The sequence below is a fragment of the Lithobates pipiens genome, unplaced genomic scaffold (assembly GCF_037356315.1).
Source record: "Lithobates pipiens isolate NorthernLeopardFrog02 unplaced genomic scaffold, aLitPip1_a1.2 Scaffold_13, whole genome shotgun sequence".
In the NCBI taxonomy this organism is placed as follows: domain Eukaryota; kingdom Metazoa; phylum Chordata; class Amphibia; order Anura; family Ranidae; genus Lithobates; species Lithobates pipiens.
The window spans coordinates 288,472,999-288,690,236 of record NW_027507718.1 but is presented as its reverse complement, the minus strand read 5'-3'; the positions used below and the strand labels follow the sequence as shown (position 1 = coordinate 288,690,236).

Sequence of the window (217,238 nt, the reverse complement as noted above, 5' to 3'; positions counted from 1 at the left end):
TATATGGAAAGATTATGAAATAACTTGAGGCAAAGCCTTAAGCTGTATCTGGTGTCCCTATAAGATGCTAAAGAGCCCTTAGGCAATATCTGATGCTTCTGCAAGTTACAAATAAATGAAACATTAGCTTTCTATATGTCACATACTATTACACATTGTTCAATAGAGCAGCCTGCCTACCAAGACACCTGCTAGTGGATTAGCAGTCATTCATTCGCCTTCTAACAAATGGTTATTTGGAAAAAATAAATACAATATTTTTTCTTTATACAGATAATTAAAGAAAAGTTGAATCTATGTGAACTTCCAAACTAAAACGCTAAACTCTCCTCAGCTACAAAATCAAGTCACCTTTTGGTAGACTCCTCTTTCCCATATAGTATGGCTCTAATACTTATTTAGTCTAGGGGGCATGGTGTAGAAAGAATTACTTGCCTCATTCCTCACTGTGGCAGGCCTTCCCTCTGCTGGACAGGTAGTCCCATGAAACTCCTCCTATTGTAGGTCATATGGCTGCCCCTTGGTCAACGCCATCACATAGTATAGGACCAATAATCCTCTTTAAGTAGAAAATACATCTGATATTTCCATTTTGGCATGATTGTCCATATTGTCCAGCAAAGTTAGTTACTTAATTAGCAAACCACTTTTTCTTACCCCTATTCACAACTGAGCGATTTGTTGTGTGTTTCCAAAAGCATGACAACACTCAACAAAAAGATTTCCATTTTACTTTATGCAAACACTTTATGGCCCCACAGACGTCAATGGAACTGCCTGAAAAATGCAGATAATGTATTTTTTGAAGCTAACAACTGCTTTCTCCTCCTAGTAACCTACTTTGCATTGGCCTAAGCAAAATAAAGGTGCACACCTGAAAATGCCAATAAATATCTGTAAAAACATGTAAAAAAACATGTAGCAAAAACGCCTGAAGAAGCCGACGCTCAAGTGTGAGCTTAGCCTTCTGTGGTGTTAGTTGTATGTTTTTGGAAGAATAACAACATCTAAAAATGTTGCATTTTCAAAGTTGCCTAGATTGCAAAAGTAGCATGTAGAAGAAAAAAAGCATACATATTCAAACACTGCAGGGGGTTGTATAAGGCGGTGCACATAGCAGCTTGCCCTTTATCCACACAGCATGCTGCCATCATCTACTGCAGTATTGTAAGTTACAGCTACTTGCTCCAGGATATTCTGAACATTTGTTGAACACTCGCTAAAAGCATGTAAATGCCTCAGGGTGATATAAAGGGTCATACTGCACAGATTATCCAATATTCTGGATTACTGGCTCTACAGCTGCACTATTTGCATATAAAGAGAAGATTATTTGCTATAGGACATGGACCATTATTTAATTGAACAGGAGATGCAGATAAATCAATTATATCTACCAGTATTTAACATTTTCTGAGATCTTACAAAGATATATGCATTTTACAGCATAAACAAAAAAGCACCAGCAGATTGTTTTAGGCCGCGTACACACGCGCGGACTGTCCGCCCAACTTTGTCCGTCCAACAGTTTCAGCAAACAGTCCGCTCAAAATTAGCATGGACGGACATGCCCACACACGACGAACGAACAGTTTGCTGAAACCGTGCGCGATGACGTGAACAGCACGTACGACGGGACGAAAAATACGACGTCCTATACACTGCATTATAGCTTTCGGCGTGAAAATCCTTTCTGAGCATGCGCGCAACTTTGTTTGACGAACAAGCCTACACACGAGCGGGCTGTTCGCTGAAACAAGGTTTCAGCGGACAGTTTTTCGGAAATTCCGAAAAACCTTGTCCGTCCAACTGTCCGCTGAAACTGTCCGCTGAAAGCCCACACACGAGCGGACTGTCCGCCCAAACACTGTTCAGCGGACAAAGTTGGGCGAACAGTCCGCCCGTGTGTACGCGGCCTCAGTAGGCAGGTATGACTAAAATGCCCAGTTTATAGAAATATGAGTACATAGGTTTGCACACACATCTGAGAACTAGTATTTAGTATTATAGTGATATTTAGACTGAATGCACAATAATTCCTTGGGGCGGCTTGGCTACATTAGGCTAGATTATATCTTGACAACCCCAATAGAAAAATACCTGATGTATGTTTACAGTAGCAAAAGATTAAGTAGCAGCTATGATGGTTCATCAACTTTATTCTCTTGCAGGATATCCATGTCAATGATTCTATTTTTGTTAGAAATGTAGAGTAACGAGGGAAATTATGGTTAATACAGGTGAACAACATCAATGATACCACTGTATAGGACAGCACTCACACAGTGCTAGCCCACATTTACATAACCAAGAGTTCCTTAGGGAGCAATTCTTCATACCAGTCTTATTTAGCCAGAGTGTAACTTGAACTACTCTAGTTCTTGAAGTTGCCAACAGGAAAATCCATCTTGACCAATCTACTTATCCAGGAGCAGGTTCAGCCAGAGAGCATTGGTCATGGCAGCAGTGACAACATACATTAACATATCCTAAATAGACCATGTTTGCCCTGTATCAGGTAATTATTTAAGGCAGGCCATACACAGTTTGAATCTCGGCCAGTTCAGCAAGGAACCTGCTGAGGTCTGAACCATGTGTGGGCAGGCTAAATGTGCCAAGTTGATCGATGAAATAACTTGGGTACAATCAGCATGCTGGGTTTTACCTGCGATTATAGTTAGCCACTGCTATAGACAGGGCAGCCATCAGAAATTGTGGGGCCCATTATACAGATTTAGACCTGGGCCCCCCTGGGTCTGACCACCAATGTTCCCCAGGGCCCACACACTGGCTGTCCCACCGAATTGGCCCACTAGCCATCCCACCAAGTGCTTCAGTGCCTCAGCCCCCCCTCATACCTGTACGCTCTCAGCCCCCCACATCTGTACCCTCTCAGCCCCCCTGACATCTGTACTCTCTCAGCCCCCACACCTGTAGGCTCTCCTCCTCACACCTGTACGCTCTCAGCCCTCCCTCACACCTGTACGCTCCCAGCCCCCCCACACCTGTACTCTCTCAGCCTCCCTCACTTGTACACTCTCAACCCCCCCACACCTGTACACTCTCAGCCCCCCTCACACCTATACACTCTCAGCCCCCCCACACCTGTATGCGCTCAGCCCCCCACACCTGTACGCTTTCAGCTCCCCTCACACCTGTACGCTCTCAGCCCCCTCACACCTGTACGCTCTCAGCCCCCTCACACCTGTACGCTCTTAGCCCCCCTCACACCTGTACGCTCTTAGCCCCCCTCATACCTGTATGCTCTCGGCTCCCCTCACACCTGTACGCTCTCGGCTCCCCTCACACCTGTACGCTCTTGGCTCCCCTCACACCTGTACACTCTCGGCCCCCTCCCACCTGTATGCTCTTAGCCCTCCCCACACACACATGTACACACACACATACATGTACACAGACAGACAGACAGACATGTACACACACAAATGTACACAGCCACACCCCACCCCCTTCACTTGTACAACAACCCTTACTTGTAAGGTGGTCTTCCTAGTCCCAGCTCTTGTTTCCATATGTGGCTGAGACACAGATAGGAGCTGCAGTCTAGGATACAGTACAGGCAGCACACACAAGGAGTGCACATACAGGAAGTTGCCAGAGGTGGCAGCAAAGAGCCTGACGTGAGCTCAATGACACAGAATAGCAGCAACTGCCGACTTACACTCATACAGAAGCAGCCATGGAGCTCCCCTGCACCCGAACCTACCTTCTCCCATCGCTGCCAGGCGGCCAGGCCCTTTGAGATGCTCGGGCCCCTTGTGTGTGTAAGTGTATGGGCTGTACCCCCTAATGGCGGCCCTGGCTATAGAAGACAATGGCCCAGAATGAGGGATTCCCGCATCAACACTGTCTGTGTTGATGGGGGAATTAAGCAAATTTCTTGTTACAGGAAAAAAAATTGCTTTGTGTCTGGCCAGCCTAAGGTTTGTAGGCATTATGACCAGATCCCTGGACACTATCTGTTATTTTTTTAGTATATATTTAATAAAATAAAAAAAACTTTCTTAAGAATCGAATTTGCACTGTCAAATATTATCCTAAATGGTGTTTGATCTTACCACATTTCAAAAGATTTGTAGTTTTTATTTTATAGGTTTAAAGGGTATTTTGCCTTCATCGAGCTTACCAAAACATGTTCACCTGTAGTGCTTACATTTCTAGATGTCATTAATTCTCTGCCCACAAACACAGGAAGTGAAATCACTGACTTCTTTACTACACAGGAAGTGAAGTGCATCCTATTCCTGCCATGTACCCTGTTCTTTCCCGAGTATCTGGCCTATAGCACCCATCAATTACTTCTCAGTAAGATTTGAAACAAATTCTACACCTCCCCTTATTTCTTGTGTTGCTCTATTATGTGCTGAGGCTATGAGTAGCAGGAAGCACATACCTCTTGTTGGTCTGTCACATGCAGTTCTTGCTGCCTCTCTATTGCACACAGTAGCTAATACATTTCTGTTACACAAATTGCCTCATGTCCTTCTATTATACCCAGTGACTTATGCCACTATTACATGCATTGTCTCATGCTTCTCCATTATATACAGTGCTTCTTTAATACACATAGTACTTCATGCCTCTCCAATACACACAGTTCATCATGCCTCTCTGCAATACTGTATGCATATATGCAACTTCAAGATTTAAAGCGTTACTAAACTCAAGACCCTGCATTCCCTAAATCTGGTTTCCCATAGTACACAGAACATGGAAATGCAACTTTTTAAATAAATATAAGATGCTAAAAACCTTTTCCCATCAGCAGTATGTGGCAGTCTTGTGACTTCTATCCGTGTCTGGTTAAAGCTTGTAGGAGGTGTTTTCATTCTCCTCTGACTGTCCTATGAGGCTGCATGACCCCTGGCCCTCTGAATGGACAGTGCTGATTGGCCCTGTGCTGATCACATGCACTCTCCCAAGAAAAAAAAACCTCTCTAGTGATACACGTCAAACTGAGCATGTGCAGAATGCCTCCGAGGGCACTGTTCTATCAGCAGCTGGATTATGACAATAAAAGAAGAGGAGGCTTCAGAGAAGATAGGATCAAAAACCTTTTTACACAATGTGGAGGATTAACCCCTTAGGTTCCACAGTGAGTATAACAAGCATGTTTTACTGCATATACAAACTGATTTTACTGTTGTGGGTTTAGTAACACTTTAATCTTGTATACACGTTATAAACTGATTGCACAATCCAGGTTTAGGTTAAATGGTCCGAAAATGAAAATATCTTAGTTTTAAAAAATAAGACACTTTAAGTTGTTTGATTTTAAAATTTCCACACACATTATAGATTGAAGAACAATCTCTCTGCAAGTTCCTTTAGATTTATTAACAACTATGTACTATAAATGGCCTACCAAAACAACCCCTTCAGCACAAAGCTTTAGTTTTCAAAACATGATAAATTGTACAATCACACTGTAACATGTGCAGCCAGTTCTCTTGGACTTCACCACTACTGCTAATGTCAGATCTTGAAATTCAAATCTAAATCCAAAATAATCTTTTATTATTACAGATTGAAGGAATAGGTTCAGAATTGGCAGTTCTATACAGATGCGTAATGCAGACATATTTTTAAACAAATCTTATTTAAATGGAAAATTTTACTGTATTATCAAAGTGCAATACTGGTACATATATGATTACACGCTCTGGGTCTTTGTAAACTGATAATGACGTTCCTTTTGTATTTTTTTATTGTTGTATTCCTCAAATACTTTACATACTCTGGGTCTTTGTAAACTGATGTTGACGGTCCTTTTGTGTTCTGTTATTGCTATACGCCTCTAATACTTTTATGTCGGGTCTGGCATGGTCTATCGAAAGTCTGTGACATATTTCATTGCACTCTGTATGCTGAGAACTGAAAAACATGTATATCCCTTTATATCCAAAATTTATACAGGAGGGTAGTGTATCCTTAACTGAGTGGATCTGAGGGTCAGTGAGGTAAATAATTGCTTCTCCTTCCTTACTTCCAGTAAACCATCCTGTAAAAGAACACACGTTTTTAATACAAATATGCTAAAATATACTGTACCTCTAAGATGAATTTCACCAGAATTGTAAAACTTGTTGAATTCCCCAGTGGGCCCAGTGCACTTGTTTACAATGTATGCAGTGAATTTTAGTTAAATATACATTTTGTGTTCTGTCAGTGCTGGCTGTAGCTCCACCCCAGGCTGAGCCCCAATTTATGGGCATTCCTAAGGGGGGAAATACAAGCAGCATTGATCTCTTTAAGCTCTTCATTCTGCAGATCTGGCACCTATTTAAGCAGCTCTGTGCCTTTTCTGCAATCTTCTTTTCTCACTGAAAAGAAAGCTACTGAGCGCAGACCCTCTTGCCCTCCAGCCAATAGCCTGTCATTGTTTTAACTGCAGACTTGTATTGCGAATGACTATGTTGTCATTCACAAAACACAAGCCCACAACAACACACTCCAGGTACTACTCTGAAATCTAGTGTAGTATCTAGAAAGTATGCTTGTGGACTTGTGTTTTGTGTCCATGCTTCTCAGTAAGACCACAGGTTTAAACAGGACTGAGTGCTATGTGCAAAAGGCCCCCGTGTGGGATTTAACTAGGGATTTAAAATTCTGATGACGCTTCTGCATACATATTTTTTTCAAGGGGGAAAAGGGAATGTCCTTATTGCAATTGCCTGTCCCTGCTTCCGTTTATTACACTCTGTTTTTGGTAGGATACCAAAACTGCATTTAAGAGACAATCAGAAAGATGAGTCATTAGGATTTTTAGAGAGTAGCTAACAGTCATAACATGTCACATAACACAGTTGCTGTTCCATTTTGTTCATAAAGCCAGTGAGTGAAAATTGGGGAACCTAAGGACCAACCAACAGCATTATTTAATAAAGCACAGAGACATGTACAAATTTCGGTGACCCACTGTAGCTGATGGTAATTCATATTTCTGTGACTTAAAGTATACAATAAATTTGTAATCTTGTAGTATTGTGGGATAAAACACATAGATCATTGAATGCAATATCTATTTGACAATATAAGATATTAAGATAATTAACAACTTACCTTGTAAATCCACCACTATCTCAGAATGCTTTGAAAATTCATATACAAAATGTCCAAACGCCAATCCGTATTTGGTAGCGTTATACTGCATTCTCACGGTTTTAGTGTTATTGGTCAGTTTTACAAAATCTCCTAGAATGTAAGGTTCCACACTAACACAGCTTGAAATGGTTCTGCCATCCATAATCTGAACGGAGAGAATAGGTGAAAATGAATTACATGTTTTCTGAATATTTAACTCAAGGTGTTTGCAAAACATGTGACAATTTCTGAAAGTGCAAAAGACAGTGGGCATTTTCCGCTATACAATTTGTGGTAATATAGCTTATAGCGTCCTTCAAAAAAATTTTTGCAATTCACTAAACAATAAGGCATGCGGTATTTTATCAAAAAGTGTTGTATTTATCTCATGAAACCATTCAGTATTTGATCTCAGTAAAATCCAGTGGAATGGATGCAGTGAGGAATTAGAACCCCTGTCTGTTTTTATTGCCAATAAAGAGATAAAATGGTTTAAACCATAGAAATATACCAAATCACTAAGGCAGTGCAGTCCCTGCAGTATATACATTAACCGCTTCCCGACCACCTCACATAGATATACATAGATAGAAGGGCAGAATCACGTACCTGTACATTTCCCTTTAAGAGGTGGCTCTGTGAGCGTGACTGCGGGTCCCGCGGATTCGATGTCCGCGGGGATACCCGCAATCGTCTCATGAGCAGGAAGAATGGGGAAATGCTAATGTAAACAAGCATTTCCCCGTTCTGCCTAATGACAATGACACTGACACTTATCACATCTCCTTATAATCGGGTGCGGTGATCAGTGTCGTGTCACACACAGCCCCTCCCTCCCACAGTTAAAATCACTCCCTAGGACACACTTAACCCCTATAGTGCCACCTAGTGGTTAACCCCTTCACTGCCAGTCACATTTACACAGTAATCAATGCATTTTTAATCGTACTGATCGCTGTATAAATGTGAATGGTCCCAAAATAGAGCAAAAAGTGTTTGATCTGTCCACCATAATGTCGCAGTCACAATAAAAATCGCCATTACTAATAAAAAATTTTTTTTATAAAAATGCCATTAAACTATCCCCTATTTTGTAGACACTAGAACTTTTACGCAAACCAATCAATAAACGCTTACTGTGATTTTTTTTCCAAAAAATATGTAGAAGAATACGTATCAGCCTAAACTGAGGAAAAAAAATGTTTTTTTTATATATTTTGAGGATATTTATTATAGCAGAAAGTAAAAAATATAGCTTTTTTTCAAAACTGTCGCTATTTTTTTCGTTTTTAGCGCAAAAAATAAAAACCACAGAGCCCATTAAATACCACCAAAGGAAAGCTCTATTTGTGGGGAAAAAAAGGACGTGAATTTGTTTGGGAGCAATTGTCAGTTAAAGCGACGCAGTGTCGAATTGCAAAAAAGTGCTCTGGTCTTTGGCCAGCCAAATGGTCCGGGGCTTAGGTGGTTAATACAAAAGAAAAATGTGACTAGAATACCAATCAAAGGGTAGCTGCTTTCGCAGTAAACATGTGGAGTATCAAAAACAACTAAGCTAAATTAAGTAAATGCAAAATATCTTTATAAATGTCAAATTTTGAATAAAATAGGATTAAAAATCACACACATATATAAATACTAGAGTTGCACCGATACTGTTTTTTACTGGCAAGTGCGGGTACCAATTCTTTTGATCAAGTACTCGTGATAACGAGTACGGATACCTTTGCAGAGCTATTTGAACAAAATGAATGGGCTCAAACGGAAGTGTGATTCCTGTCCAGAATCGCATGCTTTTTTGCTGCACCACTCATGTGTGTACCCAAGCTCAAGTCACTATTACAAGCCTGGGTACACACAGTAGCGGTGTGGAAAACTGCATGTGATTTGGACAGGAATCGCACCATATTCCTGTTCATATCACATGCAGTTCTTTTGCAGTGTGATTTGAGCCCATTCATTTTGTATGGGCTCAAGTCGGCCAACAAAGGTATCGGTTTCAGGTATCAGAGCGTTTATGCGAGTACAAGTACTCGCACAAATGCTTAGTATCGGTCCCAATACTGGTTTTGCTATCGGTGCAACCCTAATAAATCTTCTTCTTCCACCAATAAAAAATACAATGTTGTCTTTTTTTATATTGGTGGAAGAAAGGTATTTATATATGTGTGTGATTTTTGTTACTATTTTCACTCAATATTTGACATTTATAAAGATATTTTGCATTTACTTAATGTATAACTAAAGGAAAAACCTTTTTTAGTTATGGAACTGAACACTTATTTGTATTGTTTTTATTGCTATCTGTACCCTTACTAGGGAGATTCGCCCTCTCTATTTGTCCAGTGGGAAAATCTTCCAATGGGGACACTAGTTTTGGTGACCTGGGAGGCCCTAAGAAATTCCCTTAACCACTTAAAAGGCCAGGCCTCTTTTTCAGACTCACTTGTCACGCTTCAAAATTGCGCCCGCTCGTGGAATGGCATCAAACTTTTACCCTTAAAAATCTCCATAGGCGACATTTAAAAAATTCTAATTATTATTGCTCTCGCTCTAACGATCCCAGCGATACCTCACATGTGTGATTTGACCACCGTTTTCTTATTTATCTTTACACAGTTTTTAAAAAAATAATAATAATTTGGGTCATTTTTATTCCTCTTACAAGGAATGTAAACATCCCTTGTAATAAAAAAAGCATGACAGGTCCTCTTAAAGTGGTTGTAAACCCTTAGGCCTTGTACGCACGGTTGGAGATTCCGATGGAATGTGTCCTATCGGACCGTTTTGTCGGATATTCCGACTGTGTGTGGTCTCCATCGGACTGTTTCCGTCAGAATATCCGACGGACCAACTTTTCCAACTTGCCGGTAAAATTTTCCGACAAAATGCTCCGATCAGACATACTCCGATCATGTGTAGCCTACTCCGATGGACAAAGTGCCACGCATGCTCAAATCAAATTCCTAGACCAAAGCTATTGGCTACTAGCCTGAACGTAGTCCCGTCGTAACAAAATAACGTCATCACGTTATGTACAATCGGATTTTCCGACAACTTAGTCCGACCGTATGTATGCAACATCACTTCCGGACCTCTTCCAGGATTAATCCGTCTGAATTACTCCGACGGATTTGGTTGTCGGAATCTCCAACCGTGTATACAAGGGCTTACAAACCACTTTGTCAAGAAATATCTCCTAAACCTACACGGTTTAGGAGATATTTACTAAAAGACAGGCACCGATGTCTATGGCGCGCAGGCGCACTATCGCCATTAGCAGCATGCCGCTGCTAATGGTGATATGCCATATGGTGATGGTGATATGAGTGGCGGCTCCCATGCGCGGGAGTGCCGTCATCGCTGCTCCGGCGCTGTAAGTGGCCACTAGTGTGAAAAGAGTGAAAAGTCAATTGGTGTGTGGGCAAGTCCACTCGTTCGGAAAGTCTGGCGGACCTCCGCTGGAAAGTCTGGCGGATTGTCTGCTGGACTAAGTCCGCCGGATAGTCTGATCGTGTGTACGCGGCATTAGCCTCACTCATCTCCATACCCAGCCACGGATAGGACCCGATTTCCTTTGCCACTGCCAGCAGCTCCCGCCGCAGATAACGGTGATCTCGCGGTGAATCTGCCGCAGAGACCACATTATCTTTTACGGAACTGCCGCCTGAAGAGATGGATACCTCATTTGTGGCAGCAGCTGCTGCAGTTACAAAGATATTGTACGTCACTACGTTCGTAATTGTTGCCCAACATTTGTGTGACCGTGTGTATGCAAGACAAGTTTGAGCCAACAACCTTCGAACAAAAATCCACGGTTTTGTTGTCGGAAAGTCCAGTCGTGTGTAATGGGCATTACACTTACAATTACCCCCATATAGATGGCTAAAGAGATCAACAGTGTCAGTGGGAACTTATTGGAGAGGCAGAAATTCATCATTGCTCAAGGAACCCCTGGCAATCTCTGGAGGAACCCTAGGGTTTCAAACAACCCTGGTTGAGAAACCCTGCTTTAAAGTTATTTTTGCTGTGGTATTTGGCCAAGTTATTGCTATATTTTTGGACATAAACACAAGAGAATATGCCTGGGAACCGTGCTCATGAATTGGGAGGAGCACTCACCTCAAACTAAGAGGCAAGGCTATCAAAAAAGGACACATCCCACATATAACTCACCAATGAGTTATTGAAAAATTCCATAAAACCAGCATAAAGTCAAAAATGTCCCTCCTGACCCCCACTTCCCACAGAATGGGATTATGAATAGACAATATTCCACCGACCAGATCCCCCTCCCAATCCAATACCCTCACTGGGCTAAAAAAAGACTAGATTGGGAGGGGATCTGGTCGGTGGTATAGGTAGGATTGGGGTTTGGTACTGGTACTGGGATGTGGGGGGGGGGGGGGGGGGGTCTGGTGCTGTGGGGGCTGGGGGGTCAGGGAGGACATTTTTGACTTTATGCTGGTTTCATTGAATTTTTTAATAAATCATTGTGGAGTATACTCAATAGAGTTGTATATCATGTCCTTTTTTTGTTTTTGATAGATATCTTTGGACATGTCTGTTTTGTCTTGTTAGAGAATAGCAATTGTCATTCTCTGATGTTCTTGAAAATGTCACTATGGTATCCATCTGTCAAACCTTCAAATTGATGACACCCCTCACCTAACAGCCCAAGTTCCACACCTGTGCAGAAATACTTGTCTATTCATAATCCCATTCTGCCTTGTGAATATTTCAGTGCAAGGTATCGCTTAAAATAATTGTGAAAAAGTATCCCCACTACATATAACATATGTTCTAACAAAGGATTAGACCATTGTGATATCCATGTACTTTGTAGTATGTTTAAAGTGATTGGAAGTTTTTTTGCAGCAAATGATACATATGCTTGTATAAACACAAAGAAATGTCTCTAAAAATCTGGCAAATTTAGGGAAAATGGATATATTTTACTAGATCTAATGGGCTGGATTTACTAAAGGCGCATAGAGTAAGGGAGGGTTAGAAGTCCTGTCAGTTTTTATTTATCTTCCCATCTGTGGTTCATGGGGGGGGGGGGGGGTACTCCAAATTGGCCATTATATTTTTACATTCATTAAAACCACATGCCTGGACCACTACTTATTTAACTCATGCATTTTTAAATTTATTTTCTTTAGTGAATTTACTTTTTTATGAGATATTTACAGAGCGTTGTGATAACTGATACTTTCAGCATTACATGCGATATTTGGGAAAAATGTTTCAGCTCATCTAAATACTGCATGCGATTCGATTTAGTGAATTGAGCCCATTATTATGCTTTTGCTCATTCTATGTGCCTTAATATCCAGAATGTGCACTTTAACTGCACTTTAGTCCTGGATAGAGTGTAGAACCATTAGAACGTCTGTTCCGTTTCAACTGCAATCTGTGGCCCCTGATGGTGAGATTATGTCTCACTTCCTGTTCTAGTGACCACACAAGAAGTGAGGGGAAGTGTCCCCAATGGTGGCCCACTTTAACCTACCTAACTCATTCTATAATACAAAATGCAAAGGTATTGAAATTTGGTCATATTTGGACAAACATATCTTATTAACCAGAGTTCTACTTTAACATTCCATGGATCAATTAATACAAAATTCAGAAATGTGTCCATTTATTTCCCACCTCTGAACAACCAAACAAGTAAAGCATTTTGATAATATTTGGCCAAAATCACACCCAATTTAACCACTTTAGCCCCGTAAAGTTTTACCCCCTTAGTGACCAGAGCATTTTTTGCGATACGCCACTTTGTCGCCTTAACTCACAATTGCACGGTCGTGCGAGTCTGTTCCCAAACAAAATAGACGTCCTTTTTTTCCTCACAAATAGAGCTTTCTTTTGGTGGTAATTTATCACCTCTGCGGTTTTTATTTTTTGCGCCATAAACAAAAAAAGCGTCAAAAAGTTGTGACACTGTGTAAAATCTACATAAGAACAGAATGCAATGATTTGCACATCTCATAAACCTATATTTTATTCACAATAGAAAATAAAACTGTTCTGTGGTTCAGACCAATCGAACTTTGACTTTCTTTTTGGCAACCATGGGCACCAAATCCTCCAAACTAAAAAGGAGAGAGACCTTCCCGCTTATCAGAGCTCAATTCAAAACTCTGCATCTTCTATGGTATGGGGGTGTATTAGCGTGTATGGAATGGGCACCATCAATGCTAAAAGATATATCCAGGATTTAGAGCAGCATATGCACCCATCCAGACTTTTTCAGGGAAGGTCTTGCATATTTTAGCAGGATAATGCTAAACTGCATATTGTATCTAGGACAACAGCATGACTTCGTAGTAGAGGAGTCCAGGTGCTTAACTCGCCTGCCCGCAGCACAGACCTTTAATTAATTGAAAATATTTGGCACATCATGAAATGAAAATATGACAAAGAAGACCCAGGCCTGTTGAGCAGTTAGAATCCAACATCTGGCAAGGATGGGACAACATTCCTCTTCCAAAACTCCAACTCTACTCCTCAGTTGTCAGATGTTTACAGAGACGTATTGCTGCCATCAATTTCAAAATTACTTCACTGGAGCGGAAGCGAGTGCTGCTTTCTTTAGTTGCAGTTTTTGAAAAAAAGTTAAGCTCTCTAACTTGGCCTTATACTAATGGCAGGCAAGCAAGCAATGGCGCTAGAAATATGGTTAGTGGGACATATCGGTCTAAATATATAACAACGGCTGCTCCGAGATATAGAGACAGAGATTTCACTATTTGAAACACCTCCTTCAATCCACTTTCGGAAATAACTAAAGCTTATTATAATAGATATCTTGGTCATAACAACTGCAACATCAATACAACTTTTCCATACTGAAGGATTCCAACAAGCTCAAACATAGCACAAACCAAAATAATTTGCCATCCTTATGCTTATACGTAGTTACTACTTCAAATGGTAAGCTAAATGCATGCACACACAGGTGGATGCAATCACTTCTATTTTTTTTATATTGAACCTCTTTGTACACATATTGCATGTTTCCCTTCAAAAGTTTCTTACCAACAGAACAGAAGAAGGGATGTAGAATATCTGAGTGGGAATGTTCTGTTCATAGAGTCTTTTGTTGAATTCTGTGACATAATGCTGAGCGGTCATCTGACGCTCAACGTCGTTGAAGTGGTACAGCAGCTCCTTGTGCGTCTTATAAGCCTTGCCAACATACCTACAATAGAGACACATAAAGATCTTTTGTGAACTATACAGTAATTTATTGTCATGTTTTGCATTCTCTGGGAGTAAAAACCTTTTTCTCTGCAAACTACTGTATCTGGCTTTCTGGGCATATGTGCTATTTGTATCAAGAATTAGTATATATGAATACTGTATAATAACGTTCATTTATAAATTAATGTATTGTATTGCATTTTTTTTCAAGTGCAATAAAAACTGGTTGTGAAGAAACTGCTGAATTTTAGGTTGGTAGAATATGCACACATCTAGACAGTTGTCTTGGCTTGAATAACAGACTAACTGAACAGGTGGCTAAAAGGCAACTCAAGTAGGCAGAATGAGCAAACTTTCACAGTGCCTGTGCATGAGAATGGAAAAGGTTTGCTACTTCATTATGTGCTGTGCAAAATCCCTCTCCAAAGCTACCCACACATTACTGCCACCCAATGAGGCCCTCTTCAGCAACCTCTTATCTATAGAACGTCTGGATGATTACTGGCTGTCCCGTCTACAAAAGAAACTTAAATTAGCCAGGTTAAAAAACCCGTCTTAATTCCGTTGTGTTTTCTTGTGATATAGGGTACTGGCGGCACCTGCCAGCACTGCATTTCTTCTCCTCCTTTCATGGATTAAAGCTGAAATCTCAGCTGAGAAGATCCTCAAGTGGTCTCCATGCCAAAGTGGAACCCCACATGTGCGTCAAGTAAAAAAAGGTAAGCTGGCCGATTTGTTTATGATGTATGGTACATTCATAACCATAGTTTGGATTAATGGGAAATGTGATAAAGCAGATATATTCTAATAAAAACATATTTTATTCAGGCGCCACATTTGTTATTGTTACCAGGCCTTGCGTATCAAAGTCCAACACTAGGTCTCACCCACAAGAACCCATAAACAGCATTATCCAAGGAGATTCCATTTGGCTTAGTCAATAAAACAACAGTAAGGCCCACAGTACACATACAAACTAATAGTAATACATATTTTATTGGTTTGGCTAATTTGAATTGATTGATGTGTGTTAGGGTACTGTTCACAGTGTACTATTTCATTTATCCTGAATGTCTCATTAGCTTTCATACTTTATTATGCACACCAGGAAAGCCTGGCTAGCCGCAGAGGCACCACCTCCCTTACACTATGTGGTTGATTTACTAAAGGCAAATAGCCTGTTCACTTTTGCAAGTACAGTTGCTCCAAAGCTTAGTAAACAAGGGAGAGCTCTGCTGACCACCATAGTCCAATTGTGTGCAAGCAAAAATGCTGTTTTTTTTATTTTCCTTGCATTTGATACCTCATTTACTAAGCCCTGGGGCAAATACACTTGCATTTGCCTTTGCTAAATAGACCCCTACCTGTAAAGTTTATATAAATTAAAGACAATGATATACATTCAGGTCCATATATATTTGGACACAGACACACATTTTCATACTTTTGGCTCTGTGTGCCACCGGAATAAAATAAATAAAAACCAACGTTTGAAGTACAGACTTTCAGCTTTAATTCAAGGGGTTGAACATAGATATCAAGTACAAATTTTAGGAACTGCAACCATTTTTATACACAGCCCCCCCCCCCCCCCCCCATTTTTAGGGGCTCAAATGTAAATGGATAAATTAACATAATCACAAATAAAATGTTTATTTTTATATTTTGTTGAGAATCCTTTACTGGCAATGACTGCCTGAAGTCTGGAACCCATGGACATTACCAAAGACTGTTTCCTCCTTTCTGATGCTTTGCCAGGCTCTAACTGCAGCTGTCTTCAGTTGTTCTTTGTTTGTTGGACTTTCTGCCTTTAGTTTTGCCTTTAGCAAGTGAAATGCATGCTCAATTGGGTTGAGATCAGGTGTCTGACTCAGTTATTGCAGAATATTCCACTTCTTTCCCTTCAAAAGCTCCTGGGTTACTCTTGCAGTGTGTTTTGGATCATTCTCCATCTGTTCTGTGAATCGCTGTCCAATCAACTTTGCTGCATTTGGCTGAATCTGGGCTGACAGTATATCTCTAAACACTGCAGAATTCATCTGGCTGTTTCTGTCTTCTGTCACACCATCAATAAACACCAATGACCCAGTGCCACTGGAAGCCATGCATGCCCATACCATCACACTACCTCCACCATGTTTTACAGATGACATTGCATGCTTTGGATCAGAGCTGTTCTAAGCCTTCTCCACACATTTTTATTGCTGTCATTCTGGTACAGATTAATCTTAGTTTTATCCATCCAAAGAATGCTTTTCTGGTATGGCTTTTTTAGATGTTTTTTGGCAAAGTCTAATTTGGCTTTTTTATTCCTCTGGTTTATGAATGATTTGCACCTGTGGTGAACCCTCTGTATTTGCTCTTGTGAAGTCTTCTCTTGATTGTAGACTTTAACAATGATACGTCCACCTCTTGGAGAGTGTCCTTCACTCAGTCATTTTTATGTTGCTGAGCTCACCAGTGCGTTCTACTTTCCTCAGAATGTACCAAATTGTTGATTTGGCCACTCCTAATTTTGCTGCTAACTCTCTGATGGATTTGTTACCTTTTTGAAACATTACAATGGCCCGTTTCACTTGTGTGGACAACTCATTTGAATGCAGGGTGTAGGTTCCAAAGCAATAGATTCCAAACGCAAATACCACACTTCAGACCTTTTACCTGCTTAATTGATGAAGAAATAATGAACACGTAGCCCACACCTGGCCATGAAACAGCTTCTGATTCAATTGTCCAATTACTTTTGGTCCCTTGAAAAAGGGGAGTGGCTATTCTTAAGAGCTGTAATTCCTAAACCCTTCCTTTGATTTGGATTGTACATACTCTCAAATTAAACCTGAGAGTGTGCACTTTCTCTCACATATTCATTATATAACTATAGCTTGAATATGTTTTGGTAAATACCTGAAAAAAAAAAAAACTAAAATTGTGCCTGTGTCTAAATATATATGGACCTAACTGTACATGTGAATCTATAAAAACTGCACTTAGTGATAAAAATCAAACTTCAAACACAAACACAAATGCTCAATCATACATTAAGACAACATCTATTGATGTGAAACGTACATCAGGACAAGGCAGAGCCTGTGCCGACATCACACATGCCTGTCTGGAGCCAGCACCAGTGGCGTTTTTTTAATGTCTAATGCACTTACTCTTCTGAAGTTTTATAAGTTGTTTACAGTTGGTTTTATAACAATTGATGGTATTTTCGCTACCTTCGTTTTAACACGGAACAGGAAGGTGGACTGAATTGAAGTCTCATATTGGAATATTGCCTGTGTTTCCGATGCCATCAGATCCATGAAGCAAGATCTAGGCAGCTTCATGCCTTGTTAGACCACCTACAATTTGGGGTCTATCTATCTGGTAAGAGGCTGTGGTTTTAGCGGTGTTGGGTGCACTGATTACACACCGCTGTGTTTTAAGGACAAGATGGACACAATTTCTTTTTACTGAACATTTATGCTTATGGACATTTAATTCATATGGACTTTATAAATGTTTTCATGGGTTCGTAGCTGTGGTGACACTTGATTGACATATTGGTTCATATTTGTTTAAATTCACACAGCGAAACAATGATATATATGTGTACATGTATAAATACCTTCCAAGAGTTTCATCCTGGTGTAGAAAAGAGATCCAGAAAGCCTTTCTCTGTTTTCCTTCTTTTTTAGGATCTTTTCCAAAGTGCACAAGAGTTTCCTGGGCTGTCCACAGCTCCGATTTCTTTGAGAATTTCAAGAGCAAAGCATCTACATAAAGTAACCAGACATGGTGCTTATTGTATAGTATGTAAAATTAAGCCCAATGAGCACAGATATCAGCAGGGACTGGCCAAATTTTGATCAGTGTGTGGCAGTCCCAACTCAACTGAAGTTGAGCAGTTGGTTAACTTGTTGGTTTACTTGTTTGTGTGAATGGTGGAATCTGCCAGCCCCCTGACTGAACAAAAAAAAAACACTAATAGTGTATGGCCAGCATTATATTGATCCTTCATACTTAAGTCTTATAATACTACACATGCATAGCAAAATTGTATCCAACCCAAAAACTACTTATGAATTTTGGTGAAAACTCAAAGGGTTAAATAACACTTATTTATTTTTTCTAACAGAGGCTCTACATCTGCTACAGCTCAGGGCTACACTTCCTTTGCTGTAGTTTCCATATTGTAAAATGCACCAAAAAATGAATAATCTTACAAAGTATGACAGGGTTGATTTACTGAAGGCAAATAGACTGTGCAATTTGCAAAGTTGTACTATGCAAATGTGCAGTTGCTCCAGAGCATAGTAAATGAGCAGAAGCTTTGCTGACTTCCATCATGCAATCATGCTGTTTTATTATTTTCCTTGCATATGATTGGGTCTTTGTAAAATGAAGCTTTACCTCATTTACTAAGCTCTGGAGCAACTGCACTTACAGAGTGCAAATGCACAGTCCATTTGCCTTTAGTGTGTCTGTTGCAAAAGGTGCTTAAAATTGAATGTCCCTTCTATGTTCATACAGATACACCAGGGCCAGTTTTATTGGAAGTCAGTTAACCTACAAGCATGTCTATGGGGAAACCACAGCTCTAAGAGGAAACCCATACAAACACCAGGACTCTAGCAATTTGCAGGTTGACAAACCTAGTGCAACATTTTCCCTATAGAAATTAATTGGATAAAAAAGAAGCTGGTGGGTGATTCGACCTGCCAGCATATACCTGAAATTACACAATTTGTTTGGGGTGGACTGAACTTTTAAAGTCCACTGCCCAATCCATCTCCAGTCACAAAATAAAATACAGTATACATGATGTACTGTATGTTATTGCAGTATATAGCATCAACATAGGTAAATTAAAATAAAAATTCTATACTATTTACAATGATACATATATTGGCAGAACAGGGATACCATTGCCACTGCTTTTTGTCTGTCTAATTACCAAGTTCTTCCTTTTCAAATAAACATGTCTATACGATGTATGCGTTGTACGTTGCTGCCTCGATAAAAATTGTTAAATAAAATTAAAGTGCTAGAGTGGGTTATCTTAAGTTATAGCACAAGGTTGTACAATGTAGAAGGGGCATTGTTTTTATGTTTCTTCCAGGTCCCTACCTTTACTTCCATTGCCAGTCTTTTTTTTTTAACACCAAATGAGCTTTGCTGCATTTTCAGGAAGAAGCTTGGGATTCCAATTGCTCCTTCTATAATCACTGCAGCATACATCATCATAAAAGGAAGGACAGAATGGAAACTTTCCTTATATTCCTCAACTCAACTTATTCATTGAACACAGGAACTTACAGCAAATCTGAAAGGAAAGCCCACCCAAATGTGATAAGCCTTTTATTGTTAGCATCTGAAAGACTAAGTTACCCACAAGCTTCTGATTTCTCCTCCTACCCCTGCAGCCAGGCATCACCCATAGTTCTCTGATCTGGTCCATACATGATTGCTGTCCTAAGCTTGCCATAGATGCGTAGAATATTGAATGAAAATTCGAAGGAAAAGAATGTTCTAGGAAATTACATTCATTTTTATAAGCATTAGTGGGGTTAAATCGATGTTTGTTTTCCACTGCAGTGAAGAGAAAATTCACAGAACAGGATGGAAGGATGGAAAATTTTTCTTGAATGAACAGATTTCTAACAGTGCATGTAGCTTTTGTTCAGTAGAGTTCATTCATTCCAAAATCAAATGTTAAAAGTAAACAAAATCTTTTGAATGACATTCAAATTTTCTGAGAATTTTCATAAGAAAAGACTTCCTAATTCTATCCAAAAAAATTGCCTTAGATATACGTTGATAAATTATTTCACTGTTAATCAGCTTGTGCAGATTGACACTTCTGGCTGGGCCAAAAAGAACTGTAAACTTTGACATTCATTCTTACAATGAACTATGTGTGAAAAATATGTATTTACTATAAATGCCTTTTTTATAGTATATGTGTAACTAAAACCGTTTTAGTTATGCTGCCATCCCCTGGTTTTCTGTTGTTGGTTTACTATTCAAGTGTTGAAGAATACAATATTTGCTATATTTACATATTTATTGCAATGTATGCAATGCAATAAAGATTACACCTAATTATACCAGTTACTAACTTTAGACTATGTCTGATCCCTTTCATAAATTTTTATTAGGTGCCTTGAATGGACTATACCTGACACTTTTTTTTTTTTAATCAAATAAATATATAAACATACACACCCTGGAGACAGAAACCTCCTCGCTATAACAGTACCTAGTATAGCATATATGACATTTATAACAGCGATCCTAGCTTCAAGAACTACAAAACATCAGTGATATATGTCTGCCCAGGGGTCCAACAGTGTGAAATCTCTCTTTTCAGCATTTCTTCAAACAATACTGAAAGCAGCTGTTACTTATTAAATTGTGACTAAGATATAAATGGGACCTCTCTACCATTTTGTCAGAAGAACTAAAGATCAGATTATCACAAATTCAAGTAGACAATAGTACTGTTCTTTATCAGTAAAAAAAACCATTGTGCCTTATGGAAAGCGGAACAAACGAATATACAAAAAAGTATCTAAATATTTGTCTTGGTGGAAAGTTCCAAAAGCATCTATAAATCTTAAGATGACGATTAATTATACAATTTTCTTACTCAATCTCCTTTAGCTTTACCTTCAGCGATGTAGTTTAAGGTTACTTTCAGACTGCGGCGTTGTGGGCGTCATCGGTAAAGCGGACGCTATATTTAGCACCGCTTTAGCGTAGTTTTAGCAGCTCTATTCGGCCAATAGCGGGGCGGTTTTAACGAAAAAGGGTTAAACCCGTCCGCAAAGCACCTCTGCAGTGGCGCTTTTGCGGTGGGTTTGCGGCGCTGCCCCATTGTTTTCAATGGGAAAGGGTGCTGCAAAGATGTGGCTTGCTGGACTTTTTTTCCCGTTCTGCAATCACACCACTCCAGTGTAAAAGCCCTCGGGATTTCACACTGGAGACACAGGAGGGGCTCTTTACAGGCGCTATACAAAGCGCCTCAGTGTGAAAGTTGCTTAAGAGCCTGCCAGATTGCATACAAATTGAAAGTGTTTAGGTTTGACCTCATATTATGTGGTTTTGGTAAATCTAAAGGAAATTAATACCACAAAATTGTATAGCATATGGCTAGCCCTTGGATTTCAGTATTCACCATAGTGATCAGTATAATAAATGAAGGCAGTACAAAGTACAACCATAACGTCTCAAGTGAAGTAACCCCTGGCACCTTCATCTTTCCTTCGCTCCTCTGCTACTCTGTTTAGCTACCAGGGGCAAAAATATACTTTCCTTCCCTCTTATGTGACAGTGCTGTTGGCTTGGTGATTAGCCGAGAACTTTCACATGTGGATAGGGAGATAGTCCTCAAACAGTCCTCTGACCACAGTAACATGGAGCTTAAACGTTGCTTCTTTTCCTCACCCCTCATGGCTCAATGAAGCAGCAGTGGAGCAAAGAAAAGGTGAGAAAAGCGTAGAATTGCTTTAAAGGTTAGGCGTACATCAGAGGTGGCTCTAGGCTTTGTGAGGCCTTAGGCAAAATTTAGACACGAGGCCCCACTCACGCCCATAATGGATAAAAAAAAATTCAAGCAAGTAAAAATGGCTGCAGAAAGATGCGTGGATCTAGCCCACAGGCGATCAGCACCACCTCCAGAGCACCCTCCTCAGATATATGCAGCCAATACAACATCTGGGACAGGTGACAAGCCCTCTAGGATTTCCCCCTTTGCCTTGGGAGAATGGGAAGAGGTGTCATTGAATCATTCCACATCCACAGAGGAATGAGAGTGGGGGGATCCCAGCGCAGTGAGGGAGGGTGACAGGGAGAGAAAGAGAGTGAGGGAGCGGGGGAGAGAGAGAGGGGGGAGGGGAAGAGAGGGAGTGAGAGAGGGAGAGGGAGGAAGAGAGAGGGAGAGGGGAGGGGGAGAGAGAGGGGGGAGAGAGGAAGGAAGAGAGAGAGGGGGAGGGGAAGAGAGAGAGGGAGGGAGGGGGAGGAAGAGAGGGGGAGGAAGAGGGAGGGAGGGGGAGGGAGAGGAAAGGGGGAGGGAGGGAGGAAGAGAGAGAGAGGGGGAGAGAGGGAGGAAGAGAGAGAGAGGGGGGGAGGAAGAGAGAGAGAGGGGGGGGGAGGAAGAGAGAGAGAGGGGGAGAGGAAGAGAGAGAGAGGGGGAGGGGAAGAGAGAGAGAGGGGGGAGGGGAAGAGAGAGAGAGGGGGAGGGGAAGAGAGAGAGAGGGGAAGGGAGAGAGAGAGAGGGGAAGGGAGAGAGAGAAGGGGGAAGGGTGAGAGGGGGGGAGGGAGAGAGAGGGGGGAAGGGTGAGAGAGAGAGAGGGGGGAAGGGAGAGAGAGAGGGGAGGGGGGGAAGGCGGGAGAGAGGGGGGAGGAAGAAAGAGAGAGGGGGAGCGAGAGAGAGAGAGGGGGAGCGGGGGAGAGAGAGGGGAGGGGGAGGGGGAGGGGAGAGGGGAGAGGGGGGAGGGGGAGAGGGAGGAAGGTGGACAGAGAGATCTCTAGCCCCGTTCCTGTCTGTAGCCCCTCCTGTGTACCATGTCCCAGTCTGCAGTGCCTGTCTATGGGAAGCTGTGTGTGATGCTCAGTACGTTACCTTCCATGCCAGCAGGGTGTTCATAACGGCCAGCAGCAGGCAGGGTCCATTCTCAGTCTGGGTGGGGACAGTGTCCTGCTCCTTCCAGAGGATCTGGTACCTTCCATCTGTCCTCGTTTTCCGGCCCCAGTCAGCCTGTACTCCAGTCCTGGGAAGTCTTTAGAGCTCGTCTCCAGGACTATCGATCCTTGCAAGTCTCGCTGCTCAACTTGCCCACCAGGCCCGGACTGGGACAAAAAATAGACTGAGCAGCCCATAATAGCGGTCTCTTCCACACTCCCCAGCCTGAGAGACCCCTGCAGCAGCCTAAGTGAAGAGGGGAAACCTAGCAGAGCTGCCCGGGGGTGAACCCAGAAAGAGAACCAGAAAGAGAACAGGGGTGGCGGAGAGCATTGGAGTGAGGCTGAGAGCAGCAGGGGGGGCAAGAGTGTGGGGGGCATGAGCACTTGGGGGAAGAGAGCACTGGGGGAGCTAGGGCACTGGGGGGGTGCACTGGCGGGAGTGGGGAGCCTGGCAGGGGCAGAGAGCATGGGGGGTGATGGAGAGCATAGGGGCCAGAGAGACCTGGGGAAGGGGCAGAAGAGCATAGGGAGGGTGGGGGGTGGAGAGCACCGGGGGAGCTGGATAGCACAGTGTGGTAGAGAGCATGGGGGAAGCCAGGGAGCACGGGGGAGGTGGGGGGAGTTGGAAAGTACTGGGGGGAGCTGGATAGCATAGTGGAGTGGAGAGCATGGGGGGAGCCAGGGAGAATAGTGGGGGCTGGAAAGCACAAAGGGGAGCTGGAGAGCACTGTGGGGGGAGCTGGAGAGCACAGGGGTAAGTTGAAAGCACAGCGGGAGCATGGGGGGCAGAGAGCACTGGGGGGGGGGACTGGACAGCACAGGGGGCAGAGAGCACTGGGGGTGCAGTTAGAACTGGGAGAGGTTAGGGAGCACGGGGAGCAGAGAGCTCTGGGGAGCTGGAGAGCACTGTTGGGGGGAGCCAGGGAGCACGGGTTGGTCGGAGAGCACTGGGGGGAGTGTATGGGGGAGACAGGGAGGACCAGAGAGCACTGGGGGGGGAATCAGTGGGGGGGGAGCCAGGGAGCACAGAGCACTGGGGGAGAGGTGGAGAGAAGTGGGGGGGCGACTGAACATGACAGTGGGGGGAGAGCATGGGGGGAGCCAGGGAGCACAGAGCACTGTGGGGACCAGAGAGCACTGTGGGGGAGCACTGTGAGGGAGCACAGGAATGGGGGACTGGACAGCACAGTGGGGGGAGAAGTGGGGGGGGCTGGACAGCACAGTGGGAGAGCACGGAGGACCAGAGAGCACTGGGGGGAGCCAGGAAGCAGAGAGGGTATGCAGGGAGAACTGTGAGGAACCAGGAAGCATCGGGGCAGTAAAAGAGTTAGATAGGAGGAGCTCCGGTGATCCCATCCCAGCGCTTGCTGCAGCCTGGCCGACCCCCGCCAGAGATCGTGAGTGCCCGGCTGTGCCGCCCTCCTGTGTGCCTGGATAGGAGGAGCGGCGGGGACAGCTGCATATGGAGGAATTGAGCTTTCCATATTCTTTCTGCAGCCGGCGAATGCCCGCAGAAGAAGTGGTCATTCAGCGGCTGCAGGAGGAATATGGAAAGCTCAATTCCTCCATATGCAGCTGTCCCCGCCGCTCCTCCTATCCAGGCACACAGGAGGGCGGCACGGCCGGGCACTCACGATCTCTGGGGGTAGTCGGCCAGAATGCAGCAGGCGCTGGGATGGGATCACCGGAGCTCCTCCTTCCCCTTCACAGTCATAGGGCAGGGATATTTTCCGCAGCCTGGCCGGACTCCTGACCCCAATAGGCAGCCGGCCAGACGCGGAGAGGCCAGGTGGGTGAGCGGCGCGGGCTGCAGGAGCAGGAGCAGCTCAGTTGCTTTAGGGCCCCACATGGACTTGCGGCCCGCCCGGTGTGCCCTATGGCTGCCCGCACGGCTTTTACAGATGGCACCTGGAGCCTGTTGTTCAGTCCAGTGATCGAGCAGATGTAAATTAGGCGGCCACGAGGCCCCTGTGAGGGCGAGGCCTTAGGCGGCCGCCTAATTTGCCTAATTAGAGAGCCGCCTCCTGCGTACATTTCTTACAACTTTTACCAAGTCCACTCTGCACAACCCCTACTCCCTAGCTGCTTACTTATCTTAGTTACAGAGCTGCGGCCTCCACAGACTTGAATGGGAGCTTTTTCAATCTAGTCAATGGTCACCCAGCACCCAGGCACAGCCAGTACTGAAAGGATTTCCCTCTGACACATGGGGCCAGCACTAGCGTAGGATACCTCTCTGCAACTAAGGCCGCGTACACACGGGCGGACTGTTCGCCCAACTTTGTCCGCTGAACAGTGTTTCAGCGGACAGTCCGCTCGTGTGTGAGTTTCAGCGGACAGTCTGACGAACAAAGTTTTTCGGAATTTCCGTAAGACAGTCCGCTGAAACTTGGTTTCAGCGGACAGTCCGCTCGTGTGTAGGCTTGTTCGACAAACTAAGTTTCGCGCATGCTCAGAAAGGATTTACAGTGGTGTGGTCCTCATTTCCTGTTCCTTTGCATGTTTGTCACACTTAAGTGTTTCGGAACATCAAACCAATTTAAACAATAGTCAAGGACAACACAAGTAAACACAAAATGCAATTTGTAAATGAAGGTGTTTATTATTAAAGGTGAAAAAAAATCCAAACCATCATGGCACTGTGTGAAAAAGTGATTGCCCCCCTTGTTAAAACATACTATAACTGTGGTTGTCCACACCTGAGTTCAATTTCTCTAGCCACACCCAGGCCTGATTATTGCCACACCTGTTCACAATCAAGGCATCACTTAAATAGGAGCTGCTTGACACAGTAAGGTCCACCAGAAGATCCTTAAAAGCTACACATCATGCCAAGACCCAAAGAAATTCAGGAACAATTGAGAAAGAAAGTAATTGAGATCTATCAGTCTGGAAAGGGTTATAAAGCCATTTCCAAAGCTTTGGGAATCCAGCGAACCACAGCGAGAGCCATTATCCACAAATGGCGAAGACATGGAACAGTGGTGAACCTTCCCAGGAGTGGCCGGCCGCCCAAAATTACCCCAACAGCGCAGAGACGACTCACCCAAGAGGTCACAAAAGACCCCACAACAACGTCCAAGGAACTGCAGGCCTCACTTGCCTCAGTTAAGGTCAGCGTTCATGCTTCCACCATCAGGAAAAGACTGGGCAAAAATGGCCTGCATGGCAGAGTTCCAAGGAGAAAACCACTGCTGAGCAAAAAGAACATCAAAGCTCGTCTCAATTTCTCCACAACACATCTTGATGATCCCCAAGACTTTTGGGACAACATTCTGTGGACCGATGAGACAAAAGTGGAACTCTTTGGAAGGTGTGTGTCCAAGTATATCTGGCGTAGAAGGAACACTGCATTTCATAAAAAGAACATTATACCAACAGTAAAATATGGTGGTGGTAGTGTGATGGTCTGGGGCTGTTTTGCTGCTTCAGGACCTGGAAGACTTGCCGTGATAAAAGGAACTATGAATTCTGCTGTCTACCAAGAGATCCTGAAGGAGAATGTCCGACCATCTGTTCGTGTACTCAAGCTGAAACGAACGTGGGTTCTGCAGCAGGACAATGATCCTAAACACACCAGCAAGTCCACCACCGAATGGCTGAAGAAAAACAAAATTAAGACTTTGGAGTGGCCTAGCCAAAGTCCTGACCTGAATCCTATTGAGATGTTGTGGTATGACCTTAAAAAGGCCGTTCATGCTCGAAAACCCTCTAATGTAACTGAATTAGGACAATTCTGCAAAGATGAGTGGGCCAAAATTCCTCCAGGACGCTGTAAAAGCCTCATTGCACGTTATTGCAAACGCTTGGTTGCAGTTGTTGCTGCTAAGGGTGGCCCAACCAGTTATTAGGTTTAGGGGGCAATCACTTTTTCACACAGGGCCATGACGGTTTAGATTTTTTTTCACCTTTAATAATAAACACCTTAATTTACAAATTGCATTTTGTGTTTACTTGTGTTGTCCTTGACTATTGTTTAAATTGGTTTGATGTTCCGAAACACTTAAGTGTGACAAACATGCAAAGGAACAGGAAATGAGGAAGGGGGCAAACACTTTTTCACACCACTGTACACGGCGAAGGTTGCATTGCAGTGTATTGGACGTCGAATTTCTCGTCCCGTCGTACGTGCCGTTCACGTCATCGCGCGCGCTTTCAGCGGACTGTTCGTTCATCGTGTGTGGTCAAGTCCGTTCATGCAAATTTTGAGCGGACTGTTTGTCGGATTGTTTGACGAACAAAGTTGGGCGAACAGTCCGCCCGTGTGTACGCGGCCTCAGGTAAATAAGCAGGTCACTGAAGGGTAGCTGTCCCAGTTTCAATATTTTGCAATAGTTGTTAGGTACTGTTGCCCTTAAAATAAATATGCTATAACAGTCTGTTATATATACGGGTATGTATATAACATCTTTAAGTAACTTATAACACTTATAAGGCTAGCTTTGCTGTAGTAAAAACAAGAATAATAATTTCTGATATATTGTCAGTGGCGGAATTACCAGTGTCGCAACAGTCGCACTTGCGACTGGGCCCTGGCATTCCACTAGTGTGGGGGGGCCCCAAGACCCCGCACCTCCCCTTGCACCTCTGACTGGAATCTAACTATACAGGGGAGGGGGCGATCGGGAGCTATGTGATATCGGTGGGATGTCCCTCCAGCCAGCACAGTTCACTTCCCGATTGTCAGTGTATACAATGGAGAGGGGAGGGGCCTCTGATGTGAGCAGGCATCAGATTCAGTGCACAAGTTTGTTGCTATGCTTGTACACTCTTACCGATACATGCTCAGGTCAGATGCTCCTCCCCTCTCCATTGTATACACTGACACTCGAGAAGTGAACTATGCTCGCTGGAGGGACATACCGCAGATATCACAAGGAAGCATGTAGAAGGGCTGCATTTTGCATTTAGACTTCTCATTTAAGCTAAGCTCGACACTGGCCCCCCCACGTGTCACCTGTGACACTGGCCCCCCACCTGTGGCACTGGCCCCCACCTGTCATCTGTGACATTGGCCCCCCATCTGTCACCTGTGACACTGGCCCCCCATCTGTCCCCTAAAACACTCACCCCCCACCTGTCACTTGTGACACTGGCCCCCCACCTGTGATACTGGCCCCCCACCTGTAACACTGGTCCCCCACCTGTAACACTGGCTCCCCACCTGTAACCTGTGACACTGGCCCTCCACCTGTGACACTGCCCCCGTCAAATTTACCCAAACTCCTGTCACACTGCCCCATCATACTGCACCCCTCTTGTTACACAGCCCCCGTCCTTTCACAGTGCTCCCTCATTACACTGCTCCCCACCTGCCATACTTCCCAAGTATCCTCTTCCTGCCCCCCTCTTGTCACAATATCCCCGTCATACCGCCCCCTCCTGTCACACTGCCCCCATTGTACTGCTCCTTCTTGTCACACTGCCCCCTTCTTTCATAGTGCCCCCTCTAATCACACTACCCCCTCCAGTCACACTTTCCAGATACCCTTCTTTTGTCACACTGCCCCCCTCCTGTCAAAATACCCCATCATACTGCTCCCCATCCTTTCACAATACCCCTCATCTACTATGGGTCAGGGGCCCTTCATGGTTTCTTGCATTGGGGCCCTGAACGTTATAGTTACGCCTCTGTATATTGTAAATTATATTCTTATGTAATATTAAACACAGTTACTGAAAAATAAAACTTGAGACAAATGTCTCTAATTATAATAAAAAGTTTTAAAAAGAGGGTGCACTACTTTACATATAACTAATATTGCCAGCAAGCCCTAACAGATTAAATGTAAAAAATAGAGTGGATGGAGCTGGACAGAGGGTCAAAGTGTCCACTACACATTAATATCCAGATTCTTAAACCTAAACATAGATAGCCCTGTATTTAACAGATTTGGCCATGATGCACCTTTAGGTCAATGGAAAGATGCTTAAGCAATTATTAAACCTGAACAGAAAGGTTTAAAGCCAGGGTTGGCAACCTGTCGATCGCTATCGACCAGTCGACCTCGAGTAGGTGACTGGTAGATCATATACTTGTCCCTTCCTTGCTGACCCACAACTGGGAGAGCTGCTCAGGAAGGCCGCGAGTGGTGGGAACCTGTCAAAAGTCGACAAAGGCTTTCCCCGCCCCCCGCAGCATACCCTCTGCTTATGTGTGGCTGCTCTGTACACTGACCTACCTACTACTGACCTCTGTACACTTACCTACCTACTACTGACCTCTGTATACTGTCCTACATAATACTGACCTCTGCACACTGCCCTACCTACTACTGACCTCTGTACACTGCCGTAAATCCTTCTCACCTCTGCACACTGCCTACTACAGGCATACCCCACTTTTAAGTACACAACGAGGTTTATTTACTAAAGCTGAAAAGTGCAAAATCAGGCTCACTTCTGCATAGAAACCAATGAGTTCCATGTTTTATTACAAAAGCTTAATTGAACAAGCTGGGGTTAGAAGCTCATTAGATTCTATGCAGAAGTGAGCCTGATTTTGCAGTTTTCAGCTTTAGTAAATAAACCCCATTGCGCACTTAAAAGTTGGTTATGCCTGTATTGAGCCCTGTACAATGACCTTCCTACTACTTACACTGGTCAGAATTCAGAGCAGATAGCCAGTCTTGAAGCTAATTAAGCAAGTCAGCTTGCTGTACCAGATATTGAGAGGATGACCAATTACTACCCAGTCATTGTGAATGAAACTGAATGTCAAGTTTCTGTCCGAAGCTAACTTTTTAAAGTAGGCTACATTTGTATTTTTTCAGTGACATTAGTTGTAATAGATTTTCTCCATGCCGTCCTTGTCCTTACTTTTCATTAGGGACTTGCTGGTTAACTTCTTAAAAAATAAAATAAAAAAGGGCGCCGCACCCCAGGGACCTATGATCTCTTCCTTGTTGACCGGGTAGATCTCCACCTCTCAAAGGTTGCCTAGCCCTGGTTTAAAGTATACCTATGTTCAAAAAATATATATATATTTTTTAGTTTTGGATAGAGCAGGGAATGGTTTAAACCCACATCGGTATTTTTTTCTGTGCCCCATTGTGTATATTTTATTTTGATTCCTAAAAGAGGATCGCTACCAAACAATGGTCTTCATTGAGAGATTTCCCTTATCTTCCTGTTTTGGTGACAAGTGTAAACTTTTGGATTAGCCTTCAATTTCTGTGCTGCTGGTTACCAGGATAAATAAATGGAGGTAAATCTGAGCCCCAGGTATGATCTTCATTGCATATTTAAATTGGTTTTGCTTGCACCAATATAAATATACATATCTCATGCTTGAGATAGTAGTTGCCATTATGCACCTCAGGTGGTCACTCACTTGGCACTGACTGGATGAGCCATTTTCTGATTGGAGAGTTGGGAGTTGTATTCGCGTAAAAACTTTCAAGGTATTTTGTGAATAGCGGTATTGTCAAACAATGCCACTTGTCACAGGACCAGAAGATCTTGCCAATTTCTATAGTAGCACTGACTATTTAATTGTACATTGATGTTCAACTTCCATAGCAGCTCCTCATGTATGAGATATGCATACTTACATTTGTCCAAGATGATGTAAGTATGCAATTAAGGGCATACCTGGAATTCAGTTTTAATCAAAGTAAACAACAAAAACATGCCAAGGGTTTCAACACTTCCATACCCTATCCAAACATACGAAAACATGTTTTTGATTTCAAAATAGTTCACTCTTTTAGGGATTTTATATCAGAAGCGCTCTTCTTGTATGCACAAACTTTAGGAACACAGATGCATCTTGAGCTTGTAAGAACAAAAAAGCTATACACTGTTAGCTGGTACAATAAAATCATGCTATCTGTAGGATCCTGAGATATCAAATAGTAAGAAGTTCTGTGATTTTTGATGGAAAACCTCAGGTTAACAAACATAATTATTTAAAAAAAAAAATGATCTATCCTTTCCCAATTTTAGTGGATATCTATCAGCAACATAGATATCTTCATAGCAACACAAATAGAATATCAGTATATTAGGCCCAATTGGTTAGATTATGGATACTTTACAACAGGATCAAGTACAGCATTGTAAGACTGTGTATAACATTTTGAAACCGCAAGCAGTTTGAAGTCTTTCTCAAGTTTTCTAAATTGTAGGTTTGATAGGTCATCAAGTTGAAGTAGTTTGCTTGCTGGAGAAATATACAAATGATATAATAATACAAGAATCTAGTTAAAGAAAGATTATCATATAGGACATTCAAATGTGCGTACAATAAGGAGTGTTTGCACTTTACTTTTTTGCTTTTATAGAAAAGTTATTGCTATCAAAACATAACATATGAAAAGAACATAAAATAAATATACTTACTGTATGTTTTTTGAACATGCTTGAAGTTAAAAACTCCTGTATGTTCCAGCCTCTTGAGCAGCCATTCATGACTTACACCGGACAGGAGTTTTTCATAATCAGTGACATCTAAGGAACGGGCCTGGAGTTCCTGCTCTTTATGTTGTGCTTGCAGGATAACAAAAGAGCTTACACTTGAATTTAGAGATGATTGTGACCCTGAAAGACTACCTGAAAATTGACTAATTTTGCTCCAAGAGCTAGAGCCATGGCTGCTACTGAAGCTGATGTTGGCCTTACTGTCCACATCCTCTTTCACCTTGCCCTTTCCAGAAGAAGTTAGTGAACTGTTTAGACTGTTTTTCTGACTTAAAGGTGCTTTGTCAGCTGAACTTTCTACAGACCACTGACGGCTAAGGAACTGCCTTTCCAAATTGTCTTCTGTAGCTAACGCCTTGCCTTCAGAAGAGGAAGCTAAGGATTTGTGGCTATCAGCAGACTGACTTGAAGGCAACAAATCAGAACTTTTCATATCAATAGATACTTCATCTGTAGCAATATTTGTTTCGTCTTCTAAGTCAATTCCAAAAATCAACCTATGTTCTGCAACATGGTCTGATATCTCTGTTGAATCTTTTTTTTTCTCTTTTATGTCAGTTTCATATGGTACCCTCTGTCTACCATGAATTTGCATAGAAGAGTGTACTCCATTGGGTAGGTCGTCTGTAGTATCTTGAGTTTCACCTTTTTGGTCAATGCCAGAGTGAATACTTGCCTTTTCAATAATACTTGATGGAACAGGAGATACTGTCATAGCGTTTTGTATTATAGGTGGTGGATCATGTGTAGTATCTTCTGTTTCACCTTGTAAGTCAATTCTTGAATGAATATATGACCTTATATTATCACCTGATGGACCTGGAGGTACAATTATAGTCTTTTGATTTCCAGAATCATCATCTGTAATATCTTGTGTTTTACCTTCCAAGTCAATTTCAGAATAATTATTTGGCCCAGTAATAACACCTGAAGGACCTGGAAGTACCATGATAGTATTTTGTATTCCAGAGGGTGCATCGTCTGTAGTTTGTGTTTCCCCTTCCATGTCAATTTTAGAATAAATATTCAACCCTGTATTAACACCTAATGGACCTGGAAGAACCATCATGTGCTTTTGTATTCCAGAAGGTGCGTCATCTGTAGCATCTTGTGTTTCCCCTTTTAGGTCAATTTCAAAATACATATTTGGCCCTGAAGTACCTCCTGCAGATACCCCATGAGGCTTAAGCATTTGTTCCTTCTCTGTTGGTTTGTTGGTTTCGGCACCAACGGAAAGATCAACAAACTCAAAAGACTCATCTTCTGAACATGCACTAGACCCTTCAGCAGTGGATTTTCTACAGACATTGCTGCTGAGAGCTGATTTTTCTAAACATTTATTTCCAGCAGTGACAATGTTGTTTTCCCCAGCAGATATATTGTCTACTGGGTGATTCTGGGGATCAGTGACATGATCTTGAAGGGAAAGACCTTGCAAATGAATGTCAGCATCACATTTTTTTTCACCAAGAACATCACTGGAAGTAGAGGATGAACTGAGACTCACAACTTGATCACCCTCACTATTGGAAACATTAGGCTCCTTTTCATTCTGCTCTGGTATGCATTCCCAGCTAAAAGAAGAATTTGACAAACTGGAGCCCTGGCTTCCGCTATGTGAGCTACTTAATCGTTGCCTTCTTTCTTCATCAAAAGAATGACTCACAGCATCGGAATGTACAAGTTTTCTTCTTCTTACTGATTGGTCACTTAGTTGATCACTAGCTGTTTGGTTTGGGGAGCTGTCTGCGGTACTGATGGTGTCAATAGTCTTCAAGGCAGTTATACAAACTCCTGATTTCATTACATCCTTTTCTGTGGTGTGGCTTCTGCAAGCAACATCAAACACTTTGCACACTGAGATATGATGCTGAGAATGCATACCCAACAATTTTTGGAAGCTGAACTTTCCAATGACAATTTTTTTTTTAATGCAGTCTCTGTAACTGTCAGGTACAAAAGATTGCTCGTCTGAGTTTGGGAATGGTTGAACTTTTAAATGTTCTTTAATAGTAGTTACAAGACACATGACATCACTGGCCAAGACTCCTTTGTCACGTTTGTCTGATAACATATTATATACTGCCAGTTTCTCCATGGCGTCTTTACAAAGTTGATTCACAATTTCATTTTGTCCAGCTTCACTATTAAGCCACTTGTGCACATTTGCAAGACAAAATGCTGACTTGACAAAGCTGTGAAGCTCCTGCTTACTCGTCACTTGGTCTCCTTTTTTTTTGGTGAGGAGACCAATTTCAAAAGACTCTTTTGCCTCCAACAAATAGTAAGACTTTTTCTCCACTGGACACTCGTTGGACAAACAATAGGATAACAAGCATGAACCACGGATATTCTAAGTAGATAAAAAAAGAGACCAAAAAATATGACTTAATAAATACAATCTACAAATAATCAGTACCTTTACTTTAGAGCATTATGCCATGTGTCAGGAATCAAATAACAATATTATCCGGAAGTATGTTAAGACTAAAGAACACTTCCCCTCTGTTATAGAGATGAGAATAGGAGTCCCACGATGGCAACTTGATAGACAAACTACAGTGAATTTATCCAGGATGACAGGTTGTATGTTACTGGCAGGATTAACAGAACAGCAAGTATGTTATTGGTGGGATCAACAGGTGAATATAAATGGCACAAAGACATAAGGACATAAAAAGTATAGCCAATGGCCCCCACATTAAGGGCTGGTATGCTGCAATATATTAAATTTTCGTTCTTGGGTTTAGATACACTTTGAAGGGGTTTTGCTATAGTTCTAGTAAATGTCAGTTATGAGGAAGGTAAAGCACATAGGGCATCACATGTATATCCTAATAGCTGTTTAATAGATCATAGCTGCTGACTGAAAATAGACTCTACTGTTTAAGAAAACATAAGACTTATGCAGTATATGTTTGTGAATTAACTGAGCTCATATGTTCCTGCAGAATTGGCAGTATGGATTGGGTGGTTATTTTTCCACCTAGTTTCTGGCTGTATTTAGGAGGTGAATGAGAAGAGAATTCTATTAACATATTAGGGAGTGGATTAAAATGGAGAAGGAAGGCTGGTTAGCATCAAAGTTATTCTTGAAAGTTTGGTAATCAACCTATTTATATCTTTCCAATAGTTTTGTAAAAATGGATATAAAGCAGTGTTCCTTTATCACTACTGCATCTCCAACACATAGGGGGAACATTTTATTAGGAAGCACAGGCACTCTGGTTCTTTCATATAAGGCACAGTGCACTGCCCAGATTTAATAAAACTGGGCAGTGCAAAATCTGGAGTAGCTCTGCACAGAAACCAATCAGCTTCCAGGTTTTATTGTCAAAGCTTAATTGAACAAGCTGAAGGTGTAAGCTTATTGGCTACCATGTATAGCTGCACCAGATTCTGAGTGATCCAGTTTTATTAAATTTGTGTTTTTAGCGTAACCACTTCAGCCCTGGAAGAATTTAGCCTCTTCCTGACCAGGCCATTTTTTGCGATACGGCACTGCGTTGTTTTAACTGACAATTGCGTAGTCGTGCGACAGTCGTGCGACATTGTGCCCAAACAAAATTTATGTTTTTTTCCCCCCACAAATAGAGCTTTCTTTTGGTGGTATTTGATCACCTCTGCGGTTTTTATATTCTGTGCTATAAACAAAAAGCAACAATTTAAAAAAAATAACACAATATTTTGTACTTTCTGCTATAATAAATATCCCAAAAAAACACCCAAAAAAAATGTCTTCATCAGTTAAGGCCAATATGTATTCTTCTACATATTTTTGGCTCCAGGGACCTGCTGTGGACGTACAGCTATGACGGTTTGCACAGGTCAGGGAATGGTTAATGGTTCATGAACATCTTATAAATGGATACTGCACCAGATATAAGGTATGTTATCCAGAAGAGCACCTTTCCTCTCCCTGAATCAGTCCATATCAGAAAGTGTGCTATAAACTCTAAACTTATGTCATGTGAGCAACATTAGGCTTTATGTGTGCATTCAAACATTATGCCAGTGTGATTTTACTAATACCTAGTCTTCTTTCTCCAAACAAAAAAACAGATAAGCAATCACTTAAACTAAAAAAATATGTTTCTTAGTTTTTGGATAGAGCGAACAAGGGTTATAAACTCTGCAAGGATTTTCATTGCTATCTTTACCCCACCTAGAAAGATGTTCTCTCATTTATTCTCCTGCTGACATAAAATGGGGAGCTGGGAAATGGGGAAATTATGGGAAATACCTTTGAAGGCTCACGCCATGGATGTGCAACCAAACATGCATGCTTTTTGCATGTTTCTCCACATTGCATTTAGTGTAGGCCATTAATATCAATAACTGAGAAACACCCAAGATAACTGTCTCTCAAATTTTAAAGGTCATGGCGCACCAAACTTCATGACACTGCAGCACTATGGGGATGATATCCTAAACCTGGAAAGTTCCAAATCTGGTGCAGCTCTGCATAATAACCAATCAGTTTCCAAGTTAGAAGCCGATTGAATACCATGCAGAGCTGCACCAGGTTTTGCACTCTATAGTTTTAGTAAATCAACCCCTATGCATGTTGGTGTGGATGAATGCAAGAGGCATGGGAGTCCATTAGGAAATAATGGTACCACAGCACGCCTGCAAAGGGGCTGCGCGTTTTTAAGTATTGTGTGAAAGCATGCAATTTTGCCTGTGTTCACACAACACACTGCTGTGAACAAAGTCTAATAGGATACAGACTGCAAAGAAAGCAGCAAAATGGGGAAGGGTTCAATTTTTTGTGGGGCTTTTTCCTGTTTGTGTCCTCCTATCCCACTGACCCCCATTTCCATAATTCCTTGTTTTGGTGCCACAGGCATAATAACTAAGAGGGACTTTCCACAGTGGAGGCAAAGACAGTAATAAAAACACAGAACTCTTCCTCACTTTATCCAAATTTAAAAAAAAATGTATGCTGGATTTGGGTTTCAATGTTAGTTTTAGGGTGGCCATACAGAAGAAGGCCTGTCATTTGTTAAAATGAAAGAAAAAATATCTGCCTTGGTAATTGTCATGACTGCTACTCTGTCATACACATTCCACCAATTTGCCAAAGAGAGAAGAAAAAGCAGTGTACAAAACACAATGTATAAAATAAACAGAATAAAATCTTTAGTGAATTGTATATTTTATATACAGTATATACCAAATTGGTGAGCACGAAGAGCGGTGTGTACAAAATAAAGGTCGCTGCCAGCTTACAAGCTTCTGCTGCTGATAATAGTCGGTGATCAAATTCTTCTAGTAGAGTCTGTCAATATAACAGCAGAAAAAAAAACTTATATCAGAAGTTTTAGGAGCAAGACATGGAGAGCAGACAACAGAAACTTCTCTGTGTCTGGTTTAAAAGATCAGCTAAGTTTTATATTAGAATTTATTCCAACTTCAGAAACTGAAAAACCGAATAGCTCTGACTTTAGAAATATAATAGAATTTTGTTTAGACTGGTGATATAATTAGCAATTCTGCATCAATAAATGCTTAAATATACATGCAAAACGTATATTAGTGGGCTCATCCACTTGATAATTCATAGGCTGGCCAGCCATACCATACCAGACTAATACCAAACTTTTATCAGAATAAATAAAAAGGTCCACTTTACACTGTTGGGTTTTGATGCACCATACGGTAATGAGTTATGCACATTGGTGTGATGCACTGTTTTCTGTGGAGTGATGTGTTCCGAATGTCAAATAAAGTAAATTGACTTGGCTGTCATAACACAATATACAACATAATGCATTTTAAAACAACACACCACACCAGAAACGTGTGAATTTTTTTTATATTAGAGCACACCATGTATGAAGTCTACCAGAGTGCTCTAGAATGTTACTGTTGAGATTGACAAGCACTGTTGGGTGCCTGCACCAACATGCCGATACCTCTTACCAGCACATGTGTTGCTCCCAAATGTGCACAACTGCAACTGTTTGACTTTGTTGTCATGCTACCTAGGCATACTTTACCCATTCAAAATTTGGGAGCTTAAGAGGGGAATGCCAGATACAAACGAATAGAAGGTTCACTTTTAAAACAATCAAGATTTTGTGAATCAAGTGATCAACTGAATGGTAAGAATAACCACAAATAGTAACTTTCTCCTAAGATGGTTAATTAACAAACATAATTATCAGTAAAATGTATAATGCTTATTTTTCCACATGGAACCAACATTTATTTGTTGAAAAACCTATTTTCAAATACATTTTATCTCATGAAGTATTATCAGTTATCACCATCCTAAAAGTTGGTGTTATTTTAAGGGATGAGAATCAGTGTGATAGTCTTGTGAACTGACTTTACATTAATTACATACATTTTTTCATAAGGGCCAACCAACTAAATTATACTGACAGTGATAGAATAGCACTAGTAGTGATAAAATACCACTACATAAAGAGCAAACCAACTAAAGAGTTTTATGCATCTTTGCGAACTGAGATCTTGGAATTATGAGATAAATAAGGAGTGGTATGAATAACAGTGGAGCAAAAAAAAAAAAGTTTTAAGACACTTAAGACAAAGGGCTCAGTTCACTAAAGGTATTTGGGCCACGTGACACATTTTCCCCAAATATTGCATATGATACTGAAACTGTCAATTCACTATCCCTTTATGTGGTATTTACCTCAAAAAGCAAAACCGCTCAGTAACTGCCGCATAAAACAGCGTTAAAGTAAATTCGAAAAAGGAAAAAAATGAATGAATGCATGCGTTAAATAAACAGTAGTCGAGGCATGCGATAGTTAAAGAATGTAGTTCATTTTACCTGGTTGCCAAAGAGCTGGCACCCACCGGCATCCTTAGCAACCAGGGAATAACTGGTTGTTAAGGAGCCAGAAGCCGCTGCATCCTTAATAATTAAGACTTGATGATGGTTGATGACTTCACAAGAGGGCAAGGTCCCAGGGGCCTTTTTAAAAAAAAAAAAAAAAGAAGGACTGACAGAACTGCCTCTGTGTTTTTTTTTTACTAGCCCATTTTTCTGGTGACGAAGTAGGAGTACTATGTACCCTATATACTCATTCACATGGGGGGGCAGGATCTAGGGGCCCCCTTGCTAACGGGGCTTCCAGATTCTGATAAATCCCCTCCCCCCTCCACAACCCCTGGCCCAGGGTTATCAGAAAGAGCCCCTTGTCCTCATCAACATGGACAAACTACCACCCATGTTGAGGGTATGTGGCATGGTATAGTATGAGCAGGGGGCACTCACTAGTTCCTCCACCTTTCCTGGCCTGCCAGGCTGCATGCTTAGATAAGAGCCTTGTATGGATTTTTGAAGGGAACCCCATTCCATTTAAAAAAAATAATAATGGTGTGGCCCCCCCCCCTCAAAATCCATACCAAACCTGAATCCACACCTGAAAGTAGATGAGTTATAGCTGTTAAGGTTGCGGCGAGGGCCGGCTCTTCACTACTAAAATACTGCATCACCTAAAGAAACAATGCATGCAGTGTTTTAATAGAATTTTTGTGAATTAAAAAAAAATGAATAATGTTGAAAAACGCTATGAGCTATTTCACCGCAGATTTTAAAGCAGTAAATACTGCTTAGTGAACTGAGCCCAACGTTACATGTTTTCCTTGGGATGCTGAAGATTTTTGGAGGCAAATGGATTTAATACCAATGACTCATTTATGTAACACTGTGGACTTTATTGGCATTAGATGTATTGTAGCAACAAATTAGGACATATTTTATGTTGGGTGCTAAAGCCATTTGTTCGAACCCAATATGCGTCTTTGATTTTAGCTACAAGACTTTAGACTACATAAAAACTGTATTATGTTAAAACATACAAGGTATAAGGTAAAATTAATAGGTGTAATACATACTAATCCAACGTGGTTATTTTCCTTGAACCTCTTATAGTCATCTTTATTCATGGATATAAAAATGTCTGCTAAAACACCAAGAGATGTTGCAATTCCCTAAAGAAAAAAGAAAAAAACAAGTAAACTATTTTTTTATCCCTTTTATACTAAGAACTCAGAACACATTTCTCAATATATGGTACCAAACCAAAGTTGCACATCTCTTCTGTATTATTAAACAGTTGAAAGTCAGACCAAGTGGATTGTGAGTGATCTGCTTCTTTAGTACATATTGCTTTAAGGAAGGGATGGGTTTTATATTGTCACTGCAAAGAGAAGGATTAGACTTTCCTTGTGCCTCTGAGTCATCTATTCTAGGCTCTAATAATTGATCAATTACTTAAAACAGTAATTAGTGGCCTTCATTACTAAGCAAGCTAAAACTTCCTCATTGCATCTCGTTATCAGAGTAAAGAGCAAAGAGCCGTATGATTGCACCAGATTCTGCTCTGTCATTAAATCATTTGCTTTTGTGTTTCACTGGAAAGCTATCACTTTAGTTATTTAACAATATATGATTACAGAGGTTGAAGGAACACAACAGACTACTCCCACCTGTCTGATGTTATACCATAAAAGCAAGTGTGAATTCATGGCGTACAACAGCATCCTTGATGGCACCAATAACAGACAGCTTATAATAGACATAAGGAGGATCTACCTTTTTGTCAGGTACAGGGAGTTCAAAATATCCAACAATGGAAGTCCAGATGAGCTCAGCTGCCTCATACCACATCCCTATAGCCCATGAAAAACAATACTTTAATTACTTACAAGCACACAGCATACATGAGCAATTGTAAATGCATAAAGACCTGTCGTTTTTGTGTCTTTATTAATTAGTAATACTTCTTTATGGCGTAAAGTTAGTTAGTTAGTTATGATGGCAATTTAGACTTCTTTAGACTTGGCTGAAAAATATTTCTAGAAGTTTAAACCTTTCCTAATAAATGAATCCAATAGAAAATGTACAAATATCAATGACTGAGATAGTTAATACAGTTCTACCGCATCCATGTGCTTCTCCTCATTATAGTATGATCCTTTCTAAAGTCCTATTTCGGCCTTTGCTGTTCAGCTCAAGTGTGGGTATGGCCAAAACTGCCAGTGCTCTAGCCATACGACACATGGCCCAAGTCTTTGGCTATGATGGTGTATGATATACACAGCACACATAATACAAAATATTACAAAACACTGCGTCTATCACAATCTATTGAAATCACAAAATGAGCAATCGAACATCAAAAAGATATGGGGTGCACACTGCTGGAACCTTTGAATTCTACCTAGAGTACCAAGATCTTATAAATCTATTCACTTCACTCCAACTCACTTTTAGATATCCATTTTTTGTTGCCCCGATATTCTGATGTTACCCACAAAGTAAAACACCACAAGATGTTTAATTTGTGTAAATCAGAATGATCTTACTCTGCCCATAACCAATCAGGTATTATGAAAATCTGCTGCTCATCTGCAATAAATGAAGCTGTTAAAATGGGATCCATATGTGTTGTTCCCCAAAACAGAGAAAACAAACATCCATCATCAAGGGGACAGAAAAAAAATCACTGAGATCGATTTAAATTGTTTTATTAGGATCAAATGATTTTCTTTTCATAGCTGTTGGGCTGTTTGCTGTCTATAAAAACAAAAGGATAACGAGCACTATACCGAGGTAGGGAACCGTAGTTACATCACCATATGCATAACGAGTCTGCAATCATTGGAGGATAGGTACTTCCTTTCCCCCAGTCATCTTAATAAAGGATACTATCAATACTTTACTGAGGTTCAAAATACAGTTCACACTCCTAACTCACATTTCTGTAATACCGAGTCCTTCAGCTGTAAGTTCTCAAACTGCAATCTAGAGCTGGTATCATCAATTGAGGTGTTTTCTTTCTATGTCTCTGTATATTGTAGGATAACATTATGCTGATTGCTAGTTGAGTTGTGTTCTTTTTTTATACTTAGTGGCTGACCGAACTGCACTATGACTGGCTGTAATTCTAGATGATAATGAAAACACCCTAGTTGGCCATTATGCAACTTTGAGGAATGTTTTAGAATGTAATGACTTGTAAACTATAGAGGTTAAATTGTACAAGCATACATGATTTTCATTTGGTATGTTAGTGTTTAATTAGGGAGAGGGAAGGTTATTAGGAGTATACAGTATATTGGTGTAGCTAATTATGGTTCTTCAGATACCCTGATGAAGTGGTTAAAGATGAAACACAAGTTGGGACATACTTTTTAATCAGGCAGTGAAATATATGTGTTCACCCTTTGGAGATTTAGATTTAAGAAGCCAGTAGTTACAATATGAAGCATATCCTTAGTCAAACATGTTAAACAACCCATTCAGTTTTAAATAGAAATGAAAGGCAAAACATTTGGTTATACATATAAAAACATAAAAAAATCCTATTTTCCCTTTTTTTTAACACAAGTCTGACAATTGGAAAAGAGCAGGCTGTGTTCTCAGCACAGCCAGAAAGCTGACCACGCTGTGCTCTCCTGTGTGGTCAGCTTTTAATAGGAAAGCAGAGTGACTGGCAGGAACACCAGGTATTTCACATAAAGGAAGCAACATATGATAAGTTATGTTGACATATTCTTTAAAATAAATATTTAAGGCGATCATTGACCCCTTAGTATTTTCCAAACATGTGTTAGTAGGTATCTATCCTCTGTACTTGCCATATTAAAGTGTTTTAATTAAATATTATTACTATTTCAGTATCTGGAGTAGTGACTTAATATAAGCTGTGGAATCTTGTCACAGCTATTACATTATGTATTATGACATATAAGGCGCTGGTACAACCACTACTGCAAGGTTGCTTTAATATTACTAAATTATATTTGTATGCGATTGTGTGAATGTGCTTGTGTGTGCTGGTCTCCTTTCACCTAAGGCAAGGAACCGGCCATGCTTCAAACCGTGTATGGGCGGGCTGAATGTACCAAATTGATCAACTTGGGTACAACCAGCCTGCTGGATTCACTTGTGATTATCGACAGTGGCTGCTATAGCTGTTAGCAATAATCACTGTCTTCTCCTGGCGGGGATGGCTTCCCCCCCGCCCGCCCCCGCCAGGAGCAGACAATTGCTCAGCAGGAGGGATTCCCCTGTCAGCACTGTCTGTGTTGATGGAGGAACGGGTTGCAGGAAAGAAATTTGCACCGTCTATGGCCTGTCTTAGGCATCTAAATATTTACATGCAGCTATCACCCAGTAGTAGTGTGGTCTCGAATTGTTAGAAAGAACTCCATGAAGTCAGAAATAAAAGTAGTTTGGGAGGTAATTGTAATGGATTGTTTATCTTACCTTCAACATTTGCTGGGAATAGAGCTGTCAAAACATGGCTCTCAGAGTGTGGTCTCGGCATGGCGGTGTGAAGAAGCACTTCTACAGAGCTCCTAGCAGGCGGTTCCCCTGCAGCTAATTACAGCTACCATACCCCTCATTACTGGTGCTCAGCAGGTCCCTTGGATGCCCAGGAAGCCTAACCGGCATCCTGTGCCTCGGCCTGCACCCTGGATCACTTTCTGCGGCCACCACGCTGGCGGCTTCCAAGATGGCGTAGACCCGCACTACAGCATCAGTCACAACAGGGGACTCCACAGTGCCTGGTCCCTCGCGGCAGGGGCCAGACGATTATACCATGCCGTCCTTCTAACCTCCCAGTGATCGCTCTCCCTGCCTTCCCAGATCACTGGCAGTCTCCACAGATTTGGAAGAAGAACTGTTCAGTTTGGAAAACACTGCCTCTTCACCAGTTCCTACCCCATCCAGCTCTCTGAGTCTAAGCCAAGAGCCCATGAGGAGCAAAGACTGATGCCTCCACACCTGCCCACAGTGAGTACCCTTGGTAGCCCACCTCAGTCTCCTGGTCTTCCTCTTAATGCCAATGCTGAGCATAGGCTATGGGCATTTCTACAGCAGCTCCCCACTAGAGCAGATCTAGAGTCACTTGTCCAGAGAATGGAGACTGCTCTGAAGGGTGAAGTACAAGCCCTCAGGCAGGGGGTGTCTGAACTGGATACTCGTGTCACTGTAGTGGAGCAACAAAAGAGCACATTGTCTCAGTCTGTACAAACCTTAAAATCCAGAATCTGCCCCACAATCAGAATTGCATTCGACAGTGGCCAATATCTTTTTTTTTTTTGTAAAATCTTTTTTATTGAGTTTTTCAATAGCATAGAAAATTGCCCACACATGGGCCAACAGTACCCACGCAGGGGCAAAATCTCTGCTGCAGCTACAGACCGCAGCAGGGCATATCAGGTAACACAACATGATCGGTCTGCCTCTAAAGCAACAACAGGCCTCAACCAGGCAGACCGATACAAACAAAACTAAACGTATCTAAACCCCCATGTGGGGAAAGGTTGGCCAATATCTTTAACCGCTATCTGGATCGCTTGCCAGACCCTGAGGCCATCATTGACAGAGTTCACAGAACCCTGGGCCCAAGATTGGACTCAACTGACAGACCCAGAGACGTCCTCTGCTGCGTACATTCTTTTACCCTCAAGGAGGACATAATATAGCGGGCCTGGAGGGTGGGAGTCATGGAGTTTGATGGTGCAGCTGTCCACCTTTTGCCAGATGTTTCCAGAAAAACTCTTCTCATGTGGCTGACAGTCAAGCCACTCCTGGGACAGCCTGAGTGAGAAGGGTCTTACCTACAAATGTGGCCATCCTTTCCATCTCATTGTCCGCAAGGGCACAAATACTTTCTCTCTACGTCATCCTTCAGAGCTGCCAGACCTGTTTGTCTTTGCTCAGATGGATCCGATTCCAATACTTAACTGGCTTACAGTGCTCGTCTCTGGGGATCCCTGACACCAGGTCCCCTCAGGCAGACCACAAAGGGCCCATTATAATCAACATGGTCAGGGAGGCCTCTCACAAGCTCGAGTGTCAGGGAACCCCCGACCCTCACTCCTAAATGAAGAGGCGGCCGGTTGGACCTACCAACGCACACAGTCAAAACAAACCTAGCTCTACATTTTTGCTTTACCTGTTGAACTTACAGGGACTACCTATCTCTCCCATTTTTTCTAAGAGCTATGCCTGCACTGCTGTGGAGAGGACCAGTAAACCCAGGGTCCTCCTGGTGTGACTTTTAACATGTCCTGGTTCGATGAAAATCAGAGGCCTCCTTTATGTTATAAAGAGTTAATAAAGTTCCCCCTTTCTTTTTTGCCTTCTACATTGTTTGTTACATTGCACTGTATGTTCGTGAATGTTGCATTTTAATTTCTAATGCCTATATATTTGCACACCCTGGCTGTTCTGGGTTGGGCTGTGCATTTTACAGCCACATTCGGGAGTCATGGCTCTGCCTTGAGACAGGACTAGTAGCTGTATACTCCTACAATTTTGGGGCTGTTTTGTTGACCTGTCCTGAGCTTAGAGCATTAAACCAGTGCCGACTTCAATTTAAATTTTGAGGGTTTTTCAATTTCAGATGGTATGATCTCTAGCACTCCCTGGTCTGCTGTAAAGTGGAGACCTTCTTTATGCTATACAGAGTTAATATAGTTCCTTTTTTTTGCCTTCTACGTTGTTTGGTATATTGCATTTTTTGTCCATTGATATTACATTTCACTGACCAATGCTTTTCTAATTGTGCACTCTGAGCGTTCTGTGTGGGGATGTGAATTTCGCAGCCACACTCAGGAGTCATGGCTCTGCATCAAGACAAGTCTAGCGCCCGTATACCCCCATAATATTTAGGCTGGCCTGTTGAACTGTCCCGACCTTAGGACATTAGACCAGTGCTGATTTCAACTTTTTCTTTTCGGATTTTTCAATTTTTAACTTATTACTAATGTATTTACCGTATATACTCGAGTATAGGCCGACCCGAATATAAGCCGAGGCCCCCAATTTACCCCCAAAAAAACTGGCAAACTTATTGACTCGTGTATAAGCCGAGGGTGAGACATGCCTGTCCATCCCTGTGTGTGTGTCCGTCCATCCCTGTGTGTCCGTCCATCCCTGTGTGTCCGTCCATCCCTGTGTGTCCGTCCATCCATCCCTGTGTGTGTGTGTGTCCATCCATCCATCCCTGTGTGTGTGTGTCTCCATCCATCCATCCATCCCTGTGTGTGTCTCCATCCATCCACCCATCCCTGTGTGTGTGTGTATCCATGTGTGTGTGTGTGTGTGTGTGTGTGTGTGTGTGTGTGTGTGTGTGTCCAGCCTACCTTTGTCCCGAGCCTCCGTCCCGTGCCTTGCCTCCTTGCCTCCGTTCCGTCCCGTGCCGTCCCGTGCCGTGCCGTGCCTTGCCGTCGTGTCGTGCCTTGCCTTGCCTCCGTCCCGTCCCGTCCCGTCCCGTGCCGTGCCGTGCCTTGCCTTGCCTTGCCTTGCCTCCGTCCCGTGCCCTCTTCGGCGGCCATTGTAAAATTCAAAAGCCGCGCCTCCTCCTTCGCCTGTGATAGGCGGAACACTGAATTTCCCAGCAGCCTGTGTTCCGCCTATCACTGACGTCGTATCATCCTCGTCCGTAGTACGAGGATGATACGATGTCCGTGATAGGCGGAACACAGGCTGCTGGGAAATTCAGTGTTCCGCCTATCACAGGCGAAGGCGGAGCCGGAGGCGCGGCTTTTGAATAGAATGGCCGCTGTCTGTCTGCTCGACACGCTGATCGAGCGGGCAGACAGCGATGACTCGAGTATAAGCCGAGGGGGGCACTTTCAGCCTCAAAAAAGAGGCTGAAAATCTCGGCTTATACTCGAGTATATACGGTAATCTGTGCTTTTTTTTGTCGGTCTACATCTATCGCCTCACTTTTTCAGGTAATGCTGGTGCTCCAACATAGGTTAATGTTGGCTGCGGGGGCCCCAATGGTCAGGGCTCTTCGCTTATCTGTGCCTTACTACTTCCCACACTAGGCATACTCTGCCCTGGTTGAAAGTAGTACTTCTCTGTGGAGTTTCTATCTTGCACTAGGCTCAGTTTCTTAACTTTTTCCTTCATTTTCTACATATACACTGAGCAAAATTATAAACGCAACACTTTTGTGTCCCCCCCCCTCCCCCCATTTATCATGAGCTGAACGCAAGGATCTACGACTTTTTCTATGTACAAAAAAGGCCTATTTCTTTCAAATATTGTTCACAAATCTGTCTAAATCTATGTTAATAAGCACGTCTTCTTTTCCGAGATAATCCATCCACTTCAAAGGTGTGGCATATCAAGATGCTGATTAGACAGCATGATTATTGCACAGGTGTGCCTTAGGCTGGCTACAATAAAAGGGTACTCTAAAATGTGCAGTTTTATCACACAGCACAATGCCACAGATGTTGCAAGTGTAGCGCCGGCTCCTGAAGAGCACGTGCTATGTGTTTTTCAAAGTTAGGGTTAGACTTGAACTGCAGTTTGGTTTGGGTACAATTGTCTAAATTTGGACTTTGGCATCAGTCTGACTGGAATATGAGATGTTCAGCCTGACCACAGGGGGCACTGTCTCTTCTGGCAGGCATGGAACTATGGTCTGGTTGGGCGCTTAAGTTACTCTCTCTCTGAGCCCGCCCAGTGGGAGTGACGCTTTTGCTGTGCTTTCTGGGAGAGGGTATTTAAGATGCGGACATTCTAATTGGTCCAGTGGCGGAGGGGGCAAAAACAGGTATCTGTTCCCCCCTCCCCCCTGAAAGGTGCCAAATGTGGCACCGGAGGGGGGGAGCAGATGGATAAGTGGAAGTTTCACTTTTGGGGGGAACTCCGCTTTAAATTCTAACAAACAGTGTGATTTGTCTGTATAAATGGTACCACTGTAGTAAAAGCCACATTTTGACAACTGTCTTTCTAGCAAAGGTTTCTTTCTGCATTACTTTAAATAATTCTACATTAGGTAGACAAAATGGAGTAAAACTAAGAATTTAACTTTTAACAATAAAAAATGTATATACGTCTCCTTACCTAATTTCTGTAGGATTTGTCCCCTGATCTGGATGCATACAGACTGAACTAAAATTCTGTCACTCTCTTCGGAATATTGCCAGGTGCCTGGTTATTTAAAAAAAAAAAATATATATATTAGGAAAAAAATGCATATCAGGTAAACTATTTTATAGGAACTTTACTACTTAGTATTTCACCATTTAAATCAAAACTAATGCCGTGTACACACAACCGGACTTTTCGACAGCAAATTTCCGACGGAACAATTGTGTGTGGGCTTCTTGGGACCTTTTCTGTTGAAAAATCTGACGGACTTTAGAAATAGAACATGTTTCAAATCTTTCCGCCGGAAACCAGTTCCTATTGAGAAAACCGGTCGTCTGTATGCAGGTCCGACGGACCAACAATGACACAAGGGCAACTATTGGCTACTGAACTTCCTTTGTCTAGTCCCGTCGTACGTCATTGCGTTAAACGATCAGACTTTGGTGTGATCGTGTGTAGGCAAGTCCGTTTCAGCGGAACTCCGTTGAAAAGTCCATTAGAGTTCATTCCGACGGAAAGTCCAGTCGTGTGTACGCGGCATAACCTTTCATACAATACATACATTATAACAGATTTTCACAAAATAATTTCTCACTGCAATGACCTTAAACATATATGGATATATATTAAAAACCTAGGCTGGTTTTCAAGAAGTGACCTTAAAGTGTAACAATCAGATATTTACATATTTTAACACGCAGTAGTCAACATAATATTATATTGACTTATATTTACCTTAATTAAATAAAATCTGATAAAAAAAAATTGTGTGTACTGACTTTTTAAAGTATAACTGCACAATTTTATGAAAATAAACTTATATTGTATTTTATCCTGCCCATACTGCTTCCCTGCCAGTATCGTCAACATAACCACAGAGAAATGTAATACTAGGTCAAAGCATGGAGTATGAACTGTCCATAGGATTTATTTACAGCCCACAATTTCAAGTGCTGCCCAAATACCACTGCTATTACAAACTTAACCACTTTCAGACCGGACCAATTTGCTGGTCAAAGACCAGACCACTTTTTGCGATTCGGCACTGCGTCGCTTTAACTGACAATTGCGCGGTCGTGCGACGTGGTTCCCAAACAAAATTGACGTCCTTTTTTTCCCACAAATAGAGCTTTCTTTTGGTGGTATTTGATCACCCCTGCGGTTTTTATTTTTTGCGCTATAAACAAAAATAGAGCGACAATTTTGAAAAAACGCATTATTTTTTACTTTTTGTTATAATAAATATCCCCCAAAAATATATAAAAAAACATTTTTTTCCCTCAATTTAGGCCGATACGTATTCTTCTACATATTTTTGGTAAAAAAAATCGCAATAAGCGATTATTGATTGGTTTGCGCAAAAGTTATAGCGTTTACAAAATAGGGATAGTTTTATAGCATTTTTATTAATAATTTTTTATTATTTATTTTTTTACTAGTAATGGCGGCGATCTGCGATTTTTATTGTGACTGCGACATTGTCGGGGACCCATCGGACATTTTTGACACATTTTTGGGACCATTGTCATTTATACAGTAATTACTGCTATATAAATGCAGTGATTCCTGTGTAAATGACACTGGCAGTGAAAGGGTTAACCAGTGGGTGGCAGTGTAGGGGTTAAGTGTTCCTAGGGGTGTGTTTCTAACTGTGGGGGGGTTGGGCTTTCATTTAGTGTACACTGATCTCTGCTCCAATCACATGGAGCAGAGATCAGCGTCACTAGTTGCTAGGCAGAATGGGAAAATGTTGTTTATACAGCATTTCCTCCATTCGGCCGCTCCGTGAGACGATCGCGGGGATGCCCGCGGCGATCGAGTCCGCGGGTCCCGCGACCGGACTCACGGGGGTCCCGACCAGCGCGGGAGCGCGCCGCCGGCGGCGCGCTCCCGATGGCGCGGCGGCAATGAATATTGGACGTACATGTACGCCAATATGTCTGCCCGTGCCATGCTGTCGACGTACATCGTCGTGCGCTGGTCGGGAAGTGGTTAAATTATGCCCAGATAACAAGCAATTAAGCTGCACGTTTGAAATGACTTGCTAAGCTTTTGCTAGACTTGCAACTGCCATACTTCACAAGTTTGTTACACATTTGCAGCAAGTCTCCATGACTCCAGATCAACTTTCTTTGCAAACATTCTGCAAGTCTGCTGCACGTTCTGGTTCAGTTATGTTTTGCAATAGTCGTCCCTCCAGAGGGGTTTCTGTGACTTGCAGAGCTCTTGCTGTAGGCTCACCACTGCAACTTTGCTCTTGCTAGAGAGAGACTTGCCACGCATATTTGCGACAAATTATAAAAGTGTCAACTAGAACTTGTGCTTCAAGTGCTCTGCAAGTGTACAACTTGCCAGTGAAAATGTGCAGAAAGTTATTAATAAGACTTACAATTCAACACTGTCACAAGTTTGTAGCAAGTTATCCTTGTTATCTGGGTGGGGTGACTGGGGTCATGCACCTTCCCATAGATTCTCCAAAATGAAAAAAATAATAATAATTGGGAATAGCAATTACAAGCATCTAACACCTATAATATAACTTTGTGGGAGGGGACAGATATGCATGCCTACTAACAGGAATAACATAAATCTCCATAAAGCAATGTTGCTCAACTCTAGTCCTCAAGTACCTCCAACAGGTCATATTTTCAAGCTTACCATTATTTTGCACAGGTGATTTGACAAGTTTCACTGCCTTAGTAATCACCACAGCCATTTCATCTGAGGGAAATTCTGAAAACATGGCTTGTTTGGGGGGGGGGGGTACTTGAGCACTGGAGTAAAGAAACATTGCCATAAAGTATAAGCAAACAACAGATAAAGCAACTCCTTGGCAGCCACCTAAAAGTAGCGGTTTGGATGAAAGTGTTCTTTAATGAGTTCATGTCATTATTAAACATTTGTATAAACTACATTAAAAATCATACCCCTCTGCAATATCGTCATGTTTAAACCCCTCCCTATATTATCCAAAAACTAGAGAAAAAAAGTTTGGGCTGCAGTTCTAATTAACCGCTTGCCGACCAGCCGCCACAGTTATACTGCCGAAGGTTGGCTCGGCTGCGCTAATCGCCGTAGGTGTACGTCGGGCTCATACATGGCGATCTGTGGGAGCGTGCTTGCCCATTGACCAGCGGGGGAGCCAATCAGTGGGTCTAGCAGACTCGATGTTCGCCGGCTGCCCACGATCGTTCCCCGCACTGACAGAACGGGATCTGCCATAGTAAACAAGGCAGATCTCCGTTCTGACAGGGGATCACACAGAGATCCTGTCTTTCTGCTATGCAGGAAGATGGATCTGTGTGTAGTCCCAGGCAGCCCCCCCCCCCCCACACACACTTTTAGAAACACACTGAGGAAACACATATAACCCCTTGATCGCCCCTGATGTTAACCCCTTCTCTGTCAGTGCCATTAGAACAATGTCAGTGTATATATTTAGCACTGATCACTGTAATAATGTTACTTTTTCCAAAAAAAGTGTAAAAAATGTCAGGTGTCCGATCTGTCTGCCACAATGTCGCAGTCCCACTAAAAATCACTGATCACTGCCATTACTAGTAAAAAAGAAATAAATAATAAAAATGCCATAAATCTATCCCCTATTTTGTAGACGCTATAACTTGTGTGCAAACCAATCAATATACGCTTAATGGGGGTTTTTGCTTACCAAAAATATGTAGCAGAATACAAATTGGTCTAAATTGATGAAGAAATTAAATTTTTAAAAATCTTTTATTGGGTGTGTTTTATAGCAGAAAATAAGAAATATTGTTGTTTTTTCAAAATTGACGGTCTCTTTTTGTTTACAGCGCAAAAAAAAGAACGCAAGAGGTGATCAAATACCACCAAAAAAAGGCTCTATTTGTGGGAAAAAAAGGACATCAATTTTATTTGGGTACAGAGTCGCATTACCGCATAATTTTCAGCTAAAGTAATACAGTGCCATATCAAAAAAAATGGCCCGGTCATTAAGGGGGAAAATCCTTTCCGGGGCTGAAGTGGTTAAATAAATAAGTCCCCAAAGAGTACACAGCTGCATCCTCCTTGAGGTTCATTATGTTTCTTACCTGTTGCTCCATTGTTGCTTATTAGGCTACTTAATATATACTCTGCTTTCAAAAGCTTTCCTGTAAATAAAAGATATACAATACAACAAATGTTACACATTACAAATTTCATCCAGTTAATCCACTATCACAAAACATTCATACAGAAAACCTTAAAGTGAACCTTTCATTACACTATACTAGCATAGGAGAGGTCTGCAATGAAGACCTCCATAATTTTGTCAGCACCCCGCTCCTGTAAGATGTACCTACAACATTTTGGCTGGGTTCACGCTTATGCAAATTGGATGTGGGTTTCCAGGAGAGTGTGACTGGCTTTCAAAGGAGCCGGTTCACACACCTCCGGGGCGGCCGCGGTCTGCATTTGGAAAGTACCCAGTGTGTCTTTGGCTCTGAATCAGGTGCAAATTCAGGCAGATATTCAGACTTGATTCGCACCTGAATTGGTGAACAGGGATGCACCGGACATCCTGCTGTGAGCTGTGGTCGTAGCATGTGTGAACCCAGCCTTAAACCGGAGGTTCACACAAAAATTGAACCTCCACTTTTTGAAACCCTCCCCCTCTCCGGTGTCACATTTGACACCTTTCAGGGGGGAGGGGGTGCAGATACCTGTCTAAGACCGGTGTTTGCACCCACTTCCGGGCATAGACTGCCACGGGAGTCTAGCATCTTCCTGTCCAGCCGCGCTGTCTGCTGGGACACACACGGGTCCCAGAGACAGCGCGGACAATTCTCATTGCACTGCGTGACTCGCGCAGTAGGGAACTGGGAAGTGAAACTGCAACGCTTCACTTCCTGATTCCCTCACTGAGAATGGCACCAGCAGCCGAGAGCCGAGCGATTGCTCGGCTTCGGCTGCCGACATCGCTGGACTCCAGGAAAGGTAAGTGTTCATTTATTAAAAGTCAGCAGCTGCAGTATTTGTAGCTGCTGGATTTTAATAAAAAATTTTTAGGTGGACTCCCTCTTTAAGGTTAAAATTTTCAGCTTCATTTATAGCAGATGGAGAGTTTTTATATCACCTTTTTTGCATGCCCCATTCCCATCCACTGAGGAATGCACAGGCTGGGGGAAAGCACTGTAAGGGTCCTTCACATAAAGTATTGGCTGGCCTATGTAATATTCAGTGGGATTCTATTCCAATATAAAAAATACCAAAATAGTCTAATGCCATTTAGGAATCCAATGAAAAGATATGGGAACGTTTACAGAAAATATTATGCACACCGTTAACCTTCTGACCTGCAATCTTATATTTAAAAAAATATCTAACTAAATCTAGAAAATGTGGGTCCATTTATTAAAGGGTTCATTTATATTGAATGTTTTGTTGTGCTCTGAGCAGTTTAATATGCCTGTATGCATTACCACCCAATCAGAAACTTTAGCTGGATAAACTTTATTTAATCAAGGGTTCCATCTTAGTAAATTGATTGTGGGGAGAGATAGGGTGTTAGCTGATCTTGAGGTTAGAGGAAGCAGTGCAGGAGCCTATTGTGGACCATGGAGAAGGAAAAAGAATGGGGACTAAACATGGAAAAAGGAAATGGATAGAGGAGGCAGGATAGCAAGTGGCTGTGTACTGGGGAGGGCACAGACAAGGCAGAGTGAAAGCTGTTTAGGGGTGGCAGGGATTAAAGAAGAGACAAGAGTTGACCATGAAACATTAGGAGGGGCAGAGAAGGCAAATTACGAGCGCACTATGGAGGAAAGAGATAGGAGGCAGTGCAGTGAGAGGATCAAATTCTGTGGAGAGTTAGGCTGGGTTAACATATGAGCAGCCGTGGGTTCATGCCTGGGGTCCTGGTGAATGCCTGGTCACCAGTTCAGGTGAGGTTCATCTCCAAATTTTTTCCTAAATTTGCCCCAGACCTCTGTGAACAAGCTCCATTGAGAGCCGGTCACACTCGCCTGTCATGCAAATTGGATGCGGGGGAAACCTTCATCCAATTCCCATATATGCGACTCCAGCCTGAGAAGATAGTAAGTAGGATGATCATGGAAAGGGTAAAGATAGATAAGGAAGGCAGTAAGATCAAATTATGGATAGAGAACAGAAGGGTCAGAGCTTACTGATTGAGAAAGAAGTATAGTGGGGGTTCAGCATGGTTGAGGAATACCGTGCTTGTAATGGGAGAGGATGCAGAGCAGGAACAGGTAGGTCATGGAATAGAAAGTAATAAGAGAGTAGCCATGCATGATCTGTCATTGCTTCTTCTTGGTGAATTTTTATATCCTTTTGCCTCATGTGAGAAGTCATTGTACAACAGTTCGCATCAGACACAATACACTTTCGGAAAAGGGGTGACACTTAGTAGGAAAAGGCAAGTAAGTACATGCAGGACCTACAGCATATTTATGAAATGTCAGATGACATTTGCTTGGGAGTTTGCCGCCACTGTGGCTGTAAAAGAAAAGTAAGGACAGGGTTCTAAGGCAACATGCCATACAAGGGATAGTATTGTGGAAAATAGGGACTGCAGACTGAATGGAAAACTGGAACAGATAAGTATTGACAAAGCAGCAGTCTCAGAATGCAGAGCTGAGGTACAATCACAGGGAATCAGACAGTGTATAGTGTTCAATGCAGCAGATGTATTGTGAAGAGAGAATAGGATTAAGTGCAATGCGAACAGAGGCAGATATAATTGGTTGTAGTATGTACAGTTGGGAGACACCTGCAAGAGAGAGACTACTACAGACAGTGATATAGAAACAGCAAGATAAAGCAGTGCAGATTGTGATTGGAGAGCTGAAATTGTGGACGAGGAACTGCCAGAAAATACTGGGTTCATGGGACATGCCTCGCAGTGTGACTCTGGGGTGCAGTCAGAAAACACAGTATGGAAGGGAGGAGTGGAGAGATGCCAGAGAATGTAGTGCAGACAGAAGGAGAGAGCTGCCAGAAGTTGATGCAGACAGTGTGGGAAGAGCTGCAACAGAAGATAGTACTGGTAACAGGGAAGAAATGTAGAAAAAATTATCCGCACTCTGGTTGTTGCTCTTAAAATGTCTTCATTTTATTGAATAGTCACAGTGAACAAACGCAGATTAAGTCAGTTGACACATTTCAATCTATAAGGCCTTAGTCATTAAGTTATGACTAAGGCCTTATAGGCTGAAACGCATCAACTGACTTAATCTACGTTTGTTCACTGTGGCTATTCAATAAAATTAAGACATTTTAAGAGCAACAACGGGAGTGCGGATCATTTTTTCTACATTACTCTACTCATATATGGATAGAGCACCTGGGAGCTCTGCTATCTATGTGATGTATGAGTAGTAGCATTTACTTTTCTGTTTATAACAGGGAAGAAATGCTCCTAATGGAACAATGGAGTTGATTTGCTAAAACTGGAGAGCAAAATCTTGTGCAGCTGTGCATAGAAACCAATTAGCTTCCAGGGTTTTTTTTTGTCAATGGTTTAAAGAAAAAATAAAATAAAATTTGCTTGCATATGATTGGATGAATAAGTGGACAGCCTTACATTTTTCTTGCACATGATTGGGTATTCTTTGCAAAGTAATTTTTTTTTTTACTTAGCTTGACCTGATTCCATAATCTCAGTAAATATTCACTTTGCAAAGTAAGCATGCACTACTTTTTTTTTTTTTGTATATCAACCCCATTGTCTATCTGGTTGTGAGCCCTACTGAGTAAACTGTGTGTCTGATATGGGGGATATGATATAGGCACAGTTCAGAAGCTAAAATGGAGCAAACAACTACACAGCAAAGGGGTCATATAATTTCCCATCAACCTCCTTATTTTAATGTCACTTTTGCTTAATCTAATTATACGTTTCAAACATTAATGATGTGCAGTCATTTCAGTCACAAATCATATGGGGCATATTTATAAAGCATTGATTGTGGCATTCAAACATTCACAGGTTGTGTATAATTCCTCGTAATTTATAACAATTGCAACAGGAAGATTCACCTGCAGTGAATATTTGATAAATTTCAAATGTATTACTTTTTAAATATGTCCCTCTTTTGTCAAACATTAGATCTAATATTCATAGATGTAAATAAAACAGAAAGTCTGTTTGTGGTACATATAGAAAAATCTGTTATCTGCAAATCAGAGATCAAGTACAATTTTGAAAACCAGAATGACAAAAGAAGTCACAAATACACACAGCTGTCCCAACATTTGCTCCTTCAAAAATGAAGTAAAAGGGAGAACCTGTCATTTTTGGTCACTTGTTTATTTAGTTAAGAGATCCTATGGAACAGAATACAAGATACAGAATATAGAAGCAAGCTTTTATATAATGCCTAGATTGTCTGTTGCATTACAGGGGCTCTTGATCAGAAGTAAGGCAATTCAGATACCCCTGTTTGAAACCAGCAGGGTATATTTGTTTGGGAACAAAAGGCCCAATTAGTATTTTCCACACCCTTTCACAAATCTCTCTACCTCTTTTGGCTCTGAAACTCTTCTTTCTTGCCCCTTTGTTAAAATAAAGGGAGGCTGGCCCTAGGTTTGAAAGGATGCCACTGGGTTCATAGAAATGTCATGCCATAATGGCACCAAGTGTCCTCTTGAAAGTCAAGTAGTTCCTAATTGGATCTGAGCTCAGAAAACAGAGAAAGATCAACTCAGAGATATGTCACCTGTATTTACGGAGATGCGAGCTTGCCGAATAACCACCTGTGGGGCTATTGGTGTAGAAGGCCACAACTTGTGCAAAGCTTTGGCAACCGACAGAAGTCTTGTGGATGCATCTGTCCAGTATAGAAATCGGTCAATCAGGAACACAATGGCAGCAGCGGTACAACTGTCTTGAACCTTTATACAAGCCTTCAAATACACCTAGCATGGAGAGATAACGAACCACTATTTCAAGCATTGCATTATATCTTGCTGCAATAACATTAAAGGAAATATATGGTCACATTTTCATTTTATAACATCAGTATTGTAATAACAGTGCAAAAAATAGTTATTATTAACAATCCAATATAAGTTTACTTGAAAATCCTGTTTCTTGTTGTGAGTTCTGCCTGTCTGCTGCCAATTCTTTCCAAAACGTTCTGGTTTCCCTGCATGCTTTGCAGCGTCTCCTCTGCGGTGTACTTTCAAGGACTACATATCCCATGGTACTTTGCTGCCTGCAAGCTGTGATCCTGTGCTGACTCTGCCTCCTGAAACTCCTCCTCCCAACACCTCTGTAGTTTAGAAGGAAGGCTCTGTGCAATGTGGGACATAGCAGTGTCTGCTCAATGGGTATAGTGAATATGTGTCACAGAATTCAAGGTAAATGTAAATGTGTGTGGATCTTAACCGGTTCCGACCATGTCACGTAGATATACTGCAGCACAATGGCTCTCCTGGGCGAAATCCCTTACGGGTACGTCCTACCCTTTTTTGGCTACCAGAGGATGGCGCACGCACGCCGGCTGCACGGCGGGGGACTGGTGCGCATGGCTGGCATGATCACCGCCGGGCCACATGCGATTGCGTGCATAAGCGCCAGTGTGGGGATTTGTGTGTGTAAACACACAAATCCCTGTGCTGTCAGAGGAGAGGAGTCATATCGTTTGTTCCTACGAAGTAGGAAAAACAATATGTCTCCTCTCCTAGTCAATCCTATCCCCATACAGTTAGAACACACTGAAGGAACACACAATTAACCCCTTGATCGCCCCTAGTGTTAACCCCTTCCCTGCCAGTGACATTTACACAGTAATCTGTGCATTTTTTTAGCACTGATCGCTGTATAAATGCCAATGGTCCCAAAAAAGTGTCAAAAGTCACGGATCTGTCCATTGCAATGTCGCAGTACCACTAAAAATCTTAAAAATCTCTTTAAAAATCCACCATTACTAGTAAAAAAAAAGAAATAATAAAAATGCCCTAAATCTTTCCCACAGTTTGCAGACGCTATAACTTTTGCGCAAACCAATCAATATACGCTTATTGCATTTTTTTTTACCAAAAATATGTAGAAGAATATATATTGGCCTAAACTGATGAAGAATTTTTCTTTTTTTTTTTAATTGGGGGAATATTTATTATAGCAAAAAGTAAAAAATATATATATTTTTTCAAAACTGTCGCTCTTTTTTTGTTTATAGCACAAAAAATAAAAGCCACAGAGGTGATCAAATACCACCAAAAGAGAGCTATTTGTGGGAAAAAAAGGACGCAAATTTTGTTTGGGTACAGCATCGATTGACCGCGCAATTGTCAGTTAAAGCGATGCTGTGCCAAATTGTAAAAAGTGCTCTGGTCAGGAAGGGGGTAAAATCTTCCAGGGCTGAAGTGATTAAAGTGGTTCCAAAGGTTCAAGATTTTTTATCTTAATGCAGTCTATGTAGTAAGGTAAAAAAAACTTCTGGGTGCAGCAACCCCCCCCCCCAACACCCTTATACTTACCTGAACCCCAGCTCGATCCAGCGATGTGCATGACAGCAGCAGCTCTTCGGGGTCTCTCTCTCTCGTCATTGTCTCACAGAGAAGGGAGCCATTGGGAGAGCAGGGGCGGGGCCAAGCTGTGCCCTGTGTGTAAATGGGCACACAGAGGGCGCATGGAGCAGGTAAGTATAACATGTTTTTTTAAAAATAAACAACAAAACTTTCCTTTAGAATCACTTTAACAGAGTAAGTTTACAAACCTCAAACAAAAAAAATCAGTTTAACAGGAGTAGACTATAAACAGAACGCAGAAATGAATATATGATTTTACATTTTGACCACAGATACACTTTAATTTGACAACTGCATTGCTGAATGTAAAATATTTTTAAAGAATGATTTGCTAAGGATCTGCTATATTGTATAATTCCCAGGACATGAACAGTTCTGCATATACAAATCCATGAAAAAAAAGCCACTTACCTTCCTCTGACCATGAGGAACTTTAAGTGTTTAAATGTTCCCTACCTGCATAAGCACTGATCAGTGTTTGTCCAAAACAGAAGCTTATTTTGGGTGAAACAAAGGCTTTCTAATCTGGCCAATAGCTGGTTCCCAAGATAACTGTCGAGTACAAATGTCTTAAAGGGAATGTAAATCCACTCTCATCATTGCTAAATTGCTGCCATAGTGCTCATCTCTAAGGATATACATGCTTCCTGCATGTATCCTTACCTGTCAAATGTCTCCCCTTTTTCTGCTTGTAGCCCAGTGTATCTTGTCCGGTGCTCGGTGGGAGAAGTCGTGACATTAGTAGACTCCCCGCCCACCTCTACACTCCCCTTAGCTAGCCAGCATCGCAAGGACGAACCTCATGCTAGGGGAGTCTAAAGTGCGCAGATTGCGCTCATGGTCCCATGTCACTCTTGCACACGTGCACATACACAGCCGTATTCAGTGGAGGATTCGAGAGGAGGGGGATGTGAAGTACACAGAATGCCTCTCTCGCGCTCGCTGGTGTATGATATAAGGAAATCACCTGTCAAACATAGCAAGGGGGAAGAAACGGACACCAATTTTTCTGGTTGTCTGTTTTTATCTTACTGAAGAAAGATAAATGGATTACTCAGAGCTGGATTAACTTTTTGTGGCAAGACTGGGCACAGATGAAATGACATCCTCTGCTTTACAAGGTATGACTCTTAATTTTAAAAAAAATTTGGGTTTATATCCACTTTAAGTTGCATGTAGTCAAAATATCAAAAATCAGTGTATCAAATTAATTTAAAGTAACATTTTGCATGTAAATCATAAAAAGCTTCAGTACTTAAAACGTGATTTATAATGGAGAGACGATATCATTGTCCAGTCTCATTTATACCCTGCTAGGGTACACAAATCATGACCTACATTTTTTACGACCCACTCAAAAACTACAGGCCATGGTGTGGAACCTGCAGTGCCCAATGGATTGGTCTCTGTTTAACAAAGCAAAGAAAGAGAGAGCTCTGTAATTGGAAGAGAATCGGTCATGTGACTTTGACAGGATATTCGTCCCGGCTTCTTTTTTCCCCTCCGATTTTAATAGTGCTCCAATGGCTTCAGATTTCCAAAGCCAGAGGAGCAAAATGCACATTTGTAAAGCTAACCACTATGCTTTATCAGTGTGTTGTACTTTGCCGTGTTTGACCTTGGTATGCCCATAACGCTTTTTAAATGGACCTCTTAGGACAAGTTCACACCATGAATCGCACACAAATTTGCTGTGCGTTGCTGTGAAATTCACATACGATTCAGGTGCAGTGTGATTTCAGCCCATTCATTTGAATGGGATGGAATTGCGCCTGACCACACAGTTCTGGTGTGAACAGGCCCTTAGTGTCACTAACTCAAACCAATATACAGGGAAGGACTTTTGTCTGCCTTACCTTATCAACATGTTTCAGGTCAATGACTCACAATCCAATAAAGCCAGTGTAGTATAATAGCCAGGTAACTAGAATATTTACAAGGAGTTCAGCAATTACAGCTTCCTCTCTCTGAAAAAAGGTTAGATTAAACTGGCAATAGAAATCTTATACATACAAGCCTTTTTATAATAAGATGCATGCTACTGGCAACAGACACTACCTACACTATATTACAAAAAGTATTGGGTACCCTGCCTTTACATGCACATAAACTTTAATGGCATCCCAGTCTTAATCTGTAGGGTTCAATATTGAGTTGGCCCACCCTTTGCAGCTATAACAGCTTCAACTATTCTGGGAAGGCTGTCTACAAGGTTTAGGAGTGTGTCTATGGGAATGTTTGACCATTCTTCCAGAAGTGCATTTGTGAGGTCAGGCGCTAATGTGGATGAAAAGACCTGGCTCGCAGTCTCCACTTTATGGACCTTGCTTTGTGCACTGTTCCAAATCATTTGGTGAAGGGGATTAGGGTGTGGGGTTGTTTTCAGGGGTTGGGGTTGGCTCCTTAGTTCTAGTGAAGGGAACTCTGAAGGCGTCAGCATACCAATACATTTTGGACAATTTCATGCTCCAAACTTTGTGGGAACATTTTGGGGATGGCCCCTTCCCGTTCCAACATGACTGTGCACCAGTGCACAAAGGAAGGTCCATAGAGACATGGATGAGCAAGTTTGGGGAGGAGGAACTTGACTGTCCTCACCTTAACGTGATAGAACACCTTTGGGATTAATTAAAGCGGAGACTGTGAGCCAGGCCTTCTTGTCCACATCAGTGCCTGACCTCACAAATGCACTTCTGCAAGAATGGTCAAACATTCCCATAGACACACTACTAATCCTCGTGGATGGCCTTCCCATAAGAGTTGAAGATGTTATAGCTGCAAAGACTGGGCCAACTCAATATAGAACCCTGCGAACTAAGACTGGGATGCCATTAATGTTCATGTAAAGGCAGGCGTCCCAATACTTTTGGTAACATAATGTATGTCTGTTTACTCAAAATTTGACAAAAAAATAACGCAAAAGCAATAATCAACAAATGCAAGTTTATGATCTTGTTGATTTTGGGGTTATTAAAAGGGGTTAGGTATGTCTTTTGAAAGACTGCCAAGAAAGGGGAGAAGAAATGCAATTATAAAACATATGAAGTACATTAAAATAGACAGGAGCACAGTAAGCAGTTTAAAATGTATGCTTGAACATAAAAGATGCAAAATATGCATTTACTGCAAAAATTTTTTTTTACTGATATTCCTTTTATACTTAACAGAAAATAATAGGAAAAAATTATAGAACTAAATACCCTGGTTACTTCAGAAACGTATAACCTTGTCTAAATTCATGGAGAGTCTTTAATTTGTAACTCAGATTTCAAAGGTCCAATTAAGTGGGCTGCAAAATTTTGACAAGCAGGAGGTGGATAAAAAGCAAAATAAGCACTGCCTAGAATGGAAGCGTACAACATTCATAGCACAATAAAAAAAACACTTACACCTGGCACGAGCAGAATACCTGTTGTTAAACACAATAAAGGAATGTTTCAAAGCACCTTTGCACATTAGTTCTTTGATAGCTCACAGTACAGTGCAGCTTTAAATGCTGACCGCCGCCTAGTCTACTTTTTTTTTACCCACTTCTCCGCTACGTAGATTAGAGTACAAAAGCCTGAAAGAGAGTGACCCGCCAAACAAAAGGGTTTTGAGTTGCTCGGAAAAGCAGACTTAGTGGAGGATGGATGGAATCCAAGTGGCCCTATTATTTCCACTTGCACTAATTAGACATTTTTCTGTCACCTATTGAATGCCGCTGAGAGGCCAAACTCACTGAATTCATTCCTAAAGTGTTTACAGAAGTTTGCATCTGTTTGTGTTTCTTCAGGAGGAAAATAAGCACTTGAATAGCACTGAGGAAAATCTAAACGAAGCATCTCATTCTGAAGAGGTGGCAGGCTGCAGCTGCATCATGCCATACAACCTATGGTGTCATCTCCTAACAGGAGGACAATGAATGGAGAAAGCACAGACTGCTGATGCTCCCAGAGACAATGTTTTACATTTTATCCTCTTTTATACTCTCCCCATTCTCTTCTTCCACCAATAATTCTGGTTCTTGAGACACCCATGAGATGAGTTCCAAATCAACTATTTCTGTTTATACAAAATGAATAGCAGCAAACAACCTCCCAGCAAACCATTGTTAGAGGAAGGCCTCTATGTCCTAACCTAACTTTTTATTTGTTCATTATAAAGTTCTTTGGACTACTGTGTAAACATGTAAACTTGGGCACGACAGAGACCCTTTAGGGCCAATTTACATCTTTGTGGTGTATTAATGTGTATTGTGTTAAGGTTTTTAATGCAAAAGAAATTAGCTGCCAAAAATCACACGCAACTTTTTTTTTCTACACACTACAGTGTACTGCAGTAAATTGTGCCATGCTCCAACACAGGTGCATTGCCTTGAGGTGCCATTTAAAATTAAATGTACTGCAAACTATGTTGCGTGTATTACCACAATAGATTAGCTATTACACTAATTTCTTCGCCAGCCTGTGTCTCCTATCTTCACTCACACACTACACCAAACGTTTGGCTTTTGACACATACAGGATTATTGGATGCTGGTTTCTAATTTCATAAAATGCCAGCACTCCATGCTTGTTTTGTTCAAGCAACTTTACTTAAGAGGAACAGCATATCTTCAAAATATTTTAATGCCAAGTAAAATTGTTTGATTCAAACAAGCATGGAGTGCCATCCTTTGCTAAAACTGGATTCTAACAGGCCCACCATTGGCCACGCGCCTGGCTTATATGAATGATTGGTAATTTAGAACTATTCAATGCAGTGCTGGATTTATAAGGGGGCAAAAGGTGCAATTGCCCCCGCCAGGTGTTAATGTAGCTCCTAGAAAATATTTGAGCATGATGGACGGTCACTAGTTGTTTTGAAGAAAGGTTGTGCAGCAAATTGGCACTAATAAAGAATGATCTGAGAACCACAATGACCCATGAAAGACTAACTGCTTTGTACCAACTGGCTGTCGAAAGCAATGTCTTCAAGATGATACAATCTGATGAGCTAGCTAAAGATTTTGCAGATGCCAAGTGCAGGGAGAAAGACTTTTTGTACATATTGAAGTGTGATGCACAACTGTGATGTACAACTTGCCAGTTCCAATGGCCTGTGTAATGTGTATTTTTACGGTCAATAAAATTGGGGAAAAAAAATCAGACAAGTGTCTTCTTTGGAACCTAACCTTTTTTTTTTCTTTTTTTTTTTAAAACAAATGTGGTTTACCATTCATTTCAGTTCACTTGTTTATGTGCCATAAAATGTAATTTCTATGTTGAGATGCCCCCAACTTGGAGTGCCCCGGGCTCCCCAAGGTCTAAATCTGGCACTGACTGGAGGCCTGTGTCTCCTGCTGCACGTTGTAGTTATTCCCTCTGACCCCTATGTCATTGTTGTGTCCTGCAGTGATGTAGGGATGGGGGGATGGAACCACAGCAAGCAGTGGGGGACAAAGGCATTCTAGCGTTGAATGGTGAAGAGTCTGACCAAGGCTGTAGGAACATTGGTAGGAGACACAGACTGCTAAAGACATTAGTAAAATAACTCTTTTATTGCAGGAATAGTCCCCATGGGACCACCTTAAACTAAAACCTAATTTGTCCTGATGGTTATGTCCATAAATTGTCCAGCCATCTTATGTCTCTGGCCAGCATTAGATGGCACAAATTCTCCAGATGACTCATCCTTACGCTGTACCAAGTACCATTGTGTTATCCACTCCCAACTCAGGGTACATAGAAGAGTTAACAGACAGGTATAAAGAATTTTTATCCCTGCTAGCATCATTTTAATCGTTTGATAAAATCTGAACATCAGTAGCATAGATAGTGAAAAGCAAACCATGTAGCAACATGAAGGCGCAAACCCGTTTCAGATTACAAGTTAACCATGCTACAAACACGGTGTAAATTTTTTTTTAAATAAATGGGGTTTGGACTCGGCAACCATCACACATTTGCTTTCAATCTGGCTTGATAATATAGGCAACATATCTACTTTTCTGGCCTTTTTCGCAAATATGTCACTTATAAATATAGAATCAAACTCAGACATCAGTGATACATGTAGGAAAACACATCTTTGATAACGTTGCTACTTGTCAACAGCTTGACAAGGTTTCTGTTCTCACATTGAATTCCTATGGTGGGAATTGCCTGGATGCCATTGACATAGTGGCACAAAGGGCGCATGCTTAAAATTCTGTGCCAGGTGTTGAAGGATTTAAAGAGGCATTATCTGTCTCCTTCAGTTGGCCTATGTTTTCTTTAAGCTGGTAATGATGCAGCCTCCTTTAAGGATTTACACAGCAGCTGAGGATGCCAAGGCTATTGGAAAGAATGAAGGGTCTGTATGTGTTTTGGTGTTTTTTCGTCGGGCGTGCTGCCCTTTCTGCTCCTTACATCTTCTGTTTGGGTGCCAAGGGTACATTTAGAGTAACAATGTTTTCCTAGACCTACAAGATCAATCTTGATCTTAAAAGATCATGAGAGTGTGCTGAACTTAGTCGCTTACTAAAGCAAATCACAAGCTCTACTGAGGGAACATTAACAAAGGCACTCTAATATTTGCATAAGTTAGCATTAAACAAACAATGTGTAGCGTAAAAGTTCTCTTCACTCTAACTGGACTTCTTGTTTTCTTTGATTCTCAAGCAGCCAGGCATGTGCTTATATAAAACTGCATGTCATTCTATTAGAGACAATGCATGCCCAGCTATTGTGTCTGGAAAGGTTTAGAGTTAAAATTTCACAGCAATGCGTATTTTACATGGCCACATTTAAAGTATATGTAAGGGCAAAACTTTTAATTCTAGTTTTTTATGTAGTAGGGAATGCTTAGAACCCCTGTCAGCTTTTAGCAGGCTTCTACAAGCTTCGAGCAGTGACTCCAAGACTCAAGCTTCCTATAATCTGCTCAAAGCTTCGTAAAAGTGTGAAAGAGCCAATGCACTTTTGACTTGCATTTGCAAACTAAGATGGAACAATTCTATGAGTTTAGGCGAGAGTTTCCCAAAGGTTCCATGAGAGGTCCCCAGAAGTTCATGCCATGTGTTACCATTTCAACAAATGAATTTCTGGCCAATGGTGTCAGTATAATTTCAGAACCCATGTGGAGCAAGACTAGTAGGATGTGTCCAATCTTTCAGGTAAAAAACCTCCGACATCAATGAACTAAATGAAAGGGGGCATTCTTCCCACTGAACACTAACGTAAGGGACATTCTTCCAATTGAACACAAATGTAAATTAAATTTTTCAAATATAAGGGGACAATTCTCACTGCAAATGTGTGTAAGGGGGGCACTTTTCAATTGACTGCCAATGTAAGGGCAATAAACTGACCTCCAATGTAATGGGGCAATTTTTAGCTGACAATGAATGCATGGCGGCACTTCCCTAGAGACATCAATTTAAGGTGTCACTTCTCTGCTATAATGACCATAAATTTAGGGGCACTACAATTACCATCCATTTAAGGGAACACTTCTTCACTCTCCATCAACATAGGAGGACACAGCACTGGCCATAAATTAAAGGTGGCAGTTCAACATTGACCACAAATATGGCACAAATTAGACACTTTTCCAACAAACTTCAATGTAAGAAAGAACATTACACTGACCGTCAATTTCAGGAGGGCACTTCTGTAATGACCACTGCTTAAAATTTTCAGTCCATGTGCTTCCTATTAATACTATATTTTGTTTAAGTTTCATGGTTATCAACTGCTTCCTCTGCAGTGATGTACCAGTAAGAAGGGTGATGTCTCGGTAAGGATGTGACCGGCGGCATCCGGTTCCAGGCACACAGTGAGAGGAACTGATGTTATTCCTTCCCCTATGTGATTCCAGAAACTGGAAGTAATGAGAATTCCGTCACATTCAGTTTTGGATCTTTTTTTACCTAGCCGTTACCAGCTAGGGAAGCAGTTGATCAGACTGATTAGTGTATGATCGGCTGCATTGGAGGTCAGAGGAGAGGTCTAGATGTTGTTTGTCCCTTATAACAGCCATGAAGTACAACAAAAAAAAGACAGTGTAAAAATGCTTTTTAAATTAAATAAATAATAAAATAAAACATTTTTAAAGCGCCCTTGAATGCACGCATATGTACATGGTGAACTCACCATACATGTGACTTTTTGCCATAACCGTCAGCGCGAGAGCAATAAAATTCTATCTCCAGACCTCCTGTGTAACCCTGAACTGGTAACCTGTCAAGGCTTTTAAAATATCGCCTATGGGAATTTTTAGGTACCGTAAAAATTGCGTTTGAAAAACGCCGCAAATACCATGTGGCATAAAAATATGCAACAATCATTGTTTTATTCTCTAGGGTCTCTGCTTAAAAATGTATATAATGTTTGGGGGTTCCAAATAGTTTCCTCGCAAAAAAAGTGGTTACTAAGAACAAGTTTGCTGTAAAATTAGTAGGGGTTTAAAACAAATAGCTGCCACGGATGTCAAATAAACTAGTAGCCAATGTGTATGATGCAAAAAAAATAAAAAATAAAATCGAGAGCCTAGTTCAAAATAATAAAAGTAAATGTCAATATATATTTTTTTCTCTTATCATTATATCTACACCTAACCAATAGCATTACTGTTGTACCATATAATGTACCATATTTTTGAATCAGAGGGGAAAAAAGGTTAGGAAAGGCTGGTTTAGAGTTTTAAACTGACCATAAAACATTGCAAGATGCTCAGATATGCATGCAAAATATGACTACTGGTCTGTTTACTTTTTTTTTGGTCAACTAGAACATTGATTTTTCTCCTACATGCATGTTCAGGTATTCTTCAGGCACCCACATCTCTATGCAATGCAGACAGATTGTAGTAGAAGGAGCTGACAGGGCGATATACATGGCTTCCTTAAAAACATGACAGAACCCTGCCCCAGGACTCCTCAGTCCTTGGCTCCTATATATACTACCCTTTATAAAAAAATTTAATACATTTAAATAAAAAAACTCTATTGCGGGTGCAGAGGGTTTCCGCCCTGAGTCATTTACTGCGCATATAGCTGTACTTCCCAAATCAGGTATAGATCTATCTTGTTGTGGGAGCTATCACCCCATTTCTCTACTTTATATGTTAAACTTTACGCAAATGTTTTGGCGACCAGGCCGCTCTCTCTGTTCCCACAATGGATAAAAACCAGACCAGACAGGTTTTGTCCCAGGCAGTGATGCCAGTGACAATTCATAAATGTCCCTATTTATTATTTCTTTTGTTGGGAGGAGTTCCCAGCCCACTCCGTTACTTGCTACTGATGCTGAAAGCGTGTTTGACGGGGTGGGCTGGGACTACCTTAATGAGGTTGTAAAGTCAGAAGGTTTTTTATCTTAATGCCTTAAGATAAAAAGCCTTCTGTGTGCAGCAGCCAACCCTAATACTTACCTGAGCCCCATCTCTGTCCAGCGAAGTCCATGAGTGTCTCTGCTGTTGGGGCTCCTCTCCTGTCAAAGTCAGTTAGCCAATCAGGAGAGAGAAGGGGCGAGGCTGAGCTGCAGCTCCGTGTCTGAATTGACAAACAGAGCTACAGCTTGGCTGCTTGCTCTGGGGGCACTCAACAGGAAGGAGGGGCTAGGAGCACAGAAGAGGCACCTGAGAAGAGGAGGATCCAGGCTGCTCTGTGCAAATCCTCTGAAACAGAGCAGGTAAGTATAACATGCTTGTTATTTTTATATATAAAAAAAGAGACTTTACAATCACTTTAAGGCAAGGCAGTGATATTATCACACTGGGTGGGGGTCTGATTTATATATGTAGTAAGCTTATGCGATTAATATTGATTTAATTGTATTATTATGAGATGTCACAGAGAGTTTTATATCATTTATAAATTATCACTTGCCTACTGGGCACTTTCACCCCCTTCCTGCCCAGGCCAATTTTCAGCTTTCAATGCTGTCACACTTTGCATGACAATTGGGCGGTCATGCAACATTGTACTCATATCCAATTGTTAATATTTTTTTAGAGCTTTCTTTGGTGGTATTTAATCACCACAGTTTTTTTTTTTTTTTTTTTTTTTTTTTTTTTTGGCTAAACAAAGAAAAAAGGCAGAAAAAAAAAAAAATGTTCATAGTTTGTTATAAAATTTTCCAAACAGGTAATTTTTCTCCTTCACTGATGTGCGCTGATGAGGCTGCACTGACAGGTTGTACCGATAGGTGGCACTGATAGGTGACACTGATGAGGAGGCACTAATTGGCAGTACTGATGGGCACTGCACTGTACAATAGATGTCCGTTTAACATGAGCAGTTTATCGACTCTCTTCTTCCCTCCTCAAGCTGTCAAGCTGTCAGCGTTGATCAGCTGTCATTGAACACATTGGGCTGCTGTGATTGGGCCTTTAACCCGATCTGTGATCAGCCAGATCCAAAGGACTCAGCATTTACAGAGCGCGCTGCAGGGGGGCACGCATGCAGCGCATTCACAGGAGGATGTCCATGGATGTCCTCTTGGCAAAGTAAACCTGGACTGTAGCATAGGGTACTTATATTTATTTATTCCTACCCAGTGATTGCTATTTGTCTCAGTGCATCTGTTTCTCATATATTTTCCCTTTTTTTTTTTTTTCGTTAGCTTTCCCCTTCTTTAGTTTTGAAAAATAGAAATTCATGCTCTCCATGTGTAGTTATGGCCTTATGGCAACTAATTATATTCTCTGAACTTTGCATTCAACAAAGCTGTAACTCATCATGTTATTATGCTCCTATCCTTTTTTTTTATTTTATATTTTGTATCCTGTTTTTCTCGTTTAAATTTGTAATAAACAGTTATTATACAAAAAAAACCAAAAAAAAACACCAACAAGACATAAAACACTGGGCCTCAATGACTGAAAGAACTGAAAAACAATGACTCAAAGGAGTGCTCCAATGTAGTATTGCTAGATGATGCTAGTTGTCCTCAGTCCAGGAAATGAGGCTCTATCTGACCTGCTGTACAGAAGCTTCCAATGTACACTCTGAGAAGCTCATAGTGTGCAGTGATATCAGAGTAAGCAAATTCAGTACAGGGGCGGAGCCTGTACAACTTTGCAAGACTGAAGGTAAGATCTCAGTTCAGTTTTAAGGGCAAATCTATAACTTTTTCTAAAAATGTTCAAAAAGCCAGCTTTCCAGTTATTTATAGTAGTTGTTGGTGGTCACAGTATACACGGTAATTTTATACAGAAACATCAGCATTGTGATAACAATACAAACAATACTTATATTTGACTATCGAATAGAACAATATTTTTTCATTTTGTGAGTACTACAGTATACAACCCCCCACACCGACAATGCTATAAATGTGTCATTTATACCCAATGTGCAAATATATAAACTCTGCTCTACAAAAAAAAAGCTTAGTGTGCATATACTGTAATGTGCAAGAAACATTTGCTGAAATGTCCAGGAAACAATCTTTGTTTTCCCCAACTTTTAATCCATCAAATAAAATCCTTTAGTGCTCTAAATCCAATGTGTAATTAATCAGTTTCTCTTCTTTCATAAATACCTACAATACAATTCACCACAAATCTGTGCATATACCCCAGTGGAAATGAACTCCCCAGATTAAAATAAATTGATAAACTGACTAGTTAAATCAATAAAAGCACTTTAAGATCAGTTTATTGATTTAATCTGGTAAATTAATTTCCACTGGGATGTGGGCAGTGGGGTCCAACGCAGTGGCGGCTGGTGCTATACACTGGGGAGGAGGGCGGCAAACAAGGCATCCCGCCAAACCCCCCCCCCCCCACCGTTGGTTGGTCCCACACTATTTACACCACCCCACCCGGTCGGTCGGCCCCGCACTTACACCACCCCCATCTAGATCCTCATCTGTGGCTTCACCCTGCATCTCAGGCTTCATGGCAGTTTCCCTCCTCCTTTCCTTGGCGCGGCAGCCAATAGGATCACTTCTCCTCCTGACCATACAGGTCTCAGGATCAGCTTCCTGATTGGCCGGGAGGAGAATCAGGAAGACAATAGCGAATATTAATTTGCTATTGTCATACAACTGGGTGGGATCAGGGAGCAGAGCATCCCAAGCCCACCCTTTTTTAAGCCAATTAGAGTCTCTGGCTCTAATCACATCTAAACCCATTGGAATCCATGCGTCTGGCACGCTGCATGTAGATTAGGGGCCGGATGCATGGAATAGGGAGGCGGTACCCCTGCGCCCCATATGGACAGGCCACGGGTCTTTGCAGATGACACCAAGCTATGCAGTGGAATAATGTCCTTACAGGATGTCTCCAATTTACAAGCCGACCTTGATGCACTGTCTAATTGGGCGACTATGTGGCAGATGAGGTTTAATGTGAAAGTTATGCACTTGGGGACTAAGAATATGCATGCATCATACATGCTAGGTTTAGTACAACTGGGGGAATCAATGGTGGAGAAGGATCTGGGGGTTTTGGTAGATCATAAGCTCAATAATAGCATCCAAGCTGTGGTTTCCAAAGTGAACAAAGTCCTTTCTTGTATTAAGGGAGGTATGGACTCCAGAGAGAGAGAGATATCCTTTTGCCCCTGTACAAATCATTAGTAAGACCTCATCTAGAATATGCAGTTCAGTTTTGGGCACCAGTTCTCAAAAAGGATATCGGGGAACTGGAGAAATTGCAGAGAAGGGCAACCAAACTGCTAAGAAGTATTGAAGAGCTCAGCTATGAGGAATGACTAGAGGAACTGAATTTATTCACTCTTGAGAAGAGGAGATTAGGGGGGATATGATCACCATGTATAAGTATATATAAGTTGATATATAAAGTGAACTTGGTGTTGAGTTATTCACTTTACGGTCAACACTGAGGACAAGGGGACACGCTGTGAAAATGTGGAATAGACTACCTCCAGAGGTGGTTCTGGCCAGCTCAATAGATTGCTTTAAGAAAGGCCTGGATTCTTTCCTAAATGTACATAATATAACTGGGTACAAACATTTATAGGTAAAGTTGATCCAGGGAAAATCCGATTGCCTCTCTGGATTCAGGAAGGAATTTTTTCCCCTGTGATAGCAAATTGGATCCTGCTTTTCTTGGGGGGGGGGAAGGTTTCGCCTTGTATGATATTTTTTTGATATTTTTTAGTTTATTTACTTATTTAATTTTTTTTATGGTTGAACTAGATGGACTTCAACCTTACTAACTATATAACTATGCAATGCATGTGTATTTTACATACATTTTGGCTTTGTGCATTTTTGATTTATAATCTGAGCACTTCACTATATTTTTTTATGTATGCTACCGTTTTTTACTGTGGGAATTTTGTGTTTTACAGCACACACTTAGATGTACCCACCTGTGGAATTTTATATAATCTAAAATTACTTAAAGGTGATTTCCACATTTAATGTATTTTTAAATAGTTTGTTTGGGCCAAGATGGCCCAAACTGTTTATTTACTGCACTGACATCTGTACCGTACTTGCTTCCCGTGAATTGCTGAGCACCATTAAGCCAAACTCTATTTTGTTCCAGGAAGAGAAATCTCCATCCCACTGCCGAAACACAGGGTTGTATACTGTATGTAGCTGAGGTTACAAACAGGTAATAACAACACACCCAGCAAGCACACCTATTAATGCAGTAATACTTTGAACTATTTAAGTGGGCATTAAAGCTTTGAAGAAGAATTCCAGGTATGGATATTATATACTTAGTTACATTGGTGCAGCTTGGTACACCTTCCCCAGAGCCCACAGACTAGCAGGGTTCTATACAGCAAGACCCTCGAACCATGTTGCCTTCCACCCAGGACCTAGAGACCTCTCAATCTGACACAGACAACCAGCTATTAACTGCTGGAGTTCCACCCAAAAGTGGAAGTTCTGCTTTAAGCACGTCTCGCCCCCTTCTATGCCACATTTGACATGTTATTTTTTTTGGGGGGGGGGAGCGGGTACCTAGTTTTTATAGGTACCTGCTCCCACTTCTGCTCGGGCCGCCTAGGTGACTTGAGCAGAAGTTCTCCTCTCCTCCTCCTTCCCTGCAATCTTCTGGGACATCACAGGTCCCAGAAGATTGCCAGGCCATCGAGGAGGCGCAGCGTGACTCACGCATGCGAAATCGGCTGTGAAGCAAGTTGTCACAGCCAGGTGCCCACACTGGTAATGCTGGCGCTGGGGAGAGGCGAGGAAGAGAACTGAGGGTTCGGATGGCCACATTGCTGGATCGTGGGACAGGCAAGTGTGTGTTTATTAGAAGTTAGCAGCTACACTTTTTGCAGCTGCTGACTTTTAATAAACACAAAAACAACTGGAACTGCTCTTTAAGTATGCCAGTGGGTGCTGGCTCCTTAACAGTCAGCTACTCACAACCAGCATCTTTTTTTAAATGTGTCATGTGACACACTCTTGGTGCATTTTTAGTGCATATTGGTGCATTTTCATTGACTTTAAATGGAAGGTGCGTTTTTGGTGAGCTTTTGAAAAACACAGAAAAGGTGCAGCATGCAGGAAATGTAGAGCAATTGCAACATAGTGATGAAAAAAGTTATATATGATTTAAAGGGGAATAATTTTGATGCACTTTTGTCATACTGGAAATTTGCGTTCAAGCATAGCAAAAGCGCACCATTGTAAAATGTCATTAATTATTCTCTAAAAGTTTCAAAATGAATAGTAAGAAAAACAACAGCTATTGCAAAAGCCATTTGTAGATGTGGTTAAATACAATTTCCTTATCATTTACATACATACATTGAGTTTGTAATCTCCAGCTTTCCAGCATTTATACTAGAAATGCTGCCACCAACTGGAGGAGAAAGAAAATGCTTTAAAAGTAAAGAGAAGTTGTTGTAGTAACAATAGAAAGGCAAAGAGGCTGATTTAATAAAGGAATTGAGACTCTTAAAGTAGACCTCCACTTAAAATTTCCCCTTTTCCCCAATAAAAAATGTGGCCAAGATGTACTTTGCCTGCTTCAGCATTGTCTCCAACTTTCTCCTCTGTCAAGTGCTGCCGAAGCCATTTGGACAGAGTGACACTCACTTCATTCTGCCCGTTTCTTTTAATCAAACAGGCTGGAATCACAGTACAGGACTGATCGGTGATCACACATCACTACCATGGAGGAAAGCAAGGAAGACCCGTGACAAAATTCAACCAGGTAGAAAACTGCAGGTAGAAGGTAGGTATTGGTGTTTTCTTTATAAAGAACTTATTGGAACTCTGTAAAGTGGGTTGCTGGTGTGAGCTTTGATTTTAGATGGAGTTCCACTTTAACACAAAAAAAATGCACATATATGCACTTCAATTATCTAATCATGTGAAAAAGCAAAAAAGCTAATTCCTGTTTACTTATTTCATGTGCACATGAAACATTAAGCCCCAGTTCACACTGAATGCGACTTTGAAACCACGCTATTTCTTTCTGTTATCAAAGCCACCAGTCAGTGCGATTTCATGTGCGGTTGTTGAAATCTGTGCGTCTTCATGCACAGATGTCTATGCAAGTCGCACATGAAATCGCCATAAATAGAACAGTACATAAATAGTACAGGGAACCTTTTCAAAATCAGTGCACTGATCACTGATTTGAATGGTTGCATAGGCACAAATAGTTTGCGAGTTGTCATGTAATTTTAAACTGTAAACTGTGAACCGTGTATATTCACTTTAGCCCCGGTAAAGTATAAGATACTCAATACTTCCTTTCAGTAAATGACCCCAAATAAATCATTATTTCCATATAAACATTTTATTCAATGGTCTGCCTACTCTAAGCTGCTTAAAGTGGTTGTAAACCCATGGGGGGGGGGGGGGGGAAGCAACCTGCAAGGCAAAAGGCATAATGAGCTAGTATGCATACTAGCTCATTATGAATAACTTACCTGAGAACGAAGCCCCCAAAGCGGTCCTCCGTCTTCATGTCTGCCGCTGCCATGGATCCCAGAGTGACTTCCGAGTCTCGCTGCTCCGGCGCTGTGATTCGCCGGAGCAGCGATGATGTCACTCCCGCACATGCGCACGGGAGCCGACACTCGCGGCATATCACTGCGATCTGCGGCCTGCCGAGTGCACCTGCACGCCGCTGTCTACGGCGCATTCCCCGTAGACAGCGGTGGCTGTCTTTTTGGAAATATCTCCTAAACTGTATAGGTTTAGGAGATATTACTTGGACCTACAGGTAAGCCTTAATCTAGGCTTACCTGTAGGTCAAAGTGGTTTGTAAGGGTTTACAACCACTTTAAAGGGGTTGTAAACCCTCATGTTTTTTCACCTTAATGTTTATCTACAGGTAAACTTTATTATAAGCGTACCTGTAGGTAAAAATCACAAAGCTGAGTTTACCAATTTTAATTCATATATTACTTTTTTATTCTAACTTTTGAATTTTTGCATTAACAAGGTTAAAGGGTTACTAAACCCTCGTTTTTTGTTTTTTTTTAATAACAAACATGTCATACTTTCCTCCACTGTGCAGTTTGTTTTGCACAGAGTGGCCCCGATCCTCCTTTTCTGGGGTCTCCTGGTGGCGCTAGTAGCTCCTCCCGGTGTCGGGAAACCACCTAGGTGAAGCGCTCTCCTTGGGGTACCCATGCGGGCGCGCTCCCGAGTCCAGCTTTTGCGTCCATCGACACAGAAACCTGGACTCGGCCCGCCCCTCCCCGTTGCCCGGAGCCAATGGCTGCGCTGCTATCAATCTAGAAAATCAAGAGCTGAGACTCCAATGAAGAGCCAAGAGGGTGCGTGCGTCTCCAGCATGGGAACGAATGGGCTCGGGTGAGTAAAAAGGGGGGGGGGGGGCTGGGGTGCTCGTCAGTGACAGAAGTTTTTTCACCTTAATGCATAGGATGCATTAAAGTAAAAAAACACGAAGGTTTACAACCCCTTTAAGGATTCCTTTGATTCGTACATTTAAATAAACGTTATTAATGATACTTCTCATATAAAGTTTTGGGAATAAGCAAGAACAAACATATTTGCTATTTGGCAACAGCTTACTTAAACACTAATCACACAAAAAAACAAACAAACAAAAAAAATTCTGACTTATGACTTGTCTTTAATGCTGAAAAAAAAAAGGCGTATGGTTTTGTTTGAATGTTGAAGCAGAACAAGCAGACTTGTGTTAAATCTTATTTCACCCTGGCCTAGATCTGGCACACGTGATCAAACTCAATTATATCAACAATGTCCCGACAGAACTGATCAGTCTATTGTGCATTTGTGATTCACATTTTCCGTTGACATAACACAAATGGGGAAAAGGGTCCTGATTTCACAGGGGGAGTTGCCAGCTGGTGAAAACAAGAGCATACAGCCCATCTTACAACGTTCCACCCGATGTAAGGCCAACAGAGACAAAGGGGAAAAAAAGGCTTTTCCACACTTTCATAGAGCGAGCTTTATCTGCACTTTGTGGAACTATCTCAGAGGGCAAGAAAAATATAGAATTTCGAATTATATTTTTATCAAATAGAATTCTACAACAAACTAAAACTAAACTTAAATTACTGAAAAATACTAGTAAATATTCAGTGTATCTGAAGATTGTCTATTTTCTTGTATAAAAATGAGTGGAGATTAAGTGTAAAAATATCATACCAATAAAAAAATAACAAAATGGAAGGTGTGTATGGGTGCAGTCTGTAATACAATCTATAATAAGAAATATTACCTTTCAGTTTCTCGTCAAGCAGATGATGTTACTAATAAAAGTATCCATAAAGCATTGGATGATGCTTGCCAGAGCCTGACAATTTTTGTAGGGCTGGTCAACACTAAGGATGTATGTAGTTACCTTCAGAATTCAGAATACACCCAAATTAACCTCCCTGGCAGTATGATTATTTCTGATTTTAGGTGCTGAAAGTGGTAAAATTATTTTGCATAGAAATTTGGCGTTTTATATTGTAGGCCTGTAATTCTTAGGAATAACTCTCTTAAATCTGTTCAAACCAGAGTCTAGTAGACATCCCGGGTATGATAAAGTTTATAATATAATAAATAACTATAAATAATGATAACAAATAATAATAATCTTATTCAATAATGTAATCAAATCCAAAAACACTGAAATTTGCTAATTTGCAGAATTGTCGCTGTCATTAGATTTAGTGTTTGATGACGGATCTCCCCACAAATCGCTATCGCTCAATTGTGCAAGTGATTCTAATTTATTATCACTGTTTTCTAGCTGGTCTAAAATCACTTTTGACTGTAATCTGTAAGATTACAGTACTGTATGTGTTTTGTGTATTTTTACTGTTTTGAATTTGATGCCGATCTCTGCTCCCGTGCGTCGTAACGTCGCAGGGAATGGAGCTCGGCGGCACTCGGGCACTGTGTGAATCGAGCGGAGGACAGCTCGCACACACAGCGGGGGGATATCGCTGGATCCAGGGGACAAGGTAAATAACTCTCCCTGTATCCAGCGATGCAATCCCGAGTTGGCTCGGGGTTACCGCTCGTGGTACTGAAATCCCAGCCCGAGACAGACTTGGGATTACCCCCAGGGAGGTTAATAAATAGCAGTGGATGTGACCATCCTGAATATTGCTTGCCGTAGTCTACAGCAGTGGTCATCAACCCTGTCCTCAGGACCCACTAACAGGCCAGGTTTGCAAGATAACTGAAATACATCACAGGCGATATAATTTGCTTCTCAGTGATTGCAGTATTCTAGCCTGCATCTCCCCAAGGTAATACATAAAACCTGGCCTGTTAGTGGGCCCTGAGGACAGGGTTGATGACCACTGCTCTACAGCACATAAAATTGTATATAAAGCCTAAAAATGAACTTCTCTAATTTGCTTCATTTTGGTCAGTTTATTATACCATCATTGGAAGTGTTTTGTTATATCTGTTTGACAGGCGCAAAAAAATTAACACTGCCCAGTGGTCTCTGTACACTTCCTGTGTTACCTCAAAGAGTCCTCCTAGTTCTTATCTTGGACTACAGAAACCCTTAATGTTTTAGAGATCTTAGACTGGGAGTGGTTAAGTAGTTTAGGAAAAGACACTAGGAGGCCTGACACCACTTGGTTCACAAAATTGTTGCTTGTTGTCAGCCCGAAACAGGCCTCAAGAACTGCAGATCGGGATATATTTGCAGGGTGTTTAAAAGGATACAGCATAGGAACAGGGATTTTTTATTTTGCCTTGACATATGCCTCGACATATGTTTTAACACTATCCAACATACAAACTAAAGTGACCATTAAATGAGTTGTGATGTTGCTAACACAAGCAAAATTATATTCCAAAATAAAGCTATGACAGCATTAGATTAAAGTGTAATTCAATGCTAAATCTAACTAAGCTTAAAGTGATTGTAAAGTCTTGTTTTCTTTTTTTTTTTCTTTTTAAATAACAAACATGTACCCACCTAACCTGTGCAGTTGGTTTTGCACAGAGCAGCCCAGATCCTCCTCTTCCTAGGTCCCTCTTTGCTTCTCCTGAACCCTCCCTCCTATCGCATGCCCCTAAAGTCCGCAGCTTCCTATGGGTCACTGGAGCCAAGTCACAGCTCTGTGTGTCCATTCAGGCATGGAGACTGACCCGGCCCTGCCCCCTCTCTCCCCTGATCCCCCTCCCTTTCCAATAGAGGAGTCTGTTACGTGACGTCGCCACACTATACGGTTGGCCATCTTACTCATACCTGCCAACATTTTGAGATGAGAATGGGGGACACCTACTAACAAATGTATGTAGGCATAGGGAACGCCCCCTGCGAAACCCCTATCTATGATTGTAAAGTCTAATTTTGTTTTAAAATAACAAATATGTTATACCAAACTAACCTGTACAGTTGGTTTTGCACAGAGCAGCCCAGATCCTCCTCTTCTTGTGTCCCTCTTTGCTGCTCCTGGCCCCTCCTTCCTATTGCATGCCCCTACAGTCATCATCTTCCTATGGGGGCACTGGAGCTGAGTCACAGCTCTGTGTGTCCATTCAGGCATGGAGCCCGACCCTGCCCCGCCCGCCTCCTCTCTCCCTTGAACCCCCTCCCTTTCCAATGGAGGAGTCTGTTACGTGACGTCACCACGCTATATGGTCGACCATCTTACTCATACCTCCCAACATTTTGAGATGGGAATGAGGGACACCTACTAACAAATGTATGTAGGCATAGGACACGCCCCCTGAAAAACATTCCCTTAAGGCTGGGTTCACACTGCTGCGGGGGGAGATCCGGATGTGATTCGCACCGCAAATCACATCCGATCTCCGTAGCGATGCGAGTTCAGCCATACAGATAGTATGGCTGAATTCGCATTGCTCCCGCAGCAAACTCGCACGGGACCCTTTTTTTGTTCCGCAACAGAATCGGATCGCATGGGGGTTCACACCATGCGATCCGATTCCTGTGCGAGTCGGCAGATCGCACTGCGATATGCGGACGGATCTGGGGGTGTCATTAACATATCATTGACACTCCCAGCCGTCCGCATAGGGCAGTGTGAACTGCCGGCGGGAGTAATGCGATGAGGGAAAACGCCGCGGATTCGCGGCGTTCCCGCATCGCAGCGGTGTGAACCCGGCCTAAAGGAGAATTAACCAAAAAAAAGGTTAATTAAATCCACAAGGACTTTTTTTTACCACTACTATTCCTTTATATTGGTTTTTAAAATGTACAAATGCAGCAAATTAGAAATTGGATGAAAGGTTTAGCACTGGGAAACACATTTTGAAGGGCAAAAGGTGCATTGTATACGCAACACTATAGATCAGACCAAAATGAGGGACAAATGAGGATGAATGAGCTACAAAGGGATATTGCTCCAAATCAGGGATAGTTGGGAGCTATTATCTTACTGGTTGAAATCGTTGCTGAGACCATGAGAATTTACATGCGATTTTAACCTTGTTGTTTGTGAGTATTCTGGCTATTTTAACTAAATAATTCTTGTCAGTTATACAGTGAAATGAAGTTTCTTTCTACCAATCCCCATATGCTGGCGGTGTGAGCCATGTCTAAAGTGGAGTGTGTCTGTCCCTAAGTGACTGGTCATCTCACATGTACGGAGAGTTGGAGCAAAGCACTTAAAAAGCGCATTTGACTACTTTTGACGTAATAGTCCATCATTTGGGGTATGGGTCAGTGTGAACCTTTCATCTTGGTGACGGACCCCTCTGAACACGCTTTTGTGTGGACCTACACTAAATAAATTATTATTGTAGATGCTTTATCCTTTAAAAATATTTGTATGAGCGCTGCATTTGCGTTTATATATATATATATATATATATATATATATATATATATATATGTGTGTGTGTGTGCGTGTATATATATATATATATATATATATATATATATATATATATATATATATATATATATATATATATATATATATATATATACACATACACACACATATACATACAGTACTGTATATACACACACACACACACACACGCACACAGTATATGAACTAAGCAGATGAGCGAATGGTATCCTGGCTACCATACAATAGCCCATCTGCTCTGACTTTTAAGTTATACCAGTGAATATGGATTTATTGCCAAATAAGTACAATAAACTAGCACCGACAAAAATAGATGCATTATTTTCTATGGGTCAGAGTAATAACAATTCCTAAGTATAATTAATGTGGGTGGTGGGTGGAGATGTTATTCTTTTTTTCTATCTCCTGATGGCCTTTATGCTTTAATAACTGTGAACTATAAATTGCTTCAAAAGATGAAATGATACTTCAAAGTGTATAAGTAGAAGAAGGCAGCTCCTTGTTGATAAAGTATGAAACATGTAGACTTCCCAGGGTCTCGTGTCCGAGGGGGAAGGGTGCACAACACAGGGAGAAAGCCAGTGAATAGTTCTAGGCTAGCATGAGGCAAGGATTTCAGGTCCTTATAGTCTCTGACCCTGTGATGTTCTTTGTTTAACAGGGGCAGCTGCAGTTATCAACAGATGTTTCGGCAATAAATAATTGGTATCATCTCAGAAAAGGCCTGTCTACCTGTGGAGAGGGCATAATGCAGAAAACACTGCTTTGCTATTCTAGCCACATTAATCTCTCATCTATCCAGGTTTCTCAGGGCGTTTCCTGCAGGTGCTCATTCTGAGAGAATCAGGACTGTACTCTTTTAAGTTAAGAAGCTTTGTAGGGGTCAAAGAAAAGGTCAAAATCAGTCATAAATTTCTGTCTAAGGTCACAAAAAAGGCAAAATAAAATGACAATGCAGAAGTAGTCTAATGTTGCAACATAATTAGCCAAATGTAGTAGGGCTGCCTCCCTTTTTTTACGGATGTTGAGAACACACTACATGTTTGCACACAAAAAAAGTAACCATTTTGTGCTTTGATACCCCTTCCTTGTTTTAAGGTGTATTTGAATAATCGTATTTAAATCAAATTTTTCCTCACAATTAGGATGGCTTAGGGTCCAGTCCACCATTGTTCTAGTAGGCCTCTTTCACATTTATTAAACCAGATTTAGGGGTTCATAAATGCATATTATGTATTTTTTCCAACAAACAAACATGTATTTTTTCAAAGTGTATATATTTTTTTTAATGACCAATACTAATTATAAAATTGTACATTTGAAACCATATGTCATATAGAGTAGCAAGAAAAAGTATGTGAATTTGCAATAAAATGTGATCTGATCCTCATCTTAATCACAACTATACACAAACACAATGGGGTTGATTTACTAAAGGCAAATCCACACTGCACTGCAAGTGCACTTGGAAGTGCAGTCGCTGTAGATCTGAGGGGAAGCTCTGAAATGAGAGGAAGCTCTGCTGATTTTATCATCCAATCACGTGCAAGAAAAATGCTGTTTTTATTTTTCCTTGCATGTCCCCATCAGATCTACAGCGACTGCACTTCCAACTGCCCTTGAAGTGCACTTGTAGTGCAAAGTGGACTTGCCTTTGGTAAATAACCCCCAATGTGCTTAAGCTGATAACACACAAACAATTCTAATTTCTCATGTCTTTATTGAACACAACCATTATAAATTCACAGTGCTGAAGGAAAAAGTAAGTAAACCCTTTGAAATGAATAGCTGGTCAAACCTCTTTTGGCAGCAATGACTTGTCTGGATCAGAGGTGCACAATGTTCAGGAGGAATTTTTGACCATTCCTCTTTACAAAACTGCTTCAGCTCAGACACATTTGTAGGATTTCTGGCGTGTATGGCTCTCTTGAGGTCATTCTACGGCATCACTATGGAGTTAAGGTCTGGGCTCTGACGGGGCCATTCCAAAAAGAGCATTTTCTGAAGCCAGTCTGTGATGGATTTACTTCAATGCTTATGGTCATCGCCCTGCTGTATTACTCACCTTCTATTAAGCTTCAGCTGGCAGACAGCCATCCTGATATTATCCTGTAGGATATTTTGATAAACTAATTTTCCCTTCAATGACGACAAGCTGTCCAGGCCTTAGGGCAGCAAAGCAAACCCAAACCATGACATTCTCGCCGCCATACTTTACCATTGGGATCATGTTTTGACATTGGTAAACTGAGCCCTTTTTGCACCATAAATAGTGCTGAGTATTCTTCTTGAACAATTCAACTTTTGTTTCATCAGTCTAGAAAACATTTTCCCAGTAGCGTTGCAGTTTGCTACGTATGGTAGATTCATGAACAGAGATGTTTGCCAGTTTCAGTAAGGTTTCAGTAAAGCCTACAGCGGTTACTCGTGGGTTATTTTTTATCTTATTGAGGATTCTACGTTGTGCCTTGGGAGTCATCTTGGGGGGTGTCCACTTCTAGGAAGAGTAGCCACAGTACCAGTGGTGGCTGGTATTTTTTTTTGGGGGGGAAGGGGGTGGCAAACAACAACCCCCCACGGTGGGCACCCCCCATCATCACCCCCCCCCCCACGGTCCGTTGGTAGGGTCACCCACCATGGGTGACCCGCACCAAGTCCCCCCACCCCGGGCTGTCAGTTGGTAATCCAGCCCTGCACTTACCCCAACTAGGTTGGGCATGGCTCATATGGGCGGGTGTCTTCCATTGTGTCTCCTTCTCCTTCTGTGCATTACGACAGGTTCCACAGCACGTCTCCTCCCTCCTTCTCCTAGGAGTCCAATAGGGTCATCTATCCTTTCAGCCAATTGGGTGACAGGTCTCAGGAGCTGCTTCCTGACTGGCCAGGAGGTGAATCAGTGTGAGAATAGTGAATATTCATTCACTATTCTCACACAACTAGATGGGCTCGGAGCACAGCTCTGCGTCTCAAGCCCACCCTTTTTTTAAGCCTATTAGAGCCTCTGGCTCTAATCGCACGCTTCAAAAAAAAAAAAAAACACCCCCCCATTGGAATCCATGTGTTTGGCACCCTGCATGTAGATTAGGGGCGCCCGTGCACCCCTAATGGATGGGTCACCACTGCACAGTACTAAACTTTCTCAATTTATGGACAAGTGCACTTGGAAGTAAAGTCGCTGTAGATCTGATGGGGACATGCAAGGAAAATAAAAAACAGCATTTTAGCTTGCACATGATTGGATGGTAAAATCAGTAGAGCTTCCACTCATTTCAGATTTACCCCTTAGATTTAGAGCGACTACACTTTCAGTGCACGTGCAGTGCAAAGTGGATTTGCCTTTCGTAAATAACCCCCATTGTGTTTGTCTATTGTTGTGACTTAGATGAGGATCTGATCACATTTTATGGCAATTTTTCAGCATAAAACCAGTTAATGCCAAAGGAGTAAATAAACACTTTTAAATCCGGCAGAACCCCTAAACATAAATGTACCCAAATTTTTAACTCCAACCCTTAACCCACCTCTAACCTTTAAACCACCTAAACTCTAACTCTAAACCTAATCCTTAAACGTAACCTTTAATCTACGCAACCTCTAAAGCAAATACTTAGTCTACCTTTACGCCACCCAGACTTTAAACGTTTTCCATAAACCTTTAACCTACTTAAGCTTCAAACTAAGCCAAGCCTTTAACCTAACTCCTAAACCTAATTTTTAAAAGCACATCAGGCAGACCTGGGCGGCCTTTGCAGCAGTACATAGGTACCTTCAGCAGCCCACAGATTTGTCCTCACACAGTGCAGATTGCAAACTGTGGTGTGACCAAAACCAACCATCGTGTACATGAGTCTGCCTCATGCCAGTCATAACTGCCTATTATGTAGACCAAGGAAACCCTCATCCGCTTGTTCGCAGCTTGCAGACAAAAAAGGGTAATTGTATAGGACCAGTAGTGCGGGAAGGCTATAAACAAAAGTTTGAGCAGCTAAAGGTACCCATTTATTTCTATTTTGAAACCCTAAGCCAAGCCTTTAACATGAATTTATCTCTAAACCTAGCTCAAAACCTAGCTTAAATGATTCTAAACAACAAAAAAAATCATTAATTTATGTTGAAATTACAATAAAAAACCCTGGAATTAGTACTTAATGCTTCAGATCCATTGCAGCTAAAAAGCTGTGCCCCAGTTATAATAGTAAAAAATAATGATCTCTATTCCCATGGCTTTAATAGTCAGAAGAACATGGAGGAAGAAGTTTCTGAGTCTCCTGCTGCATTGCCTGTTAGAAGCATAAAAAGATAACCACTTGAGATTCCTAGTGCATAAGATGGGAATACACAGGGGTTCATATTACTAAAGGCAAATGGCCTGTTCACTTTGCAAGAGAACTTTGCACAGGAATTTGCCCCAGAGCTTAGTGAATTTGGTGACGTTTTGCTTTGAAAAGAATACTCAATCAGGTGCAAGGAGGATAAAAAAAAACAGCATGTTTGCAAAGGATTGGATTATCTTATTTATTAAGTTCTGGGGAAATTTTCCTTGCAAAGGTAACAACCTATTTGCCTTTAGTAAATATTGACCCCGCAGCAGTGGCAGCTGGTGGGATTTGCTTTGGGGGGGTGGCAAACAACCCCCTCCCCCCGGGTGGCCAGCGCATGACACTACCCTCCCTGTCTGCCAGTCGATCTGGCACTTACCCCATCTAGGTGGGGGGTGGCAAGCGGTGGATTACAGGCAGCGGCTCTGGTGTCCTCAGCGTGGCAGGTGGCTGGCAGTGGGCTGGGAGCAGCGGCTTCTGTGTCCTCAGTGTGGTGGGTGGCTGGCAGCAGCGGCTCCGGTGTCATCAGCGTGGCCGGCGGCATGGCACTATCCCCCCGTCTGCAGCTTGATCCAGCACTTACCCCATCTAGGTGACAGGTGGTAGCCGGTGGATTCCGGACAGTGGCTCCGGTGTCCTCAGTGCAGCAGGCTGGGAGCATTGGCTCCAGTGTAATCTGCGTGGCGGGTGGCTGGTATCAGCAGCTCTGGTGTCCTCAGCATGGCGGTTGGCTGGCAGCAGCAGCTCCTGTATCCTCAGTGTGGCGGGTGGTGGCAGCAGCGGCTCTGGTGTCCTCAGTGTGGTGGGTGGCTGGCAGCAGTAGCTCCGGTGTCCTTAGTGCAGCAAGTGGCTGACAGCAGCGGCTTCGGTGTGTTCAGTGCGGCAGGTGGCTGGCAGCAGCGCCTCCTGTGTCCTCAGTATGGCGGGTGGTGGCAGCAGCAGCTCTGGTGTCCTCAGTGTGGTGGGTGGCTGGCAGCAGCAGCTCCGGTGTCCTTAGTTCATCAGGTGGCTGGCGGCATGCTGAGATAAGTGGCTCTGCCCCTCAAGCCCACCCTTTTTTAAGCCTATTGCAGCCTCTGGCTCTAATCACGTGCCTAAAAAAACACTCCCCCCCATTGGAATCCATGCATCCGGCGTCCTGTATGTAGATCAGAGTGTCGGATGCATTGATGGGGGGTGGCGCCCGTATGCCCTCTATGGATGGGCCGCCACTGCCCCACAGTCTTTATCTACATGCATAATGATGTGTTGCTTTTTTAGGGAGGAAGCAGGAATTGCACTTCAAAACTTGAAGCTTCCTGACAGTAGCCTGCCCTCTCTCATTTCTTGAGTGCCATCACAGCAAGCTGCTTGCTCTGTGGCACTCACACAAGCTTGTTTCTGAGCCACGTCTGTGTGTCAATGAGACACATAGAGCATTACTCGGCCCTGCCCTCTGTTCTCTCCTTACTGGCTGTGATCCACAGCAGCGGTAGCCAATGGCTCCTGCTGCTGTGTCTCAGCCATTGAAGAGGGAGAGACCCAGGAGAGCTTCTGCTCTTATGCACATTGCTGGATTGGGATTGGGCTCAGGTGAGTATGGGGGAGGGGGGCTGAGGGAGGAGCTGAATACTGAATGTTTTTTACCTTCAGACATAGAGTGCGTGAAGGTAAAACACCACCGGTCATTGCAACCACTTTGAAAGTATACCACCTTGAGCTAAAAAAAAAAAAAATGTAAGGGCTTCTAAATAAGTTGTCTCAGGGATTTATCCTTATTCTAAGAATGCTCTGATAAAAAATAAAAAAAATCATATAAATGTTCATAAAAAAATCTACTTGTGTCTGGCCAACTTAAGTCTTATATATTTTAGTTATAGTAATAAACATGCTTTAATGACCATTTTGGAGTATCCTGTGACCCCAAACCCCTCTCTTGTTAAAGTTCTTCAGCAATCAATACTATAAAGACATCCCCTAGATTGAGCTTGATTTGTCAGTGTGCTTTTTGTGAATGGCAGCCTCTGTTGTACTGTGAGAGATGTGGCTATATTCTCAGTGGCCCCTCCGAGGGTAAGCACTACACAAAATTTTTATTTTTTAGTGCAGTTCTAAATACATACAGTGCCTTGAGTATTCATACTCCTTGAAATTTTACACATTTTGTCATGTTACACCAAAAACAAAAATGTATTTTATTGGGATTTTATGTGATAGACCCCCCCCCCCTGAGTCAATACTTTGTAGAACCACCTTTCGCTGCAATTACAGCTGCAAGTCTTTTTGAGAATGTCTCTACCAGCTTTGCAGATCTAGAGAGTGACATTTTTGCAATTTTCAAGTCTTGCCACAGATTCTCAATTGGATTTAGGCCTGGACTTTGACTGGGCTATTCTAACACAGGAAAATGCTTTGATCAAAACCATTCCATTGTAGCTCTGGCTGTATGTTTAGGGTCATTGTCCTGCTGGAAGGTGAACCGCTGCCATCCATCTTCCCATCAACTCTGACCAGCTTCCCTGTCCCTGCTGAAGAAAAGCATCCCCACAGCATGATGCTGCCACCACTGTGTTTCACGGTGGGGATGACGTGTTCCAGGTGATGTGTAGTGTTTGGCTTCCGGTATACATAGCTTTGTGCTTTTAGGCCAGAATGTTCAATCTTGGTCTCATCTGACCAGAGCACCTTTTTGGTGCTCTGGTCAGATGTTTGCTGTATCCCCCACATGGCTTCTCATCAACTGCAAATGGGACTTCTTTTGTCTTTCTTCTTGTCACTCTTCCATAAAGGCCAGATATGTGGAGTGTACGACTAACAGTTGTCCTGTGGACAGATTCTCCCACCTGAGCTGTGGATCTCTGCAGCTCCTTCAGAGTTACCATGGGCCTCTTGGCTGCTTCTCTGATTAATGCTCTCCTTGCCCAGCCTGTCAGTTTAGGTGAACGGCCATGTCTTGGTAGGTTTGCAGTTGTGCCCTTTCTTTCCATTTTCGGATGATGGATTGAACAGTGCTCCGTGAGATGTTTAAAGCTTGGGATATTTTTTTTATAACCTAACCCTGCTTTAAACTTCTCCACAACTTTATCCCTGACCTGTCTGTTGTGTTCCTTGGCCTTCATGATGCTGTTTGTGCAATAAGTTCCTCTAACAAACCTCTAAGGTCTTCACAGAACATCTGCATTTATACTGAGATTCAATTACACACGGGTGGACTGTATTTACTAATTAGGTGACTTTTGAAGGCATTTGGTTCCACTAGATTTTAGTTAGAGGTATCAGAGTAAAGGGGGCTTAATACAAATGCATGCCACACTTTTCAGATAATTATTTGTAAAAAATCTTTAAAAACATTTAGCATTTTCCTTCCAATTCACAATTATGTTGCACTTTGTGTTGGTCTATCACATAAAATCCCTATAAAATACATTTACGTTTTTGGTTGTAACATGACAAAATGAGGAAAAGTTCAAGGGGTATGAATGCTTTTTCAAGGCACCGTATGAATTATAAGTCCCCATGAATGATTTATAAAAAATACATAAAAATGCAGAGGACCATTTCCTGTTTAATATGTGATTACACCACCCCAAAGTGAATCAGGCGGCATGGAATTTCACACTATAACATTTAATAAAACTTGTGATTTATTTCATACCAGTAACTCATGAAGCCTTGGATTGATCCGATCTTGAAGGTTTGTTTTGTCTTCTTGGCTGACTGTCTGTTTGTATTGCCACCTCTCAGGCACAAAGGGCCACTTCATTTCCTTTGCCTCCTGAATGAGAATCTTCAGATCGTCCGGCAGAGAGGCTAGAAAAGGTCAGAGTGCATGTTAGGATATCTCCAGGACATAAAGACACTTTTAATTTCCAGTGGTATGTTCTGCACCTCAACTGCAATAACCTAAGTTTCCCACACACCTTTCTTGCACTTGCTCCATGCTGCATCCTTTTACCATTCCACTAATAACAAGAAAATGTCTGTCAATTTAGGACCTATTCAGTTCTGCCCTCAAGGTATGCTGGAGCAATCAGCCATTAAATAGGTTTTCAGTGGGAAGTAAACATTTATACAATTGTCACGGTGTGGAGACATACTTATCAGGAAGTAAGCCATCAATGTTGTAATCAAATCTATTTTCATCTGCTAAAAAGATATCCCATTGTATGTACAACACTTAAGAATATAGCTTCAGGCATGATATATGTTCATGTGCCAGCATCTGCGGTCATTTCCAAGTCTACTGCATTTCACCTGGTTAGCAAACAAATGAGCAATGCAAAGATCTACATACATGAGTTTTAGAAGTAAAGTGGACTTAAAGTGTACGTACAACCTAACAATTAACTTTTTTTTATTAGCTTCTTTGTGGTCTGATAAATATCAATTTAAAAGGGTTTTCTATAATTGCATAATATGTGTAAAATATACCAGGTGACCCGGCCTAAATTCCAGTGAACTCACAGTTTCCAGTCCACTCTGCCTCTGCTGCATTTACATCCCAAGTGTTCTCAACCCTGCTCAGGTCACCTCTCGTCCCTTCAGGATTCTAAATCAGGAGCAAGTAATATACGATAGCAATGCTGCTAATCAATATATACAGCACAGTAAACTTTCATTCATCCTTCATTCAGAAAGTGTTTTACTGGCACGTTCACTACTGAAAACGAAAAAAAGGAAAAAGTAGCCTGAAAAAATAAAACGAAATCCATCACCATATCAAAGTACTGCTGAACTTCAAAATATTCCATTTCATTCTTGGGTTTAGATACACTTTAAAGCATATGTAAAGCCCAAATCTTTTTTTTGTATTATTATTATTTATTGCATAAAGTGTGAAATGGCAAAAATTTCTGACGTGTCTTTTTTTAATAAATTTTTTATGCCTGTGTAACACCAGGGAGATTTGTCATTATCTCTTGTCTGGAGACAAGACAGGAAGTGCAGGGAGTTATCTTCAAAGTAAGGAAAGTACTCTCTTGGACGGTTGTTAGATAAATCTCCCCAGCAGGGACACAGGCTGCAATAAAAAATTGACATGGCTTCAAGCTTGTCCCCCATGTATCCAAAGGAAAAAAAAAAATATTCTAATTCATTTTAAATCTGCTAAGTCACATTTTATTGTTCCTCCTCAACTGATGCAGAAAAAAATGCAAAATGGAATTAAAATACACCTTGTGTTTAATTTTTTTTAGATGCATCTTGCCATCTTCATACATATGTGTTTTATAGCTGTGTCTAGTTTTTTTTTTTTTCTTGAATTCTTTTCAAAGACATTATAGCTGATATTGGTTGAATTTACAAATATAATAAACCTTTTTAAAAAAGATCGTGAAAAGAAGGATCAGGGAACTTCTACTCTACACTGGATGAATGGTATAAAATTAATTAACTACGTTGAGTATAGGGACAATTCTTTTTGTTGCATGTAATATCTATATGGTAAACATTTTTGAAGGCCTTGAACCAGGGTTCCACAATACTGTTATGGTACCTTGGATGATTATTTTGCACTAGGTGTCTTTCAACTATCTTCCTCTTACTTCTGATGACCATGTAGGATTATTACAGTATATTTGTTCCTCAAAACTTATGCAAGGGTTTACTGTGTCATCTTACAAAGGACAGCATTTGGTGATTTGTTTCTACTTCAGCTTGTTGTCAGCATGAGTTGGCTGTTGGTCAAAGAGTCAAAAGGATTGTCGCTTCATTTTGTATTTCTACATCTACTTGAGAGAATAAAAAGCGCCTATTCCCAAAGCTGAACATATCTCATCCATCTTCCCAGTTCCCAACCTGACAATAGTCAGATCGTAGCATTCAACCACAGTCAAAATCCAGCTCTAGTATAGAAGACAAATTGGATAATGGTTGAGGTATAATTGACCCATGTTTTTGAAAGACTTATCCCAATCCATCACAGTGTACAAAACATGCTCTATGAAAACAGGGAATAATTATAAAATGTATATTTAGTCAAATAAATCATAGACTATTAGTTTTGCTGCTAATAATAATTATATCATACATTGTTGACAGGGCTGGCCCAAGACATTGTGCTGCCTGGGTCCAAGAATGAAATGCAACCCCCCCTCCAAATAAAATCACGCCCAAAAAAAGGCCCCCATATCCATTATTTCATATCATAATAATTAAAACTAAAATTAAAATTAATGGCATTCAGGCGATTCGTAAGTAGGAGTCATTCGTAACTTGGTCCATGCCAACCATGCCAAACATGAACTGTATGAGATGATTGTTCAAATGCTACCATATTGATCAACTATGTATTTTTTATTTTTTCTCTTTTGATATGCACTCTTTTAATCATATTTATTAATATATAATGGATTTTAATACAATTGTTGTGTATTAATTCTCTGCATTTTCAATACCTATAAATGTTTGCATAGATTTTTTTTGGGTTGCTAACACGAAACTCTTATTACACTTTTTTATATAATTTCTTTATAATTTTTTTTAAGCAGATGATACGCAAATATCCTCTTTTTTTTATTTTAGAGTCAAACCTTCTGTAAAATACAATTGGCTACATTATTTATATGAACCTTTACCTGCAAATGTACAAGTGCATATTTTTAAATGTCCAAAATCTATCAAGCCATCAAGTGCCAAGTCACTAGGAAATTATTTACTGAAATGAGGAAAAATTTATCATGAAATGACAAATAGCTGTATTCTTTCCAGCCTTTTTCTATCTGTGGACAACACTTTGCTGACTTTGATATCTATAGATTGGCCTACTACTATGTCCAGAATGTAATTTTATTTTTACTGAGATAAATTCTGTCTGCTTGGGTGATAATCCTCTAGCTGCAATCATGTCTGACCTGCAGTTCGTAAGACACATTAGCAGTTGTAATCTCACTCTGGCTTCACCAGTCGCTTGCTTGTTCTAAATTTAACACTAGAGAGGGACAGGTAATACACATTTTCAGGAGATGAGAAATGGTAACCTACATATTTCTCTCTGTATAGACGTCCATTAAAACGCACCAAGGTGCAATTTATCAAAACAATTAATCACACTTATACCTAATAATTAGTACTGTAACTTCCTACATTTTAGGAATAATTTCTATTGATTTAGGTGAATACACATGGCTTCTAAAAAGTTCATACCAAGTTGATTTTGTCCAAGCACTATACACATCTTCCCCTGGATGGGATGGGATAGACTCAGGCTAATATATGCAAGGAATGCAATTATTTCAAATATCACTTTGTTATATTCCGGCCATAGCTGTTAACTCTCAAGTGTAAGTAAACACTTGAAGGGCTAAGAAAACTACTATTTAAAAAAAAAAAAGTTTTTGCATTTGCTTTTTTTTTTAGATTTATACATTTACTGCAATGACTCGTCCTTTATCAGACAGCAGAGTCTGACATTAACCTCAAATGCACACAACAGATTATCCCCCAAATCAGGAACAAAAGTTGCATAGGCACCGGCAGTACATGAACATAACTCCTCCTACCTTCCTGTCCTTCTGGATGCCTGTGCATGGCCAACATTCTGCAAAGGCCAGAGTATGGAAAATGTCCAATTAGAAAACAGATTTTATTTGTCAGATCAAAACCAGAAAACACCACTGAAATATGAAATTCTGATTAATTGTTATGGAATTTTGAAATCTCTCAGCTTCATAATTTCAGTGGATATAAGCAATTGGTCTTAATTTAAGGGCAAACTACAATGGGATGGTAACTTGTTGCAGCCAGATGAACAATTCTCTGCCTACTCTAAGGCTGAGCCGTCAGGGACATAAAAAAACAATGCTTTGTAAGTTTTTCATACCCTTGCCTAGGGCTCTAAACAAAAATCCTAGAACATGCTCAGGGCCAAACCCCTCAGTCTCTTGACTTATTGTATTTAAAAAAATAAAACAAAACCCTCATTCCAGGCTTCTTAGTTCCTGGAGATTGAATTGTGTCTCACTTTCAATAGATTTTTATTGAAGCATTTTCAAAGTAAAAATAGTAACATGAAGAAGCATGCAAATAAAATCAATGCCCCATTAACTATCGTAACAGCAGCCACCTTTGGCATAGGCCCATGTGTGGGCATAATATGAGCCCAAAGACATACAGGACAATAAGCCTGTAATGCAGAAGTGATCCACAGTCATCTCAAAGGGATGAGGGTGGTTATATTGCTTCTTAACAACCAATTTGCATAGCAGGAGATTGTGCGTACTTGCACAGGAGCCTTGAGCATCTTTTGGTCCTTTTCAGCTCCAAATTCAGCCAAAAATTCAGGCTGAAATTGGACTATAAATGGGGAATGGAGACGCAATGGACTTTTTCTGTGAGTCGCTGTGTTCTCCAGCGTGAACCCAAACTGAATGTGGCCTGCTCTATTTCTATAGTCAAGGACACTCAACCTAAAGAAGCTATGGGTTTACTGGTTGCTATAAGTATTTATGTCATGGCTTAATAAATCATATGAATGAATGAATGAATTAAATACTTATATAGCGCACAATGCGAACTGAATCGCCTCTAGGCGCTGTGGCGAGCTTTGATCATCTGCTAAAAGAGGAAGGTCTTGAGTTTTTTCCTAAAAGCCAGGTGATTTTCTTCCAGGCGGATGTTGATTGGTAGAGCATTCCATAGCCGAGGCCCTTGGACAGCGAATCTCCGATCACCCTTGGATTTATACCGGGCTTTGGGCACGAGGAGGAGGTTTTTGTTGGCTGATCGAAGACTGCGGTTTGGTGTGTAATGATTTATTTTCTCCATTAGGTATTGCGGAGCTTCTCTATGCACGCATTTGTGGGTGAGGCAAAGGGTCTTGAACGTGATCCGATTTTTTACGGTTAGCCAATGTAAGCTCCTCAGTGAAGGAGAAATAGATTCCCAGGTTTTTTTTCCTGTTATCAGCCTTGCCGCCGTGTTTTGGATCAGTTGTAATCGCGCAAGTTGATATTGTGGTAATCCTATGTAAAGCGAGTTTGCGTAGTCCAGTCGTGAATTAATGATTGTTCCAACTACCACTGCTTTGTCATTCTTTGGGATAAAAGGGATGAGTCTGCGAAGCATGCGCAGCAGATGGTGAGATCGACTGACTACAGATCCTATTTGCGCATCCATTGACATTTGTGCGTCTAAAATAACCCCGAGACTCTTCGCTTTGGTCTTTGGGGAGATAGTCTGCCCAAAGACGGTTGGTGGAGACCAGGAGGTTTTGGTTGCGGGCTTATGATTTGGGTGTAAGATAAGAAGCTCTGTCTTTGATTGGTTCAGCTGGAGGGAGTTGGTGGTCATCCAGTCCTCTACTGATTTGAGGCAGTTTTCAAGTTGTTGTTGGTGATCTTTTTTCCATTGATCCGGAAATAAAGTTGCGTGTCGTCAGCGTAAGAGTGGAAGTAGAGATCTGAGCATCTGATGATTTGAAGGAGTGGGCGAATGTAAATGTTGAAGAGAACGGGTGACAACCGAGAGCCTTGAGGGACTCCGCAGGTGACTGCCCGAGTTTCGGAGAGGAATTTTCCTAGTTTCACTGTCTGTGACCGATTTCCTAGGAAGGACGCGAACCAATGGAGATCTATGTCTTGGACTCCGGCTACTTCTGTGAGGCGGACGAGTAGAGTATTGTGATCTACTGTATCAATCGCTGCACTTAGGTCTAGCAGTACGAGGAGACACGGCTCTCCGTCATCTGCTGCTTCGAGGGCGTCATCCCAAATCTTGAGGAGAGCTGTTTCTGTTCCATGACCCGGGCGGAAGCCTGATTGCAGCGGGTCCAGGAGTTTGTGAGTATCCAGGTGAAGTTGTAGCTGATGTACTACAGCTTTCTCCATGATCTTAGAAATGGTGTTGAGGCTTGTAATCGGCCTACGGTTGTTTGGATCCTGAGGGTCCAGGTTTGGTTTCTTGAGTAGAGGTTTGACGATGCCTTGTTTGAGGATGCTGGGAACAATCCCTTCGTGGAATGATCGGTTTATGAGGTGGGTTATGGTTGGAGCCACGATGTCGGAGCATTCTTTCAGTAGTTTTGTGGGGATGATGTCAATAGGTGAGGTACTGTCACGCAGTTTATTAATGATGTTTTTTGCGGTGTCTACAGTAATTGGGGATAGTGAAAATTTTGGCGGTTGCAGTATGTTGGTGCGGACATCCTCTTTATGTATTTGCTGGCTGAGGTTGGATGTTTTCTTCTGACAAATTGTTTCCCTGATGGTTTTGACTTTATCGATGAAAAAATCCGACAGTTTGTCACAGTAATCCTGGGATTCGCTTTCTGGGGGGTTCTAGGCACACCGGATTCATTGATTGATTAACCAGTTTAAACAGTTCCCGTGGTTGGTTTGCGGCCCTTGAGATTGTATATGAGAAGTGGTCCTTTTTGGCTTTGAAGATTGCTTTCCGATAATTCTCTGTCAGACCTTTGTAGTTAAATAGGTTTTCCTCGGTGGGATTTCTTCTCCATGTTCTTTCCGCTCTTCTGCGTTCTTGCTTTAGTACGGAGAGGGAGCTATTAAACCATCCAGCATTTTTCTTCCTGATGAGAGCCCTGCGTTTTGGTGCTACCGAGTCTGCTGATTGCAGTAATGCCTTGTTCAGGGAGTTGAGTGTTTCCTCCGTAGAGTGGTTTAAAGTTATTGTAGATATTTTTTTGGACAGAGTGGTTTTGAAGGCTTCGGAGTACAGTTTTTTATGCGATCTGGTCCAGTGCGTTGTTACAGGTTTCCGTTTTGCGTTGGTGATGTTGGTAGTGATTTTGAATTTGATGGCATGGTGATCCGTCCATGGCAGAGTTATGTTGTCGAGTATGTTGATGTCGATGTTCTGTTTGAAAATGAGGTCCAGGGTGTGTCCTGACCCATGCCTGGGAGTCTTTATCAGTTGCTGTAGACCCAGTTCTTCTAGTTGATTGATGCAGGCAGTCGCGATGGGGTCTTTAGGCTCGTTTGCCCAAAGGTTGACATCTCCGAGTGCCAGGAAATTTTTGAATTTTAGGGTGTGCATTGCAAAGGATTCCATGAGGGGTGAAAGAAGATTGGACTTTGGTCCCGGTGGTCTGTAGCACAGTAGAATATGAGTGGTGTCATGGGGTGTTGGTTGAAAATGTAGCGTCAGGGTTTCCATAAAAGACACTGGGTTCTGAGATGATGGTTTAGTGAGATCCAGGTGACCTTTAAAGATCACTGCTAGGCCTCCTCCTTTTTTCCCTATCCGGTGTTCGGTTAGGATCCTGTAGTTTTCCGGCACCAATTCGGTGAGGATGGTGTTGCAGTCAGAGGTTAACCAGCTTTCGGTGATGAAGAGGCAGTCTACATTGTTCTCGATGATGAAGTCGTGTACTTCCAGTCTATGTTTGACTGCAGACCTGGCGTTAATCAAGGCGCAATCTAATAGTAGATGTCTTCCTGTGGTTGGGAGCTGGTTGTCGTCCGGTTTTTAATAGTTGTTCTCTTTGAAGTATTTTTTGTATGGAAGATGGCAATGTGGTGTTGATGTTCCTTAGTCTGTGCAGAACTTCAGCTGAGTATTTGAAGTAGCACATGGTTTGTGGATGCTGTTGATGGTACTATGGGCCTAAGATGATGATCCTGATCAGGGTATTGATCCTGAGGAGGGGCTAGGTATCAGACTTGCAGCCGTGCTTGAGGCTATTAGCGCGCAAGTTGATCAGGGGATGCCTATATGGATGCGGAAGGAGTTGTTGTATTCGGTTGCTGGCTGTTTCAGTAAATATATTATAAAAGTGCAAAGGGGAATCCCAACCTGTTAACTGTTAAGCCAAAGACTTACTATATTGAGAACTCTTATGTCTATGCGAATACATTATGTACCAGTAAAGCTCTGTTTCTGTTACTGTAGTATTCACTGCAGTTTAATGACAGCTATATAAGTCCAGGGCTGATAAAATATTCACCATAGGAGAGTTGAAAGCTTTAAAGTGCTCTTTCAGACACAAAGTGAAAAATACAACAAGGCATTTTCAAACACTGCAATTGGTACTACTGACAAGAATCATATAATGGCCACTTTCACTAGAAATTTTTGACATTGGTGACCTGTAACAACTCAAGCAATTAAAGAATAACTGCAGCTTCTTACTTAGGCTAACAAACAGACCACCCAATTGAGCACTGATATGGGTCTCACATGAAGGATATGCATGCTGAAGAGACATTTTTACTGAGCAAAACTATTCAAGTAAAACTGCCTGCAGCAAAGACAGTCTACTGATTCTCTTCAAGCTTTCAAGTATAAACAGAGTCATGTGGTGAAAACTCTTCCTATTCACATAGTACGATCAGCTGTTCTGTCACTGCATGGCTAAACTGAGAATGTTCTTGGACCGTAGTGTTTAAAGGATGCTCAACTGGTACTAAGAGGGCCCAAAGTGTGCCATTAAAAAATATTCCCCACACCATTACACCACCACCACCAGCCTGAACTGTTGATACAAGGCACGATGGAACCATGCTTTCATGTTGTTTATGCCTAATTCTGACCCTAACATCTGAATGTTGCTGCTGAACTCGAGACCAGGCAGCGTTTTTCCAATTCTTCAATACTTCTTCAATTTTTCTATTGTCTGGTTTTCTATTGTATCTATCTCAGTTTCTGGTTCTTAGCTTACAGGAGTGGCAACTGGTGTGGTCTTCTGCTACTATAGCCCATCTGCTTCAAAGTTCTATGGGTTCTACTGGATATTTTCTCTTTTTCAAATCATTCTCTGTAAAATCTAGAGATGGTTGTTTGTGAAAATCCCAGCAGATCAGCAGTTTTTGAAATACTCAGACCAGCCTGTCTGGCACCAACAACTATGCCACGTTTAAAATAACTTAACCTCCCGTTTCTTCCCCATTCTGATTCTCGGTTTGAACTTCAGCAAGCTGTCTTCACCATGTCTAGATTCCTAAATGCATTGAGTTGCCGCCATGTGATTGGCTGATTAGCAATTGGTGTTACTGGGCAACTGAACCGGTGTACCTATTAAAGTGGCTGGTGAGTGTAATTACCAAGCTACTGCAATTACTTACTTGACATACTGTTTATACTTATGAAAAGATATAATTAGATTTCATTTATGGGAACAGGAATGATTATCTATTAAGTGAACCTGTCAAACATTATCAAAAGAACAAATTACGGGGGCTGTACTGAAAGTAATACAAAAGTAGACATAACTTTTTTTATTAAGTCACACAGGTCATTCAAATTTCACATGTAACTAGAGTAACACTTCCTCTATAGTAACTCATCTTCTTTTCATTGCAGGCAAATAATGGATTCTAAGCAGAAATATTGTACCGTCTTTGAGTTAATGAAGGAGGAGTGCAGGCTGTCCGACACCCACGGAAGACTACAAAATGTTTATGAAGATAACCCTATTGACTGCAGCAATGTACAGAGATGGATGAAGATGTTTAAAGAAAGGGAATCCCCCATTGGAGAAAAACCATGCAGTGGGAGACCATCAACTGGGATCACCAACACAAATCTTCAGCTAGTGGAACTCAATGACGGCACATTGTTTATGCTCGGAATCCATTATGCAATGAAAAACAAGAACAAGTGTTACTATAATGGAAAAGTAACTTTACCAACATGTGAAATTTGAACGACTTATGTAAGTTAATACAATGCCCACTTTTGCACTACTTTACCAAAAATGTGTGCTTTATTAAATATGAAATTATGATGTTTCTTCTAAAATACCCCTTTAACCTCCTTAGCGGTAATCCCGAGTGTGGCTCGGGATGAATTTTAAGTACCAAAAGTGGTAACCCTGTGCCACACTTGGGATTGCATCGCAGGATCCAGGCAAAGTTACTTAGCTTGTCCCCAGGATCCTGCAATGTCTCCCCGCTGTGTGTGCGAGCCATGTCCTCTGCTCGATCTATCACAGTGTCAAGCACCGTTCCCTGCGAGTGTTGCAACGCACGGGGACGGAGCTTGGCGCTAAATTCAAAAGGTAAAAAACACATTACACATACCGTACACTGTTACAGATTACATTACTGTATCAAATTATTTTACATCCCTTTTGTCCCTAGTGGTTTGTCCAGTGCCCTGCATGCAGTTTTATATTATGAATACTGTTCTTTCTGCCTGGAAACTGGAGATTGTCCATAGCAACCAAAAAGTGTCCCTTTACATCAAAAGCGATTTTAAATTAGAATCACTTGCAGAATTAACGGGCAGGCAAATGGGTGTACCTGTATGTCCCTTTAAATTTGACGCCCTGCCATCGCGAGCGCGCCACCGGCGGCGCACTCGCGTGCTGGTCGGGACCCCCGTGAGTCCGGTTGCGGGTCCCACAGACTCGATCGCCACGGGCAAACCCGCGATCGTCTCATGGGGCGGCTGAACGGAGAGATGCCGTTGTAAACAGCATCTCCCCATTCTGCCTACCAACTAGTGACGCTGATCTCTGCTCCATGTGATTGGAGCAGAGATCAGTGTTCACTAAATTAAAGCCCAGCCCCCAACAGTTGGTAACACACCCCTATGAACACTTAACCCCTACACTGCCACCCACTGGTTAACCCCTTCACTGCCAGTGTCATTTACACAGGAATCACTGCATTTATATAGCAGTGATTGCTGTATAAATGACAATGGTCCCAAAAATGTGTCAAAAATGTCCAATGTGTCCGCTATAATGTCGCAGTCACAATAAAAATCGCTGATCGCCATTACTAGTAAAAGACATTTTTTTAAATAAAAATGCCATAAAACTATCCCCTATTTCGTAAACACTATAACTTTTGCGCAAACCAATCAATAATCGCTTATTGCAATTTTTTTTACCAAAAACATGTAGAAGAATACGTATCAGCCTAAACTGAGGGAAAAAAAATGTTTTTTTATATATTTTTGGGGGATATTTATTATAACAAAAAGTAAAAAATAATGAGTTTTTTTTTCAAAATTGTCACTCTATTTTTGTTTATAGCGCAAAAAATAAAAACCGCAGGGGTGATCAAATACCACCAAAAGAAAGCTATTTGTGGGGAAAAAAAAGGACGTCAATTTTGTTTGGGAGCCACGTCGCATGACCGCGCAATTGTCAGTTAAAGTGACGCAGTGCCGAATCGCAAAAAAAGGTCTGGTCTTTGGCCAGCAAAATGGTCCGGGGCTGAAGTGGTTAAACTATAGTTATTTGTGGGGAAATCCATCATCAAACACTGAAAGTAATGACAGCGACAATTCTGCAACTGAGCAAATTTCAGTGTTTTTGATTTGTTTTGATTAGATTTTTGAATTTTTTATTGAATAATTTTTATTATTATTTTTTTTTATAATTATTTATAGTTATTTATTCTATTATAATTTATGATTTTGTGTTTCAAACTTTATCATGCCTGGGATGTCTACTAGACTCTTGTTTCGACAGATTTAAGTGAGTTATTTCTAAGGCCCCTTTCACACATGCGGACGATATGTCCGTATTTCATCCATCCGCTTGCGGATGAAATACGGACATACATTCATCCCTATGGGATAGCGGGTGTCTGCGGATCAGCATCCGCAGACACCCGATTTCGTCCGCCTCCGCAACAGTCCGATTCTGCAGACGGAGGAAAATCCTATTTTTCTATCCGTCTGCAGAGTGGATTGGACGAACACGGACAGACGGGCCGTGCTCATCCGATCCCCATAGAGGAGAGCGGAGAGCTGACAGGGCGGTCCCCGCACAGTGTGCGGAGACCGCCCTGTCCGCAGCCAGCTCAGCAGGGACAACGGAGCGATCCCCGCTGAGCGAGCGGATCTTCACGGGGCGGATCATTACTGATCCGCCCCGTGTGAAAGAGGCCTAAGAATTACAGAACTACAATATAAAATGACAAATTTCCATGCAAAACATTGCACTGCTTTGAGCATCAAAAATCTGATATAATCATACCGACAGGGAGGGTAATATAGAACCACAGAGCAACTCTATGGTCCAAGTACTGGCCGGCTTAAAATATTATACTTTCTAACTTATGGAACATGTAACTTAGACTAAAAGTCAAAGCGTGTGTTTTGATAACAAAAAACTGTTTTGATAATAATGGCAAGAAAAAAGTTACTTTGAGAAATTCACCCATTATAAAATTAGTGGAAGATAAATGGGGTTTTGGATACAGAGCAAAACAAAGCCTTCCATTCTGTGTTTAGCTGGGCAGCAAAGCCACAGTGTTGTGAGCTCATGCAAATGTTTTCACAAGTCCGTTATCTGAACGTTAGTGCTGCTAAATGCAGGACACCTGCTAGTGGAAGAGCATCCAACTCAACTGCTTTTCATCAGTGCCCTGAAGTGGAATAACCTGTCTCTAGCTATTCATTCCTACATCAATATATGTACTACCATTGTAACTGCAGAGTTATGACAATGCATCTCATTCAGTGGCCCCTTTAATTCATTATCAACAGCAGTTTAAAAAAAACAAGTCTGTTGCCATATTTACTGCATAAAGCTGATTTTTTTTAAAATAATTCTGATTCGCTTTACACATCAATACACTGAACAAACTTATTTGGCCAGGGTGGCACTAACTGAAGTTTTTAATGGTAGGACTGAAAAACAAATACAGTACTGTACAGTTACTGTACTAGCTTTTCAGTTAGTGGAGATGAAAAAAATTATTACTATTATCCTACTATTTAGGAACACAAGCAAGACTTGCAACAAGTAATAGGTTCTGCATGAAAAAACAAATACTTTATGATATAAAAAATGCTCTTCCATGGCCCTCTTAAAAGTTCTGGACTCTGGATCACACCACAATCTTGACACTATGGGGGGTATATACTTAAACTGGTGCACACAGAATCAGGTGCAGCTTTGCACAGTAACCAATCAGCTTCCAGGTTTAATTGTCAAAGCTTAATTGAACAAACTGAAGTTAGAAGCTGATTGGTTACTGTGCACAGCTACACCATATTCTGTGTGCTCCAGTTTTAGTAAATCCCCCCCTATGATCCCCAAAATATTTTTACAAGCTAACCAAGGAGCACTGCCTGTATCCCTATTAACCCATCTTTTGTATCTACATCCACTGCACCTATTCCCCCTCCTCCTGATTTTCATTCTACTTCCCATCTCTGCACACTTCTTTTAGCTTTTTCTTCTTCTTGGCTGACCCGAACTTCTTAATATCTTAACTACTACCCCTTGTAGCGTACTATCCTTTATATATCTTTTTCTACTGATACATTGCATCTCCTTTATCATAAACTCTATTACAACAAACCATAACTTCAATTCAAAAAAGGCACCATATGTTTATGTTCCATAAGGCAGAAACTATAGCATAGATATTTGTCCCACTGACATAATTTTGTGAAGCTGTTAATCTACAAATTCTATACAGGCATACAATGGGACCAGAGAATCTATGTAAAAAGAAAATGTACTTAAAGGGAAGCAATAACTTTTTTCACTTCTCAATGCATGTACTGCATTGCAATAGTCATTTACAGGCATAACCAACACTGTATCCTGGTCTAGGTCGACAAGGCCCAGCCATAGGGCAACACTTTGCAGGGGGGCAGCACGGAAAGAGTCCCCGCTGACTTGCACTACACTGTTAGCTAGGGGTGCAACGGATCAAAAAACTCAGAGATTATATCGTTCCTCAGATCAGAGTCACGGATCGGATAATTTTTCGGATCAGCAAATAATAATTGAATTTGCAAAAACCTGTGAAAATTCCACCACCATATAGTCCTCACTGTAATATACATCTCCCCCACTGTAATATCCACTTGATCTCCCCCACTGTAATATTGGCTGAGTATGGCTGGGTATGGCTGGGTATTGGCAGAATATTGGCAGGGTATGGCAGAGTATTGGCAGGGCATTGGCCGGGTATTGCAGGGTATAGAGGGATGGCTGTGACTGCAATTGTCACAGAGCAGCGCTGTGGGCACTACGGATCCAGCCCACAGCGCTGCTGCCATCTGATCTTTCCCCTCAACTGTACAGATCTGTACACAGAGGGGATAGAGGAACCTTTGTTTACAAGTGATCGCTCCATCATTTGACGGAGCGATCACATTGTAAACGGCCGACGGGTACACCAAGATGGGCGCCGCTCCGGAGCTAGGCCGAAGCAGCGGCCTTTCCTAAGGCCAAGGCCGTTGATCGCTCCGCGGATAGTGGCATGTGTCGATCCACGGATCAGTGACGATCCGTTGCACCCCTACTGTCAGTGTAGCACCAGTCTTATGGGGTGGACTGGGCTGAGAGGCAAATTAGTCTAGCGCCCCCATAAAGCAGTCGCACTGCTTCCGGTATGTGGGCGGCCGGCCGGCATTCTGCAACGGTGGGGTGGCACAGCTTCTAATTTTGACTGTCCTATCATCCTGGACCACAAACCTTCCTCATTGTGCTATATGTTTTCTGCTGCACCATTGGCATGGTTATATCTTCTTAGTCCTCTCCATAAAATTATGCAAAATTTGTCCTTACAGTAGAACTATACGCAACACTTTTGGGAGGGTTATAGCCCCTGTCAGTTTATTTTTTACCATCCTTATCCCATTGCAGAGATTTCCCTTCACTACCTGCCCCATAGCCAAACCCCCCCCCCCCCCCCCCCACAGGCCCTCAGAACTAGTGTCCTCACTTGAAAATTTCATGGCGGGTTTTAAACAGCAAGTGGTGTGGCCTTGACAGGAAGGGGTGGGTCATATTTAAATTAGGGGGTGCATGAGTTTAGTCCTGGCCTAGGGCAGCACAAAACCTAAATACACTACTGGGCATAACTGATTACCTAGGCAAGCTGGTCGACCCCAAATATGTTATAGTTCTGGGTCTCCTCTCGGTGCTCCCTAAGTTTGGTGTCCTTGTCACTTATGGTTCAGGAGCAGTGCCATGTCAAGTTGACCAAGATTTGTCATAGAATCCAATGGTAAAGCCGGGAGCGGTGCCATGTCAGTCTGACCAAGATTTGCCATAGATGTCAATGTGTCCGTACTCACAAGTGTACGTAAAATGAGGGTATGTAAAGCGGAGTATGCCTGTATGTAACTCCAAAAACATCCTTCTGAATAATTTTAAACATCTTTCAGAACAATATCTGCCAATATCTTGATTGCAAAATTGATGTAACTAATGTTCCTCAATCCTATACCACCATGTACTTGTTGTTATTCTGATGTTCGTACATCTACTATATGTGTTTGTGTGGAGAAAATAAGTACCTTTTAAGCCCACATTCCCCGTGCAACAAATAACACCAAAGCAAAGGTATTCATCTTTATTTTTATTTGCATGACCAGTGAGTTCCAGTCTTACCTATACGTATACAAAATATCTGAGACCTTATTATTACCCTCCTTATTGTAATCTGATTGTATTATCTCCTTTATGGTAACACCTAAAATTTTGGGCTGCAGTGCTGATTAGTGTATTCTGATAGTGAAGGAGATTCCGCGGTCAGAATACAACACAGAGGGGATGATTCCTCCATCTACCTCACTTGTATAGATGGAGGAATCTGTTCAGTTTTTATTCAATCAGTATACTGGCTGATCGGAATATAAAAAAAAAAAAAAAAACACATCTATGTATAGTCAGCCTTTAATGTAGAGAACAGTAATTTCACACCGACAAACAAATAATATCTACCTGCTTTCTATAAGAAAATTGGAAACTTAGCTCAAAAAAGTTCATGACTTTCATTGCAGAACCAGCATAGAACCAGCGTAAAAACACGGCAAAAACATATATTGGTCAGAATTTAAAGCATTGTTCATATTTGATTATTACCTGTTACGTTTATATTGGTTAACACTGTTTTGCCATTCCAAATGATATTTAGTCATGTCTGTACAGTCTCTTGTTCTTAACAGTCAGCCTGGGGGTACTTCTTCAATGAGGATTCTTAATCCTTCCTTCACTATGATCACTCTTCTCACTTCCTGAATCACTTCACCTGAGCCTAATCTAATGATTATGGGGCTACAATTCACCTTATCTGGAACTAACCTATTTTGTTTCTGGTGGTCAGTAGATGCATACAAGATAAAGCCAGAGAAACCACAGAACGCTGTCACTGATGCTTCAAGAGTCTGCTTAGGTAGATAAGATATTAAAAGGATTTCAACAGGTGAAAAGGCTGGTGGTTTGGCATTGCAGTGTACAATATATCCTAGTACATAAAATACTCATAGTCGCTGAAAAAAAGCAAAACAAAAAAACAGATACTGAAACTCAACTAAAGTGTATTGCAGCTTTGTTTGAATGTGATATAATGTAAGATCAAGGTAAGAGAAAATTATACAAGCTGCTATTGCTGGCCCCCCTAAAAATGCTAGCTACTTGGCTGTGTCTGTTCTCCATACTTTTTATTTCCCAGAACAAGCATGCAGTAAAATAAAGATAAAAGTCCTTATTTATATACCTGTTATAGGTCAATAAGTGTAGGAAGACATGTTGATCCTGCCAGATATCGTGTGAGATGTAACTTCCTTTCCTCTCTACCTATGCTGACTGTTATCTGTTAGCATTGTTCCCAGCTCTCTCTCAATAAACTACAAAACACTCCATGTTATGTAGATGTGAAAGGTGGAGGGGAGAGGTGTTGTGCTATGTAGTCCTAAACACTTCCTCTCCTGGGGTGACATCAGTGGTTCTTTAACAACTTCCCAACCGGTGCACAACCAAGTACGTCGGCAGAATGGCACAGGCAGGCAAATTGGCGTACAGGTACGTCCCTTTCATTTCCACCCTGCCATCACGTGTGCACTGCCGATCGGGATCCCCGTGAGTCCAGTCGCGGGTCCCGCGGACTTGATCACTGTGGGGATACCCGAGATTGTCTCAGGGGGAGGCTGAATGGGGAGATGCAGATGTAAACAGCATCTCCCCGTTCTGCCTAGCAACAAGTGACACAGATCTCTGCTCCATGTGATTGGAGCAGAGATCAGTGTTGACTAACACACAGCCCAGCCCCCCACAGTTAGTAACACGCCCCTAGGACACACTTAACCCCTACACTGCCACCCCATGCTTAACCCCTTGACTGCCAGTGTCATTTACACATGAATCAGTGCATTTGTATAGCACTGATTGCTGTATAAATGACAATGGTCCCAAAAATGTGTCAAAAATTTCCGATGTGTCCGCCATAATGTCGCAGTCACAATAAAAATCGCTGATCGCCGCCATTACTAGTAAAAAAAAATTATTAATAAAAATGCCATAAAACTATCCCCTATTTTGTTTACGCTATAAATTTTGCGTAAACCAATCAATAATCGCTTATTGTGATTTTTTTAACAAAAATATGTAGAAGAATACGTATCGGCCTAAACTGAGGAAAAACTTTTTTTTTATATATTTTTGGGGGATATTTATTATAGCAAAAAGTAAAAAATAATGCGTTTTTTTCAAAATTGTCACTCTATTTTTTTAATATAGCGCAAAAAATAAAAACCGCAGGGGTGATAAAATACCACCAAAAGAAAGCTCTATTTATGGGAAAAAAGGGACGTCAATTTTGTTTGGGACCCACGTCGCACAACCGCACAATTGTCAGTTAAAGCGATGCTGTGCCGAATTGCAAAAAGTGGTCTGGTCTGAAGCCAGCAAAATGGTCCGGTCTGAAAGTGGTTAAAGATACAGTGGCATAAGTGAGACTTAGCCAGGAACTACAAGGGAGAATCTTGTCAATGATCTCAAGGCAGCTGGGACCATAGTCACCAAGAAAAAAATTGCATACAAGAGATTTAAATAGATGAGGTTTGATCAAGAAATAAAATGGTACCACATCCCAGAATATGAATTTTTTAAACATACAGGGAAGAAACAAACAGGGGACTGGAGGGTAACCAACCCCCGGGACTTTTAAGACGGTACCCAATATCAAGGCAGGATAATCACATGTAAAAAATAAAATCAGTATAATTTTATTAAGAGTACAAATACATAAAACATTTCCGGAAAAGGAAAATATATAAATATAAGTAACAAGTCCTAAAGTACAAGAACTAGTGCAGAGTCATACAAAACTACACCTGTTACCGAACTTGTACATTATATATGCTGCATTTTTCTCTACATGTTTCGCTCTTCTGAGCTTCTTCAGGACATTGCAGCGTGTACAGTTACACAGAGAAACTCAATTAACTCTTTGAAAAGCATGGATGAAAGACCCACTGGGTAAGGCGGCCATTTTGCAAGCTTAATTTGAATCTCCAATTGGATGGTTTTGAAACTGTCCGATTCTGTTCCAATGTTGAAATTCATGTATATATAGTTCTTTGATATATTAACATGTATTTATTCTATGTTACTTTGCAATAATGTCCTAGCTTGAATATCTAATTAATAAGGAATGTGTCTGCCTTGATCAACTGAGGTTGGTCAGAGCAGACACCTAGTCGAATAGAAAAATATGTGTTTCAAACTTTTGGGATGCATTTAATAAATTCATTGATTATTTTGTATTTTTTCAGTTTCTCTGTGTACCTGTACACGCTGCAATGTCCTGAAGAACCTCAGAAGAGCGAAACATGTAGAGAAAAATGCAGCATATATAATGTACAAGTTCGGTAACAGGTGTCGTTTTGTATGACTCTGCACTAGTTCTTGTACTTTAGGACTTGTTACTTAAATTTATATATTTTCCTTTTCCGGAAATGTTTTATGTATTTGTACTCTTAATAAAATTATACTGATTTTATTTTTTACATGTGATTATCCTGCCTTGATATTGGGTACCGTCTTAAAAGTCCCGGGGGTTGGTTACCCTCCAGTCCCCTGTTTGTTTCTTCCCTGTATCTTCAAGAAAAAAATTGGTAACACAGTAGGCCATGAAGGACTGAAATGCTGCAGCACCTGCAAGAAAGTTGTGGTCAGGATAGGCTTCTATTTGTTTGAGGCCCTTGGCATGTAGTATTGGTTGCACAGCCTTTACATGTGTCTAAAAATGTGATTGCCACCAAATATGTGTAATTCTACGTGTCAATAATGAAGAAAGATACAGGGTTTTAAATAGTAGAAGTATATTTAAATTATTAATTTTTTTATTATTATCATTATTTTTACTTACAAGTAGCAGTTTTAACTGCATTTTAACTAGCTGCCACCTCACTCAGCAAAGCCAGTGAATGTTGTGATTTTGAATCGAATAAAAATTTCAGTTATGCTAATTCAATGCCATCATTAGCAGGGAAGTACACCAGGCCAAAAGCTGTGACAAATATCATTAGGACCAATTTTCTATGTATTGCTGGTTTGTTTAATCCTCGGAATTAAAAAAAAAATGTTTTCATCAACTCTCTTTGGAATAAATCACGCAAAACTAATTAGCAAGTTAAGTCATTAAATTCAAATCTCTATCCCATTCAATGCTAACACATTTGTGACATGCTGCGGCAATCGCTTGTCCTCCATCATTTTCTAATATTCAAAAAAGTATGTCACCTGCCATCAAACTTTTGCTCATTGTTCTGTTTCTACACATAAATGCAGCTCCGCCTGGGTTTAGTGGAGCCTGAAATTAGAAGTGACAGCAATTCATTCTAACAAAGTGAGCTTCCTTCTCTTCCTGCGGTCCACATCCCATTCATGTCCCACAAACCCAACAGTCCAGCTAGCCTCGCCTGCCAAAAGAAGAAAAATAGAGCAGAAGAGAGTGCATGTGGCTGAGCTGCACAGAGGCAGAGAGGAACCTGCTGGTTGTCCTGTGCCGTCACATAAGGTCCTCACCTCCACACCGCTGGTAGTCATTCTTCTCCTCCTCAGACGGCTTTGACACCTCTGAAGCAAGAACATCTAGCATTCGCTTGCACTCCTGTAGCACAGCCACAACCTCCTGATTATTCATGATGACTGTTTCTCACTTGACTGTGAATTGAGTGTCCCTGGGTGCTCTATGATCAATGACCTAGGAGAAGACACATATTCCGAATAAAAGGGATCTTTCAAGGTTGAGGTACCTGCTGAACAAAAGAGGAAAAGAGATGATTAACTAAAGCATCATCAATTATAAGCAAGGCTCAAGCTGCGGAGAGATAAAGGGAGAAAAGTACATAAAAACACAGGACAGCATCTGAGCTCTTTATTATAGAAGTGTGTGAAAATACGGCAGGGTGCCCAGCACATGTGGGGAAGAAAACATGTAGAGGAGATAGGAAAAGATACAGAAATTTTGTTCACTGTGAAGACCTGACACAACTTCATTCACGACTTCAAATGACATGATGAACTCAAAAGCTACTTGTTAATGAGCAGTCCCCGCCTGTTACTGCTAAAGCACCTGCCATATAGTCATGCATGTCCAACACAAAGATTTCCAATGTTTTTCTTTAAGGTAATGTATAAGAAGAGAAACATGGTCACTGCTAAGACTAGGGTTTTCATCATGATCCTGGTCACCAAACTCAAAAAATACACAAAGCCACTGAAATCCCGTCCTGCGTAGTTATTCCAGGTCAGTGACTTATTAGGTAGTGATGCCAAGGTCATGGTGACTTTATCTGACTTTACTTTAGGTATTTATCGGCAATAATCGTACAACATGACTTTTCACTGATCAACAGTCAGAATATCTGTGTAAAATCACACTATATACAGTCTGATCGCTTTGTCACGATAATCTTGTACGGTGTATTGTTGCTTTAACCATATTATAAAAAATATGAATAAAAGAAGGAGAACATGTTTCTTTGTAATGTGCTTCAGAATAAGGTACTACTCACTAATGTCATGTCTTTACAAACCAGTAGACCACTGATTCTCAACCAGGGTTCTGTGGAACTCTAGGGTTCCTCCAAAGTTTGCTAGGGGTTCCTTCAGCATTGGGCCATTTCTGCCTCTCGAATAAGTACCCACCGACACCATTGATCTTTTTAGCTATCTGTAAGGAGGTAATTCTTCCCAATGACCACAAGTGTAACCCCCCGTACACACGGTCGGACATTCTGCCAACCAAATCAGTCGGATTTTGTCCGTCGGATTTTGTCCGTTGGATTGTGTCCGAAACTGTTGCATACACACGGTCGAACAAAGTTGTCGAAAAATCCGATCTTTCAGAACGTGATGACGTAATTTTGTTACGATGGGACTACGTTCAGGCTAGTAGCCAATAGCTTTGATGTAGGAATTTGATCTGAGCATGCGTGGCACTTTGTCCGATCGGAATTCTCTACACATGTTCGGAGTATGTCCTATCGGACCAGTCTGTCAGAAAATATTTCCAACAAGTTGGAAAATTTGGTCTGACGGATATTCCGACGGAAACAGTCCGATGCATACCACACACAGTCGGATTATCCGACAACACAGTCCGATAGGACACCTTCCGACGGATTCTCCGACCGTGTGTACGGGGGCTAAGGACCATTCTTCCCACTGACCATCACACTAATGTATCATGAATTATAGATTTCTATTTTTTAGCAGGGGTTCCCCAAGACTCAAACTATTTCAAGGGTTCCTCTGTGTTGAAAAGGTTGAGAAAGGCTGCAGTAGACGCTCAGATGGCACCTTTAGCACCCAAGGGATGAAAAGGATATTCATATTTTTTACAAAGTGAGAGAAGGCCAGCACCATCATGTGTAGTTTTTCCTGCCTGTCTTTTCCACAACATAGATTTGCGTGTTTGGCCATTACAAGTGTATATGTCCAGGGAATTACTGTTTCGTGGCTGTTATTGTGATTGCACACACCATGTACATTCATACTACCCGTACAGAAAGTTCATTCAGTCCCAGCCATTCTAAATAAAAGGCCCAACAACCTGTACACATATGATGTTAATGCTATCATTTTATTTTTATATTAGAAGTAGCACACTTGCTGAAATTACATCTACCATTAAGACATGTTGATCCAGGGAAAATCTGATTGCCTCTTGGGGGATCAGGAAGGAATTTATTTTTCCCCTGCTGTAGCAAATTGGAGCATGCTCTGCTGGGCTTTTTTTTTGCCTTCCTCTGGATCAACTGTGGGTATAAAATTGGGTATATTGGATTGTACAATTTTTTAAATTTTTTTTATTTATTGTTTTTAAGGGTGAACTGGATGGACTTGTGTCTTTTTTAAACCTGACTAACTATTTAACTATGTAACATCAATTTTTTTCTCCTGTATTTTCAAGGCCTGGATTTTGCAAGCAATAAGCCAGCACGGAGGATTACTTATTAAAGTTAGGTAGTGAAGAAACTGCCCTTTCAAATGACAACACAGATATTGCAAGCAGCAATAGTTCATTGTCTCCCCCCTGCTGTTTACCAGTCCACCGTTTGCCGATCGGCGGGCACATCGGGGATCTTCGGGCAGGGGGACAGACTGCGGCAGGCATCTTGCAGCGTCTTCCGTGTCCTCTTCCCTTCTGAGATCATGGCGACTTTCACCGGGTGTCGCCTCCCCTCCTCCTAGGTGTTCAATAGGCTCGCCTAACCTTTCAGCCAATCGGGAAATGGGTAACAGACCCGCGCTTCCTGATTGGCGGAGAGGCAGTTCAGTGTTAGAAAAGCAAATATTAATTTGCTTTTCTAACACATCTGGGTGGATTCCGAGTGCAATGCTCTACTCTCCGTGTCTACCCTATTTTGAAGCCTATTAGAGCGTATAAAAAATAAAATAAAAATCTTGTGCTGTAATTCATGAATTATGCATGAATCTATCCATTAACCATATAGGGGTTGGTGAGGATTGAGGGGGAGAAGCCTGTTCGCCTATAATGCGGCCTGTTTAGAAGGCATGGTTAGCAGATGCTTGCAAATTAAGTGGGGCCTGATATATTCCCAGGTTGCTGTTCGAGCCTGCAAAGGATAGTCACATCCCACATATGACAGTGACCTGACCTGGCAATACGGTGCTTACACATTGACCAGTAAATTGTGGGATAGGGAGGGACATGTTGGCTCGTACCTAGATGTTCTGGTATTTTTAGGGTTTTAGAGGTATATTGGGGAGGTGATAACTTTTTTAAAAATGCGTTTTTCTAGAAATTTTTGTCGTTATTTTGTCTCTCACATTAAAATTTTAGACTGATCATTTCTTTGTCAGTGGGAAAACATACAAAATCAGCAGGAGATCAAATACTTTTTTCCCTCGTTGTATAATATATAGACACACACACACATTATATTGTCAAAAGTATTGGGACACATGCCTTTACACGCACATGACCTTTAATCCTTGTCTTAGTCTGTAGGGTTCAATATTGAGTTGGCCCACCCTTTGCAGCAATAACAGCTTAAACTCTTCTGGGAAGTCTGTCCACAAGGTTTAGGAGTGTGTCTATTGGATGTCGGACAAGAAGACTTGGCTCGCAGTCTGCGCTCTAATTGATCCCAAAGGTGTTCTTTTGGGTTGAGGTGCAGGCCAGTCAAGTTCCTTCACCCCAAACTCGCTTATCCATGTCTTTATGGACCTTGTTACCAAACCCTTGTTTTTTTTGTTTTTGTTTTCAAATAACAAACATGTCATACTTACCTCCTCTGTGCAGTTGTTTTTGCACAGAATGGCCCCGATCCTCCTCTTCCATACACATACACATACACATAAAATTCTCTCACGTCTCCTTAGATCTCAGCAAGGACGCCAGGTCATGGGTAGAAAGAAAAGATCTAAGTGCTTACTGCTTAACCACTTTCAGACCGGACCATTTTGCTGGTAAATGACCAGAGGTCTTTTTACACTTTGGCACTGCGCTGCTTTAACTGGTAATTGCGCGGTCATGCAATGTTGTACCCAAACAAAATTTGCGTCCTTTTCTTCCCACAAATAGAGCTTTCTTTTGATGGTATTTGATTGCCTCTGCGATTTTTATTTTTTGCGATATAAACGTAAAAAGACCGCAAATTTTGAAAAAAAATGATATTTTCTACTTTTTGTTATTAGAAAAATCCAATAAACTCAATTTTAGTCATACATTTAGGCCAAAATGTATTCAGCCACATGTCTTTGGTAAAAAAAAAGTCAATAATTGTATATTTATTGGTTTGCGCAAAAGTTGTCACATCTACAAACTAAGGTACGTTTTCTGGAATTTACGCAGCTTTTAGTTTACGACTGCCTATCTCATTTCTTGAGGTGCTAAAATGGCAGGGCAGTACAAAACCCCCCCAAATGACCCCATTTTGGAAAGTAGACCCCCTAAGGAAATTGATAAGAGGCATGTTGAGCCCATTGAATATTTTATTTTTTTGCCTCAAGCGATTGAATAATGACAAAAAAAAAAATTTTTTTTTTTTTTTACACAAAGTTGTCACTAAATGATATATTGCTCACACATGCTATGGGCGTATGTGAAATGACACCCCAAAATAAATTCTGCTGCTTCTCCTGAGTATGGGGATACCACATATGTGGGACTTTTTGGGAGCCTAGCCGCGTACGGGGCCCCGAAAACCAAGCACCGCCTTCAGGCTTTCTAAGGGCGTAAATTTTTGAGTTCACTTCTCACTACCTATTACAGTTTTGAAGGCCATAAAATGCCAAGATGGCACAAAACCCCCACAAATGACCCCATTTTAGAAAGTAGACACCCCAAGCTATTTGCTGAGAGGCATGTTGAGTTCATGGAATATTTTATATTTTGCCACAAGTTGCGGGAAAATTACAAACTTTTTTTTTTTTTTTTTTTTTTTAACAAAGTTGTCACTAAATGATATATTGCTCATGCATGCCATGGGCATATGTGAAATGACACCCCAAAATAAATTCTGCTGCTTCTCCTGAGTACGGGGATACCACATATGTGGGACTTTTTGGGAGCCTAGCCGCGTACGGGGCCCCGAAAACCAAGCACCGCCTTCAGGCTTTCTAAGGGCGTAATTTTTTGATTTCACTCCTCACTACCTATTACAGTTTTGAAGGCCATAAAATGCCAAGATGGCACAAAACCCCCACAAATGACCCCATTTTAGAAAGTAGACACCCCAAGCTATTTGCTGAGAGGCATGTTGAGTCCATGGAATATTTTATATTTTGCCACAAGTTGCGGGAAAATTACAAACTTTTTTTTTTTTTTTTTTTTTTTCACAAAGTTGTCACTAAATGATATATTGCTCACGCATGCCATGGGCATATGTGAAATGACACCCCAAAATAAATTCTGCTGCTTCTCCTGAGTATGGGGATACCACATATGTGGGACTTTTTGGGAGCCTAGCCGCGTACGGGGCCCCGAAAACCAAGCACCGCCTTCAGGCTTTCTAAGGGCGTTACAGTTTTGAAGGCCATAAAATGCCAAGATGGCACAAACCCCCCCCAAATGACCCCATTTTGGAAAGTAGACACCCCTAAATTTAGGGGTACACTAGTGAGACTAGGTAATAAATGGCGGGTGCCCTGAAACTATAAAAAAATAACTAACCAACCAGCGTCACCTGTAACAGTTATATGGTGATCACTGGTGAAAGGGTTAACTAGGGGGCAATTAGGGGGCTTTATGCGGTAGTATATGGGGGTCCCTGGCGCTATAAAAAGCTGCAGCGAACCTAAATACCTACCTGCCTAACTAGCGTCACCTGTGACACTAATACAGCGATCAGAAAAACGATCGCTTATTAGGCTGGGTTCACACTGGAGCGATGCGGGAACGCCACGAATGCGCGGCGGGTTCCCGCATCGCATGCCTCCCGGCGGCAGTTCACACTGCCCTATGCGAACTGCTGGGAGTGTCAGTGAAATGTTACTGACACCCCCAGATCAGTTCGCATATCGCAGTGCGATCTGCAAACTCGGATCGCATGGTGTGAACACCCATGCGATCCGATTCTGCTGCGGGCCAAAAAAAGGGTCCCGTGCGAATTTGCGGCGGGTGCGGCGAATGGCTGAACTCGAATCGCACAGAGATCGGATGTGATTTGCACTGCAGTGCGGTGCGAATCACATCCGTTCTCATAAACCGCTGCAATGTGAACCCAGCCTTAGTGACACTGGCGACGGGGGGTGATCACGGGGTTAAACCTTTATTGGGGGGGTTAGGGGGGTACCTTAGAACTAAAGGGGGCTAACCCTAACTGCCCTAACAGTTATTTGTCACAAATGACACCCGCCGGGTGATCAGGGGGTTAAACCTTTATTAGGTAATAAATGGCGGGTGCCCTGAAACTATAAAAAAATAACTAACCAACCAGCGTCACCTGTAACAGTTATATGGTGATCACTGGTGAAAGGGTTAACTAGGGGGCAATCAGGGGGCTTTATGCGGTAGTATATGGGGGTCCCTGGCGCTATAAAAAGCTGCGGCGAACCTAAATACCTACCTGCCTAACTAGCGTCACCTGTGACACTAATACGGCGATCAGAAAAATGATCGCTTATTAGGCTGGGTTCACACTGGAGCGATGCGGAAACGCCGCGAATCCGCGGCGGGTTCCCGCATCGCATGCCTCCCGGCGGCAGTTCACACTGCCCTATGCGAACTGCTGGGAGTGTCAGTGAAATGTTACTGACACCCCCAGATCAGTTCGCATATCGCAGTGCGATCTGCAAACTCGGATCGCATGGTGTGAACACCCATGCGATCCGATTCTGCTGCGGGCCAAAAAAAGGGTCCCGTGCGAATTTGCGGCGGGTGCGGCGGGTGTGGCGGGTGCGGCGGGTGCGGCGAATGGCTGAACTCGAATCGCACAGAGATCGGATGTGATTTGCACTGCAGTGCGGTGCGAATCACATTCGTTCTCATAAACCGCTGCAATGTGAACCCAGCCTTAGTGACACTGGCGACGGGGGGTGATCACGGGGTTAAACCTTTATTGGGGGGGTTAGGGGGGTACATTAGAACTAAAGGGGGCTAACTCTAACTGCCCTAACAGTTATTACAGTCACAAATGACACCAATGCAAAAAAAAAAAAAAAAAAAAAAAAAATGACATTGGTGTCACTGTGACTGGGGGGCAGGGGTAATTGGGGGGGTGATCGGGGGGTAAAGGGGGGGTGTGAGTGTGCCTGGCATGTTCTACTGTGTGTGTGAGTGTTGGTGCAACTTACTGATCCGCTCTCCTCCGTGTCGGAACGAAAAATACCGACACGGAGGAGAGAATACATCACTTCCTCTCCTGTGTTTACATTACAGGAGAGGAAGTGATGTCACCGGGGATTTCTATTCGTCGGGAGCGATCGCGAGGGGGTGGCCATGAATGAATGGCCGTCCCCTCGTCCGGGATCGCTCCCGTACGAATACCGACCGCCGCAGGCACCGGGCGGGGGCCCGATCGGGCCCCCGACCCGCGGGAGGCAAGGGACGTACATGTATGTCCTTATGCCTGCCCGTGCCATTGTACCGACGTACATCGGCGTGCGGCGGTCGGCAACTGGTTAAATATAAGATTTAATTTTTGTGTTCAAACACAAACTACTCACATAAAGATAATAAAAACACAGCGTGTAAAGCTGACAATCGTGTTAGTTCTGTAGGGCAGCAGCGGGTGACGTCATGCGTAGCTCCTTCCCCCGTACGCGTTACGTTCAATCAGAAATTCGACGTCACCGAACTCCTCCCCCCTTCCCTTCATTAGCAGACAGGGGCACTTGGGGAAGGGGGGAGGAGTCCAGTGACGTCGATGTCCGTGACGTCACTGGATCTCCCTGAAGACCCGGAAGCCGATGGAGAGGTGAGTAGCGATCAAAAAATGAATCGTTTAATCGAGGAATTAATCTTTCATTTCCACAGCCCTAATAAATATATATATCATAACCCAGTAGCTAACCCTTGTACTCTATTTTTGGAAGCTTCTTCCAGGAGCAGGCAAGAGCAATCAATGTACTAGGAATATGGAAACCTGACCAGACTTAGAGAATAAATTGCTGCTCAGCTGAGTACAGCACTCACTCACAACATTTCTGAGAAACTCCCTCGGACAACAAGCACCATAGACTTCTGTAGGTGTGACTATACTATATTCAACTTTTATGTAGAAATAAAGAAAAAAAAAAAGAAATTCACATTAAAATCAATATAAATGTCTTGCCTAAAAGAATATTTTCTTCCTATATCTACTCTTCCTATTTTGCACTTTTTTTTTGGCTCAATGTTCAAGAGTGTCTCATCAAAATACAAACAGCCAAGCTTTACAAAAATACTGAAGAACTTTTTGATCATTTTACAATAAAAAAAATTCTGCATTGAAGTAAATGGCACTTGTAGTGGAATGTGTACCCCTACTTGCTCGTTATAAACGATCAAAAATACTTTTTATATGTATATTGTAACAGCCTGTAGATTTTGTATACTAGTAATATGTAAAAGAATTCAACAACATATGCAGCATGCGATTTTTAGGCACAGACAGCAAGGCCAACAACAGTTACTACGCTATAAACTTGAACAGCATCTCTTAACTTTACTGAGGAATGTGTGACTCTAGTACTGCTTTAAAGAACCTTTAACTTTGGGCAATTACAAGTGCATTGGGACACAGCATTGTGTCATGCAATTTGCCTGCCCATCCCTGCCCCTGTATTTTGTTTTATCATCTAGTTTTCCTTTCATAGGGAAGGAGCGGCACAAGCTGCTTTAAAAATAAAGAGAGCGCTCAATCAAAAAAAAAAAAAAAAAGACTCTCTTAAGGCAGGCTTCTCTTGTTAATATGCACAGACATAAAAAGGAAGGCTCTTTCTTCCTATACAGCTACAGTGTGTGCAAATTGCAGGGGGGCTTATTGGCATAAATCTCTGTAGCAACTTCTGAGGGTAAACTGGATTTACATTACTTTCTGACAAGAATTAAATGGGGGCCTTGTGGATATATGAAGAGATTTTTAGACGGCAACAGATGGGCCTGAATGTGTTCCCTAGGCACACTATCAGTGACATCTGTGTCCTCTGAATTCTGGTGGTCCCAGCCAATTAAAACTGTAAAAGAATAAGCAAGCAGGCTCCTGAACAGCCAGAAACGCTGGTATTTAGTTATAGGGCTGCCAGTAACCTTAAGCTGAGAACTTGTTAGAATAATAATGGCATGTTTGTGGGTTTGGTTAATATTATTTTTTTAGCTTTACTGATTCTGGTAGGGAGTATATAAGAATAACACAATGGCTGGCACTAGGATACTCATAAAATCCTTTTTATAGGGTGATTTCTTTAGCCATCTGCATGAACATATATACAGGCAGTCCCCGGGTTACAAACAAGATTTTTCTGTCTGTTCCCCTGTTCACAGTGGTGTTGCTAGGGGGGGGGGGGGGGGGGGTGGGCCGAACCCGGATGACACCCGCCAGAGGGGTGACACCTGTGGGCAGAGGCATCGCACAATCTGCACACTCCACTGATCAGTGTCTCTCAAGTGTTGTGTTGCCCCTGGCTCTCGGCTGGCTCACAGGTCAGACCGCCCCTCTGTACTGCAGCTCCTCCCACTCTCCCTCGGAATGTTATGAACCGGCTGTCTGCACTGAGGGGGTCTATGCTGATGGAGGAAGGTCTGCACTGAGGGGGGTCTATGCTGATGGAGGGGGGTGTATATGCTGAGGGAGGCGGTCTGCACTGGGGGATCTATACTGATGGAGGGGGTGTCTATACTGAGGGGAGGTCTATACTGAGGAAGAGGGGGGTCTGTACAGATGGAGGGGGGTCTGTACTGAGGGAGAGGGGTCTATACTGCAGGAGGGGGATCTGTACTTAATGGGGGGGTTTATACTGAGGAAAGGGGGTCTGTACTGAAGGGGGACTATAGTTGGTGGAGGGGGGGTGACACCAGTTTTTTCTGCACCGGGTGACACCAACCCTAGTGACGCCACTGCCTGTTCAGAAGATGTCACCTCACTTTCTGTCCCTATGACATATGGATTTTGAAAATGTAGGGTCTCCCTCTGTTTGTAAGTATTAGTCGTTTGTAAGTTGAATCTTTGTAACCCGGGGACCGCCTGTATACACACACACACACACACACACACACACACACACACACACACACTTACCAGACTGCTATAAGCTATATACAATAGGAATTGACAAGAACAAAGGTGACTGTGTCAACCATATATTTCTTAAGCCTATGGAGCAATGTGGCAGAATTTATGCAGCATGCACTTCCAGTGCTGACTTATTAGTAAAAACTTGTTGCCAATGAGGCTGGCTGATGGTGTGTACTGATTGCCAAATCCATAAAAAAAAATAAAAAATTAAAAAATCCATTGACATACTTTCAGCTAATGTCTATGGACACCTATAGTCAAATGAAAATTGTTGTAATGAATTCTTAGGATAATGTATAAACTGGAAAAAATGGAGTACAATTTTCTAAGTTTCAGTTCTTTATTCCTTTGCACACAACGATGGCGAGGTGTAAAGTACAATATTCAATAGCAGGCTCCTACCATTTGGTCTTTGCACAGGTAACTTAATTACTGTATCTCAGCCAACATTAACTATTTTTATACTTAAGCTGTTTACATCAATAAATAGAATGTATGTTACCGCATTTTACATTTTTCTTCCTGGTTTCTGGTTTAGACCACAATGTTGTCATACTTCCCAGGAATCCTCATGTGAACTTTTCTCCTTTCAGTTGAAGGAGAGGAGGAGGGTTTTTTTCAGCTAAGCACTCCCTCCTTACAGTATGCCTGAGCTAAGGGCAGATGGTTTCCAGGATGTAAATGCTACATGAATCATCTACCCCTACTCAAGACGACCATGGCCAGAAATGCTTGTTGGGGTGTTTTTCAAAGTGATTTCTCAAAAAAATAGAGCATAGAGACAGGGATGGATGGGTGAATTTGCCTTGAAAATTAAAGATGAAAAAAATAGCATTTTCAGTTTATGGTCATCAGATACAGGTTAGTTCTGCTTTAAATAAACTGGGTATGGCTTCTTTTGAGTAAGAGCAAGGGAAGAAAGTCATTAGTCTATTCTTTACAAGGTGCAGTATATGCATATCACTGGTAACAGTAAAATTAAAGTTATGTTTATGCTATGATTTGAAGATAGCTGTACTTACTTTAGTCCTCAAACTTATATCTTGCATCATTAGTAAAAGTTCCATAATAAGTGCCCATCTGCAGCCTCTAAATTGCCCATCAATGCACCCTGCTCAGTGCCCATCTGCAGCCTCTAAATTGCCCATCAATGCACCCTGCTCAGTGCCCATCTGCAGCCATTAAATTTACCAACAATGCAGTTTGTTCAGTGCCCATCTGCAGCCTATAAATTGACCAACAATGCAGCCTGTTCAGTGCCCATCTGCAGCCTTACCTTTCCCATCATTGCAGCCTCGCCAGTGTTGGATTATGCCTGCTGTTTCCGAGGGAAGAGGAGGAGCAAGCGCCGCTGAATTACACAGAGCTGCAAACTCCTGTGTACCCGGCGCTCTGTCATTTATAACCACGCCTCCTGGCCCTGCTCATATGACAGACAGAACAGTGGCCCAATGCAGGGCCAGGAGGCGTGGCTGTGAGTGATGGAGCGCCAGGTACACAGGAGATCGCGGCTCTATGTAATTCAGCAGCGCTCGCTCCTCGTCCCTCAGAGACAGCAGGGATCGGCGTATAACACACACCCACGATTTTCCCCTGATTTTAAGGGGAAAATGGTGCATGTTATACGCCGATAAATACGGTATATTATCAATGACAGGGCTCTTTTTGGAATTTCATCGTACATCCATTACTCAGGGCATGTTGATCAAACTTTTCACTGTTTGATGGCCTGCTAGATTGTTTTTGCTCATTTATTTCTGATTCCAAAATGTTAAACTTACAGGATCACTGTGAGCATGACAGGTCTCTCAACGTCCTTATCTGTTATGCTCCGTACACATGATCAGAAATTCCACCAGCAAAAGTCCAATGAGAGTCTTTGGTCGGAAAATGTGATCGTGTGTATGCTCCATCAGACTTTTGCTGGTGGAATTTCGGCCAGCAAATGATTGAGAGCAGGTTCTCAATTTTTTAGTCGGAAAAAGTTCCGATTGGAAATTCCAATCGTCTGTACAAATTCCAACGCGCAAAATTCCTACGCATGCTCAGAAACAATTTGACGCATTCTCGGAAGCATTGAACTTAATTTTCTCAGCTTGTCGTAGTGTTGTACATCACCGCATTCTTGACGTTCGAAATTTCAGGGGGGGCGTGACCGGAAGTGCTGGGGAGAGGGCGCATCTCGGCTGAGCTCCGCCGGCCGGGAGTTAATCCTCATCCATCCGCCGTTCCAAGGCAAGATTCAGGCCGGCGGGCACCTCAGCCTACTCCTCAAGAGTCCCGGGAACGTTTTTATCCCGCTATTACTGCTCCGGTCCGGCCGGAGCCCCGCGATTAGGCCCGAGGCCTGCTGCATTGCCTGGACGCCGGCCGCCATCTTGCGGCCTACAGGGACGCCGGAGCCTCCGCGCTCGCGTACCGCGGGCCACGCGGACAGCGGTGACACGCACCCACCCAGCGGGTGTCGGAGGAGCCCCCCTGAGGCCTGGGAGTGGAATTCGGTGGAGGGGACTGGTGCTGGCAGCCTGCACACTACCACTGAGGACACACTGCAGACTGAGGTAGGCGGCCATCTTGGTACACCCAGTCCACCATTACAGGCCCCTCACACTTCTTAAGGCACTTTCTGCTCCCCCCCCTGTACTGCATACCATCCACTCAGTATATAGAGGCCCTGGAGGGCCTAGTGATGGACATGTGATAACGTACACCTTAACTGGGAGTGCATACGCGGTAGCAGGGAAAATGGCAACGTAATTCCCTAGCACCGCGCCGTCGGAACTTTACACTTGGCTGATAAGGCATATTCATCTAGCATTTCTTGTCACATCTGCCCCAACTACTGCATGCGCTTTTGGGCTACTGGCGGGTATGTATAATACACCCCGGAACCGTCCCCGCAACAGATCACAGCAGAAATCCTCTCCGGTCCGTGGGAAGGCGAAAGGGAAGGGTAAGATGGCGCCCGAACCCCCGGAACCTGATGACACCACACAGCACTCTGACGATAGCCTGTCACAGTTTCCCTCTAACCTAGCCAGCCCTGTGGACACTAACTCTGATGCTTTGCTACAGAAATTCCGCACCATAGTAAGGGACGAGATCACCTCGGCCTCTCGTAAACTGTCTGCTGAACTGGTGAAGGGTCTTAAGGAGCTAGGCCACCGCACTAATCAGTTGGAGGAACGGATGGACCTAACAACCACGGTACTGGAGGGTCATGAGGAAGAGGTGGAGAAACTGAATGCGGAACTTGTAACACTCCAGGACAAACTTGAGGACTCGGAAAATAGGGCCCGCAGAGGAAATTTGCGTATTCGCGGCCTCCCAGAGACCATTACGGATCTCCAGGGTACAGCTACAGCATTCTTTCAGGAGCTTGCGCCTGATATTCCCACGGAACGCCTGGAATTCGACCGGATCCATAGGTCCCTCGCTCCCAAACCAACTGAGGGCCCCCCCAGAGATGTGATTATAAAATTTCACTTCTACAGAACCAAGGAACGACTTCTCCAGGCGGCCAGGGAATTACCGGACATTACATTCCAGGGAAACTCCCTCCAATTGTTCGCAGATCTTTCCCCGGTCACTATCGCTAAACGGCGGGATATGAAGCCCTATCTGCAAATCCTGCAAGCCAGAAACATCCGCTACCGGTGGGGGTTCCCCTTTAAACTATCCTTTTATCATTTGGGACGTCAGTTTCATGCCTCATCTTTACCGGATCTGAGGCGGCAATTCCAGGAGCTACAGTTTGACCTCCCTCCTTCTCAACCCGAAGCAGCAGTGGCCCGACCGGGTCCCTCTCGGGCCCCACCGAGATCCTCACAATCCTCACAGCACGGATCCCAAGCCCTCCGCACTCTCAAGGCTCAGAGGTTTCATGAAGCCTCTACAGACGGACATCGCTAGAAACATGTTGTCCCTACCTTTTGCAAGTTTGTGCTTTGTTTTTGTTCTTTTTCCCTGCCTTTGTACAGCAGAGAGACCTCAGCCTCTTGAACAAGCTGCGACTAACGCCACCAGGAGACTGGAGCAAGACACCTCCGACCCACAATACTGAGGGGTGGTAAGCTGGTCGGTATTTGATTACAGTCAGACTGTGCTGGTTTTCAACTCTGGACGGTAAAGATCCACCTTGCCAGCTGCTGATGACTGGCAGGGAACCTGTTTTGGTCCTTTTATTTTTTATTTTTTATTTTTTGGACAAATGATGCACTTTTGGTATTGACTGCCGCCCCCTCCCCCCCCCCCCCCCCCGATTGCATATGCTTTTTCAAATCCTCATTCCCTTTTCTACCCCCCCCCCCTTTTTTTTTTTTTTTTCTTTTTTTATTTCTCCTCTTCCCCCCCCCCCCTCGCCCCTCATGGCCCTGATCTCTGTATACTGAGGCATTGTTTGGGTTCCACTTAGCTGACACCGGGTTCATATTGATTATTTATGGACAGGGGGTCACCACATGTATTGACCTGTTTTTTTTTGGGGGGGGGGAGGGGGATGGTGAAATTTTTCTCTTTTTGTCTTTAGTTATTGTTTTCAGTTTTTTACTAGCTCTTGGGGTTTACATCTATATGCCATTGTTGACATGTTCTTTATATTCATGGTTATGGTTTCAGTTAAGCCAAGTGGTCTCCGACGGACCACTGCACCCTCATGATGTGGTACTTGATCCGAACTAACGTTCGAATCAACACCCGACCAGGTAGTGGGATGGTTAACCCACGACTCATAGCAACTTTAATGTTACAGAGTTATTTGTTCACAGCATTGCATGACTCTACTACCTTTCCTGATGTGATACCTTACTTCTTTCTTCCCTCTCTATCTTCACTGCTTCTATCCCTTTTTTTCCCCTCTGGGTTCGCAGGGCGTGTGCTCTGGTTCAAGGTTGATGGCCATTCAGTGCGGTCCCAATGACGATTAACTGGTTGTCCCTGAATGTTCAGGGCATGAACTCACCCCATAAGAGGGTGAAGATTTTTAAATATCTGCGCAAGCAACAAATTGACATTGCTTGTTTACAGGAGACACATTTTTCCGAGACCTCTCATCCTAAGTACTTCGATGCTCAGTTCCCTCAGGTATTTTTCGCAAATGCTCCCACTAAACAAAGGGGGGTTCTCGTGGCTTTTCGAAAATCTGTTCCATTTAGTTGCACTAAACAGATTGCAGACCCTAACGGACGGTACCTTTTGCTCCAAGACACCATTCATGACACGGAGGTTACCATACTTACGTACTATGCCCCGAATGTAAATCCGGGGCCTTTCTTGACCCATGTCTGCGCCCTGCTTATGTCACACTGCAGGGGCACCCTCCTTCTTTCGGGTGACTCGAATCTTATATTAAATCCCAAACTAGATAAGCATCCGCCCGAGAGAAATGGACAATCGGCGGGGGCTAAGAAATTTGCGTCCTCCTTACTGGCGCTGGACTTGGTCGACCTGTGGAGGGAGTGTCATCCACAGGGCAGGGACTACACCCATTACTCTCACCCCCATCAGGTTCACTCACGGATAGACCATATGTTTATGCTCAGACGTCATCTTCCGTTGGTGGTATCGGCTTCAATTTTGGCTGTCCCTTGGTCGGATCATGATCCAGTGTTAGTAGTCTGTCACTCTATCCTAGATAGACCTCGGTTTTCTCCCTGGGTGATGAATGATTCCCTTCTTTCACATGCGGGGGTGACAGCAGATATTGTTAAGGCTTCGGAGGACTACTTTCGTGAAAATTTGGGCTCGGTGCAGTCTCCGGTGGTCCTTTGGGAGGCTTATAAAGCGGTGTTGCGGGGTCGGATAATTGGTCTGGCTTCGGCCCGTAAGAGGGCTAGAGAAGCAAAGCAGAAAGAGCTTGAGTCCCGATTGGTGTCTCTATCAGAGAACTTTAAACAATCCCCCACTCCGGGCAACCGCAAGTTGCTGGAATTAGCTAGATCGGAGCTTGATCTGTGTCTCACGGAGGGCGCTGAGCGTGTATTGCGCTGGTCCCGCCAGAGGTGGTATGTGAGAGCAAATAGGCCAAACCGTATGTTAGCTAACAGACTCCGAACCTTTGCTCCTAGATTGAACCCGATAACCCTACGGGATCGACACAATGTCCTATCGGGAAACCCAAAGCATGTCCTGGAGGAATTCGCGTTTCGCCTTGCGAAGCTATACGAGGCACCAGTGGGGAGTGTGGCTCGGGGCACGGCGGACTTCCTGGAAAGCCTTTCGCTCCCATCCTTAACGGAGGCTCACGTTACCCTCATGGACAGAGATATTCTGCTCTCCGAAGTTCTACAAGCAATAAAAGAACTCAAGGTGGGCAAACGTCCTGGGCCTGACGGGTATACTGCGCTTTTTTATAGGAAGCTGGCATCGGTGATAGCTCCCCACCTGGTGGCAATGTATAATTCGGTGAAAAACGGCTATCCTCTCACCCCTGATCTTCTGACAGCAAATGTGGTGATGATTCCTAAACCGGACCGTGACCACTCATTTTGGGCCAATTTCAGGCCTATCTCACTCATTAATGTAGATATGAAACTCTTGACAAAAATCCTGGCGAATCGATTAAACTCTTTTCTTCCCCGGTTAATAAAAAAAGATCAGGTGGGCTTTGTACCTCAGAGACAGGCGGGAGATGCAATACGACGTATAGTTCAACTCCAACATATAGCCCAGACTCGCTCTCTGGAATCCATGCTTCTCTCCCTTGATATAAATAAGGCCTTTGACTCCTTATCCTGGCCCTATCTCATGTCTGTCCTACGGCATTATGGATTCGGGACTTCCTTTATGGCTTGGATGTCTGCCCTATATGATTCCCCTCGAGCAAAAGTTAAATATTATGGATTTGAATCCCCCATGTTTAATGTTAGTAGGGGAACCCGTCAGGGGTGTCCACTGTCTCCCCTTCTTTTTGTGTTGGCACTGGAACCTCTGGCGGAGGCAATCAGAGCTCATCCAGATATCAAGGGCATAGAAATAGCAGGTTGCCCCCACAAGATTTCCTTATTTGCAGACGACATTCTTCTTTCTGTCACCTCTCCTAGAACTTCCCTGCCAAATTTACACGCATTGTTGCAAACCTTTGCGTCTCTCTCAGGACTCCAGATTAACTCATCTAAATCGAAGGCATTGTCGACTAACCTCTCTGCGGAGTTACTGAGGGACTTGCAATCGGCCTTTCCTTACCAGTGGGTCTCCTCCTTGCCTTATTTGGGAATCCATCTCACATCAACATATCAGGCTTTATATCAGGCGAATTATCCACCATTATTCACGAAATTAACGGATATGTTGACGGCGTGGTCCTCTTTGCCTCTTTCGTGGTTTGGGAGAATAACGGCCGTCAGAATGGCGTACCTTCCGAAGCTACTTTACTATTTTAGGGTTCTCCCCGTCCCGATTCCCTCCCACGTCCTCAATACCCACCAGCGTAGGATCCTGCAATTTATCTGGGGATCGTCTCGCCCCCGTATTAATAAACAAATCCTGTTTGCCAGCAGACGTGATGGGGGCCTCTCGGTCCCGAATATAAGAGACTACTATGTAGCTGCCACCATTGCTCCGCTCTCTCACCTCCATGAGACGTATCAACTCCCGCTATGGGCGGCTATTGATCTGCTTGAGACTGACCCCATCCCAATCTCTTCATTACCATGGCTCCCACCTGTACATCGCCCTAAGATAACGGGGCCTTGTATGATTCATACGCTGCGAGTTTGGGACTCGGTGAAGTACTCGGCGGGACTGGCTTCCCCCCATCTCCCACTGTTGCGGCTTTTGCGTTGCCCGCTTTTCCCTCCGGGTCTTGATCACCCAGCGCAATTCAAGTGGTGGACCATTAATGGATTTGGCGACGTACATTCCTTGCTTACTCCCACTAGGATTTTAACATATAATGTTCTGCGCTCGTCGCATGACCTGCCGCTACGAGAATATTACAGATATCTGCAGATCCGTCATTTCCTCCAGAGTCTCCTTAGATCGCAGGATGCCCCTTACAGGTTGACACCGTTTGAGAGCATCTGCAGATCCAGGCCCCATTCTCCTGGTCTGATATCTATGATTTACTCAGCTCTGATCTCTAAGAGAAGACCTCCAGTGCGGACTTATCATTTGCAATGGGAGAGGGAGTTTGGGAGGAAGCTGGATCCGGAGGACTGGCGGGCAATGACCCTAACCATATCCAAATGCTCACGCAACGTAGTAATTCTGGAAAATGCATATAAGGTGTTATACCGGTGGTATTACACCCTGGTGCGCCTGGCTCGCTTTGCCCCATCCTATTCCCCTCTTTGTTTCAGGGAATGTGCACAAGAGGGCACTATGGCCCATATTTGGTGGACGTGCCCGCGGGTGTGCAGACTATGGGTCAGGGTGTATGCATTGCTCCGTAGCCTGCTTCGAGTAAATCTTAAAAGGGATCCGTTTGAGGCACTCCTTGGCAAACCAATCAATGCGCTATTGCGCCCAGAGCGCCAATTGGCGCAACATCTTTTTACTGCAGCTAAATTGACAATAGCCAGAGCATGGAGAACCCCAGCCCTGAGCTTCGAGGCAGTTAAGAATCGGCTAAATGAGGTTATGGTCAACGAAAAATTGTCTTCTGTTCTTTCTGACACTCATGCCAAGTTTCTACGTGTCTGGCAGCCCTGGATCGCGTATCATTATTCTCCTAGATTCGATGTCGCTATATTGTCATTGTAAGAATCGGCTGTGCATACCCTGTGAGCCCAATCTCTTCCCCCCCTCCCCTCTCTCTTCCTCAACCTCCCCCTCTTTTTTTCTTCTCTTTCTCTCTTTGCTCTTTCCAATTTACAGTAGATGGTTACTATGGGCTGTCAAAGTATTGAACGACAAGCTTCTGTAGCAGTCATGTGAACACCCGGGTCCACGCGGACACAGAAAATGTTGGCATCGTTTGGGCAACAGCCTGCTTTACTTAATATTATACTGTGAAACACCTGAACTGTGATTTGTATGAAAGCCTATTGTATTCGAATGCACTTAATAATAATAAAAACTTTTGTAAAAGAAATTTCAGAGAACTTTTCTGTGACCGTGTTAATGCAAGACAGCTTGAGAGGAGTCCCGTTGTAATTCCGTCGGAAAAACCACCAGAGCTTTCCCGACCAAAATTCCGATCGTGTGTACGTGGCATAACCGTTAGCTTACCATATACAGTGACATTTTCACCCGCTAACACGGAAATTGTTTGACTATATTACAGTCACCCTCCATTTATTATCATCATCTTTTCAATGTAAAAATTGTTAGAAAGACAAAGTAACACATTATACAATACCCTGGTGTAAAAAAAAGCAAATTACATTGGTCTATGACATATTTGTTGATTTTTTTATGTGTGCCTTATTGTTTTATTATTATTGTATTAACCTGTAAACCTTGAGTTGATAAAGCACTGTCAAAATAAGTGTACATGCATGTACATTACTCTTGGAAATCAACAACATCAAATCACATTAATAATTGCGTTTTATTATTATAACTTGATTTTTCATATTTTTATAGAATCAACCTAAATATCAATGTAAAGTAATATCACGCATAGTTTTACAGAGCAAAACAAACCATTTGCATCTTTCCCTGCGCCAAATCAGTTTGCAATCTAGTTTGAACCTATTTAATCTACTAATATGTTTTTCGGAGGAGGACAAGTACTTGGAACAAACCCAGGCAAACAATGGCGGGGGTGGGGGGGGGGGGTGTACAAACTCAATCCAGACAGAACTGATAATGAAAATTGTACCCAAAGCCCTGATCCCTGGACACAAGAAAATTGAGTGTATGGCAGAAAATTGGCAAAATGTGTGAAAGATCAGCACAGGTTTCTATGATTGTTTCGCTTGCATTGGTCTCATGTTCATCTACTGTTCATGCTGATAATGGAGTTCCTAAAAACTTTTTTTTTTTTTTTAACTATATACTGGTTGACACTAACTATGCATTACAAATGTTGCAAACGTGGATGCACCTTAACACATCAATATAATTGTACTGGCTTAATTTTTTACATTCCTTCTAGATCAGCTTTAATCCTACTTACTGGAAGCCTTCCTACCTACAGTATGTACTACTAGCATACTATGGGCATCTTCCATTTACAGTAACAGAAGGGTTACTGGATTACTTTATAAAATAGCATGCATTGGGACGGCCTTGTCTTGCGAAAAAAAAAAAAAATTTGCCTATGAACTGCCATGTTACCCGAATAGAACTGTATAAAATAATTTCATTTCTGATACTTTTTTGACTGAGCATACTAAGATGTCTATATCACACACTTGTAATAATAATACAGCAGAATTTTTTATATTTTATTATATGATTATATAATATTATATAATATAATAAAATAATAGGAATTCAATTATAGTTTTCGTTTTGCTGATCATTTACAGTATCTCACAAAAGTGAGTACACCCCTCACATTTTTGTATGTGGGGTGTACTCACTTTTGTTGCCAGCGGTATAGACATTAATAGCTGTGTGTTGTGTTATTTTGAGGGGACAGCAAATTTTATACAAGCTGTACACTCACTACTTTACATTATAGCAAAGTGTAATTTTTTCAGTGTTGTCACATGAAAATATATAATAAAATATTTCCAAAAATGTGAGGGGTGTACTCACTTTTGTGAGATATTGTATATACACACATAACATGGGTAACCGGCACAGTGGAGTTCGTCTGCTTAGGTGCTGTATTCTAGTTTGTTTGTCAGCATGATTTTATTTAAGGGAAGAAATGAACACAGTAGGGGACTTTTCACTGGAAAACACAGGGAGAAACAACTCTATGCAGACAGAAATGGGACATTCATCCAGGGCTTCAGTATGGCACAACAAGAATACCAGATACTTTGCAATGCTCAACTGCTTACGAATTTAATAATGGAAAGCAAATTTGCTAAGCCCATCACCTTAAATCCCATACACACTATTAGATTTTCTGCAGATTTTTGTCTTCAGATTTACCAAAACCATATAATATGAGGTCAAACCTTAAGCTCTTGTACACACGGTCGGAGATTCCGACGGAATGCGTCCTATCGGACCGTTTTGTCGGATAATCCGACTGTGTGTGGTCTCCATCGGACTGTTTCCATCGGAGTATCCGACGGACCAAGTTTTCCAACTTGTCTGTAAAATTTTCCGACAAAATGGTCCGATCGGACATACTCCGATCATGTGTAGCCTACTCCGACGGACAAAGTGCCAGATTTTTGTCTTCAGATTTACCAAAACCAACAATTTTCCGACAAAATGGTCCGATCGGACATACTCCAATCATGTGTAGCCTACTCCGACGGACAAAGTGCCACGCATGCTCAGATCAAATTCCTAGACCAAAGCTATTGGCTACTAGCCTGAACGTAGTCCCGTCGTAACGAAATAACGTCATCACGTTATGTACAATCGGATTTTCCGACAACTTTGTCCGACCGTGTGTATGCAACAGTTTCGGACAAAATCTGTCGGACAAAATCCAACGGATTTGGTTGTCAGAATGTCCGACCGTGTGTACAAGGGCTAAGAGTTTCAATTTGTATGGAATCAGGCAGGCCCTTGCACTACATGGTTTTGGGTGAATCTGAAGACAAAAATTTGAAGAAAATCTAATAGTGTGTATGGTGCTTTAACATATGTAAAAAGGATTGATCCATTTTAGCTCCATAGCGATCAGATTTCTTAACACTAACCACTGTAATTTATCTGTGGTATAAATTCTATAGTCACATAGGTTAAAAAAAATAAAATACAAGCCCATCTAGTTCAACCAACAAAAAAAAAATAGAAAATATGCACATATCCATATGCACAAACCTATACCCACATTTGATCCAGAGGAAGGCAAAAAACCCTATAAAGCATGTAAAGTTACTAAAAATGTGCCACCTGTCATTTGTAAAAGAGTGAATTAAGTCAGTCTCGATCACAATCTGGTCTATGTGGGCCAAGCTAATGTGGCAAACCATTCTCCAAAAGTTTGGGTATGAACAGATACAAGCCCAAAGCAATTCCTAAGGCTAGGGGCTTCTGCGACCTATGCTACCCCAAGTCTTGGTTGAAATCTATTGTTAAAGAAATTGGTCATTTTATTTGCCTAATATGACATTCCTCTCATTAGACATGCCTGCCAGTCTCCTTGGGAGCATTTCAGCTGTATTTCAGACAATAATCATTCATCACGTACAATGCCAAAAATCAGTACACCTGTTTTCCCCATGTGGTAACAATAAAAACGTATTATAATGTTTCTTTTTTCCTGAAAAATGTATTTCCTACCAATAAACAGAATGGGTCGATCCCCAAAATTTAAACCATTAAAACCAAATTTGGCAATAACTAACTTACTGGCTTTAGTAAAACACATATCTTTAACATCAAAGATGCCTTTGAAGTGACTTAAGCCTTAATCCATAAACTGCTCGGGCACTTCCTCTCTAGCCACAGTAGTCTCTTGTCAAATAAAATGGAAGTTAAGGAAATTATCTCTATCTGTTAAAGTCCAAAAGAACCTATCAACTAATGACAGACTTGTCACAAATGACAATTGAGGCAAATTGTTAGGCGGGCGAGGCCTAACGATTTAAGAAATAATCTAGCGGGCTGCACTAATCTGGTCATCCACCTCTACACTCAATACGAGTCAGATGGCGGCCTGAAAACAGCTAGGTCTTTGTCAATGTTAAAAGAGCCTAGAAGGGCTTGTCTTTCATGAATATGTATTGGCAGCTTTGGGCCTTTGCAGACAGAGCCTTGTGAAGGATGGTATACAAACACAGACACTGCTTAAGCTGACTGACCCAAGCCTATGCCAAAATTTGGGAAAATAATGAGAACCCACGCTTCTAGGAGAATCCTTCTCAGCTTGGGGATTTGTCTTGGTGTCTTTATTTACCAACTTTTATTACCAGCTCCTAAGAAATCTTTATGAGGCGAGAGGAAAGAAAAGACACGTGACCTGACCAGGGCCTGTAAAACTTTCTGACAACATAGCATTTTCAAGGCGAAACATTTACCTAGGGATTTCTCATTTAATTACTGGCACCCTATTTTACATATTAGCGCATTTGTAGTTCTCAGGACTTTCAGACTATTACTAACCATTTTTCAAGCTACTTACTCAATAAAAAAGGATCTGGAGATACAAATATTTATTTTTGCAAATGAGCCAGGTGTGGTTTAGCCTTGTTGTACTGTTTGTCTGCACAAAGTCTTTGCCACCTGGCCTTGACTATAATGCGGGTGCTGGCGAAAATAAAAATGTTGGCTTAAAGTTGAACTCCAGGCAACCCGCTAAATAAACATTCATAAACGAATGAATGAAATGGTACCACATACGTAGTAGAATCTGAAGGCGCATTGATAGCTGGGATCTGTAGTTAGAGGAGAGTGGTGACAGCAATATATTTGCACTGCTCATACCCACAAATTGTAAGCGAAGGGAAAAGAACCCGTTGGGGGTGCTTGGAGGGATCATTTATGAGACCAAAGATGATATGGGAAAGTAAATTCCAATAAACAACTGTGGTGTAGTAATGTATGCAGGATTAAGACGTTAGTGAAGATGAAGCTTTTGGTGACACTTTAACGGTACCGCTTGCAGACCGCCTAACGTACATGTGAAGTGGCAAAGTGGCCTTAGTAAAAGCAGCACCTATCACACACATTACACATATATAGTCACACATTTAACCCTTTGATTGCACTAGATTTTAACCCCTTCCTACCCATAAACAGAATGGGTTAATCCCCAAAAGTATTGGGACGCCTGCCTTTAAACGTACATGGACTTTAATGGCATCCCAGTCTTAGTCCGGAGGGTTCAGTATTGAGTTGGTCCACCCTTTGCAGCTATAACAGCTTCAACTCTTCTGGGAAGGCTGTCCACAAAGTTTAGGAGTGTGTCTCTGGGAATGTTTGACCATTCTTCCAGAAGAATATTTGTGAGGCCAGACACTGATGGTGGACGAGAAGACCTGGCTCGCAGTCTCCTCTCTAATTCATCCCAAAGGTGTTTGTTTTCGGGTTGAGGTCAGCACTCTGTGCAGGCCAGTCAAGTTCCTCCACCCCCAAACCCACTCATCCATGTCTTTATGGACCTTGCTTTGTGTGCACTGGTGTGAAGATATGTTGGAACAGGAAGGGGCCATCCCCAAACTGTTCCCACAAAGTTGGGAGTAGGAAATTGTTCAAAATGTCTTGGTATGTTGATGCCTTAAGAGTTCCCTTCACTGGAACCAAGGGGCCAACCTCAACCCCTAAAAAACAACCCCACACCATAACACCCCCTCACCAAATGATTTGGACCAGTGCACAAAGCAAGGTCCATAAAGACATGAATGAGCGATTTTGGGGTGGAGGAACTTGACTGTCCTGACCTCAACCCAATAGAACACCTTTGGGATGAATTAGAGCAGAGACTGTGAGCCAGGCCTTCTCATCCAACATCAGTGACTGAACTCACAAATGCGCTTCTGGAAGAATGGTCAAACATTCATATAGACACACTCCTAAACCTTGTGGACAGCCTTCCCAGAAGAGTTGAAGCTGTTATAGCTGCAAAGGTTTATCTTAGGGAGCCAATAACAAAATCATTCAACTTTATATCATTCACCAAACATACCTAACTCCACTTCGCTTGTTGGCTATGGGCGATACCCCCACTTCAAACTGTCCACAACTGGGAGCTGATTTTTATCATTTAACGTGAACATGCCCATCTCCAGTTCCACTCTCCCCTGATGTATATCTTTTAGGATTACTGAATGAGGAGCTTTGGCCTAGATATGCTAGGATTTTCCTGAAACAAAAAAAGCACCTATTTTTGGCATGAAAACAAATAGCGCTTAAATGGATGCCAGCCTCTCCCCCAATGGAGAATTGCTGTTAATCAGAATCTCCTTTATGAAAAATTAATATGTGAACACAGAGCAACACGCAAATACTATAAGATATGGGGGTGTGGTCTATCTCAACCCAAACGGGAATATGTTATGTGTTTCAACCTGTTTAGGGTGGGACATGTAACATGTTCCCACTGCTGAAGCTTCTTGCCGATTCCCCCCTCATTGTGACAGTGGCCCAGGGATCTTCTGCCCACGCCTGCTGTCACAGTTTGCCCACACAACTGCGACATTCATTTACAGAGATCTGTGAATGAAAGAACTAAAAATAAAAAATTAAATGTCAGCCTTTACGGCTGATGGCTTGTAGTTCTCAATTAACTACGAGGGTGCTAGTGAGCGCTTTAGGTATTTGATCTTTGTGTAACTGCCAGCCTGTACGAGGTATGAGCAGACAGCTAGTCTGCAGGAACCTGAGATTGCACGGGCTCCTGAAAAAAAGAAATGCAAATTTTTTTACCTGAAAAAAGATGTGCAATTATTATTTTTAGAAACATTAAATTATCCTTTAACTGCTAATTGCTGACCTTGATTTATGTTAACCACTTGCCGACCGCTGTCAGCAAATATACGTCGGCAGAATGGCATGGCTAGGCAAAGCAACGTATCAGTACGTTACTTTGAATTGCCCACCGGTGGCGCACGCCTGCCGCGAGCTCCGTTACCATGCCCGTGGGATCCGCGGACTCAATCGCCGCTGGGATACCCGAAATCGTGTCAGGGAGCTGAAGAATGGGGAGATGCCGATGTATACAGGATCTCCCCGTTCTGCCTAGTGACAGGACATTGATCGTCTGCTCCTTGTGATTGAGAGCAGCGATCAGTGTCGTGTCACTACTAGCCCATCCCCCAGACAGTTAGAATCATTCCCCCAGGACACACTTAATTCCTCCCCGTCCCCTAGTGGTTAACCCCTTCACTGCCAGTGACATTTTTATAGCATTGATCGCTGTATTAATGCCAATAGTCCCAATAATGTATCAAAATTGTCCTATGTGTCCGCAATAATGTCGCAGTCACAATAAAAATCGCTGATCACCGCCATTACTGGTAAAAAAAAAATATTAATAAAAATGCCATAAAACTATCCCCTATTTTGTAGACGCTATAACTTTTTTTTACCAAAAATATGTAGAAGAATATGTATCGGCCTAAACTGAGAGAAAAAAAGGCTTTTTTATATATTTTTGGGGGATGTTTATTATAGCAAAAAGTAAAAAATAATGTGTTTTTTTTCAAACTTGTCGCTCTTTTTTTGTTTATATAGAAAAAAATAAAAACTGCAGAGGTGATCAAATACAACTAAAAGAAAGCTCTATTTGTGGGGAAAAAAGACATCAATTTTGTTTGGGAGGTGCATTGCACGACCGCGCAATTGTCAGTTAAGGCGACGCAGTGCCGAATCTCAAAAAGTGCTCTGGTCAGGAAGGGGACAAATCCTTCCGGGGCTGAAGTGGTTAAATAGAAGCATCTGTGGGAGATGTGAATGTATCTAATTGCTTTCAGATGATTGCTATTGATTGTTGGATGCACACAGGAGACAAAGTTTGCTAATGCCCCGTACACACGATACGAAAATCGTACGGAAAATACCGCTTTCGATGCGATCGTACGATAATCGGATCGTTAGTACAGAGCTTTCGAGAGCCGATTCGAACAGTACATCCGATATTATTCTATCGGACGTGCACAGAAATTTTTTTCGTACGATGCCAGATCGTACAATTTTCGTGTAATCAGTACAGCTATCGTTCGAAAATGCAATACAAATGCATTACAACACATGACATCACGTACGAATTTTTTTTATGTCGTGCGGGAATTTTCGTGACTTTAGTAAACTCATCAGATTCGATCTGAGATTAGCATGCAATAAAAAACGGACGTTCATTCGTCCGATAATCTCATCGTGTGTATGGGGCATTAGGCTCTCTGTTTATTGACGTTCTGTCACACTGTTTTACAATGGGTATTGGCACTTTGTGAATATTTGTACCCTGCCATTGAATTCTTTGGTAATAAAAAGTATTAAAAAATAAATAAAATCTTAGGGTCATGCTCATAAGTGATCACCTGGATCTTCAAACACTCACAATCATTGCTGAGTCTATACAGGATGGTCCTGAGTTACCTCTGTGATGGCTCAGAGCACACTAAATGCAGCATACACAATGTGAACAAGTGCTGTGGTATATTTCAACAGAGGTACAGCACTGTGTCAGGCAACATGGCTGCAGTGACACCTTATATCATATATGCATGACAGCCATTGTTCATTACAACAGTGAATGGAGGCCATCAGACATGATTATTACTATACAGGATTTAAATAGCGCCAACAGTTTACACATCACTTTACAATTACAATACAGTTCAATACAAAAGGAATAGGAGGGCCCTGCTCATGGAGACATGCAACGTAACATGCACTAAGCTCCATTTTGTAAGATGCAGCTATTATTTCATCTTCAAGGTGTCTCAGTGGGGCTAACTCAAGTATTTTGCTTGATTATTACAACATGGTTGGGCTATGTAGGGGTCCACTAGAAGAAAATAATATAGAGGGCAATACCAATCATGAGAACACTCACTAGCAATCACAGAAATCTCGGTGTAACTGGACACTAATTTTTTTATTTAATTTTTCTAGGAGGAAAAGGAAAGGAACCTCTCAATGCGTTTACACAGCATTCACATTATGTCAAGTATGAAAAAAGATCAGACACCTCTACAGTGTCAACCAGACAGAACAACATAAGAAAAGTTGATTTTAGAAGAAAGGTGTGAGCGGATCAAAACTTTTTTTTTTTTTTTTTTGCAAATCTTTGATATTCCGGTAAGTTATTTTGGCTCCTGTCTAAGTTGACTCTAGTATGTGTGTACAAGTATGTATGCATGTGAAACAGAATGTAAGCTCCTTGAGGGATTTCCAAATACCTATAATAATATTACTCTACAAGTGCTGTACAAGATAGAAAAATAAATGAAACACTGCCATCTTCAGGACAAAAAGGAGAATGTTTTGTTTTTTCTTGTATTGTGTTTCTTGTATTGTATTTCTTGTATTGTGTTTTGTAAAAAGACCAAAACAGTTTACTGCTTATCTTAAATCATATTCCTTTCTGAGAAAAAGGATAGGAATTTAATTTATTATTTTGGTTTAGTTACCGTACAACAATAGATCTAACTTTTGTTTTATTCCCGTTGTTTAAAAAGCGAAATATGATGATGAAAATTTCTACATTTAGGAACATGAGTACTTGTCAACAAAGATAATGCTAGTTATATTTCTGGAAAACACTGAATAAATCGGGCCAGCAAAAAAATCTCAAATATTTTTAAATACATTTGTATTATCATACTCAGAATAACACAGAGCAGCCAGTTCAGACACGTTACCTTGGTTTATGTAAACACATTCATTACTAATAACAAGGGCATTGATTTTCACTTACCTTACAAACAGTTTACACAGAGATGAACGTATATCTGTCATATCATTTTTGTCAGTACATTTGGAGCTGCAAAAAAAAGTAAATGAAAAAGTAAAGTAAAAGTAAGTAAAGTAAAAGTAAGTAAAAGTAAATAAATAAAATGATAGGTCAGAAGAACTGTGAACAGTTAATGTGGACCTGAACTCCAGAAGGGAAAATAATGCTGTGTTTTAGGAAACATCTAGAATTGTTAATTGTGCAGAAATAGTACCTTGAAAAAACGTACATGTTGCCTGGACTACCTCTGGAGAAACAGAAGATGTCCTAGTATGCGAGTATGCCTGGGCATTCTTGTGTTTACAGCCCCATAGCTGTATATCTGCAGTGTGAGATCTAAGGCACTGCTGCCTCTGACTGCTAGTTGTGGGGAATTTGTTCCCTGAGAGAGTTAGGGAAGTCAATGCTAAGCTCCCTGTTCTCTGTGCTGGAAGCAAAACACTACCAAGATGGCCCCGTCCTCCTTACATACTTTACAGAACAATGGCAGTAATGAGGAAAGATTAGCTGCAGCAAGATTACAGGTAATGCTGGCGACTAGTCCTTTCAGCTCGGCACAGCTTTTGGAGTTACTTTCCACAGTAAAAGGAAACATATCATGTAGATGAATACAAAGGTTTTACCCAAGCTCAACCGCTATATTTTATAGCCAGGAGCTGCAGTCCGCTGCGCTCGCCAACTCCCAAGGTTGCAGATATCAATAAGATTAAAGTCGTAAACTCTGAATGCTCTTGCAAAAAAAATTCTTTATTGGCTACATCAGTCTCGGACTGGGACAAAAAATAGGCCCGGACATTTCAAAAACTGGGCAGCCCAATCTCTGGGGGGGGGGAGTAGGGCAGAGATGTGGAGTGGGTGTTCGTGGGGGTGGTTGGTGACCAGATATTAATCCCATGAGACTTCCCAATACAGCAAAGAGACCTCCCCATATAGCAAAGAGACAACCCCATCAAGCAAAAAAACATCCCCAATCCAGCAAAAAGACATCCCCAATCCAGCAAAGAGATATCCCCAGACCAGCAAAGAGACAGCCCCATACCAGTAAAGAGACAGCCCCAGACCAGCAAAGAGACCGCCACAGACCAACAAAGTGACAGCCTCAGACCAGCAAAGAGGCATCCCTAGACCAGTAAAGAGACAGCCCCGGGCCAGTAAAGAGACAACCCCAGACCAGTAAAGAGACAGCCACAGACCAGTAAAGAGACAGCCTCAGACCAGCAAAGAGACAGCCACAGACCAGTAAATAGACAGCCACAGACCAGTAAATAGACAGCCACAGACCAGCAAAGAGACAGCCCCAGACCAGCAAAGAGACAGCCCCAGACCAGCAAAGAGACAGCCCCAGACCAGCAAAGAGACAGCCCCAGACCAGCAAAGAGACAGCCCCAGACCATCAAAGAGACAGCCCCCGACCAGTAAATAGACAGCTCCAGACCAGTAAATAGACAGCCCCAGACCAGTAAATAGACAGTTCCAGACCAGTGGGGGTGGTTGGTGACCAGATATTAATCCCATGAGACTTCCCAATACAGCAAAGAGACCTCTCCATATAGCAAAGAGACAACCCTAGCAAGCAAAAAAAATCCCCAATCCAGCAAAAAGACACCCCCAATCCAGCAAAGAGATATCCCCAGACCAGCAAAGAGACAGCCCCATACCAGTAAAGAGACAGCCCTAGACCAGTAAATAGACAGCCCCAGACCAGTAAAGAGACTACCCCAGACCAACAAAGTGACAGCCTCAGACCAACAAAGTGACAGCCTCAGACCAGCAAAGAGGCATCCCTAGACCAGTAAAGAGACAGCCCTGGGCCAGTAAAGAGACAACTCCAGACCAGTAAAGAGACAGCCCCAGACCAGTAAAGATACAGCTCCAGACCAGCAAATAGACAGCCCCGGACCAGTAATTAGACAGTTCCAGACCAGTAAATAGACAGCCCCAGACCAATAAATAGACAGCCCCAGACCAGTAAAGATACAGCCCAATCCAAGGTGTTTGTCCCCTGCAGGCGCTTCCTGCATGTCACAGGAGCCTTTTCTTCCACCTTCTTCTGCACCTCGTAAGTTTGCTGGCTCTGGCACTGGCCCTGCTTTAGGAATGCCTGTATAGTGGGTGGTGAACGGCGGCCTCGGTCTGTGTTAGCTCAGTCCAGACCGTGGTCGCCACTTACCTCCCGCTGTGCAGCCCAGTCATTAAGAGCCTACTCTTCCTTGAACATGATTTCATGGGGCAAATGCCCGGTATGCCCTATGGCCAGTCCGGGCCTGGGCTACATGTATAAAAGCATGATACCAAAGAGCATGCTATGAGGAAGACTGCAAAAGCTGAAACACATTAGCATCTTTGTATCATGCTTTTATACGTATATGTATATGTAGTCAATAAAGAATTTTCTTCGCAAGAGCACTTCGAGTTGTGCTGGCTTTAATCTTATTGATATGTGAAATATATAATTTTTGTAATATAAACACTGCTATGGCTAACCTCATTAAAATGCTAGATGTCTCGCAGTCACTGTAATTCCAGAGTTTATTGTATGTATTAAGTCATCATTTCTAAACTGCATACTTTATCCAGGTCTGAAACTCATAATGAATAGAACCCATAGGTCCAGTATACCAGCCAGGCAATTAACATTTGCAGGAAAAGATCAGCAAACACAGATAGAGTTTTATTTTTATATATCAAGAAAAAATCATGGAAATGGCAATCCAACACAATGGTGGGTTATTTACTAAAGGAAAATCCACTTTGCACTGAAAGTGCCCTTGGAAGTGAAGTCACTGTAGATCCGAGGGGAACATGCAAGTAAAATAAAAAACAGTATTTTTGCTTGCACATGATTGGATGATAAAATCAGCAGAGCTTCCCCTCATTTCAGATCTACCCCTTAGATTTAGAGCGACAGCAACTTCCAAGTGCACATGCAGTGCAAAGTGGATTTGCTTTTCGTAAATAAGCCTCAATACATCTCAATACTTATACTCCCAAAAGTTTAAATGATATCTGAATCCTGTTAAAGAAATCAATCTGGGATATTTCAAGTGGTTATAAAGGTAAAAGTTATTTTTTACTTTATTGCATTCTCTGCATTAAGGTGAAAAACCCTAATGCCGCATACACACGACTGGACTTTCCGTCAGAATAAACTCTGACGGTCTTTCCAACGGAGTTCCGCTGAAACAGCCTTGCCTACACATGATCACACCAATGTCCATTTGTTTAGAACGCGATGAAGTACGACGGGACTAGAAAACGAAGTTTAATAGCCAGTAGCCAATAGCTGCCTTGCGTCATTTTTTGTCCGTCGGAATAGCATACAGGCGAACGGTTTTCCCGATAGGATGATGATTCTGTCTGACGGAAAGTCCGGTCGTGTGTACACAGCATTACAATAGCAGTTCCCCTCAGCGCCTCCCTAACACCTACCTGACTCGATCCAGCGTTGTGTCTGGCTTCAGTTTTTCTCTCCTCTCTCTGTGATCTCACAAGAGAGCAGTAGGAGCCATTGGTTCTGGCTGCTGTCAGTCAAATCCAGTGAGAAGGGAGCGGGGGGAGGGGCTGAGCCACTTTGTCTGTGTCTACAGATGCACACAGCCTAGCTCGGGAGCACGGGAGCAAGGCTATACGAGTGCCTCCATAGCAAGCATCTTGCTATGGAGGTAATTGGAGAAAAGGAGGCAAGAACTCTGGTGGGGGAACCCAAAACAGGAGGTTCTGGGCTGCTCTGTGCAAAACTATTGCTGAACACAGAAGGTTTTTTACCTTACTGCATAGAATAAATAAAGGTAAAAAAACAGTCAGCCTTTACAGCCACTTTACAGCATCTAACTAGAAGGGCATCCTTAAGATAAAACGGTTATCTCTCTAGGACTTCCAGGGATTTATCAACTCTTGGTGCTGATGGTGAAGTATTCAGTATCGCCTCCCGAATGCCCACAAACCACTTCTGAAAAGCAATCCACTATGGAACATATTTTAGAGAGGAGGTAAGGACTACCATCTGTGTGAATGAGCCCTTTATAAAAATGCAGCTAGACTGAATACAGACCCAGCGGACTGAACAAAAAAAAAAAAATTTAGCAACTAGCTATGAGATATTGGTACAAAGATCTCCCCGCTGTCCTATTGTGTTGTGACAGGAGGACTTCCCCCTCCCCTCCTTCACAACACACCAGCCAGTGCTCGCAGCCATTGACTGCAAGCGCCGATCAGATGCTAATCTGTTGCTGTTTTTGCAGTGTGGATATTTGACAGAAGCTGGACATTAGGCTGGCTTCTGTTGGACAGGCTACTGTACACACATGCTGATTTCTGTTGAATATCGGTCCATGTGTACCAGCTTTTAGACACTGCTGAATGTTTAGTGTGCATTCAACCATAGAAAAGCATTACATGTTTACATATTTGTTGACAAGTTACCTTTAAACCCATCTGGTCGCATGTATTTTGGTGCATGAGGCCCTATTCACACTAGCTAACACCTAACTGAGATTCCTACTTATACTAAGAGATTCAGGTCATACATAGCCCAGCGTACAGAGTGCAGTGGTCAGGAGTATGAAATGTACAACATTGTGCCTATAGTTTCGGGCTCAGGAATGCGTAAGAAGAGACAAGAAGTGTGTGACATGCGTAAAATGCAGGGCTCAGAAGTAACACACAGAACACAGGGCTCAGGAATGCATAAAGCATAGGGGGTAATAGTAGGTAACACACATAGCGCATGGCTCAGGAGTATGTAAAGCAGAGGATACAGGGCACAGGTTTGCCTATGAGAGAGTGGTATAAGAAGACCCGCATTCCAGGCATTCATTCCTGAATGCATGGGGCCCACCACTCGGGACAGTTTTTATCCCTGTCCAGCCACATCCTGCCATAGACAGGCTTTCAGCAGAGGGACACTAGTTTACACACACACATATATATATATATATATATATGACCACACTTCCAAAGCGTTACTTACACTTTAGTAATTTTTCCCCTGTCCATATCTCCAGTGTCACTGTGCCTATCAGTCATAGTGCTTGTTTATGGTCTTTCGGTTTGTTTACAGGTGATCGCTCCATCATTTGACAGAGCGATCATGTGGTAAACGGCCGCTATTAGCGGGCGTTTATCATAATCCGTGATGCTGATGCGGTCACGGATGTTCCCGGGTGCGCACTCAGAATAAGCCGACCGCGCTGTAGCCGTTTTTCGGCTATGGCCCGGTCGGCAGGTGGTTAAATCAGATTTTTTTTATTTTGAACAAATTTATATTAATAAAATGCTTTTGAAGTAAAAATCTATCTAAAAATAGTTTTCTATTTAAGATACATTAAAAATTTAGTTATTCGGCATGAAATGGAACTTAGTTATGTAGCATGAGGCTGTATATTCTGCAAGATTTACATTTTTGGTAAACTCATTCAACGAATCCAAACTCTGGAAGCTGAGATAACATGTACTGCATTGATACATTCACACAATTTCCCAGTAGCCATGAGATAAAACAAAGTTCAGGAATATTCTTTTATCCCATTGTTGTGCAAATCTATGTAAACTACAAACTGTATGATTGAATCATTTATGATATCACTGCTTTACTAACCTGACAGCTTATTATTATACATAGGAAACCTTCATTTTGTTTGCAAATATTAAAGATTCTAACCACCAGCAAGAATGAGTCCTTACATTTAAAGAGCACCTGTCATTTCAGATCCATCATGGCAGCAGCGCCCATTAGCGGGTATCCACTCACCTGCTGCCACCACGTCCCTCACCTTGTTGTGTCACTGCCGCATCACCAACCATCCCATTAAAGTGACCGTCGGTGAGTCAGCGGGTCAATGGAGGAGGAGCTGCGGGACAGAGATGACAGTGGCTCTTTAAAAATTATGATTTAAATTGAGTTGGTTTAAATCAAGCCTTTTTACTAGTGATTTAAATTGTGATTTATATCGACTTGATTTAAATCAAATCCACCCTGCTAGCCAGTGCTGATGGGAAGCCGATCATCATACCTTATTTGGTCATGTCACTTCGACAGAAGCCAGACGTTCGGCCGGCTTCTCTCGGACCGGCTTCCATACACACGGGCTGAATGTTGGCCAATTTATTTTGAACTGGCTGATACCGCTCGATATTCAGTCCATGTGTACGTCCCTTTATTGCTGCTTAGTAGTAGTACTCAGATCGTAGTAATGATCCTGCCAGTTTTTATAGTTGGAAACATTAACTACGCACGATAAGGACAATCAGGAGCGCATGTTCAGCCTATGCTAAATGCACAAAATATAACTGGATATTAATATTTATAGGTAAATTTGATCTAGGAAATATCAGATTGCCTCTTAGGGGATCAAGAAGGATTTTTTCCCCCCCCACTGGAGCAAATTGGATCAAGCTTTATTGGTTTTTTTTGTCTGCCTCTTGATCAACTGTGAGTATTGGATGGAATATATGGGGGGTTTTCTATTTGTGCGTGTGTTTTTTTTTCTCTGTTGGTTGAACTGGATGGACATGTGTTTTTTCAACAAGATTAACTACAGTATGTTACTAGATAACTACTGTCTCAGTGCGAAGCACAGTCTACATTATGCAAAAGAACTCAATAGAGCTTGACACCCCAAATAATGATTACAGCAGGTGGATGGACATGGGACCAGATGTTCCATAGCTGGAGACTCCAAAAGGTTTGCTGGTTGGTTATCCAACCAGCTGACATCCTGCCCAAATGATAAGACTGTCCCTTTTATAGTATTATACAAGGCAGAGGAATTGTATCTAATTATTTAATATTTTTCTTAAGATTTTTTTTTTTTCTTGCACAGTAAAACTCCATTCTTACACATCAGTGACTAACTTTGTGTGCACTTATCCCCTACAATAGTGAAACTAGTAATGCAAGATGAAAAAGAAATGAGCTTTCCTAAAAGTACCTTATTTATAGAAAGATTATTGTGAAAGGTGCAGAGCAGCAGATGTCAAGCTATTGCTTCATACTGAAGTTTCCCAATTTGCATCATCAAGTCATAAACTGCCCTCTAGTGGTAATTTCACGTTTGTGCACACAAGCTTGTGTATAGTGATGTATACGGTAAACATTTACAATATTTGTCCAGTATGCACAGCACTCAAAAACAATACAAATTATTGTTCTGATTTCTTACTTGATCCTAATAAAATTCAAAACTTAAAAAAAATACTTTTCATCGAAAAATGTAAAAAGGAAAATATAATTAAAACGAAAAAGCATGGGTATGCACATGGTGCAGAAAGCACCTCATTTGTTGTCTTGGTATGTATGCAACAACGCTATTATAAATAGCCAAAATTTACTTTACTACCAGCAGTTTAGTGTTTAGACGTTAACTCAGATCTGGATCTCCAGCATATTGTAGAAAAGCTGTCAGGATTGTATTACTCCGTGTGTTCCAGTGATGGGACCAGTATTGCAGTCGTAGCAGTAAAAACTTTTTTTAAGGACTCTACATTAGCAAAGCCAAGTCGAAGGCCTTGAACATCTCCTTGCTCACAGCAATGGTGGAGATGCTTCACAGTTCCTTTGGCTTTTCTTGGACCACCGCCTCTCTGTTCTATCTGGATGTTCACCTTACCCCTTCGTACAGCACGTTCTATTAGGCGAATTATCCAAAACGGTTTTCTTACTTTCCTCTAGGGAAAAACATACTATCGCATGGCTTGGTAGAATTACAGCTGTGAAGATGACATTGCTACCTAAATTCCGGTATTCTACACAAGTCTTGCTACTAGCCATCACGCCCTACCACTTGCGTTTCCTTCAACCACGCAAAACCCATTTTATCTAAACTCTCGCGTGGCCTTCGCCTGCCTCTCCTGCAACACTATTATCAAGCAGCCCAACTTACACAGCTAGCCCATTGGCAATCCCCTAGGAGAGTTCCCCTGTGAGTCTCCTTAGAGCGGTATAAAACCTACCTGTTGAGTCTGTTGCAATGTGTTGTTAAAGCTTTTGCTATCTATGGCTTGTTACCTGGTTGGGGAATGCGTATGTGTAATTTGTGTGGTCTAATTATTTGAAAAGAATTCTGTCTTCCTCGTAGACAGTCTTGCCGTGGAAAGAAGATTAGTAGTAGGGGCAAGTGTGTGTACCGGGAGATGTTGCAGAAAGTGTACACTTTTTGATTTAACCCTTAAGTACATTAATATGTATTTTTGGGCCTGGAATCTCACTTTTGTTTTATGATCGTTAAAGCCTAAATTTAGTTTTGAAACACAAACTGTGAATGGAGGGGGTGGACCTTTTAATCATCTGCCCGTCCTCTGTTTATAGATGTGTTTCATTCGTAGGCACTGTAGTACTGCTTCTACGTGTAAACTAAAATTAAACCTATAGATTGAATATCAATAGGCAAAACTAGTAGCGCTAGTGCAATAAATCACAAAAATAATGTGATGAACAAGCATAAACACCGAGTGACAAGTGACAAAATTCAAAATATCAAAACAGTCCTAAATTGATGGTATGATGCAAAAAATGATCTTCACAAATTCTTGAATCTTCCACCACACTGCGTGCTTGTGACACCTCTCCCTCTGAAGAGCACACTCACCGACCTGTAATGCCTCCCACTCTCGTGTTCGGCTTCAACGCTATTAAACCCACACCTGGGGTTAAAAACAACCATCCACTTGATCCGCGTATTAACAAGGTGGCTCCATATGTGAAAAGAATAAATAAGTGCTCCACATAGCGTGATAACGTTACAACCAGTTTATTAAATCACACCAACACTCCAATGATTGCACTCACATTTCACATTGTGGAAAAAAAGCCTTAAGTGTAACACACAGCAAACAAAAGCCAAAGGTTCAGTGGTGTACTGCGGCCTTGGCAGACCAGAAGTGTGCACTTAAGCGTAGTCTCTCACCCACTCCTAGGTCGCTGCTTTCGGCGACAGTGTATCTTCTCAGTAGAGCGGCGTTTCACATCAGTAAAATTGATTGTCCTGTAGCCACGCCCCCGACATGTTTCGTCATTAAGACTTCCTCATGGGATGATGGGATAAGACTTCCTCGGGGACGTGGCTACAAGGGGAGCAGCATGGGCTGGAAATTCCCCTGCCTCTGTTTTGCCCAGCTTTCTCCCGCCCACTGTCCTGTAGATTGCACTGGGAGATTGCAGCTTGTCCTCGTCGGTAAACCAGCGGCAGTCTGCTCAGATGCCATTGGAGCTCTGAGTACTTCTGGTGAATAGAGCACAATACCCAGCCATCACGGGGGTTTTAACCATTAGCTATTTGCACCCGAATTTTGGGGTGAAAAGGTGCGTGTTATACGCCAATAAATACAGTATTTAAAAAATAGAGCTGGGGGGGAATGGGAAAGGATAAAGAAAGAAGGGAGGGGTTGTCTAGGGGTGTAAATTTTCATAACTATCCAGGAAAATTTTCATTATATAGGCATGTTGATCAATTATTTAGGACTGAGTTATCAGTTTGACAGATTTATATGTGCATCACAGGACACAGAGAAAAGTTAGCAATGCATAGTCACAGGGTTATGCACCAGCTACAGGTGATTGGACACTGGCAAGAACAGACAAGAAGTCCCCTCCTAGGCATACCCCAGTAGGAAAGGCTTTAGTTTTCTTGCCAATGTTTGAAGGTGATGGTTACTGATGTGCAGCTCTCTGCATGTTTTTACCAGATTCTCCAACAGGGATCAGGAGACTGATCTTGTTCTCAGCCAGCTATCCTGCTCAGAAAAAAAGGTACCTGGACCCCGTACTGGATAAAAAAGAAGCAACATGGGCATAGACTTTAATATTGAAGGTTGGCACTGGATCCTGCATTTACAGCACCCTGCACATTGTTACATTGTCTGGTGTTTTCTAGGAAGGGTGCTGTAGGTCCAGGGCAGGTTTTTTTTCCCTGATGGCCAGGTTCTCCCTGCCCCTTACTTGGGCATTTGGTAGTGATTCTATGGCCGGGAGGTGTAGTGTGCTGCTTGGTGTTCACAGAGATGCGTGGAAGGGTGTCATCATCCCTGGAAACCAGTCCCCGCTATACGTGCATTTTAATGCACTTTTATTGAGGGGAAGCCGAGTTCTGCTTCCCCTACTCTGTTCTCGGGCTGCCCATCAGAAGCTGCTAAAAGGGGCAACCTGAAATTTTTGGCGCCAGGCTGCATGGGCAATATGTTCCCTGTTTCCTCTGAGACTGCCTGCGTTATACACACATGCAGCACCTCTGAATAAAGTCATGAGTTGAGGGTGGAGACTGCTGGTTGCTGCTATTTTTTGTTCAGTTAATGTTTTAAGCAGTGTAATAAGAAAAAGAGGGAAAACAACCCTGTGATGGATTGTTACAAAATTAAAAACCAATGTGGTTAGCCAATGCCACATTCAGGCAAAGTAAGAGGTATTTCTGTTGGATTGCGTAACAAAAGATGTACAAAGATTAATAAAATCGCCCATACAAAGAAAAAGAGAAGTGTATACCAAGGAAACTGATGATTGCTCAAGGTGGACTGACATGTACCAAAGAAAGAGACCATCGCAACTTAAAAGGCCTGGTTTACAGAGTTGTGCAAACAGTCAGCATAGTTAAAATATAATATTGTGGCACAAGTAAAAATAAGGAGAATAATGGCTCCCACCACTACCCTTGTGGTGGTCAGAGGCAGCTGGGCAGCATAGCACCAGTGGCAGCAAAAAACAGGCACACTTGGCCACATTCAGCAGCATTTTCAGTGGACTGGACAAAGCTGACACTCTACGGCCAGCTTAAAGTGGATATACTGTAAACCCTCCATATACCCAGTGAAGTGAACAACCTCAGATGATAGACAGAGATTAAACAAATCCACCCACATAAGTTTTCCTTATATATCTGCTGTCTTCACCTTTATATACTGTTTAGAAAGTCTCTTCCTTATTCACCTGTGGGGGTGGATTCTTGCTATACACTGTGAAACAGTTGATTGGAGGAAAGGCACACACCCCCTCCCCACACATGCAGCGCATGTCTGAGAATAGTTCAGCTTTGTGCTAATCTATTTATAGCTCCCTCCCTGACACAAAATTCAGGCTCCCGCCATGGAGACCTTGTCAGAAGTTATCAGGCTGATAACAGAAGAACGGAGCAGGAGACAGCTATGGGACGTAGTGCTTTGAAGCGATAAGAAAATTCTGCAGATATATGTGCCCGGCACTAATTTCATGAATCGGGTTTACATCCACTTTAAGCACTAAACCACAGTGAGCAATTCTTCACAGGGGACACATGAGTATACCCTGGGCTTCTCCAAGGTGCTGTAACTCTTAGCTGACTAAGGGATTGCTACTTAGTTTAGTTCTTGGTTTAGTACATCAACTGGCCATATGTCTCCCAGACTGCAGAAAGGCGGGGATGCAAGGGGAAATGGGTCCCAAATACTGCTGTCAGGTAGGGAGGAACCTTTATGTAGTCTCATGGTACAATTTCCCCGAGGGGTCTATCTGCTCCCTGTCACTCTGACTCTCCTCCCAGCTTGAGTACTTCCGACACCTCCAGGGCACCTTCCTCCAGTTCCTTTGTGACAAAGGAGGATTTGTCCCCTGAGTTAGCAGAGATGCTGCAACAGCTTTCCAGCATTCTGGCTCATTTGGGCCATCAAGGCCCCAAACTAAGGCATCCCCCCCCCCCCCCAATTAATGGAAGAGGAATGGTTTGGAAGCCATGATGGTGTACCTGAAGACGGGGAGGTGGAAGACTCCTCTGCGTTGTCCCATAGTCTTAGCCCCTTGAATCATTATGGCCTCTGTCACAAGATCCTTCATCATTTCCCATACATCCTTAGGGATGTTTTGTATATGGACTGGGCTCACCCCAACAAGGTTTTCTTTTGATGGAAGAGATTTGCTCGGCAGTACTCTATAGAGGAAAAATTAATTAAGAAGTAGTGTATGCCCATGGTCGATACAGCAATCTCTTATCTCAACAAGAACATTACTTGCCTGGTGGATAGAGTTCTGTTTTTTTAAGGATGGTTCTGACAAGTATATGGAAACCTTGTTTAAGGTGTTTTTTGCCCTGGTAGGTGCAGCTCTACAGCCTTCAACTGCAGCTATCGAAGTCTGCCAGAGCTTTAGAATCTATCCGGGGGATGCAGTCCCCTAATGGAGAAGCCAATTTAGGTGCATCTGGCAGACTTGCCTCATGCCCTTGAATTGAGGGACTCCATTCAGCAGATTTCTTGCATCACGCCTTTTTTAAGGCAAATTCTTAGAGTTTTTTTAGCTAAAATGTTGGTCTGTGGAGTCTCTTTACAAGAAGTTGCTGGTCAGTTTTCCCTTTCATGGGTAAAATTATATTGGGCTTGACCTGAAGTTCTCTGTTACCACATAAATTGTGTGCATTACATAAAAGTGGGTAAATAAAGAAGAGGGGTACCACGTCCCTGCTTATAATAAAGAATACTAGAAAATTAGCCAATAGATTTTTAAAGGTTCCTTTTAAGGTAAGATTACAAGTACATTTCTAGAGTTTAAACAGGAATATTTTTATTTACATATATCACATAAAATCAACCCATACATAATTAACCAGTTCCCGCCAGAGTTAAGCATATATGCAGCCTCTCAGCAGGTGGGCTTTAATGCCAAGAAGCCGCATATATGCAACCCTATGTAAACATGCAGTACTTCTGTGCTGAAAGGGTGCTCCCTGCATGCTTTTAGCATAGTTACTAGAAGGTAACGCATACTTGATACGTGATCAGGAGTTTCCGATCATGTGACCACTGCCAATGACAGCAATTAGAATCTTTTAAAGGGCTGGGAGGTGGCAGTGGGAAGGGGTTTAAACAAAGAATTTCAATATTTCACAGTTGAAGACAACTTTAAATGTCTCTACTCATCTGAAGTTAACAGAGGATATATTCTACTTACAGAACGTTGTCTTAAAGTATATAAATCAATACAGTTTCAAATTTGGGAAATATTAGCTCTGTGGATATCAAAGATAATATAGATAGCAAATAACAAGTCAAGTAAAGAAGAGGGCTACAAGATGCCTAGTAATATGCCCAAAAGACATTCTGGCCACATTACCATAGTGCAACATCATTTATAAACAAACACTATATAAAAGCAATCAACCAACAATAACATAATCTATAATATAGATGTATAGTGTACTGTGCATCGCCTGTATATAGGTGGCTATGTGCATATATGAATCCAGTAAATGATCTCCTATGGGCTCATTTTATTGGGGGAGGCGGCGGTGTCATTTTCCATAAAGATCTCATGGGGGCCACCAGGAGGGAGACGATTTGGAAGTCCTGTTTGATTCGCCAGGCCTATTCCCTCCTTGTTGCTTAGTGAAAGCCCCCGCTTGCAACCCTGGGGGTGTATTTTCCGCCTTTGGGAGCAATTAGGATTATTAGTAAGTATTGTACAAGCACAATTTTCCGAGTCACCTGTGCAATACAGGAGGTCTAGGCTGGTATTCTCTATATATCATTTAAATCTGCCAAGCGACAGATACTCTTTAATCTACTTCATGAAGCTGAAAAATTTTCTGCTCAACTGCGCATCTTGCTGACTGTATACAGTAAATACGGTTACCAAGGCTATTTTGAAATAGTAATGTAACCTGTCTCATCTTGTTAGGAATTCAAATGCACAAATTACTACAAAATTCCCCTGCTTACAGCCCCGCTAGGCATACACATACAAATACATGGGAAAGTCACAAACTAAATCAACGTTCCTCTGTAAATAATGGTACCTATTGCCATTTAGAAGAACCAACATTAAGACATATAGCGTTGATTACAATTGGGGTGAGCCTACCTTGGCTGGGGTTAGCCAATGGAAGTCAAATATCATTCCAAAACACAACAGGCTCATATCCAGCCAACATCCATACTATATTAGATCATTCTAAGTAATCATACTCATAAATGCACATATAGCAAAAACTTTTTAGTACTGAATAGAGTATGGAAGGTTTAACCACTTCAGTTCCGGACCAATAAACACCTTAAGGACCAGAGGTCTTTTTGCAATTTCGCACTGCGCTGCTTTAACTGGTAATTGCGCGGTCATGCAATATTGCACCCAAACGAAATTTGCGTCCTTTTCTTCCCACAAATAGAGCTTTCTTTTGATGGTATTTGATTGCCTCTGCGATTTTTTTTTTTTGCGATATAAATGAAAAAAGAGCGAAAATTTTGAAAAAAAAAGATATTTTCTTCTTTTTGTTATAAGAAAAATCGAATAAACTAAATTTTAGTCATACATTGAGGGCAAAATTTATTCAGCCACATGTCTTTAGTAAAAAAAATGTCAATAAGCGTATATTTTTTGGTTTGCGCAAAAGTTATAGCGTCTACAAACTAGAGTACATTTTCTGGAATTTACACAGCTTTTAATTTATGACTGCCGATCTCATTTCTTGAGGTGCTAAAATGGCAGGGCAGTACAAATCCCCCCCAAATGACCCCATTTTGGAAAGTAGACACCCCAAGGAAATTGCTGATGGGTATGTTGAGCCCATTGAATATTTATTTTTTTTGTCCTAAGGGATTGAATAATGACAAAAAAAAAAAAAAAAATTTTTTTTTACAAAAAGTTGTCACTAAATGATATATTGCTCACACATGCCATGGTTATATGTGAAATACATTCTGCTGCTTCTCCCGAGTACGGGGATACCACATGTGTGGGACTTTTTGGGAGTCTAGTCGCGCACGGCACCCCGAAAACCAATCACCACCTTCAGGATTTCTAAGGGTGCAAATTTTTGATTTAACTCCTCACTACCTATCACAGTTTCGAAGGCCATAAAATGCCAAAATAGCACAAAACCCCCCCAAATGACCCCATTTTGGAAAGTAGACACCCCAAGCTATTTACTGAGAGGCATGTTGAGTCCATGGAATATTTTATATTTTGCCAAAAGTTGCGGGAATATTACAAACTTTTTTTTTTTTGCACAAAGTTGTCACTAAATGATATATTGCTCACACATGCTATGGGCAGAAGTCAAATTACACCCCAAAATAAATTCTGCTGCTTCTCCCGAGTACGGGGATACCACATGTGGGGGACTTTTTGGGAGCCTAGTTAACTAGCTACCTAGCGACACTAGCGACACTGATGCAGCGTTCAGAAAAATTATCGCTTAGTGACACTGGCAAAAGGGGGTGAAAGGGTTAACTAGCGGAAATCAGGGGGTTAAAACCATTATTGGGTAGTATATCGGGGTACCTAGCGCTATAAAAACCTGGCGGTGAACCTAAAAAAATAACTAGCTACCTAGCGACTGTAGCGACACTAATGCAGCGATCAGAAAAACGATCGCTTAGTGACACTGGCAAAAGGGGGTGAAAGGGTTAACTAGCGGCAATCAGGGGGTTAAAAACATTATTGGGTAGTATATCGGGGTACCTAGCGATATAAAAACCTGGCGGTGAACCTAAAAAAATAACTAGCTACCTAGCGACACATGCAGCGATCAGAAAAATGATCGCTTAGTGACACTGGCAAAAGGGGGTGAAAGGGTTAACTAGCGGCAATCAGGGGGTTAAAAACATTATTGGGTAGTATATCGGGGTACCTAGCGCTATAAAAACCTGGCGGTGAACCTAAAAAAATAACTAGCTACCTAGCGACTGTAGCGACACTAATGCAGCGATCAGAAAAACGATCGCTTAGTGACACTGGCAAAAGGGGGTGAAAGGGTTAACTAGCGGCAATCAGGGGGTTAAAAACATTATTGGGTAGTATATCGGGGTACCTAGCGATATAAAAACCTGGCGGTGAACCTAAAAAAATAACTAGCTACCTAGCGACACTAGCGACACATGCAGCGATCAGAAAAATGATCGCTTAGTGACACTGGCAAAAGGGGGTGAAAGGGTTAACTCTAGGGGCAATCAGGGGGTTAAATCTTTATTGGGGGTGATAGGGGGCTACCCTGGACCTAACACTAACTGTCCTGACAGTTTTTACTGTCACAACTGACACTGAATGCATTGATCAGTAAAGAAATGATCAATGCAATCAGTGACACTGTGACTGGGGGGGGAGGGGGGCGGGGGGGGGATCGGGGGGCGATCGGGGGGGGGGATCGGGGGGGTTTGTGTGCCTGTGTGTACCTACATGTCAGTGTAGTGTTCGTGCAGACTTACTTTTACTCTTCTCCTCGTAGTCCGGTCAAAAAGACCGCCCCGAGGAGAATGACATCACTTCCTCCTTCCTGTGTAAACAATACACAGGGGAGGAAGCTTCTCATTGGCCAGGAGCGATCCAGAGGGGGTGGCCGAAAACGAACGGCCATCCCCTCATCACGGAGCGCTCCTGGACCGAATCGGACCGCCGTAACCAGCGGGAGGGGGTCCGATGGGACCCCCCACCCGCTGGAAGGCAATCACGTAGATGTACGTGATTCTGCCTGCCTGTGCCATTGTGCTGACGTACAATGGCAATACGGCGGTCCTGAAGTGGTTAAAATACTTGTCACATTGGGGAGATTTCCCTTCATATTCTAGCCCCAAAATACAACAGGATAAGAGAGGAAATCTCTCCAGTGAGTAGAATTGACCTCTGAAGCCGACTATATGCTAATAGAAATTAGTTAGACCCCTTTCACACTGGGGCTGTGGCCATGTTAGCGCTTTAGCGCTGTTTAAGCGGCGCTTTTCGGCCGCTAGGGAGGAGCTTTTAACTCCAGAGAAGGGGTTAAAAAACGCCTGTGTTGCGGCGCTTCTGAAACGCTTTTCAGGCGCTTTGGAAGCGCTGCCCATTCACTTCAATGAATTTTCAAAGATTTTCAATGAATTTTCAATGAATTTTCAAAGAATTTTCAATGAATTTTTCAATGAATTTTCAATTAATTTTCAATGAAAATTTTCAATGAATTTTCAAAGCAGGACTTTTCCTAACTTCCTGCAAGCGCACCGCCCAGTGTGAAAAGAGACACTGAAATGAATGCGAGGCAGTTTTCAGGAGCTATTTAGAGTCTAATTCTAGCACTAAAACGCTTATAAAAGTGTAATTTTAAGAACATATTTTCAATTTTCTAATCAGTAGTGTGGTCAAATTGTTTTTACTGTAATAGCATATGTAGTTTGCGTTCAGGAAATTATATCATTCAAAAAATTTATATTAAAATAAAACAAAATTACTTTTTAACTACATTTGTCAAGGAAGGCGTCTGGAGGGATCTTTTTGATTATTTATTTTCTATGAAAAATGAGTACTGTCTCCGATATTTGATTCAGTTACTGGAATGGAAGGATCTTAACCAAATATTATGCAGTAGGTGCACATACTGGGGAAGTGTAAATTCTTTCTCTGCATATGGTGTATAAAAACAAATGTTGCTAGGCTATTTCCTGTGCTGATTGAATGTTCTTCAATGGTTTAAAATAGAAAACACAGCATTTGGCCACTAGATGCCACAAAGTAGCACAGGAATGTTCTCATCGAGGGGCCAAATCAGTTTTTTTCGATTTAAAATCAAAATTTGACCAGCACAGGAAATAGCCTAATAACATTTGTTTTTGCCCCATTCACACAAAACTAATGTACATGCACTTTCACTGGACAAATTGCTATGTGACTTTTTTTTTTTATAAATATACCCCTTATTGTCCATTTGTGATTTTTTTTGTTAATTTTTGTATCTTGATTTCCTTTTTCTAAAGCCTCTGACAAATGATTTTGATGTGTGTTTATTTTAGATAGATAGATAGCTAGAGAGAGAGAGAGTTGGTCCTTTTTGCAATGTATTTCTTTACAGATTACTGGTCTAGTTCATAGATATATAGTATCTCACAAAAGTGAGTACACCCCTCACATTTTTGTAAATATTTTATTATATCTTTTCATGTGACAACACTGAAGAAATTACACTTTCCTACAATGTAAATTAGTGAGCATATAGCTTGTATAACAGTGTAAATTTGCTGTCCCCTCAAAATGGCTTACTGCATAGCCAATATTGTCTAAACTGCCAGAAACAAATGTGAGTACACCCCTAAGTGAAAATGTCCAAATTGGGCCAAATAAGCCATTTTCCCTCAACTTAGAACAGGCCTAGGTCAACCAAAGAAGTTGAGTGCATGTGTTCAGCGTCATATCCAGAGGTTGACTTTGGGAAATAGACATATGAGTGCTGCCAGCATTGCTGCAGAGGTTGAAGGGTGGGGGTGGGTGTCAGTCTGTCAGTGCTCAGACCATACGGTGCACACTGCACAATCCGGCCGTCTGTGCGCTAGTCCGCCGGACTTTTGAAATGAACGGACTTTCCCGCACACGGAGGAAAGTCCGTTCATTTTGAACGTGGTACCAGGTAGACGGGACTAGCGAAGGAGGTCAATGTTGCCACCTCCATGGGTGAGATTGACACGTCGCTGGCCCCGTCACGTGGTGACGGCAACGACGACAGAAGACCGGGCCACCGCTAGTAAAAGAGCTGGAAGAAGGAGCGGAGGCCCGGCAAGAAGAACCAAAGAGGGGGACAAGACCCCCAAAGTCGGAAGAAGAGGTGGCGGTGGAAAAAGAAGACCGGGCCACCGCTAGTAAAAGAGCTAAAGGAAGAAAGCGGAGGCCCGGCAAGAAGAACCGAAGAAGGGGACAAGACCCCCGAAGAGGGAGACAAGACCCTCGAAGAGGGAGACAAGACCCCCGAAGTCGGAAGAAGACCCCCGGGCGGCGACGAAGAAGAAAGCCGGGCTCCTCCGCTAGTAAAAGAGCTAGCAGAAGATAGCGTAGGAGTCCGACGGGAAGACCCCCAAAGACGGAAGAAGACCCCCGGAGCTGTGCAATAAATTATTTTGAAACCTTGTGTTGTGTTTTATTTACATTTTTTTCACCCCGTGAATGCGTAAGGGTACATTGTACCCCAATACTCATTCACATAGGGTGGGGGCCGGTATCTGGGGGCCCCCTTATTAAAGGGGGCTCCCGGATTCCGATAAGCCCCCCGCCCGCAGACTCCGACAACCAATGGCCAGGGTTGTCGGGAAGAGGCCCTTGTCCTCATCAACATGCGGACAAGGTGCTTTGGAAATAGTCCGGTTGTGTGTGGGCAGGTCCGCTCATTCGGAAAGTCCGGTGGACTTTCCGGTGGTTTGTCCGCCAGACTAAGTCCACCAGATAGTCTGATCGTGTGTACGCGGCATTACATCCACCAGCTCTGTGATGTCGTCATGGAGGAGTGGAAGAGGATTCTAGTGGCAACCTGTGAAGCTCTGGTGAACTCCATGCCCAAGAGGGTTAAGACAGTGCAGGAAAAAAAAATTAACATTTTCACTTGGGGTGTACTCATTTTTGTTGCCAGGGATTTAGATATTCATGGCTGTGTGTTGAGTTATTTTGAGGGGACAGCAAATTTATACTGTTATACAAGCTGTACACTCACTACTTTACATTGAACAAAGTGTGATTTCTTCAGTGTTGTCACATGAAAAGATATAATAAAATATTTACAAAAATGTGAGGAGTGTACTGACTTTTGTGAGATACTGTATGTATATACACCACACATATTATATATATATATATATATATATATATATATATATATATATATATATATATATACACATATACACATATATCTTTTTTGTTATGGTTACATCCGAATCTGGTTGACATAAATGTGGTGATTTGTTTTTAGAAGTGTATGTACATTGAACTCATGCATACAGGATAGTATAAAGAAAATCATCCAGCTAATTATCCTAAAGCTTTTTCCATATATTAATAAACCCATTCATGCACATCTTGCATCATGTTTGGAGTTTTTCTGCAGTTGCTAGCTCAGAGGATTTTCCCTTCAAGCTCCTACATTGTCCCACGAAAATGAAAGTGAAAAAAAACCCTTTACTGGAATGATGAAACGAAATGCAATGCCTCATCCTAGCCATGGATGAATGACTATGCTGCACTGACCATGAACTTCCTTACATTGAGGCTCGGTTCACACTATCTTCGCATGCGGCTCACAGCAGGGGTCCGGTGCGTCCCCGTTCAACATTTCAGGTCCGATTTCAACCAGAATGTTTGGCTGAATTCAGACCTGAAACAGACCAAAAGACGTACAGGACTCCTGTGCAAACTTGCACCGTAGCCGCAGCGGAGATATGTGAACCGGCTCCATAGAGAGCAGGTCAAAACCTCCTGCTATTGCAAATTGGATGTGGGGAACCCGCATTCAATTCGCAATAGTGTGAACCTAGCCTAAAACACAACTTAAGTGTGCAGAAACCAATACTTTCACTTGTTTGCTCTGCATCTGATTGCCTGTATTTGACAGACTTGTCATCTGCCGGCATGTGACAACACTGTGTACAGCTTGTATAACAGTGTAAATTTGCTGTCCCCTCAAAATAGCTTAACACACAGCCATTATTGTCTAAACCGCCAGCAACAAAAGTGAGTACATCCCCTAAGTGAAAATGTCCAAATTGGGACAAATAAGACATTTTTCCTCCACTCAGAACAGGCCTATGTCAACCGAAGAAGTTGAGTGCACGTGCTCAGCGTCATATCCAGAGGTTGTCTTTGGGAAATAGACATATTAGTGCTGCCAGCATTTCTGCAAAGGTTGAAGGGGTGGGGGGGGTCAGCCTGTCAGTGCTCAGATCATATGGCGCACACTGCATCAAATTGGTCTGCATGGCTGTTGTCCCAGAAGGAAGCCTCTTCTACAGATGATGAAGGGGTGAGACACAGGAAGTGCCAACCTGAGTGTAGTATATTAGATACGATTTATTAGCAAAGTAAGTAATGCACAGGAAATAACCTGTAGAAGGAGCTGATGCTCTGAGCGCGTAGCCTCTTTTAATCAGTTGTTTCTCCCCTGGTGTCTCTCTGCTCCCTGGTGACGTTATCTCCCTGCGGTCCACGGTGGCCCAGACTGACTTCCTGGTGGCCACAGGACGGATTGAGGCTGTCATCTGCCAGATCCGTGGATGCTCGTTTTGGATGCTGATCTACACCTTCACCATTTACAGATGAGCCTGTTTTTATGTTATTTCCTGTAAGTGCATTACTTACTTTGCTAATAAATTGTATCTAATATACTACACTCAGGTTGGCGCTAAACTGCTTACAGAGCTGGCTTTTCTCTGAGGACAGCTGCCTCCTACCACCTCACCCTAAGAACTGTTGCTGTATGGACTATTGAGCAGTTATTGCTCTCATATTGCCTGCTATATTACTTCTTTTTATCTCTTCTAAAGATGATGCATAAGAAAGCCTGCATAGTTTGCTGAAGACAAGCAGACTAAGGACATGGATTACTGGAACCATGTCCTGTGGTCTGATGAGACCAAGATAAACTTATTTGGTTCAGATGGTGTCAAGCGTGTGTGGCGGCAACCAGATGAGGAGTACAAAGACAAGTGTGTTTTGCCTAGCGTCAAGCATGGTGGTGGAATTGGTCTGGGGCTGCATGAGTGCTGCCGGCACTGGGGAGCTACAGTTCATTGAGGGAACCATGAATGCCAACATGTACTGTGACATACTGAAGCAGAGCATGAGTCCCTTCCTTCGGGGACTGGACCGCAGGGCAGTATTCCAACATAATGACCCAAAACACACCTCCAAGACGACCACTGCCTTGCTATAGAAGCTGAGGGTAAAGGTGATGGACTGGCCAAGCATATCTCCAGACCAAACCCTATTGACCATCTGTGGGGCATCCTCAAACGGAAGGTGGAGGAGTGCAAGGTCTCTAACATGCACCAGCTCTGTGATGTCATCATGGAAGAGAACTCCAGTGGCAACCTATAAAGCTCTGGTGAACTATATGCCCAAGAGGGTTAAGGTATGGTTGCAACCTCATCTGTTTAAACCTGAACACATATTAATTACACAGGTTCTGTGGCTGATTAAAGTGGTAATTAAACTCAGCTTATCTGCATTTAATTAGCCTCGGAATCTGTGTATTTCAAAGGTGTTTGGGTTTAAAGGGATGAAGCGGCAACTCTAGGTTAAGGCAGTGCTGGAAAAAAATGTTTCAAACATTTTCACTTAGGGGTGTACTCACATTTGTTGCCAGTGGTGTAGACATTAATAGCTGTGTGTTGAGTTATTTTGAGGGGACAGTAAATTTACACTACGCACCTCGTGGCTCGTAAATTTACACTGTTATACAAGCTGTACACTCACTACTTTACATTGTAGCAAAGTGTCATTTCTTCAGTGTTGTCACATGAAAAGATATAATAAAATATAAAACATTTACAAAAAAATGTGAGGGGTGTACTGACTTTTGTGAGATACAATATATATATATATATATATATATATATATATATATATATATATATATATATATATATAAAAGAGGGCCAGTATGGTGGCCTGTAATTATGGGAGGAGCCCGGAGGGTATTTAAGCAGACCACCCACAATGGTCAGCGTCGGTTCCAGTGCACGGTATTTCATCACCAGGCCGACTTCCACAATTCACTACGTAATCGTGAGTGCGTATTTCAAGATCACTATCCCGTTCCCAAGCTTTCGTCGACCGTCACGCATTGCCGTCGCAGGTAAGACTATGTTGTTACCTTTTACTCAAAATATCGAATCGATTCGTTAGCATGTTTTCCTTGCTAATTGTCGCACTTACGGCTCCGAACACCTTTTGTGTCATCTTTCATGTATATCGTTCTTTCTACTTGCCACGAGCCATTCGAACCAGTCGCAACCCCTACACTGCTCACGAAACATGCACCTCACCTTGACTGACCCCCTACACCTCTTTCGGACTGCATACACGCACCAAACAGCCGATTCAAATCTGGTCGCTAACCTCGCTTCTACAGTTTGAATCCTGGGCAATCGCAAGCCCCCTCTAGTCACCATCTACATCCAGTCAGTCCGATCCCAACTATGTCATCGGCGATACGGTTCGGACCCGCAATCACCTCACATCTTCGGAGGATTCGTGTCTGGTCACAGCATCGGCGCTACGATTCGAGTCCTCACTAAGTTAAACCTTAACAAACCATACCGAACCCTATCGCATCACCGACTCAAACAGGTCGAATCTTTCACTGACTATTCTACCGGGGCCCGCACCCAGCCCGGTTCCTACTAGTCACTTCACAAAGTTTCAGCAGTGCTTGTTCACTTTCTCGAATCTATCCATGCATGTTCATCTACAAATCCCTCCACCAATTCGTTCAGTTGCGCACGGTCAATCCTACATAGTAATTTTCCTACCTTTCTTTCTCCATTTAACCATTCTTGCAATCGCTGCAAGTCTTTCTGCATTTGGCTCAAAAACGGCCAATGTCTCCAGTAGCAACACGGCTACTCATACGTTTTCTCTATCCCTTTTTCCCTTTCTAGGTCAGTAAGGTTGCCCACTGGTCCATCCTGCAACAGGCTCGGACCAACCTTTTGCCAGGTAAAAAAAAACCTTGTCTAGGGCTTGCATTTCTTCACCAGGGGGTCAGCTACGGCCCCAAAACAGCTCTTGCAATCCACCTTTTACTACTACTTCCATGTCACCCCACTATAGGTTCTTGGTCAAACCCAGTCCTCGACCCCAGCAGAGACTTCATCACTAGGGCTTTGAGGCAGGTGCGTAGTTAGAAGATATTAATCAGTAAAATAAATAATTTCCCCCATTTTTTCCTTTCTCTTACACACACTTTCACGACATATTTAACTTCACATACATAATTTGATTGGTTCCCGAGGCGTTAGCAACTGTCACATACTTCTATGCATCTCACTCTGTTTTCAAAGCCAAGCCTTCACTACGCAGACAAGGTCGCCTAATCTCCATTCTTTCTGGCAGTGCAAGCATTTAGCAGAACGAACACATGTCAATTTGCTACAGATAGCAACATTCCTACTTAGCATACCAGACTTCAGCTACCCTCCCCAGTCCGCCCTGGGGACACTGGTTCACTAGTCTGTGCCGAGCACAGACTGACACCCGAGCTATCGGCTACCTAACCAGTCACCTCCTGGCTCACCTCGGTTGTCAGGCATTCTTTTGAATTTTCTAAAATCACACTCAACAGCGATCGAGTGCAAACCAACTGTCACTATGGCTGTCACTCCTTGTCCTTTCCTGTTCTTCCCACTACCTGCCGCCTATCTTCTCAAAATACTTCTGTCCCCTCCTATATCCCCAATCTTTCCTTAAACATATGCATTTCCCCTCTTATTTTTGCGGACACCATGCCACTGGCCGGCAGCGATGTTCCTACCCCTGTCCCATCTTCACCCAGGGGTGGGCTCAGCAAACATGTAGGACATGCAGTCCTACAGAGCTTGGACCATCCCAAAACTCACAGCAGAGCTGCGGCGTAGGAATGTTCCCTACCCTGCCACAGCGAGGAAAGCCGAACTTTTTAGCCACTTAAGAACCGCCGCATGGCAATGTACGTCGGCAGAATGGCACCGACGGGCACAAGAACGTACATGTACGTGCTTGCCTTCCAGTGGGTGGGGGGTCTGATCGGACCCCCTCCCGCTGACTGCGGCGGTCCGTTTCGCTTCCGGAGTGATCCGGGATGAGGGGATGGCCGTTGGTTTCTGGCCACCCCCTCTTGATCGCTCCTGGGGAATGAGAAGCTTCCCCCGCCTGTGTAGTGTAAGCACAGGCAGGGAGGAAGTGATGTCATTCTCCTTAGGGCGGTCTTTTTGACCGGACTGCGAGGAGAACACATAGTAAGTGCACCAAACACTACTCTGACATGTAGGTACACATAGGCACACAAATCACCCCCCGATCGCCCCCCCCCTCCCAGTCACAGTGTCACTGATTGCAGTGATCATTTATTTACTGATCACTGCATTTAGTGTCAGTTGTGACAGTAAAAATGGTCAGGGCAGTTAGTGTTAGGTCCAGGGTAGCCCCCTACCCCCCCAATAAAGGTTTAACCCTCTGATTGCCCCTAGAGTTAACCCTTTCACCCCCTTTTGCCAGTGTCACTAAGCGATCGTTTTACTGATAGCTGCATTAGTGTCACTGGTGCCGCTAGATAGCTAGTTATTTTTTTAGGTTCACCTCCAGGTTTTTAAAGGCGCTAGGTACCCCCATATACTACCCAATAAAGGTTTTAACCCCCTGATTGCCCCTAGTTAACCCTCTTACCCCCTTTTGCCAGTGTCACTAAGCAATCGTTTTTCTGATCGCTGCATTAGTGTCACTGGTGCCGCTAGGTAGCTAGTTATTTTTTTAGGTTCACCGCCAGGTTTTTATAGGGCTAGGTACCCCCATATACTACCCAATGAAGGTTTTAACCCCTGATTTCCCCTAGTTAACCCTTTCACCAACGATCACCGTATAAGTGCCACTGGTGACGCTGGTTAACCAGTTAGTTATTTAGGTTCCCTGTCAGGTTTTTATATAGCGTCAGGGACCCCCATATACTACCTAATAAAGGTTTTAACCCCCTGATTGCCCCTAGTTAACCCTTTCACCAGTGATCACCGTATAAGTGTTACGAGTGACTCTGATTAGTTAGTTTGCTTTTTATAGCATCGGGGCACCCACCATTTATTACCCAATAAAGGTTTAACCCCCTGATCACCCAGCGGGTGATATCAATTAGGTTTTAGGGTCAGGGTCTGCGTCGCCCCAGGCAGCGCTAGGTTAGTGCCAGTACCGCTAACACCCACGCGCAAAGCATACACCTCCCGTAGTGGTATAGTATCTGAACAGATCAATATCTGATATGATCAGATCTATAATAGCGTCCCCAGCAGTTTAGGGTTCCAAAAAAATGCATTGTTAGCGGGATCAGCCCAGATACCTGCTAGCACCTGCGTTTTGCCCCTCCGCCCAGCCCACCCAAGTGCAGTATCGATTGATCACTGTCACTTACAAAACACTAAACACATAACTGCATCGTTCGCAGAGTCAGGCCTGATCCCTGCGATCGCTAACATTTTTTTTTGGTAGCGTTTTATATTTAAATCCTGAAGGCGGAGCTTGGTTTTCGGGGTCCTGTACGCAGCTAGACTCCCAAAAAGTCCCCCACATGTGGTATCCTCCTACTCGGGAGAAGCAGCAGAATTTATTTTGGGGTGTAATTTCACTTATGCCCATAGCATGTGTGAGCAATATATCATTTAGTGACAACTTTGTGCAAAAAAAAATAAAAAATTTAATATTCCTGCAACTTGTGGCAAAATATAAAATATTTCATGGACTCAACATGCCTCTCAGTAAATAGCTTGGGGTGTCTACTTTCCAAAATTGGGTCATTTGGGGGGGGGGGTTTGTGCTATTTTGGCATTTTATGGCCTTCGAAACTGTGATAGGTCGTGAGGAGTGAAATCAAAAATTTGCACCCTTAAGCCGCGTACACACGGGCGGACTGTCTGGCCAACTTAGCCCGTCAGACAATCCGACGGACAGTCCGTCATACTTTCGAATGAACGGACTTGACCACATACACACCACTTTTTGAGCGGACTAATACGGCGTACTAAGTCCGCCATACTATCCGCCCTACTTTTGAAATGAACGGACTCGCCCACACACGCGGAGGAAAGTCCGCTCATTTCGAGCGCGTCTCCAGGTAGGCGGGGCCCACGAAGGAGACGTCGCTGACCCCGCCGCCTGGTATGGACTTAAAGGGGAACCCCAACGCCGAAAAAATCCAAGTCCACAACAGACCCTTGTCCGAGCACGCTACCCGGCCGGCCAGGAAAGGGGGGCGAGCGAGCGCCTCCCCTCCTGAGCCGTACCAGGCCGCGTGCCCTCAACATGTGGGGGTGCCTTGGGGAAGGGGGGAGAAGAAGAAGAAGAAGAACGGAAGGCGGCGGCGATGTCGGCGACAGAAGACCGGGCCACCGCCTGTAAAAGAGCTATAAGAAGGCGCGGTGGCCCGGCAGAAAAACCGAAGAGGGGGACAAGACCCCCGAAGTCGGGAGAAGAGGCCGGCGGCGAGGAAGAAAGCCGGACTCCTCCGCTAGCAAAAGAGCTACAAGAAGATAGTGGAGGAGTCCGGCGAGAAGACCCCCGAAGACGGAAGACCCCCGGAGCTGTGCAATAAAGTATTTTGTCTCGTGTGTTGTGTTTTTTTTGGTACTTTTATTTTACAGGTGAATGGGTAGGGGTACATTGTACCCCATACTCATTCACATAGGGTGGGGGGCCGGTATCCGGGGGCCCCCTTATTAAAGGGGGCTCCCGGATTCCGATAAGCCCCCCGCCCGCAGAACCCGACAACCAACGGCCAGGGTTGTCGGGAAGAGGCCCTTGTCCTCATCAACATGGGGACAAGGTGCTTTGGGGTGGGGGGGCCGCGCGGCCCCCCCTTCCCCAAGGCACCCCCCCATGTTGAGGGCACGTGGCCTGGTACGGCTCAGGAGGGGTGGGGCGCTCGATCGCCCCCCTTTCCTGGCCGGCCGGGTAGCGTGCTCGGACAAAGGTCTGTTGTGGACTTGGGGGGGACCCCCACGCCGATTTTTTTCGGCGTTGGGGTTCCCCTTTAAGTCCATACCAGGCGGCAGGACCAGCGACGTCTCCTTCGCGGGCCCCGCCTACCTGGATACCCGCTCGAAATGAGCGGACTTTTCTCCGGGCGGGAAAAGTCCGCTCATTTCAAAAGTACGGCGGACTGGCACACACACGGGCGGATTGTCCGCCGAAATGCGAGTCCGACGGACAGTATTACGGAAATTCCGAAATACTTAGTCCACCAGACTGCACGCTGAAAAAGTCCGCTGAAGCCCACACACGAGCGGACTGTCCGCTGAAATGTGTTTCGGCGGACTAAGTAGGCCAGACAGTCCGCCCGTGTGTACGCGGCTTTAGAAATCCTGAAGGCAGTGATTGGTTTTTGGGGTCCCGTACGCGGCTAGACTCCCAAAAAGTCCCACATATGTGGTATCCCCGTACTCAGGAGAAGCAGCAGAATATATTTTGGGGTGCAATTCCACATATAACTATGGCATGTGTGAGCTATATATCATTTAGTGACAACTTTTTGTAAACTTTTTTTTTTTGGTGTCATTATTCAATCACTTGGGACAAAAAAAAAATATTCAATGGGCTCAACATGCCCCTCAGCAATTTCCTTGGGGCGTCTACTTTCCAAAATGGGGTCATTTGGGGGGGGTTTGTATTGCCCTGCCATTTTAGCACCTCAAGAAATGAGATAGGCAGTCATAAATTAAAAGCTGTGTAAATTCCAGAAAATGTACTCTAGTTTGTAGATGCTATAACTTTTGCGCAAACCAATAAATATACGCTTATTGACATTTTTTTTACTAAAGACGTGGCTGAATACATTTTGGCCTAAATGTATGACTAAAATTTAGTTCATGCGATTTTTCTTATAACAAAAATTTGAAAATATCTTTTTTTTTAAAAAATTTCAGTCTTTTTCCTTTTATTTCGTAAAAAATAAATATCGCAGAGGCAATCAAATACCATCAAAAGAAAGCTCTATTTGTGGGAAGAAAAGGACGCAAATTTTGTTTGGGTACAACATTGCATGACCACGCAATTACCAGTTAAAGCAGTGCAGTGCGAAATTGTAAAAAGTCCTCTGGTCCTTAGGCTGACAATTGGTCCGGGGCTGAAGTGTTTAAGCTACTATTCCCACCGTCTCTGCCTGCCTCACCAGACACTCAGGCGTCCCTACAGTCAATTGCTTCAGCAGTTACTCAGCTGCACTCCTTAGTGTCTTCACTCATGTACCCAGAGCAGCATCACCGTCTTCCCCGCACATCTCCCCGCACATCTCATCCCAGCAGGCATAAGGAAGCACATCCTGGATGGCCGGGACGTCAATATGGCATCCCTCCTTATTTCAGTACATGACACGGCGGAAAACAAAGCCTATTCACAGGGAGACGTCTCCGTCGTCCTAAAAGCAAAAGACCAAAGGCTCGCATGCAAACTCACAGTCACTGAGTTCGTGCTCGCCTTCGGCATGTTCAGAGACATAATATGCTCCCTCAACCCCAACAGGAGGGAAGAACTAGATCTGTATTTACACGCAGTGACGGATTTAGGCTATAGGTATGGAGGCAGTGCGTTTTACGATTACCACCACTCCTTATCAGCCAAAGCAGCTGCTAGGCTCAGCCAGTTCCAGGTGACTACCGACTAGAGCACAGTCAACAAAGAACTATTCTGTCGCCATTTCGCTGGGCTACGCTCCCCACTCTGCACAAACTGCCAATCGGCCACCCACACAGCTAGCTGGTGTTCGAAAAACGAGGGCAGACGCCCCCCGAACTTCTCCTCCTTCCCGAATATAGCTTAGAGTTCAGGAGCAACTACACAGCGCGCCCAAGAGGATAAGTTAGGACGACCCATTCGAGCACTAGGTGGGGCACAAATTTGCAACAACTTCAACTTCGGGGGTTGCAATTTCCCTCAATGCAGACTCCTCCATATCTGCCTCGCTTGCCACCAAGCTCACCCTAGACATGCCTGTGGGATCAAAAAACTCAACCCCACATGACTAAGCCATATACACATCGGATGGCTGCATTTCTACCTTCTTTCACATCCGTCACCTTCACTGGCAGCCTTCCTAGTGCAAGGGTTTACCGTTGGCTGTAACACGGGGTTTATTACACTTCCAGACACCATCCATGAATGCAGAAACCTGCTGTCAGCAGCCACAGACGAGGAAGCGATCAGCACCTTGCTGCAAAATGAATTTGACCGGGGGTACATGATCGGCCTCTTCTCACACCCACCTTTCTCAGTTTGGAGAGTCGGCCCTATCGGGCTCGTTAAGGGCAAGTTTTCTAATAAACTTTGTTCAGTCTATGATTTGTCCGCACCTCATTTTTCTCACATATCCAGTTTCAATTCCCTCATACCCTCAGAGGAATTCTCCCTTAAGTATTCTTCAGTAGACCTTGCTATCCAAACCATCCTCAGCATAGGGGCTGGCGCCTGGCTATCCAAGGCAGACATTGCGGACGCTTTTAAGTTGCTACCAATTCAACCATGCCTATGGAGATGGCACGGAGTCAAATGGAAAGGTCAGTACTATTTCGCCACAAAGTTAACTTTCGGCTCCAAAAGCATTCCGTGGCTCTTCGACACGTTTGCCCAGTGCCTGTCCTGGATTCTTTCACACCACACGTCCTGTCAGGAAGTAATCCACTACTTGGATGACTTTCTGCTTATCGAGAAACCTGGCGAACCCCCAGTAGATCTAAAGAGTCTTAGGGAGGTTTTTTCCAAACTCAATGTACCCATAGCAGAGAAGAAGGTGGAAGGACCTGCACAACGCATCACCTTCTTGGGTATCATTCTCGATACTCAAGCCATGCAGGCTAGCTTACCTCTCGACAAATTAACCCGCATCAGGACGGTCATTCATACATTTACAGTTACCCAAGGCTGCACTAAGAGGCAACTTCAGTCGTTGCGCGGGATGCTCAACTTTGCGGTAAGGATCATCCCCCAGGGTCAATCCTTCGTCTCCCGTCTCTTGGCTTTTCTCTCCCAAGTTCAAGACCTTGACCATATCTTTAGCAGCGATAGCCAATCTCAATATGTGGGACGATTTCCTAGCAAATTGGAATGCATTTCGATGTTCATCCCGTCAGCATCTCCCTCTTCACCCCAGATAATCATAGATGCCGCATCTTCCACAGGCTTTGCAGCAATTTTTGGCCATCACTGGTTCGCAGGCCCATGGCCGCCAGAAATTCTTTTAATCCCTGGGTTCAGTCAATGCTTCTCGTTATTCGAGCTATACCCCATAGTTGCTGCAGCGCAAGTCTGGGGCAGTAGCTGGGCAGGACAAACAGTGACTGTCGCTACAGACAATCAAGCCACAGCCAGCATCATAAACAAAGGCCGCTCCAAGTCATTGGCCATAATGTCCTTCCTGAGCAGGCTGGTACAATTGTCCCTTCAGCACCAATTTAATCTCCTCTGCATCCACATCCCAGGCAAATGTAATACCTCAGCCGATGCTCTGTCTCACCTTAATTTTGCATCGTTCTTTTCACAGGAACCTGGAGCCGACCTGACCATGTCTACTATCCCACACTGGTCTCAGCTAACCCTGCATTGAATCTATACCTGCGCAACGCTACCAAGCTCATTAATCTTTCATTGTCACATAATACGCTAAAGGCCTACCGTGCTGCCTGGAAAATGTACGACAGGTTTCTATCGGCATTCCCCGAGGCAGTCCCAGGGGATCTCCACCATATCCTGGCTTTCATTTCACACTGCCACACACATATGGCTTTGTCACACAATACTATCAGACTCTATCTGGCTGGCATCCAGCAATTCATTTCTTTGCAAGATCCCACCAAACCATCTTTATTCACTGCTCACGCGGTCAAGACAATCCTGCGCGGTATTCTCAAACGACAGCCGCAAATCAGCAGCAAACACCTTCCTGTGACCGGCGCCATTTTTCAGGAGATGTCGCTCATCCTCTCTCGCTCCCCGTTTGGCTTCTTTTCCAGCCTTATCATGCGAGCAGCCATTTACCTGGCTTTCTACGGCTTTTTACGCCCCAGCGAATTTGCAGTCACCGGCTCTTGCTGTAAGACGTTATGCAGGTGGCACCTCATTCGCCACCAAACTTTCTTCATCCTACATCTAGAGGTGTCTAAAACGCAACAGGCTGGCCCAGGGACGGGCATCAAGCTTTTCAAAACCCTCAATACCTGGTGCCCTGTGGCTGTCTTAGACCAACTACTAGCGCACCTACCCGATCCTTCACCAGACAGCCCGTTATTACCATTTCCATGTAAACCCCTAAGCAGCAATCAGTTTATGAGTCACGTCAAGATCCTCCTACGGAATTTAGGCCTTGACCCCGCTAGTTTCTCAGGACATTCTTTCCGCATCGGAGCAGCATCAGCAGCCTCACGCAACGGAGTTCCAGAACACGTGATCAGGAAGTTGGGCAGGTGGAAATCCACCTGCTTCGCTCAGTACATTCCTGGTCCACAGTCTGAAATGTCTTGAGCTTTCTGAAACCTTGCCCTGTAGCGTCTTGTCTTGCCTTAATAAACTATTCCTCCCTAACCAAGTCTTTTGCGCCCTTCTCTTAGCATACTGCCCAGCAGGACAGGACTCACCGCCCAGCTCACCTGGGCTTACATTACACCAGACCAGGGCACGCTTCAGGTCTATTTATGTTGTCATGTGGCGTGTTTATGTTTTCTCCCATATCTTTTGAGGATGGAGGGCTCTGACCATAAATAAGAGGGCCAGTATGGTGGCCTGTAATTATGGGAGGAGCCCGGAGGGCATTTAAGCAGACCACCCACAACAGTCAGTGTCGGCTCCAGTGCGCGGTACCCACCCACCCATTCCCCTTCTCAGAGTACTTCTCAAACACGTTTCTCTACAGTAACTTCCATTACTTTCTCTAGGTATGAGCCCTTCTCTTAGCATACCGCCCAGCAGGACAGGACTCACCGCCCAGCTCACCTGGGCTTACCTTACACCAGACCAGGGCACACTTCAGGTCTATTTATGTTGTTAGTCATGTGGCGTGTTTGTGTTTTCTCCCATATCTTTTGAGGACGGAGGGCTCTGACCATAAATATATATTTTGTTACAGTTACATCCGATCCTGGTTGACATAAATGTGGTGATTTGTTTTTAGCAGTGTATGTACTTTGAACTCATGCATACAGGATAGTACAAGAAAATCATCCAGCTAATTATCCTAAAGCTTTTTCCATACATTAATAAACCCATTCATGCACATCTTGCATCGTGCTTGGATTTTTCTGCAGTTGCTAGCTCAGAGGATTTTCCCTTCAAGCCCCTACATTGTCCCACAAAAATGAAAGTGAAAAAAAAACCTTTACTGGAATGATGAAACGAAATGCAATGCCTCATCCTAGCCATGGATGAATGACTATGCTGCACTGACCATGAACTTCCTTACATTGAGGCTCGGTTCACACTATCTTCGCATGCGGCTCACAGCAGGGGTCCGATGTGTCCCTGTTCACCGTTTCAGGTCCAATTTCAGCCTGACTTTTTGGCTGAATTCGGACCTGAAACAGACCAAAAGACCCACAGGGCTCCAGTGCAAACTCACACTATAGCCGCATAGACTCCTGCTAATGCAAATTGGATGCTGGGAAACCACATCCAATTCGCAATAGTGTGAGCCCAACCTAAAACACAACTCAAGTGTGCAGAAACCAATAATTCCACCTGTCTGCTCTGCATCTGATTGCCTTTATTTAAACATTTGTCTGAAATTTTCTACCTAAAGTGTATTACTAATTTTCTGGTCAAATTGGGATAACACTCCATATGTGTTATACAGTACATTCCTAATGGCATAGGATACATTTAAACAAATACTGGTTACCTTTTTAAGTGCCTTTGTTTGCTTAAAGTGGTTATAAAGGGTGAAGGTTTTTTTTAAAAAAACCTTCAATGTGCTGCTCCCCCCCCCAGCCCCCCTAATACTTACCCAAGTCCAAGACCGATCCTGTGCACGGGAGCCTCGGCTCCCATAGGTCTTCCTCTCCTCATTGGCTAAGACAGAGCAGCGGAAGTAGGGGGTGGGGCCGAGCAGCACTGCGTGTGTCTTATAGACACACAGAGGTGGCTCAGGAGCAAGCAAACATGAGTGCCCCCAGAGCAAGCAGCTTGCTCTGGGGGCACTCAGCAGGGAGGAGGAGCTCTCACAGCTTTGTAATGTTTAGAAGGAGTCTGGGGAGCTGTGTTTGCCATAATAAACCTTGTGGGTACTGTGCTAGAAGATTTGTGTCCTAAGAAAGGTTGGCCATAGACGGATAATTCTTTTTCGCTCAGCCAGCAGGCTAAATAACAACAAAAAAAATAAAAAATAAAAGGAATAGATTCCCCCATTCACACAAGCAAGATGGATGGAGGAATCCTCCCCACTGAAACATAGTAATACATTGGTCAGCAGCTGCAGCCCATTGACTGCAGCCGCTGATCGACATTCCCTTCGACAAAAGTAATTCGTTAGATTGACTTCTGTCAAGAACAGCCAGGATCTGCCATGATACCTTCTCCTCAGAAACATCTAAAAGGTAAGAGCTTTTTCAATTTAAAAAAACATACTGTAGGTACGCCGAGGATGGGAACACATAACATACTGTATAATGGGGTCTTCTCAAATTTGACTGTAAAAGTGAAAGTACACTTTAAACCTGGAGAGAAAAAGGAGTCACGTGCCCGTCTTTGCTTCTTTTCTGTCCAACTCTTCATTGGTAGGAGAAGTCAGCACTAAGGATGAGGTCCGGCGTATTCACACATTCCACGTGATGAGCCCGCCAGGAAGTCGGCGCAGCACTGCGCTAATTACAGGCAGTGAGACATTTCCCAATGTGCAGCTGCAGAGATCGGGAAATGTCTCACTGCCGGTGATTAGCGCAGTGCTGACTTCCTGGCGGGCTCTGCACGTGGAGTGTGTGAACACGCCTGAGCACATCACTGCACCCACAGAAAAGGCTTTTGACATTTTGCGGATGTAATGTTTAAGCCTAGTACACACGGGCCGAATGTTGGGTGGTAGAAAACCAGATCATATGTCTTATGTGTGTTTGCGGTCGAGATCACACTGCAAAGCAAATAACCAGGGCCGTGCCTTCCATAAGGCCATCTAAGGCTGGTTATAGATGGATCTTTTTTTTTTTTTTTTTTTTTTTTTTTACATTTGAACAGCCAATTAAAAAAAAAACGAACGGATTCCCCCATTCACACAGGTGAGGTGGATGGAAGAATCCTCACCACTGCCCTATTGCATTCTGACAGCGATCAAAGAAACATTTTCCAACATGTCCAACCTGAAGAAGCCGATCATTCTCTTCCGAAGGAATGACCTTAGATGGATCAAAATTTGGCTGGTCCTTGGACGATTTTCTATCCCTCTATGGCCACCTTAAAGCAGTTGCCTCAGGCCCCACTCATGGAGGAGGCAGCACTGAAGTCCCCCACATGAACAATAAACATTGCTCAGTGTCAAAACCATAGGCTCAGTATTACTGAGCTTCCTGCCCAGCTCATGCAGGTAAAGTGACCGAGGCTTCTCAGTAACGCTGAACCTGCTAAAAGAGCAGGTTCGGCGTCACTAAGCACAGCACTGACAGCCACCGCACCTGCCTGACAGGTACAGCGTCAGGACAGAGACTTTTACTAAGTGGCGCTGTGCCTGCAATTTTAACAGGCTTAAACTGGCTATACACTGATTGAATTTCAATCAGTGTGTGGCCATTCAGGTTCGACAAAGGCCATCACTGCTTGAAGGGGCATGTTGGAAAACTTTTCTCGATTAATGGCGGGACTCACTGATCAGCGTATTCTGACAGCTGCGAGTCCCGCTGTTAGAATATATTGTCCCAGCAGGTGGGATTCCTCCATCTACCTTGTTTGTGTGGATGGAGGAATCTTTTTCGTTCATCTAAAAACAAAGTGCATCGGCAGCTTTAGTCTCAGTAAACTGACTAATCCCTGAGGTGCACATTTTTGCAACAGGCGATGCAACAAAGTCTCAGTGATTCAGTGTTCACAGGGAAAGGTTGGGGTCTGCAGATAACATACAGATGAAACTGGCTCAACATAAATGATGTGCACTATAGGGGATGTAATGGTGGCATAGATCTTGTTGGAGGCTGACTGCCACGAAGGCAGCTAGTGTTCCTGCTGTAACCCCCTTAATTAAAAAATAGATAAAAGGAACATAATGGGGAAGGTTTGAGAAAATAAAGGAGGAGGAAGAGGAGGCTGATGGAATAGAAACAGGTGAGGCAGGTGGGTGTTTACTGCTATCTGCAGGTCTGTTAGACAGAATCCCCCTCATTTACTGTCACTATAATAACAGATTAACCCGACAGGAAGTGTGAGAAAATCTGCAACAGAGACACCTACAACAATAAAAAGCTGACAGGGGTTCTAGCTTGCCCTTACTAAAATAAACATTTGAATTTCAGTTTGTCTTGCTGTTGAAAAATGTTCTTTCATTTCCTGTCAGGAGATACTGTTATTACAGGAATAGTGAAATGGGAAAGTATCCCTAATGGAGCCTCAGACAACAAAAGCCTGACAGGGGTTCTGATCCTTTCCCACTCCTATCAGGATGCATGACCCATGACCCTCTGTCTGGACAGTGCTGGTTGGCCCTGTGCTAATCAAATGCACTCTCCCAAGAAAAAAAGACTCTCGAGCAATACACACAAAACTGAGCATGTGCAGCCTGACTCCATAGACCCTGTCTTATTGGGACATGTTTTGGAGTTAGTGGAAGAAAAGGAACATCTGTGCATACAGGATCAAACAGCCCTTTTACACAATGCAGAGGATTAACCCCTTAGGTTCCGCATTGAGCATAACAAGCATGCTTTACTGTATATATACATTTTTTTACTGCTGTGGGTTTAGTAAGATCATTCATTTAATTTGGCTGCCAACACATCACAGCACACTGAAAATCAGACCTGCACCAGGTCTGGTTAGCACACCAGGACACATAGTAGTGTATTACTGTGCATTACAGTGCTTTGGGATTGGGAATCTATTAACAATGAATGGCAGACCACCAATGCACATACTGTAAGGCACATTACCATAGCACACTGCTGTAAATGGGCATTGATAGAAGAAGGATTGTATTGGCAGGGTCTGGGCTTCCTCAGTTGAGTCTTCCTTGAAGTTTGTGATAACTTATTACATTCACATACAGAATCATGGAAATATGTTGTATCACTCTTCTTGTTATTCTTGTTACATGAGTAACCTTATTAAAAAGAGTTGTCACTACACATCACATCTGTCTTTGAACACGTAAAGTGTTCCTAAACCCAGGACCCTGCATTCACTATATCTGGTCTCCCACAGTACACAGAACATGGTTCTGTTCTATCAGCAGATGGATTAGGAACAGTAAAAGAAGGGGAGGATCAGAGAAGACAAGATCAAACAGCCTTTTTACACAATGTGGAGGATTAACCCCTTAGTTCCACAATGAGTATAACAAGCATGCTTTACTGGATATACAAACTGAGTTTACTGATGAGGATTTAGTAACACTTTAAGGTCTCATGCACACAGCAGGCATAAAAAAATCCCCCACTTTTACAGGCGTGTAAGATTTTTGTATTTGTAGGCTGAAAAAAAAAGCACCACCATTGTGTTCAAGACAGGAGCATTTGAACAGAAAAACAAAAAAAACTGTGAAAACGCTAGGTGCATTTAGCACTTGAGTGTTCATTAATTTCAATAGCCAGAATAAATTATTATTATAGCCAATAGAATGAATGAATGCCCAGGCACTAAGACCCCTTTCACACTGGGGCTTTTTTCAGGCGCTTTAGCGTTAAAAAGAAAGAAGCCTCATCTGCAATCCCAATGTGAATGTCAGCTCCCAAAAAACTCTCGTAAAGCGCCGCTTAAACTAGCAGCGCTTTACCAGCATTTTTCGAGCGCTATTGGGGCGCTTTTAACCCCTGCTTTTAACCCCTGCTAGTGTCCAAATAAAGGGTTTAACCCAAATAAAGGGTTAAAAGCGCCCACAAAGCGCTGCTGCCAAAAGCGATTTTCAGGCGTTTTGCAGGCGCTTCCCATTGATTTCAATGGGAAGGGGCGCTTTAGGAGAGGTGTATTCACCGCTCCAAAAGCGCTGCAAAGAAGCTGCTTGCAGGACTTTTTTTGACGCCCTGCCAGCGCAGCACCTCAGTGTGAAAGCACTCGGGCTTTTACATTGGGATTGCAGTTGCAGCTTCTTTCAGGTGCTTTTTTTAAAGCTAAAGCGCCTGAAAAACGCCCCAGTGTGAAAGAGGGATCTCAGTGTGAAAGCACTCGGGCTTTTACATTGGGAATTCAGTTGTGGCTTCTTTCAAGCGCTTTACAGGCACTTTTTTTAACGCTAAAGCGCCTGAAAAACGCCAGAAAAACGCCCAAGTGTAAAAGGGGTCTTAATGTTTCCAAAAACATTTTTTAAGCTGCTGTTTACTCCCTGGAGCAAAGGCATCCAGGAGAGCAAAAAATGTCCCCTGTGCATGAGGCCTAAAGTGTATCTAAGGGGGGTTTCACAGCGCCCATGATTTTCGTGCTATTTACCCATAGTTTCCCATAGACTTCCATTAGATCATGCATTTTTTGGTGCATTTTCTGAAAGCGCACCAAAGATGCAGCATGCAGGACTTTTGGAGAGCTTTCAGAAAATGCATAAAAAAATGCACAATCTAATAGAAGTTAATGGGTAACACTTGTATAGGTACACTGCACTGCACCCGCGCTGTGCACAAACCTCAGTGTGAAACCACCCTAAGCTAAACTTTTATTTTAGATTTGAAAAGACTGGTGAAGGGTTGGTATCCCTGTTAGGTTTCTATTGCTGTTTTTCAGTTAGGGTGATTGGCTCCTAATTTTCCTGGTGACCACTGTCACCGAAAATGAACAAACATTTTGGGTTGCCACCAGAAAAGGACAATTGTCTAAGCTCTTGTACACACGGTCGGACATTCCGACAACAAAATCCAGATTTTTTCTGACGGATTTTGTCCGAAACTGGTGTTGCATACACGCGGTCGGACAAAGTTGTCGGAGAATCCGATCGTTCGTAATGTGATGACGTTATTTAGTTACGACGGGACTACGTTCAGGCTAGTAGCCAATAGCTTTGGTCTAGGTATTTGATCTGAGCATGTGTGGCACTTTATCCAATCGGAATTGTCTACAAACGATCGGACAAAGTCCGATCGGATCATGTTGTCGGAAAATTTTTATATCCAGCTCTCAAACTTTGTTGGTCGGACATACTATACTATACTAACTTCATCAGAATACATTTTTTTTTAGTAGTCCTTACAGCCAAACTCCAGGCAGGTATAAAAACACAAAGAATGCAGCTCTGTGTTCATTATTACCCCCCTAAACTTAAAGTCCAACTACATGAAAAGAAAAAAAAAATCACCCTTGCAGTGGGCCGGCCCAGCAATATATATGGCCAGCTTTATCAGTGCCAAGGTGTCAGGTGATATCATGGTACCAGTCCCGTGCCCCCCTGCTGAGTCTACAGACTTTACAGGAATTTATGAATCAGTCTTTAGATCAGCTTAGTGATTAAGGGCTGCCATAGATGGCTCAAATTCAGCAGGAATCAGACAACATTTGAGCCATAGGTGTCCCTGACTGCACCACCCAGTCAACAAAAGTCACATTTTCAATAGATTTTTGTCAAAAAGGAGCCAGGTGGAAAATGTTCGGCTGAACAGTACCTATATCCAGGGCAGGACTTAGGGTGGCAGGGGCCCCTGGGCTTGAGTCACTTTCGGGCCTACCTTCTATACCAGGAGTCTCAAACTGGCGGCCCTCCAGCTGTTGCAAAACTACAAGTTCCATGAGGCATTGCAAGGCTGAGAGTTAAGAGCATGACTCCCAAAGGCAGAGGCATGATGGGACTTGTAGTTTCGCAACAGCTGGAGGGCCACCAGTTTGCGACCCCTGTTCTATACATTACCTGTGGGCCAACGGCGCCGCTGCTGTGTCTCAGCCAATCAGGAGGGAGCTGAGGGACTTGTGGACATGGCTGGATAGAGATGGAACTCAGGTAAGTTTTAGAGGGGCTGCTGCACACAGAAGGCTTTTTATCTTAATGCATAGAATACAACAAAACCTTCTGCCTTTACAATCCCTTTAAGCTGGCCATACATTGTACAATTTTCTTGTACAATTTCCTATAGCTTTACCTTCAAATATGTAGTGCAAGGGCCTGTATGATTGGATACAAATTGAAAGTGTTGTTTAGGTTTGACCTCATATCATGTGTTTTTTTTTGTAAATCTAAAAGGAAAATTGTTAAAGAAAATTGTATAATGTATGGCCAGCCTTAAGCCCCATACACACAGGCCAAATACCACCCAAAATCAGCCAATACAGTAAATACCGCCAGACATTTGGCCTATGTGTATGGGTCCCTGTTTGACAGAAGTTGATCTCACGGACGGCTTCTGTTGTGCAAGCTTGATAAAAAACTAGCAGCTGATCGGCATCCGATCAGCGGTCTCCGCTATTGCCTGTAAGCGCTGACCGGTGTGTTCTGGTGCGGGGACAGTCCCTCTGTCAGAATACAATAGCTCAGCAGGGAGATTTCTGTACTAAAATTACCATAAAAAACTTTTTGTGTGTACCAGGCTTTAGACTGGGGTGCCTCCAGACTGAAAATACTTTTCAAGGGTGCTCTGACTGGAAGAAGGTTAAAAAAACACTGGATTAGAACACACAGGGGTTATAACCCTCCCTTAAACTGGCCATGCATGGATTGAAATTTGATCCATGTATGTGCTAACTGGTTAAAAATAAGTTGATCTCTCGGTTGTCTTGTGTACAACCAGCCTGACGGGTTTTTCCCGAATGTTCAGTACTGCCGGTGTTCTGTTAAATTAGCCAACTGGTCAGAAACTCCAACCACGTCACTTTCGGTTTCTTTAAACCATCAATAATTGAAGATTTTGATGAATTGCTGTTTGGACACAACACTGGCAACCGAATACAGTACGGCACAGGAAGATTTAGCTGTTTTGACAGCACAGCGCCTAACGAGGACAAAGTTGTCGCCGCCTCGGAAGCAGTCATTTCGTTGGCTAGTATCGGAGAGGAGCAGCAATCTCCGCTCATAATATTGTGCGCCAGACTCTATTCGGTTGCCAGTGTTGTGTGACCCACCCACATCGAATGGGCTGGATAGGGAAGTGTCAGATTGTAGATGTCTATCAATGGAACGATTTTAGTGTTAGGGTGGACATGCACTTTAAGTAAATACTCGAGCGACAGAATACGACTTCGGAAGTGATGCAATTTCTTGTGTTGTATTGTACTGTATTCTTTTGTTTCCGAGCATGCATGCACTTGGTGTTCCGATTTTTTTCGGACGAATATTATACTGTTTAACCTCTTCAGCTCCGGAAGGTTTATCCCCCTTCATGACCAGGCAATTTTTTGCGATACAGTACTGCGTTACTTTAACTGACAATTGCACGGTCGTGCGACGTTGTACCCAAATACAATAGATGTCCTTTTTTTCCCACAAATAGAGCTTTCTTTTGGTGGTATTGATCACCTCTGTGGTTTTTATTTTTTTTGCGCTAGAAACAAAAAAAGACCGACCTATTTGTAGAAAAACCCAACATCTTTTACTTTCTGCTATAAAACCCATCCAATACAATAAAATAAATGTCTTCATCATCAATTTTGGCCAATATATTTTCTGCTACATGTTTTCGATAAAAAAAATGCCAATAAGCATATATAAATTGTTTTGCGCAAATGTTATAGCGTCTACAAAGTATGAGATATCATTTTTGAAAATGTTATTTATTTATACTAGTAACGGCGGCGATCAGCCACTTACAGCGGGACTGCGACACTGCGGTGGACAAATCAGACACCTAACTGACACTTTTTGGGGACCAGGGACACTAATACAGTGATCAGTGTTAAAAAAATGCACTGTCACTGTACTATTGACACTGGCAGGGAAGGGGTGAACAAGAGGGCGATCTAGGGGTTAAATGTGTTCCTAGGGAATGCTCTCACTGTGGGAAGGCAGAGATCCGTGTTCCTGCTTAGCAGGAAGACAGCATAACAGCCTTCCCTTGTCACAAAATGCCTATCTACCTTGTTTCTGCCTGTTTCCCAAACGATCTGGGGTCCCGGTAGACATTGGGCCACTGGACCTGCTGATTGGCACCCGCTGTGTCCAATCACAGCGGGCGCGGGTTGCCGGCAAGTGCGGGATCATGTACAGGTACATAATTCTGCCCAGAGCAGCCACCCTGCCAAAGTAAATGTGCGTGGGGCGGTCAGCATCTGGATAAATAAACATTGTTAGTTCTAGTATTGTATGAGAAGATTTTTTGCGTTTGTCCATTCAGATAATTTCGCATCAACTGTCATGATTGGCTCTCGAAAGCTGTGTACTAACGATCAGATTATCGTACGATCATTTCAAAAGCGGTATTTTCATCTGATCTGAGTTCCAGCCTGTATTAAAAAAATAAATAAAAAAGTCAGCAGCTACAAACTCGGCAGCTGTGTAGTGTCACAGTTTGCTGCCTATCACAGGATGCTGCGGAAGTGACGTTGTTGCGTACTGCGCATGCGCGATGCGTTCCAAACACTCGCGCCGTGCGTTCCAACATAGTTTCGGCAATACAGTTCAGCGAAACCATCACATAATGTTACGGAAGTGATGTTACACACAACACAAACACTGGGCCGTTCGTTACAACACTAATACTTCCCTTGTTACCTAGTAGGTTTTGCATTGCTGGGACTTGTAGTGCCTATCCTGAGCTACATGCTTCAATGTTCAGTGTCCTCATCCTTATCCCCGAGCTTCAATGTTCAGTGTCCATCCTTATCCCCCAGCTTCAATGTTCAGTGTCCATCCTTATCCCCGTGCTTCAATGTTCAGTGTCCTCATCCCTATCCGCGAGCTTCAATGTTCAGTGTCCTCATCCCTCAGTGTCCTCATCCCTATCCGCAAGCTTCAATGTTCAGTGTCCTCATCCTTATCCCTGTGCTTCAATGTTCAGTGTCCTCATCCCTATCACCATGCTTCAATGTTCAGTGTCCTCATCCCTATCCGCAAGCTTCAATGTTCAGTGTCCTCATCCTTATCCCTGTGCTTCAATGTTCAGTGTCCTCATCCTTATCCCCGAGCTTCAATGTTCAGTGTCCTCATCCTTATCCCTGTGCTTCAATGTTCAGTGTCCTCATCCTTATCCCCGATCTTCAATGTTCAGTGTCCTCATCCTTATCCCCATGCTTCAATGTTCAGTATCCTCATCTTTATCCCCATGCTTCGATGTTCAGTGTCCTCATCGAAGCAGGGGGATAAGGATGAGGACACTGAACATTGAAGCTCGCGGATAGGGATGAGGACACTGAACATTGAAGCAGGGGGATAGGGATGAGGACACTGAACATTGAAGCTCGGGATAAGGATGAGGACACTGAACATTGAAGCTTGCGGATAGGGATGAGGACACTGAACATTGAAGCACAGGGATAAGGATGAGGACACTGAACATTGAAGCTCGGGGATAAGCATGAGGACACTGAACATTGAAGCTCGGGGATAAGGATGAGGACACTGAACATTGAAGCTCGGGGATAGGGATGAGGACACTGAACATTGAAGCACAGGGATAAGGATGAGGACACTGAACATTGAAGCTCGGGGATAAGGATGAGGACACTGAACATTGAAGCTCGGGGATAAGGATGAGGACACTGAACATTGAAGCACAGGGATAAGGATGAGGACACTGAACATTGAAGCTTGCGGATAGGGATGAGGACACTGAACATTGAAGCATGGGGATAGGGATGAGGACACTGAACATTGAAGCACAGGGATAAGGATGAGGACACTGAACATTGAAGCTTGCGGATAGGGATGAGGACACTGAACATTGAAGCATGGGGATAGGGATGAGGGCACTGAACATTGAAGCACAGGGATAAAGATGAGGACACTGAACATTGAAGCTTGCGGATAGGGATGAGGACACTGAACATTGAAGCATGGGGATAGGGATGAGGACACTGAACATTGAAGTTCGGGGATAAGGATGAGGACACTGAACATTGAAGCAGGGGGATAGGGATGAGGACACTGAACATTGAAGCTCGCGGATAGGGATGAGGACACTGAACATTGAAGCACGGGGATAAGGATGGACACTGAACATTGAAGCTGGGGGATAAGGATGGACACTGAACATTGAAGCTCGGGGATAAGGATGAGGACACTGAACATTGAAGCATGTAGCTCAGGATAGGCACTACAAGTCCCAGCAATGCAAAACCTACTAGGTAACAAGGGAAGTATTAGTGTTGTAACGAACGGCCCAGTGTTTGTGTTGTGTGTAACATCACTTCCGTAACATTATGTGATGGTTTCGCTGAACTGTATTGCCGAAACTATGTTGGAACGCACGGCGCGAGTGTTTGGAACGCATCGCGCATGCGCAGTACGCAACAGCGTGGCCCAGTGTTTGTGTTCTGTGTAACATCACTTCCGTAACATTATGTGATGGTTTCGCTGAACTGTATTGCCGAAACTATGTTGGAACGCACGGCGTGAGTGTTTGGAACGCATCGCGCATGCGCAGTACGCAACAACGTCACTTCTGCAGCATCCTGTGATAGGCAGCAAACTGTGACACTACACAGCTGCTGACTTTTAATATAAGGACACTACCTGTCCAGGGAGCCCATGATGTCGGCACCCAAAGCCGACCCGTCTATTGGCTTTGGGTGCAGGCGCCAGCATCCTTACTAAGACCCCTTTCACACTGGGCCGTTTTTTAGGCGCTTTAGCGTTAACAAAAGCGTCTGTGAAGTGCTTGAAAGAAGCCTCATCTGCAATCCCAATGTGCTTTAAGAGCCCTTTCACAATGTCAGCGCCAGAAAAACGCTCGTAAAGCGCCGCTTAAACTAGCAGCGCTTTACCAGAGTTTTTTGAGCGCTATTGGGGCGCTTTTAACCCCTGCTAGTGGCCAAATAAAGGGTTAAAAGCGCCCTAAAAAAGCTGCTGCCAAAAGCGCTTTTAGGCGCTTTTAAGGCGTTTTGCAGGCACTTCCCATTGATTTCAATGGGAAGGGGCGCTTTAGGAGCATTGTATTCACCACTCCAAAAGCGCTGTAAAAAATCTGCTTGCAGGACTTTTTTTGACGCCCTGCCAGCGCAGTGCCTCAGTGTGAAAGCACTCGGGCACATTGGGATTGCAGTTGCGGCTTCTTTCAGGCACTTTTTTTTTTAAGCTAAAGCGCCTGAAAAATGCCCCAGTGTGAAGAGGGATTTCAGTGTGAAAGCACTCGGGGTTTTACATTGGGATTGCAGTTGTGGCTTCTTTCAAGCGCTTTACAGGCGCTTTTTGTTAACGCTAAAGCGTCTGAAAAACGCCTGAAAAACACCCCAGTGTGAAAGGGGTCTTAGTAAGGATGCTGGCGCCTGCACCCGAAGCCAATAGACGGGTCGGCTTTGGGTGCCAACATCACGGCTCCCTGGACAGGTAGTATCCTTATATTAAAAGTCAGCAGCTGCCATGTTTGTAGCTGCTGACTTTTATTTATTTTTTTAATACAGGCTGGAACTCCGCTTTAAGCCTAGCCTAAGCCTTTAAGTCTGTTTCCTACTGCGCAATAGCGAGTCGTGCTGCGCTTTCTGAATGGTCCCGCTGTCTTCTGGCACCTGTGTGTGTCTCTCAGAAGGCAGTGGGGGGGGGGGGGGGGGAAGAGGGGCCTCTGAGGTAGGTTGCTGCGGCGACTTTGCATGGAAGTGGGAGCGAGTGCAACCCCCCCCCGAAAAGCTTCCACTTTTGGGTGGAACTCCGCTTTAACGTTATTCCAAAATGAAACAAAACATTTGTCTAAAGCCCCATACACAGCATTACTTTTTCTGCAGATTTTTGTTTTCAGATTTACCAAAACCATATTATATGAAGTCAAACCTTAAGGCTCGGTTTCCACTGTTGCGACCCCAAAGTTGTGCGATTTACAGCACAACTTTGCAATGTGATTTTTGATACGATATCATGCGACTGGTGAGAAGAAAGTCGTAAAAAAATTGTTCAAAAACCTTTTTTGGAGTTGCTGCGACTTGAGTCGCACCAATTAGAATGCGGACCATTGAAATACAAGGATTTTGACTTGTGTCATGTGTCAAGTCGCACAACTCAGAGCCTAAGAGTTTCAATTTGTATGCAATCAGGCACGCCCTTGTACTAAATGGTTTTGGTAAATCTGAAGACAAAAATCTGCAGAAAATCTAATAGTGTGTATGGGGTCTTATACTACTTTAAACTGGCAATACATTTGACAATTCCTATACAATCTCCATTAACCACTTTCAGACCGGACCATTTTGCTGGTAAATGACCAGAGGTCTTTTTACACTTTGGCACTGCGCTGCTTTAACTGGTAATTGCGCGGTCATGCAATGTTGTACCCAAACAAAATTTGCGTCCTTTTCTTCCCACAAATAGAGCTTTCTTTTGATGGTATTTGATTGCCTCTGCGATTTTTATTTTTTGCGATATAAACGTAAAAAGACCGCAAATTTTGAAAAAAAATGATATTTTCTACTTTTTGTTATTAGAAAAATCCAATAAACTCAATTTTAGTCATACATTTAGGCCAAAATGTATTCAGCCACATGTCTTTGGTAAAAAAAAAGTCAATAATTGTATATTTATTGGTTTGCGCAAAAGTTGTCACATCTACAAACTAAGGTACGTTTTCTGGAATTTACGCAGCTTTTAGTTTACGACTGCCTATCTCATTTCTTGAGGTGCTAAAATGGCAGGGCAGTACAAAACCCCCCCAAATGACCCCATTTTGGAAAGTAGACCCCCTAAGGAAATTGATAAGAGGCATGTTGAGCCCATTGAATATTTTATTTTTTTGCCTCAAGCGATTGAATAATGACAAAAAAAAAATTTTTTTTTTTTTTTTACACAAAGTTGTCACTAAATGATATATTGCTCACACATGCTATGGGCGTATGTGAAATGACACCCCAAAATAAATTCTGCTGCTTCTCCTGAGTACGGGGATACCACATATGTGGGACTTTTTGGGAGCCTAGCCGCGTACGGGGCCCCGAAAACCAAGCACCGCCTTCAGGCTTTCTAAGGGCGTAAATTTTTGAGTTCACTTCTCACTACCTATTACAGTTTTGAAGGCCATAAAATGCCAAGATGGCACAAAACCCCCACAAATGACCCCATTTTAGAAAGTAGACACCCCAAGCTATTTGCTGAGAGGCATGTTGAGTTCATGGAATATTTTATATTTTGCCACAAGTTGCGGGAAAATTACAAACTTTTTTTTTTTTTTTTTTTTTTTCACAAAGTTGTCACTAAATGATATATTGCTCACACATGCCATGGGCATATGTGAAATGACACCCCAAAATAAATTCTGCTGCTTCTCCTGAGTACGGGGATACCACATATGTGGGACTTTTTGGGAGCCTAGCCGCGTACGGGGCCCCGAAAACCAAGCACCGCCTTCAGGCTTTCTAAGGGCGTAAATATTTGACTTCACTCCTCACTACCTATTACAGTTTTGAAGGCCATAAAATGCCAAGATGGCACAAAACCCCCACAAATGACCCCATTTTAGAAAGTAGACACCCCAAGCTATTTGCTGAGAGGCATGTTGAGTCCATGGAATATTTTATATTTTGCCACAAGTTGCGGGAAAATTACAAACTTTTTTTTTTTTTTTTTTTTTTTCACAAAGTTGTCACTAAATGATATATTGCTCACGCATGCCATGGGCATATGTGAAATGACACCCCAAAATAAATTCTGCTGCTTCTCCTGAGTACGGGGATACCACATATGTGGGACTTTTTGGGAGCCTAGCCGCGTACGGGGCCCCGAAAACCAAGCACCGCCTTCAGGCTTTCTAAGGGCGTTACAGTTTTGAAGGCCATAAAATGCCAAGATGGCACAAACCCCCCCCAAATGACCCCATTTTGGAAAGTAGACACCCCTAAATTTAGGGGTACACTAGTGAGACTAGGTAATAAATGGCGGGTGCCCTGAAACTATAAAAAAATAACTAACCAACCAGCGTCACCTGTAACAGTTATATGGTGATCACTGGTGAAAGGGTTAACTAGGGGGCAATCAGGGGGCTTTATGCGGTAGTATATGGGGGTCCCTGGCGCTATAAAAAGCTGCGGCGAACCTAAATACCTACTTGCCTAACTAGCGTCACCTGTGACACTAATACAGCGATCAGAAAAACGATCGCTTATTAGGCTGGGTTCACACTGGAGCGATGCGGGAACGCCACGAATGCGCGGCGGGTTCCCGCATCGCATGCCTCCCGGCGGCAGTTCACACTGCCCTATGCGAACTGCTGGGAGTGTCAGTGAAATGTTACTGACACCCCCAGATCAGTTCGCATATCGCAGTGCGATCTGCAAACTCGGATCGCATGGTGTGAACACCCATGCGATCCGATTCTGCTGCGGGCCAAAAAAAGGGTCCCGTGCGAATTTGCGGCGGGTGCGGCGGGTGTGGCGGGTGCGGCGAATGGCTGAACTCGAATCGCACAGAGATCGGATGTGATTTGCACTGCAGTGCGAATCACATCCGTTCTCAAACCGCTGCAATCTGAACCCAGCCTTAGTGACACTGGCGACGGGGGGTGATCACGGGGTTAAACCTTTATTGGGGGGGTTAGGGGGGTACCTTAGAACTAAAGGGGGCTAACCCTAACTGCCCTAACAGTTATTAGTCACAAATGACACCCGCCGGGTGATCAGGGGGTTAAACCTTTATTAGGTAATAAATGGCGGGTGCCCTGAAACTATAAAAAAATAACTAACCAACCAGCGTCACCTGTAACAGTTATATGGTGATCACTGGTGAAAGGGTTAACTAGGGGGCAATCAGGGGGCTTTATGCGGTAGTATATGGGGGTCCCTGGCGCTATAAAAAGCTGCGGCGAACCTAAATACCTACCTGCCTAACTAGCGTCACCTGGGACACTAATACGGCGATCAGAAAAATGATCGCTTATTAGGCTGGGTTCACACTGGAGCGATGCGGAAACGCCGCGAATCCGCGGCGGGTTCCCGCATCGCATGCCTCCCGGCGGCAGTTCACACTGCCCTATGCGAACTGCTGGGAGTGTCAGTGAAATGTTACTGACACCCCCAGATCAGTTCGCATATCGCAGTGCGATCTGCAAACTCGGATCGCATGGTGTGAACACCCATGCGATCCGATTCTGCTGCGGGCCAAAAAAAGGGTCCCGTGCGAATTTGCGGCGGGTGCGGCGGGTGTGGCGGGTGCGGCGGGTGCGGCGAATGGCTGAACTCGAATCGCACAGAGATCGGATGTGATTTGCACTGCAGTGCGGTGCGAATCACATTCGTTCTCATAAACCGCTGCAATGTGAACCCAGCCTTAGTGACACTGGCGACGGGGGGTGATCACGGGGTTAAACCTTTATTGGGGGGGTTAGGGGGGTACATTAGAACTAAAGGGGGCTAACTCTAACTGCCCTAACAGTTATTACAGTCACAAATGACACCAATGCAAAAAAAAAAAAAAAAAAAAAAAAAATGACATTGGTGTCACTGTGACTGGGGGGCAGGGGTAATTGGGGGGGTGATCGGGGGGTAAAGGGGGGGTGTGAGTGTGCCTGGCATGTTCTACTGTGTGTGGGATGTGTTGGTGCAACTCACTGATCCGCTCTCCTCCGTGTCGGAACGAAAAATACCGACACGGAGGAGAGAATACATCACTTCCTCTCCTGTGTTTACATTACAGGAGAGGAAGTGATGTCACCGGGGATTTCTATTCGTCGGGAGCGATCGCGAGGGGGTGGCCATGAATGAATGGCCGTCCCCTCGTCCGGGATCGCTCCCGAACGAAAACCGACCGCCGCAGGCACCGGGCGGGGGCCCGATAGGGCCCCCGACCCGCGGGAGGCAAATCACGTACATGTACGTGCTTATGCCTGCCCGTGCCATTCTGCCGACGTACATCGGCGTTAGGCGGTCGGCAAGTGGTTAAAGCAGTAGCATACCTCCCAACTTTTTGAGATGGGAATGAGGGACACCTATCACCAAAAGTATGCAGGCATAAGACACACCCCTTGCCACACCCCCTTAAAGGAGAATTGTACAAAAAAAGAAGAAGATTGGTTAAACCCACAAGTGTTTTTTTTTTACCACTACTATTTCTTTATTTTGGCTTTTGGAATTTACAAAATGCAGCAATTTAAAAATCAGATGATAGGTTTAGCGATGGGAAACAATTTCTGATAGATAAAAAGTGCATTTTATACATGCACACATATATATTGATCAGGCCAAAATGAGGGACAAATGAGGAGGAATGAGGGACAGAGGGACATTGCTCCAAATCAGGGACAGAGCTCCAGTTGGGAGCTATGCGGTAGTAAACCACATCTATTTTATTTTTTTATTTTAAACCCTGCAAGGTAAAGGCATAATGTGCTAGTATGAGGAGACATTCACACTGCATGCAGATGGTGATGTGCCCATGACGTCAATGGCTGCATGTAGTATGAATATCTCCTAAACCAGGGATATGCAATTAGCGGATCTCTAGCTGTTGCAAAACTACAAGTCCCATCATGCCTCTGCATCTAGGTGTCATGCTTGTGGCTGTCAGGCTTGCTATGCCTCATGGGAATTGTAGTTCTGCAAAAGCTGGAGGTCTGCTAATTGCATATCCCTGTCCTAAACTGTGCAGGTTTAGGAGACATTCACTGTACTTACAGGTAAGCCTTATTTACCTGTAGGTAAAAGTAAAAAATAAGAGTTTACGTCCACTTTAAATTGTCTAACACTATTATGAGGACAACTCTAAACAATCTATTGAAAGCAATACAATCAGGCAGAGCATTGCACTACATAGTTGATGGTAGATCTAAAGGTGATTGTACAATCAGGTTGTATAGTGTATGGTCAGCTTTATCTGTGTATATAGCGGTGTGCCTGCTTTAAATGTAAACACACAAGTGTCAGTATTGAAATACCTGGATTGGACACTGGAGTTGATGACGTCAGGTATGGAAGGGGCAATCCTGGAAGAGCAGACTTCCGCAGAATCATTCCGCAGAAGATTGGAGCCTAGGGAAGTCTATTAACATTCCAGGAGATGATTGGATAAGCCCAGAGATCAATGGGACTATTACAGGAGAGAAAAGAAGCATATAAGAGTGCAAGGCAGATATAATAACTAACCTGATCCTGACTTCTGTTAGCTGATTTCCAGTAAGACAGTGACACTAATAGAGAGAGGGAGGAGACCAGGATGTGTGTAGGGAATAGGAGGGCTCATGTGAAAGGCAGGACTACACACACTGAGTCACCCTCCTCTCTGATCACACACACACTCACACTTCTCTGATAAACAGTCTGGTTTACATTGTGATCGAGCTGATACTGAGAGCAGCAGGTAAGTGATTTTTAATAATCTGACCTCTACGCATATCATCTGTGTGTTTGGGTGCTCGATACGGGTGATTGTAGCCGCATTAGTGCACTTGCAACAAAGCAACGGAGTACTGTCTGTGATACTTTTTATATTTGCACTAACATTTGAATCTTATAGTTTATGCAGTACTACAAATAATGTATCTGATGACTTTTAATAAAAAGACACTTATGGCGAGTACATACGATCTGAAAATACAAGTATAAAGTGGACAAAAAATACCGCTTTCAACGCGATCGTACGATAATCGGATCGTTAGTACAGAGCTTTCAAGAGCCGATCAGGACAGTTCATCAAATATTATTCGATTGGACAAGCATGAAAACTTTCCTCATACGATATCAGATCGTACGATTTTCGTTTGGTCAGTACAGTTGTCATTCGAAAATACAATATAAATACACTACAACACATTACATCACTTGCGATTTTTTTTTTTTTTTCTGTCGTACGAGAATTTTCGTGACTTTAGTAACCTATTCAATTTCCACTTGCGACTAGTAAGCAAAAAAAGTCGGACGATCTGCTTAATCATTTTTTCCCAAATGCATACCCCTCATTCTTTCCATGTACACTTGAAAATGCAAAATTCAGAGTTTCTATGCATTTATGAATGTTTAGCATTTTTTGTTTTCTGTGAGAAACTGACTTGTTTTTTTTTGTTGTTGTATTAATTATTTTATTTTTTTCTGCCTCTAAACTCTCCTCTTAAAATATGCCTCTAAACGTCCCAATGTGCATGAACACATAGGACAAAAGTGAGCTGCTTCTACAAGCAGGAGAGAAAAAAAACGCAAAACTCCTGTAGAAGTAGCGTTTTTTTTTTTTTTTTTAAACCCAGTGAGCACGGACCCTTACTTGTTCAGGGATCCAGTGCCATCCTCACGTTCTTCACAGGCCTTTGGGTTCCTGGTGCTGGCATGTTTACTAACAGAAGCCCCGGCTGTGACTCCTTGCGGCTTCACAGTTGATGCGCTTAGTGAATGGTCCTGCAGCAGCAAATCGCAGGTCCCAAAAGGCTGTGGGAAGAGGGGGGCAAACAATCCGAGCAGAGGTTTGAGCGGGTACCTGTCAAAACCAGATACCCACTCCCCTTCAAATAAATAAATGTGTCTGAAAATCGTAACGGAGGGAGAAGGAGGTGGAAAAGCGAAACTTCCACTTTTGGATGAGGTTCTGATTTAAATATTACTGCAAATAAAGTATTACAGACAGTTGTTTTTGGTGCATGCTACATAATTGATATGGTACTAGACCTCCTTTCTAAAAAAAATCCAGGGTCACTGGGTATTTGGGATGCCACATATGTCATTTTTTTTATTTTTAATTACCAGGCCACGCCCCCTATTTATTTAGAAACATTCCTTTAAAAAATAACTATACTCTATTTAGAAACATCTGGTAACAACTGCAGCATTCCTTAGGTAAAACTGTGCGGTTGATGACTTGAAAAACCAGTAGTACCCCTAGCATTTCTATTCAGCAAAACTCTCCGCACAACATCAAAGAATTGAGTGAAATGCCATTGTGTGACACTTCAATACAGTTTAAAAAAAGTAAACAGTGCAATGCGTCTTAACAACACATCACTTGTCCCCTAGGGAGCCTCCTACACGTCACACACCAGCGCACACACACATTTTAGCATGGAGGCTGGTGTGAATGAGCCCTTAAAGAGTCAGTACCCAATGGGATTCCTGTACTGCTTTATGTGGTCCTGGAAGCCAGGCTATATTCAGTATTGCTTGAAATGCTATCATGTCTGTCATTGGGGATTGTGGTTAGTTTAACCCTCTCAATTCCAGAGCTATTTGGTGGTGTGTTTTTTTTTTTTTTTTTTTTTTTTTTATTATATTTATTTATTTTTTAAGTTTTTGTTGTTCAAAAAATAATAATTTTAGGCCTGAAGATAATATAAAACATTATATATTTTCTGAAAGCAGACACCCCAGAGAATAAAATAGTGGTAGTTCCATTTCTTTATGTTAAAAGATATTAGTGCAACAGGTTAGGAAGTGCAAAATTTCAGTAAAAATACTCTGAAAGTAATTTTAGAACACATAAGCACAATAAATTACCAATTTTTTGGTCAAATATAAAGATGAGGTTGCCCCAAGTAAATAAGATGCCCAACAAGTCAAGCCTTAGAACTAGGTGCACCCGTGAAACAGCGACAAACTTCAGTTCCCATATATGTTATGATTAGTGGGCCTAGAATTATTGGTAATGTATAATTTGTAGTGCAATAAACATAGGAACCCCAATGCATGCGTTTAAGTTTGTACACGTGTATGTGGGCTCAGAATGTTTGGGGGGATTTTAAGTGCTGGGGTGGGACTTTCATTTTTTACAGTTTTTTTATTTATTAATTTTTTTTCCCTAAAGCAGTAGTAAATCCCGCTTGGTCATTTTTACCTGCAGGTAAGCCTATAATAAGGCTTGCCTGTAGGTAAAATTAATATCTCTTAAACGTGCACTGTTTAGGAGATATTCGCCCTGGATGCAGCCAGTTATGTCACCAGCGCATAAGCTTTGAAGGTCTGGCATACTTTGCCGTACCTTCAGAGCTTCGTTCCAAAATGGAGGGCTGGAAAAAAGCCCGGGGGAAGATGTCCGTTCTCTCAGCGGTGACAGCACATCGCTGGTGGGCTTCGTTCCAAGGTAAGTATTTCATAATGTGCCACGGCCACAGCCAAGGTTTACTACCGCTTTAACTTTTTTATCACATGGGAACAAAAAGTCCTCTATGTGATGACTCTTTGCTGACAGGTTTTCTTTAATGAGATACCAGGGGTCTTGTAGACCCCTGATGTTTCCCCTGCCCTCCATTGAATGTAATGAAGTGTAGATTACATTGCAATAGACCAGTGCTCTCCAAACTGCGGCCCTGGAGCCAGATGTGGCCCTTTGCCTGCCTTTATCCGGCCCTTGGGGAACTATTCCTCTTACAGTTATGAGACAGTTTTTGTCCAACTGACACCCAACAGCGGGGCATCATTTCTCCCCCTAACACCAATAAATAGGGCATTATTCCGCCCAATGATATCAACGATTGGGCACTATTCCTTCACTATGGTGATGTTTATGCCCACTGATGTCTGGACAATTTCCACTACCACTGGCCACAGTCCGGCCCCCCTAAAGTCTGAAGAACAATAAACCGGCCCTTTGTTTTATACATTTTGGAGACCCCTGCATTAGATTCTTCCCCAGCCATACAGGCTGGAGAAACTTTAGCGTTTTTGTGCGGGCGTGGCAGCCTATTCAAATGAATGGACTGCCATGCCTGTATTTCTGCCAAAAAAAGGAGCATTTTAAAAACGCAGCCCTGCAGGGAAGTTGCACGCTCTTTTTGACCATGCGATTTCCCTGCGGTTCCCACACACTCACTGCGATGCTACATGCGTGGGGGTGCCATTCAGAATGAATGGCAGCCCTTGGCGATTCCACAGAGCAGTGCGTTTTCACTTGCGGGTGTGGGAATCGCTGTGAAACCCGCAGCCACGCGGACAGATGTGAACCGAGGGTTAGACTTAATTTACGTGCTTACATGTGTAAACGTATAAAGCACGTTTTCTTGGATGCCGATTTTGGATTCTAAATAACGACAGATCTGAATGCAGTGCATGTTTACACTCCCGTGCGAATGGCTCCATGGAAAACTTGCAGCTGTATTCAGATTTTGTAATAAAAAAACACTTGGGTGCTATAATAAATAGAAATCTTTACATGGAGGGAGTTGTAAGAGGTGTCTGTTCTAAAGACGAAGCATTACATCATGTCCCCCGCCTGTCTATACATAGTATAGCACTATATGGGAATTTCCCGGCAGTCATGTGGAGGGGGGAAGACACTTCCACCCTTCCCCCTTAGGAAATGTATGACTGAGGAAACACACACAAACATAACCCTGGCAGCGTTAGCTCAGCAGCACACATTTCACAAGTTTTCTGTGAGGTGCAATGTAATACAATGGTGGGTGTGTTCCAAAGTAAAGATATCTGTCTTGTGTAACCTTAAGAAGCAATGAGTGGTAAGTCCCTTTTTTTTTTTTTGCATGTTTCTGGTGTTTGTGGAAGTAACATAGCTGAAGCAGCTGTTTGTCTCCTAGGCATGACTCCTTTACCAACCCCCACACTGCGCTGCCTGTTGAATACTTCTCATTAGGAATGAGCGTGCTTTCATTCAAAACGGGACTTTCCATGACAAGGCTAGAGGAAATATCGATGGAGTGCAAGTGCGGCGTTCCATTTAGGCCCCTAAATTACACCGATGCGGTGCGTTTTACCACGCCACATGTGCAGTGTACCTTTCATGTGGGTTAACTGGGCTTCGCCATAGACGTCAGACTGTTTTGGTGCACTTTCAGAAAACGCACCAAAACCACCTGGCACAAAATAAGTCTATGGCAAGGGCACAAAACCAACGGGTACATAGCTCTACACAGAGTGGGAAAAGCACACTGCATCAGTGTAAAAGTGCCCTTAGATCTACAAGTCCTTCTGCCATCGTGGAAGATGGGACTCCTAGTCTTTTCATTCCCAGATTCTGTGATTGAATGACGTGGCGGTGTGGGCAGAGCTATACACAGCCATGCCAAATTCAGAAATACAGAGGGTGCTCCAGGGAGAACTATTGGATTCAGTAAGGCTTAAAGGGTACTTATTATAATGACAAAAATCAAAATGTATTTTAATATAAAAAATACAGATAAAAAAGATAGTGAGTACAGTTATACACAAAGTCGTAGGAATATACACAAAGTTCCTATTACAGACAAAGTTAAATACTGTATTCACACTTATATGTCCAACCGATTCTACATGCTTCGCCGGGAAGGCTTCATCAGGAAAGTGGACGAATCTGATTAAATTAAAAGATAATGTGTTATAAAGCCTATACTTACTTGCTCTGTGCAAATGTTTTGCACAGAGCAGCCGCTATCCTCTACTTCTGGGGTGCCCTGCCGGCGCTCCTGGCCCCTCCTCTTTATTGGGTGCCCCAGAACCCAATAAAGAGGAAAACCGTAGAAAACCGGGGGAACATATGCAGGCTCCCTCCCGAGTCCTGCTGCTGCGTCCATTGACATAGACAGTGGGACTCGGGACCCCCCTGGATCCATGTCACTGGATTTGATTGACTATGCACATCGCTGGATCAGATGGTCTCAGGGAAGGGCAGCTGCAGCACAGAAGGTTCTTCACCGCAATGCATAGAATTTACAACCACTTTAAGCTGGCTATACATTTACAATCCTGTTGTACAATTTTCCTTTCGATTTACCAAAAAAACATATATGAGATCAAACCTAAACAACACTTTCACTTTGTATCCAATCACGCAGGCCCTTGCATTTCATAGTTGAAAGTAGCTCTAAAGGAGATTTCACAGAAATTTGGTAAGATTTGGTCAGCCTTAGATGACACCTGTGGTTGGGGGTGGCAAACATAGGTGGTTTTCCAAAAACTGCAGCCATGAACTTGGAATTCTTGTTTTACGCCTGTGATAAATTTTCGTCTAAAAGTGATCCAGGCAACTGTAAAGCCGTCTAATCACTTTTACAGTACCAGGAATGTGCTGCCTTCTGTTTCCAGCCACGGTGGGTCTCTGGCTCTCCTGTTCTTATGGGGAGCCCCAGTCCACAGTAAATTGCCTGACCATAATGTGCATCCGTACAACAACAATTTGCATCTGTACAGCCCTGCCTGGCTGCCTTTTGCAGCTAATCGGCTTGTCTACTGGGGCGATTTTTCGATTTCTTCCACAAAAACCTGCATCTTTTTTGTCTCCAAAAAAAAATAGGTATTTAGGAAGTGACCGTGTTGCCTCCCGAATGCCTGTCAGCTGTGCCTGCACCACTCTATGAAAAGCAATTTACTGCGGATTACTCTTCAGGCGGCAGTGCCACTATAAACGAGCCCTAACGCTGAGGGTGGAAACATGGTCAGAAAGGTATACTAAATCTAATCCTTCCCCCTCCCTGTGCCTTGTTTTACTTGTATATGGTGTATGTCCAATTTTGGTCCACTGTGCACTATTATGCATGTACGTTAAATGCACCGCCATTTTCTGTGTGGGTCCTCAGAAAAAGTAGATAATCTTTACGCACACTGGACGTTTTAATGCTGCTGTTAGGGGGGTCTTTCATTTTATTTAATTATTTATTCTGTCTCTAAATGCATGTTAGCTTATATGGTGTATTTTATATAGGTTTTTTGACTGACAGGCAGGGGTGTTTAGTGGCAGAGAAAACCCCCATTGCCAGTACATGCAGAAACAGCACTGTTTTGGCAGAAAAAAAAGCTTCACATGGGTAAATGCATCTAAATGTGTGTTAACCCTAGGTGTGTTTAGCACTGGGGCATTAATTAATTTCAGTGGTCAAAAATGAATAATGCCCAATCTCTTGATGTGCCTAAACACATTGCATAGGTTTAAGAGGTTTTTTTTTTTTTTTTTTTTTTTTTTTTTGCCTAAACACAGCTGCCATTAGGAAAGGCATCTAAGAGAGATGGGCAAATGGCAAGTGTGCATGAGATCGTAAACGTCAAACTTTCCTAGTTACTAGAATACGTTGTTTCTAAAACGTATTCATGTAGGTGGATTTCATTAGCATTTCAGCAATTCTATTTTTTAACCACTGTACCTCCAGGCCAATTCTGACATTTCCCTCCTACATTATCATTTGCTTTTGAAGAACATTACTTAGAACCCTCAAACATTGTGTGTGTGTGTGTGTGTGTGTGTGTGTGTGTGTGTGTGTGTGTGTGTGTGTTTTTTTATATATATATATATATATATATATATATATATATATATATATATATATATATATATATATATATATATATATATATATATATATATATAATTATTATACCTTGGTATAGTGTTAATAAGGTTGATGATTTTTTTTTTTTTTTTTTAAAACCTCGGTACAGTGTTAAAATTAAATAAATATGAATAAAAAAATGAAAGCATGCTCACACCCAACAATTTATTCTCTAGGGCCTCTGCAAAAAAAATAATAATATATGTATATTTTATATATATATATATATATATATATATATATATATATATATATATATATATTATTTTTTTGCAGAGGCCCTAGAGAATAAAGTGCTGGGTGTGTGTGTGTGTGGGGGGGGGGGGGGGGGGGTCGGGCATGCTTTAAATTTTTTATTTATATTTATTTAATTTTAACACTGTGCCGGGGTTTTTTTTTTTTAATGTATCAACTTTATTGATATCACAAGGGAGCAATAACATCCCTTGCGATAGCATGGGCCATGACAGGTCCTTTTTATGGTGAGATCTGGGGTCCTTTAGAAACTAGATCTTTCCCCCAGCTGACTTTTTCCGTCGGAATTTCTGACACACTAAGTTTGAGAGCTGGATCTAACATTTTCTGACAACAAAATCCGAACGTTTAAATTCCGAATGTGTGTAGCCAATTCCAACGGACAAAGTGCCACACATGCTCAGAATAAATTACGAGACTAAAGCTATTGGCTACTGGCCTGTTTATAGTCCCGCCGTACGTGTGTTAATTCACCGCGTTCAGAACGATCGGATTTTCTGACAACTCTGTGAGACCGTGTGTATGCAAGACAAGTTTGGGCCAAAATCGTAAAAAATATGATGGATTTTCTCGTCAAAGTCCGACCGTGTGTACAAGGCAAAAGACTTGAGCATAAACAAAAATGTTTTAAATACAAAGGGGTTGAGTTAGTAAAACTGGTGCAGCTGTGCATGGTAGCCAATCAGTTTCTAACTTAAGCTTGTTCAGTTAAGCTTTGACGAAAAAACAATCTGCAGCAGATTTTGAACTCTCTAGTTTTAGTAAATCAACCCCAAAATAGGCTATCTGTTTTATGAAATACTTACCAATAGTAATATTGGCTCATTGGCTCCCATTGCTGTCAATTAGAGTCAGTACAGGAGGGGGGGGGGGGGGGGTTGCAAGCCCCACTCTGTGTGTATTATGGGCACGCCGAGCAGGGCTCGGAAGTGAGCAGGCACGAGTGCCCTCATAGCAAGCGGCTTGCTGTGGGGGGCACTCGGCAGGAGGAAGAAGAAGCCAGGAGCGCTGGCAGGGGCCCAAGAGGAGGAGGATAGGGGCTCCTTTGTGCAAGACCATTGCACGGAGCAAGTAAGTATGATATATTTGTTATTTAAATTTTAAAAAATTTACCTTTTACAATCACTTTAAATGTTTTGTCTCAACCTGACACTTTTGCTGGACAGCTTTAAGGAAGTTGAATAATATTAGACTCACTGTCCAGAGCTCCAGGTGAAACCAGAGCCTAAAAACAACTTTTGCAGCCCCCACATCTAAGAACTGGTAAGCTCCAGTATATAGCTTGTTCAGCAGTTGAATTTGGGAACAAAATATCCATTAAAATGCAACTCTCCTGGTCTGAGTTTTGTTAAGTGGACCCGATCGGACCATCTATTGCCCTCTGTCACGGACATCCAATCCACTAAAAACAGATGGATGGAGAACCGTTCCACATCCATCTGGCGGATCATATTACAGTCGGATGGAAATGGACAGGCCCATAGAGGAAAGCAGGTTGTGTCTGTGTCCTCTGCATAAGCAGAGCGGACACGGACCTGTCATCTACCTGTTCAGCGGGGATGAGCAGGCGGATCCTCTGGCAGAGTCCATCCATCTGAAAGAGCTGGGTTGTTACTTTCAATGGAAGTTTGTCATGCAGACAATGCTTCCTTGCTACTAATAACAATTCATGGAGTCCCGCCCCCTATTGCTAATTGGGCTCAATTTTAACTATTTCCTTGCTGTTAAAGCATTGCGAGAGACTGGATTGCTCACTTTACGTGACCCTAACATACACCAAAATCATTTGACTAAATGGAAACAACCCAGCCAAAAATTTACAACCTGACAAACAGACTTCTTTTAGACCCCTTTCACACTGGGGCATTTTTCCAGCACTTTAGCGCTAAAAATAGCGCCTGTAGAGCCCCTGAAAAATGCCCCATCTGCAGTCCCAGTGTGAAAGCCAGAGTGCTTTCACACTCGGGCCTTGTGCTTGCAGGACGTTAGAAAAAGTCCCACAAGCAGCATCCTTGGGGTGGTTTGTGAGCGGTGTATACACCGATCCTCCATCGTCCATGCCTATTGGAATGCATGGGCAGTGCTGCCGAAACGCCTGCTGCAGCACAGGCGCTTTTAACCCTTTTTAACCACTTCTAGGGTGTTAAAAGTGCCCACTCCCGCCGGAATAGCAGCGGTGCTTTACCGCCATGGTATGAAAGGGTTCTTAGAAAAGTTTTTTCACAGGTAAACTGTAGTAGTTTCAGGATTCCCATATATCCTAACTTGTAATCTTTACTTGTTAAAATCTAAGGCATGAGAAAATACATTTCTAATGACTTTTGGGACAAATAATTTGACCAGTTTTACTTTATAATCACTATTTGTAGATGAGTATTTACTTACCATCGAATAACAACAGTTGAGAATATATTTGCATATATATGTACAAATCATCTCTGTGATGGGACCTGTCATGATACTCACCCTACGGTGGCAGAAGGGCACACATGATACTTTGACCATTTCTGTACCACGTAGCAAAAGAAGGAATTGTGCATCTTCAAGAAAGGTTTCCAGAAAGTTGTAAAAGCATCCTTTGTGATAGCAAGCATCTATGACACCCTTAGGGACTTGTTATCTCCATCTAGTACATAAACAGATTGAATATCATAAGTAATACTTGCTTTTTTTTTATTGGGTCATTTATGGGAGCCTATCTATAAATAATTTTATCATATATGGCCTGTTATTAAGAAACACACTAGTAGGCAATACAGGAAGAGACTGTTTTTACCAGATAAGATCCTGACTTGAGATAAGATAGTTTTTATTATTTACCTGAAATGCTTTGAAATGTTGCACTTTGCTTTATTGCACTCACAATCATTATACAGTATTTACACTTTATATAAAACAGTTTGCTTGCCTAATGAACTTTACGGATGCTGTGTTTTTCAGTTTGAAATGGCGGGCGCAGTGGTGACCAATGATGTGGACACTGAACAGACGCTCACTTGCCTGCATTTGAAAATGTACCATCCTCTTCTTCAACATGACCCAAGGATCTTCAGTGCCATTCATTTGGGAAGAAAAGAGGAACTAAGAGCCGAAGACCCCGCTATCTTTGGGCGGGATGTGTGCAAGTTCAAGTTGCTGAACACAAAAGTCTCCCGCCTGCAGTTTGAATTTAATTTTTTTAAACCTTTGCACAGCTCCAAAATGGCCTTTGAAATTAAAAACCTCAGCAAGAGAGCCAAACTGTATGTTGATGGCCTAGAACTAAGCTACCTAAACAAAGTGGATCTCCCACCTAAGTTCATGATTCGTTTTGGGGACTTTCAGATCTTAGCAGAGACCGAAGAAGGAGAATCCGAGGAAAAATACAACATCTGCTGTGAAGTGTCGCGCTACTCCCTTGTTCAGGATGTATCTGCTCCAATGGTTGGTATCTCAGAAACTGGTGTACTGAATAGTCCTACTTCTCTACATTCAACTATCTGCTGTAACTCCCCTCCTCCAGTAGAAGTTGATGAGAATGACTTTTAATAGAAAATAGATTTCATATGGACAATGAAGGAACTAACTTTAAAGACTTTTTGAATATATATAAATGTGATGCTTGTCTGTAATGCCTTCTCCAGGCATTTGCTGTGGCATATATTTAATTTTACTAATATTTATCACGCCTGTGTTGAGCTGTAGATCACGAACCTGACCTCTTCATTCAATCTCTGTCATGAGCAAATTATGGAGGCAGCTACTGCGAACATCTTTTTTTTTTTTTTCAGAACGCTAGTTCCTTGGTTGCCACTTTGATGCTTTACCTTGAATGTATTAGGTATCTGCTGTAAAACAAGTTTGGAGATAAAGTGAGCCGATACCCAGAAAGCGGCTGCATCTTCCCCTACCGCCGCTATTCCTTGCGAAAATGCAGCCACTGTTCTTGCAGATAGTCTGCTTGTGTCATTGAATGCAAATTTAAAAATGTGTTATATAGTATTTACTGTAGATCAAAGGTGTTAACTTTTCTCTATGTTTGACTTTACTTAGAAACCTTACAAGTTTGTTTTTTTTTTTTGTTTTGTTTTTTTGTTTTTTTTAGATATATTCCTATTTAACCACTTTTTTTACACTTAATATTTTCTGTTTGTTTACAGTAGATTTGATTTGTATTTTTTAGTGTTGCACAACAAGAAAATTGCACAAAATTTAACAAAAAAGCCTTTTTATCATTTTGCCAATAATTTTGCCATGTTTTGTACCAGAAACATAGTTTTTTTTTGTGTCATTTTAAATAAGACAATTTGTAGACTAAAATGTATATTTTTTTATTAACATCAAAACTCGGAACTAACACCGGTCAAAACATGAAAAAAGTTTTTTTTTAACTTTGTTTTAAGATTACATACAAAATAAACAAATTTTTGCAAAACAATATTGCCAAAAGAGCGTTGTGTTTTGTTTTTTTTCCATCAAGAAACAATATATGTGTTAATATGTCAAATAAAGTCAAAGTGTACCTCCAAATAAACTGACCCATAGTGGAAATGTAAAGAATGTCCTGGTCCATATAGGGCAGTGATGGCGAACCTTGGCACCCCAGATGTTTTGGAACTACATTTCTCATGATGCTCATCCACTCTGCAGTGTAGTTGAGCACAATGGGAAATGTAATTCCAAAACATCTGGGGTGTCAAGGTTTGCGATCACTGATATAGGGTATACAGATACAAGAGTTGAAGGTGCACACCAAGGATTATTAATTTCATACAAACAGTCTTTATTAAAGAAAGATCACATCACAAAACAGTGTAGTACAACGTTTCGGAGCCACGTAGGACCCCTTCATCAGGCATGTGATGATGAAGTGGTCCTGCATGGCTCCGAAACGTTGCACTACACTGTTTTGTGATTTGATCTTTTTATTAAAAATTGTTTGGACAAAATTGATGATCCATGGTGTGCTGGCGAATATCTACATTATCTTACAGGTTCCAGTAGCCAGCTGGCAGTCGCTACAGCACCCAGTACCTTAAGAGTTCATTCCAGAAACATGTGTGATGAGAAAATGGACTGTGAATGAGACATGCACTATATTAGAAAAGTATTGGGACGCCTGCCTTTACGCACACATGAACTTTTAACGGCATCCCAGTCTTAGTCCGTAGGGTTCAATATTGAGTTGGTCCACCCGTTTGAAGCTATAACAGCTTCAACTCTTCTGGGAAGGCTGTCCACAAGGTTTAGGAGTGTGACTATGGGAATGTTTGACCATTCTTCCAGAAGCGCATTTGTGGGGTCAGGCACTGATGTGGACAAGAAGGCCTGGCTCTCAGTCTGCGCTCTAGTTTATTCCAAAGGTGTTCTGTCGGGTTGAGGTTAGGACTCTGTGTAGGCCAATCAAGTTCCTCCACCCCAAACTCGCTCATCTATGACTTTATAGACCTTGCATTGCAGTACGCATGCTATTATTCTCTACTCTCTATTTTCCCATAAGGCATGAGGGATGCAGCCATGACTGACACTCAGATAACAGCAAAAACATACAAACAAGGGTGTGGACATGTTAAGTCTTTATTCTATGATTTGTGGAAATTTAAGTTGCCTATAGATGGACTGAAATTGAGCTAGTTCAGAAGGGACTGAATTGTAAACCATCTATGGCCGTTCCAACTCAACAGAAGCCATCCAGACAGTGTGTGTTCGGGTCCATTCATGGATGTCAAATTGTCCCTGCAGCTGTTGCATCCCGCTTGGCATTCATGGGGCTGCCTGCATGGGGGGTACTAAGAACACCTGTACATCCCCGTGTGGGCAAACACGGACCTATCGCGGGTGTATGCCTAAGTACGTCTGTGTGAACCAGATCTAGGCATTAGTACTGGGAGTTAAAATATTTTACAGTGGGTGGATTTTGTTTTACCAAAGTGTTTATTATTATTTTTTTTCTGTATTTAGTAACATTTGGTGATCTGTGACTACAAATTCTGTGGAGACCCACCTTTATGTCAGTCCACAGTAACATCGAGCATTTGGGGCGTTTTTTTACCTCCAACCATTTTAGCCACATCAACATTTGGGTTTTAGAAGGGTTTTTCACTGCCAGACAAATGCAATTTGTATGGTTTTAACTTTCAAAAGTTGTTATTCTATTTTGCTTTGATATAAATAAAAAAAAACAAGGGGGCATCACAGTGCCAGGCAACATAGTACAAAATACAAATTTGCAGGTAATCAATAAAGATAATCATTCAGAGCTTAACTTCAGAAATCCCATTATGAAAAAACATTTCCCAATGAAATGTGGCAACAAATAAAATAAGTCCATGACTTGACGCAGCAGCAAAACTTATCACATAAGATACCATCTTAGGAATGTTATTACATTCAGATGAGCCCAATAAACACCAGGTGTTGCACTGAAATCAAACTACAAGCACTCGTGAGCCAAAATCACATGAAAAGAAAAGAGCAATAAAAAAAAAAAAACACATAGAATGAACAGAAAATTAAAGGGGGAGGGGGGGGGGGGGTACAGGGAGGAGAGACCAGAAAAAGAAGGAAGATCTAGGTTGGGGGGGGGGGGGGGGAAACAATGGAGGGGAAGTGGAGCCCAAAGACCCTACCGCACTGGCAAGAGGAACATTGCAATATTTTGCCCAAGGCTCCAAAGTGTGTTCAAAGAGGGACTGACGGTCATTAACAATACTTGCAACCTCTTCCTGTATCATAATCCACAAAAATGTTTATGTTTTAACCTTCTAAAAGACACAGAGGGTGACTTCCATGCCCCTGCAATAACGATTTTATCAGCTAGGATAATAAAGTACACCAGCCGCTTTAATGGATGGGGCCACTCAGGTGGAAACTCGTTAAGTAACGCTAAACTGGGCTGTTTTTCAATAGACAAACCAGTCAGCTTCCTGAGCATGGAAAAACACCCTATTCCAGAAAGTTTAGGGCATTACCACCATATATGTATCATAGAACCTCTCAGTTTTCAATTTAGAAAACACTCAGAGGAATTGTAGTATACATCCTGGCCAGATTAACCTCATAACCACTTCAATACTGGGCACTTTCCCCCCTTCCAGCCCAGGACAATTTTTAGCTTTCAGCGTAGTTTCACTTTGAATGACAATTGCGTGATCATGTAACACTGGACCCAAACAAAATTTTTATGATTTTCTTCCCAGAAATAGAGCTTTCTTTTGGTGGTATTTGATCACCACTGGGGTTTTTATTTTTTGCTAAACAAACTAAAAGACTTTTGACAAACCAAGAGTTTTGAAAAAATAAAAATAAACGATGGGCACTAATAGGCGGCACTGGATAGGCAGCACTGAAGAGGAGCTACTGACAGGTATTACTGAGTGGCATCCGAAGGGCATTACTGATGGGCACTGATTGGCGCTTTGGGCACTGACAGGTGTTCTTTATGGGGATCAGGCTGGTAGCTCTTGGGCACATCTGATGGGAGCTGCACTGATAATCAATGTGCTGATTATCTGCACAGACCCCCCCCCCCCCCCCCGGACAGGGAGAGCCGCCGATCGACTCTCCCTGTCCGTGCAAACCGAGAAAAGCCATTTACAGGCACTTCCTGGTTCACGCGATGATCAGCTGTGATTGGTCACAGCTGATCACGTGGTAAGAAGCCTCCGCCACAGGCTCCATACCACGATCGGAGATGTGGTGTGTCAGACTGACACACAGTACCTCCAATCGCCACCCTGCAGGCCCTCAGCGGCGCGCGTCAGCTTGTTATTGAAACTGGTAATGATCCCAATAAATAGAGAAGTTTAGGTAGAAAATTCATTTTGAAAACATGTATCATACCCAGCCATGAGAGGTCGTAAGAGACCCACCGAGAAAGTAACTGCTCCAAATGCTTATAACATAGCGGATAATTAGCTGTGTATAACGACGAATATGAAAGAGAAAGATTAATTCTAGATATGGGAGAGCGTCCTCGCATACGAGGATAGGGGAACATTAATATTCATAGCAGAGGACTTTATCTCATTTACCCTAAGCCCAGATACCTTACCAAAATCATGTAATATATTTGGAATTGAGGTAAGGGGGAGGTTACAAATAACAACATATTGTCCGCAAACAGCGCACACTTCTGTGTACGAGATCCACAGGACACTGCTTTAATATTTGGATCCTCCCAAATAGCTATAGTTTTTATCACCATGGCAATAAGTAATAGGGAAAAGGGGCAACCATGACGCATGCCCCGTTCAATAGCAATGGGGTTGGAATGGTATCCCATTAGTCTAACCTTCGCTTGGGGCTGAAAGTATAGTGTACCCAAAATTTGGAAGAAGAGAGGGCCAAAGCCCCATGACTCCAAGATCTGAAACATGTATGTCCAAGAGACCGTGTCAAATGCCTTCTGAAAATTGATAGACAAGAGAAGTCCTTTCTGTAGAGTAATCCCCAGTCCAACCCGATTGCAGCAGGGAGATAATATCTACCGCTCTCCTGATCTGATCCGGCCCCTGGTGACCTGGGATGAAGCCCACCTGATCCTTATGGATATAGGAACTGATGAAGGATAACAATCTATTGGCCAGGACTTTCATAAACCAATTTAAGATTGTTGTCAATAAGAGAAATGGGCCTATAATTGTCAACTTCTCCAGGATCCTTAATAGGTTTAGGAACCAATGATATGTATGCCATATAACACGAGGAAAACCAAGAGGGTTACATCCCGGGTGGCGTTAAAATGCACCACTAACTGATATCCCATACACAATATACAACTTTTATTGTCAGATTTCCTTTAGATTTACCACAACCATGTAGTGCAAGGACCTGCCTGATTGCATACAAATTGAAACTCTTAAGGTTTGACCTCATATTACATGGTTTTGGTAAATCTGAAGACAAAAGGCTGCAGAAAATCTAATAGTGTGTATGGGGTCTGAGGGACTAGGGCATCCTGAAATTTACAATAATATAGAGCTGGAAAAACATCGGGCCCCGAGGCAGAACCAGTTTTCCTAGATTTAATAGCAGCCAGAACCTCTCGTGCTTTGAAAGGGGCCTCCATACGTGTTCTGTGGGCCATAGATATTTTAGGGAACACAATTCTCTCCAGGTATTGGAGTACAAACCTGGGGATCTTCACCTCCCAGAGCTTTATACAGAGAAAAAAAATCCTAATACCTCTAACACTTTACAGGGGTTCTGGGAATACATACCATTAGAGCAACGGACCTTAGAGACTACATACGTTTGCATGTGAGAGTTACGTTTACAGGCGAGTAGAGACCCAATCTTATCTTTGTGCATATAAAATTTGGTGAAAGCCCAACAAATACTTTTCTCTGCTTTTGTCGTCAGGGTCATATCAAGTTTTAACTGGACCTGCTTAACTCTTTGGAGCGGAGATGGGTCCAGGGTAGATTTGTGACATTTAAGTAGAGATTGTAATTTGTAGCTCATTTTTTGATTTGTTCCTGGTGAGTCCGGTGGAGCTGAAAGACAACTGGATTTGTTTCCCCCGTATTACAGCTTTTTGGGCTGCCCACACCGTCACCAGAGAAATATCCTCTGATGAGTTTTTGGTAAAATACTGTTTTAAACATATCCAAATGTCTTCACACCAGCAGGAGTGAGATAAGAGCGATTCATTGAGCCTCAACTGTTGTGAGCGAGGAGGGAGTGACAGGGCTAGCAGTGAAACTGAAACCATAGAATGGTCAGACCACGCCACTGTATCTTTAATAGTGGCCCTATGGGCACTAGGGAGCACAAGACAAAGACAAGATCAAGATGCAAGTATGTCAAATGGGTTGAGAAGAAAGTATAAGCCTTAGTTGTTGGGTTAAACTCACGCCACCCATCTACCAAATCTGTATGATTTTAAATATACTGGAAAAGGCTCTAGGCCACATGTGTCAAACACAAGGCCCACAGGCCAAATCCGGTTTGCCAGGTCATTTCATATGGCCCTTGCACCCAGGCCTTTTTTTAAGCTGGAACATGGAGGAACTGTGTTCTGTCACCTCTGCCTCTCACCCTCCACCCCCCGCTTACCACTGTTACATGTAAACACAGAAGCCTCCACAGATCCCTGCCTGCCATGCACTCACGCTGGGGACAAGGGAGATGCAGGTGCATTGCAAGATGGCGCATCACGTTGTAAGCTGCACTGTGATCGTAATCTGTGCCTGGTGCACGGATGCTGAGCAATGATCTTCCTGCAAGTGAGAGATGTGATGAGGGCTGTGGAAGGTGATGAGGGAGAAGGGTGCAGATGTTAGAGCCAAGGAGGGGTGGAAGTGAGAAGCAGACAGCCTGTGAAAGAGAGCTGAACCCTGCACATCCCTAAACTCTACACTATGTATGTAGCACACTCCTCAACCCTGCACTCTGTACACAGAGCACCCCTGAACTCTACTCTGTGCACAGTGCACCCCTGAAATTGAACTGAACTGAACTGAAACTTAGTCCACATTCACATTGGAACGATTTGGCATGCAATAACACTGTCACAATCGGTGTGGCGATGCACTGATTCCCAAAATTAGTTCCTTTACTACTTTTGGCGACTTCGGGGCAATTTGAATAGACATCTGTGCATGAACCCGCACAGATGTCTGTCAAATTGCCCCTGAAGTCGCACTGCATTGCCAGTTTTAAATCGTGGAAGTTTAGCTGAACTAACTAACCCACATCAGTGTGAACCTGGGCTAAGTGCAATTTGGCCACACCATTGTTAGATACGGTTTGGCGGGTGGTGTGTGGTTGAGATCTTGAACTAATTCTATAGAAAAAAAAAACCCAGCCAACGGCAACCATAATGTTAATGTGTCCCGCAATAAAATTGAGTTTGACATCCCTGCGCTAGGCAAGAGAATAGTACTATTTACATGTGGTATAATAACTTGGGGAGCACATTCACCTCAAATTTATTAACCCAGCCCAACCTAAGTGGGCCAGCTACTGGTATCATAGGCGATATTTTAACAGGAGAGGTTTCTACTGGAATGTGAAGACAGCTTGCAGTCACTTTACCTTCTCCTGAAGGAAAGCTTTATGTTCAAACCCTTCCACTTAGCCTTTTTTATTTTGTAATTGGCAAATTGTGCCATTTTTTCCCCATTCTCTGCCAGAGAAACCTTAGGGTTAATAGCAGTTAAAAGAAAATCAGTATAAAATGCCAGCTCATACTCCAAGGAATCCAGGTCCAGGAACCAGTATGTCCAGGTCCCCCAAAGATGCCAGAATTAGCTTGAGCAGTAGACCAAATAATGCAACTCCTGAAATTAATATATATTTACTGTATATAGATCTGATATATATTCCTTAACACGGTTGTATAGTTCAATTTTTAACTTTGACCTACAGGCAAGCCTATAAGGCTTACCTGTAGGTAAAAAGAATATCTCCTAAACCTGTATGGTTTAGGAGATATTCCCCTCGCAATGAACTCAAGGGACTCAAGGGATTCTCTGCTGAAAGTCCAGCAGACGCCACACCCTGCCGGAAAGAAAACGACATCGCGGCTCCGGTCACTCACAGTGCCAGAGCCGCGATACCCGGAAGACACGCCAAGGGAACATGTCAGCTCCCTCGGCGTGGACCGAGTGAGATGCCGGCGTCTCGTTCTAAGGTATTTCATAATGATCTAGTATGCGGTGCATACTAGCTCATTATGCCTTTTCCTTTGCAGGTGTAAAAAAAAAAAAAAAAAAAGTCAGCGGGTTTACTCCCACTTTAATGCTGTGCAGAAAACAATGAAATAACTCTTTGCTGACCAGAGGGCATTACATTGTCTACCACACTCAACAGCAGCCAACATAATCTATTCTTATGGAGAACATTGAAGACATTCACATTGGTCACTGCTCCACAAGCTCATAGTCTCATAAACACTTTTGGCTGATATTCTTCATTTGATGATAAAGTAGAGCTCCGGACTTCTGTTTCAGTCTCTTCTTGCAAATGTTCTAGACTAATGCTGGCCATACACATATAGATTTTCATTAGAAAATGTTCATTCTAAGAAAATTTGTTCAATTTTCTAATGGTTAGTGGGGTCAAGTCGATGATCATTTTCAATCACTGTGATGTCACAATTTGAAGGCGTGGCATAGAAAACATTTCTCAAACAGGGGTAAGTCAGTCCGCTAGCTCCCTCCTCCTATGTGGCGGCACCCACTAAGCTGGTCCTGGACCCACAGATGGGCAAGTGGAGCCCAGGACACATGGCGGGGGCACATAGGTGGGGGGATGCATTACGGGGGTGTGCGTGTGTGTGGAAGCAATCAGGCAACAGCGCAGCCACCAGACTGCTTCTATCTGACAGGCAGGAGTCTACTTGTCAGATAAATACACAATCCAGTGGTTGCAGACACCGGGTGTGTAAACCCCCTTCTGTCCGGTCTGCACGACCTACGGACCTGGCAGCACAAGGGTTTAAGGCTAAGGTCACACTTTTTTTTACCCTCTAAATTCCATCTTTGCTGGGTACCATTATAGCATTAACCACCTGCTGAGCGCCCTACAGCACTTTTACTGCTACAGGGCAGCAGCTGTGCGCAGGATCATGTATATATATGTGATCTTGCACTTCCGCCTGCAGGCTGCTTCTGCTGTGATAATTTACACCAGAAGCCGATCTGAGGGTGGCGGGCACCCGCTGACCATCAGTAAAACACAGATAACATAGAATAATAGGGGGAATGGATGTAATCTGTGTAATCAATGGCTTCCCTAGTGAAAGAAGCTCACTGTGTGCACAAAAATTAGAGTTACGCTTACCGGTAACATCTTTTCCAGTAGTCTTTCAGAACAGCCACTATGAGAGAGTCTCCTCCTCTTCCTCTGGAAACACTGCGCCAGCCCATAAATTCTTACTTCCCCTGCCGGACCTCAGTTTATATCGAGATTACCTCCGGCCAGCTGGGGAGATTCAAGAACACATTAATAACACATTGTCAAATACCATTATCCTGCTGCGTTCTGGTCTTTTGTAAGACTCCCCCCAATTTTCGGGTGGGTAACTAGGGCTGTCCTGAAAGACTACTGGAAAAGACGTTACCGGTAAGCGTAACTCTAATTTTCCCTAATCGGCTTTCAGGACAGCCACTATGAGAGGATAAACAAGCACTTACCAGTTAGGGTGGGACTACAGCTTGCAAAACCTTTCGCCCAAAGGCCTGCTCACCTGCCGACACCAGATCCACTCTGTAGTGTTTTACGAAAGTGGAGTAGCTGGACCATGTTGCTGCCCTGCAAATCTGTTCTGGCGTTGCTCCCGCTACTTTCTGCCTGGGAGGCTGCCATAGCTCTTGTAGAGTGTGCTTTAATACCCACTGGGATTTCTTTCCCTGCAACTGAATAAGCCTGCTCGATGGCTACTCTGAGCCATCTAGCAATAGTGCGTCGGGACGCCTTACAACCTTTTCTGGCCCCTGAAAACAAAACAAATAAGGAGTCTGACCTTCTGAATGTCTTGGTCAGTTCTAAATAGTGTAGGATGCATCTCCTAACATCCAAATAATGAAATTTTAGTTCCTTCTCGCCTGAGGGATTGGGACAAAATGAGGGTAAAACCATTTCCTGGCTTCTATGAAAGCCGGATGCCACTTTCGGCAAAAAGCCGGATCGGTCTTTAAAACTATCCGGTCCGGGAAAATAACGCAAAAGGGAGCTCTCACTGACCTTCCTGGCAGTTGTTACCGCTACCAGAAAAACTGTCTTCAAAGTAAGTTCTCTTAGTAAACACTCTTTTAAAGGCTCAAAGGGGGGTCCCATTAAGTTTTGTAAAACTAAGGATAAATCCCATCTGGGAAAGGGCAGACCCTGGACCGGTCGCTGTCTAGTCAGGGCACTAAAGAATCTGACTACCCATGGGTTGGCAGCCAGATGCTCTTCTAAATAAACACTGAGGGCTGACACTTGACCCCTGAGGGTACTAATGGATAAGCCTTTATCTGCCCCACACTGTAAAAATTCCAAAAATGCAGAGGAGCTCCTTACTGGGAAAGAGCTTTCTAGGCACCATTTATTGAAACGTAACCAGACTTTTTGATAGATCTTGCGAGTTTCCTTTGTCCTACTGTCCAGGAGGGTAGAAACTAGCTTCGGTGAAAACCCCTTAGCTTTTAACATACGCTCCTCAGTAGCCAGGCCGCTAACTTCCACTGGCGTACCCTTGGACAGAGGACTGGCCCCTGAGAGAGGAGATCGTCCCGAGGGGGCAAGAATAGGGGAGGTTCTACAGCCAACTGTTTCAGTATTGAGAACCATGCTCTCTTGGGTCAATGTGGTGCCACCAGAATCAGAGATGTGCTTTCCATTTGAAACTTTCTCAGAACTGCTGGCAACAACGCCGGAGGTGGGAAGGCATAGCAAGTTCTGAAGTGCCAATTCTGGTTCAAAGCGTCCACACCTAAAGCGCCCTCTACCCTTCTCAGGGAGAAAAAACAGGGGGTTTTTGCATTGCTTTTGGACGCAAAAAGGTCCACCTCCGGAGGTCCCCATCTCTTTATTATGAGATTGAAGATCTCCTGGTTGAGAACCCAGTCGCCCTCCCTCAGCCTCTTTCGGCTGAGAAAGTCTGCTACCACGTTTTTCTCTTCTCTCAGGAAAACTGCTGAGAGTGAAAGGGTGTAGGTCTTGGCCCAGCTCAGGATCTCTGTTGCTAAAGACAACAGGGCTCAGCTTCTCGTGCCACCCTGCTTGTTTAAGTAGGCCACTGCGGAGGAGTTGTCTGACCACACCTGTATGTGGTGGCCCAGGAGCTCTTTTTTGAAAAACCTGAGGGCTAGTCCCACTGCCCTTAGTTCTTTCCAGTTGGACGACCGAGACAGAGGGTCGTCTTCCCAAGTGCCCTGGGCTAGAGGGAACCCGAATGTGCCCCCCAACCTCCGCCACTTGCATCTGTGGTAACTACCCGAGAAACCGGGATGAGCCACAGACGTCCTTGCGACAGGTTCGTCACTTTCCTCCACCACCAGAGGGATCTCTTTACTTGGTGTGGAACATGTACTAGGGTGTCTAGAGCCTCTTGACTGTGGTCCTACACCCCTAGGACGAAGGTCTGTAGGGGACGAAAATGTAGTCCCGCCCACTGCACTGCTGGGAGGGTAGATGTAAGGAGCCCCAATACTGACATCAGAAACCTTATGGAAAACAGCTGGTTGGTCTGAAGAGAGGCCACCGCTCTGTCTAGCTTTTGCACCTTCTCTCTCGGCAGAAAAACTCTCAACAGTGTTGAGTCCAACAGGAATCCTAGATAGGAGATCTGTTGCAAGGAGATCAGGCTGGACATTTCCAAGTTTAGTAGCCACCCCAGGTCTGTAAGGACCCTTTTGGTTAGGTCGAGTTCCTTGACTAACTGTATTGGGGATGCTGCAAATAAGAGCAGGTCGTCCAGGTAGGCTATTATAGATATCCCCTGGAGCCGAAGAAAGGCCATGGCTTCTGCCGGGTTGATGAGGATAGCCCGAATGGCAGGGCCTGAAACTGAAGGTGTACTGTTTCTCCCCCTAGATCTATGGCAAGGCGTAGAAACTTCTGCGAGGCCTACGCTATAGGGATGTGTAAATACGCGTCCCTTAGGTCCAGAGATACCATAAAATAGTTGCGGGGTAGAAGAGCCCTTACTGAAAAGATTGACTCCATGCGGAATCTTTTGTATGCCACTGACCTGTTCAGGGGCTTTAAGTTCAGAATTAATCTGAATTTTCCTGAAGGTTTTTTCACTACAAAGACATGAGAATAAAATCCCCTTCCCTCTTCTGCTTTTGGGACTTTGAGAATAACGTCCCGATTCTCTAATTCCCTCAGTGCTTCCAGCAAGGCCTCGGCCTTTGCCATGCACCTGGGTAGATGAGCGACAAGGAATCTTTGTGGGGGCGGTCTTGAGAATTCCAAGAGGTATCCCCTTCTTATTATCCCTAAAATAAATTGATTGGGAGATATTGCCTCCCACTGTGGGAGAAAGGCCCCCAGTCTTCCTCCCACTGTAACGTCACTGGGTTTTACGGGGCTGGTCAGGAGGGTGAAAAATTGCCCCTCCTCTGCCCCTGCCTTTTTGGGGCCAGGTTTTCTTTTTTTCCCTCTGGTTTAGGGGTTTCCCTGCGCCCTTGCAGACTAAACCCTTTTTTTGTTCGTACGGGGGTTTTCCGTTTAAGAGGAAATTATTTTTTCCTGTCCGCTGTACGGTCTAGAACAGTCTCTAGCCCTGGGCCAAAAAGGAGGTCCCCCGTCAAAGGTGTCCCACAGTTTTACCCGCGAGGCACTATCCCCTGGCCACGTTTTTAGCCAGAGGGCCCTTCTGGCCGAATTGGCTAGAGCTGCCGTTCTGCCCGACATGCGGACAGACTCAGCAGAGGCGTCTGCTATGTAAGCGATACCTCGCAGCATAGTAGGGAAGGACGACAGAATGGTTTCCTTATCTGTGCCTGCCTCAATATGTTGTTGGATCTGTGAGAGCCAGTGCTCTAAATTGCGAGCCACAACTGTAACTGCCATTTCAGGCTTTAAATTGCCGATAGCTGAGTCTCACGTTTTTTTAAATTTGAGAGTCAATCCTTTTGTCCAGGACATCTGCCAAAGCCCCCATGTGTTCAAACGCCAGATCCGTGTGTCTGGAGACCTGGGAGAAGACGGCATCTAATTTGGGATTTTTATTCCAAATACATGCCGGGTCCTCTGAAAATGGGAATCTTCTTTTAAGGGATCTAGAAAAGAAGGGCTTTCTCTCAGGATCCTGCCACTCCTTTTTAACTGTTTCCATCAGTACCTCGTGCACTGGAAACACCCTTCTCTTTGGTTCCCCTAAACCCGAGTACATTTGGTCATGAAGGGTTAGGGGTTTCTTATCCGCCTGGATACCGAAGGGTTGTATAAATCGCTTTTAAGAAGTCCTCTACCTCATCAAGGGATAATTTATATCTGGAGGCTTTCCTGGACCCCCCGTCCTGGTCCCCCCCTCTGAACCCTCCTGGGAATCGGAAGAGGAACTGTCTAGAAGTCCCCTTCCTGTCCCTGAAGGGCCTGCAACCTCTGTCCCCCCTGTTGTAGCAGGTTGAACCGGAGCAAAACTCTGTGCTAGAGGTGGAGTTGTATCCTGGGGAGCTGGACCCGTGGGAAGCTGAAACTTTTCAAACAGGGATCTAAAAGAAGAGAAGGTGGACGAGAGCTCTTTGACTGAAGCTGCTAGTCCTGACTCATGTCCAAGATTCCCCTAAAATGTCCCTACAGGAGGCACACTTCTTTATAGAGCTATGCGTGGACTTAGTTTTTATCTTAGCTTTCTGAAAAATAAGTAAAAAAGGAAAAAACAGAAAGAGAAAAAAAGTCATTACAAAGCTCAGGATACAACCCTGGAAGTGCACTAGACCCCTCTTTAAATGCAGGGATCTGAGCCTCCCCATAAAACCATACATGGGGGGGGGGAAATCCTAGATAGAGAGTACCCCTCCCCAGGGTGCTTTTACCTTAGGAATGCTGGAGGTAGTGTCTGTTGGTTGAGCCTCAGCTTCCGACATGACTGCAGGTGGCTGCTTACTTCCAAGTCTCACGCTGCCTGTGCGCGTTCCCAACTCGTCTCCAGCTTGTGCCCGGCCTTCCTATTAGCTCCACGACCCGGAACCGGAAGTCGATCGTATTCGAGGTCAAGCCTTCGCTTCCGCTGGATACGACGTCGCCTGTCGTTCGGCCCGCTCGGTTCAAAGAAAAAAGATGGTCTGTACCCTTGTACAGGGAAATCCGAACGGCTTGCCAGCTGCGTCCCTATAGATGCGATAGGAGTCCCCCACGACCTGAAGCCACGCTCGACTAGGGAGGGGTGGCAATACCTGGTGAGGTAAGTAAGCCAAACGTCAATTCGAACGGCTTGAACCCAGTTTTCTCCTTACGAAGCCCCTACTTCTTTCAACTGGGTTCTTGACGAAAAAAATGGCCACAGCCTCCCTGACTGACCGGCCTGGTCCCTGCACAGTGTCTCCCCACCAGAGGAAACACTAATAACTGAGGTCCGGCAGGGGAAGTAAGAATTTATGGGCTGGCGCAGTGATTCCAGAGGAAGAGGAGGAGACTATCTCTCTCATAGTGGCTGTCCTGAAAGATGATTAGGGAAAACATTGGCTAAGCACAGTTAACCCTTTGATCACCATAGATTTTTAACCCCTTCCTAGCCAGTAGCACTGATCACTGTATTAGGGTCACTGGTTCCCACAAAGTGTCCAATATCGCAGCCCCACTATAAGTAACTGGTCGCCGCCATTACTAATATAAAAATAAATTCCATAAATATATTCCATGGTTTGTAGACACTATAATGTTCGCATAAACCAATCAGAATCAATATACTCCTATTGGGAATTTTTTTTTACCAAAAATATGTAGCAGAATACATATTGGCCTAAATTTATGAAGAAATGTGAGCTTTTTATTGGATGGGTTTTATAGCAGAAAGTAAAAAAATATATATATTTCTTTTCAAAATTGTCGGTATTTTTTTTTGTTTATATCGCAAAAAACAAAACGCAGAGGTGTTCAAATATCATTGAAAGAAAGCTCTATTTGTGGGGTGAAAAAAAACAGATACATTTTATTTGGGTAGTGTCACACAACCACACAATTGTCAGTTATTAACCTTTCACACCACACCGCCCATTGCGTCGGCGGTAAAATGCCGCTATTTTTAGTGGCGTTTTACCGCCGGATTTGAGGCGCATTTCGGCCGCTAGCGGGGCGCTTTTTACCCCCCACTAGCGGCCACGAAAGGGTTAAAACCACCGGCAATATGCCGCAATAGCGGCGTTTTGCTGGCGGAATTACATCGCTGCCCCATTGATTTCAATGGGGAGCAGCGGTGGAGGAGCGGTAAACACACCGCTCCTTCACCGCTCCAAAGAAGCTGCTGGCAGGACTTTTTTCTGATGTCCTGCCAGTGCACCGCTGTAGTGTGAAAGCCCACAATGGTGCAGCTTCTTTAGGGCGGATTGCAGGCTCTATTTCTAACGCTATAGCGCCTGCAAAATGCCCTGGTGTGAAAGGGGTCTTAAAGTAATGCAGTGCTGTATCGCAAAAAATCATCTGGATGTCAAGTGGTTAATGTACCTTTTTTGCAGAAAAGACCTTTCTATTTATCCTATAGCAGGCATACCTCAGCCTCCAACTTGTATTAAAGAAAAAACTTCTTCATTATTTCCTGGGTGGTGACAGTTAAGACACAGGAAGGCGTTTACCAGCTGATCTCATCACTCCCATCCACCTCTGCAGGCGCGCATGCTTTTCCAATCCATGAATAACTGTTATTACTTAATTACACAGCCTTTTTTTTTTTTCTACTTTACCTTCATCTTGCATAGCTTGTTCATTTGGCAGAGTGTGCAGAAGCTGAGCAATCAGATAGCAGCCACTGGGAGCAGAGCTTTGACATTTAAAATAGGAGAAGCGTGTCCCTGAAAGTCTATAAAGCTCATTATACACTATACAAACTGATGGTAGATCTAAAAGGAGATTGTACAATCAACTATGTAGTGCAAATGTAGTGATTAGATAGATGGTCTGTCCTACTATTATATCGTTTTGGTAAATCTAGAGGAGATCTTACAGAGATTTCAGGTTTATAAGGGTGACCGATAACTACAATTAACATATTGAAAAAATAAAATAAAAAATGAGTGACAAACGTAGCAAAACATGCAGTAAAAAATGTACAAACCGGAACACGTAAAAATATCCCATGAGCTACTTTGCCACATTAGGGCATTTTCCATTGAAATCAATGGGCTGCCCTAAGCGCGTTGCAGCAAAAATTAGCTAAAAAAACGTGCGTTCCCACTACACTAGACGTGAATGGGGCCTGAACGTTAAACTGGTGTGTTTACACAAAAACAAGGAGGCTCCATTCACATCTATTCATTTCTGAACGCACCGCAAAGTGCACAGAAAAAACACGCTTTGCATTGTGTTTTGAAAACATGCATTACTCTTGCAGCTCAGTTGAAATGGTAATGGCACCCCAAGCGTAGGTAGCAGGCTCACATCTGCCGTGCAACAAACAAGATGTAAAAACAAAAGAAAGGGGCAGTAAAGAAACAAAACAAAAAAAAAAAAAACACAATCTACAATCCACTCTATAAAAAAAAAAAAAAAAAAGACCTGGAGCTTCTTTGGGGCATTTGTTGCACATAGGACAGCCTGTTCACTTGCATGGTCTGCCCTATGTGTGACGAGTGAAAACGTTCCAAAAAAAAAGTTCCCATTATGTGAAGGTGTGAACGGGGCCTGGCAGGTGAGTTCCTCTGTCCACTCCCTCCTATGTACTTGTAAAAAAAAAAGCCCATAAATTACACAATTTGATTGTATACTCTCTAAACAATTTCCTTAAGATTTATCAGAACTATGGAATAGGATGACCCACCTGAACAATGCATTCAATTTGTATCAATTCAGACAGAACTTTGCACTATATAGCTGAAGAAGATTATACAATCAGATCACCTTAAGCGTAGGTTCACATTGGTGTGGAAAATACCACATGTGATTAGCACAGGAATTGCACCGAACCCTGCACCTGAATTGCATCTGCATTCAGATGCGATTCTGGCAATCACACTGCGTTTTGCGATTCATTTCTGGGTGTCAATCTAAAATTGACACGCAGCAGATCGCATGGACACCATGCTATTGTCAAGCAGTGCGATGTGAGGAAATGCAGAAAATCTTGTGTTTTCAGCATTGCATCAATGTGAACCAGGGCTAAGGGAGGAATTAGGAAAGTGGGTGGAAATAAAACAAGGTGTGTTGTAATAATGGGGGAGGTGTAGTCCAGACAGGTGAACACACCCCATCACATACTATTCTGTGATGCAATAAGTCAGTGCATGGTGGGAGATGACCTCCATTAAAATAGGGGTCTGGTTTTATAAACCAGGCCTGTATAAACATAATGTGATGGGATATCTCTAGCAGATCTCATCAGTATTCTTCTAATTATTATTCCATCACTGACAATGCCACCCCCTGAGCAGACTTTTTTGAAGTAAAATGTTTTTACAATTTGGAAGTTGTCTGCTGAAACTGCATTCTAAAAGTTTGTGGCCTGAATGAATGAGGATCATACATACAAGAGATTTAAATTGCAAATTGAAATAGAATAAGGGTACCAGTTGTATTTCTAGTAAATCAACATTGTCCCCTCTAAGGCCAACATCACCTCTTGTAACATGCTACATCAATATTTAGGGTGTAACACAGGGGTGCTCAACCTGTGGCCTGCGTGCCAGAGCCCTCTGATGTGGACCATGACTTCATGCTCTGGGATGGCGGGTCGGCACACTCAGATCGCAATCGACGAATTGCTGACCTGCCATCCCAGAACATTAGAGTTTGTGACAGTATGGCAACGGAGGAAACGGGCATCCATGGAGTTAGCAGGGGCCACATAAGCCGATGCTTCCTGCTGGCTGCTGCCCCAAGCGGAGTGACACCAAGTGCACTTCGCCTGAGACCTTTCTAGCAGCCTGGAGAGCAATGCCACCAGAAGCTGAAAGGAGAAAAAGGTCATTGTATTAAACATCACATACACTGCACTTTTGCAAAGGGCACATTAGCATTTATAAAAAAAGGGGTTATTAAGCTGCTTTCACACTGATCCGCTGGTGCAGCGTAATGCATCTGTGGCTTTCCTGCGGGTTATACTTCTACTATATCCTGCGGGTTTGTACACTTTCTGCAAGTGCACCACAACCACAAGGTGTAAAAGATGTCTATGGCAAAGCGCTGCTAACTCACAGTAAACTGCAGCGCATAAACCATCAACCGTTTTTTCATGTGGCAAGATGTGTTTGCTTCAGAGTTTGGGGTGCCATTAACAATTAATGGCACTGAAAGCACAACTAGGTAATTTTAGGTGTATAAAGGTGGCCATACACTATACAATCTGATTGTACAATCTCCTTTAGATTTACCAAAACGATATAATACAATCAGGCAGGCCCTTGCACTACATAGTTGATGGTAAATCCAAAGGAGATTGTACAATCAGGATTCTTTAGTGTGTGGTCACTTTTATACGCTTAAAATAAACTAATCATGCTTTCAACACCAATAATTGTTAATAGCACCCCAAATACGGAAGCAAACACATTTTGGCATATGAAAAAACTGGCATTAAATGCAGGAAAACAGTAAAAAAAAACTTGCAAAGCGCAACATGCCACAATGTCCCATGAGCTGCTGTATGTAGGGCATCCTATGGAAATCAATAAACTGCGCTATGCATGTCAGGGGAAAAAGATTGCTAGGTGTGAATGGGGCCTGAAATAGAAATCGGAGTGTTTACACTAGAACAATAAGGCTCCATTCACATCTCTGTCTTTTGGACAAAAAATGCACCCTTTGTCACACATTTCAGAAACGTGCTGCAAATGCACAGAGGGCTTGCGCTACCAATAAATGTTAATGGCACCCTTAGCTTGTTTGCCAGGCGTTTTGTTGCACAAGAAACGTGCTGCAAACGCACCACGCTCCACTCAAAAAAGAGTTCTGGTGCTTCTTTGGAGTGTTTGTCAAGCGTAGGGCAGTTCATTCAAGTGAATTGGCTGTCCTTTGCTTGATGAGCAGAAAAGCTCCAAAACACTACCCCCAAAAAAAAACAAAAAAAACATACAGAGATGTGAATGGGACCAGACAGCTGTAGTCTTGTACACTCCCTCCTATGTACATGTATAAAGGTGGCCACACACTATACAATCTGTCTGTACCATTTTCTTTAGAGTTACCGAAATTATGGAATAGGAGGACCCACCTATCTATACATTCACTCTGTATTTAATCAGGCAGGCCCTTGCACTACATCAGGGGTGTCCAACCTGCGGGCCGCATGTAGCCTCAGAGAGTTTAGCATGTGGCCTGGGCCCATCTGGAGGGATGCTGTGCAAACATAGCAGCTGTGGCAGCTTACATTGACAAGCCAGGCAAAACGCATCCGTAGTGATGCTGGGTTTGTTGTGCAAACATAGTTGATGGATGCAGGGCGTGATTGATAATAAGATCATCTGGTGAACTGCTTCCTGTGTCTTACTGGCTCTCATGTCCCAAATCAACATTCCAGAAATTCATGAACTTTTCTGTGGAACACTCCAGGGGCTAAGGTAAGGCCTTGTTCTAAAAATCTAAGAAAGCTTTTATTTTTCTGCAACTGAGGTACATAATGGTATATTAGTAGCCAAGGGAGCTGGAATGCAGATAAAAAAAAAAAAAAAAAAACTTGGCCTTTAAGCAAAATGTGCCCTGCCTACGCTACATATTAAAGATGTGGCAGACTTTATGTACACCATCTAGAATGCCACAATACATATCCAGGGAAACCTATGATGAGTGCCAGTGAGCAGAATACTGTAACTAACTCTGACTTATATGTGCAGTATAAAGATCACATACTGTCATCTGATATTGCAACATTTTTTATAAGCTATCAAGCATATGGAGAAATACTAGGACTGCATTCACACCCATGTGTTTAACAAAAATGTCAGTTAATATTCTAATGCAAAAATGCAAATCAGTGCACCTAAACGTGGAACTGTGTACATCAACATACACTGATGAGCGCTTTTATGCATGTTGACGTGTTGCATTACAATACATGTTAGA

General features: G+C 42.8%; 2 protein-coding genes across 11 annotated transcripts; one reads left to right on the top strand and one right to left on the bottom strand.

The window, feature by feature from the left end:
* Window positions 1-5,337: 5,337 nt before the first annotated feature.
* ALPK1 (alpha kinase 1) lies at window positions 5,338-186,360 on the bottom strand. Of its 8 annotated transcripts, none has more exons than XM_077476734.1 (15): window positions 186,271-186,360; window positions 135,537-135,602; window positions 106,992-107,224; window positions 86,958-87,112; window positions 56,002-56,200; window positions 51,373-51,432; window positions 47,276-47,362; window positions 39,986-40,062; window positions 39,286-39,381; window positions 36,587-36,691; window positions 31,333-33,763; window positions 17,930-18,077; window positions 14,152-14,314; window positions 7,084-7,270; window positions 5,338-6,022 (listed from the first exon to the last, which is right to left on the bottom strand). In XM_077476734.1, exons 3-15 carry the CDS (start codon window positions 107,107-107,109, stop codon window positions 5,751-5,753), a joined length of 4,098 nt encoding a protein of 1,365 aa, XP_077332860.1. In that variant the 5' UTR covers window positions 107,110-107,224; window positions 135,537-135,602; window positions 186,271-186,360; the 3' UTR covers window positions 5,338-5,750. The 8 variants fall into 8 exon arrangements, with proteins under 8 accessions (XP_077332860.1, XP_077332863.1, XP_077332866.1 ...); XM_077476737.1 differs by having other exon boundaries at window positions 106,992-107,221; XM_077476740.1 differs by having other exon boundaries at window positions 106,992-107,169.
* On the top strand, window positions 186,337-197,365 carry TIFA (TRAF interacting protein with forkhead associated domain). 3 transcript variants are annotated; one of them, XM_077476743.1, is made up of 3 exons: window positions 186,346-186,484; window positions 192,326-192,475; window positions 196,551-197,365. In XM_077476743.1, the coding sequence occupies exons 2-3, from the start codon at window positions 192,464-192,466 to the stop codon at window positions 197,136-197,138; spliced, it is 600 nt and encodes a 199-aa protein (XP_077332869.1). In that variant the 5' UTR covers window positions 186,346-186,484; window positions 192,326-192,463; the 3' UTR covers window positions 197,139-197,365. The 3 variants fall into 3 exon arrangements, with proteins under 3 accessions (XP_077332871.1, XP_077332869.1, XP_077332870.1); XM_077476744.1 differs by lacking the exon at window positions 186,346-186,484 and adding an exon at window positions 190,405-190,556; XM_077476745.1 differs by lacking the exon at window positions 192,326-192,475 and having other exon boundaries at window positions 186,337-186,484.
* Window positions 197,366-217,238: the final 19,873 nt, after the last annotated feature.

Excerpts from the sequence above, each read along its gene's own strand:
- ALPK1 (XM_077476734.1), bottom strand. The coding sequence starts at position 107,109 with ATGAATAATCAGGAGGTTGTGGCTGTGCTACAGGAGTGCAAGCGAATG. Across the intron at positions 47,363-51,372 it reads AAGCAACAATGGAGCAACAG|GCACCTGGCAATATTCCGAA; the intron begins GTAAGAAACATA and ends TTAAATAACCAG. Across the intron at positions 33,764-36,586 it reads TCTTCGTGCTCACCAATTTG|AATATCCGTGGTTCATGCTT; the intron begins GTATATACTGTA and ends TTATCTACTTAG.